The sequence below is a fragment of the Numenius arquata genome, chromosome 1 (genome assembly GCF_964106895.1).
Source record: "Numenius arquata chromosome 1, bNumArq3.hap1.1, whole genome shotgun sequence".
Classification (NCBI taxonomy): Eukaryota; Metazoa; Chordata; class Aves; order Charadriiformes; family Scolopacidae; genus Numenius; species Numenius arquata.
The window spans coordinates 125,668,288-125,956,645 of record NC_133576.1 but is presented as its reverse complement, the minus strand read 5'-3'; the positions used below and the strand labels follow the sequence as shown (position 1 = coordinate 125,956,645).

General features: G+C 38.0%; 3 protein-coding genes and 1 non-coding gene across 6 annotated transcripts; 1 reads left to right on the top strand and 3 right to left on the bottom strand.

The window, feature by feature from the left end:
* Window positions 1–24,492: 24,492 nt before the first annotated feature.
* LOC141472499 (collagenase 3-like) lies at window positions 24,493–31,051 on the bottom strand. The gene is made up of 10 exons (XM_074159605.1): window positions 30,758–31,051; window positions 30,416–30,657; window positions 29,126–29,274; window positions 28,910–29,035; window positions 27,624–27,785; window positions 26,897–27,014; window positions 26,172–26,305; window positions 25,667–25,826; window positions 25,238–25,341; window positions 24,493–24,593 (listed from the first exon to the last, which is right to left on the bottom strand). The coding sequence occupies exons 1-10, from the start codon at window positions 30,875–30,877 to the stop codon at window positions 24,493–24,495; spliced, it is 1,416 nt and encodes a 471-aa protein (XP_074015706.1). The 5' UTR covers window positions 30,878–31,051.
* A 44,909-nt stretch (window positions 31,052–75,960) lies between these two features.
* On the bottom strand, window positions 75,961–93,893 carry DCUN1D5 (defective in cullin neddylation 1 domain containing 5). Of its 3 annotated transcripts, XM_074147923.1 has the most exons (9): window positions 93,775–93,860; window positions 93,268–93,305; window positions 90,773–90,859; window positions 88,061–88,131; window positions 87,559–87,650; window positions 81,524–81,632; window positions 81,326–81,430; window positions 80,355–80,457; window positions 75,961–79,599 (listed from the first exon to the last, which is right to left on the bottom strand). In XM_074147923.1, the coding sequence occupies exons 1-9, from the start codon at window positions 93,858–93,860 to the stop codon at window positions 79,544–79,546; spliced, it is 747 nt and encodes a 248-aa protein (XP_074004024.1). In that variant the 3' UTR covers window positions 75,961–79,543. The 3 variants fall into 3 exon arrangements, with proteins under 3 accessions (XP_074004024.1, XP_074004033.1, XP_074004042.1); XM_074147932.1 differs by lacking the exon at window positions 93,268–93,305 and having other exon boundaries at window positions 90,773–90,864; window positions 93,775–93,893; XM_074147941.1 differs by lacking the exon at window positions 93,268–93,305 and having other exon boundaries at window positions 90,773–90,855.
* A 1,368-nt stretch (window positions 93,894–95,261) lies between these two features.
* Window positions 95,262–276,159, top strand: DYNC2H1 (dynein cytoplasmic 2 heavy chain 1). The gene is made up of 89 exons (XM_074153785.1): window positions 95,262–95,456; window positions 99,626–99,796; window positions 100,656–100,791; window positions 101,121–101,239; window positions 101,851–101,995; window positions 102,810–103,042; window positions 103,297–103,431; window positions 103,529–103,642; window positions 103,838–103,949; window positions 104,117–104,241; window positions 105,470–105,645; window positions 107,027–107,222; window positions 108,416–108,511; window positions 110,331–110,483; window positions 110,594–110,692; window positions 112,404–112,543; window positions 112,634–112,862; window positions 113,319–113,446; window positions 114,685–114,800; window positions 116,006–116,133; window positions 118,075–118,224; window positions 118,987–119,192; window positions 120,099–120,254; window positions 120,348–120,462; window positions 120,811–120,981; window positions 121,154–121,536; window positions 122,293–122,425; window positions 122,516–122,633; window positions 122,802–122,914; window positions 123,005–123,124; window positions 128,491–128,641; window positions 130,193–130,395; window positions 130,898–131,080; window positions 131,288–131,470; window positions 131,629–131,852; window positions 132,623–132,738; window positions 133,572–133,771; window positions 135,368–135,632; window positions 135,968–136,175; window positions 136,546–136,675; window positions 139,142–139,297; window positions 139,697–139,956; window positions 140,594–140,840; window positions 141,732–141,883; window positions 142,413–142,557; window positions 144,445–144,547; window positions 146,062–146,229; window positions 146,364–146,488; window positions 147,612–147,860; window positions 148,648–148,756; window positions 149,753–149,866; window positions 151,679–151,821; window positions 153,867–153,948; window positions 155,195–155,349; window positions 157,032–157,169; window positions 160,531–160,644; window positions 161,892–162,052; window positions 162,195–162,318; window positions 163,096–163,217; window positions 163,915–164,001; window positions 165,585–165,711; window positions 167,450–167,591; window positions 168,148–168,257; window positions 171,236–171,334; window positions 172,557–172,680; window positions 176,057–176,220; window positions 177,507–177,626; window positions 180,098–180,232; window positions 180,989–181,132; window positions 182,801–182,890; window positions 185,012–185,077; window positions 188,519–188,569; window positions 190,692–190,769; window positions 191,272–191,403; window positions 193,320–193,392; window positions 200,050–200,210; window positions 204,756–204,881; window positions 208,199–208,309; window positions 210,248–210,403; window positions 212,406–212,481; window positions 214,580–214,791; window positions 216,637–216,741; window positions 236,478–236,594; window positions 245,625–245,834; window positions 250,843–250,932; window positions 264,022–264,131; window positions 264,474–264,555; window positions 269,822–269,938; window positions 276,001–276,159. The coding sequence occupies exons 1-89, from the start codon at window positions 95,262–95,264 to the stop codon at window positions 276,157–276,159; spliced, it is 12,915 nt and encodes a 4,304-aa protein (XP_074009886.1).
* Window positions 248,612–248,694, bottom strand: TRNAK-CUU (transfer RNA lysine (anticodon CUU)). The gene has a single exon. It is a non-coding gene; the product is annotated as a tRNA-Lys (tRNA).
* Window positions 276,160–288,358: the final 12,199 nt, after the last annotated feature.

Below are 288,358 nucleotides of genomic sequence, written 5' to 3'. Positions count from 1 at the left end.
GGTTTATTTCTTCTGAAAAGAGGTATTGTGTCTTGCATATTCCTAAGTCCTGCAAAGAAAGGACTTCTTTTCTCCTTTGAGGAATATTTGAGAACATATTCACATGTTATTGTGGGGTAAAATTAAGAAAAGGTAAATTGACATGAAAAATTTATTTCATGTAAAGTGAATGAGAATCTGGTCTTAATTCCCTTTGGTGTTAATAGGAATTTCAAAGGTGGAGGAGTGAAAAAATTCCCCTAAGTTTTATTGTCGCAATAATGGTTCAAAAGTGATTCAATTTTAATAAAAATTATAGTTGGGCAAGTAATGAAATAAATTGCTACCTGCTTGAGAAATTCCATGTAATATGAACTAGACACTCAATATGTGTTAAAAGTAATCATACAAGACTGTTAAATTGTTAATAGAGAAGTTTTTGTTATTTCTCAAATATAATATGCTTGGCTACTCCTTGTTTTTCTTTCCTTTACCAAGAAAGTCTCTCTTTCCTTCAGAAAATATACTAGTCAAATAAGCTCAAAATTTCCCAGATTATATTTTAGCTCTTCCAAACTTCTACACCACCCATTACTTCATATATTTAAAAAACAGTTTCCTGCCCAAAGCTGACAAATATAGGGAAAGAGCCTATTCACAACAATTTGTTAAGCCACCTTAAATTCAGAGGGTGTTGAGTGCCAAGAGTGCTGAAAACATTTGAGGTTAGTTTTTCTCCTGAACTTGGCAAGTTTGACACTGTTAGAATTACGGCATGAAGTCCCATCAAATATATATTGCTTGTAAAACACATTTTGTATTTAACAGGAAAAAGGAATTTTATTTTTTTTTTCCCTGAAAACACAGTATATAAAGAGTATCTAATGTTCAGCTAAGTCCACAGAAATGGAGAGTCCTAGCTGTTAAATTTACAGTAGTGCTACAGATGGTACACGCATCCATCCATGCTGTTTACGTATGAACCTATCTCATTATACAGAGCAGTGCAGTGAATGTAAGCACAGGCATATAGATGGATAATTATGATGAAAGAATAAAATACAAAGCTCAGATGCTTCTCTCTCACCCTTCACTCTCACCTTCTGTCTTTTTGCACCTGGATGGGGGCAACCCCTGGTATCAAGACAGGCTGGGGGATGAAGAGATTGAGAGTAACCCTGCTGAGAAGGACCTGGGGATACTGACAAAAACTACCTTGTAGCTTCCAGACTGAAATAATCTCATCCATGAGAGCAGAGGGGGACCAGCACTCAAAGCAGTACTTGTGATTTCATCTGTCACAGCTAATGAGGAAAACTTAAATGCAATATATATGCCCAAAGGCAGAGGGAGAGCAAGGAGAGCTGCACAGTTACAGCTGCTGTAGTAAGTACTGTAAGTAAATAAGTAGCTGCTTATATACCTTGGCTTGTCCTGTCTGCCCTAAGTCTTTCTTAAAAATATTAATTAGATTGCTGGATGCGCAGTTGACCTTGGAGAGGAGATAATTTACAGGTAAAGGGATTAGAGGAAGGAGATTCCTCCGCTGCACTAGCGGAGCCTGAATGATGAAGGACATGAAGACATGTACATGCAGACAAACTGGTTTAGAAGACTGGAAGAAATCATTGCAGCAATGCCCTTCTTTAGTACTAAAACCCCAGCATATTAAGGATAGGATTCACCGAAACTACTTTGGTCTGTGTAAAGTCAGGGATCCAGTTTGTTAGTAGGGTAGCTCCCATTACTCTCAAGGTTGTGTAAGAGGCATCTGGGGAACATAATTCACTCAAACTGCCTGAAATAACTCCTTTAGAATGGGCTGAACCAACTCTTAGAGAATTTCCTGTCTTTCTTCATTAACCATAAAAAGACTTTTATAACGGTGAGATAAATCCTTCCACAAGAAACATGCCACATTTTGGTGCAGCTGTGCAAATAATTCTGTATTTTTCCTTTTAATAAAAAAGACAGTGCCAAAACCAGCTGGCTGTCATGTTAACCACTGAATCATTAGCACAGAGAATAGCAAGCATGGACAAGAATGTGCCCTGCTTACAAGCAATTTATAGCTCACTTAATAGGGTCAATTAAAGATAACAGTATTTGTTATTGGTACAAGAAAGATAATGAAAAGAAAAGGCAAAAGCATTATGTTTGTTTTTAAACAAAGAATAATGCAGAAAATGCAAAAGGATTTTCATCATCCTATAATATCTTGTATCCATGGCAATTAGGTTCATTTCTCTGGAGATTTTTCTAGAGAAACATCTCCAGTGCAATCATTGCTACCGTACTCCAGTTGTGGAATTAAGCAGAATGTGCCAATATATCTCAATTCCTCCCAGCAGGCATTTCAGGAAAGGAGCCTTTAACCTAAGTTGTATTGCTGGGAAATTCTTTTGACTTAGTAGTCTATATCAGTTTTATTGAAGCTAATTCTTTCTTAAGAGTATTAAAATGATGCATGACTCAGGTGCTTACCATTTATTTAGCAGAGTGATTCAATTATTAGTATCTGCTTGAGGCTCTGTTCTTGAGCAAAGACTACTGGAAGGTGTTTGCATTTTACTGCAACAGTCACGTACCCACTTCCACGTCTGGTAGAACTATTTTGATGGGGACTAACAAATGCACGGAAGACACAGATCCATGGCAATCCTACGTGCTGATCCTTCACAAGCAATAGCTAAGGCCAATAGTTGTTCTGAGAATTTCCTTCAGAGAATTTATTCAGTGAAGTATTGCCTTGAGTCTGAGGCACGTCTACATCTTTAAATAATTGCACTGGTACCAGTGCAGGTGAGGCAGCACAGGCCTTACTACAGAAATCTACACTGTATGTCACGTAGGTAAACTCTGCGCCCCCACAGGGAGAGTGTGGTAGCCTCCCGGTGACACCTATCCAGGCAAATAAAGAGCATCACGTCTGGTCCTGGAAAGCATTGTGTCTCATGTCCTCTTGTGGCCAGGCTCTCTTGCCCTCCCTGCTCCAAAACAGGCACCTTTCATTGATGCTGTCAGCTGGGGTGCCTGGATACGCGCAGAGGCATTGCCTGCAGGTTGTTAACTGACACTGGGAATCAGCTGGAAATTGAATAGCATGGTCCATCACCCGCCACCGCTGCAGTCCCATCCCTATCAGCTTAGCAGCCTAGGTGTAGTCTCTACTGACTGTCACAGATAGTATTTCCTCCTCAAGCCATAGTAGCCGCCAGGGCTGGAGATTGAATGAAGTGGGAAAAAAGCTCCTTCCCTCCTTTCCGAAGCGCCATGCTGGAGACCGTGCAACTCAGTCCCCATCCCAGAAGAGCCTGCCCACTGAGCAGCTGCCACCCCATACGTGGTCTCATTGAGCCCGGTAGAGATGCCACCCCTTCATCTTCTCCCCAGCCCTGTCAGGACATAGAAGATAGACCCAGAAGCTAATTTGTAGTTTCTGATGTCTCACTTCAGAATATTTAACAGGTGGATTTGGACACCTTTTTATCTATCAGACACCTCTGCAGAAGAAATACCAATCCTAAAGCCAACCAATGTAACAAACACAGGTAAAAGCCGCCATTTACCTATCTGTAAATCTGAATTTATTACTTTTACAATATTGATCAGTCTGGGCTGTTTCTTTGCTTTGTAATAACAAAAGCTATGTGGGAAAAGACAGAAAATTGAAAGAGGTGGAATCCAGTAATCCCTCTCCAGAGATCTGCCTTTCTCCTTCCCTTCCCTGTTATCAAGAGCAGCAAGAATTTGGCTTCTTTCTGTCTTTTCCCACACTTCTACATTATTTGTCCAAGAGCATTATTGACCACAGAGGCTTCCTGAATCTTTTTGGATCATCAGTTTTTTATGTCTTCAAGTGTCATTCGAAAACATATGTACAGTGGAGATTCACTTATTCAAAACAATTGCTTACAAGCAAACGTATTACTTTTCTTCATTTTTGTTATTTTATGTTATTTATTTTATACTTTCTCACCAACCCTTATTCTTTTTTTTCCTTTGCAAAATATTCCTGCATTTTAACTTTGGATTTTTTAAACTCAACTCATCTTTAATTTTTGACTGTAAACAGACACACCAAACATTTAAATGCTGAGGGCTCTAAATATATTAGATAGTACTTCAGAACAAAAACATAAGGACGGAGTTAGCAATAACATGGCAGAGCAAGGTGTGAGTGGAACATAATTAGTGATGAGTACAGGTTGTGGGCAGAGGTGAGAAGGAAGAAAAGGAAGAGCAATTATGATGATGATGCCTTAAGGATTATGATGTGATAGAGTAAAAACAAGCAAATAACTTCAAAGGAAAAACAATTGATCTGGATCAAAATTATGTGCAGTTTAATACCTGATTGAGATTTCTGGGGAAATTCTGAACATATCATTTGGAATGCTGTTAGAAAAATAAAACCTATGAAAGTCATCTTCAGGAGTGAAATTAATTTCTCTTAATGTTGGATCTCACACTCTGAAACATATACGTACCGAGAATGTGACTCATCTCACCCTAAAGTACAAACTTAAAATATATGAATAGAGCTTTATAAGAAGAGTCTATTTCTTTGCTTTAACTATAATATGAGATTATTATCACTAAAGGTGATTATCATGGGTTTAAATATTTGTATTTAACCAGAAGGGTCTCACTTTAGCTTTGTAACAAATAATATTAACAGCTGCAGCATCCAGATGAACCTTGGTTCATCTGGCAACAGTGTTTACCAGTAATTATTGCCTCCATTATGAAGTACTTCTACTTTGGCTTGGATTTTGCTAAGTACTGCGGATATTAAGAAGCGTTGACTACAAAATATGTAATTGCATTGACTGACTAGCAATAGTATCTTGACTTTGAATTTTCTGTGGGTCAAAGGTGAAAAGAGGCTGATTCTCCAAAAAATACAATCTTAGAAAAGTACTTCAACATCTCAGAATACTAACTGATTTAAAAAAAATGCGAAGGTGATATATGTAAGGGACAGAAAACTGGCCAGATCTAAGACAAATCTCCCATAAATATAGATGCTTCATAGATTTGTCTAGGTTAGGAACATAGTCATCTAGTTTCTTTATTACGGTCAATGAAGAAAAGAAGATGTCTTCAGACAGAAGCTGAGATAATAGTGAGTTGAATCACTTTCTGTCTGTTTCTCTCCATTCACTATATGGGAAGTAGGGAATAATTTTACATCTGGCGTAGCATTTCATTTAGAGGCCTGAGGTTAAGTAGAAGAATGCAGGCATTCAAAAAGGCTCTAATTTAGAGGTTAGGAAGTGTAGGGATAAAGTGAAAGCTGTCAAACCAAATTAGGCCTTGAAACAAAAATTAAGTAGCAAGAAAAATGTCAATCATGGAGAGAGATAAAAAAAGAGGGCAAGAGGAAACAAAGATGATATGTGTGAAGGGGGGTATAAATTTAAGATATTATAGGTATGACTTGAAAACAGCATTTGTCATTTCACTTTTCAATGAGAATACAGGCGAACATAAGACCAAATACCAGATGAGTAAGAGGACGTGGGCATGTAGTAGAAAGCAATATTTTTAAGCTGAAGCAAAATTCAGAGCAAAATCTATGAACTGAAAACTGAAAAAAAGTCAGTAAGGAAATGTTGGAAGAAGTTGGTTGATGAGGAGTGACACAGAATTGCTAGAATTTAGTAAACATAACACCCATATTGGATGTGCTAGAGCAGCGATCGAGACAAAAGAAAGCTTGTTAATCCAACCATAGTAGTATGCAAAGCATTAATGAATTTAAAGGTGAGGATAACTAAACATGGAAGTGAACCAAAGATAAGATAAGTATGGCATGAACTTAACAAAAGAATGGGAAAAATGAACTTCATATCTTCCTTTGACTAATGAAATGTTTAATAGACAATGAAAATGTGTTACATCACATTTTCTTGGGCTTCAATAAAGCATCTGAAGCAACACCAGAGGAAAATTAGTTAAAACAGACAACATGATGAGTAGAAGTAGAATTGCAGGAAGAACAAGGAGCTAACGATAAAGAAAATTACTACAGGGTATGCTAAGAGAAGAACTGAAGAGCTTCAGGGACCGTCTGGTGATGGGATCTTTCTTATTTAGTAATTTAACTAAAGAATTACCTTGTTGCAGGTAGAATAGGAGTTTACAGGTAGTATCCAGGATTACTAAAGAGGAGCCTGGAGCAGATTACCAGCGCTGGTGGGTAAAAGCACTAGCAAGGTCTTGAGGCCTCTTGCCTCAGTAGAGGTGGGGGATGGTAACACATGTGGTGATGACATCAGGAATAGTGATAGGTTGGTAACCACAGAAGGGTCTGAGCATGGTCAGGGGGGTATTGGGGCTCGGCCCCCCATAAAAGAGGCAGGAAAATTAGCCCAGCTAAAGTGCATCTACACAAATGCACACAGTTTGGGCAACAAACAGGAGGAGCTGGAGGCTACTGTACAGGAGGAAAACTACGATATAGTTGCCATCACAGAAACGTGGTGGGATGACTTACACAACTGGAGTACTGCAATCAATGGCTACCAACTCTTCAGAAGGGATAGACAAGGAAGGAGAGGTGGTGGGGTGGCCCTCTATGTTAGAAACAGGTTTGAATGCCTAGAACTTAATAATGGGAATGACAGTGTAGAGTGTTTATGGGTTAGAATCAAGGGGAAGGCCAACAAGGCAGACATCATGGTGGGAGTTTATTACAGACCCCCAAACCAGGTCGTAGAAATTGACGAAATATTCTATCAGCAACTGGCAGAGCTCTCGCAATCACTCGCCCTTTTTCTCGTGGGGGACTTCAACTTCCCAGATATCTGCTGGAAATATAACACAGCAGAGAGGGAACAGTCCTGGAGGTTCCTAGAGTGTGTGGAAGACAACTTCCTAACACAGCTGGGGAGCGAGCCAACCAGGGAAAGAGCCCTACTGGACCTGCTGCTAGTTAACAGAGAAGGTCTTGTGGGGGATGTAAAGGTTGAAGGTCATCTTGGGCAGAGTGATCATGAAATCATAGAGTTTTCAATTCTTGCAGAAGCAAGACAGGGAGCCAGCAGAACTGCCACCTTGGACTTCCATAAAGGAGACTTTGGACTGTTTAGGAGCATGGTTGAGAGTGTCCCTTGGGAGACAGTCCTGAAGGGCATAGGTGCCCAGGAAGGCTGGTCATACTTCAAGGATGAACTCTCAAAAGCACAGGAGAAGGCCATCCCCAGGTCCCATAAAACGAGCCGATGGAGAAGACGACCAGCCTGGCTAAATAGAGGGCTTTGGCTGGACTTCAGGGAGAAAAGGAAAGTCTACGATCTCTGGAAAAGGGGGTTGGTTACTTATGAACAATATCAAGGTGTAGTGAAGATATGTAGGGGAAAAAGTAGAAGGGCAAAGCCCAAGCAGAACTTAACTTGACTACCACAGTTAAAGATAACAAGAAGAGTTTTTCTCAGTATCTCAATAAAAAAAGGAAGGCTAGGGAAAAAAATGTAGGCCCACTGAAGTATGAGGTGGGTGCCTTGGTGGTGGAAGAAACAGAGAAGGTGGAGTTGCTGAATGCCTTCTTTGCTTTGGTCTTCACTGCCAAAGCTGCCCCTTGTGAATCCCAGACCCTGGAGACAAGGGGGAGGTCTGGAGAGAGGAAGACTTTCCTTCTCTTGGGGAGGACTGGGTTAGAGACCACTTGGCCAAACTAGACATACATAAGTCCATGGGCCCTGATGGGATGCACCCACCCAGATGGGGTGCTGAGAGAACTGGCCGATGTTATTGCTGAGCCACTCTCCATCATTTTTGAGAGGTCTGGGAGAACAGGTGAAGTGCCTGAGGACTGGAGGAAGGCAAATATCACACCAGTCTACAAAAAGGACGAGAAGGAGGACCCAGGGAACTACAGGCCAATTAGTCTCACCTCTGTCCCTGGGAAAGTAATGGAGCGACTCATTCTAGACGTCATCTCCAAACACATTGAAGATCAAGAAGTTATTGGAAGTCATCAACACGGATTTACCAAGGGTAAATCATGCTTGACCAATCTGATAGCCTTCTATGACGTTATAACTAGACGGCTGGATGAGGGGAGAGCAGCAGATGTCATCTACCTTGACTTCAGCAAGGCTTTTGACACTGTCTCCCATAACATCCTCATTAGAAAATGAAGGAAGTGTGGGCTAAATGAGGGGGCAGTGAGGTGGACTGAGAGCTGGCTGTGTGACAGAACTCAGAGGGTTGTAATTAATGGAGCAGGGTCAAGTTGGAGGCCTGTAACTAGCAGTGTCCCCCAGGGGTCAATACTCGGCCCAGTCCTGTTCAACATATTCATCAATGACCTGGACGAGGGGACAGAGTGTATCCTCAGCAAGTTCGCTGATGATAGCAAACTGGGAGGGTTGGTCAACACTCCAGAGGGCTGTGCCGCCATCCAGTGTGACCTGAACTGGCTGGAGAGCTGGGCAGAGAAGAACCTAATAAGGTTCAACAAGGGCAAATGTAGGTTCCTGCACCTGGGGAGGAAGAACCCCAGGCACCAATATAGGTTAAGGATGGATCTTCTGGAAAGCTCTACTGAGAAGAAGGATCTGGGGGTCCTGGTGGATAGCAAACTTTCCATGAGCCAGCAATGTGCCCTTGTTGCCAAGAGGGCCAATGGTATCCTGAGCTGCATAGGGAAGAGTGTGGCCAGTAAGTCGAGGGAGGTCATTCTCCCCCTCTACTCTGCACTAGTGAGGCCACAACTGGAATACCATGTCCAGTTTTGGGCTCCCCAGATCAAGAGAGACAGGGAACTACTGGAGAGAGTCCAGCAAAGGGCAACTAAGATGATTAAGGGATTGGAACATCTCCTTTATGAGGAAAGGCTCAAAGAGCTGGGGCTCTTTAGCCTGGAGAAGAGAAGGCTGAGGGAAGACCTTATCTATGTTTACAGGTACCTAAAGGGTGGGTTGAAGGATGATGGAGCTGGACTCTTTTCAGTGGTTTCCAGCGATAGGACGAGGGGCAACGGGCACAAGCTGGAACATAGGAAGTTCCATTTAAATATGAGGAGAAACTTCTTTACGGTGAGGGTGACAGAGCCCTGGAACAGGCTGCCCAGGGAGGTTGTGGAGTCCTCTTCTTTGGAGGTTTTCAAGACCCGCCTTGATGCAGTCCTGAGTAATGTGGTCTAGGCAATCCTGCTTCGGCAGGGGAGTTGGACTAGATGATCTCTAGAGGTCCCTTCCAACTCTGAGAATTACGTGATTCTGTGATTCCGTAGTCATATCAGTAAGGAAATGAAAAACAAACGCCGATGTCTTTAACCTGTATTTTCCTCTAATAATAATTTTTCAGCTAAGTCACTTTTACAATTTCAGAATAGGCAGGAAAAAAAGCACTATTTTTTTAATACTACAAAATCGTCCTGAGTAAAGAAGCTGAGTTACCAGTCTTGACAAAGCTCATAAACAGACATTTTATTATGGTGCTCTACACAAGGAAGAGAGCAAGATATCTGGACATGGTTGTAGTGTTGGTCAACTTGACATTTCCCAGATTTAGTATAAACCATCACAGAACCATGATCTGTGAATCAAATATACTTTATTTCTGTTTTTCCAAGTCATACAGTGAACAGAAATATCAGTTAATTCAGCAGTTCTAGTCAAACTGTTCTCATAAGGAAACTACATACAACTCAAAACGGCTTGTCTGGGGTAGATAGAAGGTGAACTTCCCTTCCAAATCCAGCTAGTCTCTATGTCTGGAAACTAATTGCAAAGACACTGGATTTTCCCCCCAGATAATAAGAAATTATGATAAACCAACTCATTCTTTAACTAAAATAATTTCTATCTTTCCAAAAGAGGAACTTATTTTTCTCCTACAGTCAATCAGTTCTACCTGCAAGATACGTTACCTCTTCCTTAAGCTCAAATAAAGATTAGGTGCATGATGTCTCAGTTATTTGACTTTAAGTGAACCCTCATTCAATGAATGCAAAGAAAAGCAATACGTCAACTCAGAACTGATGACTGGACAGAAGTATTTATTATTAATAAAGAAGTGATTAATCCAGTGTGCTGCCTCTGCTATTTCTATCTCACAGCTAGGTATGAAAAAAGGGGTTTTACAATTTATCCTGTAGTTCTGTGGCACAAACTGATTTGCTTATTTCTGTTATATACCTAGCTTATTTTCTTCATTTTTCTGTAATGCCATGGAAGTATTATAATACATGGAAGTATTTCATCCAGTCTGCTGAAACAAATCCTTGTGCAAGTGCATGTTGTTTTCTGGGTTTACACTTTCTCTGACAGCCCTGAAGGTTGTCCTGTGCCTTCCTTCACTGAATAACTGTTTTGCAATCATTTGTTCTAAGAAATGAATCCCTTATGTTCCATCATCTGCCATCGTGTGTTACAACCTGTTCACCGCCAGGTGGTTTGGGAACAAGACTGTGACTGAGAAGTGTTTGATAAAGTCCCAGGACATTTGTATTGCATCTCCTTGCCTGCAGGGTGTTTTCTACTGTGCGATACTTGAATTCTGTACCCTTTGAAACTGAATGACAGGAAAGATTTTAAGGCCTTGGGGCGGGCGGGGGGTGGGGGGTGGGGCAGAGTAATGAGATGCCTAATGAGGTGCCTAATTCATGTCATTTATGTGACAACAGTTCTCTGGGAATCCAGTCAGGATGAGAGTCCTGCTGGCGTGGATGACATTCAAATGCAGACACTGCTACAGGAATTTCATAAAAGCACATTAACAAGCTAGGGACTAACGTTGCTCTTTCAACACTAATCCAAACTACTTTAATCTTTGCGCAAGTCCTAGCAAGCGTTATTTCCTGTTACGTGATACACCATAGCCTCACACGTTTACTCTTTTGCTGGGTGCAGAAAGGCCCTCCAGGTCTTCATTGTTTACTCCATGCCATCTGAAGCAAGAATGCCTGACGCAGCAAATAAGAAAAGATTTCTGGGACCTGAAAGCTGAAAGAAAATTAAATCTGTGCAAACTGCTTGCTGGAAATATCTAATGATTCAAAGTGAGGAAGCAGACTAGTCAACTGGATCATTCTAGACAAGTACTACACCCACACATTAAATCTGGGATGTTCCCAAGAAAAAACCCCAACTATTGCTTATGATGATCTCCAACATCAGAAATAACCAAAAATACTGCTAAGTAGTAGGTAGCAAAGAGTCACTTTCTCAGACGTCTCTAGAAAAATTGTATGAACTTGAATGAGTTCAGTGAAACTAAGAATAAGGCCACAGTCCCCTGCTGCCAGGGGGTGTCCCTAAACCTGGGCTCACTCCAGTACCACTGTTTCCTTGCTGGCTTAATATGGTTATTTACACAAAAAGAGCTTCTGTGCAAGGGCCCAAGATAATGCCTTTGAGAAGTTTGGTAATTTGGTGACTACAGCTCTCTCTAGGAAATAGAGGGCAGATATTCGGATCTCTGTCAAAAGAAGGATTTTGAACCTGAGTGTCTTGTATTCTGCATAAATGATTTAATAAAAATCAAGTAAGACAAAAGACTCTGCCCCCTCATCAGCCTTCAAGGGTTTTCTGTGGGGACCAACTTGCTTAGAACACAACTACCATGTAAGGTGACTGAGACAATTAGGCTGAAGAATGTATAGTTCAGCTGCTGTGCTTCCTAACGTGCTCCAGGCTGGCTGTATGTCTAAACCCTTATGCTGTTCTGGCCATGCTCGGCATCAGAAATATCAGGTGCCTTATGGACTTACAGAGCTAGCTGTGAGTTTTGCAAATGTGCAACTAGAGCACCGAAAGAGCCACTTAGCTGCAGAAGTGACATTTAAAAGTAATCCCAGAAGCTTAAAAAATGTGGCATTTTTTTTTGTTAAAAGCTATGGGATTGACCACAGTGTCTCTGCCTGTGAAGGCTCATATTATCACTCTACCACCAACTTGTGTGTTTGCTTCTTGCTCTCTTATCTTCATAATGGGAAGGAGTAAAGGCAACATGACAAGCCAAAGCTGCTTCTCAGTTAATCTCACACATAAGGTTACAATGAGTTCCTTGTGTTGAGAAGCAACAGAAATTTCTTGCAGAAAGGTACATCATTTCAAACTTAACACTAAGTCTGAGTAAATCTATCCTTTTGTTGCAACAGGGAACACATGATCTGGTGTCCTGGTTTGAAGTAAAACCGAATCAATTTTCTGTTCTGTAATTTTACATCTTAGCTAGGCCTCTTCCAACTGTCTGAAATTAACGATATATTGTGGAGAAAACTGCTCGTTCTCAGAATGATAAGACCAATGTTTGTGCTCCATGCCAAGGAATGGTATGCAGAGCGGCCCTTGCTTATACTTATTGCTATAACAACCAAGGTCAGCCAATTTCATTATTTGCCCCCTTAGAGGGTCGGAAATGGAAAAATGTAGAGGGGTCACATCTGTAGGGAGGAGTGGACAGGACAGGTGACCCAAACCTGACCAACTGGGGTATTCCATCCCATCTGCCCCACGCTCAGTATAAAAGCTGAGGGACCAAAGGGTCAACTCTCTTTCTTTGATAGCTGACGTCCGAAGAGGACTCTGTTCATCTGCCTTTGATCCTGATCAGTGTGTTCCTGACTCCAGAGCTGGAATTCAGTTCCCATTTGTCACTGAGTCCAGTCTGGGACTTCCCCAGTGCCTGCCGGTGACGTGACTGTCATCCTGGGAGCTTGACACGGTTTTGTATATACTGTATCTTTTTCATTATTTTCTTCTTTTTAATTTTAATATTAATTCTTCATTAAGGTAGTTTAGCTCATTCTAAACTTCTAAATCTCCTTATCTCTTTCTCTCCTCTCTTTTTTTTGGGGGGGGATAGGAGAGGGAAGGGCCATCTGTCAGTCTGGTTTTGGTAAATTTGGCTGAAACCACGACATCTGGTAAACCAGCTCATGGAAAATGTTTACTGTTTACATAAAAATAACTCGTCCTTCTTCCTCTGAAACTTCAAACAGGAAGAGTTCAGCCTGACTCTGAAAACAGTCCTGAGAGAATAAACAGGCGGGCTTGGAAATCTTTTATCTCTTCAGCTCTCCCTATGAGCCTGCTATTTTCTTAGCAAAAGATCCAGTATAGATCATACCCTAAAACATAAAATCTCAGTTACCAAGCACTGTTAATATGAAAGTTTGAGGATACAGTGTTGAATTATGGCATTCAATGTCACCATTAAAAAAGCTAGGGCACTTGAGCATCTTCCCTACATCCCATTTGGAAGCAATTCCCAGCTTGCAAGTCCCTGGCTATGTTTCAGTTCCCTCACAGAATCAAATCAAGCAGAAACTGTGTCCCCCACAGAAAGGAAACCAAGCAGCAAAGGGCCTGCTCCAGTGTTTCCCCACTGTAGCTGACCATGCGAGTGGGCTGCATTACAGCCTTGACCTGTCCCTCAATCCAGGGCAGATCCAGAGATCATCAGCTATCCTTCTCCCTCCCCTGCCCATCTCTCACTTCCTCCCCTTCCCCGCTCCCTGCCAGGCCCTCTTCATGGTAGTACTTCTCTCTGTCTTTGTTATTCTGCCTAGTGGCTTCTCCATCCAACAGAATGTCTTCCACATGTGGGGGGAATAAATAAAACACAGACAGGCTCCAACTCCTACAGGCTGGAGCTCTGCTCAGGGCTAGTGCAGTTATACCTGCCAGCTCACTGTGTGTTACATCCCAGGTTTCCCAGAGAACTTGTGGATGCCCCATCCCTAGAAGTGTTCAAGGCCATGTTGGATGGGGCTTTGAACAACTGGTCTAGTGGAAGGTGGCCCTTCCCATGACAGAGGGGTTGGAACTTGATGATCTTTAAGCTCCCTTCCAACTCTAACCATCATCTAACCATTCTATGATCTACCTGCAGCATAAACTCTTTGGAGGAGGAATTGGCTCATCCCAAATTGGAATTATGAAGACTGCTTTTACCTAGTCCACAAGAAACAGCATATCTGCACCAAAACAGAAAGCTTTTTACCTTGAGTTAGCTTTTTACCTAAAGCCTGCGCCTGTTTCTGCCCCAATATTTCAGAAGAAGCAAGAGTTCTTCCTAGTCGTTCTCAATGTGAGTCATTAATGATACAGTAATTGTCATATCATTAGGCTTGCGGCTTCTATCTTGACTATGTAGACATATAGTATGTTGTTGTTTAGTCATCAAACACAGAGGAAATGAGACTAATTATGCCATTGTGATGTTTTTAAAAATAGATAGTTTACATGTGTACTATTTTCAGTAACATTGTATTGCTGGAAATATTGAGAATTGTTTTGATTATATCATCTCACCAAAACTTAGCCTACTCATTCCGAGCCTAAACACATCTGTGCCACCTACACATCTGTGGTCATTGTAAGGTGTGTGTGATGTGGAATTACAGCTCCATAACCTTGTAGCCTCATCTGCAAAGATGGGTGATTTAATCTGCCCATTTATTTCTGCATAGGATTAAATCTGTGGGTCTTGCATATTTGTCAAAGATGACTTGACGTTTCTTGATCCTGGGATTTTGCTCTGATGTATCCTCCCTTTTAAGGACAACATCACTGACAGAGTTTACTGGCAATGGCAACCTTCCCCCTTTTCCTGTTGCCACAGTGTGTTCCTATCTTCCCCCCCAAAGTTTGCGTTCCATACATTCATTAAAATTCTACCCTGTCATAAAGTAGCTTGTTTTCCTAAATCCTTTACTTCTGAGAAATGTATTTTCAGGCTGGGTTTCTTTCCTTCTGGCTGTTTTTAAAACTTGTTCTCTCAAACCTGGCATCATAAAATTGGCACAGTAATCTGAGCAGTAAGTACTCTGTAAGCACATCAGAGAAAGTAAAACAAATCACTTTCACATAGCCCTCTGTCTTTGTCTAATGCTGATATCTATTCTTTAGTCCCAAGTGGTTCCACTATAACAGGATGGCTGGGCTACGTTATGATTCAGTATTGGCGCTTAGTGTCGATGCATATTGAGCTTGTAAATCTCTGACCTTTAAGAAACACAAACAAAATGGTAAATTGCAGATAACTAATCATGGAAGTAATACTGATGATGTCCTTGGCTCTTGCTTATTTTTCTGGAGTTGAGGATGAATACTTAAATTTGTGTTCCCTTGGCTTGTCTTCCCTTATTAGATGGTATTTCTGATAACAGGTTAAAGTAAACCTCTTACAATACAGCTGTCTATAAACAATAAGGTAATAAAGCATAGACAAAGAGATTGATGATAATTCTAGAAACATAATGACCTGACTTAGTTTGACCTGAATATTGTGTTTACTTCTGGTCACATAGTCTTACAAAGCAAACAGCAAGAATAAAAGACTGCCAAAATTGTCAGGAGAATTAAAAAATATTGCTCACATCAAAGGGCAAAACATTGTAACATCAGTTTTAAAGTTAAAACAAATAAGAAATCTGCTAAAAATACATAAACAAGCAATTTACAGAAAGTAGGTGCTCTTATTTACTGTTTCTCAATATAAGAACAATGACACAATCAGTGAACTAGGACAACAGTTTAAAAATAGATAATAGGGAAGTACTTCATAAAGAGCACAAAAGATCTGCAGAGTTTACCGTATTATTTTAAATCTGAGAATCAAGTAATAATGTGGATATTAAGAACGCCTGTATCTATGCAAGAAAGAACTAAAGAAAAACAATACAAAATGCAGCAGCTCTTGAAATATTCCATGACAGGATTTTGTTTACTCCTCATCTCCATTAAGGATAGAAACGAGTAAGACAGTCTGAGACAGCTTCTGATTTGGACAGCTGGGCAATTCTCATGTTCTGCAACTGTAAGCATTAGATCCAAGGATAAACTTCACACTTTAAACACGTGTCAATATGCAACTCATTCCTTGGAGTGACATGAAAAATCCAATGCAAAGAGCTGTGAATGGAGCAAGAGGAACCATAAAAATTAAAATTTTCAGTGTTTATTTAAGGCTGTGTGCACAGTATTGGGTTGTTTAAGCCTGAACGTTCAACAAGTATTTTCCTTCAGGAGTTGATGCTTGTGCAGCCTCAACAGGGTTAGTGAGCCCACATCCGATATTTACTTTTTGCATCAAGTGACTCAGTTTCGTAGCATGCAACTCAGACTCTAAGTCTCCTGAACATAACGCAGAAAATTCCCAAATGAGAAGCTATGAGCTGTGCGCTTCCTTCTTGGCACCAAGCAGAAAGCTGCTGAAGGGCTTCTCCTGTCATTTGGTGGAAAAACTTGCATGGTACCAGATCCAGGTGCTCTTCCAAAACAATGAGCATATGTTGTTAGCATCTTCTCTCAAGTTATTATTGAACTTGAGACTGCTATTTGTATCGGAGAAATAAGTTTCCCAAGTACAGTCTACAAAGCAGCTGCTATTTGGGCCATTGCTTCTGGAATGAAAGCCAAGTGAGCTGAGATTTCTATTTTGCCTGAATTTTGGTTCAGACCCTATCAGGGCTTCTTATTGATTACTTCTTTCTTAGTTCTCACACTTTAGATGCTCATAATCATTACACAAATTAAGTAATTGGAAATAACTGATGTTATCACTTGCTTTATATTTCCTACTACGTTCTGATTCTCCTCTTATAGCTCTGTATGTCCCTGTATGTTATATTACTATGCTGTCCTTTCACTGTTTTGTGTCACTGTAGATAGAGCTTGGTGCATTCCTCAGATGATTCCTGGAAACTACAGCCAGGTAGCCCAACCATCAGCTAAGTCTCTGCTACAGGCTACTTTGTGGCACAAACCAACCTTACATCTAGGCTCAGTTGGAATCATAAAAGTTGTTTTCCATTATGGCTTTTGCTTGCAGGGTCTAATAGACTGAAACTAATAGATCAAAATATGTAGCTAGAAGGAGAGCATGCATTTTACCAAGCTCAGTTATTCCAGTGACTTGGCCACATCCTCACTGCCCTGGTGAGTCACTTATCGGGCTGTCCTTTGTTGAAGCTGCACTCCACGGCACTGCAGGCATCTTCTAATTGTCCTGGTGTACCTGCACTGCAGTTTGTCTTCAAAGACCTCAAACATGACATCCTTGCAGCTTCCCATGACCAATTTTTTTTTTGGCATTTGTCTCACTCTGACTTCTCTGCACCACTGATGTCTTTTGACCTCATCATGCAGCTCTTCATGATTTACTTGCCATTATCCACCCATGTGATACAGCAAAAGAACACATAATTTGGACCAGGGTTTTATGAGTTATCAACTTTCTAGGGCAAAGACACACTTATGTCAGAACCTGGAGGCTTGCAGAGGGTTAGATATCTGGTTCAAACCTCTCAGGCTTGGCCCCTGTGAGTGGTGACATCTTCTCCCCAGTATACTGTCTGTAGCCAAGGCTTCCCAGCACATCCCAAGGCTTCTTTCACCTGCTCATAAGCAAGCATACCTTCCTTTACTGAGGTACCCTACAGGCCCAGGCCAGAATCAGCCAGTGGTAAATGTCAGGGGAGAGATAATTCTCTAGATAGTGTGAATGGAGAAGGGAAGTCTTTTGGAGCCAAGTCCTTTCCGGAATCAGTAGTCATAATGGAAGAAGCACACATCAAATGATATTCATTTCAGCCCTGACAATAGCAAAACTGTACCAGTGTAATTGTTTTTAACATTAATAATTCTAAATACTATTTTAGCAATAATAACCCCCAGTCAGCCCAAAGGAGGAGCACTTTCTGCGCCTCCGTGTCCTCGACAACAGCAAGGACTGTGGTCAGGAAGGACTTGATCTCCTGATTCACCAGAAACAGTCCAGAACCATTAATTTAATGTATATGCATGGCATGCCTTGGCTGCTGGGGCCCTGAAGTCGTGGTTGTCTACCAAGTCCACCCCTAAATTATCTTGGTCCCTCTACCAACAGCACTGACTCCACCAGCCAAAGTTACAGTTGCTCATATCCTTCCTGGCTGAGACTGTGGACTGTCATTGTGGACCACACAGGGAACATCAGCAAATAGCACAGGCAAAAAACACCCCTAAAATGGACACCTCCTCTCAACTACACTTGCTCGCATGTACTCCCTAATGCTCGCTAGGTTAGTGCAGGGCTGTTCCTGTATAGCAGGGATTTACAGTGCTTGAACTACTTGCCCCTCTCAGGATGGGGCACACTAGGGGACATAACTTAGGAGACAGCCCAAGCTGAGTCTGAAAAGAACACTTTTTAGATAAACAAATAGTGAGAACTGAACTCCAGTTCCCTTCAGACATAGCTGGTTCCCAACAGGTTCCCCAGGTTCCTCTTAGGATGGTAGGCTCTGAAGAGAGCTAAGTAATTTTATGTTCCTGTGAGGAATATATTCTGACAATACAACTCATGCAGATATAAAATGGTATTTTTCTTACTCTCTTCCTAGGGTGGCAGTCCCTGTAGTAGTGAAACCATAGAGCACCATAATAATGTCCTTTGGGCTGGAGAAAGCAACACTTGACCCTGGAAATGGCCCATCTGTCTCTTTTAAGAAGAGAGAACAGGATTATGCAAGGTCCAGCAGACGCAATATGGATGTGACCATTCTCAGGACACCACTCCATAAGCCTCCTACTGCCCAGTGGTGTAGTTCCATGCAAAAAGTAAAGCTTTTGCTTGAGTGGCTCACTCAGATACACACAGAACTGCATCATCGTGTATTATTATGGCAGTAGGAAATTTGTCATATGACATGTAAATTAGAAAGCGATACCTGGTTCTCTGATGCCTGGAAAGATTTTTCTTACAGCAAAATGCTCCCTCATCCATTTTCTAGGAAGACAGAAGAAGAAGGCACTCTCTGTAGCAGACTGCTCTGGGGGAAACAGTGAAGTCAGTGCCAGAGATACTCCTGAACAACATTAGCTGGAAATTCAAACAGCAGCATGTAACTGAAAGGCTGTGACTAAAAAGGATGTGTCAACCACAGAAAGACTGTGTTAGGTAAGAAAGAGGAAGATTCCAGGGCAGATACAGTCTCTGTGGCCTTTGTACCCCCTGAACCTTGCTAGGGAGAACTGGTGAGGTCTTCTCTGGAAACTTATTAATAATAAACAGCAGATCTATCAAACTCAAAAATTGGTGTAGACTCACAGTGTGTGTAGACACCCTACTTTGTACAAAAAAAAACCCAAACATAATTGACAGAAAGGCTTGATCTTACATCCCAAATGAGCTTTCTGGTTAGTGGGTAGTCAGTCTTTCCAAAGAGTACTGTTTAATTGTATTTGTGTAAAAAGGAAACATCTCCAGCAGGACAGACTGAAAGAAACTCACCATAACATTAGTGAATGTGCAGTTCTTTCACCCAGAAGACTGAATATTGAGGTCTAGACACTCATTTAAATCAGTCTGAGCAAAAACCTGAAAGTTTATTCTTCCCCCCAGACCCAGTAAGTATGCTGATTGACAATATGGCTACAGACTACTCCAGAGGACAAATACTTTTCCATTAAAAAATTCCAAAATCTATTTCTATTGCAAACAGTAAAGATGTTTGAAAGTCTCAAAAGTCTTTTCAAGACAGGAAAATTAATTTCTGCCTATCTCAAAATGCTCACTAGTCTTACTGATCTGGATGGTATTAGGGATTCAAAGATCAAGACCATATTCTTCATCTGCAAAATATTCACAAGCCTGGAAATACTAGCTCAGCAAGAACTGCAAAAAGCTTAGAAGTTGTCCTTAGTTCTTCCAAGCGGATGCGATCACATACTTGATATTTCAGACACTTTTGATTATATTTGTACTGGTTTACTTGGGTTCTTTGCAACTGATATTTTTCTCTGCTTTTGCTTTACTTCCATATTCTGCAGTGTTATTTTTTTTCAGAAATCAAGTTGTATCCTGAAAAGCTGTCATGTTCCCGGGGAGTTAGAATATGTCTATGTATGTATATGTGTGGATTTTCCGACAAATGAAGTTAAACTAAGGGATTGCATTATTCTTAGGACTATTCGTGGAACGTTTTAAGTGTATTGCACTGGTGTTGAGAAAAGGACTATCAATAGACCGAAAAATTAGTGGCCCTGACAGTGAATCTATTGAGAAGTTTCCTAAACATTTTAATACCCTAACTTGTTACTCAGAGATCTACATTTCAACAGAATATAATCATTAAATTCTACTGATTAGTGTTTTTTTACCTTCTCCAAATGTAAGAATTCGCTACAATTAGCTGCAGATTCCTCGCCCACCGTATCATTTTTGGTTCTGTGCAGATCCTTTAAGAAGTAAAGCTGTCACTGCCATCTAGTGTCCTCAGAGCAGGGCTCTGGAGACTATGCTGAGAAAAAAAGCGTTTTCATGCTAAGATTGAACTTCTTCTCCAGTTCCTCAGCTAGCAGTAAACCTTGTGTAGCTCACAGTACCTCTTACGCTGTTTGTTGCCTTTCCAATATATTAATGAATTTAGCGGACAGCTCTCTGGGTTCTCTCTTTGGAAAGTTTAAATGACATTTGCTCACTTCTTTCTCTCCTGGAATGCATAGTTGCACCCTCTAAGTCCTGCTTGCTCAGGATCATGTAACCAGATCCTAGCACAGAAACTAGTCCTGAGAAGCTTCTGACAGATTCCTTATCATAGAATCATAGAATCATGGAATCATCTGGGCCGGAAGGGACCTCCAAAGGTCATCTAGTCTGACCCCCCCCGCAGTCAGCGGGGACACCCCCAACAAGACCAGGTTGCCCAGGGCCTCGTCGAGCTTCACCTTGAATGTCTCCAGGGAAGGGGCCTCAACCACCTCCCTTGGCAACCTATTCCAGTGCTCCACCACCCTCATGGTAAAGAACTTATTCCTAATGTCTAATCTAAATCTGCTTTTTTCCAGTTTAAAGCCATTACCCCTTGTTCTGTCATTGCCGGCCATTGTAAACAGTCTCCAGCCTTCCTGTAGGCCCCCCTCAGGTACTGGAAGGCTGCTATTAGGTCTCCCCGGAGCCTCCTCTTCTCCAGGCTGAACAACCCCAGCTCCCTCAGCCTGTCCTCATAGCAGAGGTGCTCCAACCCCCTAATCATTTTTGTGGCCCTCCTCTGGACCCTCTCTATCAGGTCCATGTCCTTCTTATATTGAGGGCTCCAGACCTGCACACAGTACTGCACACATTCCTTCTCCTGCCTTATCCTTTATCCCCCTCCAAACGATCATTCTTTGCAGAGAGCAAAATGGATACAAAAGGCGTATTAATCAACAACAATGCATGTATTATTAGGTGGATTTGTATAGTTCCACATAAAAGCTAGCAACCTGGTGGGAAGTTACTAATTCTGCTTGTATTACATCCTGGGATACAGCTGTCAGCCTCCCATGGTCCTTTCCTCACTTACAGTATCTCAGGGGAAGCAGTCAGTTCAGTCTCTGTTTCAAGAAAATGACATTTTCAATACTTGATGATCTTGGGCAATATCTCATACGGTTCCCCACTGGGGACTTGTTCACCCAGGGCACTGGGTCCAGCGGAGAGTCTTCCTTTCCTTTCCCTGGCCGACGGCAGCGTCAGGGCCCCCCTGGCTCTGACCTCAGCTTTCCATTTCCGCAGCACGAGCGTTTTTATTTTCCATTTTTTCTTAACAAATTGCCGGGAACTGTCAGCCTGGTGCTTTTCTCAGCTGAGGTAGAGCTAACCACAGAACAGCACACGTCTCTCGCTGGGGACGCAGAGGCATGAGCTGGAGCCCTGCTTGGTCTTGTGCCGAAGGCTGCTTCCAGTCAGCCAAGCGGCAAACAGGAATCTGACTGTTTGGGCTGGGGAGCAGCTGGATATGATCATGCTGAAGCCTCTGGAAAATACAGCTTCCTATGCAGTACCTTTTTTCCCTGCTAAACATTCAGTTTTAAGAGAAATTCACGTAGATATGAAAGACATTCTTTGACGTCTCCTTGCTTCCCTGTGCACCTTTGCATATCCTGCTCCAGTGAGGCCCAGGTCAGACCTCTGAAATTCAGAGCTCAAAACTCAGACTCAACAACTAGCCCTTATGGAAGACTCTTTATTATTTTGACACAATTTTCTTTCAGATTGGATATTAGGAAAAATTTTTACACTGAAAGGGTTATCAAGCATTGGAATGGACTCCCCAGGGAGGTGGTTGAGGCACCATCCCTGGAGATATTTAAAAGATGGGTTGACATAGTGCTTAGTGACATGGTTTAGTGATGGTTTTGTATCAGAGTTAGGTTGATGGTTGGACTAGATGATCTTAAAGGTCCCTTCCAACCTAGACAATTCTATGATTCTGTGATTCTGTGTCCAGAAACTTATTTCACTGCAGAATAAGCTAAACTGCCCAAATCAAACATTATTTTTTCAGGTACACCATGTCTGTCAAAAATTATTTTGATATGTAAAGGAACAAGTTTCTGTTTATTATGCATAGGAAATTGTATTGACCTTTTCTGTAACAAATTCATCAATATTATGTCATATAATAGAACTCTGATTTTAGTCCACCTTAAGTTATTCCATTTGCAAAGTTTTTTTTTGCAGGTCTATTTCCTTAATTTCCTTTAATCATATTAAAGTCTGGAATACATTAATTCACACTTTTATAGTCAGAAGAGACCACTAAATCTGTTAGGTTACCTTGTCTGACCTTCTATGTCATGTAAATTACAGAATTAAACTCACCTAGCCCCTCGGTGGGTAAGCCTGGCATTTTATGCCAGATATTCAGTGTTGATGGGCTTTCTTGGCAGGCCTGGCTGATTGATTCACTTAGGGGCTGGTTTTGGGGAGGCAGAAGAGGACATTGTAGTTTCAATTTAGCATTCAAATTAATGTGGAAACTGAATTTCATGGTATTTCTTAATTTCCCATACTTTCTGTAGGATAAGGACTAATTCCAATTCAGTTCTTAATCTGTAGATTTGAGGGTTCTTTCCTTTTTCCTCTCTTTCTGTCTTTCTCTCCTACTCTCTTTTCTGTAAAATTCATTTTCTCAGGGGAAAAAAAAAAGCAGAATAGGTTTTTAAATAGAGATGAAAATTTTAATGAATAAAATGCACACATTAGTGTTCCTGATTTCTTTTATCCAATAGCTCTGTCTTGCTTTTATGACATACAGTGTAGGATATTTTGATTTAAGTTGCAGAGTAACAGAGTCATAGAATCATAGTTTACCAGGTTGGAAGGGACCTCAAGGATCATCTGGTCCAACCTGTCTTGGCAAAAGCATGGTCTATACAAGGTAGCCCAGAACTCTATCCAGCAGAATCTCAAAAGTGTCCAATATTGAGGAATATACCAGTTCCCTGGGGGAGTTTATTCCAATGGCTGATTATTCTCATTGTGAAAAATTTTCCTTCTGTGTCCAATTGGAATCTCCCCTGGAATAACCTGTACCCATTACCCCTCATCTTTTCCATGTGACTCCTAGTAAAAAGGGAGTCTCCACCTTCTTTGTAGCCACTCTTTAAATATTGGAACATGGTGGTAAGGTCTCCCCTAAGCCTTCTTTTCTCAAGGCTGAACAAACCCTGTTGTTTCAGCCTTTCTTCATGGCAGGTTTCCCAGTCCTTGATCACCTTTGTGGCCCTTCTCTGGACCCTCTCCATCCTGCCCACATCTTTTTTGTGGGAACCAAAACTGAACACAGGATTCTAGGTGTGGCCTGACAAGCACTGAGTCATTTCACAGTATAATTTTATTACTCCAGTTTATTTAATATTATTTTTTAAACTGAAAAATAATCACAGTCGCACATCATTTGCATTGATTAAAAAAAAACACGACAAAAAAACCCCCAAAACCCAACTGACATTGTACTGAAACAGTTGCTATAGATATTAAAAGTGACCAACAAACTGCGTGATTCTCTTGTTGTTGCTACTTCTTTCTGGTTTCCCCAGTGTCATGCAGGCTGATGTTCTCCAGGGAACACTCTTCCCTTTTCTTGCTTTTCTGTCTGCTTTGGAATCACACCTGGTTGCTTCTATACCTTCTGCTTGTGCCAAAGATGGTAGGAGCATCCATTTCCAGGGGGAGATTGTCATTCAAATGGGGATACATTCAAATACCTTTGAATTGTCTAATTTCAGGGTTGCAATCTTGTGTTATCCCGCTCAGGGAGTCACCATGCAGTCCTGACTCATTCATCTGAATGACATCTGAATTCTCAGTACATTAACAGGAATTTCACAAAGAGCTGAAGGATTACTTTAAAAATATAACAATTTAGTTTTATCAGATCTATTTCTTGGTACATGCTAGGAGATCCTTGAAAGATGCTAGATGTGCTCAGATTACTGGGAATTAGTAGTGCTCATGATCATGTCGGATGTATTGAGCATCTCACTTTAATACTAGACAAACTTAAAATGGTGTAATGCCCCTTGAAATGCTAATATTTTCTTTTTTTCTTTCCTATTAAATAATTCAGTCCCAGACTGACATACAGCTATATAGTTCCATATATACAGTATAAATTTGGTGGTAGGTAGCCAGTGTTTGTTCACAGAACCTTGCTGCCCTCTAATAAATCTGTACGCCCACATTATTATTTCCATGTACTACAAGCTGCTCTGCAGCCTATGACATGGCACTCAACTGTAATTAGCACCAAAATATGGAGTTAGTATGCAGGACACGGACAATTCTTTTGCTCCAGATGCTGTATTCAAACTGCAGCGGTCCATTAAAGAAGTAGAGATAACCTAAGGAAAAAGAAAGTTAAAATGAATTAATCTCGAGAAAACTGTGTTGTCACGTTAAAATTATCCTAAAATAAAAATTATCATTTTTGTTTTCATTTTTTAATAACTCTTTTAAATGCAGTATTTTAGTATTTAGAATGCTGAGCTAAATTGTAATAAATTTTTAGAGGTCCTCATTCCATTTGCCAGACCTGGATCAGTGCTTTAAAATAACTGATATTTTAATTTAGTGTCAAGTTCTACATTTTATTACTATACAACACTTGCTTAGGGAAAATGCAGGGCTTGCCTGATAATGTTTAAGACTCTGATTTGGAAACACTCCTTGAAGAGTTGGACAGGAATGGGGTCCATTTGAAGGAATGGACACATTATAAAATTTCCATATTAAGCATATCACTTTAGGTTCCCTAAGCAAGGTGGCAAATCTCTTTTTGGCTCCTCCAATATATACATACAGAGTTTATAAGAACACCTTGGCCAGAGGGCAACTTAGATCAGAAACCTGATTCAGCTGAGAACAGAATCAAAATCAAAATGAATGAAAAAATCAAAATTCCAAATGACAGATTTTCCCACAGAACATTAATCTCAAGTTTCAATAACAACTAAATGTAATAAAATTTCATTATCAGATTACGTACCATTTCTTTCATAGACTGCATCTACTCGATCACCAATTCCTGCAAATTCTTCCTCTATCAGCCTGGGGTAGCCTGCTTCCATAACCTCTGCCTCTTCATCATAACTATATTAAACATAAAAGAAAATAAAAATTCAGAGGACTTAAACAGCCTGGGAGTTTGATCTGTGCCCTTTATACTCTTTGAAGTTATCCATGTCAGAAGTAGCCAGCAGCCTTTAGGTATATTATGTCTAGTGCAATAGTGAAACTCAGAGCAATAACCAGGGCACTCTTCCACCAGAAGTACAAATTCAATAAACACAAAATTAATAAAGCTACATTTTCAGAACCGACCTCTAAAGTACATATTATATGGAGATGACTGTACTTGGATGTATTGGCACTGAAAAGAAGCACAAATCTGGAGACAGACATCTCTCCAGCTTACCTCCAGTACTTGTTTCCGGTAAAAAAGAGAGTCTTGCCAGTGTCTTTAATATGGACAGCTGCATCTATTCTTTTCATTTCTTTCGGGAACCCCATTTCATATATCTTTTTAGGAAAGTCTTCAACTATGTCGTAGCCATTCAAAGCCCAGACTTTCTTGCCTGAAAATAAGAGCAAATCATGGATGAGTCTTTTGTAAAGGCTCAGCTTTGAGAGCAGAATAAAACAAGGATGCCTTCTTTTCATACAACTAATAAACTCTTAGGTCACATACTCAGCAGGCATTAAGCTGTTTATGCTAACTATGATCCTAGGCATCTAAGCATAATTGTACATCTCCTAATTCACTGAAAATTGTATAGATTTCACAGGATGAAACCAACAGAGTTTGGTTTTTGAGCAAGGGAGGCAGGATGTTTTGTTCTTCCGTTGATTACCTTTACATCACTCACCGAGCTTGATTAAATAAATGTATTTTTCTGCCAACAACAAAATTGAAAACTCACCCTTAAACATGAAGACAAGGTCTTTGATGGGGTTTTCATAAGCTGCATCTATTTTGTTTGGAAGCTCTGGCCAAAAGGATTTAAGCAACACCAGTTCTGCCTCAACCATCTGAGGGTGCAGTCGCCAGAAAAACCTAGTTCAGAAAAAGAAAATTTTATGTTTCTTGTCATTCTACAGAATAGCAGTATCTTTAATGAGCTATACTAAAAAAATGTTAATGGAGAATTAAATTATTTTCTAACATAGATTTTTCAATACATAGAGCTCCTGGTAGACCTTTCCTTTCCATAGTGACCTAGCTGCAGACCATTTCTATCACTCACACAATGATCATCTCAAACAACGACTAATGAATCTTTTTTTTCATTTAGAATACAAGAGACACTGCTGCCCCATGTAAGGCCTCTGAACGCAGTACATTCAAATAAATGTTAGTAGATTTGTGCATGCTGAAGAAAGCTCTGTGGAATGAAAAATGTGTACAAACACTGTCAGTCTTCAGCCATAGCATCTTCACTTCATATTACTGGGAAGTCAAGTTTGTAATTGTGTTATAAAACCTGTCTAAAAAGATAAATGATGTAGTTTCTTAGAGGCATATATATTGATTTGGGATTTTTTAAATTTATGGTTACTTGGATCTTTAGCAAAAAACTGAAATGGTGTTTTCGCTTGCTCAAATTTTATCCAGTACCCACCATCCATGATAGGGCAGTCTCTTTACCTGTCCTTGAAGATCAGCATTTCTCCACGAAGTTCTGTTATTGCATCAAGTGATAACTCTGCGTCACATTTCTCTGGTGTTTTGGGATGTTTTGGATTGGGATCTTTATCTCCAGCACCTGGAATCATATAGTATGATCTAAGTTTGACAACGTTCATTTCTTTTCTGTGGGTCATGATATTGAATAGGACATGGAAGAGTTCCCAAACAGAATGATGATTTGTACTGGGGGAAGTCTGTTCTCTCTTTCTCTGCTTTAGCCAAATACATTCATGGACTTTGCAGCTCAGCTGTGCTGCAAAAATATTAAATGGACTTGCTTTCTTTAACCCAAGTTTTGAAGGTCCCCCAAAAGTTTTATTCTTTCTGTGATGAAACATGGATATTTCTGTTTCTCCCTTTGGACTCTGTTTTACCTTCCCTTTTGAGACAGGTCAAAAAGCATAAGGACTCTGCTCCCCACCCACCACCACCAAAGGAGACAGCACAGAGACCATCTGTACTCTGCAGTGTTACTTCTTTTTTTTTTTTTCTTCTTTTTTCTATGAACTACTAAATCTAAGCATCTTCTGTTCCTGAAGTCTGGGTGCCAAGAATCCAGTGAATTGGTCTTAATCAGTCATGACCATTGTTATTGAATGTCTGCAGCTCTTTAGTAACTGTGCAGTGCATCTGTAACAGGTTATAATGATATAGGAAATATACCTTATATATTATACAGACTTACCATAGAGCTCTTGGATCCCTTGCACATCATCGTCAGGAAGCACAAAACCAGTTTTTCCAGTGTATGTGTAAATTGGAAACATTAGAGCTCCAGGGTCTCTAGAGTGTTCAAGTCCCAGTGAATGACCAAATTCATGGGCCGCAACAAGAAACAAGTTATACCCTATAAAAAACCACAGTGAAAGTAAATGTATAACTTCTTGTATCACCAAAGTAGACTTGACTAATCAACAAACATTAAAGCACCAATTGTGCTTTAACATATGGGACAATGAAGGAGACAACTGGATTAATGGAAGAATGATGTATAATTGTTTCTCTTTTTTCAAACCACCATGGTTTTTTTTTAATAAAGGTCTAATTGATTGAGTATCTCATAACTGCTGTTCAACCTAAATTTTATTTGACAGTGTTGCTCTGAAAATAGATTTAGATTTCTTGAAATTTCTTAGCAACACAGGAAAGTTTTGGGATGAAATCTTAGTCCTAGTCAAGTCATGAACATTTCTGTCAGGAATTCATCTCTGGTAGAGAGTGCACATTGTTTTCAGTATTCACAGAGTCACATAATGATATCGAGTTGGAAGGGACCTCTGGAGATCATCTAGTCCAACCCCCCCTGCCAAAGCAGGTCCACCTAGAGCAGGTTGCACAGGAACTTGTCCAGGTGGGTTTTGAATGTCTCCAGAGAAGGAGACTCCACCACCTCTCTGGGCAGCCTGTTCCAGTGCTCTGCCACTCTCAAAGTGAAGAAGTTCCTCCTCATGTTTAGATGGAACTTCTTATCAAGTTTAAGTTCAAGTTTGTGCCTGTTACCTCTTGTCCTGAATTGGCTTTAATGGCAGGAGGGTGAAATAACACAGTGATGAAAAAAAATAGTGCTTTGTTCTATTTGTACTATATTGTTCTCTGTCCTGAATAGGCAAGGTAAGGAATTTTCAAATTAGATGTAAGTAGCTGATTTGCAGCTGAGTTAAGTATGCATGCTTTCTATAGGCTTCAATAAGGTAATTCCCATCAGTCTGTGATCAGAACTAGCTGCCCTTAAGCTCAGTGAAATGCCAAGCTGGCAAAATACCTTGTTTGTGACATTTTTTTAATCACTGCACTTAGGAGGTGTATAACTTAAAATTTATGATAGGCATATGTTATACTTCCATTTACGATTGGAGATTATACCCAGCTTCCTATGAGTAGACAGTGAACATAGTGACTAATAAACAGTAAACTGGCAAAACAAACTGTCCATCTACCACCATTTCAAACAATCTCAGGAACTTCTGTTACCTCTAGAATCATCTGACCAAGCTTCATCATCATCAAAATGGGCATCTCCTCCATAGTCTGGACCAGGAGGGAAAGCATGAGCCAGTAATCCAGAGGGTCCATCGAAGGGGTAAAAGTCACCATGTTCTATGAAAGAACATTCAAAACAATGAAATCAATTGTCCCATTTGATTGGCGGCAATAACTATAACGTAAAAATAATTGGTTCTGTGTTACCTTTAGTGCCAAAGGAGATCATAATATCAGCTATACCACTTCGTATTCTGGTGAAGTTAAGCGGTGTCACATCAGACCAAACTTTGAATGCTTTTTTGAAAGCTCTGTCTACTTCAGCACGTCTCAGATCTGAAGTGTAATTCATAATTCTATCAAACAGATTAATATCTCCAGTTAAATAGTGTGAATTGAAGAAAATGTGTAATACACTTTCATCTGACTGTTTCACCTCATTAATTTTTTTTTCTTTTCCTTCCTATGTTCTTATCTAAAAACAAAGAGCTCAGCAGCTGCATACAGTATTCAAAAAAAAATCAAAAACATTTCTGTTTTCATTAAAGTCATTCAGAGACATCTGAAATGATCCAACAGCTTTCTGTAATTGGTTTTATATGCACCAGAAGATATAGAAAATGACATATATATTCCGTATTAAGTCAAATCATACCAGTAACTTCAAACCCTTTTTTTGCCATATAAAATATCTCATGTTCCTTACTTCCCGGAGGAGCAAAACATGATCCAAAGAGATTTTTATAGGCTAGAATCATCCATATTAAAGTAATATTTATCTGATAGAGTTCAGTGATATCATATTTGGAAAAATATGCTAAAGAAACTCAGGTTGCAGCTGGTCAAAACTCCCTGTTGACAACCTCGCGGTATTAAGTGAGAAGGAGCTACCACGTGAGCTTTCAGCACCATAGCTTCCCAAGGTCAACTTTCTGAGGTCATGGTGCAGGGTTTGCCTGAGCAAGCACAGGTATCTACATCTAGATTGTGAAATGGAAGAGGGACAAGGATCAGCCTCTGTTCTCGCAGCCACATTGCACAGAGCTGTTGGCATCTACACTGCTTTGTCCAGGACAAGACCTATGTGAAGCAGACACTAAACCAAGTCCAAAGGAGAGCTAAGGAGTGACCTAGAGATTAAGCACTGTGAGGATCAGTGGTGAGGTGCGTGATCTTAGTCCCTACATCTCCTTCATTCACCACCATGGATGTGCCCAGAGTGTCTACATGGAACCCAGATGAGGAGTTACTGGCTTTCATCAGACCGGCTTTCCTCTGTAACACAGTGCAATGCAAAGAAATCGTATTTACTTCCTTGGGCCGCAAGGTGGGCTTGGGGGACCTTTCCAAAAGGGCTACTGAAAGGATTTAAAACTGCAACATGAATTTTGTTAAACTCAGCTGCATCCTTCTCCCTCAACCTCATATACTGAGCACCCTATTGGACAATGAAAGAAGGTAATAACAGTAATAACACTCAAAATGCCATGCATTTACCTGTATGTCAAATTAGTTTTTGACCATTTCAGTTTTCTAGGGAAAAAGTTATACTCCCCCACATCTGGGACGCCACATCTTGGTTTCTGCATCAGCTCATATGTTTCTTCATCTAATTTGCCTGTCACCTCCAAGCCAAAAAATGCTTGCATTTCTCGAAGTTTAGATGCCACCGTGTTGGCACTCTTCCTCATTATGCCAGCAGGGTTTGGACGGAGATCATAGTGATTCCTGAGATAGCTCTAAGATGGAAAAAAAAAATATTAAGCCTAGTTTCCAAACAGTTGTACCTACACAACTTGCTATTTATGAAACATGCAAATGAATTATTTCATACTGTACCTCTGCAAACTGAAGGTCTTTCTCTGTGAATTCATGGCTGTCTTCAAGGGGAATAGGGATTGCCAGGTAAAATGGCAAACCCAACAAGAAAAAGACAACTGAAAGTCTTGATTGCATCATGTTGGATTTGTGAAGTCTGAAGCCCTGATGTTTTAGAGAGCAGTTACCTTTACTTTTATAGTCCCAACCCCGTGAGTCATCACTTAGGGACAATTTAGAACTTCCTTGTTGCTGAAAGTAAACATGCTTAGATGGCTACTTTTTCTCTCCTCCCCAACACTGTGGTTTAGGCATCTGTTGTCCCACTGAGGGCTCTGAAACTGTATCCTCATATAAACACAGTCTCTGAATATTGACTTAGGTTGTGGGAAGAAATGGGCAGAAGCAAACCACACTTTTTGATTATTTTGCAATAACTTAACACTGGCAATAACTTTGCAATAACTTTGCTAGAAAAATTGCCATTCTACTACTTGCTAGACAATAAAAATATATAACAAGCTTTGTGATTTTTAAAATAAATTCTGCATCTTTTCAGTAGTTACACTAGTTCAACATAAATTTTTAATAGTTGGAATAGATCATACACAGTCCTGTTAATAAAGAAATAACGCTATAGAGTATACAACAGGGTATTACATTTCCTTGTTTTTGTAAGGAAATATAGCTCGAAAGCATTAACACAAATTTTTAGTCTTTCAGAATAATTTACTGCTTAAGATGTACCTAAATCCAGAAATACTAAATATAGGGAAATAGTTTTGAATATTTAATTTTTTTTATTAGTAGTAGTAAAGCAGGTCATTTAAAGTGACTATTTCATACAATCCACCTTCCTTAAAAAACATGAATTTAATTTACTTTATGAGGTGAGTGCAGACATAGATCAATGATATAGCTACTACTCTGAGAGAGGCAATCTACCAGCTGCGGTAGGCAATGAATCTGTGTGTCTAGAAAGACAAATATATGTGATTTTGACTTACGACTTGATAATAGGATAAATCTGGCATTATGACAGACATGAGCATTATTATACTTCAAAGCTTAAAGATGATTTTGGCTTCCCCAGGATCACTCCAATCTCAGCTGCTGCTAAGACTGGTGTTTTTTACACTGGGTGTGGTGAAACACTGGCAAAAGTTGCCCAGAGAGGTGGTAGATGTCCCACCCCTGGAAACATTCAAGGTCAGGTTGGATGGGGTTCTGAGCAACCTGCTGTAGTTGAAGATGTCCCTGCTCATTGCAGGGAGGCTGGACTAGGTGACCTTTAAAGGTTCCTTCCAGCCCAAACCATTCTATAATTCTATGATTCTATGATCATATCATGTGTCCAAAAGCATGGATCCAAGGGGAGATGTTGTTTCATCTGGATCCACTTTCCTCTTTCATGGAGGCTGTTCCTGCATGGAAAACCTGAGGCAGCTTTCTGGTAGACACTGGTACACACTTTCCAGAATACACTACCCTGCCATGGATGTTGCCTTGTTGACAAAACAGGAAAAGGACAAAAATCTGTGAAGTTGAATGTGTAAAAGCTCAATTTGTTACTCAAACAATACTAGCCTTCTGTCCAATGATGACAAACAGCAAAAGCAAATAAAGCTGAGAGGAATTTGTTATGCAGGCTATTTCTACCTCACTGCCCATCTCAGCCAGTGCTAAATATGGTTACAATTAGGGATAGACAACATCTGTTCAGACAGTTTGTATGTTCTCCTTTGTACTGTCCATCACCAGCTGTGAGACTTTTTTATTCAGCAATGGTGGCATAAAGGCTACTAATTATCTCACCTTTTAAAGAAGTGCTCTCCCCTGAAGTGCTTCAGGACTAGCACTGAATCCATATGGCCAGTGTCCTCACTGTGCTGCACTCCTTGATAATGCAGACTGACAGATTATGTATACGTTTAACTCTTTCATTAATGTTGTGGTACTTGGTTATTTGGTAAGTGGAGTTTACAGTGAATTTTGCTTCCTTTGTCTGGAACTTAGGAGCAGTGGTGCTGCCTTTCTTTCGGGTTTCCATGGCTGTAAGGAGTACTTTCTTGAGACCATGAAGCTGTGGGTGTCACTGCTCTGCAGAACAGTACCAGACATATCTCAGAAATCTATGAGTAAAATGAATAGCTTAAAACTCCACAGGTAACATTCCTGTGAATTCCAAATGCTTTCAAATTAGCTTTCTGGTACCTAAGAGAGAACAATTGTATACCACCATTTGTATATCACTGCCCTTTGCCAGATTTAACTAAAAGTTTTTTATTCTGTGTCAGGCACTTATACCACTACTCCTTCTGAGATCTGATGTTGCGATCTTCGCTTCTGAAACAGGAGAAATTAAACTCCTAACCGTTACTGCAAAACATGATCAGTCCATCACACTTTATGAGAGAATGATGCCAAATTATTCCTGGGTGGTTTCAGTGTTGTCTTAATAAATATAGTTTCACTAACGGGTAATTAAAGGTGAAACCAAGTAATCAGAGACAATATTTGAATGATATAAACATAGAACAGAAAAAAATAATTATTTAGCTGGGCACAAGAGTAAAATTAAAGAACAGTGTCAGCCTACTGAATGATCCTCCAAGGAGGTCTGGAACCCTGTTCTTCAAAACATTTAAGCTGCAGTAGCCAAAGCAGTAGTAAATAGAATTTTCTTGCATGAGGAGAATGATAGATTAGGTAGGGAAGAATGATTTTTCACTTTCTAATCTCTGTGATTTTTTTTTTTACACATATGCTCTCATGTCCTGTGAAGTTCACAATGTTCACTCTTTCAAAAACTTTGCCTTTGATACCCTTTCCAGAGTTGTCCTGAGGGATTTCCAAGGAATATTTGAAAACCTGGAAAAAGTAATTATAGTAAAAATTAAATCAGGCAACTTTTCTGAAAAAAACCTTCTTTTACTAGATTTGTGTAAGAAGAGATGCATAAAGCTGGGTCTTTTGCTATTTGCTATTACAAGACAATGAAATGAACAAGTGAAAAGACAGTCCACTGTTTTGAACAGATTCTGTGAGTAGAAAGAGAAAAAAGACAGGGAGTCTGTATCTATTTTGTCACAGAGAGTAAATCAAAATGCTAAAACAGAAATTGGTTTCTGAAAGATTGTGTGTAATGAGCCACCTGAGAGTGGACTATGGCTGAATTGTGTTTTCTGCACATTCAGTTGATTCCCTTGGGAGCCCTGGCCATGTAAATATACACTATCCAATATGTTTTCTTACACATTTTATTGCTATTTATATTACACCGGTGGCTAAAAGCCTATACTGAGACACGAATTTTTATGTCCTCTGTACACAAACTGAAGAAACACTGGTGAAGGACTGAGCAAACAAACACATAAAAGGGCCAATGAAAATGAGCAGTATTCCCCCTTTTTCCAAAACAGCATCGCAGACATAGTGTGTGATTTTTTTTTTAAGGGGAGATAAAAAGCCTTGACAGAGCAGGGAACTAAGTACAGACCTCTGAAGTTGCTGTATATTACCTTAATACATTGACTCTTTAAAGCCTCAAGCAAGTTTTTAAGTTGGCAATGATAAATGACAACTTCAAAGCCTGCCAGTGTTGGGCAATGTAAGATATAAAATCTATGGCTCAGGCTCAAGTGGTGCCACTGCCTGAGGAGTTTTGGTTTTGGTTTTGTTTTTTTTAAAAAAAACAGGAGTTAAGAACTGTGGAGAGATGTAAATGAAGGTAAAAGCAGTCAGCAGTGGTTCATAGACCTTGTGCTGACCCCAGTGCAAACAAGCAAGCATGGAAAGTTACATTTTAAAAGCACTGAAACCCACAAAACTGCTGAATGGTAAGATTTCAACAAGCACTGCAAAATTTCTGCAGCTCTGGCATCTTGTGGGTGTGGGTAAAGTGAGCTGGACTGATGGTAATTTTCACAGGCACAGCAGAGACTGGAACAATCATGCCAGTTTTGCCCCCCAAGGAAAAATGTGTAAAGAGGGATGGGAGAAGTGGCAAGAAGAATGCAGTGCCTTAAAACAGCATTTAGGTACTAATTATTTGAAAACAAGAATCGTGCCAACCATATGGTTTCAACATACATTTTGCTACCGCAAATAATTGAAAGGTGTCATGTTTTGATTTACACTCTGTGTTTGGTGCCCAAAATAGCGCTATATAGTGAGCGTGGTGAATGCTCTGTGACCCTGAAACAGCAGATGCTTCACTTAAGACAAATAAAAGTCAATGGCTCGGTTTGTTGACGTTTCTTACCACAAGTTGTATTTCAAGTGGAAAGTCTCCAGTGCCTAGGGCTACGCCATCACATTTAGGTCAGCTTCCTTTGGGAAGAAGGGCGGTATTCTGAGGCCTATTGTGCAGCTGGGTAAATGGAGTCCCAGAGTAGTTTAAAACATACATTCTGGCTCTGCTTCTCCAGGTGGGACTCCATCTGCGGGACCTGCTACAAGAAGGGAGCCAAAGACAACTGAAAATGGTTTCTACAAGCAGCTTTTCAGCTGGGATGGCAAGGGATGTTACACCAACCTGACTCCTTTTTACATGAAACAGCAGCACCTCTGTGCCGTTTGCTGGCAAAAAGATGTAATTGGGGTGCCCAGAGGTGTTCAGCAGGGTCCAGTGCCAGAGGCAAGAAACATATAAACATGTTTCCAAGAGGCTGTTGTTTGAATGAGTCCCTGCAGACCCTGTGGACCACTAGGTCATACAGAGGCAAAGGGAACCATGGATGGGCTGTCTTTCTGTCAACCTGCAGCACAAGACAGGCTGCAGCACAGCGCCTGCATGAGCTTGGCAGGACCTGGGGGCTGCTGCCATCCTGGGAGCTGCTGATCAGCAGTACCTTCCTTCTGGATCCACTGAGCTCCAAGGCAACATTCAGCCATAGATGAAAAGAAGTAAATTTGGGCTCCTTCCTGGGTGCTGTGTGTCTAAACCCTCATTATAAACAATGAAGTCTATACACTCACTAAGCCCTAGACAGCAGTTCAGTTTACACTGAGGTAGACACTTGGGATTATTTCAGTTGCCCACAAATAGATATCTAATGCTTGAAGGACAAGGACCTCTCATCAGTCCTATATCATATCTGACAGTCTCATGCAGATGTCTTGGGTTCCCTCCTGCATCTCAAATGGCATTAGATGCCTTTCTTCAGGCTGATGTGCCAAGTACCTCACAGCTGGGCTCTGCTGACTGTCATGGAGCTGACTGTTGTGGAGTCCCACCATCTGGTGCACACAGAGATACTTCAGTTTAGGCCCTTCAGTTCTAAAACTGAACTTCAGGCCCATTTTCTGCTCAGTAAAAACTCATGGGATTCAGGAAAACTGTCCCAGAGAAGCGAGGGTGTGCCATTCATCTGCTCCATGCAAGGCAGGAGCTGCAAACTCCCATGGAGACGAGACCATGCTCTGCTCCTCCTTACCACTCTTAACACTCCTCAGGACTAGAACTGGCTTCCAGTACACTTCCAGTTCTGGTCTAGCCATTCTATATGAGCTACCCACAACTTTTTCTGGTTCGGGATAAATGTAGGATGCTAAACTATCTGTTAGGACTTGGCAGTTGTCACCTTTTTAATAGCTTCTTTTTTTTTGCATATGCAGTCGTGTGTCACTAGACACTCATCTGTTCAAGACCTGGCTCATTTGTTGTACTTCTCACTGCAATCAGGCCAGTGGTCCTGTATCCAGGCTGCACTAATCATTTGAGGAAGATATTTATAGCAGTCACTATAATAGAATTTTGTTGATTCTTGAAAGAAATATATGGAACCTGTTAAAAAAAAAGAGATAATTTGAAGAATGACTGCAGCCATTATGTTCTGAGATTGTAGAAGTGTTTTACTCTTTCATAATGGTTACTTTATTACTCTGTAAGATGTGGTACCCAGTCGTCAAAGTCCAATACTCTCTGATGGGGCTCTTGCAGAGCCCCCATGCAGGGTTTAATGCTTAATACAAAGCTTACATACTCAAAATTATTTGAAGTTACATGGTGTTTTGATTTAGCAGAGTGTTGCAACACCCATGGCCATATATTCTTCCCTGAGATTCATGAGCCCATCACCCTTACCCATCTCCTCAGAGCCTTCTTCCATTGTAAGGGTTCATTGACTGGTCACATCAAGTACAAAATATCCAGTTATCTCTATTGCCAGCAAACTGTAGGCAAACACTGAGTTTGTGTCTAGCCAACATAATTTTGCTCCTAATGGGAAGGAGCTAGTCAACAGTATAAAAAATGGAAGATGAAACCCCAGGAATCCAGTTTAATTTTCTATATTTGTTTTTGAGACATCTACCACCTTACCTTTCTATTTTTAAAATCCTGATGTTTACATTTGCAAACACTCACAAAAATATATTTAAAGACTACCTCAGTAGTACTGTGACTCTCTGACACTCATAATTATGTCTTGGTATGTTTGAAGTATTTTATTTATTGTGTCAGCCCAGAATTATGTCTAATATGTCTTTGAAATGTTTTAATTTTAGTTCTTCCATCATGGCAAAATATGTTCCCTGTCTGCCAATTTACTGTTTTAGTAATATTCTATGGCAACTTTCTTCTCAAGTCTTAAGACCTCCACTATGAATGGATAACCATTGTTCATAGAAAGACAAAGTTCATTGCAGATATAAAAATCAACATTAGGAAGAAAAAAAAATTTGATGATTTATTTATATAGCGATTCAACATTTTTTTCTAAAAGTTTGGACACTCAAGGATTTGAATAAATGCTTTGGATGAAACAGAAATTTTGCATGTTAAAGGTCTAAGTGGAGTTTGAACTGAAAATTTGTGGATTCTACACCTTCAGGAAGGAAAAAAGCTCCCTTTAGGGGTGTGAAATAAAAAGTAATGTAATGTCTTCTGAAATGTTTTGGTTCAGACCACTTATTATTTATGAAAATTGGAACTAGGAGTCTAACAGAAACCCACACATCCTTCTGTCTCCACAAGCTCTTTTCTCTGATGTATGTTAACATATTTGCTATTAGTAATGAAGACCCCTCATAATTTCTGACTCAGCTTTCAACTGATCACCACTTAAGAGCACTATATCTTCTATACCTTTTAAGTGGTAACAAGTACCATCATTACTGAATCCAGACATTTCAAACCAGTGCTGTGTCTAGTACCTAACCCCATGAAAGCCTTTGTCATCCTAGGTATTGCAAGAAGAAACACAGCAGAGGAAGAGGACAGGTTAATGATGTGGATTTTGAGGAGAGGAAAGAAATCCTCTCTTCAGCACCAGTGAAAAATATGAGAGTTATGGCCGTGGTTCACAAGATAATGATCTATACTGAATGAAGTATTACCAGACACTTTCCAGATGCACCAACCATTAAAAATACAGTTTAATTGAACTGTATCCCTGATGCCTTTTCTTTTTCAAAGAGAATACCTACTGGAATTTCCACCTGGGTGTCCACCCCAGATTTCTTTTCAGGATCAAAGTTCTCCACATATGCACACAAATAATTCAGAATAACATTAAATGAATGAAAAACATTGCATTGAAATTACCAAAAAGAGATAACATCACAAACCCTAAGGACAGGTGCTTGTCCCACACAGGAATGCATGGAAGAAAGATCTTTAAGTGAAGCTTACTCTGAACTTTTTATTTGTAAGGAGATTCAGGAGTAAAGCCATATATTTAAAAAAATATTTAGGAAAGGGAGTATGATTCTTAAAGCACTGATTTTTGCTTGCCAACCATATTCATGTTGTTTATACAGCTGGGCTTTTTAAAAAACAGTTTCTTAACTCTATTGCAAAAGCTCTTGAGAATAAGGGGGGAAAAATACATCTGATGCATACAGTTTTATAGGAAGCACCACAAGCAAGTGGTAAGCTTAAAATTAAGGTTTGAGTTACTTGTAAGAAATTACTAAAGGGGGATTTAAGAAAATTCCGATTGCTACCTGGCGAAGTGTATGTTTTCAACTATAAAGGTTAGTGCCACAGAAATAAATGTCTCATCTTTTTCTATTAGAAAGAAATATAATATAAAGTTGGCCATACATTTAATTAAAAACTCACTCCCCCATATGGATCAAATTCAGAGGAGACAACCGAGATGGTGGGGGATGGAACACCTGCCTTGTGAGGAGTCTGAGGGAGCTGGGCTTGCTCGGCCTGGAGCAGATATGGCTTCAGGGGGACATAACAGTAGCTTCCAGTGCCTATAGGGAAGTCTTTGAGGAGCTGGAGCCAGGTATGTCACTGTGGTGGAGGGCAAGAAGGTGAGAGACGGTAAACATTGACTGGAACAGGAGAGGTCCAGCCTGGATATAAAAAGAAACATTTTCCCCATGAGGACAGTTGGGCAGTGGCACAGGGTGCCCAGAGAGGTTGTGCAGTCTCTGTCCTTGGAGGTTTTCAATCCTGACTGAGTGAACCCCTGAGCCCTGAGCAGCCTGGTCTGATTTCAGAGCTGATCTGCCATAAGCAGGAGGTTGGACCAGAGACCTTTTGAAGTCCCTTCCAGGTGGAGTTATTCTCTGATTCTATACCTTAGTATCAGTAACAAAATACCAACATTAGATAGTTTGAAAACATTTCATAAGTATACTTATGTGTGACACTTAAGACATACTCTAGTTCCATACATTACAGATATTTGAGTATGAATTATTCTTGGTAAAAAAACCCAAACAAACAGGTTTCCAAATGTTGGCTGCCACTTGAAATCTATCTATAGTGGATTCTCATGTGTTTACTTTGGGTTTTCTCAGTCATGTTCAAATTTATTGATTAATATCTTCATGATATCAGTGGATCTTCAGTTACTGTGAAACACTGGTCGGAAACAGATGTAGAAAAATTAACCAGCCAATACAGTTTGCAAATGCATATTAACTTCAATGTGATTCAGACTTAAGTTCTCTAGATACATAATCTCAATGTTTTGAACATCTTATTACAGAATCACAGAATCACAGAATCACATGGGGTTGGAAGGGACCTCTGGAGATCATCTAGTCCAACCCCCTGTCTAAATTATTAGCCTGTCTAAAGCCACAATATATCTCGCACACTAAGAATCCTCCATATAAATAATGTTAACAGAGCATTTTCAGCCATTATTACACATTTCCTCATTTATTTTTCTTCCATTCTCTGACATTCTACCCTTTTCAACCTGGCCTCTGCTGTATAGATGCCCTTCTGTATTCACTTTCAGCGAAAGATAACAGCTTCCATTCCTCTTTTTCACAAGACCTAGCACACAATGACCAGCATCCAATTGCAAATACATGGGATGGGAAAAAAACAATGAAGTTTTCTCCCACAGAGTCCCTGGTAAAATGTACTCAGTCTCTCTGCCACATGGCTTTAAACACTGAGCACTTGGAACATGGCAGCTGTAGGATGAAATGGGAATGAAAAGGAGAAATTTCTGCAGCATTTTTACAAGTCCTTAGAAATTAATTTCTCATCACACTATCTCTGTAAGATCTGCTGAAAAGTTACAATCGTGTTTCCTAGCCTTGGCATTCAAAATTTTCTTTTCTGTACCAGCAAATATCAAGAAGTGGCACCTTTCACTTCTTCCTCTTTCCTCAGCAGGCAGCATGTTCTGATTCCCTGCAGTGACAAGGACCATCTGCTTGTAATTCAAACTGGTTAGTGGGGTTAAAGGATTATAGAAATATAAGATTAGAACTATTATTGGTTAACAGAAGAAGACTTACCAAGGCTGTGATCTTTGTCAGAAATGCTTGTTCATATTCATGCTGAAAGACTAAACTTCAATAGATTACAGCTTGGAAGGAACCTCTCTGGGGGGTCATCTTATCCAACTCCTCTGCTCAAAGAGGGCCACCTAGAGCTAGTTGCCCTGGTCCATGTCCAGATATTTTTTTAAATATCTACAAAGATGGAGATTCCACCACCTCCCTGGGCAGCCTGTGCCAGTGCTTGGTCATCCTCACAATAAAAAAGTCTTTCCTGAGGTTCAGAGGGAACCTCCTGCATTTCAGTTTGTGCCCATTGCATATGGTCCTGGCACTGGACACCACTGAAAAGAGCCTGGCTCTGTCCCTTTGATAAGATCCCTCTGAGCCTGTTCCTCTACAGACTGAACAGTCCTGGCTCTCTCACCCTTTCTTCATAGGAGAGATGCTCCTCTCCCTTCATTATCTTTGTGGCCCTTTGTTGTGCTCTCTCCAGCATGTCCATGTCCCCCTTGTACTGGGAAGCCCAGAACAGGACACAGTACACCTCACCAGTGCTGATTAATCCCATGAGCTTCCTCTGGAGCTTTCTATTTCACAGTGTTCAAGTACTTTTTTAGTCATTTATTTGCTGAATTCCCTCTCTTTCTATCTCTCTGTCACAGCGCTTTTTTAGAACTGCTGCCAAATATCTCAATAAAAATAGTTCTTTTTTATTATCAATACATGTCAAAACCCAACATATCAATCCATAGTTAGTCTTCAGCTAGTGCATATTGAAATCTGCCCTTTCCCAAGAGAAAAGCTAACCATTAGATGTTGTGGTCTCCTCATAGACATGACAAAATAAGCAATTCCTTCTCTTGCTAAAGAGCACCAAAGGGAAAAAATCAGACTGGTATTTTCACTCCTGCTGAAAACTTCTCTGGTTATTAGTCAATGCCTGAGTAAGGAATCATACAGGAGTTTACATCTGTAAGACACATAAGGAAAATACAGCAGATAAGTCACTGCTTTAGGTAGTTTAGCTAGATTTAAAACATCACAACAAAAAATTGCTTGTTACAGATAATAGATGCTCAGTCATTTTCTGTGGCCCTTTGCTGTTGTTTTCCCTGTAGATTTTAGCCATCCAAAGACTGCATACACTTATTAGGTCTATCTCATTCTCCTAATGAACATTATGTGAAGGCAGTCATATTTTTTTTTACCTAAGGATTGTGCTAAATCAATTGTAATTTTTCATCCAGTACAGATGCCTACTTTTTGCCCATCTCCGTATTTAACTATATTCAGATGTTTCACAAATACTATGTATATTAACCAGCTGCTTCAAATCACTCCCACTGTGATAATTATCTATACATCTTAAGAGGTGGTTAACATTTCATGACGTTTACCACTAATTAACCTCCCAATAAAGGCTCAGAGTTGTTTAATCACCCTAAATTTCCTACTGCCTTTCCCAGAAACTGAGGGGTACACTAGTGGGAGACTAAAGGCTACTGGGAGTCATCAGCACCTGTTTCTCCAGGTGGGCAAGTATGGTTCCATTTATTGAAAGATCTAGAAAAAAGAAAGGTTACCTGCATAAAAGAATACACACAAAATGTAAGCAATATTCATGTATCTCGTAAATGAGAAATACTGTGTGTGATGGTTCATACTTGCAGATTCATAACCATTAGAAAACTCACTAAAATGTCAAAAGGCTTAAGTCAGAATAGATTCTACATCTGAACATTTTAAACTGGTTAAATGATTTTCTCTTTGCCAGATTTTGTGCTGAAAATGATCATGATATCAGCATGGCCATGAGACAGTCAGACCAAGGTCTTGGAAAGGTCTTGAAACATACTTCTAAAGTTTCAGTGTCCTCCAGTTTCTTTAGTCCACTTTTCACTAGCCAGATATAAAGTGCAATTTATTATATAAACAGGTTAGAAAATATCTGCCCATGGTTGTGTCAGAATCTTTCAAGTTAATAAAAATCTGGCACCATTTGTCCTTTTGTTCCCTTATCATATAAAATGGAAATTCCTGACTGAAAGCAGACCATGACAAATGTTCACTGGAATTTTCACAGAGCTTATGCATTAAGTTTTTCTAGTGCTTTCTTTCTTTTCAATGCAAAATATCTATAAAACCTGTTCAAAACTGACATGGAAAACTCTGACTATGCAAAATACTTCTCTTACTCTCAAATAAGAAGACTATTTAAATTTCAAGCTTAGATAAGTCCTTAGAAATAAGGTTTGTGTCTTTTTGATTTCCTTCAGTCCTGGATGAGGAAAAAGGAACACTGAACAAGTATGATGGGAGGACTGTTTAGTGGATAAGGAATTGGCTGGATGGTCACACCCAGAGGGTGGTACTCAATGGCTTGAAGTCCGGATGGAGAGCAGTGACAAGTGGTGTCCCTCAAGGGTCCGTCCTGGGACCAGTGCTGTTTAACATTTTTATCAACGACATAGACAGAGGGATTGAGAGCACCATCAGCAAGTTTGCAGATGACACCAAGCTGTGTGGTGCTGTCGATACACCAGAGGGACGGGATGTCATTCAGAGGGACCTGGACAGGCTGGAGAGGTGGGCCCAGATGAACCTCGTGAGGTTCAACAAAAGCAAGTGCAGAGTTATGCACCTGGGCAGAAACAATCCTCGGTATAAATACAGACTGGGGGATGAGGTATTACAAAGCAGCCCTGAGGAAACGGACTTGGGGGTGTTGATGGAAGAGAAGCTGGACATGAGCAGGCAACGTGCACTTGCAGCCCAGAAGGCCAATCACATCCTGGGCTGCATCAAGAGATGTGTTGCCAGCAGATCCAGAGAGGTGATTCTGCCACTTTGCTCTGCTCTGGTGAGACCTCACCTGGAGTACTGTGTGCAGGTCTGGAGCCCTCAATATAGAAAGGATATGGACCTGATGGAGCGGGTCCAGAGGAGGGCCACTAAAATGATCAGGGGGCTGGAGCACCTCTCCTATGAGGACAGACTGAGGGAGCTGGGGTTGTTCAGCCTGGAGAAGAGGAGGCTCCGGGGAGACCTAATAGCAGCCTTCCAGTACCTGAGGGGGGCCTACAGGAAGGCTGGGGAGGTTACAAAGGCCTGCAGTGACAGGACGAGGGAGGGGCAATGGTTTTAAGTTGGTTTTAAGTTGGAGAAGGGGAGATTTAGATTGGATATTAGGAAAAAGTTCTTTACCATGAGGGTGGTGGAACACTGGAACAGGTTGCCCAGGGAGGTGGTTGAGGCCCCTTCCCTTGAGATATTCAAGGTGAAGCTTAACGAGGCCCTGGGCAACCTCGTCTAGTTGGGGGTGTCCCTGCTGACTGCGGGGAGGTCGGACTAGATGACCTTTGGAGGTCCCTTCCGGCCTGGACCAATCTATGAATCTATGAATCTTTTAGCTTTGTCTAAAAAACTTAGCAAAATGTTAAGAAACATGAAGATTTTCTTTGAAGGTTGCTTTTCTACACAGAATTATTTGAAACTAGTGAAATAACTCTGAATTAAATATTTTTTACCACTTCTGTTTAGGAAACCAGAAGGCTCTGCTGCCATACAGCAAGACATGGACAGGCTGGAGAGCTGGGCAGAGAGGAGCCTTATGAAATTCAACAAGGGCAAGTGTAGGATGCTGCACCGGGGGAGGAATAACCCCATGCACCAGCACAGGTTGGCTGCTGACCTGTTGGAGAGCAGCTCTGAGGAAAAGACCTGGGAGTCCTGGTGAACAATAGGATGACCATGAGCCAGCAATGTGCCCTTGTGGCCAAGAAGGCCAACGGCATCCTGGGGTGCATCAAGAAGAGTGTGACCAGCAGGTCAAGGGAGGTTATCTTGCCCCTCTACTCTGCCCTGGTGAGGCCCCATCTGGAGTACTGTGTCCAGTTCTGGGCTCCCCAGTTCAAGAAGGACAGGGAACTGCTGGAGAGGGTACAGCAGAGGGCTATAAAGATGATTAGGGACCTGGAGCATTTCTCATGAGGAAAGGCTGAGGAACTTGGGTCTTTTTAGTCTAGAGAAGAGAAGGCTGAGGGGGGATCTGATCAATGCTTATAAATCCTTAAAGGGTGGGTGTCAAGAGGATGCAGCCAGTCTTTTTTCAGTGGTGCCCAGTGACAGGACAAGAGGTAACAGGCACAAACTTGAACATAAGAAGTTCTATCTAAACGTGAGGAGGAACTTCTTTACTTTGAGGGTGGCACAGCACTGGAATAGGCTGCCCAGAGAGGTGGTGGAGTCTCCTTCTCTGGAGACATTCAAAACCTGCCTGGACATGTTCCTGTGCAACCTGCTCTAGGTGGACCTGCTTTGGTACGGGGGTTGGACTAGATGATCTCCAGAGGTTCCTTCCAACCCCATATCATTCTGTGATTCTGTGATTCTGTGAAACGTCACATGTATCAACTTCTGACTTACACCTAAATAAAAATTATAAGTGTTGTTTCTATGTAGTATTAATGCAGTTGACTTCCAGAAACTGGAAGTCTTCAGGCTGAAGAAGACTTTACAACATGACAGATCTACTTTTGGTTATGAGGGAATTTGACTAGGAGACTAAATTTCACATCCATGCAGCTAGCAAAGTAGGAATTTGAGGTTCACCCACATCTCAGATGAGTCCCTTGTTGCTGGCAAAGGGCTGAATCAGTTCCTCCTGCCTTTGCTTGTGTGAGAACTGATCAGTCCAGCTTTTAATCCTGTCTCATGGAGTACCTAATTCCCAGAGCACAAAACTCTGATTGTACCATTAAGTACAAATACTTTCATTCAGTTTTGCTGAATTGCTTCAGTTTCTCCATTTAACATACAAATGACTAAATGATCCACCTAGCTCAGTATTCTGTCTCTTGGCGATGGTAATAAGAGAAGATATCTAGGGAAAACACGGGTCTGATGAGTTTTTGACTGGTACTGGCTGCTTTCACAGTCTTCTACAATAGCAAGTTCCAGATATTCACCTGGTCACTCTGTAAGAGATGTTTTCATTTCTCTGTCTTAAATCAGACTTCTGTGAGCCTGATTCAATTTCCCGTATTTCTAATCCTGTAGGATTTGGTACATAACAGCTTTACATTCAGCTTATGATTCACCTTTGTGATTCTGCAAATCTCAGTTAAATCAAGTTCTCAATCTCCTCTTCTCCAAACTCCTAACTTGCTAGCTGATCCATTCACTTAATAATTTAAATTGTCTTTCTGGGTACTTTCTTCACTGTCATTATATCCTTTCTGAGATTTGGAGAACAAAACTGCACAAAGTTCTCAAGAATTGAACACAGGAAGATTTTATACAGTGGCAAAATTATGCTCTCCATCATTCATGTTCTCAGCACTTATCCTGCTGATGCCCAGCACTTTCTTGACTTCTTTTGGCTGCCACAGCATATTGAGCCATTGACTTCCAAGTGAAGATTTATTCTTTTAGAGTTCACTCTTGCTCTTATACAATAGGCTGCTTACCTTCCAAATCCAAAAAGCAGAAGAAATGTGAACTAACTTAAAATCAAAGCTGACATGCTTGTTGATTTTTGCTATTACTCCCTTAGTGGTAGAAAAAACCCAACTCTAGAACTGCATACTGTCCTCTAATATCATCAAAACATAAGGATTGTTTTATGTTATTGTGCAATTTTAGCTGCATTGCTTCATTATCATTTACAGGAAAAGAATAAATAACAGGAAGAAAAGATCAATTTGAGATTCAATGCTGACATGACAAAAAAACCCCAATGTGGCTAAACAAATTGTAAGTTAAATCATAGGATATACAATGTGCTGTGCACCGGATAAGTGTGTGGTTTTTTCTAAAGCTGTGTGAATAACTTATATTTTTTTTCAGTCAGAACAAGTTTGTCTTTCTTGTCAGAAGGAAAAAAAACCCACACATTTCATGTATCTTTAATAAGAGCTAAGGCTTAAGCAAAACCAGTTTAAAACCCATGGGTAGTATTAGTAAATACAGCTATCAGACCCAGGGAAGTGATCTTGCCCTCTGTTTGGCACTCAAGAGACCACATCTGGAGTGGCGTGTCCAGGTTTGGACTTCCTAGTATATGGAAGAGGCTACCAAGATGGTCAGGGGCTGGAGCACAGGACGTAGGAGGAAAGGCTGAGAAAGTTGGTTTTGTTCATGCTGGAGAAGAAGAAGGAAAGGGGAAACCTTACTGCTGTCTACGAGTACCTGATAAGAAAATGCAGAGAAGATGGAGACACAGTCTTCTTGGATGTGCACCGAGGAAGGACAAGAGGCAATGAACGCAAACTGGAACATCAGAAATTTCACTTAGATATTAGGAAAAAATTCTTTATCATGAGGGTGGTAAAATATTTGAATGGGCTGCCCAGAAAGGTTTTGGATCCTCATGCCTGGAGGTATTCAAAATTCAAACAGTCAGGTTCCTAAGCAACATGGTCTAATTAAACCTGTTTTGAGGAAGGGGTTGCCCATATGACCTCTGAAGGTACCTTCCAACCTATATTAACCTGTCACTGCAATGCTTTGAATGATGGCTGTTATTGATCCAGCAGGCCATTGGAAGGTCTTTCAGAAGGAACTTAAGTATCTTAAGATCTGAGCTGCTGAGAAACAACACTCAGCACACTGCTCTTGGTTTGCTGACTTTTGTGGATCTAGTCTGAATCATATTCCTTCCGCCCAGTTCAGACTTGTGAATATTTTCAGGTGCACTAAAATTGTACTTTTTTGGTGAATGAAGTATTTGTTTAACATATTTTCTTATCTCTGAGTTTTCTCAGATTTCATAGTAGTGAGTCAATGATAAAATTCTAAATATTAGTCTTCTAGCTTCAACATGTTTCATAAGCCTTAGATGACTAATCCTTATATACATCTATTACCTAACTAAGCAGTTTCTTGCAGGGTACATAGTAAAACTGAGAAAGATTGGTCCCAAATTTAAAAGTTATCTGTCAATTTCAGTGTATTCATTTCTGGCAGTTTGTTAAGCACCTCAATTTAGTCCTCAAATTCAAGTCAATGAAAATTCAATGGTATGTATAGAGAGGAGGATCCTGAAAATATTGGTGAAATCACCAATAAATATTAATTTACAGATGAGTAGTATCAACAAACTCTATAAAGACAGTTGCAGATTTCAAAGTCCAGATTCTAGTGCATGATGCAAACTCTAGTGCATGGTGCTCAAATGAAGTTTGCAAATTAGTTCCTCAACCAATAGATCTGAAGAAAGAGTGTCCACTGATAATGGCTTCCCAATCCAATCTCTACATAATCACAGTGTGTTGGTATTCCAACTCCAAATAAATACCAAGTTGACAAGCCAAAATACATACATCTTTGGTAGATTTTTCCCTTTAAATTCTATGCTAGACACTCTATTGATTCCTATGCTTAGCACATTCATTTGAGAAGGAAAAAAATGTCAAAGTGACTGGCTAAAAATTTCTTGAAAATGCTGTTTAAAAAAGCTTTGTAAGGGGATAAAGTGTTCAAAATGGGCTGTTCTTAATTCTTTCATTATGGAACTTAGACGTGTGAGTGAGCACCATGTAGATGAGAATTATAAAATGCCTGAGAACATAAAATGTGTAGTTAGGTTGCCAAAGCTACCATGCAATTGGGCAGGATTAGTTATTATTGTGCCCACTTTAACCTAAGACAATTAAAACTGTTCTCCTGTGATTTGATAAGATTTGGTTGGTGGTTATTTGAGTCACATAAAACTATGACTCAAGTCTGAGTCTGAAACTCAGACAGTATTTTGAGATTATTAAAAAATTGAGAGACTATTGAAGCAGGGAACTCCTCTGTCTTGTTTACCTAAGGAATGAAGAGTAAGGTGTTTCACAGACATTTGAAAGCAGAGGTCTTTGCAGTGAGTCACTAGTGGATTTTCCACTAGTGTTATTAATTAATGACTAGAAGCATAACACAAACTGCTGAATTCTTAAATGAACTGCATATTAAAGAAGTCTTACATTAATATCTTCTAAATACCAACTCTTCCTATTTGAAGAAATACAGAATTACCCTTTGCCCAGACACAATCGTGTGTTGTCATTTTCTTAAATCCTTTGCCCAAGTGATCCATTTAATACAATATTACTTTATATGAGTCCCCTTTTTCAAGTCTATGGCTGTAGATAGACAATGCTCTGAAGAACTTCTAAATCTCTTTGCAAAAAGTCAAAAAATGTGTTTAAAGTATCTGGAAGGTCTAGTTAATTTATTCACACTAGTATTTTCAAACAACGTATGTTGGATATATATGGTAAAATGCAACCAACTTTCTCACTATTTATCTGAAATGCTCCAGAGTATCAGGACTCTACTAAGTCAAAGATTTTTTCTGATTAAACAAAATATGTGTTTTCAAATACAATCCTATATGGACATCAATACTAATATGATATTTATTCAGATAATTAGATATACAGATATTCAGATATTTTTCAGAACTATCTTGGATAGTTCTTGGATAGTTCTTGGATCTTCAGAACTTGAATATCTCTCCATGTCATTGGACCAGGCTATGCAGACATTGAAAATGTGTCGTGGGCAAAATTCTGCTTAGTTTGCCCCAAATGCCTTTTTTCTTGCAATATTCTGTAAGCATTTTTCTACAACAGAATCTGGTGCTTCAGCCCTGACATTACTGATCGTAGAAGCTGCAGAATACTTTAATCCAGGCACTGTTTGCTGATAGCAACAAAGCTACAGAGATGTTGATTTCTCTGAGTATCAGGGGCTCTTTGTTAAAAGAGTTTGAGTATTGTCTGACTCAGACTGAAACCAAACCAAACCAAATAAAGTCGTCACAGGGGGTAACCGTACTTGTCAGTCATCTTTATAGAGTAGGTGGTTAAATTCCAATGTAATGACCCTTATCTTGATTAACAAGGGGCAGACTTCCAGTGGTAAAATGTTGAACCTCTACAGCTCTAGGCTAAATCCCAAACCTGAGATGCCAGAATATTAGAATGGGCATGGCACAGAAGAGAATTCATAATACACACTGAAATTATTTACTCCTACATAACCTGAGTTAATGAAATTTTTAACAGCAGTATCATAAAGAGAGGTCAGTCATCATACTTTCTTCTTAACAAAAGCCATTAACCCAACAGTTATAAACAAAACAGTGATTACAGTCCTTCTTATACTATAACATCTGATTGAATGGTACTTTTCTAATATATGTTCATCTGCCTGCCATGCCATATTTGTAAATATGTACAATCCTCTAATGAAGAGTAGAAGTTTTCAAGATTACCCCATTTTACATAAACTGGGATTCTAGACAGGCCTGGGGTCTGGAAAATGTACAGAGATGCAATAAGAGAGATCATGTTAGCAAACTAGACAAAATCCTATGATTTAGGCATTCAGAGCACAGAGCATTCAGACACAGCAGTGAAAAGAAAAGATAGGTTAGCAGTGTACATCATTCACAAAGGGGATTAGACTAATTCATTTGGGAGGATTTAATGGAATTACTTCCCATACTCAAGCATAGTTAATCAATCAGCAGTCTTGCTAGTGGATGTATTTACTTTTCCTGTGAAAAGGAGACATAGAAGAAAAGCTGATTTATGGGTTGAAACTTTTTGCTCATATATTCATGTTTTCCCCTCTCCATTTCTCTTGAAGGACTAGCTCTAGTTATATGAAATGACATACATTCTAGCTGTAATTCACTGCGCATGAGCATGCTAAAAATCAGACTTTCTTTGAGAAAGATATGTCTCAAGAAATTTTGCTTAGTCATATATCTGGAGGTAGCTTCCTAATTAACGAACTCTTGTTAAAAAAAGCCCTCCAAAATAGACATAAATAAAAGAATCACAACAAAGTACAGTGTAATTGTGTTCTTTATTTGAAGCCTCTATCAAGAACAACTAATAAACTAATTAGTGTGAAATTATTAAAATTAAAGAGGAAACAAAGTGACGGGGGGAAGAAAACTACAGCCCAAAGTTTGGAAAGGTGAAATATCTATAATCCTAGGTGTCCCGGAGCTGATGGTCTCTCTTAGGCCAAAAAATTAAATAAAAAGTCCAGAAAACACAACACATGATCCATATGCCGGTACTGAACTCAGAACACATAGAAATAAGGAGAATAAGCAAAAATATCCAATGAAACAGCAGTCCCTGATTTCTAAGGTACCTTGAACTTGCTTTGTTTTGTCCTCCACTGGAATGAGTTTTTGCATTCCAAGGAGGAAATACTTACTCCCTATTACAAAACAAAGATATTTAAAAACATTGGATATGAGACCCCCATATCTCACATGCAGCACTAGTCATCACAAATTAATGATAAAGAAAGGAAGTATAACAGACACATTTATAGCAGCACAGCAGCTGTTAAACACTACATGGCAGTTCCTATGTTGTCAAGCCAGAGTTGTACTTACTGCAGCACGTGTTATGAACGGTTGTAAGTGCATGAAGTGCTTTCTCCAGATCTATAGCTTATGAAGAAGCTTGAAAAACATCAGAAGCGTGCATTCAAGTTTAGCACTTAGAGCTCATAGCTAAAATTCAAGCGTGCAAGATTAAATATCTGTTGAAAAAAAATTACCTATAAATATGGGGGTTTGAGCAGCGTAAATACTGACATCAAGGACGAGCTTTTGTGGCCAAAGGGAACATAAAACTACTGAGTCAGGGTGGTGTGCTGTCCTCAGCCTGTCGTAGCTGGGCCACAAATATAGGTTAATCATCCCACAGCTGCTTTGGCTAATAGAAGCAGACATTTTAGCTAAGTCAGGAGTTCTTGCCAAAGGTTACAAAAGTTTCAGGATGAATCCTCATGGCCATTGACCAAATAAGAAGAGCAACGTTTCAAACATCTGCTCTGTAATACCGAAGCTGAAATATGATGGAGTCGAAAAACTGCATTAAATACTAGTAACTTTAACAATGGTTTCAAGCTAATGATTCTAGCAATAACAGAGATTTCAAAGAATTTTTTTTCTATTTGATTACCAGATGATTGAAAAAATATAGTTTATACTTTGGGTCCCTGGGCTTAATTAATGATGGTTACGGAGGACATTTGATTGTCCTAGATACCAGAGGTGATATTTCTTTTCAGTAAAAGACAATACATGCCCATACTATTATTGATATTTCTGTTGTTCTAAATCAGTCACGAACAGAAGCCCATAAAGAATTTAAGACACCTGGTGTAAACACTGATGCCCCTATACATGTGAGTTACCGGGCAAGGTCCTGGATGGTTCCAATGGATCATGTGAAAACTTGCAAGTCGAAAAAGGTGATAGTCTGAAATAGGAGAGAGATTTTTCAGAGTGATGAAATTCTACAGAAAATTAGGGTTAACAGCTGCATGAGAGCCTTTACTGAGTATTAAATACTTTCTTTTTAGATCAGTACATTGTTGGACTTCAATAAAAATATATTTTGTACATATATGAACCTATATTTCTGTCATAACACAGCTCACTACTGTAAGGAACCAACAAAGAGTTATTAGATACATATAAACTTTCTTGACTAACATGGTATATTAGTCTTTTTATCTTTGATCTCCCATTTGCAATTTTAGTATTTGAAGTGGGACTGAGAACTACTTTTTCAGATCTGTATCTTGGAAAAAGATACAGGTCCAGCGGAAGGTCACAAATATGATCAGAGGGATGGAGCATCTCTCATATGAAGACAGGCTGGGAGAGCTGGGGTTGTTCAGCCTGGAGAAGAGAAGGCTCTGGAGAGACCTCATAGCAGCCTTCCAATATCTGAAGGGAGCCTACAGGAGAGCTGGAGAGGGACTCTTTGTCAGGAAGTGTAGTGACAGGACGAGGGGTAATGGTTTTAAATTGGAAGAGGGGAGATTTAGATTAGACACTAGAAAGAACTTCTTTACTGTGAGGGTGGTGAAGCACTGGAACAGGTTGCCCAGAGAAGCTGTGGATGCCCCATCCCTGGAAGTGTTCAAGGCCAGGCTGGATGGGGCTTTGAGCAACCGCGTTTAGTGGGAGGTGTCCCTGCCCATGGCAGGGGGGTTGGAACTTGATGTTCTTCAAGGTCCCTTCCAACTCCAACCATTCTATGATTCTATGATTCTATATTAGAAAAAGAAGAGATGATTTACAAGCTTGGTTTTGTAGTGTGCTGAAACAAAACAGGATAATTACATCAATATGTTTGTAATTCCACTAATTTATTTGTAGTAACTTCTTTGGTGTCCTATTGGGATAATATCTTCCCCATTGCATACTGAGGACTTATTTTTCTGGAACAAAAGGGAAGACTGTGATCGTGTGTCCTGAATAAAGAGATCGTAAGCTTTTTAGGGCACATTAACTCTCAATTACAATTCCAGTGGTTGCTGCAGAATGGCATCACTGTGGGTTTCCTCCTGTCTGTTGACTACATGCGGTCGTGGAGTGTGACGAGAATGAGAAGCCAATTTGTGGCTTTCCCATTAATTCAGTCTTCATTTTGGGAAGTAAGGAATCAGCGATTTTTATTTTGCTTCTCGGCAGGGCCTGAGGAGGAAGGGGATGTCATTAGCTACTTTGGTAAATTCTTCCTTTATTCTAGTTCATTTTTTTTCTACTGAATTACTACATTGGTATCGACAAAACCATCCAGAATGAACTGAAATGATTGAGAAACCCATCGTCACTGAATATCCTGGTCTTTCCCCTCCATTGTCCTGGGAAATGGAAATTATAGAAGTTTTACCAAGTCAGTTGTAAACAAAACATTTGCCTTGAAATAATTCAGCCAGTTAAATAAAACTTATTCGTCTCATGACAGGAGGGAGACAATTTGGCAGCTGTGTAATCTTAGCAGAAAACAAGACTAAAGTTATGGCCAATTGTAGGTAAACTCAGCCCACAGTGAGGAACGTCGGGGGGGCTTGAGCACCACAGTGAGGAGGGTCAGGGTGTCTCAGCCTCCATCAGCCATAACACGGGCTGGCAGAAGCTTCCAGAAGGTGCTGCAGTCACCAGGGCACATTGCTGGGCGTCCGCAATCCAGAGCCAAACCACAGCTATTTCGAATGCCTTCCCGGCCAGCCTGTGTGGAAGTCTGTGACCTACTTCTTGCAACACTCCAGTGCATAAACATACCTCCCCACCTGAGCTCTAGATTCATTTCCAAGAAGCATTTCTTAATATTTTCATCTTGATTTTCCCTTTTCTTTCCTCTCTTGTGCTGGCCAGCCTGAGGACCAGTCTGCAGTGGCTCCCCTCCCCAGCCCTCTTCTTCCCCAGATGGGCTTAACTGCATCTCAAACACAACGTAAGTAGAAAAGTCAGCTTTCTCACAATTAAAAGTAAGAGGAATATATTCCTCGTATCCAGAGGAGTCAGAGACAGCCCCGATCCTGAAGCACCTGTGACTGAGAGAGAGAAACCTGGAAATGGGTGGAGAGTGCCAAGGGCTGCAGCAAAACCCCGTGTCCTGACAGGCACCTCCATCACGCCCGTGGAGCAGGGTGCTCCCCAGGGAGAGCTCACCAAGGGGAGCAAAAAGGAAGCTCACCCTTGTTTTATTATTAAGATGTTGTCTTAGGAGGAAATCAACACATAGAGATTTCTGTAATGATAGTTAATTGTTCTGTTTTTCATAGTAAAATCATTACACTTATTACAGGTGAATCTTGAAATGAAGCCTCATCAGCTATATTGTCCACAGGTGTTATCATGTAGTATGACAAAACACGAACTCTGCTACCCAAGTGCAGTGAAAGACATGCAAAATAAAAACATAAAAACATGAACGTCAATTTTTCTTGCAAAGAACCATGGAAAATGTACTAAACAAGGCAAGTAAGTTTCTCATGGGGTCTTTGTGTGTCCTGTTTTATTTTATCTCTAGGGTTTTTTTTCTGAATTTTCTTCTACTGTTGAACATTTCTTTCTCCAGTCTCCTCTGAGGGTGTTGTATTTTCACTGAGACCTCTACTCCAGTTTGTGGCTTCCAAGCATAATTTGTTTCTCAATAGCAGTACCTGGACTTCCAACTGGAGCTAATTTCTGATTATGCATTTTAGCAGGTGATTGACTTGAATAAATCAGTCACAACCATTGCCTTGGAGGGTCCTCACAGCCCTAAATTCATAGTTACAGTTAGGCTCTGCATGATGCAGAATAACCCTTAGCAAAGCCCTAAATGTAATCGTGGTGGTGAAGAGAAGCAGCGTGAAGCGACATGAGGTGACATGAAGCGACATGAAGCTAATTGAAGCAAAGCCAAGCAAAGCAAAGGGAACATACTGGAGCACACGAGGGACAGGACTGGTGAAGCTGCATTGTCATGTGGGCACACCTGTGTTGCGTGTAGCTCAGTGCAGAGCAGCCGACATGCCATTCTAGGCTGTGTTAATGGGGGAGTATGGCTCTCCTGCATTTTCTGTGCCTTTTGGGAACAGTCTTGTATAAAAGGCTGCAGAGCAGACACATAGCAAATGCATGTTCTGGAATCATGTTTTCTGGACAGACCTATGGGGGTACATCAGAAAAGACTGGGAGAGGCAGAGGGAACAGTCATGACTGCAGGTTTGAGAAGGCTGGCTTGGAGGTGAGAGCATGGGATGGGAGGAAATAAAATGTCATCATTCTTTGGCCCAACACCGGTAAATTGAAATTTTTCATGATCTGCTCTCTCTCTCTGGAGCTGCACATCCCGTTGTAACTCACCTGGCAGCCCTGAGGCAGGGTCATACCTCTCCAGGAAATAAACTGCGAGAATCCCTTCACCTGCTCTTCCCTGTCTCACTGCTAACTGACATCTCAAAATCCGCTGCAAGATCGATTCCTAACCTGTACAGGGTAGCTGAAAACTCAGTATGCATGCTGAGCTGGCAGAGCAGACACCGGACATTAGGCCCTGTAAATATTTTTCTCATTCTTAAGCCTTGTGTCACTCATCAGTAGATTTTTGGGTAACTGCAGTTCTTCATTGGTTTCAAATCCATACAGTATGGATGCTGTAGTGCAGAATTCTGCTTTTTCCTGTTTTCCAAGCAAAGGGGTTTTTGTTCCTAGAAGCATCAGTTTTGCCAAGAAGTATAACCACAAAAAATGCTGTTTACATCACAAATTCAGAGGGCACAGACAGCAAGTCTCCCTCTTGTCAGGGTAGAGAAGAAAAGAAGCCTGAAGCCCCAGGTTACCTTAGCAGGGAAGTGATCTGCCATCTGAGCTAGCGTGGGAAGAGTCCACCACAAGGAATATGACACTAGCAGTGGTTTTGCTGCTGCCAGTAAAAACCTCAGAGTGTCACAGAACAGCATTTCTTGGCCTTCTTTTGTTGTAACGCACTAAGGTTTAACTGAAAAATACACCTCCCTACCCCAAATAAATTTTGCCCAGTTTGAGCATCACAGTGATTATAAACAGCAGAACTGACAGTAGCTACTGACAATAATCTGACCCAATAACAAAGAAATCAACTTTGTGGGAAAGAGTAAAAATGTGCCAACACACAAAGCATTAAAAGGCGGGAGGAACCAGTGCATGCTTCTAAATATTTATTCAAATTTGTGTCATTTTCTGTCCTGTTTCAGACACACAATACTGCTGAGGAGAAAGCAGGTTTGTACAAATACTTCATTGTGGGCTCAGTCCTGCCGTGGTGCTGAGCAGCAGAGCTTGCAGGGTGCCAGTGAACCTCCTGCAGATGTTAGGAGCAGGACCATGGTATTTTTCACTCCAGAGCTGAGCCTCATGCTTGGAATAACTCTCTGACCATGCTGGAGAGAGAGATATCAAGTCAAATGTAATTTGTTTCCTCATCCATTGTGTTAAAGCCAAAGGATCCAGCACCTTTATATTTCTTAATCAGCAAAGCACTTGCTTTTTTCAAACTTGCTAAACTTTCAAATTTTAGCGCTTCAGCTTTGCATGACATATAAATTACATCCCCTGCAGTTTCTTTCTTCTTTTCTTCTCTGTTTAGTTGAGATCTTCAGAACTGAAGTTGCCTCTGATCCTTAAAAATCCTGTGAAAGCCTTCATGAAAATACAGGTTACTTTTGGTTTTCTTCCCAAAGTATTTCCTTCCTTTCTTTTAGTGTGCATCACTCAGACACTTCATCTGACAGCTAAATTCCAGTAAGTTCTTAATGCACAGACTTCATCCCTTTCATACTTTTAATCTGCTGTTTAGCATCCTATAGAAGCATTAGTATTCCATGAAAGGAATTCAGTTATTTAATATTCCCTATATCAACCTATTCAACTATATCACTAGTTGTTTTTTAAATGAGGTAGAAAGTATCCCTCTGTGGTTTTTCATACAGATTTGAGTAAATAACTATTTATCTACATCTCAGGTGTATTGATTTCATAGAACTCTCATGGTTGCTTCCCTACTAAATTTTACAAGGTTCTTTTGTATACATTTAAATGTTTTAGAGATCCTTGGAAGTGAAAATAAAACACCATGATTATAGCTGTCAAGAGAAATTAACGATAACGTATTGTTTCATCCACTTATACATAAGTGAAAATGAATATGAAACAAAAATGTCAGATTAAAAGAAAGCTAAAAAATCACTGACAGGTCTTATCACCCATTGAGGTCATTACCTAGCAAGCGTAGCTTCTCTATATTGTTTGACACAGCTATCTTTTCTCTTTACTGTATTGATAATAAGTTTGCTTTTGGAAAGAAAGAAGGGATGAGAGCAGCTGGAATAACTGGTTTCAGGAACGCAGAGCACAACAAAATCAGGGAAATGGTAAGTGCAATCTTTTGAAAAAATAGTCTAAGTCTAATAAAATAAACTAAGAGTGTAGGACAGAAACCTCTAAGAGAAACAAATGCAATACATAAACTGTGTAAAGGCAAACTCTTCTGAAGCAAGTGAAAGGTCAAAAGAAGATACCATTATACTTGAAAATACCTGAGAATAAGAAGGAATCGGATAAAAAGTGGAAACACTACTAAGTATGAATATAAATCAACAGCAGTAGCATGTGGGTATAAAATGAGAAAGACTGTTATGAAATCACTTTTTGTTGTTGAAGGTCACATAAAGCAACAAGTGTAGACCTTGCAGTTAAATTAGAAATAAAAGAAAGACAAAGGAAACTTGGCTCTGTTGCTTATCAGGTGAAGGAGCCAGGTCAGGAAGTGGACCATCAATGTATGAACATCATCAGGTGGGACCACAATGGGTTCCCAGAGAGATTGTGAATTTCATGTAGTAGCCTATGTCCTGGGTTTGCTTTTATTGAACATCTTAACCAATAGCTGTATGGAGGAATGGGCAGTATGACAGACTGTGTTACCATATGTGCTTGTACATGTCCTGGATGGCTTTCTCTGTCAAGGAACTTGACCATCTTTTTCTGGTTCATTTTGTTTCTTTTTTCTTTTTTTTTTTTTTTTTTTAAGATGTATTTCTTTGCTGTTAAAGGTGTGAAAGCCAATATAGTAAATACTTGAGGTGCTGTGGGATTTGGCAAACTGATGAGAACATTTGTGTCTAAGCTTCTACATTTGGTATCATATAATAACCAAGCAAAGACGAGCAGGCTGTAATAGCACCAATGCTGCAGTTACTCCTAGAAAATGTTGTCTTTGTTTTTCTGTGATAGAACCTAAAACGTAGTCGGTACAATTTTAATTAATATGAATGTAAACATGAGTAAGGCACTATATGATCTCTGGCCAACAAATGGCATCACATAATGAGAAAAGCAATCATCAAGTTTTAATTTCACCAGTGCCTATATGTTTCAAATACCAGTTACTGCCAGTCAGGTTCATAAAATATGTGCATTCAGATGAGACCGAATGAGCTAGATACATGGTATAGAGCTGTTGAACTGAAAGCAGGCCTGTAGTAGGTGACCCAAATCAGTGACGGTACTGGAATACTGGAAGGGTGACCACAAGCCTCTGGACACTGCTCCCACCACAGATGTGAAGCCAAAGTTGGAGTCATAGGCAACAGGGAGATCTGCTGTGTGTCTTCTTGCTAGGAGGACTTTAATTTACCTTGTGAGCAGCTGCTGATCCCCCTCCTTCTGTATATTACAGATGGTGAAAATTCCCTTATTTTGCAATTTACGAATATTCCAAAAGGCATTTTGAGGGGAGTCTTATGAAATAATGTACAGATGGACTTTGATTTATTTGATTTCTTATATCTATACCAGTCCAGATTGCTGTACACCACTTCTAAGATCACAAGCTCTCACTTCACTCAGGAACATGTGTTTACTTATTGTGCCAGAATAAAGTAATGACTACATGAAATGATTGCTCCCAGAGACTCCCAGTCACAGTGAAATGAAGCCATTTTGGATCCAGGATCTTTGTATTTGTAAAAAAATCTATTGGCTTCTGTTTTCTGGGATGCTGAATAGTACTTGCAAGTCAGCTCTATTTAATGATGATTTCAGCATTCTCTCAGTGTGCTATGGAAGCTGCTGGTGCTTAGTTTTCTTTTTTAGTTATAAAGATCCTACAGTATAAATAATATACCAACAAGAAATCCTAATACTTCATTTAAGGATAAATTTCTTTGCCCAGGTGGCACAGAAAAATGCAAATATTTATATGAATGAAACTAGTAACACTAACAATCCAATCTTGTCAATGATTTTGGGTCAAAAATATATCTGTAATAAAAAAAAATAAATGTTTGGTCTTCCTAGGAGTTCAGATCATTTGCCCTTCATGTTACATAGACACTGATTCAGAGCTGTGAGATAATGAAGCTGACATACATGCTGCTCCAAGGAAGGACTGCTAAGGCACACAGTTTTGTGCAGTAGCTTTGCCTTTTATCCTTATGGTGTATTTTATGATGAATACTGCATACGGGATATAATGTGGGTCCAATGGAAAATCCTTAATTAATCTTCTGAAATGCACTGTGATTCAATGTAATTCATACAAAGAGCAGAAGTACGAGAGGGAATGTTTTTCTCCTCAGTTATCAATCTATAGCTTTATTCAATAAAGGAGAGTCATGCTGAACACTTAATTTCTTAGCAGTGGGTATTGCAAACAGATTTTTACCTTAGTTTTAGCCCATCCAGGCTGAAAGCTTTAATTCTTCAGCTCTTTCCCTGGAATCCTTTCTCATCAAATACTTACTTTAGAAGCAAGTTCAGGTGTTTTATTAAAAACCAAACATTCACTAAATTCTGATCTAAGAATAAGTGTACAAAATATTAAAACGTGTGTTTACCAATGCCTTTAGAGCTGCCCCGTAGTTCTGCTATTAATTGTCTGCTCTGCCTTGGGAAACCACCAATGTGAGCCCAGAAGGATCTAATGTGTTGTTCTATTTGCAGGATCCACTTCTTTGGCTCTAATCTAGATGGAAATGAAGAACAAATTTTTTTTTTTCTGAGCTCTTCCCAGAATTAGCTTGCTTTGGGTAAGGCTGGTAGTGCTAGTCATAATGCCAACATCTGAAAAATAATAAATATTATGAATGGGTTTCTAGGAGCAATTTGAGTGTCATCACAGCTATATAGTCATACAAGAGGGTAGGATCCCTCTCTATGAGTTTCACAAATTCAAAATCTGATTCTGTCTTTCACAGTACTTGGTGTATCCATTCATTTGCAGTTCCAGGTCCCAAAAGGACAAACAGGCAAAGGATTAGGAGACAGAGTATAATACAAAGTAGTAAAAGTGATAATAGAAGTAGTTACTTTATATATTCAATTCAGGCAATAAGAAAAATGATTATATGTCCCACAAAAATAGGGAATGAGGAGTAAAATGAGCAGTAAATCTGGAATTCTGACTGTTTATCTGTAAATAGAGAGCTGTGACTGCTACTCCGTGGAATTCAGAAGAAAAATATTTTTCCCATTAGAGATGGAACTCCAAACCAGTAATTAAGTACTGGTAAAAACTGCTATAAACGTTCTGGAATGGGCTGCCAAGCACCAGCTGACATTGAAACTGGGGTGGGGGGGGGTGTCATATGGCTTTGTGCTGAAATGAACGAAACAAAGCAGGAATTACTTTAACCTAGAGCACTGATTAGTGCCCATTACTTAAGATAGAAATGTAACAGAATGATATAACTGTAGTCCTTTTACAATATAGGGCTACTTTTGTCTGTTTTTTTGCTCTGATTTGCGCTCCAGATTACCCCTGGCTTTAAAAACAAAAGGAAAACATGAACTACAGTGGTTGCAATTAGGCGAGCCCATGGTTGAGTGACTGTGCACAGCAAACAACAGGCTAGACAGAAACTCCCTGGCTGCAAATCACAGCCCAGCCCAGCTGCCTGGCAAGAGGGGGTGAGTGGTTTGACTTCACTTCGCTTTTGCTAATCACTTCATAAAGAGTACCTGGAAATACAGAAACTTGGATCCGATAGCTGCACTTGAGTCAATGCCCTTCTCTGCCAATCAAGAGGTAGCCCTCTGCTGGAATCATAACGTAAATCATAAAAAAAAGAGATGGGGAGGACTATTGTCATGAGTCATCTTATCAGCCTCCCTGCCAACACAAGATTACTATCTACCATGCCCAAATTGGAGCTTTGTGCCAAGTAGTTTTTAGGAAGCCTGAGCTTTGTAGAATTTTCTCTGGAAAAATACCATATTTATTTTCCTTTTGAGCTTAAAGTTTCAACTGTGTAATGTCACTCTCAATTATGCCTACATCAATCACTTGTAAAAAGTCCAAATATCCTCATTCTCCTCAGTAAGCTGGTTATTCAGCTCTGATGAAAACTTGTGCTCTTGGTTGGATGATCCAGGTCCCAAAATATAGAGGTGATATGAATAATTGAGTGGTGACATATGTGCTAAGAACTTTGGTTCATTGGGAATTATAGAGCTTCATGGACACAGATCAATTTCCTACTTTTCTTTTTTTTTCTAATACAGGGTAATAAGCCAGCTTGTCAAAGATATCTAACAATTCAGACATGCATCTAACCGGATTTTTAAAAATGTGGAGGCAGCAATGGGAGCTGGGTACTCAGGTTCTCTACATATTTGACACCAAGCTACAAGGTAAGGACTGGCATATTTTTAAGACCAGTCATGTTCAACAATTCAATTACGAAGTTAAGTCAAATACTGAATGGAAACTTTCAGGAAAGACTGATGTTTGTGGCCGCAATGTCTATATGAAATAACAACAGCTTTGAAAGTCTGTAATAATATTTATTACATCTGAAAGACTATCCTAACTGCTAGTGACTTCAGTAGGAACGAGCTCTGTGTTACGTCTTTCTTGCTACCTGAACACCCTGTTAGAGTCCTCCAGAAGACTAACTTACAACTTTCCATGGTCTTGATACTTAACTGACTTAGCTGTCTCCCAGACAACATTGTCACACTGTTATGACAGTAACAGAGAAATATGATATGAATGATAATGATAGATTCTTTTAGAAGTTTGATTTTAATAAAATAAATTTCATAGGGGTATAAGCACAAATTAGTAAATAAGCATGACAGTTGCCTGACTTAGTAGCTAGCTGTCTATGAAGACAGAATATAGCATGAACTATAATCACTGAAATAAGACTTTAAAACATTATTAAATTTCTGGTCCCTTTTACTGTCAGGTTATTAGGATTTCTTAGTGTGCTTTTTTATTATTCTTTATTCGGACTATTTTTAAATGTTTCAAAGTTAGTTCTAAGACTTCCCTTGGGAAACTATTTCTTAGTCAAATAAATCTCACATTTGGAACATTCTTGCTAATATGCCTTTAAACTAATACCATTGGCTGATTCGCCTTCTTTGTGTTGTCTTTGGGGGGAAACATCCTTTTCATTATTATCATCTAATCATAGAACGCTTTGAGTGGGAAGGGACCTTAAAGATTATTTATTCCACCCCCCCTGCCATGGGTAGGGACACTAGCCCAGGTTGCTAAAAGCCCGTCAAACCTGACCTTGAATGTTTACAGGGATGGCCCATCCACCACCTGTCTAGGCAAGTTGATCCAGTTTTTCCACCATCTTCACAGTAAAGAATTCCTTCCTAGTATCTAATATAAATCTACCTTTTTTCAGTTTAAAACCATTGCCCCTCGTCCTATCACTACACTCCCTGATAAAGAGCCCCTCCCCATCTTTCCTGTAGTCCCACTTTAGGTACTGGAAGACTATTAAAAGGTCTCCCTGGAGTCTTGCTTTCTCTAGGGTAACCAACTCCAAGTCTCTCAGCCTGTTCTCATACAGGAGGTGCTCCAGCCCTCTGAACATCTTCATGGCCCTCCTCTAGACCAGCTCCAACAGGTTCATGTCTTTTTTATGTTGGAGTCTCCAGAGCTGGACGCAGTACTCCAGGTGGGGTCTCACCAGAGAAGAGGGGCAGAATCACCTCCCCTGACCTGCTGGACATACTTCTTTTTATTCAGCCCAGGATGCAGTTGGCTTTCTGGGCTGTGAGCACACTTTGCCAGCTCAGGCTGAGCTTTTCATCCACCAGTACCCCCAAGTTCTTCCCCACAGGGCTGCCCTCAATCCACTCATTGCCCAGGTTGTACCCAGACATAAGTTGTTACTTTTGATTATTGTTCACAATCCTCCCTAAAGCAGAAAACTATGTCGATTTCCTATCTGTTTCTCATTTCCATTAGGAATCAGTTACATATTCATCACAAGCTGCATAGCTCAGCAGTAGTATCAGCAAGGGAAAGAACTGTGCTCCATTTCCTTTGAAATTCTGTCTATGGCAGCACGGTTTGACCACTTAAATCAGTTCACAAGTCAGTATTTTATAGAATGTTTTCTAAAACAATAATATCCTTAAATGTCATCCCCACTCTGCTAGGAAGTTTACAGAAGTACTAGAATTTGAAAGCACCCAGATGATTGTTGACTGTAGTTTGATGATATTCTTGCAAGAGCCATGCCATATTCAACAAAGTGAAAGGAAAGTCAACAAGAGAAGTTGGCTATATGGACAGGAACAGAAGACTGCTTTAACTGGGCTGTTAAACCAGTTTTTTGGTTTATTTTAAACCCTCTAGTGCAGCGGCACAGTTAGCCTACTATATGTAAGTATGCAGTGAGTATATAAAGTGTTCAATTTTCCAGATTTTTTAAAGTTATTATTTTATTTTAGCAGCTGTGGTAAGGGTTCCGCAAGAATCATAGGACCTTAACATTAGATATTTAAGATCATTGAGTATGGGAACTTTGGTTTGTTATAAAAGCCTAGCGCACATTGATAATCCACATAAGAAAAAAGTGGAGGAGTAATAAACTTTTTTTTTTTTTTGCATTCTCAGCATTTCCAAGTACTGGCATGAAGCAAATCCCAGTTCAATGGGACAAAGAAGTATTATTTTTATTCCTTCTTATATGATCATTATTCAGTTATATGTAAAAATGGCTATTGACTTCCATTCTAAAACTTATTTTCAGCTTTTGTTTTTTGGTGTTAGGGACAGATTTGTGTTTAAGGAGTTAAGTACCAAGATGCTTTGAGAAACCTCCACTTCTATGTCTCGTGATGATACAAAATATTTTGGGCCACAGGAGACTACTTTCTGTTATCTTTCAGTCAAAGCTATACACTTGAAAGAGCAAAAATCCTAGAGATTCACCTTATCCGTATCCTTGAGTAACTCAAAGAAACCATAACACTGGCTTATCTAACGAGATTTACCAGAATCAGATGCTTTCATACGGTTCTGAATTCCATGTGTCTAGATGACGTTTCAAAATGAGACTTAATCCAGTAACTCAGTTAAGAAATGTAGCAGTGCTCGTCCTGCCCATAAACACGGTTTTAAAGGCTGTTTTCATTCTTTTTTGTCTTTGTGCTGAAATAAATATCACAACAAACATAGACAGAAGCAGACAGACCCGCACTCTTGCTATGCCTCGCTTTGCTATGCGTATGTCCTGTTTAGGCTAGATCCCAAATGGGAAAAACGAGTGGCTGGCCAAGCGGCGAGCATTAGGCTGGCTGGTCCCGCCGGCGCCCTCTTCGGGCACCCGGGGGGTTCGGCTTTGCCCGGTGACCGGAGCGGAGCCCGGCGCGGGGGGGGCCGCAGCCGAGGAGTCCCCTGGTGGCGGCGGTTTGACATCGCGGGGCACAGGATTCGTTAAAGTGTTGGTTAACAAAACCAGCCGGAATCTCCGGGCTCCTTGCGCTCTGCCGCCCGTTCGTTTGGGGAGGAAGGAGGCAGCTGCTTCAGCTTCTTGCCACTGTTATTATCATATAGTCATAGAGTGGTTTGGGTTGGAAGGAGCCTTTGAAGATCATTTATTCCAATCCCCCCTGCCATGGGCAGGGACACTACACCAGGTTGCTCAAAGCCCCATCTCACCTGGCCTTGAATGTTTCCAGAGGTAACACATCCACAGCTTCTCTGGGCAAGCTGTTCCAGTGTCTCACCACCCTCACAGTAAGGCACTTCTTCCTAGTAGCCAATCTAAATCTACCTTTTTTCAGTTTAAAGCTATTACCCCTCGTCTTACCACTACACTCCCTGATAAAGAGCCCCTCCCCATCTCTCCTGTAGTCCCACTTTAGGTACCGGAAGACCACTAAACAGTCTCCCTGGAGTCTTGCTTTCTCTAGGGTAACCAACCCCAAGTCTCTCAGCCTGTTCTCATACAGGAGGTGCTCCAGCCCTCTGAACATCTTCATGGCCCTCCTCTAGACCAGCTTCAACAGGTCACGGAATCACGGAATTGTCAGAGTTGGAGGGGACCTCTAGAGATCATCTGGTCCAACTCCCCTGCCAAAGCAGGATTGCCTAGAGCACATTACTCAGGACTGCATCCAGGCGGGTCTTGAAGATCTCTAGAGAAGGGGACTCCACAACCTCCCTGGGCAGCCTGTTCCAGTGCTCTGTCACCCTCACCAGAAAGAAGTTTTTCCTCATATTTAAATGGAACTTCCTATGTTCCCGTTTGTGCCTGTTGCCCCTCGTCCTGTCACTGAAAACCACTGAAAAGAGTCCAGCTCCATCATCCTTCAACCCACCCTTTAGATACTTATCTTTCCTTTGTTGGGGGCTCCGGAGCTGGACACAGTACTCCAGGTGGGGTGTCACCAGAGCAGAATAGAGAGGCAGAATCACCTCCCTCAACCTGCTGGCCACATTTCTTTTGATGCAGCCCAGGATGGCATTGACTTTCTGGGCTGCGAGTGCACATTGCTGGATTGTGTTGAGCTTCTCATTCACCAACACCCCCAAGTCCTTCTCCTTAGGGCTGCTTTCAATCCGTTCTCTGCCCAGCCTGTATTTGTGCTTGGCATTGCACCAACCTAGGTGCAGGACCTTGCACTTGGCCTTGTTGAACTTCATGAGGTTTGCAAGGGCCCACCTCTCAAGCATGTCAAGGTCCATCTGGATGGCAATAATTTTATTGTTTTTTCAATGGAAAAATGAATTTATTGAAAATGTTCACAGCACTTCAATGTTGCTTCAATATAAAAAATTAATTTAGCATCAGATACTACTCTTGGAGAGCTAAGTAAAAGAATACCTACCTCCATAGCTAGAATCACTAGGTAAAACTCTACTGTCAGTGTTATCCAAGAGGTTAAAACTAGGCAGTCATTTTGGTTGCTCCTGTCCTTAACATGTATTTGACCCACTTACAGAAGCAAATTATATGCACAAATGAAGAAATCATGAAAAAAAGGCAAAAAAAAGCACATCAAGTTTGTGGTTTTCAGGCAGATAATATTTAGCAAAGAACAGTACAGTTTCAGTGTTTCCCAGTGTCATAAACAAAGTAGGGCTATTTTTATGGTTAAAAAAGGTTCTGAAGGTGTTCAAGCTTTCCAACTCACTACAGCAGCTGGCATTTTTTGGATCAATGGAAAAAATTAATACAAGGTTTAAACAAAGAGAATGGGCACCACTAATGGGTGAACCTTCCTGGGTCTCAGTTGCAGGACTCAAAGTAAGTCTTGATGGAAAGAGGGATGGAATAGGAGACAAAAGTTGGACAGGAAGGAGGTGCAGTCACTTGGTTGGTGGAAAAATAAGTCAGAGCTGAATATTTAAGGTCAAGGTTCAGTGGCACAAAGTGCCATACATCAACTTCACTTTGAAACAAACCCACCAAATGGATATAAACTATTTCTATATTTCCTTAGGCTTGCAACTATATTAATTCGTAAAACAAGAATAATACTTCTAATCCGGGAAGGGATAATGCTGAATAATGAGTCACAGACTTATTACTGATAGTAATGTGACGTGTTTCTGGGCTTTCTTAACACTCTTGTAACCAGGTCGTATATAGACATCACCCACTCTTGAAGTGCAAAAGTTAGCAGCTACAAGAATACTTAATAAAACTGTGCAGGACCCAAGCAGGTCAAAACCGTGGTAGTACTGCATTCACAGATACAGGGTTTCCTAAGACAGGGTGGGACTAATGTGGTTCCAGGTTTTTTGTGAATTGAATGGGCAACATGGTATTACGCTGTGACTTCGCACAAATTTTGAATTAATAGTTTAAAAAGATGAAAAGCCATTATTTCAAAACAGAAGACTTCCATTTTGTTTCAACTTAACGTTTCCCGTTTCATTTTTTAAGAATAATTTTGAAGTGATTGTTCAAAGTCAAATCAATGCCACTGGTGGAAGCCTGAAATACTTAAAAATATTTATAATGTAGAGTCTTAGTTCAATATTTTTGGTGGGATACAATTTTTTTAAATTTACTGTAGCTAGAAACCAACCATTTCAATATTCTTCCAAATACTGGTTTAATAATACTCTCTCTGCTCTCTGTCTCTTGCATCAGGTAACTCTGCTTGAACTATACCTAGCAGATTTTCACAATTAGATAGAGTCGTGTTACCTAGGTGAGAAACCATGACTTTATTCTCGTTTTATACAACCTTTTTTTCCATTGGATTCTTCATGCAGAGAAACACTGAGGTGTCTTACACCCAAGGTGTAATTCTCATGAAACAGAAACATTTGACTTTGATAGCAAATTTAAATGCTTCCTTGAAGATAACTGAACCGCTAATGTCCTTTATTGAAACCAGGAAGAAAAACATGATTTTAATTATACAATCATAACTTCTTGAAACTAGGAAGGAAACCAGTATTTTAACTATACAAGCACAACTTCTGCAAGATGTTTACAACATTCATCAATGTTTATGCATTGCAATATTGTAGCTTTAGTTCATTGCACTTTGTTTCTGAAGTTTAACTTCCAACTACATACTTTTCCAATCAAATTTTTCAGAAAAATGATAAATGAAATAAAACTCTCTTGTGTCATAGTTTCTCTTTCCTTGATTTCATTCTTCTGAAATTTTTCTTCAGGATTTTTCCATTCACTACGGGAAAGATACACAGTTATGGAGGAGGGAAGCGGGATAGAATGGAAAAGAGTGACCACAGATTTCTTGTTTGTAGGTGCCATTTCTACCCTTTGTCTAGAAACTTGTGTAAAGTTGTTTTTGTATAAAATTGCAAATTTATTTTTTTAACATATTGCTAATCCACTGTAGTTTGGCCATAAATAGCAAACAATGTTTGTACCAATAAGGAACATTTACTAACAACAGTAACATCATATATATTTGCCAGTACATTTTGCTCCCAAATTGTAAGACATAAAGCTCTTCTCTGCTTGTTGAAAAGGTAACCCAAGAAACATAAATTGATAGCCAAAACTGCTACTCTATCCTTAGGTAAAATCATGTTAATGTTGTTGAGGTCTATAGAATAGTAGATATGAGTGGAGTTCCTCAGGGGTCGGTACTGGGACCAGTGCTGTTCAACATCTTTGTCGGAGACATGGACAGTGGGATAGAGCGCACCTTCAGCAAGTTTGCCGACGACACCAAGCTGTGTGGCGTGGTCGACACGCTGGAGGGAAGGGATGCCTTCCAGAGGGACCTGGACAGGCTTGAGAGGTGGGCCCGAGCAAACCTCATGAAGTTCAACCAAGCCAAGTGCAAGGTCCTGCACCTAGGACATGGCAATCCCAGGCACAAATACAGGTTGGGCGGAAAATGGATGGAGAGCAGCCCTGAGGAGAAGGACTTGGGGGTGTTTGTGGATGAGAGGCTTGATATGAGCCAGCAGTGCGCACTGGCAGCCCAGAAAGCCAACCACATCCTGGGCTGCATCAAGTGTGGCCAGCAGGTCACGGGAGGTGATTCTACCCCTCTACTCTGCGCTCGTGAGTCCCCACCTGGAATACTGTGTCCAGCTTTGGAGTCCTCAGCACAGGAAGGACATGGACCTGTTGGAACAGGTCCAGCGGAGGGCCACAAAAAATGATCAGAGGGCTAGACCACCTCTCCTATGAAAACAGGCTGAGAGAGCTGGGATTGTTCAGCCTGGAGAAGAGAAGGCTCTGGGGACACCTCATAGCAGCCTTCCAATATCTGAAGGGAGCCTACGGGACAGCCAGAGAGGGACTCTTTGTCAGGAGATGTAGTGACAGGACAAGGGGTAATGGTTTTAAATTGGAAGAGGGGAGATTTAGATTGGACATTAGGAGGAAACTCTTTACTGTAAGGGTGGTGAAGCACTGGAGCAGGTTGCCCAGGGAAGTTGTGGATGCCCCATCCCTGGAAGTGTTTAAGGCCAGGCTGGATGGGGCTTTGAGCAACCTGCTCTAGTGGAGGTGTCCCTACCCATGGCAGGGGGGTTGGAACTCGATGATCTTTAAGGTCCCTTCCAACTCTAACCATTCTATGATTCTATGATTTTATGTGCAGCATGAATTCCACCCATACAGCTGATCAAAGTCCATTAATTTCTCCTTCCTGCAGGCATAAAACCCCTAGAAGCTTTGGCAAGACTGTAAAGGTTAGTAAAGCAGGGGAGCAGTACAGACTCCTGATATGCCAGTGGAACCTCTGAGTCCACTAAATGGAAAATAATGCTGTAGCTACAATACTGTTCACAGTGGAGTTTCACTCATTAATAAAGTGCCTTTAGATCAGTACATTCTGTATAGTTCTCATCTAAGTCCAAAATATAGTAACCTTTAGCACAAACCTGTTTGTTTTCTTCTGTGCATATAAAGTTTTATCTTACACAAACAGAAAATATGTGTTTAGGTGATGAAACGTATCTTACCTCACAGCATGTCATAGATTTATTGGACTTCTGGCTATAATTAATGAATTAGTTTGTTTAGTGTGAGGCCTTCTAAGTGAGTATCTTTCTGGTATTGATGTGCTTAGCATTTGTATTAACATTCAACAGTAATTTATTTAATCATCTTTGGAATAAGAGCAAAGCAGTGAGATAAAGTTATCTAATCGTTTTTTAACAGGAACTAATTCATAAATCCTTTTGAAATGGAAACCACGTGCAGTGGAGAGCTGTTCCCAGAAGGCACCTCTGGGCTGCAGCCCCTGTGACAGAGGTACAGTGCGGACAAACTCAAATTATCTTCCACGACAACGGCTGAGAGATCCCAGTTGTTTGGCTGTGATGGTGTGCAGCTCCGTGCACACCACAAAGCCTGGGCTAGTGGCTGGGAGAGCAGCGCCGGTGCTCAGCCAGCTGGAAGCTCTCCACTGCTGCCCTCCCAGCCCAGCGCTGCCACTGGTGTGGGCAACGCTGCCAGCTTTACCATTAACAACAGAAGGGCAGAATGAAATAGTTACGTGGGAATTTCTGTGTCCATTTATATACTGCTGCTCTAAAATTTCAGTTAATAGCAGTTGCTTTCGTTCTGTGTGTTGGTGGGACATAAAGCATCGACTGATTGATTTCAGAGGACACACCCGTGTGACTCCTGAGCACTTGCAAAATTGCATTCAGTAGAGTGATGTACACAGTCCTTCTAAAACCAGATTAGCAATGTTAAATAAAGCAACCAGGTAAGCCACACTGATAACAAAAGGTATGTTTCTACATCCAGAAATTCTATCCCCAACAACTATATTTTTACCGGCACTACATTGTTACATAAACCCACAATCACTTCCCTGTTTACAAAACATATTGTATACTGCAAGAAAATATTTCCAGTTGAAACCCCATAGAGCTAACTCAGCAAAACCAAAGTAACTTTGGGCTTTCTGAACAGCAAAAAGGCAGTTTCAGCCCACAAATTAAATCTATTAAAGCTGGTTAAATCTAGTCCTGCTTCATTTAGATTTGAAATGGCTTTTGTAATGTTTTTCCTTTCAAATTAGCTACCAAGCATCAGTGTGTCACATTTCCAGAACACATAGATGTTCAGGAAACTTCTGTGGGAGCATCACTTACCAATTCCTTACTCCGGATCAAATCTGCCAGAAGCTGATTGTCTCGGCGAGGGGTGTCACATGTGGCTGGGGACAGCCAAAGTGCATCTACTCCAGCGTGACACCTCTAGCAAACACGCAAGAGAGGAATAAGTGTCTCACTGGTCCTATGTTTCTTGTGGACTCTAAGAATTGGGAATCTTCCAGCAATTAAATGGTTTCCTCTTCCTAGCATCCCCCAGAATACTATCAAGGGGTTACATCGTCGCAAAGGACAAGTGCCAATATTTTTGGATATTCAAGTCTTCTTAAAAAGAGGCCCACTGTACGTGTGCCCACTTATGCATGTTAGGCACCTGCATAAGGAAACATCCAAAATCTGAAAATTCAGACCAGCTAATTTTGTTTGCCCAATGCACTAGACCAGCCAAAAGCTCAGTATCTCAGACACTGCCTGACACTTCCTTCTGTTTCTCTGTGCTTTACTACACCCCACCGTCTCTAAATCTATGAAGATGTTGCATGATGTCACGTGGCAATCTCTATTTCTTGATGAAATACAACAAAAAGAACTTACTTAAAAGAAACACAGCCAACTTCACACGTGCTTCAAACCGTAGCCCAAGTGATGTACACATATACCTGGCCTGCAATCCAACCTACACGTGAGCACTTCCTCTCCCTCCCACCCTCTATTTCAAAGCAGCAGAAACTCAGCAATTAGTATTTACTGCTTCTGGTGTAGTTAAGGCAGTCACTATTCCAGGGATGGCAGAAAATTCAGGGATGAACCATTTTAAAATTGAAGCTAGAAGGGCCTAAGAATAAATGTGGAAGCTAATTCATCCATGTAAGGATGAATTCTTAAGCATGTTTGGAGAAGTGGGCCCCTGTTATTTACTTCCAAAAGACAAAATTTAACCAAAATAATGAAAGAATGGAATCATCATTGGAGAACTCAAACTATGCTAACACAAATCTAATCTTTGAGGTAAACAAGGCCAAAACATTCAAGAAATGTATAAACACAGTAATAAATGGAAAAGAGGTGATTTTCTCTCTTGCACTGGTAACATTAGTAATAGAAAACAAGTTCTTGGTTTAATTTCATTTGTAAGGAGTATTGAACAATATTCCTTACAATTGAGTAATTTTCCTTAAAAGGGAAATATTTCATATTATGATTGCAGGAATGTTCTAGGTAAAAGACAAGCACTATGCAAAGCATAAGCAGTGTTTATTTGTAAGAGTAACGTTAATAGGTTGGGACAAAAGTTCTATTAAAAACACAGTACCTAGTACAATGAAACTGAAGCCTTACATGCTAGAACACCACCTGCCCCCAGACTCTCAAATTAGTAAAAAAAAAAAAAAAAAAATTCTTTCTGTTATTGACTATGAGTATGTTCCCTGATGAGTATGTTCCCTTTGATTTCCTACATTAGGAAATTAAAATGAGCATCAAAAAATAAAATAGCAAGTTAAACTGTGTTTTGAAGCTTATTCACTGCTCACAAACAGCTGACACTTAAGCTGCTTTCCCATGACTTCAGAAACCAGTGGTTTTCCATTGAACTATGCACAATACTCACTGCACTACAAAAATATACGAAGCTCCACAAACTATAACACCCGATCCTGTTAAAGTCATGAGCATTTCATTTAAGAATTATACATTGTAATGAAATTCAGTACAGCATACTGTGGTGGGTTGACCTTGGCTGGCTGGCAGATGCTCACCAAGCTGCTCTATCACTCCCCTCCTCAGCACGGCAGGAGGGAGAGAAAACAAGATGGAAAAAACTAACTCGTGGGTCAAGATAAAGGCAGTTTAATAAAGGAAAAGAAAGCTACGTGCAGAAGCAAAGGAAAACAAAAGATTTATTCTCTACTTCACATCAGCAGGCAACGTCCAGCCACTTCTCAGGAAGCAGGACATCAGTACACACAGTGGGGGCTCCAGAAAAGAAACATCATAAATAACAAATGCTCCCGCTTTCTCCTAGCTTTTGTTGCTCAGCAGACATCATAGCGCATGGACCATCCCTTTGGTCAGTTTGGGTCAGCTGTCCTGGCTATGTCCCCTCCTAAGATCTTGTCCATCCCCAGCCTACTGGTGAAGGGGGGATGTTGGAGAGAGCCCTGGTGTGTGGGAGGCTGCTCAGCTGTAGCCCAAACACTGGGGTAGGTACCAACACCTCTCTAGGTGCCAATACAAAGAACAGTGGTGTGAGGGGCTGCTATGGGGAAAATTAACTCCATCTCAGCCAGACCCAATGCCCATATACTCAGTTATACAGCATAGGCATGGCAATATCCTTGTGTGATTTAATACACGACCTAAAATCACAGTTCCATAAACAATTTTTTTTTTTTTTTTTTTATAAAAAAAGAAGTCAGAAATACTGGTAAAGGGTAGGTCTTGGTACATGATTATCTTGGTGGTTCACTCAAGTGTCAGCAATAATTATCATCCTCCTATGAATACTGTTACGTTTGGCATCTCCAATTCTACGACGAGATTTTCCCACAGCAGAATATTCATTCCTTAAGCCAGTAACCCATCATCTCATGGCGAGTGGAACAAAAAAACCCCAAACCATATAATTAAAGCCTCCTGAAGATTCAGGAAGGAACAGCATTTCACTATCAAAACTTTAAACCAGCTCCTCTAGGACAAAACCATTCAAATGCAGGAAAACCATGATTGAGGGAGATCAGTGATTTGCATCAGCCAGAAAGGTGACCAGCCACCTCCACAGTCTCCGAAGCACACACATGCTACAGGAAAGCGTTGAGGAAAACTGAACCGCCTGTCTAATTCTCCTTCCACCTTCAAGCTCTTTATGGGGAGTTTCCACCAGGTTGAAAGCCAGATGGAAAACATTTATATATTTATTTTCTTAAATATATAAATGTGTGTGCACATATACAAACAGAGTACAACTCTGAAACAGGACCAGAACATTCCCCTGGTCAAACAAATAAGCATGGAAATAAAGTAAAATACAATCATATCCTACCATTTTTCATTTCCAAAGATATTTCCTATTCTTTCCCATGTGCCATGAATATTTCTGTTGCACATCATGGCAAAAATCAGTCATGACCTCACCCCAGCCCTTGGAACTCCAGCACTGGTCTTTGCTTTGTATTACTACTTAGCCCTCATGGAAAAATTAAGCACAGGTGAGGAAATAAACTGTTTTCTTTGTTTTATAGAACCATGCAAGTAGAACTAGTACCTCAAACTACAACACAAAAGCACAACTCAGAAGCAAGCGCCAGGTACACAGAGGACCTACGTTATATAAATATTGTTCCTCTTTCTATTATTGCTATAATTTGAAAAAAATTAAAGTGCTTACGTTTCTCATGGATTTATAATTATTTCAGTTGTGTTCTGAATCATTCATTCAGGTGTCCTGACTAACACTTCTTCCACGTTCAAACTGAAGTATGTTGAGCAGCTAGATGAGGATGTAATATTAGCTGTTGAAGTTTAACGTATTTCTTTATAATTTTTAATTATTGAGAGGCACTACATGATAGAATAATATTTCCTCTTTCACTAGAAAAACTGATTTAGAGTTACCTGATTTTGAATGCAAAAAATAATTTCACATTAAGCCTATAGCACTCAGCAGGCTACAGTCACATCTATCATTTTATTGTAATTACTGCAATAGGCACAGTAAACCTCCCTGAAATGTTCTACTATTTAAAAAATTAAAAAGAATCACCTCAGTGCTATTATCAGAAAAAACTTAAATTAGCTGGCAATACTATGTTCTAGCCCTTTACTTTCACTGTGCATTTTATTATAGTGAATTAGAAATTAAGTAATTCTGAAAACAGTAAGGAAATAAGTTGTACATTAGCTAGAATTTAAATCAGATGAAAATACCTTTACTTTATAATCAGCACTAATTCACTACTGAGCTGATAAAAATATACACATGAACAAAACCCCTAAAACACAGTGATTCTTTTTCTAAATTGTCAAAATTAGGGAAGAAGTTTAACTTAAGATGCTGAGATTTTTTTACGTGTTTGAAGCACCCTTATCAATAGGCTAGTTTCCAGAGGAACAGGACACAACCATAACATTTTAGTAATTTATAAAGTAATAAGAAAATAGAAACGTGGTTGAAAACAACTTGGATTAATAAATAGTACTCAACTCATTAAGATAAAAATCTGTCCACTGTAAGGTCTATAAAACAGACAAATTCAGTAACTTACATCTTCTGTCATTGTAATTACAGTCAGTTGCTGAACTTTTTTTTTTTTTTGAGGGTGAAAAAAAGCTAAGGAAATCCCAGCATATAGGGAATGCCATACTCTGATTAGCTAAAATAAAAACAGGAGCAAGATTAAAGTTTAGAGTCTGGATGAAGCACTATACAAGTCTGAGAAACTAATTTCATCTCAGTGACAAGCCTGGCAGTAGTTTAAAAATAAAAATTAAGATAAGACTAGTCAACATCATCTTGCAGTACGTGTTCAGACTTAAATATACCTGCCTAACACTACTGTGTCCTTTCCCAGAGGCAGAACGAAATACTGAATGGCAATACAGAAGAGAAGGATAAAGAGAAGTAACAGAACTGTTGTCATTGCTTGTAGATACAGATGGGATGCCTGGTTTGCATACCTCCAAACATCCTACTGAATCAGAAAGACATCGGGAATTTCATTGTTAAAAGAAGATAAAGTGGAACTGTGAAGACAACAAAGAGAGGTCTGAGAGAGAATGATGATCTTCGGGAGGGAAGTGTCCTGCGGCATGTATGGAAGAAAACTAGAAAGTGTCGAGTAATGGAACAAGCTGTATCTGCAAGGAAACCAGTGTCACTAACTCAAACATATGACAGGATGCTGGCTTTGATCCTTTCTGTAATGGGCTCTGAAAGACCCTATGGAAGGGCACATAAGAAAACACATAGTCCTTTCTGAAAAACAGACCAGTGACCCAGGCGATGTGCTGCAGGGGGGAAAGGGGAAGGGAGGCGGCTGGGGAAGAGACAAAAGCTCATTCTCTTTTCATACAGGTTGTATGGCAACAGGTTGTTGGAACAGTGTTCACTCAATGAATAATTCATGACAGTTAAATTACCAGGACCATTATGTTCTATCAGCACCTAAAAACATGGGATATATAATCAAGAATAGTGTTTGCTGTTGCTCCCAGTTGAGATCAGGTCCCTTCTTTTATATGTGCCTGCAGAAGCAAAAAATTATTCAGTAAGATTAAGTTAGAAATTAGACTGAGCCTTCTTGCTGGAATTAAGTCTCTCAGTGATTTTAAGAACAGTTATACATACACAAAAGAAAAAAAAAACTAAAAGAGGAAGCATGACAAAAAATATATTTTCTGCCCTATTACATACCATTTTATTCGTCATACTTAACAAAGCTAAACCTGTACAAGTTTGTACATATCGCATTGAAAGAACTGTTCACTCACTTAAAAAATGAACAAAACATCAGAAACATTAAACTTATGGTCCCTTTTGCAATTTTTGTGCAGTCAGTATCAACATAACAGCTCAAAGCTTTTGAGAGACACGAAAAGACCTTACAAATGGAAACACAGACCACAGTGCCCCCTTTTGGGCCACCTGTGATTGGTACCAGGCTTGTATCCACAGTAATCTCAAAAGCAAAATTCCAATTCTGCTATATAGAAATGTGAAATTACAGCCATTAGTAAAGAAATAGACATTTAAACAGTAAAGATAAATTGGATCAAAACTACATATACAGTTAAGGACATAGGTAAACATACATGACTGTTTACAAGATCACATTTTTACATAGGAGGAACGTTACATTCCAATCTACCAGTATGGCTTTTTCCATGAACAGGTGGGCATTTTCAGATTTAAAAACTAAAACTGTCAGTTGTCTAAGGAAACTAGAAAAAATTAGTTATGTTAGGAAGAATTAATATCAAGAAATGCAAGTAAGATTAAAGTGAAGTTTATAACATCAATATAGACAGCACTATGATTTAGTTTTGGAAGACATTTCACCTTCAATTTTACTATTTGTCGTAACTGTGGCAGCATATTTCACCTGTGAACTTTGTGAACTTTCATCTTAGAATACTGAAAAATATGTCACTTTTTTTAATTCAATAGACTGAAATGCACCTGAGCAAAGCAAAATTAAAGTTCAAAGACTAAAGAAAGCATTAGCTGAACTCAGTTTTGGCTTGTGGACACGCACAAAATTAAAAAAAAAAAAATAAAATAAATACACAGCTTTTGGCACTTATCCACAGTAAGCTGTAAGGTGATTTAATAAAAGACAGCTAATAGAAGTGATCAGCTCACAATGAAACTGTACAAGCCATTAGTTCACATTTAAACAATAATTCCGATTGCAGTTTTGAGCACAAAAACATAACTTAAAATCCTATTTTATTCAAATTTGAAAAACTATATTGATTTTAAGTAGTTTAAATACATTCATTCCCAGTCAAAGTTTTACAGTAACTGATGATTTTCAATCATACACACAACCAAGTTATAAATCCCTGAAACATGGATTTATTATAGGAATACTGATAAAACCTTAACAGAGATACAAATGATACATCACATAGTGTCTTACACCTTAACTGTAAGTATTTGACCACCTTGGATTGGTAGATGCATCACTCCTACTGTTAGACTAATACCATCCTCTAGGACCAACTGGTTTCAATTGAATTCACAACAATTCGCAGTTACCTAAAAAAAGATGATTTTTTTTTAAATCACACTATCAAATATTTATCTTCTAACCGTTTTTTCAAAACTTCTGAGAATTTCCCAGTTATAATGGGGCCTAAATATAATAAGCAAGGAGCATCATTGTACTGAATTTGAGAAAGTAATTTCAGAATCAGTGCCCCTGCAGAGATTTACTATACAGCAGTACTTCCCTTGACATAAGTTAATTGGTGCATGTTTATCTATGCATCTTAGGACCTTATTCTACCAGTAGATCTTGAGACTCTTGACATTAATCTCATTCTGGCACTAGCTTTCCATGGGGTAGGGCAATTTCCAAATGAAAGGCACTCTGTTATGAGTGAAATCAGAATTATCAGCAATGCAAATGGACAACTTATATTGAAGAGAACTGCTTTAGCCTATGTGAGGTATAAAATCAGGTACTTCCCTTAAAGGTGGAAAAATATTTAGACCAGCTGTAGTGTGTGTGTGTGTTTGCATGCACACAGACACTAGCCACCGTACAAGCAGAGATCACCCAAGTATCTCAGCTGTTGTTTGGTTTGGTTCCCTGCCCCCTCCCCAATGCTTTTTTTCACTTGGGCAGAACCAAGCTTCTAAGATTCAGCTGCACTTTGAGGATCTCAGCACTATCAGGTGACTTGCAGAATAGCCCATGGAGCACCACTGCATTGCTTCCTGCAGCCACACCAAGCAGGCCCGGCGAGTAAATTTCAAGAATGGTCCTCTCTAGTAGAACAAGAGCACAGGCACACACTACTACTTCGTCCCACTTCATTAGCTCTTCTCACACTGTTTCTTCCACTGTCCCCCTCCTTGTAAAAGAAAAATTTCATCTTGGGAATAAAGCTTTCCTTAAGGACAGGAAAACTCCAGCTTCTTAGTATGAATAAGGGATGTGCAAAACAGAAGTCATTTCCCTGAGGCAAAGATCTTCAAGTCATGCCTAGCTTACATTATCTATTCTTATTTCAAGCTGTTGAAGTATTTGGCACAATGAGGCCTTGATCACTGACTGAGTCTCATGGCATTATCACAGTCTACATAATATTTATATAACGAAATTACAAATGCTTCCATCTCTCATTCTGTTTTGGTTTCTCACATTTACTCATTAAAATCTCTTTCCTTCTTAAGGGTCGCATTGGGCTTCCTGGGCAGGAAGGTAGAGTGACAAACTTCTACTGTATTTAAAGGTTGCCACAAATACTGAGTGCCCGAAAGGGCAATCACAGTAGTTATTAGACTCAATACATGGGGTAACAGGGTAAAAATTAATAGCCTGTTATATTCAGGTCAAAGGTAGGTGTTTTAATAGTTTCTTCTTGACTTACATTATGAAAAGCATCCAGGGAGATAAAAAAAAGTCATGTTGTGAATGCTTGAAGTCTAAAACACATAAGAAGCAAAGCCTGAAACCAAGTATTTCCAGCTTTCCCTTTTAAAATATAAATTGCACTTTTTATACAAAGCAATCCAAAGTCTAAATTGTAGTAAAAGTTTGAAGCTGCCTTACGGTACCAAAGAGTATCTCTGTTCACCATCTGAAGCACAGGCAACTAGTTTTCAGCCATTCTGCATGTAGAGTCATACACTCCACACCCTTCTGCTTTAAAAGGGCCTGCTATTAAATGCCATGCCACTGGGTGGGTACTGCACAAAAAAGAAAAAAACAAGAGTTTAAGGCCTTTATCTCCACAAGGAGCTGAAAACTGTGGCACAACCCATGACCAATACTTAATACCCACACTCCCACCCAGGGCTCCAAAAATTAGTCATTCTTTCTAATGTTTGTCACGCAAGACAATCATACCATCAGCAAGCAACAGTGCCAGTTAAGCATTTTTAAGGTCTTCAAAAATTCATAGCAAAGGGCACTTCTGAGAAAGATAATCCTAAAAATTTGGTTTTAAAAATAGACACCACACTCACATTCAAGGGACATTCTTCACTTTTAGGCCTTTGTCACAAATCTGAATCTTTATTGTTCTGGAACAAATGCTATAAACATAAGACTCAAAACAAGAACTCCAACTTTCAGTCTCAGAAGAGGTGTGGTTCAATGCCCATATCATGTGTAACAAGAAAGTTTCCTTAAAAAAGGAAAAAAAATTACTGTAAAGTCTTTCTTAAGAATGAAAATGCAATCCTTTGTTTTTCTCATTAGTTTGTGTACAAGCGGGCACCAAAAAAGCTTTTGCATTTTCTTTTGAATTCTTGCTATGATGCTTGACGAACTTTTTGCCATTCAACAAATTCATCCAGAAGTACAGGCCCTGCAAACAGATGAAACTCAAAGTTATATGTCTTTCAAACATCTTCTCTTAAAGCATGAAGGTTAAAACTATTGGTCTAGGTAACATTCATGTCAATCCTATGGTCAAATACTTATTAAGACTCAAAGATGACTACAATCATTTCACCCCAAAGGTGGCAAAAAAATGCACAAATAACACTACACAACTATCAAAAAAAGTGCTCCTGACATCCTACAGGTGCACTGAACTGAATGGAAAGCATAAAAATAAGATTATATTGTAAATTGGCACAACTAATTCCTTCTGCTTAGAGCTTTCAAAATTACACATAATTAGAAAATGGACCAAAATGGGATGCCTAATGCAATTCAGTCATAGTATGACTGACTATCAGCCAGGTGTAGAGTTCAACCCCAAGTATCAGCAGCTAGGCTACTTTACAGTTAAACTACAGTTTATTATATATTAGTATAAAATAAGAGTTTGCTGCTTATAATTCTATTTGCAAGTCTATAGTTTCATGCAGCAAGCAGCTTCACTAGATCCTCAACTGAATGTAAGTTGGCTCAAGTACACCATCATACCCCTGACATACTACTACAATTAATACCTGCAGTTTGAAGATGGATGGTTATCAGGATAGTTTTTCTATGCACTGCTAGAGAAGAAATATTTTACACCTTACAGTATTGTTTCTGTTACAGAAATTTGTTTTATGCAAACTGAAAACACTGAAATAATAGTTAAATAAGCAAAATGTTATGAATACTTACAAGCACCATCTTCATCATAATTGCTAAGATCTGCATGGACAGTTCTGCTGAACTCTAGGACATTGTACCACTGATCCTTGTTCATAACTCTATACTTTGATTGCTAGGGAAAATAATTTCAGAACATTAAAATGTCAAGTGACATCTGGTAATGCTGCATCTTGTTTCTCATTTCTTTTATCTTCAATCAGTTCCTAACAAACAATTTAACGGATAACTATGGCTACTATTTCCTTGGTTTTCCATTTTTTAAAATACTACACATGTCCATATTTCATAGTTCTGAAACTACATAAAATGGTTTTTTGAAAGATCAGAGCAAAATTGAAATATCAGGTAATCAGGAAGTCACCACTCTTAAGCTTCAAAAACTGGCAAATTTTCATCTTGCCCTGAAGAAGGGTATACCTAGCTCAGATATATTTCCAGAAAGAATGATTACAAAAATCTTCTTTTCTCTAGGGTACAATACAGTACGATCATAAGGACATCTACTTTGCAATGTTAGTACTAATTTGAAACCAGGGTATAGTCTCAAGCCTCATGTGCTCTACAACCTACACATGTCCACATTACTGGCTAAGTCACTTGCAGCTGAGCTGACCAAAATCCTGCAGAGACAGCCGGAGCTCACAGTACCCACACACGGTATTCACACAAAGCAAACCTGAAATTCAGCACAGATGTAGATGAAGAGACTACTGGGACTCTATTATTTAATTTTAAATTTACCTTTATAGTCTAAGACAGAATTTTAGTTGCCTTTAATAAGAGAAGGGGGGAGGTGGGGTACAGAGAGGGAGAAAAGGATCTGTGATGTACAAAGAACATCACTGTTTCAGAAGCACATCGAGCAAGGGAACAGGAGCAATATGGATATATTCTTGAGCAAAACACCACAAACCCTGAAATCTTTTCACAGAACGGTCCAACTACTATGCTATTATTCAGAAAGTCAAGGAAACTTGTACCTCCAGGTATTGATAAAATACTGGAAACAGTGGCCAAGTTCTTCCAAGCAGAAGGGCTAACATGGATTTTGCAGTATCAATATCAAGACTTCGCTGGTCTTTATCCTAAGGTTGAATAAAGAAAGCACAAAAACCGCTCAAATACAAGTTCATTGAATAATTAAAATAAGAACTTCCCTAACATTCCAGTAGACTTACCCTTGCAAAATCAAAGGCATATCTGTAGATATTCTTAAAGGATGAAATGTCATTCAATTGTGACCGCAAGAAGTCAAATTTGCTCTGTAATTTTTCTGTACAGTCACACCTTAAAATAAAGAAAAACAAATGATGTTAGAAGTTCAAAACAAAACATCTGGACAATGAAAAAAATGCCAGCAAACATAAAAAATTAAAGTTATCAAAATGCAATTATCAGATGTACAGGAGTAATATTATGAAAGTGACTTAAACATTGAACAAGCTCAGTGTTTGCAGCTTATAGAAATGATGAATGCCTGGGTTCTGCAAGTAATTTTTTTAAAAGGTATCAGCAACATAATACAAAGTCTCTGTTTTACTTCTCAAATAGTAGTCTTTTTATGCCATACTCTGCAATTTATATTCATACCCAGCACTATATTCCAATACCTATGAAAGTTTGGAGAAAACCGTATTTGGTGTGCATTAAGGTGGTAAAAGCCAGTTGTAAATAAGGGGTTTATGCCATATCTCTTTGGAAAAAACAAACCCTAAACTGACACTTCAAGACTACTTATTTACCAGTGGCAGCACAGGCACTCTGCAAAATGTACTAGTCTGCTTATGTTTTATGACTGACAAATGCAGGCTCTGATAAGCCTCTCACCTGGATTAGTCAGTAGTTATTTGACTGAAAACTCACAGCACAGAAGAGTGTACAGGTCTGCCAGCTGACAGGATAACCCTTTGGCAGTTATACAGTCATACTGCAATAACATTGTCCCCTATATCTGAGGGCAAATCTACCTATTTAACACCTAACTAAATGTTTATGTTGTTAATGTACTGATGACATATATCAAGGACATAGGGTGTATCATCAGCAAGTTCGCAGATGACACCAAACTAAGCAGGAGTGTTGATTCCCAGGAGGATAGGGAAGCTCTACAGAGAGACCTAGATAGATTGGAGCATTGGGCCAAAATCAATGGCATGAGTTTCAACAAGGGCAAGTGCCAGGTTCTGCACTTGGGCCACAACAACCCTGTGCATTGCTACAGGCTTGGGGAAGTGTGGCTGGAAAGCTGCCTGGAAGAAAGAGACCTGGGGGTTCTAATTGACAAGCGGCTGAATATGAGCCAGCAGTGTGCCCAGGTGGCCAAGAAAGCCAATGGCATCCTGGCTTGTATTAGAAATAGCGTGACCAGCAGAAGTAGGGAGGTGATTGTGCCCCTGTACTCAGCACTGGTGAGGCCACACCTCCAGTATTGTGTCCAGTTTTGGGCACCTCAATACAAGAGAGATATCGAGGTGCTGGAGCGAGTGCAGAGGAGGGCAACGAAGTTGGTGAAGGGCCTGGAAAACAAATCGTATGAAGAGCGGTTGAAGGAGCTGGGACTGTTTAGTTTGAGGAAGAGGAGGCTGAGGGGAGACCTCATCACTCGCTACAACTACTTGAAAGGACACTGTAGAGAGGTTGGTGCTGGTCTCTTCTGACAGGTAATTAATGACAGAACGAGAGGAAATGGCTTCAAGCTCCAACAGGGTAGGTTTAGACTGAACATTAGGAAAGAATTTTTCACGGAAAGAGTGGTCGGGCATTGGAATAGGCTGCCCAGGGAGGTGGTTGAGTCACCATCCCTGGATGTGTTTAAGAGACATTTAGATGAGGTGTTGGGGGATATGATATAGGGGAGAACTTTGTAGTGTAGGGTAGATGGTTGGACTCGATGATCCCAAGGGTCTCTTCCAACCTGGATGATTCTATGATTCTATATATGAACCACTTCAAGTGGGTTTACCACACGTTTTGTCAAATATAATTTGACTGAGGTTATTTAACATACCATGGATAAACACAAATTTCAGTCTGTTTAAATTTCTTACAAAATATTTTGTTGAAATTGAAATTGTTCAAATAATCACAAATTTAGGTACAAAGTAAAACTCCTGTTATTGTCTACTGTACAATTGGCTATATGTATTTTAATGTAGGAGTGATTCTCTTAAAAAAGTTGGTATGAAAACATGCAATTTATTAAGCCTTCAGACTCCTAAGCTATTGTCAACCTATTTAAAACTAAACAGCCAAACAGATGACACTAGAACAGACAGGCACCACCCTCTGAAGCCCGACACAGGAAGGTATCTCTGTTAAGGCATTCTAGGCATTTCTACACCTGGCCACTGATTTTCTTCACACTAGTGAGGTAAGGAGCTAACAAACTCCTCTCTTATAGAGATAAACCTGCTTGTGTGGCTGTACCATAAACAAGATGACTAAGGTCACTCACACCTAGAATAATCTTCCTATCAGTATTTTTTTTTTTTTTAGTCAGAACCACCTTCTAGAGCAAATTAACACCAAACTCCTGTAGAGAAACTAGAAAAAGATGTAATTTGTTGAACTGCCTTTGCTGAAAAGAAGCATTAAATAAGGTCACCTCAAGACCAACAAAACTAGACATTAGCTTACTGCATTCTCTTCACATCCCTACATCATATTTATAACAAAATTTAGATTAGCACCACAAAGCAGTCCTATTTTGATTTCGATTGAGGTAGAGAGCTCATCTGAGGTGTAGCTAACGGGGACAGAGTGATGATTCAGTAACTCCCACTCAAATATTCCAATGTTTCATATTTCATAATTATTCACACAGACTTGTCTTTTACTAAAAAGAAAAGTTAGTAAGATGTATACAAACATTAAACCAAAAGCATTTAATGGTAGTATGTAAAGTAGTTTGAAGGTCTCTTCATCTACACAAGAGTTCCCCTCCTAACATCCAGTCCTCCAGATGGACAAAAGGATATGATATCCAACTAGTCCATCCACTTTCTCCAAGTACTGGAACAGGATCTTCTACGTTTCATGTTATAACTGGAACAGATAGAGGTTCAAGGAAGTAACGGCTTTAGAGAGCAAAGGGACAGCTTTTCCATGCCCTGACAATACTATAGTTTCATTATGTCATTTGGTTTACAGGTCTGGAGACCAGAAATTGCTTAGATTCCAGTATACATTGAATACTACACTGGCATAAAAAAAATAATCATTATTTACACTATGCTTTGGGTTAGCTTCACAAGCATTAACAGGAAGCATTAACCAAGCAAAAAGCTTGTTGGAAGAGCAGTTGATATTAGGCTATCATTAAAACCAATGCAAATAAGTTGTTTTTACTAATAATTCTGCAAAGAGCAAGAACTCCTGACTTTCCTGCCCCTCTCTCTCTCATGTGGCTTCTCCTGTGCCTAAAAATGTCAGGCCATGACCTTATCTTTCCCTCAGTAGGAATCTAATTTGCCTCTCTCCCCTTCACCTGGCTACTCATTTTCAGAAGCTCAACTTTAACATAAAATTTGGCTCAAATTCTAAGGTTAAAAAAAATAGCCAGAGGGAAGTACTCAGGATAATACAGCTGCTTACGCCTCACTTCCTTACACATGAAATTCTTTGCATTTCCCTAGTTCAAACAAATGCTTCTGTAGATTTTAATAAAATCATTAGTTCTAATCTGTTTTCCTTCATCTTCATTTTGTAACTAGATTTCTTTTCTTTGTAGGTCTGTAAGGCCTACAATTGACAAGCACATGAGTATGCTTCTTCTCCTTTAACTCAGATATGTAAAGTTAAATGCTCAACTCTTAAGTTATTCACCCTCTAATGGCTTTGAAGCAAATGTAGATAAACAGTCACTTCCTGAGGGCTATTCATTTCATTCTAAGGAGGTGTTTAAAATAGTTGAAATAAATTGCCCTGCAGAGGTACTTATCAGCTCTTTGCTGACTATGAAAAGAGCTTCAAGTGATTAATTTAGATTCAGGCACCCAGTCTTCATATACATATATATATATACACATATACACACACACACATATACAGAGCAGAATTCACCCTACCAACACAATATACTAGTGCTTGATCCACCTTAATTTAGACAGTGTATACCTTATCACATACTTATTTTTCTCCTCCTCTCTAAAGAGTAAACTTCATCAGCATACCACAAAGCCACACACAAAAGAATGTAACTTCAAGATTCAGGCACCCAAATGTTGGCATCTAACTGTAGATTAGATTTAGGCGTCTAAGCTTTAGGTGTTGCCATTCACAGAGGTCTAGGCAACCAACCTCTAAGAGCAATTCAGGTGACCAGTCACTAGGTCTTAGGGCAAACTGAATACCTCCCTAGACTCCACCATATTTACTGCGATCTTTAGAGATCTAGTCAGAGTTTAAGAAATCCAGCTCTTGCATATAAACCGCACATTTAGGGGTCTTGCCATGGAGCTGAATTCCACCCAACCCTGTTCATGCAGTCACCTTATGTGACATTTCACATATTTTGAAATAAGGATTCTGTAAGATAACTCTGACTTAGGATACACTCTGGGCTTTTAATGCATTTTAATGTCAACTCTTCACGTAAAAATTAAAGAAAAAACCCCAAAATCCAGCTGTGCAAGAATGTAATAATGCTGCATTGCTTTAAGAGTGTAAAATCCTTCTCCTTCAAAACTACTGTCAAACCTTCAAACCTTTCAAGAGAAACCAGATTCCCCCACTCTAGATGGGATCCCTAATATGATCCTCCCTTACCAGTAAGCACAAACAGCACAAGTCCACAGATTTATATTATCTTTTTAAGCCAACAAATCTTGAATTCCTTTACATGAGTGTCACTGCGTCATCCAGCTGCTTAGTCTACAGCCTGCTATTAGAGCACACCCAGGGGAAGCAAAACATACAAGTTAACTGGTTTAAGCTTAGGCAAGTGCTTCGATCACAAGTCTGCTTATATAAAAAATGCACAGTAGCACCATATTTTCTGTCTTAAACACATTTAGCCTACAGCATGACAGCTCTGTCCTTAAAAGAACTTGAAGATTCCTAATCACAGCAGATTATTGGAAACAAAGTCTATAATACTGGCTCTGAAAAGGTGCCTAATTTCATACATCATTGTGCTTCCATTCTACTAGACCGGCTAACTCTCGTGAGCTTCCATTTGGGCATAAAAATTAAGTACTTCAGAGAAGTGACCAAATTATACCCATTCACTGCATCTAAAAATTTATGCACCCAGAATTTAACCTTTGTTGTCCTCAATTTCAGGCAATTTAATCATTCCAGCTCTTAATAAATTTAAGAGCTTCTGACAGCCACAAAAAAATCAAAGCATCTATTGGAAGCCTGATCCCAAACCCAGAAAGATTTGCACGAGAGTCACTTACCCTCTGGTTATTCGAGGCTATGGAGTATCTGCCCAGTACAGTTTCCCAAACCAATTCACAACTGATAGTGCAATTGTGCCAACTCCAAGGGCCAAATCGGCCCCTCTTTCCCACCATGCTGCAGCTGCAGCAATAGCTCCCTGACACGTTTAATACTGAATGCAGTGTCATAACCAGTCACCCTTAAAACTTCATGTACCTTAAGTAGTTTCATGAAGAACAAACAACAAGTGACAACTGAACTAAGCCTCACAAGAAGCTGGTAAGAAACAACCTCTTTAGGTAGAGCATTAATTCATCAAAAATTCTTACAAACAGAAGAAGTTTATGTATAAATTGAAAAAGCATTACTTAACCTCAGCATTAAGCATAGCTTCTGACCTGCATCTAATAAATAACACTAAACCAAAATTATTATCAATGCAGTCCTCATCTGTAAAGCTTAAAAATCAGTAAAAACTTTCCAGAGTATCAGTACTGAGATATACTTATGGGTATCCCAGATCTACTTATTTGTGTCTGCTAAGTAGAATGATATTTTAACATATTGTTTGTAAGTAAAAGAAGCCACCAAAACCTGACTTATTAGGGTTAGATGAAACTTCATCACTGGAATGAGCTCATCAGATTCACAACTTGATGAACAGTAGCTACTTCCAGTTGTTGACTAAGAACAGACCTAAAAGCAAGAGCTTCTGCGTCTTATTGACAATGAAAAAAAACTTAGGGCAACAATAATGAAGGTAATAATTAAGCTACTTGTACAAACATAAAATTAGAACATTCTATTATATATGTAAAAACACTCTTACTGTAATGAGGTCATTCCTTTTAACCATTCTTCCTTGGTAAAAAATCCCATGCTTTCAGCCTCTAGTTTCCAGGCTAAAACTAACATAATAATCTAGGGGAAAAAAAAACAAAACACAACAGGGAGAAGGGGGAGGAAGAGTCAGTATGTAAGAAAAGGCTCATTTCTAGACATTCAAGAAGAAAACTCTAAGTATTCAAACATTCTAGTGTTGTTGTACAGGCTTGCACTTTATATTTATTACCATTTAATAATTCAGCTACGTGCAATCCTTCCCTTCATTTCAACTTGTGAAAATGAAGCATTACTATAATAAAACAAACAAAAAACCTCAGATACCAGCCACGCATAATTGAAGTATTCAACTGAAATACCTTAGAACAGCTGCTAAAAGCAGGAAAATAAACAACTCTTTGCTTACTGAAGTTAAGAGTTTTACAAAGAACTTAATCTTATCCAATACTCTCTTTTAAAGTGTTATTAGTATCGTGCAAGAAACCTACATTTTCAGGCTCAACACCGATATCTTCACAGAACTTTTCCATTCCTTCGGGCCCCACAACTTCATCGGGACCTTCAAAACCAAAAAGAAGCCAGACTGAAATCTAAGTAACATTTGCTGCTCTCAAGGGTTACACACAACAATAACTAGACTATATTGCATACAAGCTATCTTTAAAATCACTGAATTACACTAGTAAGTAGCTTTTATGCCAGAACCGTTCTATCAACTGCAATGTGGGGACATGTATATTACATAAGAAGTAACACTATAAACAAACCTCAAAAATAAACCAAAATTTTCATGTTGTGCACTGCCTCCCTACAACAGTAGACAAACTATTTATTCTGTGCACAGGAGTTTTCAAAAGACTCCACTGAGTTTCCCCATTGACACAGCTCAACTCCAATTGTGGCGGTCAATTGTTTTCAAGACAACTTGGGTACCGCTACTCTGTGCTCAAGTTACTCTATGAATAATGCCCTTCAAAGACTTACTTTATCAACAACAAATAATTCCATCTGAGCTACTATTACAGATATTACTGTTTCAATGGCTTTAACATTATGGGTTTGCACTAACACAGAAGAGGATGAATCTTCAAATAATGTAAGGTTAGTTTTGTGATGCTGAGGAATATGAGAGTGATAACAATAAATCAGAAAAATGCTAAGCATGTTAGCCATGTACAAAGCACAAAAAGGTTTATGACTGCAATGAAAATAACTTGATTAGGACCATAACAGTTAGTGTTGTGCCGTCACTTTTCCATTTTAACACAAATAAAGCCTCTAAAAAACAGCAAAACAGCATATTTAAAGAGAACATACAGAAACACTCTACAAAGCTTTGTTTCTCTGAACCTCTCTCTGGTTTCAGCTATTTTTGCTAAGTCTGTTCCAAAAATAATAATATTTAGTTGCCCAGTAGGAGTCATAAGGCCTGTTGACATGCTATTTTGATGTGTCTTGGATCATTATGTTAACATTGTTTTAGTGAATCCGAACCCTTGTAAAAGGTAAAGGCATTATTGTCCAAAACAATATTCCGTTTTATGGGCTTTTTTGGCTTTTTTTTTTTGTTTGTTTGGTTTTTTTTTTTTTGGTAAACACTGCTATTTATACATAGACAGAACAGTTCTATTTTTCTTTTCCCCTTGACGGTACCTGTCTCCACTTCATTTGTATCTGCTGCTGTTATTAAGCAGACTTCTTTAAGAGTTTGGATAACGTACTTTGAATAATTACTCACTGTGAGTTACAAACACAGTAAATAAAAACTACTGAGAATGGCTACTTTTACAGGAAAATAAAATGCAACTGGTATTTAAGATCATGAACTCCTACCTCTTGAAAAATGTTTCAAGGAACATTTTCCCTAGGTAAGCAAGGCAAAACACTGCCACCTGGTTTTGAGAAGGGCTTACATAGAATGTGTTCAAAAAAATGCAAGTTTAAGTTATGAAGAGAAATACGTACTGGTAATGGCAAGTTTAAACTTGAATTGGTGTTTTTGACCCAGAAATCATGTGCAATTCATATATACGTGTATAATTTTCTCTGTTAACGGAAACATTTACTCTCCTATGATGTATTTCACTGGAACACTATTTCATGCTAGAAAAGTAGTGCATTTTGATTACTGGTTAACCAAGTATAACTTCCTACACTCAGTACTTGACTCAACAACAAAAACAAAATTTACAGGCCTTAAAGGTGAAAGTATGTGCAAGTGCATTTATCAGAAGAAAATTAACTGAGAATTATTATTTTCCCCAGAAAAGACCCTTTACTCCAAAAGAGGACGACTCAAACCTAAATTAGAAAGCAGATTAGAATCAGTAGTTCATTACTGTGGAAAGACTGCAAGGAAAATATCAGTTCTGATAAATATACTCAAGCCAATTGCTGGCAGATAAATCATCAGCTCATTTCACACTGAGAACTGGCCATTAATGAGTTTTAATCACCAACTAGTCCAACCCCAATGGACTTCAAGTAGTGACTAGACAAGAAAAGAAATTAAGAACGGTTTACAGATCCTGAATTTCTAACCATATAATTGGTAAATAAATAGCAGCAATAGGCTAACAAATTCTGCAAAATACACTGCATATTCACTGAAAGCAACTATTACTGGGATAGCAATTCCGACTTCATTCAAAAGTGTTAGAAGTAACCTTTTTCAAACAAACATTTGTATTTAGAATATCAAAAATGTTACGACGGAGTCTCAGGAAAAACAGTCTAAGCATCTATTATTTTATTTTGTAAAATGAAAACCAAGAGGCTTAAATCATGAACTATTTCATGATCCTTCCAATTTGATTATAAACAAGACCTTGTTAGATAAATAAACTTCTATCTAAACTCTCTCTCATGTCCTGACTTCTCTTTGCCCATTTCAAATCAAGAAGTAGAATCATTCAGTATATCCTGGTTCAACACTGTACTGTCCAGCATCAGTAATTTAATTTTAAAGAATGCCATGGTAAGTTACAAAGCATAAAGAAGAAAAAGTCAAAAAGAACAAATACTGAAAAGGCGATAGTAAAAGCTATACTAACTCAAGTGGAGGTTATAAGGAAGTGAATATGGACATATTTTTTATGTCTATATCAGGACAAAAAAAGCAAAATGCAAGTAACATTTGATGTATTAATTTGTTTTACACAAAACCATACAGTTTTAAATATGAATCCATTATATATTACCTGCATATTCATAAAACCAAGCCAGGCACTTTTTGCTTGAAAAATGTTCCTCTCCACTTATTACTTTACCAGAGGCTTGTGATCTGCAATAGCTTATAGAAACACAAAGATGGTAAATGTTATTTTAATACGAGAAATGTGAAATGATTTAAAATTAAATTCTAAATTGTTTATTATTAGTTCAAACTATTTAAACAGTTTCATGAAGTCAATATACATCAACAGTGAAGCTAAATTTGTTAAAGGGTATCTGTCATCCTATTTCAACACTTGTTAGAACACAGAATTACCTTGAAATACAGCCCTCTCATAGCCCAATTTATTGAAACTATTACTTTTTCTGAAATGTAAAAGTATTGCTAACTTGCAGATATTAAACCATAAAATCCATACACAGATGGTCAAAATATCACTACTCAATAATTCAAATGCCTTATTATCTACTTATATTTATACATACAGGCATCTAAAGTTAGGTCTCTAATAAGCAGCATGATCTTCAAGAGTGCTGAATATGCACAGATCCCATTTAGGTCAACAGGAGCTGCAGAGTTTGACATACTTAAGTCAGGCTATTTATAGTTAAGCATCCAAATTTGGGAAGAAAACTCAGTCAATTTGTTTATGTTAAACATGTAACTAAATATCTGTAAATTCTATAGATGTTTGGTACACATACCATAAATTGCATATTACTATTCTAGTAAGAGTAAAACTGCTCAGCACACACAGCTCCCCCACACCACATTGTCTTCATTATGTGACACACTATCCAGTTTGCCTTCGAAGTGAATTTCCATAATTTATCATTCTTTAAAAGAATACATAGAGTAACTGATTTCTTCCAGGAAAAACACTGACCACATGAAGGCATCTGTAGTCAGTTAGGAGCTGCAGCACCTTTTCAATACATACTCCTTTCAGATACAGACTTTCAGAACAAGCTAAGATTATTTCTAAGAATGAGGTGAAAGTTAATTGTATGAGAAGATTTAAAATTATGCAGCTTCTACGCTGCAAATGAAAATGTCAAGCAGGAAAAGAATAGTTCAATTCTGAGAGATGGTGAACAACGTTATCTCCCATGTGTCACTTTAAGCTTCACTAGAAAAGAAAGTACGCTCTCCAAGATGAAGCCTTACGTGCTGAAAGCTAGAATTAAAGAGGTACTGCAGACAAACATCCATTAAAAACACAGGTCACCAGAAATAAACACAGTCACACCGTACTACAAGCTACTGCTTGTTGGTTTTACTGAGTTTAACATACTCTTTACTAATTCTTTAATAGATCCAGTGATTACAAATGGATATATTACCACATACTGCTGTATGAGAATGCTATGTCAAAAATGCTCATATATGTAACATTTTGTGATCAGCCAGTATGAATTCTCATTTACATCATAGATTTTGCCCAATGACTACTAGCTTTCCTGTAGAGTCTTTTTTTTTTTTTTAAGGAGCTTTCAAAAGATTTTTTTTTTAAAGTAAAAGAAATTAAGATCATAAAATTTTGGTCAGCAGCGTTCAAGAAAGATGAACTGAAACTGGAACAGATGCAGAAGAGAGCTATGATGAGCAAGGAAACTGAAAATCAGTGCTACAAACCAAAAGAATTTAGCCTGTTTAATTTAACAAAAACACAAATGCTCACTCCAAGTACACTGTGAGGCAGAACCATGAGGGAGGACCATTACGTAAAGGACAGTCCAGGCATGAGAACGGTTGTTAACTGGCTATGAGCAAATCTAGTCTGAAACCAAAAGATCATTAATGTCTGCAGAAAGTAAGCTCTAGAACACTCATCCAAAACGAACAGTCATAGCAAAATAAAAGCCCGGGTACTTCTAAACTCAAGCTTGGTCAATGTATGAGAAAGACCATATGTCACAGTTTCGTGCAATAGCCATCCTCATAGTGTTGATTTCATAAGCCCTTTGTATTCTTATGTCCTCAGGATGTTTGTCGTAACTACTGGTTTACTGACATACTTAAGAAGTTCTAACAGAAGGCAGCATTACAGTTACTTTAGGGAGGCCACACTGGAAGCTCCTGCTACACCACAGAATCATAGAATGGTTAGAGTTGGAAGGGACCTTAAAGATCATCGAGTTCCAACCCCCCTGCCATGGGCAGGGACACCTCCCACTAGACCAGGTTGCTCAAAGCCCCATCCAGCCTGGCCTTAAACACTTCCAGGGATGGGGCATCCACAACCTCCCTGGGCAACCTGTTCCAGTGCCTCACCACCCCCACAGTAAAGAATTTCTTCCTAATGTCTAATCTAAATCTCCGCTCTTCCAATTTAAAACCATTACCCCTTGTCCTGTCACTACACTTCCTGACAAAGAGTCCCTCTCCGGCTCTCAAACCATACTAATGGTTTATTATTCTAAAGATAATTTTGGGGGTATCATAGCATAAGAGATCTTTTTATAGTAGTTAATGAAAAGCTGCTCAAATTCCTGTATTTATTAGAAAAACCTTTCCTCATTTTATGTTGGAGTATGCTGACCTCTCCTTTCATTTTACTGAAAAAAAAAAAAAAGAGACCGTTTAACGCAGACACTCTGAGTACTGGCAACCTTGAAAGGAGGAGAACTGCCTACTCCAGGCGAAAAGTGAGAACGAATATGGGGACAAACGCTGGAGCTGGCCCTGCTGGTACAGTGAAAGGCAAAACCAGCAGGGGACGGGCAGTTCCGTAGCGTCTCTCCCCGGAGGGTGAACGAGCCAAACGCCGCGCCCCGCACCAGCCCCCCGCCCCCCCCCGCCGGGGACGAGCCCAGGCACAGGCCACAGGCACGACCCAGGCACCGCGCAGAGCCGCACAAAGGGCTGCCGCAGCCCAGGGGCAGGCGGTGCGGAGCGGGGCCGGACCCGCCAGGGCCCCCCGCCCGCGGAGGAGCAGCCCGATCTTGCGGCTGCTCGCCCGGGGCGTACAGCCGGCGGCAGCCGCGGGCCCTTCCCGTCCCGTCCCGCCGCGCCGCCAGACGGTACCTGCCGAGTTTACATTTCTTCAGGCCGGTGTCGTCCGCCGCTGCAGCCGCCGGCCCCGAGGACTTCCTCTTCTTCTTCACCGGCATCGTCCTGCCTCGGGGCGGGAGCCGCCCCGCTGCCGGGGCCCGCAGCCGAGGCCCCCCCGGCCTCACCGCCCCCTGGCCGCCGCCGCCTTCCGAGACCGGCGATGAGGAGACGAGAGGAGCCCCGTCCCGTCCGGCCCTGCTGCTCCTCCCCGCCCCCGCCGGGTCCCGCCGCTCCCCCACTCGCCGCGGGGACAGGCCCCACCGCCGCACCGGTGCTAGAAGCGAGTGTTGCACCCGGGGCGGGAGCGGGGAACCGGGCGGTAGCGGCGGCTGAGGGAACGGCGAGCGACCCGGACGCAGACGCGGCGCAGCAGGAAGTGACAGCGCCGCCGGGGCGGACCCGCCGCCGGGGCCCCGCCTGCCAGCGGGCGGATCCAGCCTCGGGCCTTTCCCGCTGCCGCGGCTGTATCGGGCCGGCTGTCGGGGGGGGTGTCGGATCGGGAAGAGCGCGGTGGTTGCAGTGAAATAAAGCGGGGAGGCGGGAGCCCTCCGTTACCGGTGCCCGCGGAAGGCCGCGAGGCCCGCCCGCAGGGCTCCCGGCGCGGGGCGCAAACGCGATCGCAATTTGTCACGATTCGGGTTTATTCTACGGTATTGGCCGTTGGTGCCGCCGCTGCCCGCTCGCGGCCGTTGTCCCCTGGAGCCCGCTCTGCCGCAGGAAGCCGGGAGCTGAGGGGCGGCTGTCCCTGAGGGAGGCGGGTGTCATTGAAGTGGGGGACGTTCCTCCGCGGCCGCCTCCTGCTGCCGGCCGGTGTCTGGAAGCCCTGGGCGCTCGCCCACCGCTTCCCGGGACCGGGCCCACAGCCGGGGCAGCCGCTCCCCTGCGCCTTGTGGTACTGAAAGCAGCGCTAGGCCGGGAACCGCTAGTTCGTTACCGCGCGGGGAGGCGGGGGGGAAGCACCCCAAGTACTGCGGCGTCCGTGACACCGTAACGCAGAAGGGATGCTTGGATGGCTCCCAGCGGGACGGCTGGCCGAATCCCGAGCAGCCGCCGGACCACCGGGCTCCTCAGGGGCTGCCGGCCCCGCCGCGGCCTGCAGGGGGCGCGCGCCGCCAGGCCACCGACCGGGGGAGGGAGCGCGGCTGGCCCGGCTCCGCCTGCCGATTGCCGAGCGCGTCGATCGCCGCCCTCTTCCCCGGCGGCGCTGGGCTTCGCCCGTCTCCAGCCGGACCGATCTCGCGAGCGCCCCGGGGCCACCATTTTCAGTCACCATAGTGACGGGTCCTGGCAACGTGGGGACGCCGGCAGGCCGCGGGCCTCGCCCTGTGCCCCGGTGTGAGCCGCCATCCCTCCAGACGCCCGCCCCTCGGGTCGTCTCCCGTCAGCCCCCCATGTGCCTCCGCGGAGCTCCGCATCCGCCCCCACCGTGATCCCGCCTGGCGGGGCCGCGTCCTGCTGACATGGCCGGGGAGGGAGACAAGAGGAAGCGCTTTATTTCAGCCACGGCTGCCAACTACTTCGGGCTGGATCCAGCTGTGGGTCCCGCTGCCCTGGGGCTCCATGCCCGCCCGGAGCTGGCCACGTTCCTGGACGACGGCAACGAGTTCGTCCTGGTCGTGCAGCGCTCGGGCACCCACCTCACCGCATCCAACAAGGTAGGGGGGTGTCAGCGGAGTGTGAGCAGGCACCTGTGGATCCGGCGTGTCCATTGCGGCCCCGTGTGTGAGTGGGGATGCAGAGCCTGGGGTCCGGCGCAGATTTAGTAGTTATAAAAGCGTGGTATCTGATTTGGAGGCTGCTGCAAATATCTGTGCTGGTCTCAGCGTCTTCGGCATAAATTCCTGGCCCAAGAGTCATAAAATCACAGAATCATAGAATAGTTTGGGTTGGAAGGGACCTTTAAAGGTCATCTAGTCCAACCCCCCTGCAATGAGCAGGGACATCTTCAACTAGATCAGGCTGCTCAGGGCCCTGTCCAATCCGACCTTGAATGTTTCCAGGGATGAGGCATCCACCACCTTTCTGGGCAACCTGTACCAGTTTCTCACCGCCCTCATTGTAAAGAATTTCATCCTTCTATCTAGTCTAAATCTTCCCTCTTTTAGTTTAAAACTGTTACCCTTTGTCCTCTTGCAAAAGTCCCTGCTAAAAAGTTTGTCCCCATCGTTATTATGGCCTTTCAGCTTATAAGAATATCTCCCTGGAGCCTTCTCTTCTCCAGGCTGAACGACCCCAATTCTTTCAGCCTGTCCTCACAGGAGAGGTGCTTCATCCCTCTGATCATTTTTGTGGGCCTCCTCTGGACCCGCTCCAACAGGTCCATGGCTTTCCTGTGCTGAGGGCTCCAGAGCTGGATGCAGTACAGTCTGTGAAGACCGTATGGTCAGCTGAGTGATATATTTGTTAGTGGAATGTGCCCATGCTGATACGGTGAGAGACTCTTTATCCGGGAATGTAGTGATAGGACGAGAGGTATGGTTTTAAATTGAAAGAGGGGAGATTTAGATTAGATACTAGAAAGAAATTCTTTACTGTGAGGGTGGTGAGGCACTGGAACAGGTTGCCCAGGGAAGTTGTGGATGCCCCATCCCTGGAAGTGTTCAAGACCAGGCTGGATGGGGCTTTGAGCAACCTGCTCGAGTGGGAGGTGTCCCTGCCCATGGCAGGGGGGTTGGAACTTGATGATCTTTGCAAAGCTACTTTCCATGATATTCGAAAAGTCATGGCAGTCAGGTGAAGTTCCTGCAGACTGGAAGAAAGGGAACATCACACCCATTTTTAAAAAGGGAAGAAAGGAGGACCCTGGGAACTACTGACCTGTCAGCCTCACCTCTGTGCCTGGGAAGATCATGGAGCAGATCCTTCTGGACGCCATGCTTGGGCACATGGAGGACAGGGGGATGATTCAGGACAGCCAACATGGCTTTACTAGGGGCAAGTCCTGCCTGACTAACCTAGTGGCCTTCTATGATGAAGTGACTAGGTCAGTAGACAAGGGGCGACCTATGGATGTGATCTATCTGGACTTCTGTAAGGCCTTTGACACAGTTCCTCACAACATCCTGCTTGCCAAATTGGAGGGATATGGATTTGATGGGTGGACGGTTCGGTGGATAAGGAATTGGCTGAATGGTCGCACCCAGAGGGTGGTACTCAATGGCTTGAAGTCCAGATGGAGAGCAGTGACTAGTGGTGTCCCTCAAGGGTCCGTCCTGGGACCAGTGCTGTTTAACATTTTTATCAACGACATAGACAGAGGGATTGAGAGCACCATCAGCAAGTTTGCAGATGACACCAAGCTGTGCGGTGTTGTTGATATGCCAGAGGGACGGGATGTCATTCAGAGGGACCTGGACGGGCTGGAGAGGTGGGCCCAGTTGAACCTCATGAGGTTCAACAAAAGCAAGTGCAGTTATGCACCTGGGCCGGAACAATCCTGGCTATAAATACAGGTTGGGGGATGAGGTGTTAGAAAGCAGCCCTGAGGAAAGGGACTTGGGGGTGTTGATGGACGAGAAGCTGGACATGAGCAGGCAATGTGCTCTCGCAGCCCAGAAGGCCAATCACATCCTGGGCTGCATCAAGAGATGTGTTGCCAGCAGATCCAGAGAGGTGATTCTGCCACTTTACTCTGCTCTGGTGAGACCTCACCTGGAGTACTGTGTGCAGGTCTGGAGCCCTCAATATAGAAAGGACATGGACCTGATGGAGCGGGTCCAGAGGAGAGCCACTAAAATGATCAGGGGGTTGGAGCACCTCTCCTATGAGGACAGACTGAGGGAGCTGGGGTTGTTTAGCTTGGAGAAAAGGAGGCTCCGGGGAGACCTCATAGCAGCCTTCCAGTACCTGAGGGGGGGCTACAGGAAGGCTGGGGAGAGTCTGTTTACAAAGGCCTGCAGTGACAGGACGAGGGGCAATGGTTTTAAGTTGGAGAAGGGGAGATTTAGATTGGATATTAGGAAAAAATTCTTTACCATGAGGGTGGTGGAACACTGGAACAGGTTGCCCAGGGAGGTGGTTGAGGCCCCTTCCCTTGAGATATTCAAGGTGAAGCTCGACGAGGCCCTGGGCAACCTGGTCTAGTTGGGGGTGTCCCTGCTGACTGCGGGGAGGTCGGACTAGATGACCTTTGGAGGTCCCTTCCGGCCTGGACCAATCTATGAATCTATGAATCTATGAATCTTTAAGGTCCCTTCCAACTCTAACGATTCTATGATTCTGTGTAGTTTTAGCATGCTGTATATTGTCACTGTGTGAATGCAATGCACCCTGGAGAACAGCTGCAAATGCCATGTGGAGTCTTGTGTCTGTGTTGTTCCTGGGCAAGGGTGCATGCAAGTGACTGGAAGGATTGGATTGCTAGTGTCCATTCAGGAAAGGTGGCCCAAAATGTGGCACATTGGCTGATATTTGACAAGTCCCAAAGTGGGTGTTGTCCAATTCATGCATTTTGCAGATTAATGCATCCAGCTGTGAGCAAATCTGAGGTTCATTTTGTGAAATATCCTGCTCTGAGTGTTTGTGTTCAATGTGTCTCATCCGAGTGGTACCGTGGGGTGTGATGAGCAGTGAATGTCACCACGAGATCAGGACGCGGTGTGGTGCATGTCACATAGAGTGTACAGGCAGAGCCTGAGGCTTAACGTGTGTCCCATTGTTCTGCTGTGAGGCCAGGGAGCTGGTGTCTGTTAAGTCAGTGATGGGTTTTTGTGCACTGATGGCTAGTGTAACAGGTCATTAACATGTGAACTGCTGTGTGGACTAGTAACTTACATACCTCCTGGTGTGTCTGGGTAGTCTATGAAGTCTAGTGCACGCTGCATTCATGCAAGAGCAAACATGTACATGTACTGGGTTTTGGGGTGTGCTGCTGAGCCGCTGTCAGATGTACAAAGCCACAGTCAGTAGCTGTGGAAGATCAGATGCACATAGGGGCTGCGGTGTACCTGTGTCTCAGCGAAATCATGTCTGTAGGTGTTGGGCTAAGGACCTGATAAGAAAGTAAAATTGATACTGTCCAGTAAAATTGAAAGCTGTTTTTACTGTCCTTCTTTTAGCAGAAAACAGTTCACGGATGTTTACAATTGCCCAGAGTGTGGGATTTCAGCTAGGGTATCTTTTTGCTGTTGTTTCGTCAAGTGTTTAATAATGTTCTCCTGTTTTATGAATTCTCCTCAGCCACAAATAGTTTCCAGTAATTGATCTTATGGCAACTTTTGGAACTTTACCCATAAGTTGGACTGTAAAGGGAACAAGAGTCATGACACAACTTGAAGATTTTACTGATAAAGGAGCATGTCTTTCTCTGTCCTTGAGAAATCTATAAATTGCAGTAGAGCTATGTATCTCCAGACTCAGGAGGACAATACTGAATATTTAGAAAAGTACTCCCAAAGTTATGTAGTGTAAAAATGCAAAAAAAAACCCCAAACCCAAAAGATAGGCTTCATGCTTAGGCTTCTTTAGGCACAAGATGGAGTTTCTGTTTTGCCTCCAGAAATTGCGAAGTGGAATTTTCAAAAGCAAAATAGCATAAGTAATTATGATATTTACAGATATTTTAGAGTGAAAAAAGCATTAGGTATTTGATGTCAGAATATATATTTCACATTCCTCTCAACTCAGGAATGAGTATAATACAGGTTTTGATTTTCTGCTCGATTCAGACACTACCAGAATGTTATCAGAGCCCATAGGGAGTAATATGGTATTATATAATCTTTTTCTTAATGGAAATAATTTGTGTAAATGGTGTACATAATTTAGTATAGTATGCAGTCAATGACAGTTTTCTGAACAAATCCTGTCTCCTTTGATTTTATAGATTGAAGCTACTGAGTCAAAGGATAAAGTGTTGGTGTTCTTTAAGCTGCGACCTGATGTAATTACTGAAGATAATCTTCATACTAATATTCTTGTGTCATCTATGCTAGATTCACCAATAAACACCCTTTATCAAGCAGTACGACAAGTTTTTGCACCAGTATTGCTGAAGGTGAGCAATATGCTGATTTAAATGTTCTGTAAATTTATACTGAAACATTAAAATTCCATAGCATGTTAACTCTTTTGACATAAATACTTCATGTTTTAAAAATAAAATATTTTAAGAGCTGAAATAATGAATGGTGGTTTGTAAGTTTGTAAGTAGCTACTTACCTCCTTTCCACTAGTTATTCCGGTCTTGTGTACTTTCCTGTTTTAGATATTGTTATATTTTATCTGAAATGCATAGATCAGTATAATGCAAACTATGTTTTCTGTAATATGTGGCAGATAGGTGTGCTAGACTCCAGATTAATTTGTACAGCTGCATTTTTCACAGTTTTGCTTTTTTGAAATGTTCTTAGGCTTTTCCTTCTGTTTCATTAAAGAACGTATTTCCTTTGTGGATTTTTTGTCAAAAACCATAACCATGGCTGTGTTTCAAAAGCTAGCAAGCAGAATTTCAGCATTTAAATATTTTTAATTTCTTATATGTCACCACATTAATAAAATAATTTTCGAAAACCACAGTAACTTTTAATATTTGATTCTAGCAATTTGCAGAATCAAATAACTTGAGAATTAATTAACAAAGAACCTTGAACACGTTGTTAGAGTGCTGTTATAAATCCAATAATAGACTTTTAAATTTGTGATTAAAAAAGTTGCACAGTATCATTATGGTTTGATAAGTGAAAAGAATAAGGTTTTCCATAACTTTACGAAAAATAAGCTATTACAGTGTCCCACCAAGTGGTGGCTTAATACTATTAATCTGATTTTTTTTTTTAAGATTTTTTAAGATTAATGGGAGGAAAATAGTAATTTTTCTATCATGCGAGTCACATTTTTTTAAATTTTCATTGCAGGATGAGAGATGGAGTAAAACATTTGATCCCAAACTCCAAAAACTTTTAAGTGAGCTTGAAGCTGGCTTGAGTACTGTTCTCAGAAGATCAGATCCTAATTACACAGGAACAAAATTCAGTGAAGATGATGTGCGAGGTTTGTTTTGCAGTTATGTCTTTTATAATTAATTTTCAATTGGGGGTAAATCATTGATTTATAGGTTGAGTTTTCAGTCTTCATTATCCCAGTGACTGCAAGAGTGTGAAATGTGACAGGTTGTGGTGAGTATATTGGAATGAGTGACGATCAGCTCTCGTCTCGTCTCTCTGTATGAACTTGTTAGTACAGCTAGTCACAGTCAGAAGTTGAAGGGTAATTATATAACCATATAGTAAAAATTTGCTTTAGAAAGTAAGTTCTGACTGAAAATATTTTGTGACCATTCATGTAATTCATATTTAAACATTTTCTGATCTTATTTGCAGCTATACTTACACCAACAGATGAATTTCAGTTCTGGACAGAATGTGCTCATCATGGAAGTAAATGGTGTAGTAAAGAGAGAGCTTCTCATTTTAAAGACCTTTTTGAGGACATTGCAAAAGTATGTTTTCTTTTGTGTGATCAGTGATATATTTGTAGACTTAGTAAAAACATTCTTCTTGTGAAATATGTATCAGTATATGTACAGTCTTTCAAATATATGAATATATAACTAGTTATGTTTTCCTTAGGCAAAATCTTACTTTAAATGACATTTATGTAGTTTCTAGTGGCAGTGCTGCAGAACAAAACCAACATTTTATTGGGAGCAGATTTTACCATTGAATCCTAAGAGCTGCTGTAGCAATGCATCAGTGTGCTACGTTTATGAACTAGAGATTGACTACTCAATAAACAATAAATATTATTAAATATATTAAATATTATTATAAAACAAATAAAACAAAAAACTGAAAATGTGGAGGATAATAATGAACTCTATCATGCAAAGTTTTGGGTACCTGTAAAGCACTTGCTCGAATAGCACTTCAGATATTAATGCAATCTTCACATGAATAAACTAACACAAATACTTGCTTTTTGATAGGATTATGACATATTCTGTTAAGCAATAAACCCCAGGAAACTACAGAAATTGCCAGCTTCAGAAAAGTGTAAATGTTTCTACAATACTAGTTGGAAAGTATTTGTCTTAAGGATATTTTTTTCTAGGATTATTACAACTTGGATAGTCTTTCGTTATTTGAAGTTGTGGATTTGGTGGAGACTACCAGGGACACTGTTGATGGTGTGTGGAGACAAACAGAACATGATCCTTATCCACAGCCACGCATGCAAAATCTCTTGGATGTAATAGGTAAACCTTTATGTGGTCTTTATTAAATAAACAGTTGAGAAAAAGTAAAATGAATCCTTGAGCAGAGACCACCTTTTTCCTAAAGGCACTGGAGATAGCCTACAGCACTAAGTGCTTTCTTCTGTTAATTATCATCTATTAATACTGCCTTATAGTATCGAATAATTCAGCCAGTTCTGGTAGATGCCTTCACACATGCCTGGGAATATGACAGCTAACAGAATCACAGAATCAACTGTGACAACAAGATGGAGTTGTCATCTGTGGTAATAGGATGGAGTTGGATACCTTTAATCCTGTGCATTGGATTTGTCTTGTTTCTGTTTGACTCCTTGTCTTTTTCCCAGAGGAGAAAATTTATTTATGTAAAAACCCCATTTGAAAGTTGATTCCGTCTGTGTGGAGGTGAGAGCAGGACATGGAGAGAGGTTGCTTCTCTCTTTCTCACAATAGCAGTCCCTTGTTCTGGGACAGGGATAAGACACTGAGTTTGTCTTCTGCGGCCAGATGTGTATACGCGTGGCGGGAAGGCTGGCTGGGAACAGCTGCTGATACAGACAGATGCTTGTGTGTGGATTCCGGAATCCAAATTCATCAGCTTCTGATGTTGGACCAACCTCCATTTAACTTCGAGACATTTAAGAATTTTTTTAAATCTGAATCAAAACTATAAGTTATTGATACATTTGTGTGGTTTGAAATTAAGACATCACACTAGTTTTTTAAAAATGTGTTTGGAACTTGGTTTAGAGTTTAAAGAAATTATTTGGAACAAACTTAACGTATTGCTTTTGTATGCTTTTTTGTGTTCTAGGTGGCTCGCTAGGTAGATATGTTCAGAGAAAATTAGCGGCTTTGAATCTGTGGGAGGATGCTTTCCACAGTGTTAAAGAAAATCTAAAGGCTGGCATCTTGATTTGTGAGCAGTGGGTATCAGCTTGTGAGTACCTAACTGGACAACTGTGGCAACGTTATACTCTACATCCATGGAAAAATGAGAAGTATTTCCCTGAAATGTTAGCCAAACTTGGCAAACGTCTTGATGAGGTAGAGATTTCAATTATACACATTTATTTCATTAGACACAGAATTAAACAACATTATTTTAAGTTAAAAAAAGGAATTAAAATGCTTTTATAGCCTTTTTAGACTCAGATAGCGTTCCATAATCTATTTGTGCCTGAGCTTTTCAAAAGATTCATGTAAAAAGGATGGGATGTACTGCTTGTGCTTTTTGCTTCTAAATGTGAGTTTTATGTGAAAATATGTTGGATATACAAGATTTTTTTTTTCTGTTATAGGTGCTAACTGTTAGAACACTGCATGAAAAACTTACATTGTTTTTGCCAGCTGGAGAACAAAATGCTTTACGTCTTGCTCAGGTGTTCGAACCCTTTGCTGGCTTAAATCCTGTACACTATAATCCGTACACAGAGGTATAATGCTTATTTTTAATTTATTCACATTCTTTCTGTAACTTTTTATCATGTATATGAATAGTCCTAAACTAACATATGAACTCATTATCTCTAGCCATTATGGAAAGCAGCAGTCTGTCAGTATGAAAGAATTATTGCACCAGCGGAACAAAAAATAGCAAGCAAATTGAAGAAATTTATTTCAGAAATTCAGGACAGCCCTCAGCAGGTATGGGTATTTTTGTAGTCTGAAATCTTTCCTAAAGATAAAGTTTCTGAATTCTTAAGTAGTCAGTTTAGAGCAAAGGAGTAAGTACTTAGTACCAAAGACAGTCCTTATGAACAGTACTAACGAGTAGTGTCAGAATACGTTTAATTTTTTTTTCAGGAGAAAGAGGTAACTTTTTTTAACTTCATATTCCAGCTTCTTCAAACATTTCAGAAATATAAAGAATTGATAAAGCATCCAAATATAAGCAAAGAACTGCTTTTTGAAAGGGAAACATTACTAGCAAAACTTCAGGATTATGTCAAAGGTAAAATTGTGTTTAAAAATCTTTATTTGTGTTAGTTTTTTACTAAAATTCTTTATTTACTTTAAAAATTATATCAGCATCCCTAGTATGTTTTTATAATTACAGTAATAATTTTAAGCTTGTTCTATTAGGTTTCTGGTTTAGCATGAATCTTTTGCTTGTTTTAGACCATCAGACCGAATTTGAAACTCGATGCCATGGTGTTCCTGGTGATGTTTCTGGACCACTGTCAGGCAAAAACCTTTCTGAAGTTGTCAATAATATTGTATGGGTACGGCAGCTGGAGCTGAAGGTAACAGATTCCATTACTGTTTTGACACAGTATTATAACAGAATGTAAAACCTGGTATTTGAGATTTCTGTGAGGAATTCCCCATAGAAGAATTGTGAGCTTCCGAAGAGTTACAGCATCAGGATTCCTTATTAGTGGCGCTGCTTGCTAAGTTGAATTTTATTAACTGACCCAGAAGACAGTCTGATTGTAATACACTGAACTGCCTGCTTTTATGACTTAATTATTTTTTTTTTTAATAAAAAAAAAGACCAAAATTCTGAGAGGAGGTGTTTTGTTAAATTTTACCCTTCAGTTTGCATTTTAAAATAGTATTTAAGATTTACAGATAGCCAGATCCTGACATCCTAATTCTAACTTGTTATTATTAACCTGTGTAGCGTCCCCTTAAAATCAAAGGGATTTCTTGGTAGTACTTTTTTGAGTCAGTGCCTGCCAGGGAATTTACTACGGAGACTGTAGTAAAAGTAAACTTCAAATGATTCTGTGTTCTCTTACAACAACATGAGTTTAAAACATATGTGATTCTAGAGAACAAATCTTATGAGGAGCGGCTGAGGGAGCTGGGATTGTTTAGCCTGGAGAAAAGGAGGCTGAGGGGAGACCTTATCTCTCTCTACAACTACCTGAAAGGAGGGTGTAGCAAGGTGGGGGTCAGTCTCTTCTCCCAGGTAACAGGTGATAGGACAAGAGGAAATGGCCTAAAGTGGCACCAGCGGAGGTTTAGATTGGATATGAGGAAAAATTTCTTAACTGAAAGGGGTATCAAACATTGTAACAGGCTGCCCAGGGAAGTGGTGGAGTTGTCACCCCTGGAGGTATTTAAAGGACGCATAGACATAGTGCTGAGGGACATGGTTAAGTGATGGTTTTTGTCAGTGTTAGGTTGATGGTTGGACTCGATGATCTTAAAGGTCCCTTCCAACCTAGACAGTTCTATGAATCTATGATGATCTTAAGGGTCTTTTCCAACCTAAATGATTCTATTCTAATAGAATAATATTTTAATAGTGGTATACATCTGTGGTGGACAACTTACTCAGACCCAGTTTACCGTAACTGGAATTTGAACATCTGGGACACAATTCAGGATTCACTTTTTTTTTTCCCCAATCGGTTTTTGAATCCGGCTTGGATGTTTTGTAATACTGATTTTTATTGTGGTGATTTTTCTTTCATGATTGAATACTGGGAAATTAAGCTTTCTTTCTTTGTGATTGTGTTTAAGGTGGATGATGCTATCAAACTGGCAGAGGCTCTTCTGTCTGACTTATCTGGATTTCAAACTTTTCATCAAAGTGCAGATTCTTTTCTGGAACAATTAAAAGTGTATGAACAAGAGCAATTTGATGATTGGTCTAGGAACATCCAGTCAGAGTTATCAAATCCCAAGTCAGGACTTTGGTAAATACATTCTTGTTTAAATAATGTTTGTGCTGAAATCTGTAGTGTGGGTTAATTCAGTAGAACTTGATGAAGGAAATAAAAAAATGTACAGAATTGAGAATGAGTGGAGAAACAAAATGGAAGAGTTTATTATCATTTCATCATCCTGTCAGGCTTGGTTGGTAAGTTGAAGTATACAGGACAATGTTAATAGCTAATCTTTCAGTTTCTAGTAACACCTGGAATAGAAGACATGTTTTGTTTGCTTGTTGCTCGTACTTGCTGTCCATTGTAATCTATATAGTGATAATATCTAGAAACCAGATGAGATTATCTGTGTTATACAGATGACATGTAGAGTAACAAATGAATTGCTATTCACAAGAACTTCTGCAATGTAAATAGAGCAGATGGTAGAAGGGTAAGAAAATAAATTTATACCTCATGAATTGTGTTCCCCAAAACAATGAAATTACTTTATGGGATATTAAAATATATTTTAACAATTTTTTTAATTGGTTGGCCACATAGCTTCTTTTTGCACCTCTGTGTGTTGCAAACTTTCTTTGAAAAAAGTGCTTGTCCACAGTTTCAGAGGATACAGGAGTTGATACTTCTGTGTAGACTTTTATTTTATGAAAAACACTCAAATATAACAAATAAACAAGTGCAGCACTCCAATATATAACAACCATCTAATTTATTAGTACCATAAAATTTTGCTAGTGTGAAATTTTGAAAGATAGGAAGAGATTAATTAAAAGGAAAAGAAAAGAGGTAGCACACTGCAAAGGGGAATGCAATGGGTATGGAAACTAAAAAAAGATGAGGAAAAAATGAAAAAATGAGTAAAGCTGAGTTTTTATGAAAGAAGCCTAGAAGGATTGTGGTAGAAGCATTATGACATTAGGAAAAAAAATAATGGAGTAAAATCTAAAGATAAGCTGATGTTCTTATTAGCATCTGATTGTGTATACCAAAACATTCCACTGATCCGAGTCCTGATTCTTGGATTGGTTCCCTTGGAGAATTTCTCCCCCTTTGCAGTGCTGAAGGCTGGGGCCCGTAAAGTGCCGGCTGGAGGGAGTAGGATAGGTCCAGTGTATTTGAGAAATGCTGTCTAGCTGTGAGGTACATGTTAAGTATCGTAACAAGCCAGAAAACCTTTTTGAGCAAAACCAATAGGCATTATTAATTTCTTTTTGTCTTCACTGGCTTTGAATGAAAAGAATTACTAGAATAATTTCTGAGTAAATGAAAATGTTAATAAACGTAGAAGAATGTAATAGAATGACATCAAGCTTTTTAGAATTGTTCATTATATTATTATAAAATGCACCTAAGAAAGGATCAATATCAAATTATATTCGATAATATGTTTAATCTGATTTTGGTTTAGCATCCAAGCTAATAGTCCAGTAATGGAGTTGGATCACGTTTTTGGAACATTAAACATACTTTATTCAGATCGTTTGGTAACTCTCCTAAGAGAAGTCCGTCAGCTATCAGCACTTGGTTTTGCTATACCAGCTAAAATACAGCACGTTGCAAACACTGCACAGAAGTTCTGTAAGCAGGCGGTCATCCTCAAACAGGTATAAGATTAAATGTCATAGTAACTTCCTGTACTGACTTCCCAGCTTTAGTACTAGAACTTTTCTAGACTATTATCTTTTCTGACTGTGTGGTTGAGCTTTTTGCTGTGTTTGTCTGTATGAAAGTAACTTGTTTCTTGAACAAATTAGCTAAGTCCTTAAAAGAGAAAAAAATAAATGCTTTACAATTTCGGAATGTGTTTTCTTTTGAAACCAAATGAATTATAGTATTAAAGCCATGTGAAGTACTGTATGAATATACAAAAATATGACAAGTAATTTATTGATGTCCTGGTTTTAGTCTCGCTTTCTGATAATTATAACTGAAGGTGAATTTCATAAAATGGACCAGCTTGTCCTCACTGTTGCTAGTTTTCAAATGACAATATTTTAATAAGTATTTTAATGGAAATGTGTGTTTGTTTTTTTGGGGAGTTGTTTTTTGACAGGACCCAGTGCTACATAAGTTTTTATTTGGCTTATATTTCTTTTGAAAGACCATGTCAGGTTTTCTTCTGTTACAGTAAGAGGCAAGAATAAAGATATCCGTATTGGTTAAAGTTCTGACGTAGTTACACAGGGTCAGTTCAGTTTCACATGAGGTGTCATTGGGGTCTGAGATACCTGCCCAGCTAAGGCAGAGATGACACAAAACCTACAAGATACCCATGCACCTGCATCACTGACTTGGGTAGAAATCTTAGTCATCTCAAAAGGCACTAGATGTGTATATGTGGACAATTAAACCAAGTTGTAGGTTATCCCTCTTACTCCAGCTGTCAATGTGGAAGTAAATAGATCTATTTTAGGTCTTGTGCCATATCCTGGTGGATGTCATGGATACTTGATGGCTTCTGAAATGGCACTAGATGCCTACATTTGCATAAAATAGTGGAACTGTTCCACTTACAATAAATCTGAGACTGAATTTATTTCACTTAAGATGAAGTATGATCACCTCAGATGTGTAAGTAGCAGTCGTCTTTGCTACTGGAATTTGTCACTAGAAGAAGATAGGATCACATTAGCATTGCATATGTACCTTATTTTTGTAAACATTTTACTATTATAGTTAATTCTCATTTCTTAATGGTATTGGTTGGGCAATACTTTCAGAAATATCCTGCATTACATTTATTGCCATATAAATATTTTTATCTATTATTGTAAATTTAATCTCTCCATTTTTGCAGGTGGCGCATTTTTATAATTCTATTGATCAACAAATGATTCAGAGTCAGAAGCCAATGATGTTAAAGTCTGCTCTAGCATTTGAACAGATAATTAAGGTGAAAGAATTCCTTTCTCTGTATTTTAAATTTCAGTGGTATCTGTGCATATTCTGTGCTGCTTTTTCTGTGTTTAATGCTGGACTTTTTTAACTGTAGCCTTCCCATACAAGCAACACCATCCATTTAATTAGCATTTATTGAAATCAGTGGGCCTTTTTTTGAATGTTGTCATTTAAACAACTGCTTACTCCTTTTTACTATGGATATTAGTGTAATATGGTCTCTCAAGAATTATTTTTACTGTTTGAATTTATGCATGAGCCACAATGGGGTCAATTCCTTAATAGTTGGGAATATAACTGCTGTTTTAATGGTTCTAAACAATATTATTTTTGTCTATGTTAGTAAAAATGGAATATGCTTTATTCTGGAGATAAATTAGTATTTCACTGTTTAACTGTTAATAACTCCCTGTGGATTTTGTAATCCTCTTGAGTATTTCTAATTCATGTTTTGGGCAGGTTGAAAGTAGGTAGTTTCTCTTCTAGATTAAGAACAAAAGAATCTCTGAATCTACCTGATTATTGACTTATGCGTGCAGTTTGTTACAGTGGCTTGGTGTTCAGACATAACATAGTTGCTCTGAGAAGATTTTTTTTTTATAATTGCTAGAATGTTCACTATACTTAAAGAAGTTCTAGATTTTTATTTTAAGGAATTTGAACTGGAGGAATTTATTTATTTATTTTCATTTTTCTGCTTTGAAGGGACAAATCGAACTTAAAAATTACACTACAATCTACAATTTTTTAACACCATATTTCTATTTTATGTCTGCAGAAGCATGTTGTATATCATGAATTTCAGTTTACTAGTTTTGATCAGTTTGAAGCACTTTACCTTCTTTCAGCGCTTTTACAATGTGAGAATGGCTGGAGAATTATGACATGGCCATAAACTCTGTATTGCGCAAGAGAGTAATGTCTCCAGAGCAAGCATTACAGAAATGGTTCGAAACTCACCCCTGAGAACCATTTTACAAGACAGGGTACAAGAATCAGGCTGATAGTAGAAGGGATGTTGGGGTTGGGATTATTTCACACAAAATGGTGGAGAGGCCAGACCAAACTGTAGGTTCAAAAGTTTCCTGGAAAAAGTTCCTAAACTGTATCTTAAATTTTCCTTGGGCTGGCTGCAGATTATGCCACAGATTCCTTTAGTGTACAGACCCTAAAACAGTGATGGTGCAGAAGTGTTCAAAGGCACAACATATTCTCTTAACTGACACGATTTCTGCCCTACATCTTTTAGGAATAGATCCAGTTGTGGAACTTCAGATGCTTTTGTGTTCTGATTTTCTACTCTAAACTTAGCAAAATGCATAAAACCCCCAGAACCTTGATAAAAAGCCCAGAGAAATGGAAATCCCCAAAGCTGCTCATGAGTCAGTGGAATTTTACAGTGTAATTTAAAAAAATATTTTGTGATAAACAGGTGAAGTTGGATAGCAATTATTAGTATGACATTTTGGTTTTTGGTCTGTGCAGGACAAAGAGGAAAGGAGGAGTTTAAGGTGTCCTCTTAGCTTAAGGTGTCTGCTTATGTGTGTGGGGCAGGAGTCTAAACATCGATGGATTCATTTAAAAATCTGTTAAGAGTCTGGCATTAGTCCTCCCCAGTGTGTTGATGTAGCTATAATGATATGCCCATATGTCTGTGATTTGCTGGATTATTATGTCTCTAGTGCAGTAGTGAGAGGGAGGTCCTCCGTTTTTTACTAGGAGTAAAACCATCTTTCTCATATTATCACTTCCTGTATGCTTGCTGGTAGACTGTATTTGTCATTAAATCTTACAAAGTTTGTATGTTTTTCAAGCATTCAAAATCTGGTCCTGGAGGAAAAGCTCAAATAACATGGGATAATCCTAGAGAATTGGAAGCTTATATCCAAAAACTGCAAGCTGCTGCTGAACGGCTTTCCACTGAGAATAGAAAACTAAGAAAGTGGCACACAAACTTCATTGAAAAGGTATATTTTCCAGGTGAAATTAAAATCACATCTCTTATAGCTTACTTTCCCCTTCCTTTAATTTACGTGATGATTAATATGTTTATTATCCTTTAAAACTCTTTTAACAGGTTATATCGCTCATGAATATTGATCTACTTCGGCAGCAGCAGCGTTGGAAAGATGGACTCCAGGAGCTCCGAACTGGTTTTGCCAGCCTCGAGTCACAGGCAGGATTTCATTATCATACTGCAAACTGTGAACATTTGACTTTTCAACAGTACTCAAGATTTAAGACTCAGACATAGCATGACGGAATTAATTTTGATTAAGGAGTTATTAGCTAGCTCAGGAAAACTGATTGTATACTAGTTGCTGACAGGTGTGAGGTAAAATCTCAGATGAGGACGATGAAGATAATCTTTTTTATGTCATACTAGTAATGGGAGAAGAATGACACTTGGTCAGATGACAGGGGTTAGGTGAAAAAATGGGAAAACCATAGGTCATATAGATCAGTCGTGTCTGAGCCATTAACGCAAGGTAAAATAAAGAAATTGGTACAGATATGAGTGATCCCGAGGCAGAATAGAACAAATGTATGAAATTTAGAGTTAAAATGCATTTCTACCTGAAATAATGAAAAAAACACACTATTATTTGTTCACTTATTAACTGTCAACTTTTAGAATGGAATTATCTAGGTTGGAAAGACACAGTACTCAAGGTGGGGCCTCACCAGTCCCGAGTACTATGAGGCTGCTTCTGTGAAACTTAACCAGGTGTATCCTGTTTTCACCATCCAAAATTACAAGATGGTATAGTCTTACTGCTGTTGTCATCAGGATTTTACATATTTTCTTTAAAAACCCTATTTATAATTGTCTTAAGGCTTGCTTGAGACAATTTCAAGCTTTCTTAATCTCTTGAATCTTTCTGTTGGAAGAGTTCGTCTGGGCAGCCTCGAATTGAAGGGCAGACATTAACTGTGTAGTTTCCTGCAGCAACCTTGGACTGCTTCCAAAGCCCTGCCTGAAAATCTCTATCCAATTAAATAATGGAACTGTAAAATAAATAAATAAAAATATATAAAATAAATAAACTGTAAAAATAAATAAACTGTTAAGCTGAAAGAAGTTTCTAATTTATTTTTTAACTTGTGTTGCCCTTCTGAAAATCCCTGGATGGCTCACAAGTGACCATTTACAGACTTAAGTGTATGATCCAGCTTTATACATTCTTACAGTGCAATGTAGCAGATTCCAATGAAAATCTGAGTTCTTTAAGATAAATTCTTATATCTACTTGTTAGTTAATATTGATCTGCGGAAACACACAAGACCTTTCTGAAATACAGTTTAAAAGGTAACTTACATGGCATAACAAAATGAAAGGTGTGGTACATGTTTAGATCTCTAATTCAGCCAGCTCTGTGTCTTATTTCTATCAGAGTCCTGTGCATTTTGTAGTAACCTTGAAGAACCTTATCATAAACCAATGGGCGATGAACGTCAGTGAGGTTGTTATACTGAGCTGCCATAGAGACTGGTGTGATTTGGATAGAATTTTTTTGTTCTTATATTAATTTGAAATAAATGTAGTAGCTCTAGATGTTCTAAATATTCAAACTAGTCATAGAATCATAGACTCTCTTGAGTTGGCAGGGACCCACAAGGATCATAGAGTCCACCTCCCTGCTCCTCGCGGGACGACTTGAAACTAAAGCATATGACTAAGAACGTCGTCCAGATGCTTCTTGATCTCTGACAGGCTTGATGCCATGACTGCTTCCCTGGGGAGCCTGTTCCAGTGGTGTCATACTTTTTTGAATTTTACTAAGATCCTCGTCTTCAGGCATTGTACTGTGCTCAGTTTCAGTTTATAATTACGGTTTGAGGAATAAAATAAAATAAAATAAAAATAAACATCATTATATTTTAGGGTTTCAAGTCATGTGATATGAAAGCTTGGAGACAACACTGGAATCATCAACTTTACAAAGCTCTGGAGCATCAGTATCAAATGGGTTTAGAAGCACTCAATGAGAATTTACCAGAAATAACTATTGATCTAACATTCAAGTAAGATATTATTTTTTTTCTATTAAGAAAATATTCTGGCTGAGATTACATACAAATACTAGTTTTTGTATGATTTGTTTCACTTTTTAGGCAAGGCCGGTTGCAATTCAGACCTCCTTTTGAAGAAGTACGAGCTAGATATTACAGAGAAATGAAGAGATTCATCTCCATCCCAAATCAGTTTAGGGGAGTAAGTGAAGCAGAAGAAGAGTCTATATTCTCTGTTATGACCGAAAGAAACGCAAATGGATTTCTGACTGCTTTCAGTAAAGCAGAGGATTTGTTTAGAAGGCTGGCAGAAGTTTCTAACCAATTCAAGGTATTTTCAATATCTTTTTTTTTTTTTTAGTTTTGTATCATCTTAGGCTTCAGACATTCTAGAAGTAACTGAGAAATGACATTTGTGCTTTATTGTCCTTTTCTACAGGGCATATAGGCAAAATCTTAGTAAGTTCATCCGTGTTAAGTCAACCACTTAAGCACACATCTAGCCTAAAGAATATGTACAGTTCCCATTGAAACCTTGGTATTATAGCTGTCTTTTTTCTCTTGTTCCAAATCTGTTTTGGTTATCCTGAAATACGTGAATATGTCAAACCATTTTGTACCTCCTGATTTTTGCTCTAAGAAAATCTGTAGGTAATTGAAGGAGCACAAAGGTTAAAGATAATGTAGCTTGAAAACATTATTAAAGTATTTTAATATCATTGAGAAACAGATTTTTTTAGTCTGGAAAATATTTCTTTTCCATGAAATCAAAATTAATGTTGAAAAGGAATGGATCGTAATTGGCCAAGTAGATATGGAAGCTCTGGTGGAGACATGTCTTTCTAGCAAGCAGGACTGGGAAAAAAACTTCAAAGCATTAAAAGTGAGAGGGAAAGAAGCAGAACGTCTTCCAAGGTAAAGTGTAACTATTCTTTTGTTTGACTAATGTATTCTATCAGATACTTTAAAGGTATAGTAAAGTAGAAATATTCTTTTTATGTGGAGATACAGATAGAATTTCAAGTGTTTTTAACATATTGCTGTAATTTTTAGATGTTTGGATTTTTGTGTTTTGGTTTTAGTTTTAGATACTTCTTCCCTTTTTTCTGCACAGCCTTCTGTATAAACTTTTAATGTCTTCCTTTGATATGATGGGAAACCCCCTTAAAATTAAGGGCTGATTCTGAAATACTACAAAACATGGTGATATTTTAACAATTCATTTAGCTAAGTACTGTACGTGTGGAGTGTATGTGACAGGAACAGAATTAGTAAATGTTTATACATGAAATAATTCCTATATTGAAACACTTAATTACCTCTTATAATTTATAGATTAAAATATGCTAGCGTAGGCTTTTATTCATACTTATATTCACATGGAATTTAGTGTATTGCAAGGTTAGAGTTCTTGAACTGCTGGGAATCATGTTCAGTACAAGTGAAAAGAGGTGACATTTCATATAGGAGAATGGACTGGTAGAACTTATTGGCTAAGTGATATTCTGAGCAGTAAAGATTTTCATCAGTTCAAGGGCAGACTGGGGTGAATAGAAGACAAATTGGCTGATGTCTCTTATCGCTGGAAACCACATGTGGCGATGAAGTGCCATGAGTTGAAAAGAATTGGTGTTGAGGAAGGTACCAAATAAGGTAGCCCTTTTTCTTAGTCTTTAGGCATCTACTTATGGTCACTGTGAGATATTAGATATAGGGACTTGAAATGACTCAGTATGGCTTTTCTTATGTTCTTAGGAATATTGAAGCCTGGGTTAGTAAATTCTCATGGACATTAGAGATTTAAAGACGTGGCTGTACAAATAATTAAAATACTTTTCTGAGTATAGAAATAGTCCTTTTGAATTTAGTGACATTGGTTATATAAAATCAAGCAATTTTCTAACTATTTGGAACAGAGCATTAGACCGTAGTCCCCATAAACTGCATATATATGCATAATGGTTATAAATATTTCAATACTATGAATAATTTTCCTAGTAAGCTATGTCTTTTATTTGTAGAAATATAAGGGAATTTTTTTCTTATTAGACTACAAAATCAAGGTAAACAATAGGTGTGCATAAGTCGTAGAGATATTGACATATAAGTATACTACTGAATATTTGCTATTTTTTTAATCTTTTGTCTTGAAGCACCATCAGGATAGATTGTTTAACTGTTAATTGCAACCCTGTCAAAACTGTAATTGATGATTTCATCCAGAAGTTGTATGATGTTCTTGTCATATCTTTGAGAAAATCTATTCAAGGTAAATAATTTTAATGAATAGTATTTTTTGTTTCTGTTGTACTTGTGGACATCTGTGTTAATGTAAATACTCTTTTAAAGAAAGATTATAGTGAGCTGCAGAAATTGCAGTGCAGAGAAAGCAGTCTGTTACTAATTTTTCACTACGGGCCTAACCTAAGACCCGTTGATGTGCATGTGCATCTTTCCCATTCACTTGTTTTGACCATACCTGTTCCAGATGTAAAAGAATACATATGAACACCATTTTGTCTGTTTCCTTTGTCTGGAGGAAAATTTTGTTGTCATTTGAGGGAGGAAAATTTCTTAGATGTTTGAGGGTAACTGAAGGAGGCATCATGAAATGTTGTAATTAAAAAATACTAGATTTTTCTTTCACAAATGGAAATACTTCATGAGGAGTCTTAAATAATCTAGTCTTATTCCACAGAGTTACTTGCCACTTAGACTGTCAAAACACAGAGCGTTAAAGGGTGCAAAGTATTTCTCTATTTTCAGGTGATCTATCTATATCTAGAACAGGTAGACAAAATGGAATAAGATGTAGATGATGAGAAATACCGGGGCTTTGTGCTTGAAATGTAACAATCAGCACAGGAAACACAGGACGGGGGTTGTGCAGAAAGTGAATTATTTCCATAGCCTGAAAGATGAATAGTTTCCTGGAAGATGTATTATTTCCCGGAATTGTATCGCTCCTTTCTCAGTACCAAAAAGATCTACCTTGGTAGGAAAATACAACATTATAGGTTAATCAGGCTTTTATTTGTGAATCTTTTCAATATTTAAAGCAAGGTGTCTTTAGCTAGTTGCTTTAAAAACAAAACAAACCCCCTAAAACCTTAAAAGCGTTTTTAACATTTGTTTTTCTTCATTTACCCTCAAAAAGACCTATACAGATTTTGAAAGTGTATAAATAAATGCTGTAGGTATTTATGTTTAATTCTTAGAAGGAAGTCTGATACTTATGGTCTAAGTCATACACCGGACGCAGTGGATTACATTTAAAGGCTATGTGTAAAGACAAACATGCAATTTTTGTTGAAGCAGCATATAAGATGGGGGTCTGCAGTTTTTTTAAGCAAGTACTTTGCATACATTATCATATCTTACGGCAATGTTGTATCACAGTATATTTGTGTGGCTTTGAAATTTATTACTACAAATATTTTCTCCATTATAACTTTGTTTTCAACCTTTATATAGCTCACCTATATGATATTTCTTCATTTCTCACTGATGCCATGGAAACATTAGTGATTAGACCCCAGACTGTAGAGGAAATAGCAGAAGACAATTTGAAATATTTGAACCTACATGAACGAAAAGAAGGGGTAAGATACAATTTAATCATATCCAGAACAACAGCTATCAAAAAATGTAATTGCTTTCTGGTATGGAAACTTATATTTAGTATAACTACTTTAGAACATGCATTAGCCATATAGGGTCAGGGCACTGGTCCATGTATCACAGTATTTTGTCTCCAGCAGTAGAATAAAGTCGCTGCCTAGGGGAAAATATAAAATCAGTGTAGCATGTGGGTGCTTTCCCACAGTTCTAGCCTCCAACCAGAACCTTTTTGAGTTTTATGTCATTCCTAAGCATATAGTAACACTCAGTGGATTTCTCTTGCACAACCTTTCCTCCTCTTCTCTTGAAAGCAAATACACTTTTGACATACAGAATACCCTCTGGTAAAGTGTAGATCAATTACTTATTACCTGGAGGACCCCCCCTTTTTACTTTCTTTTCACCTGCCATCTGTTAACTTCATACCATTTAAATCTTACATTGGAAGAGATATGAAGGAGTCCCTATTATCCCTTTTCATGACACGTGATTGTACTGTTCTTTGTTGTGTCTTGTATCAGCCATCTGTTTTCTAGATAGAAGAATTTTAGTTCACGTAGTCTTTTCTTACACATAAACCTACCCATAACTTTGATCATCCTTATTGCCCTTTGGTAAGTCTTTTCTATTTTCACAATAATGTTTTTCTGCAGGACCAACACAATTTTGCAGTTTTTAAGATATGAATGGATTTCTATGACGAAATAACAGTATTCTCTCTTTTATTCTCTTTTTTACCTTTGTGACTCCTAAAATTTTATTTACTTCCTACTGCTTAGATTAAGGTGCCATTTTTTATAAACTGACTGATATAAATCCTGAACTGCAGTCATTAGCTCAGAACTCATCTTGTACATGTGAAATTTGGGTTTTTTTACATATATGTCACTTCATTATTATCTACTTGAATTTTTTTTTTGTCACTGGTATTGTCAGTCACTATTTCTTCTAAGTTCTTTCTGCAGTTCTTCACAGGTGAGCTATTTTAATGCCTGGAAAAACATAGTATCATCAGTAAACTTTATCATCTCAAAGGTTAGCCTCCTTTTTCAACTATTCTATAAACACCTTGAGCGGTCCAGCACAGGTACCTACAGAACTCCATGGGTGACCTTTTTCTATTGCAGGAACTAGCCGTTTCCTCCTATCTCACTTTTCTATCTTTTACCCCAATTAATTATTTCTGAAAGGACCTTAGTTCTTACGTTAAGGTTACCAGGTTTCCTTAAATGCCTTTGGTCAGGGGTTGCGTTAAAAGCTTTTTGAAAACCTGTCTGGAATATAATAACAATATGTCTAACCTACGTAAACCCCACTCCACCCCATTTTATTGCTGAGCATGACATCTTGTGGCATGGAGTATCTCTGCCTGGCTGTGTTCCCTCCCAACCTCTTGTGCACCCCCAACCTATTCACTGGGGCGGGGGCACAGAATGAGAAACAAAGAAGCCCTTGATGCTGTGCAGACGTTGTTCAGCAATAGGTGAAACAATAGTGTGTTGTCAGTGTTGTTTTGGTCACAGATCTGAAACAGCACTGTATGAGCTGCTATGAAGAAAATGAATCCCATCCCAGCCAGTTTCAGCACACAAATATACATACTTACTGAATTGTGTTGCTCTACTGCTGTTCTCGAATCTGATTGAGCGGATCTCTGCAATATATAAAGAGGCAGTTATCTGTTTCATAGTAAACATTCACTTCTGTATATCTCATCTCAGGATCAAGATTTAGAATTTCTCTAAATTCCTCAGACACTATTTTTTCCCGTGTTTTAATGTTATTCTATAAACAGTATTAAAAAAGCAGCTGTATGTAAGCATATAACAGTTGATGATTCTCATGTATTTACTTATAGTTTGGATAAACAAGGTTTGCTGGATTTTTACATACACACATATTTTTAATCCATTTGAATTTAGGTTTTTCTCCTGTTTCAAGAGGCTGAAGATAAAAACAAACTTTTGCGAACTGTTGCTGGTGCAGGTTTGGATACTATCAGTAACCTAAGAGCTACATGGGATAAATTTGATTTAATGATGGAAAGCCACCAGCTTATGATTACAGAACAGGTAACAACGAAGATTAATTTTTTTACCTTAAAATGTTGAAATTATTTTGAGTAAGTCTGGAGAAGTATTTTTTTCTTAGATTAAATCCATAAATGTTCTCAGTTCAGTGTTAACACCAGCGTTACTGAGTTGAGGGAGAACCTTTAAAGGAAGAATACTTAAACTGTTTAAACAATAGCTAGGTGAAACTTCTCTTGTACTGATGCTGAAATGAATGTTACGTTGTTATACTTCTGTCTCAACTTTCTGGTGACAGAGATGGTTTAAAGGATGCAATAGCTAGCTGAGCAAAACAGGATAACAGTTAAAAGATAGCATTTGTATTACTTTATAATGTTTTTAGCACTGATGCTTGTTACCTGCTTTCAAACAACTTTGCTAAACTATGCACAATCCTGTAATTCCAGTCCATAGGCAAATTGCTGAACCTTAAAAAAGTTCTACTGAAGATATCAGTATGCAATACAAATATAGCAATTTTTCTATTTGCTATAAGATGCAGGCTAAATAGGTAGCATAGGCTGAATAAATCAGTCTGACATACCAGCATGAAAAAAATCAGCGCCCTCTTTTTGGAAAAAAAAAGAGAAGAATAAAGATGAACGATGTCTTAGGGTATTATACAAGAAGTTTTCTGAGTTTGATTTTGATCAAGTTTTAGTTACCAAGTTTTGATCAAGTTTTGAAGTTGATACTTTGATTTTGATCATAGTTGTAGCTACAAACCATTGAAGGAATTTCATTTTAATTCTTGCTTTACAGATAGAAATGATGAAAGGAAATGTGATTTCACGTGTTAATGTATATCTTCAAGACCTGGAAAAGTTTAAAGCTCGTTGGGATCAACTAAAGCCAAGTGATGATATCATTGAAACAGGTGATCAGGATGTGCTTGAGAAAAGTGCTCAGATCATAAAGGAAAAAAAAAAAGAATTTGATGAATTTGAAACCATGAAAGAAAAGCTCATGTATGTATGTTTATTTCTCTGTACATCTTACTTATTAATGTATGGATATTTTTCAACAATAGTATCTCAGAAAATGTTAACTAATTTTTATCACAACAGATAATATAAGGAATTTAATTTTATTTGTATTACGTGTTTTTCATTAGTTGTTCAGGGTCCTTTTTGTTGATTTTACATAACATTAATTTCTTAAGCTAAGTTTTTCTGGAGTTTTTTGGAATGAAAAATTCGAGAAGTCTCTTAAGCTTTCGTGTAAGGGTGTCTGTACACTAAAGACTTGATTCTGACTTCTGAAATTCTCACTAGGAGAAGATTTGGGATATTGATCCAAGAAGAGGAAGTTATTCCTTCAATCCTCTTGTAATTTAAGTGAGCGAGAGCTCACTTCTCCCCTTTCTTAAAAAAGTGTTCTGTCTAATAGACTGTTGTGCAAAAGGAAAGGATTTTTGCTCTGGGTGCCTGCTTTCAGTAAGCTCATTGCAAATCTTAAGTGGGCAAAGTTTTCTATTTAAATTCTTAGCTTGACACTTAAATATGATAGTAAATAAAATTAGCATACTCTTTCTACCTAACAGGAAGAAACAATCATTTAAGAATTATTTCCTTTCAAGCTTTGTTTTTGGGGGCACAAAGTAATTCACTTTTTCTCCTCAATGAGAAAGAAATGAAAGTTTATGGAAAATAATTGTGAATATGGGAGAGTGTAGGAGAGTTCTCTCTTGTATTCCTTTATTATTTCTATTCAAGAAGGAGACTATAAGGAAATTGCAGTTGGCAGAAATGTTCTTCAGTGAAGCCAATAGCTTTTCTTTAAAAAGTATAATTATTTTCATATGATACCATCTCTTAAACCATAAATGTATAATGGAATATTGTAGCGTATAATACGATGATCTTTTTATTCAGTGAAGAATGCCATCATTTTAAATTGGAAGAGCCTGACTTCTCATTGTCAAAAGTTGTATGTCAAGACATTAAGAGTTGTGCAGAAGTCTGGGCATTGTATGAAGAGTTTTATCAAGGTTTTCAGGAAAAAGCTAAAGAAGACTGGATTACATTTAGGTATGATTTTGTTACTTTATTTTTTTCATGGACACGTAAGTGTGGTTGTAGTACTGTGGTATTATAACCTTTTTCTATTTGATTGTCACACAGGAGTAAAACATACCTATTTGAAGAGTTTTTGTTTAACTGGCATGACAAGATGAGGAAGATGGAAGAACATACTGTAATGACAGTAAAGTTGCAAAAAGAAGTGGACAAATATAAAGTAAGATGATAATTACAAAAAGGGGTATAAAACAAAAAATGTTTGGTATTACTCAGTATTATTCTTCATTCTGTAGCTCATTGTTCAGTTCTTAGAATAAAATCAGTTACAATTCAACAAAATATCATCTGATACTGTTTTGAACACTTCGCTCACTTTTGAGCACCTTTTAGTTCCTTGCAGTGAACAGGAGGGTCATTACAGTTTACACAGATGCACGTTTAGCAATGAGTTTTGCTAGAGATATACTCCTAAACATTAAACCCAGGAACCAAAAAAAGGTACTTCAGTTTAAGAACGTAAGTTTCATAAAGACTAGATGAATTCACATATGCATTTTTCCTTTAGATGATAATTCCACTCCTAAAATACGTAAGAGGAGAACATCTTTCTCCAGACCATTGGCTAGATCTCTTCCGTCTTCTGGGTCTTCCCCGAGGCACTACACTTGAGGGTTTGTTATTTGGAGATCTGCTAAAAGTGACGGATGCCATTATAGAAAAAGCAATGGAACTTAAGGTACGGATCATTTCAAATAAAGGTACTACATTTTATTTTATGGTATATCTTGTTCTGCATGCATCCTTATATTTTTGTTACTATAGAAATAGAATTTATGTTATTTTTTTGAATGGAAAGTTTATTGCAAGCTCTGTAGTTTCAAATTAAATCTGTTTCTGCTTTTACATAGGATTTGAATTCTCGGGCCCAAGGTGAAGTTACAATCAGAGAATCATTACGTGAGCTTGAACTCTGGGGAGTTGGAGCTGTCTTTACATTAACAGATTATGAAGATAGCCAAGGCAAGACTATCAGGCTTATTAAAGACTGGAAGGACATAGTCAACCAAGTTGGAGATCATCGCTGTCTTCTACAGTCCCTCAAGGACTCTCCATATTACAAAGGTTTTGAAGATAAAGTGTCCATCTGGGAAAAAAAGCTGGCTGAGTTGGATGAATATCTGCAGAATTTAAACCAAATTCAAAGGAAGTGGGTCTATTTGGAACCGATATTCGGTCGTGGAGCTCTGCCCAAGGAACAGGCTCGTTTTAACAGAGTAGATGAAGACTTTAGGTTAGTATTATGGAACGTGACTTATTTTTTGTAGTATCTTTGACGCAGGTAGGCTAGAGCTTTCTTCATAGTGAAAATGTATGGAACAATTGGAATATGTATGGAGGTGAAGGTCAGCAACAGAAATTCAGTAGATGTAGATGTGTGACAATGACATAGATCTGAATAAAGCTAATAATGTAGGTTTCATTTAATGGAATACATGTGAAGAAGAGAATCACATGAAATGTCAAAGATTGCAAGCAAGGCAGTCAAACACAAGATCAGTCCTCTCAACAGAAGTACATGTTATGTAATTGTTTTTTTGAGAATCATTTCTTGTTGAAGACAACCACTTTGTTCACTGAGAAAGTACACAGATGGACTTTTGGGAGAAACAGATGGTTTATTTGTTCCAAACAAGTCAAGGAGATAAAAAGGGAGGAGATTTTAGAAATGTAGAAAGGTATGTACCATTATCTGTCTTGATTTGAGTTAGAATGACTTCTAGAAGGAAAGAAAAGTCAAGAATTGAATTTTCTTGGTTTTGGGTAGAGAAATTTTAGCAAGAAACAGTTGTTATTAAATTATATTGGACAGACATTGATGTCAATTCTGAAATGTTTCATCATTAATACTGAAAACTTAAAGTTATATATCAGATATTTATATGAATTACCTGTGCTTTAATTTTGATTTACATAACTAATTGCATACCATATTCAGTTTAAAATTGTAATGTTTATTTTATAAATTATTTATTCTTTTTCTGTCAAGATCCATTATGTCAGATATCAAGAGTGACAATAGGATAACATCACTGAATGCCCGGACAGGAATAAGAAATACCTTAATTACTATACTTGACCAACTTCAGAGATGTCAGAGATCTTTGAATGAGTTTTTGGAGGTACAGCTGACATTAATATAGTTCTTTATAAAGAAAGTCATCAAGTTTGAATTTAAATAAATGAAACTGATTTATTTTGTTTTTATATAGGAAAAGCGCTCAGCGTTTCCAAGATTCTATTTCATTGGAGATGATGACTTATTAGAAATTTTAGGACAGTCCACAAATCCTCTGGTTATCCAGTCTCATCTTAAGAAACTTTTTGCTGGTAATGCATTAATCTTTGTTTGTGAAGTGCACTTACTTAGAAATAAGGCTCTTCAAAACTAAATAATCTGTTGCAAACTTTTTTTTCTCTCTTTCTGCTACTAGACACTAAGGAATTAATGTTTGACTTGAACAATTTATAATGTCATTGCTATTTTCTGCTTAATAGGCATTAATACTGTGAGCTTTGATGAAGAATTTAAGTACATAGTTGCCATGAAGTCCGTAGAAGGAGAAACTGTGCCACTTAGAAATAAAGTTCTTCTGTCAAATGATGTGGAGGTAAGAAAATCACATCCAAGTATAGTTCAAGCATCTTTGAGAAGTTACTTTGTAATGTAACTTTTGAGGTTTTTTTCATCTCTTTGTCAGGTATGGCTAAACGGTTTGGCTTTGGAGATGAAGGATACCCTGAAAAAAATGTTAGTTGACTGTGTTGATGCTGGAAAAAAATCACAAGGTTCAATTGATCCATCGCTCTTTCCTTCCCAGGTAGTAATTGATCCAGTAATACCACTGTGTAGTCTTAGATTTACCAAATAAGTTTTTTTTTTTTGGAGTCTCATAAAGAAGTATACATAGGGATTTGGAAGAAAATAACTCCGAACGAATGCATTTTATTCATTTATAGTGTAGAGAAATTCTTAAAAATATGTGTTCTTATAATTCTTTGGTAAACATTTTAAATACTCAAGTGCTTTACATCACACCTGATCTAACAACCATCTATTTATTAAATTTGATGTAAATCTTGATTTTAGTTGGTAGTGAATGTTAAATGCAGGTCTGCTAAGACTTAGTAACATAAAAAACCCATTTTTGAATCTCATTAAAATACAGTTTCTAAAGCTTAGCTGTATAAACAGAAATAGACATGAACATGAATAGTTTTGCCCAGATGGAGATTGGTGACAAGTGTTGTTCCTCAGGGGTCCAAACTGGCAACTGGCATTAGTACTGTTTAATATCTTCATCAGTGACATGGGATCGAGTGGTCAATTGACCCAGGGGTGAATACTTGGTCCAGTCCTGTTCAACATATTCATCAGTGACCTGGACGAGGGGACAGAGTGTATCCTCAGCAAGTTTGCTGATGATACCAAGTTGGGTGGGGTGGCTGACACCCCGGAGGGCCGTGCTGCCATCCAGCGAGACCTGGACAGGCTGGAGAGCTGGGCAAGGAATAACCTCATGAGGTTCAACAGGGAAAAGTGTAAGGTGCTACACCTGGGCAAGAAGAATGTCAGGCACCAATACAGGTTAGGCGTGGACCTGTTGGAGCCAAGCTCCGAAGAGAAAGATATGGGAGTCCTGGTAGACAGCAAAATGACAATGAGCAAGCAGTGTGCTCTTGTGGCCAGGAAGGCCAATGGAATCCTGGGCTGCATAGGGAAGAGTGTGGCTAGTAGGTTGAGGGAAGTCATTCTCCCCCTCTACTCTGCACTGGTGAGGCCACAACTGGAGTATTGCATCCAGTTCTGGGCTCCCCAATTCAAGAGGGATAGGGAACTACTGGAAAGAGTCCAGCGAAGGGCAACAAAGATGATTAAGGGATTGGAGCATCTCCCTTATGAGGAAAGGCTAAGAGAGCTGGGACTCTTTAGTCTGGAGAAGAGAAGGCTGAGGGGAGACCTTATTAACGCCTGTAAGTATCTCAAGGGTGGGTTGAAGGAGGAGGGAGCCAGACTCTTTTCAGTGGTTCCCAGTGACAGGAAGAGGGGCAACGGGCACAAGTTGGAACATAGGAGGTTCCACTCGAATATGAGGAAGAATTTCTTCACGGTGAGGGTGACAGAGCCCTGGAACAGGCTGCCCAGGGAGGTTGTGGAGTCTCCTTCTTTGGAGATTTTCAAGACCCGCCTGGATGCAGTCCTGAGTAGCATTCTGTAAGCAATCCTGCTTTGGCAGGGGAGTTGGACTAGATGATCTATATGGTCCCTTCCAACTCTAAAAAAAATTCAGTGAAATTCAGTGAGTGCACCCTCAGCAAGTTTGCCAATGACACCAAACTGAGTGGTGCAGTTAACGCACCTGAGGGATGCAATGCCATCCAGAGGGCCCTGGACAAGCTTGAAAAGTGGGCCTGTGTGAACCTCATGAGATTCAACAAGGCCAAGTGCAGAATCCTGTACCTGGATTGGGGCAACCTCTAGTGTCAATACAGGCCGGGGGATGAAGGGATTGAGAGCAATCCTGCTGAGAAGGACTTGACGGTACTTGTGGGTGAAAAGCTGGACATGACCAGGACCAGGAACGTGCACTCACAGTCCAGAAGGCCAACTATATCCTGGGCTGCATCAAAAGAAGTGTGGCCAAAAGGTTGAGGAAGGTGATTCTACTCTGCTCTGGTGAGGCCCCACATAGAATCATAGAATCGTCTAGGTTGGAAGAGACCCTTGGGATCATCGAGTCCAACCATCTACCCTACTCTACAAAGTTCTCCCCTATACCGTATCCCCCAACACCACATCTAAACGTCTCTTAAACACATCCAGGGATGGTGACTCAGCCACCTCCCTGGGCAGCCTATTCCAATGCCCGACCACTCTTTCTGTGAAAAATTCTTTCCTAATGTTCAGTCTAAACCTACCCTGTTGGAGCTTGAAGCCATTTCCTCTCGTTCTGTCATTAATTACCTGTCAGAAGAGACCAGCACCAACCTCTCTACAGTGTCCTTTCAAGTAGTTGTAGCGAGTGATGAGGTCTCCCCTCAGCCTCCTCTTCCTCAAACTAAACAGTCCCAGCTCCTTCAACCGCTCTTCATATGATTTATTTTCCAGGCCCTTCACCAGCTTCGTTGCCCTCCTCTGCACTCGCTCCAGCACCTCGATATCTCTCTTGTATTGAGGTGCCCAAAACTGGACACAATACTGGAGGTGTGGCCTCACCAGTGCTGAGTACAGGGGCACAATCACCTCCCTACTTCTGCTGGTCACGCTATTTCTAATACAAGCCAGGATGCCATTGGCTTTCTTGGTCACCTGGGCACACTGCCGGCTCATATTCAGCCGCTTGTCAATTAGAACCCCCAGGTCTCTTTCTTTCAGGCAGCTTTCCAGCCACATTTCCCCAAGCCTGTAGCGCTGCTTGGGGTTATTGTGGCCCAAGTGCAGAACCTGGCACTTGCCCTTGTTGAAACTCATGCCATTGATTTTGGCCCAATGCTCCAATCTATCTAGGTGTCTCTGTAGAGCTTCCCTATCCTCCTGGGAATCAACACTCCTGCTTAGTTTGGTGTCATCTGCGAACTTGCTGATGATACACCCTATGTCCTTGTCGAGATCACCAATAAAGACATTAAACAGAAATGGTCCTAACACTGAGCCCTGAGGCACACCACTTGTGACCGGCCGCCAGCTGGATTTAAATCCATTGAGCACCACTCTTCGGGACCTTCCAGTCAGCCATTGCTTGATCCAGCGGATCGTATGCTCATCCAGGCCGTGTGAAGCCAGTTTTTCCACAAGAATTGTATGGGGGCCAGTATCGAATGCTTTTTGAAAGTCCAGGTATACAATATCAACAGCCTTTCCCTCATCCAATAATCTGGTTATCTTGTCATAGAAGGAGATCAGATTCGTCTGGCAGGACCTGCCTTCTATAAACCCATGCTGACTAGGCCAGATCCCCTGGTTGCCCATTATGTGGGTTTTGATGGCACTCAAGATGACCTGCTCCATGACCTTCCCTGGTATCGAGGTTAGACTGACAGGTCTATAGTTTCCTGGATCCTCCTTTTTGCCTTTCTTGTAGATGAGTGTTACATTTGCCACCCTCCAGTCCATTGGGACCTCCCCAGTTAGCCATGACTTCCTGTAAACGATGGAAAGCGGTTTGGCGAGCACGTCTGCCAACTCTTTCAGCACTCTTGGGTGTAGCCCATCCGGTCCCATAGACTTGTGTGCATCCAAGCGGCATAGCAGGTCACTGATCTCTTCCTCTTTAATTGTGATGCCCTCATTCTCCTTCCCCTTCCTGTCTCCTAGCTCATGAGGCTGGGTGTCCAGGGAACAGCTAGTTCCACTGCTAAAGACTGACGCGAAGTAGGCGTTGAGCACCTCAGCCTTTTCCTCATCCTTTGTGACTGTTTCCCTCTGCATCCAATAAAGGAGGGAGATTTTCCCTAATCCTCCTTTTGTTGTTAATGAATTTATAGAAACATTTTTTATTATCCTTAACAGCTGCAGCTAGGTTGAGCTCTAGCTGCGCTTTGGCTCTCTTATTTTCTCCCTGCACAGCTTTGCTACATCTTTATAGTGTTCATGAGAGGCCTGCCCCCTCTTCCAAAGGTCGTAGACTCTCTTTTTGTTTTTGAGATCCAGCAAGAGATCCCTATTTAGCCAGGCTGGCCTCCTACCCCGCCTACTTGTTTTTCGGCACACGGGGACAGCCTGCTCCTGTGCCCTTAAGACTTCTTTCTTGAAATATGTCCATCCTTCGTGGACTTCCGTTTCCTTAAGGGCATCCTCCCAAGGGATTTTGTCTAGCAGTCTTCTGAACTGATTAAAGTTTGCCCTCCGGAAGTCTAAGGTGGCGGTTTTGGTAACCCTTCTCCTTGTTTCTCCAAGGATAGAGAACTCAATCATCTCATGATCACTGTGCCCTAGATGGCCTCCAACCTTTACTTCCCCCACAAGTTCTTCCCTGTTCACAAGGAGCAGGTCTAGGAGGGCACTTTCCCTGGTTGGCTCACTTATCAGCTGCACGAGGAAGTTATCCTCCACACATTCCAGGAACCTCCTGGATTGTTCCCTGTCTGCTGTGTTCTGCACATGGAGTTCTGCATCCAGCTCTGGAGCCCTCAGCACAGGAAAGACATGGACCTGTTGGAATGAGTCCAGAGGAGGGCCACAAAAATGATAAGAGGGATGGAGCACCTCTCCTGTAAGGACAGGTTGAGAGAGTTGGGGTTGTTCTGCCTGAAGAAGGCTCCAGGGAGACCTTACTGTTGCCTTTCAGTACTTATAGAAACTTTTTATCAGGGCCTGTTGTGATAGGACAAGGGGTAGTGGCTTTAAACTAAAAGAGGGTATATTTAGAAGGAAGAAATTTTTTACACTGAGGGCGGTGAAACACTGGCACAGGTTTCCCAGGGAGGTGGTTGATGCGCCATGGTTGGATGGCGCTCTGAGGAACCTGATCTAGTTGAAGATGTCCCTTCTCATTGTATGGGTGTTGGACTAGTTGACCTTTAAAGGTCCCTTCTAACCCAAACTATTCTTTGATTCTATGATTCTCTTCCCTTTGCTCAGTGATCCTGTCTGTCACTCCCTCACAGGAGTGCTGGTTACTCTCTCCCTCCCCCAGAATGCAGTTACTGCTACAGATCTTCAGATTGACTTAATTGGTGGCATTTTTTGTTACAGATCTTTCCAATTCCACGTTTGACTCAATCTTCATAGCTCAGACAGGGCTTTTCCCTTGAACTTAGAGTAATCAGAACAGAAATGGTATGTTAGAAACCAGGATGCAAAATACCGTGTTAGCAGATCAGTGACAGTCAGAGGTGCTCCCGAGCCTGTAGAGCATGGGCTCAGCGTGCCTACAATGGGATAGTTTCCATCTGACGCATCATTTAATGGGAAAACTTACTTTGAAAATTTTGCTACCACATGCTGTAGAACAGCTAAGGTACATGCTATATTAGATTACATTGCAAGTTTTCACTAATTTTTTTCATGTTTTAAGATGGCTATTTTTGTTCTTAAGAGCGTAGCGAATGTGTGGTGTTGTTTAAAAATGATACTGTAAAATACTTTAAATATCAGACATGATCAACAATTATAAATTAATCGAAAACCTTTCTTTCTTTCTCTCTTCTGTATTTATAAAATGTAATTTGAACTTTCTTTTCCAAGATTCTTTCCTTGGCAGAACAAATTCTGTTCACTGAAGATGTTGAAACTGCTATCAAAGACCATAATCTGCAACAATTAGAATTAGAACTCATGGCTAAACTGGAACATTATACTAGTATTGATACTAATTTAGAAGATACTGGGAGTGCAGGTATAAAAATCATCATTAATATATAATTCTTTATTATGACTATGTAGTTGTATAGCATTTAATATTCTGTTTATTTAAACAGGAAATCTGTAAAGTGTCTTGATTTGAGTTTAAAAAGTTGTTACATAAAGTTAGCCACCTATTACTGTCAAGATTAGTTTATTTAATATTTCAGAGGGAACAACAGATTTTTATGTAGATTAAAAACTATCTTGGAGCATTTATATATTTGCAAACCTCTATTTTTTTAATGTTTTATATTTTTTTGTTTTATATATTTATTGATAATTTGTCCTCACCTACTGAACTGTGCTTTAGTGTTATGTTTCACTGCAACTGGCCAAAGAGTAGTTGAGGTGCATTATGTCCTGCTGATACAGTCTGTACAGCTGTGCAGGTGATTCTCTTATCTATCTTAGACGTATGCATCTGCCTCTGAACTAATAATTCCTACTAATAATACCTCTGTAGCAAAACCAATAAACTAGTTATTCTCAAGACGTGATTGTCCTAAATCTTATACAGTCCAAATGGGTCAGGATAACTATGCCTTTGAGTGCTTATTCCTCCTTTTGACCAGAAGAGGGGCTCTGAATGACTACTGCAGATGTAAAAATTCTATAGTGTAGGTTAGGTAAGATGAGTCTTAACCTATACGTATAAAAAGACTCAATTTCAGATGTAGTTTGCAATCTTTCACCACATTTGCGTAGCTACTTACTGTATTAAATTCTTGTTTAGAATTCATGAACTGTTAACATCTCATAAATTAATTAGGAATAGGGTTTATAACACCTACCTTCAGCAGTCTCTAAGTCTTCTTTATCTAAGCTCCCTTCTGTGCTCTTTCTATAGCCATTGGAGAAATGTCATCAGTTATAGAAGAGTATTCATTCCATCTATTGTATACATACATTTATTGTATACAGTACATTTATTGTATACAATACATTTACAGTAACATTTGAGTTTGGATAATAGGTGTGATTTTGGAGTGAGTTGCTTGATTATCCCCACGTGCTTTGGATTAATTTCCATCATAGAATGGTATAAGAGCACACAAACCGAATTTCTTTCAAATGAAACTAAATTAAAAAATATATTCTCAGAGTACACTTAATGCACCAAATCTGCTAATTCATTCCACGTCACCCTGATTAGTCTCGGTAAAATCTCCAGAGCATGTGGAGAATGGTTTTCAGATCCTCAGCAGATGAATTAACAGATTGTGCCACACTGACCAATAAAGTGGACATAGCTGTAAACGCTCCTGGAATAAATTGCTTTCCAGAAGAGCCTCTGTCTCTCTCTATGGAGTGTAAAGGCAGCCAAAATCACTTCCAAATGACTACATGATTCACATTCTCTGTCAGGACCTCATTTTATGCTGATTACTTGAAATAAGAAATAACATTTCTATATATAACTGAAATGAGATCTGAATAAATCAGCTGATACTAGAGAGCAGCACAACAAACTTAAGAATGGGTAATGTGTATCTTCCTTACCACACTGATGCAATTTTTTTTTTTTTTTTTTGGTTATTTGCAGAATCAGGAATCCTTGAGCTCAAGCTTAAAGCTCTGATTCTTGATATCATTCATAACATTGATGTGGTGAAGCAGCTGAATCAAGCTCAGGTTCACAGTGTTGAAGACTGGGCTTGGAAGAAGCAGCTGAGATTTTATATGAAAGACCAGAAATGTTACGTTCAAATGGTAGACGCTGAACTCCAATATACTTATGAATATCAGGTGTGGTATTTTTAATTTTTATCTGGTGGCTTTTGTATATGTGTAAAACACTTTCTCATTTCACTCATGCTGCTTGTTGCCTCCCAACTGTTGCCATTTTTTTCAACTTTATGTATCCTTAGCGTTCTGCTTCATAGAAAATACTGAAAGATAGAGTAATCAATCTCATTCTTGATATTGATCGGGTAAAGGTAAGTTGTATAGAAAGCAACTACGTTATCATATAAATATTTTTAATATGCTTGCTACTTTTATATATGAGTGCGGTTTCATCTGTGTTGACCACTTTTCCATAATTCTAAAAAAAATTATACAATGTTTTGACATTTGATATAAAATCAGGAACACTTCATAACAGTAAAAAAAATCATATACTTAATGAGACAGTTATCTTGACTGTTGTGTTATATTTTCAAATGAATGACTTATGAATTAAATTAATGAAACTAAATCTTCAATAATTTCTCTCTACCAATCAATATTATTTGTTTTGTTTCTGCAGGGTAATTCCCCTAAACTTGTTTACACACCTTTGACAGATAAGTGTTACCTAACTCTTACTCAGGCTATGAAGATGGGCCTTGGAGGAAATCCCTATGGTCCAGCTGGAACTGGAAAGACAGAATCAGTAAAGGCCTTGGGTGGACTTCTTGGAAGACAAGTGTTAGTCTTTAACTGTGATGAGGTGAATATGGCTCTGTATAATTTAGGAAATGGATATCTATGCCCATACTACATAAAGCAATATGTTTTAGAAATACTTTGGAAATTTGTCAGTTTCAGTTGGAAATTTGTGGATATTTCCAATGAAATATTTTTTAATAGATGGGAAGACAGTCTTTCATTACTTTCTTGTTATTTGAATTTTGATAGTATTCTTTTTACTTTTAAGGGCATTGATGTGAAGTCGATGGGACGCATATTTGTGGGCTTAGTGAAGTGTGGTGCCTGGGGCTGTTTTGATGAATTCAATAGACTTGAGGAAGCTGTACTGTCTGCAGTATCCATGCAGATTCAGACAATTCAACATGCATTGAAGAAACACAGTCCTGTATGTGAGATGCTTGGCAAAAAGGTACAGTGAAACTTACTTATTTTCTTCTTATAAAAATAGTCTATAAGCAACTGGGTCAAACTTTAAAACTGACTACTGTAACTAATCACAGTTCACCCAGCATTTCTCACTACAGTTTTATATTACAATATATTATTACAATGCACTTCTAATGCTAGGTTGAAATGGATCACAATTCTGGAATTTTTATTACTCTGAATCCTGCTGGAAAAGGTTATGGAGGAAGACAAAAACTGCCTGATAACCTCAAACAACTTTTTAGGCCAGTTGCTATGACTCATCCAGACAATGAACTCATTGCAGAAGTGATTTTGTATTCAGAAGGCTTTAAGGATGCTAAAACACTTGGGAGAAAATTAGTGGCTATTTTTAATCTAGCAAGGTAAGCTTTTTTTTTCTTAGTCATGTTACCTTTCTAATTCTCTTCCCTCCTGCTTTTGTTTTAGCATTGATCCTTGTGGCTGTATTGCTGCCATCTTGCTTCTTCTCCAAGCATGACTGTAGGGATACAATGTACACATACTTTCTGTAAATTTTCTGTAATATTTTATGACTTGGATATTACAGAAAGCTATGTTTCAGAAAGAAAACTAGACATAAAACTGCACATTTGGAGTCAAAGTTTTACATTCAATGCAGCTCTTAAATCTGAATGCTATACCATGCAAATCTATATAAATACTAATTTAACTTATAAAATAAAAATATTGCAATATATTAGGAGGTTCAGCTGTGAAAATATCTGGAATGCAATTATAATCTCAAGGTGGCAAAGTACTCCTTCCCTGTTATGCTCAATAAATATGAATGTGGGCATATGAATGCTCACAGGCAATGTGTTGCATTTATACTCTGCAAGTTGTGAAATGCAAGTGACTATTTGGTTATAAGTGTAAATATTAGAGAGTATAAAGTTCAGAGGTTTTCATGCTGTTAGGGACAATAATAAATACATTAGCTGTTGAATATAGTCCCTCTGAAAATTTCAGTGTCACTGCTTATATCTCTGAAATGCATTACAGATGTTGCTACAAATACTCATCAGTTTCTTTTTTTGCCTAGAACCATATTATGAGCAAATTAATTCGCCAAACAAAAATTTCAGGTGCTTTCACCTAAATCTTATTACAATATTGCTGTTTTTAACTTTAGAGAGCTTCTGACACCACAGCAGCACTATGATTGGGGTTTACGAGCATTGAAGACTGTTTTGAGAGGCTGCGGCAGTCTTCTTCATCAGCTGAAGAAAAGTGAAGCAAAGCAGGAAAGTAAGTTTGACCATGCCAAACTTTTGATTATTTAGGATATTGTACAGATATCATTCACTACAACTTTCTTGATCACTGGAGTTTTTGAGAAGCCATGACTTGGATCTGGAGGCAATTTAGAAAAGAAAAAATTATCTGTGAAAGTTGTCCTTCATTAGGAGATCACAAAAGACTGTTATAATATTCCAGCTTGAGCTTTTATGTGATAAGAATATAGATATAGGAGTTTATTCAGAGATGATTTTGAGTGATTCTCAAAGACTCTTGTTTTCACTTGGCTTAGGTCAGGAAAGTTGATCCTCTGATGCTGTTATTATTCATCAGTCATCAGACCATTTTGACTCTATTCGAGGTTTGCTGAAATTGTCACGTGGCATTAGATTCAGATTGGTAGACAAATACATGGACAGGTAAAAATGATAGGAATGCATTGGACTGGACTGGTTGACTGTTTTTTTAAAGATTTTTTAAATTATTTTTTGTTGTTGTTTAGATGTTAAATGAGTGGGAATTAAGTGTGGGATGGATGAGTGCACTTACTGTGCACTTACCGTATGCTGCTACTCTTAGTCCCACTAGGCTATTGTGTGCTACCTGGGCAGCATCATAACCATCTCATGTCTGTCTAGAATGCATTTGTGAGCCTATATGGTACTTATAGTAAGGGACTAGTCTGACTTCTAAGTAGCAGTACATGAACTTGAATGTAGTCTGCGCTATGATCCAACCTTCAGTGTCTTAGCAGTATGGGCTCAAGTGCTGATATATTCCAAGAAAAAGAAAAATCCAACAAACAGCTTAAACTGATCTGGCTTCCCTGCTTTTATTTCCAGTTAATGAAAGTCACATGGTGGTTCAAGCTCTGCGACTTAATACCATGTCAAAGCTTACATTTGCTGACTGCGCCCGATTTGATGCACTAGTTAAAGATGTATTTCCTGGCATTGACTTTAAAGATGTGGAGTACGCTGAGTTAACTACAGCTTTACAACAAGTCTTTGAAGAAGCAAACTTGGAAATTATAAGCACCCAGGTAAACATCAACCACAGCAACAAAACAATATGAGTTATTCTGAATTAGAACTGACTAATATTACATTTAACTCATTTCTATTTACTTTTGAATGTAACTAGCGGTGTCCCCCAGGGGTCAATACTCATCCCAGTCCTGTTCAACATATTCATCAATGACCTGGACGAGGGGACAGAGTGTATCCTCAGCAAGTTCACTGATGATACCAAACTGGGAGGGTTGGCCGACACTTCAGAGGGCTGTGCCGCCATCCAGCATGACCTGAACAGGCTGGAGAGCTGGGCAGAGAAGAACCTAATGAGGTTCAACAAGGGCAAATGTAGTGTCCTGCACCTGGGGAGGAAGAACCCCAGGCACCAATATAGGTTAGGGATGGATCTTCTGGAAAGCTCTACTGAGGAGAAGGATCTGGGGGTCCTGGTGGATAGCAAACTTTCCATGAGCCAGCAATGTGCCCTTGTTGCCAAGAGGGCCAATGGTATCCTGGGCTGCATAGGGAAGAGTGTGGCCAGTAAGTTGAGGGAGGTCATTCTCCCCCTCTACTCTGCACTAGTGAGGCCACAACTGGAATACTGTGTCCAGTTCTGGGCTCCCCAGTTCAAGGGAACTGCTGGAGAGAGTCCAATGTAGGGCAACTAAGATGATTAAGGGATTGGAGCATCTCCCTTATGAGGAAAGGCTCAAAGAGCTGGGGCTCTTTAGCCTGGAGAAGAGAAGGCTGAGGGGAGACCTTATCTATGTTTACAAGTACCTAAAGGGTGGGTTGAAGGATGATGGAGCTGGACTCTTTTCAGTGGTTTCCAGCGATAGGACGAGGGGCAACGGGCACAAGCTGGAACATAGGAAGTTCCATTTAAATATGAGGAGAAACTTCTTTACGGTGAGGGTGACAGAGCCCTGGAAGAGGCTGCCCAGGGAGGTTGTGGAGTCCCCTTCTTTGGAGGTTTTCAAGACCTGCCTTGATGCAGTCCTGAGTAATGTGCTCTAGGCAATTCTGCTTTAGCAGGGAGTTGGACTAGATGATCTCTAGAGATCCCTTCCAATTCTGAGAGTTCTGTGATTCCGTGAAATCTGTTATTAAAAAGTGAGAATAACTAATAGATTCTAACTACATGTCTATAAAAAAATAGATGTGTGTATTTGAAGCATGGTATATCAGTTGTGTAACTGAAAGAAAAGCAGTGCAAGGAAAATTAAGATGTGAACATGTGTCACAGTTTTGTTCAAGCTGGTTACAAATTCTGATTAATGTTTTGGACAGTGAAAGTATTAAATATGTGAACATTTAGTTTTACCAAGCAGTTCTGTGTCTTGTTTATATTTATTTACTGTAGGGCTGAATGAAGTTTTGTGACTAAAGGTTCATTAATTTCTCAGTAAAAATGTGCCCAAAGAGAGCTGATATTTTTATATTAGTAATTTAGTGAAATGCTTCTAAAATAGAAAATGTTTCTTGATATTCTTTAGTATCCCAATTTTAATTACTTCTGCAAATACCTATTGTTTTAAAAAAATAAAATTATAGAAACAAAGTGGCTGTGTGCAAAGTAAATTGATTTACAACTTCACATAGGCATTATCTTTTTTCTTATCTAGATCAAGAAGGCTTTGGAATTATATGAACAACTACGTCAAAGAATGGGTGTAGTTATTGTAGGTCCAAGTGGTGTGGGTAAATCAACACTTTGGCGGATGTTAAAGACAGCACTCGGTAAAACTGGCAAAGTCGTGAAGCAGTACACTATGAATCCCAAAGCTATGCCTCGGCATCAGTTGCTTGGCCATATTGACATGGATACCAGAGAGTGGTCTGATGGCGTGCTTACAAATAGTGCTCGACAAGTGGTACGAGAACCCCGAGGTATGTTTGTGAGGGTGTTAAGCATCATTATGCTTAAATTACTGAAATTGTTTATTTTCAGTTGCATTTTTGTGTTACATTATTATTTGTGCCTAGCATAAGGTAAAAAAAACTTTTGGCGACAATCGTAATCAAGAACACTGGTATGTACTTTCCAAATTTTGTGATAAGGGAGCAAAAATAGACATTAGAAGATAAAACATGCAAGGAATATCTTTAAAGAGTTTCTATTTGTTATAATGAAGGAAGAGTAGTAAATAGCATTAAAATAGCAAGGGGTGATATTCTTTAAATGTTTTTCTTGGGTTTGATATTTTATTTTTGTCTGGAAATAGATATTACTTCATGGATAATTTGTGATGGTGATATCGATCCTGAATGGATTGAATCTTTGAATTCTGTTTTGGATGACAACAGATTGTTGACTATGCCCAGTGGAGAAAGAATTCAGTTTGGCTCAAACATCAACTTTATATTTGAAACTCATGACCTCAGCTGTGCCTCTCCTGCTACAATATCTCGAATGGGAATGATCTTTCTGAGGTAAGTCACAGCAATGTTGCATACTTCTAAAGTAAGCAAATATACCTACTTTTCTGTTCTTGAAAGCTAGTCTAAAGTGGATGGAGTGATTTAATTACTTGCTTACACTTACGAAGCAAGTTTACTTTAGGTTGTATGTCCCTTCTATGCTGTTTTGTTATAACCTTTTGGTTAATGTTTCTCAGACTTTTTGAAAGAGGCAGTGGATTCTTTGCTTGTGTGTGACCCTTAGAGACCCCAAATATTGATTAGAAATTCTTGTCTTTCCCTGAACTTTTCCTAGAGTTTTTTTGTTCCCTTTAAACAGTCTAGATGAAGATGTGGATATCTTGTATTTGTTTGAATCTTGTTTTGTTTTGTTTTGACTTAGTGATGAAGATACAGATCTTAATTCTTTGATAAAGTCTTGGCTAAGAAGTCAGCCGGAGGAATGCAGATACAACCTTGAAAATTGGATTGGGGACTATTTTGAAAGGGCTTTAAACTGGGTTGTGAAGAAGGTTAGTAACTGAATACTTAATACATTTTCAGTTTCTGTTAAGATGGTCCATTTATCTACTTTAACACTGAAGATACCATTCGTATTATTTGTAAAATTTTAAGTAAAAAAAATCAAAAAATCTCAGTGCTTTCTTGATTGCCGTTTTCTTCAAAAGATTAACACTGGAACCATTCTAATCAGTTTCCAAAATCTGATTTTTAACTTAAAGATTTGAAACATTTAATACAATTTTAACTAGTTAAAGCTATATATTCCTGTGAATCTGTCTTTAATTTCCCATTCCAGACATTTCTTTATATGTTTTCAAAGACCTGAAAGATCTGAACATCTAAACTAAAAAATGAAGAAATGAAGAAATTATTTTTCCAGATTTTAAGTTATTGACTATAGTAAACCTCCCCTAAAATGTGAAAAGTTGCACAGTGTAAACCAGAGCTTATAATAGGCTGGGGAGAAATGTAATGCTAGACACCTAAAATGATTGATAGAGGCATATCTAAAAAAGTAGTTTGATTGTTCATAATGGTAAATTTTCACAGCTCCCACTAATCTGTCCTGGATTTAAATATATAACTTTAGCTCTTAGGATTCAACTCAAAACCTTAACTGAAAGATGTTTTAATAGGCTAAAGGTAATATGTAATAACAGTATTAAAAAAGGATAGTCCAAAACCTTGTACATTATCTGGATTCTGTGATTCTGGGACTGTGGTGCCAGGTGCCCACCAGGCTCTATCACTCCAGTCCTCAACTGGTCAGGGGAGAGAAAATATAACTGAAGGCTCGTGGGTTGAATTAAGGACAGGGAGACATCACTCACCAATTACTGTCACGAGCAAAACACACTCAACTTGGGGAAAATGAATTTAATTTGTTACTAATCAGAAGTCAGAGTACTGAGAAATAAAAACCAAATCTTAAAAGACCTTTGCCCCACCCCTCACTTCTTTCACTGAACTCCCCATTTCAACTGCACTCCCCGTTTCTCTACCTCCTCCCCCCATGTGGCATAAGGAGACAGGAAATGGGGATTGCAGTCAGTTCATCACACATTGTCTCTGCCACTCCTTCCTCCTCAGAGGGAGGACTCCTCTTTCTCTTCCCCTGCTCCAGCATGAGGTCCCTCCCATGGGAGGCAGTCCTCCATGAACTTCTCCAATGTGAGTCCTTCCCATGGGCTGCAGTTCTTCATGAACTGCTCCACCGTGAGTCCCTTCCACGGGGTGTAGTCCTTCAGGAACAGACTGCTCCAGCATGGGTCCCCCACAGGGTCACAAGTCCCACCAGCAAACCTGCTTCAGTGTGGGCTCCTCTCTCCACGCGTCCACAGGTCCTGCTAGGAGCATGCTCCAGCAGAGGCTTCTCACAGGGTCACAGCCTCCTACTTATCCACCTGTTCCATTGTGGGATCCTCCATGGGCTGCAGGTGGATATCTGCTCCACCATGGACCTCTGTGGGTTGCAGGGGGACCACCATCAGCTTCCTGCCTCACTATCAGCTGCCTGCCTCACCATGGTCTTCACCATGGGCTGCAGAGGAATCTCTGCTCCAAGCGCCTGGAACGCCTCCTCCCCTTATTCTTCACTGATTTTGGGGTCTGCAGGGATGTTTCTCTCACATATTCTCACTCCTCTCTCTGGCTGCAATTCCACAGTTGGTTTTTTTCCCCACTTTTTAACTACGTTTTCCCAGAGGCGCTACCACCGTTGCTGGTGGGCTCGGTCTTGGCCAGCGGTGGGTCCATCTTGGAGCTGGCTGGCATTGGCTCTATCAGACATGGGGAAAGCTTCCAGCAACTTCTCATGGAAACCACCTCTGTAGCCCCCCACTAACAAAACCTTGCCATGCTTCCCTGCCTCCCCTTCATCTGAAGGAGCTGCATTTGCATGGAACAAGTGGCTTATGTTGCACAAAACATTATTTAGGAGAAATCCCCACTGCTGTGGCCAGTAAACTAGTATTTGGGAGACGTGCGTTACCTACCCTTGGAGAACACATATGATCCTGTTGTGTTTTGAATATTATTTCCTCTCTTGTTTCTTTCACCCATGGAGATTTTTAGACTTTAAAAGTATCTTCAGGTGGATACAGAGGAAAAACCATGACACTGATCCCGAGGCTGCAAATGCTCTTTGGTGCTAAAAAGTAAAATCCAGAAAGAATCCATTCACAAAAAAAAAATTCCAGTGTAAAGTTATGTCAATTTCTTAGAGATTCTCAAAATCCCTAAGGAAAGTTCTGATTACTTATCCTAAATTACTTCATTACATAGTCTGGAATGAAAACTTCCAAATCAATCCTTAAATATTTAATTCCATGTCAAGTGAATTTTCTAGAACAGCAGCGATGAGATTTTTTGTCATTTGTGGAAGTGTCTAAGAGCAATGAGTAATAGTCTGCTAGCAATACATCACATTTATTTTTAGGAATATATTCAAATCTACTACAATTTGCAATTTACAGAATGACTGTGTGATAGAAACCAGTTTAGTTGGAACTGTGATGAATGGACTGTCTCATCTTCATGGGTGTACCGATCGTGGACAGTTTATTGTTAACTTGCTACGGGGTCTTGGTGGCAATCTGAACATGAAATCACGACAAGAATTTGCAAAAGAGGTAATAATCTTTTTTACCAAGCTTATTAAAAATTTCTCAGTATATCTAGTAGAAATAGTGATTTTCTGTATTCTAACAATGCAAATTTACACTAATAGAATATCTGATATAATTTGTTTGCAATCCGTGTTGTCTTATAGTGAAATAGCTCAGAAGTAAAGGAATGTTTCATATGTCACTGATGTGCCACTGTTACTCTTTAGTTAAGGACTTCAATCATAAAGCATATGCATAATGACTAAATTTTCAAAAGCAGCCTTAAAACTATCAAATTGAAGAATTCTGTGTTTGATTTTACAGAATTATTCTTTGAACATTCTTTAGTTTAGCTTGAAATGGTAGATCTTGTCATTAGGAATATGGATTTAACAGAAGCTTTATTTTTATTTTTTTTTAAAGATCTTCAGTTGGGCACGAGAATCTCTACCAGATCCAAGGAAGCCCCTGGACACATATTATGACACTGACACTGGACAGCTAATGCTATATCAGCTGAAAAAAACTGAAAATCTAACAGCTGATGACTTCAGTAATCTCCAAGTACTTCCCGTCATCCAAACCCCTGACATGCAGAGAGGTTTAGATTACTTTAGACCCTGGCTAGACTTTAACAATAAGCAGCCATTTCTTCTTGTGGGTCCTGAAGGATGTGGAAAGGGGTAAAAAGTATTTCCTATTTTAAGCAAAATATACTTCTAGCTATTTGACAAAGTTTGTAATATTTTGTTATAGTGGTTTTATCATTTATCTTTCTGCTAGAATATCACTTATTTAGGTTACTAATGAAGCAAACCTTCTGTAGTGGTAAGGACATAAATTCTTAGGAAGATCTACAGGAAAGTTCAGGCTGCCACTCTGCATCTGAGACATCTGAGTGGGGCTTTTACATATGAAACAGGACCTTTAGAAAACCTGTTCTGTCATGGAGCAACAGGTGAAAGGCACATTAGGTATCCGGTCTCATCTCAAGAGGCACTAGATGCCTGCGTGCAGGCAACTGAAGTCAGCTTGTCCTGTTGCCTGTTATAGGTTCCTTAGGTGGGTTAGATCACTATATACAAGGTGTTTAGGCTAGGTATTTGTTTTGTGTAGCTGTGTACTACACTTTTATTGAATTTCTTGAATGGAAAATGTTAAAATTTTAAAGGCAAACCTCATGCATCACTTATTACTTTAATAAAGTATATAGTATATGCATTTTAATTCAAAAACTATACAATATCTTCACATACACAGTATTTTAATGCATTTATGTATTACTTATGCTAATATGTATCTACACGTTTGCTTTCTTAGGATGCTGCTTCATTATGCATTTTCTCAACTGCGATCCACTCAGATTGCTACCATTCACTGCAGTGCACAAACTACTTCTCAACATCTTCTACAAAAATTAAGTCAAACCTGCATTGTAATCAGTACAAACACTGGGCGAGTATACAGACCAAAGGACTGTGAAAGGCTTGTTTTGTACTTAAAGGATATCAATCTACCCAAACCTGATAAATGGGGAACAAGCACTCTCGTGGCTTTTCTGCAGCAGGTGAGCACTTATGTCTGTTATTTATAGAGAGACTTAAGTATACTGGAAATAGTTTAGTGTATCTAGTAAATACCTACATTGATTATTTTCAGAGTTAACATCCTGCATTTCTATTGACATTAGTTTTGTTTGTACTTTAATAGAATATGCAGGTGTCAACCAGAAATAAGGTACCATTTTTATTTGGTTTGTATGCATAATGTCAGATTGGATAGGGATCTGAGCAACCTGATCTCATTGAAGATGTCCCTGCTCATTGCGGAGGGGTTGGACTAGATCACCTTTAAAGGTTCCTTCCAACCCAAACCATTCTATGATTCTGTGGTAAGTAGATAAACACAATGCTCGCCTCAGTGAGTTATAATTCAATAGGCATATGAATAACAAGAAAATCATCAGTAGTCAGTATTGATTCACCAAGGGCAAGTCATGCTTGACCAACTTGATAAAATTCTATGATGAAATGACAGACCTGGTAGATGAGGGGAGAGTGGTGGGTATTGTCTACTTGGACTTCACTAAGGCCATTGATGCTGTCTCCGAAAGGATCCTCACAGAAAAGCTGTTGATGTATGGGCTGGATGAACATATAGTGAGGTGGGTTGAAAACTGGCTGAACAGTCAGGTCCAGAGGGTGGTGTTCAGTGGCACAAAGTCTAGTTGGAAGCCAGTCCTGTTTAACATCTTCATTAATGGTCTGGACAATGGTGCGGAGTGTACCCTCAGCAAGTTTACAGCTGACACCAAACTGGGAAGAGCAGTATACCTCTGGAAATTAAGAAAACAGTAGTAATGGTATACTTCTCACAAGTTTGTGGGGTTTATTTAAGTTTTTTTGCTAAGATACTCTGTTGGCTTTCTTTTACTGAAATATTTATTTAATTATTAAAGGTTCTTACATATCAAGGATTTTATGATGAAAATCTGGAATGGGTTGGTTTAGAAAACATCCAAATTGTGGCTTCCATGTCTGCTGGAGGAACATTAGGAAGACATAAACTTACCTCCAGATTTACTTCTATTGTTCGTCTCTGTGCTATTGAGTAAGTATGTGGAAATTAATTTGACTCTCAGAACTCAGATTCAGCCTCTGCTTATAGGGCCCTTGGTCAGTTTAGTCTTTATGAAGATGTAGCTGTTCTAGTCTTTCATCTTTTCCAACGGTTTGGGATCTTCAGATTTGGTGCTGTTTGGTGCCTCTTGGTGCTAGAAACCAGCTAAGGAACAATCTGTAGCTACCTGTTGATAATGAAGTGTTTGAGATACGTTTCCTGTTGGATGATTTTCGTTTCAGTAAACTGCTTTCTGCAGCTTTATATTAAAGTGCTGTTTGGTTGCAAAATCAGAGAAATTGTAAAGAAGTAAGTTTGTTTCTAAGTTTGAACACATTTACAGATGTATGTAGAAAATTTCTGAGGGTGGCTATTGCAATAAAACAATATCTTACTTAGCTGCTAGATGGAGATGCTATTTATTGAAATGTCTCACTAATTGTGTATATAACTTTGAATCTCTTTTAATAAAAAATTTAACAATGGTAGTCTTTAATGATTACTTTTTTTTTCCTTATAGCTATCCAGAAAGAGACCAACTGCAAACTATTTATAGTGCTTACTTGGAACCTGTACTGCAGAAAAACCTAAAGAATCACCCTGTTTGGGGTTCTTTACCAAAAATACGTCAGCTAGCAGGATCTATGGTTCAAGTGTATGAACAGGTATGGAAATTTAATTTTTTTTTCAAGGAGATGGAGTATTCAGGTTTGGTGTTTTTTGTTTTTAAAAATAATTAGCTTTTGATATTAACAAGAATAAAAAAGTTTATCAGTATTAAAATCCAAGTTTATATCTTTTTCATAATGTTGGTATCAATTTTAGAGCTACTTATTTGCAGAGAATCCTCACTATTAGAGGCAAGCTGAGTAAGCGGTAAGCGCTCTTGCTTTCGCACAGATTTATTGTATGATTTTGGCAAGCGTTTTAACCCCTCTGTGCTTTCAGTTCCTGATTTATAAAATGGATATAGTAGTGTTTTCTTATTTAATGGAGGAGGAGACCGTGTACTTCAAAGATAGTTACATGCTCAGATACTATGGATGCTGTTATGAGTAGAGAAGAGAGATCATAAAATCATAGAAAGGTTTGGGTTGGAAGGGACCTTAAAGATCATCAAATTCCAACCCCCCTGCCATGGGCAGGGACACCTCCTACTAGACCAGGTTGCTCAAAGCCCCATCCAGCCTGGCCTTAAACCCTTCCAGGGCTGGGGCATCCACAACTTCCCTGGGCAACCTGTTCCGGTGTCACCACCCTCACAGTAAAGAATTTCTGCCTAATGCCTAATCTAAATCTCCCCTCTTTCAGTTTAAAACCATCACCCCTCCTGCTATGGCTCCACTCCCTGATAAAGAGTCCCTCTCTGGCTCTCCTGTAGGCCTCCTTCAGATATTGGAAGGCAGCTATGAGGTCTCCCCGGAGCCTTCAGTTCTCCAGGCTGAACAACCCCAACTCTCAGCCAGTTTTCATAGGAGAGGTGCTCCAGCCCTCTGGTCATTTTCATGGCCCTTCTCTGGACCCATTGCAACAGGTCCATGTCCTTCTTATGTTGGGGTCTCCAGAGCTGGACACAGTATTCCAGGTGGGGTCTCACGAGTGCAGAGTAGAGGGGTAGAATCACCTCCCGTGACCTGCTGGCCACACTTCTCTTGATGCAGCCCAGGATGCTGTTGGCTTTGTATGAGGGTGGAGTCCTTTACACATATCAAGGACTACCTATTAAAAATTTACACTGTTAAAAATAGTTATTTAGACACATGAGTTAATTTTATCCTCCAACTTTAAATTTTATGTACTTCTATCTAGCAAAACACCTAAGTACTTTCTTTTCTTAATCATATACATAGCCTTACTGAGGTAGGTACTGTGGGGATGTAAGTGCTTCCAAGAATGTATGTGTGTACCTGTCTAGACAGAACCATGATATAAAACCAATCTTTCTGGCTGGAATGTGATTACAGTCATTGGCTAACATGCACCAGTTAGCAGAAGTTTCATATGATGTTATCCATGTATTCGAAGAATCTTAAGTTTAAATCTCATTGCACCAGGACCAAATGACTGATGGAGGCAGTTATTCTTTGAATTAAAGATATAGTTGTAAATTCAAATATCTTCTCTGAGAGAAGAGTTAGTATTTCTGTAAGACGTCTTTTGTAGTGACTGTTACTGATTTAGGTAGTTTTTTATCACACTTTTATATTTCCTTTGTATTTTATGCTTGGTATTGCTTTAAAAAAAATTGTGTGTTTTGTCTAATGATACTGCACTAACAGTCCTAGGTGACGTGCATTTGTTTGCATCAAAAACAGTATAGAAGAAATATTCTAATTATGAGAAAATCTTTTTTGGTCAGAAAACAAGATTTAAACCGTTAATCTCTGCACTTTTTGAAAAAACGAAAGAGTGCATTAATGAAATATCTAAATATATAGACCAAATAGCAAACTAATTTATCTGGTATTTTAGCAGAATTTAAAGCTACATTTCCAAGTGCTTTACATTTTAAAACATCATTTTTTTCCCCTCCCCTTAACTTTCGGTTTTAGGTACAAGCGAAATTCACAGTTGATGATCACAGTCATTACCTTTTTACACCACGTATTCTGACTCAGTGGGTTCTTGGTTTATTCAGATATGATTTAGCAGGTGGTAAGTCATTTGGTTTTTATTGATAAAGCAGTTCTAAAACGGCCTAAATTGTTACTGATGTCAGTCTTACTGTTGACTCCACATGCAACTTGTTCACCTATGGTACTCTTTCTAAACTGCAAACTGTCTATAACTCAGTAGAGGGAAAAAATACCTAACAGTTCATTCCATAATATATAGTAAACAAGTTTAAAAAACTGCAATGGTGTTTTAAAATATGTGTGGGAGCTATTTATAGATTAAGGGAAATAGTAGGCTGGGATTGCATTCTCTACTATGGGAATTTGAAGTTTACCCCCTACTACCCACCATTTTTTCTGTTTTTTGGGGGGTTTTGGATTGTAGTTTTTTTGAGCATATGTCTTGTCTTCTGGATTCTCAGAGAGTTGCCTGTCATGCTTGTCTTTTAATACCTGCTTGTATAAACCTGGTAAAGTGACTGTGGAACTACAACTTATACACGTCATCTATGACCTACTTAAGAACAGAAGAATGTAACCACCCTTAAACATACAGAAAACATGTAGAAAACTATCTCGTCTGTGTAAAATTTTAAAAATATCTATATCAGAGCCTAAATATTCTAACAATTTGGGAGTGCTCGAAGATCACAGTCTAGTCTGAAAGTTCTTCTTTCCTTAGCTTTGGAAATGGTGAAATTTGTAAAGGTATTCAATTTTGTGTGTTTTTCCAGATAGACAGCATAGGATTCTTTCTAATGTTGTTTTTGTCTCTGAAATTGCTGTTATCACTAGATCATGAGTGATTACTCCTTATTGTGTTTTAGCTTTTACATTATTTAAAACATTACATAGAGGGCTACTTAAAGACTGTAAAAGTGAAAAGTGTGCTCGCTTTCCATTTATTTTCCGGATTCATCAGATGGTATAAATGTAGATTGAATGAGGTCAGAAAAGCTACACTGATAATCAATGAATGTGTGATCTCAGCCCATTTAAGGACTCTGTTGCTGTATCTGAAGGTGACATTTGCATATGGTTTTTCAGTGATAAACAATATGGCATGTCATTTACTCATGTCACCTTCCATCTTAGTTTTGTGAAGAATATTGAAGCTTTTTATTCTCCAGTGTCATTTTAGAATACAGACTGGTTTGGGTATTTATTGTTGTTTTAGTATTTGTTATCAGTCTCTCTCTTCCTTTTAAAACAGTCTTCTGGATTTTCTTGTTTTCATTGCCTGGAATTTTGTCTTTTGATTTTTACTTGGTGTGCAGCACCTTCTTCATTTTCATTAGAATGCTGGTAATAAACTGGAGAACTTGTTTTAATAGAATGTGTTTCATTTTATCTTGTAATCTTGTAATATAAAGGTATTATTAAAAAGCACTTCATAATATTTACTTTTTCTCTTATTTCTTCCTTACTGATGCTCTCCTGCTGGTATGTAATTTCACTTATTCATTTTCAATCTCCTATTTTGAAATGGAAAATTTGAGAAGTGTAAAACTTATTATAAATATATAAAGTTAAATCTCTCCTTAAATGTTGTAGGATCATCGATACAAACCTCAGACTACGTATTGGAAGTTGTTGCTTATGAAGCACGTCGTTTGTTCCGTGACAAAATCGTTGGCATGAAAGAACTTAATGTATTTGATAATATTTTGATGAAAGTGTTTCAAGGTGATTGGGGCTCAGATGTTCTGGACAATATGGCAGGTAAACCATTTGAGGCATACTAAACAAACTTGAAATATTTGTTTAGGAACTGCCTAGTCAAATCGCTCTGATCAGGTCAGATAGCATATGAGCTGAACACCTAAACTTTCAAATATATCCTTTTGTTTTCATAGATACCTTCTATGTAACTTGGGGAGCTTGTCAAGAGGCATTCATCACACCAGGACAGGCGCTACCACCACATGGGAGGCCACTTGGCAGACTAAACTCAACAGACTTGAAAGATATTATTCAAAAAGTGAGACAAGATTAAAGAATATACACATCAAGGATTCACAGCAATTATTCTAGACATTTTTTGCAGGAAGTAACATGCGAGCACCAGGTTTAGGGTGGGGTCTGCTGCTTGTTCAAGGAATCATCTTTTGCATTTGGTCAAGTGAGGGAAGGTTTGTTATGTTATGTGGCAGGCAATGGGAAGTACCATGTAGCAAGGTTATTTTGATGAAAGGGCATCAGTCACATTTGCTGGTGGTTTATAACGGTTTGGTGAACAACATTTTGAGAAACATTGGTGTGTTAGTTTGAGTACCTAAGTGTTTTATTAATTGTTTACTTTCTGAATTTGTAATTTGCTAATATAATTTTTATTTGAAGAAATACAAATGGATCGTTTGGAGATTTGGCACACTTTTAAAAAGGAAAGTCCAAAAAGTGAACTTGATCAGGGAATGAAAACGTTAACTCTGCTAGGCTGAGTGATTTTCAGAATAAGAGCTTTGAGATCATCTCCCCTTACAAGTAGTATTTGATGGACTGCTCTTGTAGATGGGAAGCTACTCTCTCTCCTTAATTGCCAACTTGTGACATATAGACTATATGGGAAATGATAAAGTTCAATAGCCTCAGTAATCAGAGAGTTTATCGTTTTTTCTGAGGACACAATTACATTGGGCTTCAAAGATGAGGTTTTATTAAGTATAACAAGGCCAGAAATTAATCTTAGGATCTGGTGTTCCACCCATATTCCATAATCTGCAATTAAGCAGCAATTAGCTGCCTAAAACACTCTTCTAAATTATATATTAACTGATCTGTAGTCAGAGACACAGCACAGACTTTGTTCTGCTTCATTATTTAATTTTAATTAATTCACTCGTAGGTTTCTGTTTCAATATATCAAAGACTTCTAGGGTATCCTGGTGCTGGGAGTAACATGGTCTGTTCATTACCAGCAAAGGGCATGCAAGGTATATAAATTCTGTCACATAAATAATTTATTTGTAATGAATACCAGTGTGATCTCTTAAGCTTTCAAGCCCTTCTCTTCTAAACTTTTAAATGTTGGGTGCTTTCATGTCTTACTGCTTTTATTTATTATTAGTGAACACATTTCTTTTTTTTTTTTTCTTTTTTAATAGGGTATTATTTATTATGGGCGAGACAAAAAAGAGACAGAGATTTTACTATTCCAAGAAGTCCTCAGTTATATGTCTAAAGTGGACAGAGTGCTAAGTTTTCCTGGAGGATCACTTCTTTTGGCAGGACGGAGTGGTGTAGGTCGTCGAACAGTTACCTCTTTAGTTAGTCACATGCACGGAGCTGTTCTGATTACTCCCAAAATTTCCAGAGGCTATGAGCTGAAGCAGTTCAAAAATGATCTTAAATATGTAAGTCACTCAGTGTCTTCCACTTTGTAGTGTTTTAGGTGTGTATTAAAAAAACCAAAAGAATATGGGAATTTTGAAGGATACAAAAATGTTGTGTGAAGAGATATTTTAAGAAAACCAAAATATCCAGTCTACATGGAACAAGTAGATTTTTAGAAGTTCTCACTGTCTAGATTTGTATAGTTTTTTATAGTAATTACCTGAAACTCTACTTTTTTGAACACCAGAGCTGTTTTTATGAGTATTGTGGACTTCATCAATTCTAAGTTTGTGTGAATATTAGAAAGGTATATATTTCATATATATATATTCATATTTGTATTTATTTTATTTTCTCTGTACTATGGTCTGTCAGTGATTCAGTAGCTGAATCAAGTAAAACTTCAGTGATTGATTAGAGTGTACATATTATTTAAAAACAAATGCAAACCTCGAATCAGGAGCTTCTCAGTACCTTCAGCAATGCTAAATAAAATTCTAGATCTAAGCCCACACAAAAGAGCAACACAACTCTATAATTGGGTCACATCTGGAACATAAATATACTCTATGGAAGAGTCTGTTTTAATTCTTTTTTCATTACCAAGCTGTATATCTAGGTAGAACATTTTCTATATTTGATATCTCATATAATTTAATTGCCTAGTAACCTTTTGTAAATATATAATAGTGTAGACGCTGTGGAGAAAATATGTATGTAATATATAATCAAGGAAAGATTATCATTCTCTTATGAACAATATGTATATTCCATATACTGAGATTTAAATGTCTTCCCTGCTTCTAGGTGATGGAGCTTGCGGGCATTGAAGCACAACAGGTGGTATTGCTGCTCGAAGACTATCAGTTTGTTCATTCCACATTCCTTGAGATGATCAACAGTTTACTGTCTTCAGGTGAGACAAGTCCAAAAAGATTATAGTACTACTTTTACCACACAGATTTAACTCAATGAGGGAGAATTAGGTGATGCTTTCTAACTTTATGTCCATACCAGAAGTGTTAGTTAGCCTTCTATGCCATTTTAGCTAGAACACTTGTACGTGACAAACTGACTTGAAGTTCACTTAGCTGTACTTCAACCTACCCTGCAGTACGGGTGCTTTCAGTTCCTCAAAGTTGAAAGTTAACTTATTTCAAAGGCATTCTTTCTAATAGTGTAACAAATAATAATGTATTCTACTCTACAGGGTCCTTTTTCTAACAAAATTCAAAATTGAGAGGTGTCTCAATGTTTTATTAAATTGTATAGACTGAGTCCTTTACTTAAACGAACATCAGCAAACCCCCCTTTTCTAAGAGTAATGAGATGATTCATAATAATAACAAATAACGAAAGTGACTTTATTTTGTTATCTAGTTTTGTTCCTCAATCAGAGAGATCATTGAAGGAGACTGAGTCTAACTTACTAAATGTTTTTTGGAGTTGCAGTAGTTTAATTGCTGATTGATAAGAGCACCAGATTTTCCTGTTTCCCAGGTGCAAAACCAAGGCTCCTCAGAGTATCAGATTCTCATCATCCAGTTTAAAACTCTGTGTCAGAGGACCTAGATAACTACTATCTTTCTTGTTTCTGTTTTCTGGTGTATGACAAAGTCTGGTTTGATTTGTTTTATATGCAGTATTGGATCCCTGTCTTTGGGTAGATTTGAGTAAGTTTTTGAAGTATATTTCAGTAATGTAAACAAAGTAGGCTGTTTAAATTAAGTGGAATCACAATATTTTGGTTTGTTTTTTTCATGATGCCATGAAAAGAATAATGAAGTACAGAGGATGATACTCATGAAAGTATGGAGGTGACTCTATTCAGAGGATTCAAGGGAATCCTTCAAAGGAATTTGAAGAATTATATTGTATTCAAACTGACATTTTAAATTCGTTCTTGAAATAGGAGAAATTCCTGGGCTATATAAAACAGAAGAATTAGAACCATTGCTTTCTCCTCTGAAGGATCAAGCTTCACAAGATGGATTTACAGGACCAATTTTCAACTATTTCACATACCGTATGTGAACAGAATTATAAGTTATAATTTATTACAAAGTTACAGAAGTGGTATAATAATGGACAAATAATTTCTAACATGGTCCTTGTTTTGTGTGCATTTTTAACTTTCAGTTAGTTATTAAAAACTAGGGAAAAATAATTATTACAGTGTGATATTTCAGGGGACAGAACTCTCAGCTTAAAATTCATTCTTCTATCTGAAATTCTGTATCCATGAGTGTTCTACAAAGCTGTTATGATGTCTGCTGTTGAAAGTGATTAGAAGGAAGAAAGCTTTTGTTCCCATCGTTTACTGGTTTGTTTAGCTTATATATCTAGCAACAGAGTTTTCTTCTATTCATCAATTATACCTACAAATCCCTTTGGATTCTCAGTAATCATGAACAAGTTTACAGATAGGTTTCTTAATTAGATGTGTTCCTACCTTCTCTCATTCCGACAAGAAGATTACTTAGATTACAAATAAACAGAAGAATGTCACTGAAAGAACAGAGATGTTGGCTGTCATACTCAAGGGTTCTGGAACTACTTCTAATTGGTTCTATTGGTCTATATTGACTGGAATGAGGACTAGTAATACCACAGTGATAAGTGGTGTCACTCAGGTCCCTTACTGGGACCAGTACCATTTAATATCTTCATCAGTGACAAACAGTGGGATCGAGTCCACCTTCAGCAAGTTTGCCGACGATACCAAGCTGAGTGGTGCATTTGACACGCCTAAGGGATGGGGTTCCATCTAGAGGGACCTGGACAACCTCGAGTTCACCCATGTGAACCTGAGGTTCAACAAGGCCAAGTGCAGGATCCTGCACCTGGGTTGGGACAACCCCCAGTGTCAATACAGGCTGGAGGATGAAGAGATTGAGAGTAGTCCTCCTGTGGAGGACTGTGGAGGATGCAAGGGTACTGGTGGATGAAAAGCTGGACATGAGCCGGCAATGTGTGCTCACAGCCCAGAAAGCCAACCGCATCCTGGGCTGCATCAAAAGAAGCATGGGCAGAAGGTTGAGGGGGGTGTTTCTGCCCCTCTACTCCACTCTTGTGAGACCTCACCTGGAGTCCTCAGTAGAAAAAAAGGCATGGACCTATTGGAGTGGGTCCAGAGGAGGGCCACAAAAATGATCAGAGGGGAAGAAGCACCTCTCCTGTGAGGACAGGCTGAGGGAGTTGGGGCTGTTCGGCCTGGAGGAGGCTCTGGGGAGACCTTATTGTGGCCTTTCAATACTTAAAGGGGACCTACAAGAAAGACGGGGACAAACTTTTTATCAGGGCCTGTTGTGATAGGGCAAGGGGTAGTGGCTTTAAACTAGAAGAGGGGAGATTTAAACTAGATAGAAGGAAGACAATTTTTTTATGCTGAGGGCGGTGAAACACTGGAACTCTGGTTTCCCAGAGAGGTGGTAGATGTGCTGCCCTTGGAAACATTCAAGATCGGGTGGGATGGGGCTCTGAGGAACCTGGTCGAGTTGAAGTTGTCCCTGCTCATTGCAGGGGAGGTTGGACTATGTGACCTTTAAAGGTTCCTTCCAACATGAAGTATTCTATGATTTAAATTTGTCAGCTCTTCCAAATAATAAAAAAAATACAATGTTATATACACAGTGAGAATCGATGATATCAAATTAATTTAAGTTCTGTTTCTAAACATAACTCCCTTGGTGTGATGTGGTGTAACAGTACCTTTTTTCATAAATTGTGTTGTGATAAGTATTTGAAGGACAGTAAATTATGTTGTATTTGCAATAAACCTACCATCATGTAGTCAGATTGTTATCTACTGAATACTTAATATGTTTCATTTTCTTAGGGATCCAACAAAATCTGCATGTTGTCTTGATCATGGATTCTACCAATTTAAATTTCACAATAAACTGTGAAAGTAATCCAGCACTGTACAAGAAATGTCAGGTTTTGTGGATGGAAACCTGGTCAGAAACAAGTATGAAAAAGGTAAATTGCATTAATCAAAAACTGTGACTTGTTTAAATTAGTATCTCAAAAAATAACTGAGCTTTGGTGAATAAGATCAAAATATGTAAAGTTGTGAAGGAATAATTGTCACTGTGCTTATTTAATCCATTTGTGCAGTCCTAGAAAGACAGAACATTCTGCAGAACAGTTAAGTAATATTAGCAGTCTCATTTTACCAGTAACATTTTTGTTCTCTCTGTGGGCTGACTTGAACAAAATGCTGACTACTATGACTCTGATCAAACACAGCATTTAAGAACAAAACACAAATAGACTGCAAGCGAAATGATAAAGCCAACTATGCTGTTACCTGCTGTTACTAGTATGCTTGACAGCTAGTTTAAAAATAGGTTTGTTATATGTATATGAGCTGCTATAGGTCTAAGATTGCACTTTAAACCTTATGTTATTCTTGAATCTTTGTTAAGTGTTTTGCTTCATGGAATGGAGTCAGTGCGTTCTTTTTAAGGTCAAAATCTGCCTATTTGAGGATGTTCAGAGGGTAGGTTTGAGAAAGATATATCTTACTTTTATATGTTAAGAGATTGTCAAATCCAAATCCAGTATCCTGATAGGCTGCCACAGATTCACAGCCCCAACTGGAACCAGTGGTGAAGCTGAGCATGTATTCCCAGTAGGCACACACACAAGCACACATATATAGATGTGATTAACCACATAGAACAACACAACCAGAAACCTTCAGCACAAACAGCACTGTTGGCATCATCCCGTGTTCCCCTCTCTGAGTGATCACAATGAAGGTGGATTACTGGGATATATGTACACATGCAGGATGTGGATCCCCCTACTCGCTGTGCACAGACACACAGACCCTCCAGTAATTGCTTCTGGATCCCCTGGTCTTCCCAGTTGCTGGCATCTGGATGTACAAGCACCTGAGGCTGCAGCCCCACTCCAGCTGCTGGTACAGAGGCGCACACACACACACAGTGGATCCTTCCAGTAACTGGGCTTAGACATCCAGTCCATCTTGTAGCTGACCTTGTATCTAGGCTCTCCCCACTGAGTCCTGTGCAAGCATATACATGTGCATGTGCACACAGAGACATGTGCAGCTGGGTCTCATTTGACTCCCAGACTTCACAGTCTCTCTCAGGCGGTTGGCCTGGACCTTCCAGTCCCTCTGGCAGCCAACTCCTGTGTGTGCCTTACCCTTCCCATTGTAAGTCTTGTGCACTCTGAAATGGTCTTCCACTGCATTCCATGGTGGGTCCCAAGACTCCTCTTGCCTCTCCCATTGACTCATCGTGATGGGTTTCACACCTGGACCATGGAGTTGGTTGCTTTCCTGGGAGAGCCCTGGGAGCCGATGGTGCAGAATGTTCAATTCTGCTTGGATTACTGGGGCTTCCCCAGCTGCCATCGCCAGTGCCTCAGTTTCAATGACAGGTTGTGCTGAAAGTTCATTTTGGCAAAAATGTTTGGACCAGCTCTGTCCACAGTTAAAATATGTTTTTTAGAATATTTTCACTTCCACTTCAGTAGGGATTTTTTTTTTAAAGTGGAGTCTTACCATTTAGTTGTATGCCAGAACCTTTAAATATACTTTTTTTTATTTTGACCATTGTACATTGTATAGTTGATAACATATGAAGGTAAGCCCACTCTTAGGCCTTGAAAAAGACTTCAAAGACTTAAACTTAGGCATTGTTTAATTCTGCTGTTCTATCTGCAACAGTTGCACTTAAGACTGTCTGATTTCCTGTTGGTTGTATATCTTTTTACACCTTTGACATTTGAGTATTGTAAGAGTCCTCTGGGAATTAACCACTCTTTGTTAAGGCCAGCAAAAACTCCTCTGCCCAAGAGAACAGTGTCAGGGAAAGGCAGAATTGATCTTTTTAATGCTATAAATATTCTGTAAATACAATATTCTGAATAAAGCTATCTTATTCAGTCTTTTAAAATGAGAAACTAGATTGAAGGTTTGTTTCTTATATGTTAACTCAAATTTTCATTGTTTGTAATTTTCATACAAAAAAGCACGTTTGTTTTTTTAGATACCTGAAATGCTTCTGTGTAATTCAGATGAACAAGAAAAGACTGGAAAAGCACATAAGGAACTTAAGAAAAAACATTCAGGTAATATTTAGGTGGACCCATTAGTTATTATTAGTATTAAACACTTACTCAGTCCTGTGTTGGACATAGATAATAGCATGGATACTTTGAGTATGTTTAGATTTTGGTATTGTTCACATGGCAGACATTTTGTGCAAGGGAACATTAGTCTGGAACATACATCCTGGCTCATCACACCCAGTCTCTTCTGTCACAAATAGTCATGTATATTCAGTTTTATAAACTGATTAAGCTGCATCCTGGGGTTTTTTATTCTGTGTCTTCCTTCTGTGTGGATGTTATTTCACAACATAAACATTTTATGATTTGAGTTTTTTAGTCTCTATGTTTTCATTATTCTTGTATTAGACTTGTAAGTAATGTCCGTGTTTCAGAATTATTTGTTTTTATAATCAAACTTCACATTTTACCATTTTAAAAATAGGGTGTTGAACTTAATCTAGGACACCAGTGCCAGCACTTATTTGCATAATACTGCTTTTAGACACTTTTATAAAGCATTAATCTAAGTAGCACTTAGAATCATGGAGCCAACAGAGTATAAAATGGTAAGTGTTTCACTTGGGGTTTTCTTGTTTTGTATTGCTTTTTAATAGCCATTCCAGCCCATCAGGATAATTACCAAACTTAGGATTTAGTGTTCATGCTACCATCCATCTTTATCCTAGATCATGGTACTTAAACTATGCCTCAGTACTTATTAAAGGCATCTATTTATATGTGGATATGTTTTAGCAATTTTTTTCTTTTGTGGGTTAATACAATTTATTTTATAGTATCTTTGGACTTCTTTTGAGAAATTGTTAAACAAACTGAAGGACCTGGAATGCTCAGAAAAACCTTTTAGTCTACCTGTCATCAGAGACAAGGGAGAAGAGAAAAACACATCATCTTCCTTTCTAAAAAAGTCCAAGTAGTTTCAAATGAAATTTCTGTGGAAATAAAGTTTCTTTTATGATTAGCCCTCAGTAATCTGCAATTAATTTTGCTTGCTTCTCCATACATCAGTGGGATATTTTGCAGCTTTGAAACAATTTCAGTTTATTTCTTTCTGAGGAACATGTATTTCAAATCTAATTACATGTTGTTTTCCTGAGAGTACTTTGAAAAAAGTACATTCTTTGTGGTATTTTGAATGTCCTTAGTTCATATCTCAAAAAACGTACTCTGTTCTTCTTCCTTAGTTATTTTAATATGAGATAAGAATGAGCATATTATTATCTGCGTAATAAATTATGTTATACAGGTGATTCTGATTTTCTGAAGTCATTTCTGGCGATCCATGAATCATGTAAAATGTATGGAGCAACGCCTAGCAGGTATATGACATTCCTTCATGTATACAGTACCATCAATAACAGTAAAAGAAGAGAGCTAATAAAAAGGCAGAACCACTTGCAGGTATGTATTTAAAATATTTTTGACATAGGGCTTTTCAAAATACTCTCCTATTTGGAAATGTCTTGTGTATTAATGGGCTGTAGCTGCTGACATGGTTGTGTGAGGTGTCCCCGGTTGGTAGATGCTCGTGCTGTGGTTTCAGGAGAGGAATACTATGAATCTTTATGCACGTCTCTGTTCAGATGCCTCGAAGAGTGAAGAGTGGTTTCTCATTTTCATTAATATTTTTCCTCGAGAATGTATCAGATTGGGTATGTTTTCTTAGAAGAGTAGAAAGTACTTGAAAGCACTTTAAATTTTTTCACCCATATGTATTGGAATTGTGTTGCAAACAGCTCATCATCTTTTCATCAATTTAAGTCCTGCCTCTGCTTGTATTCATTTTCGCCATGTAGATCCATATTCCATCCCTTTCTTTATATCTGTAAAGCAACTACCTGCTTTGTTTTTTTGCATCCTTCTAGTTGAACAAGCTGTTATCTCATGGTGATCTTGTGTAGCTTTGGCCAAGATTCCCTTTGTTGTGATTTTGTCTCAATTTCTGTTTTGGTATTGATTTCAAATTCCTTTTCCACACATCAGACCTTTACTCAATTCCAGACCAAATGCAGTTCACCTCACAGATGTTTTACTCCTGTTCCATGTGCATAACATGCTGATTTCCGAAACCCATTTGTTATCTCTCCAGTCATACTTCCTTCCCTTCCTGCTTCCCCCAGTATATTTCTGGAAAGATCCGTATGATGCTTTAGGGCATACAATTTTTGTCTTTACCCTTCTCCTTTCCCTTTCAGCTCCTTTTCCCAGTGACCCTTGCCGCTGTTCTGAAACCACACTTGCAAAGCTGTGTTTCTTCTTAAAGCATCTGTCAAAACCAAATTACTTCCTTGCCTCTTATTCTAAACTGTTTTTATTCTGCCTGCCAATATCTTTCCATTACTGTAGTAAGCAATTTAAGGAGATTTACATTTGTAATGATAGAAATTGCTTTTTTATTTATTTAGAATGTAGCTGTGGTTTGTTTGTGACAAACACTCATTTAGTTATTAAATGCTCTGGTAAAATAAAAGTAATCATTTACATGAAAAGTAGAGATGTGTATCCTAAATCAAAACATCTTCCAGGTAATATTTTTTTTTCAAATTTATCTTGAAAGAATTTGGTTATCTGATTACTGTAGGGTAAATAATTTAGAAAGTGTGAATAAAGAAAATAGTTAGTCTTAGCATAATTGAAGCTTTGTTTTATGTACATCTATGTTCTTTAGAGAATGTAAAAATATGCAGAAATAGGATAATCTAATTTGTTTAATTTTTGTAGATTTTTTTTAGAGGAGATATAATTATATGGAGTTAAAACCAGTTAATTGAAATGCTATTGAATTAATGAGAAAAAGATTTTGTACTGGTTGCTGTTCCATTAAAAATTTGTTATTTTGACAATTTTGTTTTCAGCTTTTTGATGCAGTTATAGATCTTATAGCAACACATCTAGAAGTGTCAAATCTCATTTTTGGGTTAAATAATACTAAGAAAATGTAAATAAGATCGAGAAAATGTGGAACATAAATTAAAAAAATTAATAATAGTCTACATCACTCTTAGTTTGTGCATACTATTTGTAACCAACCTTCATTTAAATCCATTCATTGCTAAATAACTGCTTCTTATAAACCTTTATAGGCAGGTGTTTCAAAGCTGAATGAAGCTAAAGCCCTGGTCGATGAACTGAACAGAAAAGCTGGAGAACAAAGCGTTTTACTCAAAACGAAGCAGGATGAGGCTGATGCTGCCCTTCAAGAAATTACAGTGTCTATGCAGGTGTTGTATACCATCACATCCAAAGTGGAAAAAAAAAAGAGATGCTTTTCTGGTTTTTGTCTCCATAACTGCCTATGCTGTGTATCTTTTTCAAGGGTTACAAAACCTGATGCTTTTACAAGAATTTGCCTAAGGGAATAAATGAGCCCTGAGGCTTGAATAAACTTTCAGCAGGACAGAGGATTATAAAATTTAAGTCATATTTGAACTAATTGAGTAGGAAGAAATCAGTGCAAGTTTTGCACCTGAGTAGTATTTACTGCTGTAGTTTAGTCTGAAAGTTTTCCTCGAACTTCACAAATCCAGACTGATCCATTTTATAATGTTTATTACAGATAGGAACTTCAAATGAAATACTGACAAATAGCACTATTTTAAGTAACAAATACCAGGAATTAAATTTGTGGAGTATTAGAAAGTATGTATTTCATGAGGTCTGGTCCTCTGAAGTCAACCTCACAGAAGGTTAAATAATATCTCTGTTTTCATCACTCCTTGAATTTTTATTCTTCAGCTCAGAAGTAGACCTTCTGTTTTTTGAGGACTTAATTTTCTTTAGTAGCATTTTCTCAGTTAAGTAAAATCATTGTGCAGAAAATGGATGTCTAGGTGATACGTCCAGAAATCATAAATATAGGATAAGCCTTGATGAATCTGCTGTTACTGCGCTGTTTATTTTGTTACTGATTTAGTCTGATCAGTCTGAAGCAAACTTTAAATAAAGAAGCTCAATGACGAAGACATTCTCTGTATGCAGTAAAGTAGATGCCTACTCTTTCAAACCATTTGCTTCACAGTGCTTTAAAGGTGCATTACTTCCTGTTTTTATAAGTCTACTTCCATTGGCAATTTTTAGGACTTTTAGGCTTTGCCTACTATACATGAATTTGAATAGTGATGATTGGCTTGTGTTCACTGCTGGCCTCAAAGAATATATTATGCCATTTTCCCTGATTTCTGTTTTAAATCTGTCTGCTCTTGTCCAGTAGAGTTACAGGGTGTGTGTGTAGCACATATTACTTTGTAGGACAAAATCAAAGAATAGGCCAAAGGCAATGAAACATGATGGGCCCACTGACATCAGAAAAATTACAGTAGAATTCTGATTATTTAGATTAGCATAAAGTATAGGTGCCCTCTAACATTTTAATGTCGCTTCGAATGTTCTAGTTTATGTAAGAGAGAGGGCTCTAATACATACAGACTCTTTTAATCTTCTTTCAGAGCAAGGCTTTTGACCTACAACTGAATTTTAAGGTTTTCTTATTCAGAGCTATGATTCAGTACATGTACATTTGCATGAAATGTCTAATCTAGTTTTATGTAGCTAATGTTTTATGGATTTGAATGTAATCTTCAGTGACATGCTGGTCTATAGCTTGTGTAAAGTGCTCAGAAAGATTATTATTAATCTCAAAGTTTTCTCTGCTTATATATGTGTTACCTTCTGCTACAAGTTTAACTCAGCTTGACAATTGCTGGTTATAATAATGTGTTATATACTGGAAAATATATAAAAACATAAACTCTGGGCTTTGTTGTTTTGTATCTTGTAGGTGAACTGAGCCTAGAATATTAGTCTTTTATTTTATGCTATTATCCTCAATTATTTGTTTTGTAACTGGTATTGGTAGTCGCTGTTTCATTGGGGTTTTTCTGTAAATGTCAGGATATGTAAGGTCGTTTTCATTGTCGTTTCATATATTACAGAATCACAGAATCACAGAATCTTAGTGGTTGGAAGGGACCTTTGAGATCATCGAGTCCAACCACATTAAAAAAAAAAAAAAAACCACACAAACAAACAAAAAACCACAACACACAAAACCAAACAAACAACAACCCCCCCCCAAAAAAGAAAAAAAAAAAAAAAAAAAAAAAGCACCCACCAACTAAACCCCACACCCACAACCTCACACACAACACCCCACCACAAACCAACAATCCCGGGCACTAGAGCATGCCCTGAAGAGCCACGTCTACACGTTTCTTAAATACCTCCAGGGATGGTGACTCCACCACCTCCCTGGGCAGGCTGTTCCAGTGCTTGACCACTCTTTCAGTAAAGTAATTCTTCCTAATATCTAATCTAAACCTCCCTTGCCGCAGCTTCATACCATTTCCTCTGGTCCTGTCGTTATTCCCTTGGGAGAAGAGGCCAACCCCCGCCTCTCTACAGTTTCCTTTCAGGTAGTTGTAGAGGGCAATGAGGTCTCCCCTCAGCCTCCTCTTCTCCAAACTAAACATGCCCAGTTCCCTCAGCCTCTCCTCATAGGACTTGTTCTCCAGACCCCTCACCAGCTTGGTGGCTCTCCTCTGGACACGCTCCAGCACTTCAGTGTCTTTCCTGTAGTGAGGGGCCCAAAACTGAACACAGTACTCGAGGTGAGGCCTCACCAGTGCCGAGTACAGAGGCACGATGACTTCCCTGCTCCTGCTGGCCACGCTATTCCTGATACAAGCCAGGATGCCGTTGGCCTTCTTGGCTGCCTGGGCACACTGCTGGCTCATGTTAAGCCGGCTGTCCACTAACACTCCCAGGTCCTTTTCTGCCGGGCAGCTTTCCAGCCACTCTTCCCCAAGCCTGTAGCGTTGCTTGGGGTTGTTGTGGCCGAAATGCAGAACCCGGCACTTGGCCTTATTAAACTTCATCCCATTGGCCTTGGCCCATTGGTCCAATCTGTCCAGGTCCCTCTGTAGAGCCTGCCGACCCTCAAGCAGATCAACACTCCCACCTATCTTGGTGTCATCCGCAAACTTACTGAGGGTGCACTCAATCTCCTTATCTAGATCATCAATGAAGATATTGAACAAGACTGGCCCCAAAACTGAGCCCTGATACTGTATTAGTATTTTTAGGCTAATAGGCTTTACTTCCAACACAACTGCTGCTTTTATAAACATTATAGAAAAGCAGAGTTTTAATGGTGCCATGAAAGAAATAAAAATGTGAACAGCTACAAAGACAATGGTAGGAAGATACTACCTTCAAATGTATTAAGAATGTTATGGAGGTTGTCACTCTTATCCTTTTAGAGGAGGTCTAACATCTTGGTAAGTCAGAGTCAAGGAGAAAAAAGGTCATAATGAGCCTCAAAACCAGAGGTACAGATCTTGTCTGTGGTAAAGAAACCAAAAGACGTTTATTCCATGTAATTTAGTTACATAAATATAAGATTAAGCCAAATGCTTAGCTATTTTTTTGAATCAACCTGTCTAATATCAAATAGTCACAGATATTTTATTGTAATTGTCATTGTGCAAATTATATTATAATCAAGACTAAAAGAAATGAGTCCTAAAGGAATAAAATCTGTGTACATTTGAAAACTAATAGTATTGTTTTTCTTTTTTCTTACAGAATGCTAGTGAGAGAAAAACAGAAATGGAAAAAATAAAACACCGGATAGCAGAAGAGGCTGCAGAAATAGAAGAAAGAAAAAGAAAAATTGAAAATGAACTAAAGGAGGTTCAGGTAAGAGCTGAGAAGGAAAGCTAGTATTTTGCAGTCTGATTTTATTTGATTTACTCAAGTCCTGCCATGCAAAATTGTTCTGCAAAATTTATCCCTGTGTTTCTTAAATCTTGCTCTTAGTTATTTTGATATTAAAACTTTTTTGCATTAGAAGACAGTATTCTATTTGCCAGATTTAGATTGTCATTTTGGCATTTAGATTCTATTAGATTTTAATTACAGAAAGAATTTTCGGGCCAAATCTTACCCCCAGTTGCTATTCCTTATGCTGCCATTGTCTACAGCTCGGTTCTGCAGATTTTATGGAATATGTAAAAATTATTAATATGTTATATAGACAAACTACATTACTCTGCCTTGGTCAAACTGGTAATATCACAGAGCTTAGTACTATCAGCTGAATGGAAATAGTGTAATTAGAGATAAATTCCAGTTATTGCTAAATTCTGAAAACGATATAGTCCTGATGAGACTATAGCAAACTGCTTGTTCAAGAGACCTTACAGCTGCTAAGCATTAGGTTTTTTGGTAGGTATTTATTCAGTCATTGCTTTTAGTCTCTATTTTTCATCCCATCCATTTTAAAATCATACTAAAGAATAAGGAAAAAGTACAGCAACTTTTTTTTTTCCTTTTAAATATCATAGGTGCCAAGGAATCATATCCTTGTATTGAAAGTGACATAGAACTGTAGGATTAGCGTAATCCCTTTCTGTGGTCTGATAAATATGAAGGATGTGCAAAGTGTGCACAGTCTTTATTGACATTCTTTAACTTCCTTCTGTTTTCTTCTCATTTGGTTGCTTTATTGATAAGGGTGAAGGCTGTCTGGATTTATCTACTGAAAAAAGAAAGCTTTTGTGGCCTGTACTTCTACATATCTTTACAGGCATGCTTACAAATAGTAATTACCATCACTATTAAAACATATCTGTATCACAATTAACTTTTAAGCAATGAAAGAGCAAAAACCATGACTGATACTAATATCTATATAATGTTTATGAATTACAGTGCTGAATGAAAAATTAGGATTGTAATATGCTGTTTTATATGGAAATATCTTTATTATCACTTAATAAACACATGGCAATTTTTTAATAACTTGTGCACATGACTATGTATCAATGGCAGTTGGTTAGGTAATAAAATACGTAAAAAGAACAAGAAATTGTATGAAAACTGAAATGGCAAGTGTTCAGTTTCTTGTATCCTCATCCCATTTTAAAATGTGTTTTTGTTTTAAGCCACTGGTTAATGAAGCTAAGTTAGCAGTTGGAAATATAAAGCCAGAGTCTTTGTCAGAAATCCGGTCACTGCGGATGCCCCCTGACATAATCAGAGACATACTAGAAGGCGTTTTACGGCTGATGGGGATTTTTGATACATCATGGGTGAGCATGAAGAGGTGAGAATTTTATTTAAGCTTTAATCTTAAACAGTAATTTAAAATATGAAATACTTTCTATTATATTCATGAATAATATGTTCTTTGGTTTCATAGGTAACATTTGTTTCTGTTTTACTTAGTTATTTAATTCTATTTACAGTTTCTTGGCCAAAAGAGGTGTGAGAGAGGACATAGCAACCTTTGATGCCCGTAATATTCCAAAAGAAATACGAGAGAGTGTTGAAGAACTTCTTTCTAAAAACAGAACATCTTTTGATCCAAAGGTAATTCCTGTTTGCATTACATACAATGAAAAAAGAGAAAAGGAAAAAAAGAGGAAAAAAATACGATTGTCTAATTTCCCAACATAATTTTTAGAATGAACTTAAATTAGAGGAAAAAATAATGAATTCTGCTCACAGAATTTGTCAGTATAAAGAGATGAAAGTGTAGCAGAGATTAGTATGTTGTGTACAGCCGCTAACAGTGAGAATTTTGTTGGTGTGTGAGGAGCTGGTGGGATGAAAAGTCATTACAGGGTCAAGTCCTCAGATATTTTTCTCACTGGTATAGATTAGAACTCAGATCAAGGAATTGTAACTGGCTCCTTCTGGCCTCCTTGTAGCAGTAAGAGTACAGTAAGTAGCAGTAACAGTACACTTAATTAAAAAAAGGCGGACTAATGATGATTATATGTATGGATGATCTTTGAGAATTGCTTTGGCAGTAGCTCTAAAAAGGAATTCCTAAACACTACTTTTGAAAGGAAAGTTTTAGTTCCCTAAGAAGGAACACATTGATAAATTATGCATTAATTTAAAACTTCTTAACTTCAGTGAAGCTTCATAGTTGTAAAGCTACACATTATTTTTTTTACACAGATTGATGGCCTACAATATAATCTCTTAGTAACAATTTAAAAGATTAGTTCAGTAGAGGAGCTGGCTAATTGGCATATTTAAGTTGATAACTCGTAAATCTGCTGCAATTATTTATCCTGTATTTATCTCATCTACATTACACTTCAAGGCCTTTCTTGTAACTGTTACTGATTTTTTCAGAATGCTAAACGAGCCAGTGCTGCAGCTGCTCCTTTAGCGGCTTGGGTGAATGCCAATGTCCAGTATTCCCATGTCCTAGAACGAATTCAGCCTTTGGAAAAAGAAAAGGCTGGTTTGGAAGCGTAAGTTAGACACTCTTACAAAATAAATGTTCTTAATTCCAATGGTGGTGGGTGAAGCTAAAGCTGCCAAGGAGGAATTGAAGTTTATTAAAAACGAAAGATAGAAGAAAGCGTACCTCATCCATAGGTAATAAAAAGTTCATGCTGAGACAGAAAAAGTAAGTGTGCAATATTTTGATTTTCCTGGAATCTATGCCTTGGATAGTTTTTGGCCAGTCACGTTACCTGTCTCAGCTGAAATGTGTCAGGGAGAAATTAACAACCCAGATATGCTTCAAATGTATTCTGCCAGTAAACCCCATGGTATTTTATGAGCTGTGTAGTTCCTCTTTTTTCAGTCATGTACCAAGCATAATCAGTCTCTCCTTTGGCTCAAAAAGATATGACATAGTCTTATGACTATCCATAACCTGAGAAATCTATACTGACTGTTTTGCCAGGTCTTAAAATTCTGTATTGGAAGAATTTTTTCCGATCTTAAAGAATTCATTGGAATGAGGTGTTTGTTTTCCATTTTTAAAGCTACGTGATGAGAAGTAGTCAGAACTTTTATATGTGAAAACAGATTTCTGTTAACATAAATCACAAGAAAGAACTGTGTCTGAACTATCTCTGTGTAAATGACTATCCTTTTACATTTACTCTTTTTTTTTTTCTTTCGATCCGTATTCTTAAAATAAATGTTCAATTTTCGTAGTAATCTCAAGAAAACTGAAGACAGAAAACAGAAGTTAGAAGATCTTCTTAACTCTGTTGGTCAAAAAGTATCAGAGCTGAAAGATAAGTAAGTTTGTTTAGTTTATTTCAAGATATAAATAAAAACATTGATGATTTTACAGTGTTAATAATGAAATTTATCTAACCAAATGTAACTCCTTGCTCTGCAAGATACTTACATCAGAAGTAGCAATAATTAGTCTATCTGTACACTCATTGGAGAGAAATAAATACTGTATATTATACTGTATATTATTATAAATAAATACAGTTCATCTCATCGATCAGATGAAATGCTCTTTAAAAGTACTCGCTTCTCAGTATGGACTGTGTTGGAAGCCTTTAGTGTAGGTGTTGTAGACGTCAAAGATAAGCAGTATGTCGCTCACTTTTTAACTCTAAGGGGACTTCAGTGTCTCCTTAGGACTTTGGAAACAATCCTGTACAAGGCTTCTACTGATCACAGCTTGAATAAAGGCAGTTCTATTTCTTTTAGGATGGCCTACTTCTCTGACAGTTAGCTAGTTAGCTCCTTTTTTCTTAGCATCTCATCAAGTACATGACTCACGTTGCCATAAAAATAGCTACGTGAACCTTTATGCTTTCTCCAAATTCAGTTTAATCCAAGTCTTTTAGTTCGATGTTTCTAGGAAGTATTTAGTATAGGAGATGCTTTGCAACCTGACTATCTGCATATTACTAAAAGTATGTTTTGTAGTCTGCAAAAAAAAAAAAATTGGAGAATTCTTCTCGTCATTCAGCTATATAGTGATGTCTTAGATTAACTAGATACTATAGAATCATAGAATCATAGAATCGTCCAGGTTGGAAGAGACCCTTGGGATCATCGAGTCCAACCATCTACCCTACACTACAAAGTTCTCCCCTATATCATATCCCCCAACACCACATCTAAACATCTCTTAAACACATCCAGGGATGGTGACTCAACCACCTCCCTGGGCAGCCTATTCCAATGCCCGACCACTCTTTCTGTGAAAAAGAGTACTATATACTAAATACTAAGTACTATATACTAAAGTTAAATATATTACTTTAAAAAGTGGATTATTAAATGCATTTAATTAATTTAATATGAATTAAGCTAATTAGATATTAAAAATTGCGAAGTAATTCCTAAACCTTGACTGTTGTTTGTGCCATGTTCTTACTTTTTAGTAGTTTACAAAATACGGTACAGGGCATTGAACTTGGCTTATCTGTGTGAATTAGCAATATTCTCCTTTAAAGGTTTCATAGATTAAATTTATCAAAAAGTTACAAATGTATAGTATGGCATTGAGCCTGCAGCTGTCCTGACTAGGTGCAGAAAAAAACTTAACACAAGCACTTAAATCAGTCAGTCTGTTTAAGGAGAAGAAGGAGTGATTTTCAGACATTATAGTCTATAATGCAAATGTATTATTAAATCTTCCCTGGGCACCTATCTAAACTTTTTTAGTTAAAAGTCTAACAAGGTGATCTGCCAATTAGAAGTAGGAGGTATAAAAAAGAAATGTAGTTGTGTTCTTCATGAACAATAAGGGATAAAGTCATGACAAATTCAGCCAATTAAACTGCTTTGAAAATAGCTGTCCATAAATTTATAATCATTCATGATAGCAATTACAAACTGTAGTTATTTTACAGGTTCCAGAGTAGAACAACAGAAGCAGCAAAACTTGAAGCAGAACTAAGTAAAGCTCAGAAAACATTGAAAGCTGCAGAGGTACTGATAAATCAACTCGATAGGGAACACAAAAGATGGAGCATCCAGGTTAGTGAAAATTTTCATCAATACATCTTGTAGCTGCAAATTTGAAAATACAATTTTTGCACTGTTTGGAGAGTGTGAGTTATTGCCATTCTGTATGTCTCCTAAAAGTACATTTATTTAGTTCCTCATTAGAAATAAAATTCTTCTTTCTGAAACTTCCCTTTACTTCACTGTGCAAGTTACCTATATCACATAGCTACAGAATGTGTAAAAAAAATCCCCAGTATTTAATATAGAACATACAACATTCTTTGACGTTTTTCAATCATAGTAATAATGTTGTTATGATGGCTGAACATCCCAGCAGTTGGACCCTCCAAGTTGAGATACAATCAAAAGGGACAGATTTGGGGAAAGCATTAAACAATTGCAGCCTTAAAACATACCTCCTTTATGGCATTGATGTTGGAAATGGAAATGTAGACCTACCCAAAATGTTGGGTTGCTTTTGAAGTCTTCACTTATGTGTTTGAAACTTTTTTGCTTCCAAAGTAGGGAAAGTGAGCATATTTTATTTGCTCCAATGACATATTTGGGAGAAACTGGCAAGCCTTTGGACACAGAAGGCCTTCTTCAGTCTGAAACAGAAAGGGAAATTTTGAGATGTATACAAGCTGAAAATACCTATCAGCTCCAGAAAGCGATACCAAGCTTTTTTGCGTATCTTAAAATAGGAGAAGTCTTCCAGCTGAGAGACATGGTCCTGTCTCTCCGTTGACACTGAAAAAAGCCAAAACAATTAGTTAGACTAAATGCTTGCATTTTGAAGAAACAGAGTTAGGATTAGATAAATCCTTCTTGTCAGTTTTCCTCTGCAAGTAGCTTTACAGCTATTCCATCTGCTATAGTAAAGATTTGGTATATTTGAACCCCAAAGTTTAAATGCTTCTAAAAGTGATTCCTCACAGTTTTTGCTCTGGTACATTATCCCTCTCTTTAGAAAGTTTAGACTATGTATTAATGGTATGTTATGGACCAAACTGGTAGATAGACTAGTCAGGAACTCATCTCACATTGAGAACGTTAAAAAGCAGTATTCATCTCCCTTTAAAGTAAGAAAGAAGTAATAAAAGGTTGATTTTTTTGTTTGTATATGAGCTTTTTTTAAAAATCAGTTTGATTTAAGTAAAAAAGTGACAGTACTTTCAAACTTTCAAATTATGGCAGTCATATATTATTTTGATACACTGTATTTTTTTCCAAAATACTGGGACATTTCAAAGCAGATGTGATGTGTGCAGATAAATTATTTGAAGATATGTGATAAATGTATCTTATCATGTAAGTCTGCAGTGAATCATGTTTTTAAGTATCATAGATACATGTAATATTTAGTATCTGTGTACATATTCTAAGTGGTACTCACTAGTTGACTGTGACTAGGGTCACATATTTCTTATTTTTCTTATTATAATACTATTTACCCCGTTGCTTATAAGTGACAAGGTGAAATGTTCTTCAAATTAATATATTTTTAGTAGCTAAATTCTCAGAAACATCTGTCCATGCTCTAGCCCGGAGTTAAGCCGAGCTTTTCCCATACTTCCATGTGTGTGTTGCTGTGGATTAGCTGGGTATAGATAACAGTATAGATACCTGAAATTTAAGAAGAGAGACTGTCTCAACTGTATTCTCAATGGCAGGCAAATTTAATTCCGACTTTTTAGTAACTATTGACAAATATTAACATAGTTTTTGTGTGCAATATACCTATATGTTCTGTAATCTTTTTTTTAAGGTGTCAGAGATAGCAGATGAGCTGGCTACATTGCCTAAAAGAGCTCAGTTAGCAGCTGCATTTATTACTTATCTTTCTGCTGCTCCTGAGGATCAGAGGAAAACCAGCTTGGATGAATGGACCAAATCAGCAGGCCTTGAACGTAATTCTGTGTGTGTGTCTGTCTGTGTCTCTGTGTGTGTGAAAGTAATTAAGCTCAATTGAGGAAGTGAGAAATGCCAGTGACTTCTGATGAACAGTCTTAATTGTCTTGGTGTTTCCAAATGAAAAGTGATGATGTTTTCTTACACAATAATTACTTGTATATACAGACAGATTATTTTTCAGAATTACTCTATTAATTATTAAGATTATAAATACTTACAAATTCTTAAGATTTAGCTCCGTAGGCCTTGCTTAAAAAGAAAAGTTTACATGAATGAATGTATTCACATTAACTGTTGTAAATTTGCCAGTGCGTTCTGAATGCTTCTGCTTATTCAGTAATCATTTTTATCTGTGTGCTAATAACACCATTAAATATTTTTATAACATCAGCTAGTTAATAGTAATAAATTCAAGCAATAAAATAATAAATTTAAGGGGAATTAGAGACTTGCACTGCATTAGACAGTCTCCACTGCATATAGAGTGGTAAATGCTTAAAAATTATGCAGACTATAAATACTAGCACAAACTTACACTCTTTCTTTTATCAGAGTTCAATTTACGGCGGTTCCTGTGTACAGAAAGTGAGGAGTTAGTCTGGAAAAGTGAAGGTTTACCTTCAGATGACCTTTCAATAGAAAATGCTCTTGTCATCTTGCAGGTAAATTTGTTTTTTTGTCTTGTCTTAGAAGTATTTAAAATTCTACAAATTTCAGCAACATGTCATGTTTCTGAAATTTTGAACTATTTTATTTCTGTTGTTTTATTAGCACCACAGAACATATACAGAGAAACAAATACTCATGTAATTCTGGGTATTCTGTATCAAAAGAAAAAAAAAACAGATGAAGAAAATACAGGCTTTTCTTTTTCACTTTTTGAATTTTCTTCCACACGTTGAACAGATAAAACCCCGTATCAGTCTATTCAGGCCTAAAGTGTGAATAACCATTAACACCGATACAATCAGTGGACTATTACATCCTATATATGTTCACTTTGACCTATCATTTCTAATACTTTTTTTCTCAGAAAAAGGAACAGGCTATATGCAGATACCTTTGAAAGCATCTAGATTGTGAACCTTCAGTTTTCATCAAAATTAGCTCTGTGATAGGATACAAAATGCCATTCAGTTAAGGCCAGTAGCTAATAATAGTTGAGGAAAGAATGATACTACTGTGCTTCTAATGATGGTTCAGTTTTATCATACAGTTTTATATATATATAATAAGTGTACTCATGCAACTGTACAATTATGTACATAATATTGTAGTTATAATGTAGTCATTTATTAGATCTGCTAGAAAGTAAAGAGTTAATGCCATGAGGAGAATCTCCATTTGCCACAGGTACTTTGCTTGGATGGTTGAGGATTCTCTCAAATCAGTTACAGCCTTTTCTCCAATTTAAATTTATTTTGCTGTATCATCTTGATATTAGATCTAGTTATTCCTTTCACAGTTTGATTAAAAAGCTCTTCAACAAATGCCATTTTGTACCCTTAAAGCTACTTATATGCTATAATAAAATCTTATTTTCAACTTTTTCCTTAGTTGAATACATTGAGCTCTTAAAAATCTCACTGTGCATTAAGACCTTTTTCTAGCTGTCCCTCAGCTCAAATAATTTTCTTTGTGTAGTTTTTTTCAGCATCCTTTTGAAACTGGAATTGGACATGGTATTTTAGCACTGTCATTTACAGTATAGTTCTCAAGCTTTTGTGCGTATCATGTTTTGATGCTTGAATACTGTCTGTGTTTCCCTGTCTTTCAGTTTGAGACCTGTGTAGTCACTCAATTTGGAATAGAAGGACTCAGAATCTAAAAAAACCCCAAAAAGCCCAAACCCTGAAAGTGTTCTTCTATCAGACTGAGCCAGAGAATTGCTGAAAATACATTTTTAAATCCTCAGTGAGTTTGCTGATGATGCATAACTGAGAGGAGTGGCTGATAGACCAAGAGGGTCAGGCTGCTGCCCAGAGGGTCCTTGACAGGCTGGAGAAATGGGCTGACAAGATCTTCATGAAGTTCAAGGGGAATTGCAAAGTTCTGCACCTGGGGAAGAACAACCCAATGTACTAACCTGTGCTGTGGGCCACCAAGCTGCAAAGCAGCTTGGAAAAAAAAGACCTGGGGGTCCTGATGGACAGCGAGGTGTACATGAGCCAGTAATGGGCCCTTGCTGAAAAGAAGGTTAATGGTGTCCTGGGTTGCTTTAGGCAAAGTATTGGCAGCAGGTCAAGGGAGGTGATCCTTCCTCTCTACTCAGCACTGGGGAGAGCACACCTGGAGTCCTGGGTCCCATTGTGTGCTCCTTAGTGCAAGAGAGACATGGACACACTGGAGAGAGTCCAGTGAGAGGCCACAAAAAGGCAATGGAACATCTTTCCTATGAGGAAAGGCTGGGACTGATCAGCCTGGAGAAGAGAGGACCATGGGGCACCTTATCAATGTCTATAAATACTTGAAGGGAGGGTGCAAAGAAGACGGAGCCAGGCTCTTTTCAGTGGTAGCCAGTGACAGGACCAGAGGCAGTGGACACAAACTGAAACACAGGAGGCTCCATCTGAACATCAGGAAACACTTTTTTACTGTGAGGGTGGCTGAGCACTGGCACAGGTTGCCCAGGGAGGTAGTGGAGTCTCCATCCCGGGAGATACTCAAAAGCCATCTAGACACGGTCCTGGGCCATCAGCTAGCTATAGGTGGCCCTGGTAAAGCAGGGGGTTTGGACAAGACTACCTCCAGGAGTCCCTTCCAATCTCAACCATTCTGTGATTCTGTGAAATGTTAAATGCACGTCAACTGTGAATAGATCTCTTTTCACTTGCCCCACTTACTGCCATCTCTGTGGTCACTCTGTGTTGTGATCACTATGTAAGTTCTGAGCACTTACATAATTAGTATATCAGTGGTTAAAATCTCAATATTTAGAAAGCAATGTGTATAGCATAACATATCTTTATATAATATAATAAAATAGTAAAGCTTTGCACGATACTGGTATGGGAACCACACATTGATAAAGTTTTTATTAAAATGAAAACCTGCTGTCTCGTCAGTATACGCGTTACTAAGCAATTATCACCAAAATATTCCACATTGTAGTATTTGCAAGTTTGAGATTTGGATTTGTTGGTGATTATAAGTGAAATGCTATTTGAATCTTTATTCACCTGCAAAGTGCTTATATTCATTGTTCTTTCTAAAATACATTGAGGTCCAAAAACAGAAGTGCTGTACCTTTGCCCACTGCAGGAAGAAAAAGGAAACATAATACCTTTTCTTCTGAGTTTAGAACAGTTGTGAATTACAGAAGCTGTAAATTATACTAATTGAATAGAGACTCCTGTTTTTAAGAGAAGGTTAAGAACTGCCTAACTTTAGCAGGCAAATTTTGGGTTTGGGTGCTCTTTTTTTTAAGGAAGAAATAAAATAAAAGACATAAAATTCCTTCTACTGTTGTTTGTTGTAATTTTGTTAATAGGCTGTTACTGTTTCTTTAAAGAGTTTGTTAATGAAAAAGATTTTAAGATGACTATACCATTAGTTTGGGGACATAAAAAAGGACTCAATTAAATTTTATTTTTAAGCAAAATAGATTTCAGTAAATATATACATTTTTTTTTTCCCCTAGAGTAAAGTTTGTCCATTTTTGATAGACCCCTCTTTCCGGGCTACTGAATGGTTGAAGACACATTTGAAGGAGTCACGTCTGGAAGTTATTAACCAACAGGTGCAGTATTTAATCTTGGCATTACAATTCTTTTCTGCTTGAGCTTGCTCTGTTCCAGTCTTTAGAGACCAGTTTTTAAGGGGTTGTGATAGCGATCACCAAAAATGAGTTATATTCCATGAAGCATATAATTTTTCACACAGTTCTGGGTGACAATGATTCTTACATGGTACTGAAAATTGGTTTACTCGAGAAGGAAATCAGAGTATTTAAAATTAGAGGATCTGGTACTACTTCTACAAGTTTGCCTTTTTGTGCTGCTCTCTCAAAGAATATTGGTATTTCCTGCTGAGAGGGGGATTGTAAAATATTTGTAAACAGGGAAGTCTTTTATATTCTTGGTTGCAGTTCACTGGACTTCAGGAGTACATATACATTTCTTCCCTATGATTTTTGTGTTGTATTAACTACATTGGAAATAGTAGGTTGGATTTCAGTTCCAGATTAAAGTACCTGAGATTGTCTGCATGTCACTATTTACATGGGTGGCAAGGCTTGGCTCAGTTGCACACACATAGACAGGCAACTAGTGCCTTTCAGAAGTCCCTTTTTGAACGCCACCTGGCCTCAAGATACTGCTTCAACAGAATGTAGGTCTTCCACAGATCCCTGCCAGCTCTGTGCAGGCCTTTTAGATGCTCTCTGGTGGTACTAGGTACATATCTTTCGGTAATTCAATGCTTCCCCTGCTAGCTGATTGGCTTGATTGCCTTTTAGGTTCTGTTCTCTGCATTGTCTAAAATCTCCGTTGACCGTAATGGAATCTTAAACACCATGTGCATGTTTAGACACCTACACACAAAAGACTGGATTTAGATATCCTAATACCAATGTGAATCCTGTCGTTAGGTCTTGATTCACTTTTGAGACATAGCTACCTAATAACATTTGAGATGCATTAACTAGCCAGGACTTCCAGGTGTGCCTGACAGATGTGACACAAGACCTATGGTAGACCTGCTGTCCTCTGATGCAGCACTTGGAGAGCTAGGTGTGGTAAACAGGTTGCCTGTGTGTCAGTAGCTGAACAGATCAAACTTATTTAAATTGAACACTTGTGGCTAGATCCTGAAATATTATATGATGCTTGAAATAGAATTTTTCAGTTATACTACTGATTTTTACATTTGGACTCCTCGTATAATGCCATCCTGTTCATTTCAAAGTGTTAATATTTAAAAAAAACCCCATGAATCAAAGGAATTTATTTTTATTTGCCCAGGACACGAACTTCCTAACTGCTCTTGAGCTGGCAGTGAGATTTGGGAAAACACTTATTATCCAGGAAATGGATGGAGTGGAGCCTGTACTTTATCCGTTGCTAAGGAAAGATCTTGTTGCTCAAGGTAAATGACCAAGATCTTTACAAGTGCTTGCTCAAAGCTTTTGTAGGTTAGATCTCTATATATCATATAAAACTCAATTTTACTGAAAACATAAGTATTGTTCAGTTTTTTTCCTTGTTAACATTAACCTGCTGCTAAAACTTCACTGCTTGAAATACGCTGAAGATACGTTCTTGTTTAGTAAGTGGAAAATATTGAAAAGTATTTAAAGATTTTTTTGACTGTAATTAAAGTGTTTTTATCAACTCTTCACAATTTAAACTTTAAGTTAATTTCTAGTGATAATTTCAAACACATATTTTTACTTAGGAACTTGGACCTTAAATAGACCAGAAATCACACAACTGGTTCTGCAGTTAGAATTTTAGAATGTTGGTGTTGCTGTTTCTCTTTCATTTGTCTGAAACTAAAGAGGGCACACAGGTCTGTCCCCGATGTGACTTTGGAATGAGGGAGGTTCATAGAGATAGCAAAATGGTGGAATTTGAAGAAAGGAGTCTCCCTAACTGATAGAATGAAAGGAAAATAAAACCCATTTATATTTTACAGTATCTGTCCTTTGGAGAGAAAATATACCCTATATAACTATATAAAACTGCTTTGGATTTAGTTGCTTTAGAAGGCTTTAGAAGGCTGATATGGAAAACTGTGTTGAAAGTTTAGCAAAGATAAATAGTAATGATATAAGTGTCTCAGTATGAATTATGTTGAATTATGTTGCATATTTTGAAATTATATCAAAAGAACTGAGTGGATTAAAAAAATGCAACAATGTATGTTTTCTGACTTACTGTAATTAAAGTATATTTACATTACCTTTAGTATTTATATTTCTGCCTCAAGTGTTAATTCCTCAGCATGTACCACAGCCTGTGCATGTAATTTACAGTATGAATTTTGGGCACTGAAAATAGCTCAAGACTGCTTTTTGCGGTCGTTTCATCTAATGTTGAGATCCAATAGCGTGTGAGGTAGCAGTAATTCTTTAAATGTAAATACATGGTAAAAATAAATGCAAGTGCTGTAGAGTTCTTTGATACATTTATCTCCTATATTGGAAAGGTCTGTTTGGTGAAAAGAAAATGTTAGTTTAAAACATTCTTCCATTACAGATGTGCTTGCTTGTTTATCCTCGGGAAAAGTTGAGAGCACCACCAAAGTGGTGGCTTCAGGGATCTGCAGGAGGCTTGGCAGAAGATGCAACAAGTCTATACAACTTTTTTTTTCCACTAGCTTCTCCTGAACTTTGGAAAGCAGAGATACAGTATTACAGACAACTGATTTTACTCAATCAAATTAAGAGATGAATAAGTCTGCAGAACTGTGGAGAAAGCAGATGAAATTAAAATGTACTGCTTCCCTGTTGCTATGGGTCCAGTGGAGGGCCACGAAAATGATCAGAGAGCTGGAGCATCTCTCCTATGGAGACGGGCTGGGAGAGTTAGGGTTGTTCAGCCTGGGGAAGAGAAGGCTCCGGGGAGACCTTATAATGGCCTTCCAGTACCTGAAGGGAGCCTACAGGAGAGATGGGGAGGGACTCTTTGTCAAGAAGTGTAGTGATAGGATGAGGGGTAATGGTTTTAAATTGAAAGAGGGGAGATTTAGATTAGATACCAGAAAGAAATTCTTTACTGTGAGGGTGGTGAGACACTAGAAAAGGTTGCCCAGAGAAGTTGTGGATGTCCCATCCCTGGAAGTGTTCAAGGCCAGGCTGATGGGGCTTTGAGCAACCTGCTCTAGTGGAGGTGTCCCTGCCCATGGCAGGGGGGTTGGAACTCGATGATCTTTAATGTCCCTTCCAACTCTAACCATTCTATGATTCTATTATTCAGGGAAATTGCTCATAAGACTTAGGCATCCTCTTTTGCATGTTGATGAGCTGTGTTAATGCTGGGTCTGTGCAAGTCCGAACAAGGGAGCTGTTTTTTGAAAAGGGGGAACGGGTCACTATTTGAGTCTTTTCAGTCACTTCACAAGCAGGCATGAACTCCTTCTCTTTGTCAAAATGTAGAGGTGGGTGTCTGTCTGCATTATTTTTCTTATGATGACTATACATCTTTTCATTACTTGGAATGAAACATTAAGAAAAATGTGAATATATATACTGCAATAAATTTGTCCCTGTACAGCTTCCATTTTCTGTTTGACATTTTTACAGCATAGACCTAAAATTTATTCTGGTCCTTGGCACAGAAGCAAAATTGGTGTGTGATTTTCATCTCTACCAGCGTTTTAGCAAGAGATTTATACTTGGAGCATTTCTGGTCTGCTCCTAGTGCTAAAAATAGAGAAGCACCTGGCTATGTCATCTCAGAAATTTCTCTGGAAAGGAAATTTTCACTTTGAAACTTTTCATCTTATTATTCTGTTCTTCCTTATTTTTTAGTATCGGGAGGTAAAATCTTACTCTAATAAAGTTTCTTACTCTAGTAAGATTGTTTCAGTCTAGTCTTTTTCCACCCTGCTAGAATGGAGACCTGTGGTGGAAGGAGGGTGGTGAGGGGCCATACACGTAGTTTCATTCTGTGACAAGCATATTGAGAAATGTTAAAATATTAGGAATATAAACAGAGATTGAAACCATGACAGCAGAAATTGAATAAATTGTTTCTTTCATACTATAATTATATTAAACATATTTATAATAAGACAAATTTATGGGATATTTCTTAATTTTTCTTTCAATCTAATGACTAGACATTCCAATGCCTTTAGTTTCATAGACTTCCTCTATAACAAATACCATAAAAAGTAATATTTTAATGGAATTACGATTATACAGCAACATCAACCCTCTACAAATAAATGTAACAGATTCAGAGATGAAATCTAATGGTTTTAGGTCACATTCAGAAAATGTTGAAGCATCTTAGTTAGCCAGTATGTAATTACGGCTAATGTGTTTTCACAGAGTGGTATACCTATGTGGAAATGTAAATGAATATGTTTAAATTATGACAGGATTCTTACACGAAAGGGAGATTCTCCAGTGCATCTTGTGTGGTGTTCTGTCTCCTCCTATTCATTGTTTGAAGATTTCAAAGATTCTTTAGTACTACTTTTACTTCAAGTGCATTTTTTGCAATTTATGCTTTTTGTACTGGGTAAGGATAATTAAACTGTCCTGGTGTGTTAAATACTCTCACTGTGTAAGTTTCTTACACTGGTGCTATGTTACTGCATTTTTTTGTCTAACAGTGAAGGGTCAATTATGTTCCTTACATTTTTTAAAATTTATTTTATTTCTGAACAATTTATAAATAGATTTTATAAAATATATTTGCATCTCATAATCCATTAGAGAAATATAATTATTTTCAGATATTTCTAGAATGTTCCAATCAGAGTGAGTATAACACCTAATTATTATTTGCAGGACCCCGTTACGCTATACAAATAGGTGAAAAAATGATAGATTATAATGAAGAGTTCCGTCTTTTTCTATCGACAAGGAACCCAAATCCCTTCATTCCACCTGATGCTGCTTCTATTGTTACGGAGGTAAACTTTACCACAACAGCAAGTGGCTTAAGAGGACAGGTAGGCATTTAGAATAAAAACGATGTATGTATAGCAGACATTCATAGCTACATCAAGCTTCTGGAAGAAGCCCTGTGGTACAGCTTGTATTAATGGTCATGGAGATATTTTCTAGCACACAAATATAAATGGTAAAATTGATGCTAAATCTAAATTTAAATTTTCAAATCTTGTTTTTATGCACTATGGAACCTAGTAGTGAGTCCAGTAGAGAAAATGGAAACGGTCTCCTTGACTTCAATTGCAACAAATTAATTGCTAAGCTTATGTTTTCTGTTCAACATGCATTTATGGTACTGTGGAAACATTTCTGGTATTGCTCTCCAGTGTCCTAGTTAGAGAGTAATGCTTGCATCAAGATACTTTGAGCACAGGAAAAATGAAACCAAAAAGCTGATTTTTTTACTTCCTCCAAAATGCTAGTAGCTGTTGAGATTTTTCCTATAACTTTTAGGAAGCAAAATGTAGCATACCGATGGAAGAGAGAAAAAAAAGAAAAGAGATAAGTCAAGGGAAGAAATACCCTCTTTATTTGGTATGAAACAATTTTTTTCAAACAAACAAGAGGGTTAGAATGGGATGTAAATAAGATGTTGATAAGTAAGATATAATTCAAAATGTGAAGTGTGGGATGACCGTATGGTTTTCATCCTTCCACTGGAGATAGGGAATTGATTTATACAATGTTGCCGCTGGCCACCTCTTTAAGTGGAAACGCAGAAATAAAAAGAATTTTGTTTTTTGTTTTCTCTCTTTGCTGGCAGGAGAGGGGTTTGACTTTTAGTAGACTTGCTGGAAAGAAATTCACTCACATTCTTTCCAGTTTGTGCTTTCTATCACTACTTCTTCTAATATCTGATAGTAGTATATACACTATGAAGACTGCCAGTCATTTAAACACAGATGTGATTCAGATTGATATGCAAAGGTTTAGGTCTCAGAATAAAAGGGTATGGATCAGTGTCCTTAATAAAGTGATGCAATGCCTTTTGAGATCTCCTTGAGTATCTCACCTGGCTTGCACGCGCTGTTATTCACAAAGGAATGGTTCACAGTAGTTCCTGGGTTTTACTTGCCACTGCAGGATATTCTGGTTGTCTACATAGATTTCAAGCTGTTGGATGTCTCATGCAACTGAATAAACCCTTAGAAGAGTACTTTCAAAAATATAGACTATATACTACTGTATGATTAATGAGTATATATTATGCTATATAATTAATGAATATATCTTATGAAATATTAAAATGGTTTTTCTCCTGTTGAATAATCTCCTTTCTTTTTAGCTTTTGGCTTTAACAATTCGGCATGAAAAGCCTGATTTGGAAGAACAGAAGACGAAACTGTTACAACAAGAAGAAGATAAGAAGATACAGTTAGCTAAGCTTGAGGAATCTCTTTTGGAGGTAAAATAAATTTACTTCTTTTCTATCTGTTAGATCAATAAGGTAGTGTTCATATTGGTATTTGTTTGAATTAAAATGGTGAAAGTGTTGGAATAATGAGCCCTCAGAATTTTTGATTTGAGAAAATAAAAGCGTTTTCTGCCTACGGCTGTTGGGAGAGTAAAGTAGATAAGGTAATTCTAGAATGTTCCAATGAGAGTGACTAGAACATCTATTTATTATTTACAGGGCCCTGTTGCGCTATACAAATAGGTGAAAAAATGATAGACTATAATGAAGATTTCTTTATAATGAATTTTTCTATTGCCAAGGAACTATAGTATTTCAATACATTAAGCATTGTAGAAGTTAAACATATGAATTGTTGGGCCAGATATAGGCTGGTTTAGATTGCTAGAAATTTCGTTATTTTAATGCATTAAAAAAGAGAAAACTTTGTTAAAATTTTTACTATTTCTTTTTCAAATTTTGAGTTCTAAAAAAGGCACATTTTTAAGCTTGTGAATCATGTCAAATAATACTTTCTCAAGTTGAGAAATGATTATGTGTTGTGAAAGAAAAAAAACTCAAAGAAAAATTCCCAGCAGAAAATAGAAACATTTGTTGAGAGATATTTAAAACTTCAACCCCCCAAAATTGTTTCTTATTAGCAATGAACTGTAATATTCTTTATAGTTAATATTTTTCTTTCTCATATTTAAAATTAATATTCTCAATTTTCAGTTGGATTTCTCCGAACCTGTACTTCATGCCCATAGGAGTGGATCCTCAAATCCTCCTTCCTTCTAGAATATCAAAAATGCAGGGAGATTGACCTGCTGTCTCAAAACTTTCAGTCTGTAGCTGAGTCACAGAACTTCGCAGTATCCAGCACAATGGACTTGAGCATAAGCTAATAGTTTTTACAGATTCCTCAAAAAACAGTAAACTGGACTTTATTAGACTGGCCATTAATAGCTCAGTTTTAGAATTTTGCACATAATTATCTAATGTGATTTGAATTTCTGCATTTACTGTCCTTATTAAACACCCTATTAAGTCTTAAATACTAAGCTCAAACCTTCTCTTACAGATTTCTCTTACAGGCAGAGGGAAACTTGTCCCCTAAAAAAATTCCATATTCAAAGTTGATCATTGTTCAACATCTTAATGTCTGCCAGAAGCCGAGACTTTAGAGATGGAACAAAAAAACCTCCACCTTTTTAGAACAGACTTTTTGTGTGATCTTGGAACTCCAAAATCTTTCACATTTGTCCAATCTGCATTGCCAAATGCAATATTTTAAGTAATTGATGCCTAAGGTATCTACAATAAAATGTGGCCAGTTTTAACACCAAGGTTGGTTTCAACTTTGGCGTTCTTGTTAGCACTGGAATAAGAGTACTCTTTGACCCTGAAGAAAGAAATCTAAAGCTCAGTGGAAGCTACCAGGCACTACATGGACTTTGTCAATAAAGAAGTCTGTGCTGGAGATGATCTAGCTAAATTCAAGTTAATCCTAAAGCAACATTAGCATTCCATGTGAAGTACTGTACTCATTTTCTTCCAAAAGCCTTGAAGTAAAGACATACATTCTGTGGCTATTTCAGAGCTCACACTATGATTCCTCATAGCAAAATCGGACTCCTTGAAAAAACAGATATTCTTGTTCTAAACTCTTTTTAGCTAGAGAACTAAGTGCATTCTACTATTCTAGCTGGTGAATTTTTGCCTCCAAATATCCTGAAATGCTGTCCTGCAGGTAGTTGTTCAGAGCTGACTTAACTGACAAGAAGCCAATTTTGTGGTGTTGTCTGGCTAAAAAATTGTATTGAAGTGTGTTTACTGAAGGTTAGTAAAACCCCTTAAATAACACTGAATAAGACAAGCTTTTCCAACTACTCCTTAGAAGTAAAATTGTTTACACAGGAGAACTCAGGGAAAATCTGGGCTAATCTCAAGGATTTTGAAGGGATCTCAGATTGCAGAACTGAAATTGTTGTAATCGTGAATATTCATCTCAGTTGGAAATAAGAACTAAATTGTAGAGTGGATATTGCAATGTTTTTGAAGGAAAATGATTTTATGAATGACTGGGTACAGGAAGTCATTACAAGTAGCCAATTTCAGGTTAAATTGGTAGTTAAATAGAAGAAAAATTTCCCTAATTTATATTTACCGTGAGGATATTAGTGCATAAGACTCTGATCATAGAAATCATTCTCAAGAGCTTGCTGATGACTTCACTTTCCAAACCTGGCAATCTGGATTTTTGGAGTTTATTCTTGGATTTTATTTTCCATGCTGCTTTAAAACACCATCTCAGTTTTTGGAGTAACCCCTTCCTTTCTAGTGCTCTTGATGCACTCAATGATTTAGAAGTATGTACAGGTGAGAAGGAAGGACAGCTTCCAAAATGGTTCTTTATGGGTGTTTTTTTAATGTAACATAGATGACTGGTTTTGGTTTGGTTTTGGTTTTGGTTTTTTCAGACACTTGCAACATCACAAGGCAATATTCTAGAAAATAAGGATCTAATTGAATATTTGAATCAGACTAAAGCAAGTAGTGCACTCATCCAAGAATCACTTGCTGAATCTCACAGACTTCAGAGTTTCCTTGATAAGGTGAAATAATATTTTAATCTTTTATTGGTGTTTTTTCCCTGCTAAAAATAGTCATCTTCTATATAGAGAGGATATAAACATCCAAAGGAGTATAAGATCAGTAACATACTAAATTGATTTTCTGGAGTAAAAGATATTTGGGATATGCAAGTACAGAAAGTATTTTCAGTACTTAAATTCCTTTGTGTTACACATGGTGAATAGCTATACAATTTAAAGTCTGCCAGTTTGAATTAAAGGAATTTTCCCCAAGGACTTATTGGCAAGTAGTGGGTTTTGACTTCATTTTTGCCCTCTGCTATTGCAAACAGTATGGCTTATGTGGATGTTCTCCATTGCTGTTGCAAAAATTTAGATCATTGGGGATGCTATTTGTCTGGCATACTGTTTTTGTACCACATTACAGAGTTTTTCTGTGTTCTTATTTGTTTAGTTTAAAATTTTCTATTGAATTTTAGGACTTGTTCTCTGGTGGGAAGAGGCCTCAGTGCCCTAGGGATTAATTTCCAAAATGTTCTTCATAATTTAAATAAATTTTCACTAAAAATGCTGTCTTTCAATTTTGAAATCTAAAGACAGTGTTAAAGTCTTGAGTGCATGTCCCTCAATTTGAAGAATCTGAAAGAATTCAGTTTTCTAAAGCAGTGGGAGTCTTCTGAATGTTTTTTCAATGGGATGAATAAATGTTTATGCAATAACCAGTAGATGGCAGTAATGGACTGGGGTTTTATATGCTTATGTTTTTTTTATCCACAGGAGAGGGACGCCTATCTCCCTTTAGCTGAGAGTGCTAGCAAGATGTACTTTATTATCTCTGACTTGTCCAAAATTAATAATATGTACCGGTTTAGTTTGGCGGCTTTCCTGAGGCTTTTCCAAAGGGCTCTGCAAAATGAGCAGGTATTTTCTCTTTTCCTGAAGCTGTTAATGCTGCAGAAGAATCAATCTGCTTTGATCCTTAGAATTTGTTAGTTGCTCCGGACATTTTTAGAAAATAATGTGTAATAACTGATGATGAAATGTATAATTAGTGTTGCTGAACTGTTATACTTTAGATACTCAGAATATATGCACATGGAATTTTTAATGATATTACATTACATATAAATCATAAAATTGCTGTGCCATCTGAAAACAAAGTGACTCATATTTGTAATTTCAGGCTTGCAATTTGTCTAAGGTGAGTTAGGAAAAACATGATTGATTATAACTTTACTGAAGGCTTTATTCAAATAAATTAATGATCTAATCTGCAAATAACAGTAATTCTATCAACAAGGGGTAGAAAGGACCTACATTTTGACATGGTTCAGTTACCTGAAGGAAGATCAAAACTTTATCTACTTTTACACAGTTTTTAAGCATGCATGCAGCCTGTCATGTTAAAAATGTAATTTTTACTTTTCTGTATTCAAGTGGCCAGTATATTCTTACTGAGGCACTGAATTAAGGATTTATCTCATGTCACCTCACTCTTTAGATCTAAACCCCACACTGAGTGACAATGCATTTTCTTTTCATTCAGCATCTCCAAAATTCATCTTAGGTCTCTTTGTTTCCACTTTAAAAAGGCATTCACCAGCCTTTCATCTTGTCGCTTTTTCATTCCCCTTTATTCTGGCATCTGTGCTTACAACTTTCCTTCAGCTACAATCTACCAGAAACATGGTTCTGACTATGCGAACTTGCCCTCTTTAAAATTCTTTTCCTATTACTTCTTTTCCACAACATGAGCTTCTAACTTCTTGTTCTTATTTTCACACTCTTTCATTATTTCTGTTCTACTTGACTATTATGTTATCTATTTAAAACTCAACTTCTTGTCTTGCATTCTTTGTTTTCTTCCTTTTTTTGTTTTCCTCTATCCGATTCTTCATTTTTCCCAAACTATCTTTTAGACATGGGAAAGATATTAGTCAAATCAGCTTGTGAATCCAAATTTCCCTCCTTTATAAACTCATCTCTTCGAATTCCTACATGGTACAAAGGAACTTGTTTTTAATAAATCTCATACTACCCATTACTTCCCTCACCTTTTTTTTTTCTTGCTCCCTCTTCTTTCTTCCTTTATCTTATCTTTCTTTCCGTTTTCTCCTGTTATAATTAGTCTTTTATTCTGTAAGCTTTGAAGGACAGGGTATATTTACTATTTTCTACAATGTTTACTTCAGCTGGGCTAAATTTTTCTGCAAGTTTAGTAACTACACTTAACATCAGCATACGTAAACAAGTTTTTACCAAGTGAAAGCTATGAAATTTCAAGGATATCGATGTTAGGAAAAGAAACTGTTATCTCACACTGTATGTATTTTCCTTCTATATAATATTGTATAATGTTCACATTCAAAATATTCAAGGCCAGAGTATTCATTTCTTAATGCTTTAGCATAAATTTCTCATTTTACCATCTGCTCATTGATAGCTGCTGCGAGTTCAATAATACGTTTTTAGAACTAGTAAGTATCACATAGAGTCCAGATTATTTGTGTCATTCTGCTGAAATCTAGAGGGTACATTACAAGATTTTTCCTTCCACATGAATTTTTGAAATCCAAAATTTCTTTTTAGGATTCAAGTAATACTGAAGAAAGAATCAAGTCACTTATTGGCTCATTGAAACATACAGTGTATGAATATGTTTGTCATTGTTTGTTTAAGGTAAGATTATATTTTTTTCCGGCTTTTATACAGTGCACTGGGTTTGGAAGTATACTTTCAGCAACCAACATTTAATCTACTTTAAAGAAACAGTGTCAGTACATATGCAATACATGCAATATTTAACATGCAAAATGAGAAGGACTAAAAAATTAGGATATGACAGAATTAAGATTGCTTATGCACATTTCTCCACAGAGCAGTTTCTTTTATTAAAAAGGAAACTGAAACAAACATGGTAGTGTTCTCTTTTCTTTTTTCATATCCTGCCCCAAATCTCTACCTGCTAGCTTGTTTGTTTCAATCTGTTAACTTCTTCCTCTGTATAATGTTCTTAATATATTTCATGTTTGCTCTGTATTTGAATCAGGTGGCTTTTCTCTTCTTGCTCTCTTGGTGAAAACCTAGGATAGATATGCCTTTTATTTTGAATTTTAATTTTTACTTTCACACGGAACAGTCATAACAGAACGTGTTTGTCTCATAGTGCCACGCTGAAGAATAGTAGGTCTGCATAGACGATTTGAGCAGTAGTGCAAATCGTGCAAGTGAGAATGGAGAGATCTTGGAAAATTTTACACCACCTCCTCCCCCCTCCCCCTAGTCTAGCAACACTATATTGAGGATGCAGGGGCAGCAGTTATTTCTAAGGATATGGGTTTATCAAAGTCCAAGAGGATTCTCATGAAATATTCTCATAATAATTTAATGCCTATGTTTGAAGTCCTGAGTATATGAAGCCTTCCAATAAGTCATCATGTCTTTTGAATATTGGAAGACAGCTATTTTTATATCTCAGGAAAGATTCAAGATTTCAAAAGCAAGGCACGGAGAGGAGATTTCTAGTAGGAAACATTTTCACTGTGAATGATCAGATTGGAATTTAGAAATTACTAAAAGTGTGTTACCATGCAGCTTCAGGCTAGTGGTCCATCCAGGTTAGTATGATGTTCTGATAGTGGAGAGAACAAATAAGCTCCTCACGCCATCAGCACTCCACTGCTAACTCTGCTTTTCATCCATGCAAATTTGTAATGACTCCTGTGACACTGAGGCTTTACTAATGTCTCCATAAATGGTATAGCTCATACAGATTCATACCTTTTTAAGCGTGTTAGAATTGGGAGGGATGGTTTTGTTTGTCTGTCTGTGGTTAATATTTATGTTTGTGTGTATGTAGACTTCATGTATGCTAGTAAATCAAGTGGTGCCAAGAAATTTTCCTGAGCACTGGAACTGGCCCAGTTGTACTGTGAATTTGTCAAAATAGTTGCTGTCATGGGTTTGGCCTTGACCAGTTAGCGTTCTTCAAAAAAATTCCCATACAAGTTTTGGATTCTAAATCACCCAGGGAGCATTCTAATAGGCAGTTTGGATTAGCAAGCTTTCTCTCAGACCTTGTCTGAGAGGATGAAAGAGCTGAACGGTGTGGACTTCAGCCATTCAGCAGTTGTTCTCAGTGTCATGTGATGTTCATGGACGGGTTTTATTTATCAATACAAAGAGAACTTAAGTGCTTTGCCACAGTTTGACCCTGATTCCTAGTTGGGCCCATTTGCCCTCCAGTCCTACCCCTGTAACAAAACCAATAGTAAATACAAGCAAAAATAAAATATAATGCCCTTTATTTGCTTTAATTGTATCCTTGGGGATACTGTGTACCATATGGTTTTGTAATTGAAAGAATGAATGAAACGGAACTATGTAAAGCAGGAAACAACTTTATGTATCAGTATCCATAGAGATACAAATTATGCCGAAAGTTTATTGTGGCTGCCATCACGCAGTTCTGCAGTTACCCAAATTGGTTTAAAGCAGCTGTGGCTCATATGAATTGAGGTATGTATAGCCTCTTTGTAGTTTCCAAGGTCAGTCATTCAAAGGGCAATTAAACCCAGTAGGATACGGTCTCCAAGCCACATATGTCCCTTTTTTCACTCAACCATGGTGTTTGTCTCTAAGTTGCAGAGGTTTGTAGCAATTTCAAATTAGGATACGTGTCAATAAGTCACTACTATGGAATTAGAGGTGCTTTATTAATTAAATTTTGTTACTTATAAAAAAAGAAGAAAGGTGACTTTTGATGATCATATAAATACATTTTTACTGCTTTTATTTCAGGCTGATCAACTAATGTTTGCTCTACATTTTGTACGAGGAATGCACCCTGAACTTTTTCAAGAGAATGTAAGTGCTAGAGGAGAAAATCCCCAAGTGATTTAGTTAAACTTAATATGAAGAGTAAATAAGTAGATAAAAGTTTTTGTCAGTAAGTATAGGACTTGGGATTTTACATTTATATGCTACTATTTTTCTATGAAAGTTACTTCTGGATATCAACATGGTATTTATTGTGTTCAAAGTGAAGATTGCCATGAGAAAGGTAGGTAAATTATTGCCTTTTAAATAGGGGTCTGAAAAGATATTTATGGAGGGTTCTTGCAGTTTCTTCCAGGCAGTGTGTCAGTGTTTCCCATCACCGTGTGCCTAGACATTTATTCATCCTTCCAGTTAAATATGCATGTTCCTTTATGAGTGAAGCGATGCATACACACCTGTTTCCCTATGAGCAAGAGTTCCTTGCACATCGTGCCTTGGTACTGAAATGCAGAAAAGGGGAGCAAGGCTTAGGGAGAAATAAAGTAAAAGTCTGATTCTGCAACCTGCAGTTGAAGACACTTAAAGCAAAGAGTCTTCCTGAAAGGAGAAGTAATGAAGTTATCTTTTGTGTGTTTCAGCCATTGATTCTTCAGTGTTTAAGAAATCCCAGGGATCATTAATATCCTCATTTGCTACAGTGTCTTCAAGAGTGCACTGTACAGAGAGTGTCCTTCTTGTATGTTGTTCTCTGGCCACATAAGTATTGGATTCTTTGCACCATAGTGGCCTGTCTTTGAGAGGAATGATGAACTCATCCTGGAATGGTTTATATTTTTGATAGGATAGTGGGATGCACTTGATATAGGTTCAAACCACATTTAATAGAAATGGCTGTCTGTTCAGTTTTTAGGCAAGTGCTGCATTATTAGTGTATTCACAAAAAATTAAGAAATGTCACGTGATGTTTTTGACAGTGGTCTGAATGAGGCCTAATCTGAAATTGCCTAATTTATAGGGAATTTACCTGTTGCTTAGAGGCTAAGGTTCTCAACAAAATTGCAACAGAACTTAAGTACTGCTAACCCTTTTCTACCATGGAGCAGCACACATCTCAGTAATAGTGTGTTCTTCTGTTTGCGTGTTAGTTAATTATTTTGCCCAACACGGAGGTTCATAGAATTTACATGTTTCGGGTAAATGGTACTTTTAGTGGTGATTGAATTGGTAAGTAAAATTTAAACACCTGTTAAAATTAATCTGAAGCAGGTTATCCTAGACTGTCTTTGTAAGGAATAGGAAAAAACCAGACCTATCAAAGAAGTTATTTAGTTTACTCAAAAATGAATTTTGTAAAATAGGTCAGATGGTTCACTGCCAGAATTGCTTACTTCTCTCCGTTGCCCTTACAGGTAGACTGGGCTAACTGGCTGCGATTTGGATGCCAAAGTTATAGTTATCTATAATGTGGTGAAATTAATCCTATTAAGTCTATCTGAAGTAGGACAATATGCACAATTGACTCAATACAGTTGCTTACATTTGGCTGATTAGTGTGAGTTAAGACACATTTAATTGTGTTAAATACCTACATGGAATGGAGCAACAAAGCTATGCCTTTCTGTACTAGAAGCTTGAGACCAGGAGTATCAAAATGGTGGTTAGGTTGCAATTAGCTAGAGTCCGTGATAGGATAAAAGGTAAAATACATCTGAAGGAAGTTATGGAACTTGATTATATGAAGGATGTGGGTTTAAGGTATAGGGTTGGTTGAAACTTTTTGGTGTTATGAGGGCAATGTTGTTTTATTGCAGACATTTACCAAATTAAATCCCACAGTCTTTCAGCAATGAAGCTGCCTAATAAAAATAAATCAAATTAATCTTGTTGGTAGAGGCATACCCTGCCTACTCTTCATTATTAGATCTTCCCTAATTCATCTTTATTATTTTTTTTCAGCTTCTGAAAATATCTTGCTTTATCTTTCTAGGCCTTGAGTTTATAAAGTCACAAAGGCAGCAACTTACAAATAGTTTTCTGACTAAATGAAAGCCTGGCTGCCTAGCCTTCCTAAGTGTTTGTAAATACCACTTTATGTGTCAGTTGCTATTGTTTAGCATGCATTTCCATCAGCTATTAGAGCTCTTAACCAGCTTAATCTATGTTATGTATAATGCATATTCCTGCAGTATCTGAGTACTCAAGAATTAAAACAGGCAAATATCAATAATGTTCTTACTTCTCTGAAAGGTAGAAGTTATTTTAATTAAATTGTTAAGAGTGCTTGTGAACTATATTTGTTGAGGAAAATGAAGCTGAAGTGGCTATTTTTTTAAAGTTATTTCTCTTAAAGCTTTTAATGTGATAAGGCTAGAAGTTGCTTATTATGCTGCTAGAGAATTTTGTATTCTAAGTCCCTGTCCCAAAAGAATTCAACCTTCTGCACTTATGAATTTTTTGCATAGTGATAAGAAATTTGTAGTACAACTTCAACATTATGCTGTAGAATGCCTTTGTTCTTAGTAGAGAAATTCTCTTAATCAATACGTATGGATTTTTCTGAGGTAGTTTTACATGTCTCTACATATTATACTTCTGCTTTCCTTCATAAAAATATTACACGATTTCTGGTTTTAAAACTGGGGAGCCTTCGTGTGTTTTTCTGTGCACAAGCATTTTCTTTGTTATTGGGAGAGGAACATCAGTTTATAATTGAAAGAGAGAGTTGTTTCAAGACTCAACTAGATTGATGGGTGCAAAAAGCTATGCTGTGGGCTGTATCAGAGCAGTACTAGTTGATTGACTTTTTCATTTGGAATGTTACTATTAACAATAAAAAAATTTCTTTACTATAGATACTGATTATGTAAAATGTCAATACTTAATTTTTTAGTATATTTCTCAATACCTCTAAATATAGGATTATGTAATTTCTAGTATGTGTTTAAATACTTATGGAATTTGTCTTAAAATGACTAAAAGGTGTCTTCTTGGATACAAACACCAAGTCTAAAAGACTTAATCATACATAAATTCAACTTACATTTCACTTTCTTAAGGCAACCAAAGTATTCATAATACCAATCTATTTTATTAAGTATTCTTCCTGGTCTAACTGCATCTTTTGGATACTAAAACATGAAACACTATTGAAATATGGATTCTGTAGTTATCTGTCCTGTGTGGGCTGTTGATGCCCTATCAGGCAGTTTGTGTTTCCTTGCCAGCCAGGTATGTTACTTTTTGCTGCTTTATAGTCAGGCAATCTGGGTGGGAGCTGTGGGTGCTGAGAAAGGACAGGGCTTCTCCTTTTGTTTCTTTTTCTTATAAAGCGCTGTGGTCACCTTGAATTCTGCAAAAGGAATTGCATACTGGTAGTATTACCTTGAGTTATAAAAATGTCTTATAACTCTTTCAGAATCTAGGCTTAATTTGTTTATCTTCCTGTTTTGCCTACATGCTACTACATATTATTCTTCATTCTTAAGGATGTCTTGTGACTTACCTGAGTTGTTCATTTGTTGCCCCTAGGAATGGGAGACTTTTACAGGTGTGATCATTGGAGATACCATAAGAAAATCAGTAAGCTACATTTATTTGTATATTTTGAAATAAGGAACATTTACTTAAATCCTGAAAAGTTAAAGTTGTATTCTTACTGCATAGTTTAGTTAATTGTATTAATACATTAAAGGAAGAAATAACTTCTCACATAGTAATATAAAAATATAAAAACTTTTTGAACATGGCAGCTCATTTTCTAATTTGCATAACTTTGTGCCTTTCTTGCTTTTTTGTTTTTTCTTTTTCTGTTACCAGGTTTACAATTTTTTTTTTCAATGGTATGCTTGAGAAGGTTTTAAGACCTCTTGTGTAACTAAAATCAGTGTTTCTTTCTCCTGGTACCATCTGTGAGTTGTACTTTTTGTATGGATTCATGAACTTGTCCACACACTTTGCTAACTTTGACATACTTTTCTCCTCATCCTCAGAGTTCTAACTCTGGAGGTGTATTTATATATTTTCCTAGGTGACAGAGCTCGCTTAAGAAGCTTCTGTTGCATATCTGACCAATCAAGCTGTAGTTTACTAAATGTCTGTCAATTCTATTGAATCTGTATACTTTTAAAATAACCTCCCAGTAGAAGAGGACAGAGAAAAAAGCTAAACTTTCTGTAGTCTTATCCATTATAGCCCTTCTTGAACCAAATATTGTGACAAAGCTTTTGAAAGGAGTTTTTAGAAAACGCAAGCCCAATCAGGAATCATGAGCTGAGTCTTTCCCTCTTTTGCTAATCTCCTCTTCTCCTGCATTCAGGGTCAGGCTTGCTCATTTCCATCAGGCTTAGCTGCAGTTTTCATCATTCACAATTACTTTTAACCTTTAGCCTTTTTTAGATATCTATCAGGGTATTTCGTACATTCAGTGGTACAAGACAATGACCAGTGTGAGTACCTTGTTTTCGGAATGTCCATGACACCAACTGTATTCACATGGATGCTGGCAGAAGTGGCAAGTCACTTAAAACACAATGTATTACTCAGGTTTTCTTATTCAGGCAGCTGGTTGCTAAAAAGATTCTTAATTTCCCAGTTTCTCTAGCCCTTAAATGACTCTACAGGTTTTGCATTTCAGTGTTATTATTGACATCTCTCTTCATCTATTCTAAAGACTGTCAAGTCTTTATTATTGACTTAAATATCCGTGAACTTGATGACTGTCAAGTATTTTCTTGCTGTAGGTAATTTTCAAGCTATGTGAGATCCGGTTGTATAACGGAATTTAACACTAGTTAAATTTAGAGACCACCTCTACCCCACCTAACACACAACCCATAGATTTTGGAAAGACTGTGGACATATGTGAGTCAACCCCAGTTCTAACTGGAATGTATATTGCAGACCCATCTCAAATTTATTGCTACAATTGCTTCTGAGTTTCCTACTTTTGTTCCTTCTCAGACTTCATAACTCATGGCTGAGCCATCCTTTTATAAGAAAGCTTTCCTTTTTTCTGCTGAACATTTAAGATTACTCTTGAAGTTGCTCGATGGTTGAGAGATCCAAGGACAGAGATCTGACAGACTGTCAGACTGGTTAATGGACGCTGTACGATTTTTTTGTAAAAAATGATATAGTGAATACGGAGATTCCATGGGAGCTTAAGATGTGGTGTTAATCCTTAGAATTTCCTCCATCACCAGCATCTAAAGAGCAGCAAAATAAAGCTGTGGCCAAATTTTACCAGTGCAGAGATGTCCAGAAGTGATACTTTGCCTAGTGAATTACCCCAGAATTGCCCTTTTTGTGAAGAACCATCTTCTTCATGACTGCAAATATGTGCAATTGAGTTATTTTTGAAGTCAGTTGCTCAGAGTGCATATGCAGATAGCCAATCATTTGTGTCGCTTGTTTTTAATGGAAAACTACTTAGAGTTGAATGTGTCTTACAGATATTCTAAATTATATCTTCAGGCTCAAATGGTTAAGCAAATGTTAGTGTGAACAGTGTTATCTCAAATTTAAATCATTGGTAGGTTTTAATTTGTGATGCCCTTTATGAACTTAGCAAAAGACCACAGAAAGATTCCTGTTGTAAATGCTAATTTTATTAAAAACGTGGGTTTCGTTATCTTATTACTGAATGTAGTGTTTCACAAAAATATGTGTAATTTATGTGTGTAATGTAACTTGTTTCGATAAGGATTCACAAAGAAGTGTTCGTGAGCAGATTCCTTCTTGGATAGAACAAGACCGAGCCTGGGCAGTAGCATCTTTCAAGGTATACATCATGTGGTGGATTGAATTTAACTTAAAAGGCCTTTGGTTTTATAAAATAGTAATTTGGACTTAAATACTCAAATATGCTTTTGTTAGATAGAAATATTTTTTTATTTTAAACTGTTTATTTACCAGTATTATGTACCAGTATTATGTATTATTTACCAGTAGTATGTACTGGTAGAAAAGAACCAGGTCATGATTAACTAAGACTACAAAAAGTAGAAACCAAAGTTTAAAAACAAAGAACCTAGGAGTTTCAAAAAAAAACTATAGAGCAAATACAGACTTAGCATTTCCAAGGAATAGGTAAACAAATGGTTAATTTTAAAACCTACCGTTTTCTTCTTTAAGTCCAAGGATAAAATTCAATTGAGTTACGTGATATGAACAAGTATTTATGCACTATGACTAGGGTCATAGTGGTATTTGGAAATTAATTAAAGTATACAATGACCAAATGGCTATTCTTTATCCTTAAATCTGCATTATTTGTTTTGTAGATTTCTCTCCCAGGTCTCTATCAGACACTTTGCTTTGAAGATGAAAGTCTGTGGCACACTTTTTCTCAGAGCTCTGTGTGTGAACAAGATTTTCCATCTACTATTATAAAAAGAATTTCCTTATTTCAGCAGGTAATCTTTTAATATTAAATTATTTAAAAATAATTATGAGTTCAGCATTGAAAGTAATTTTTACATCTTGGGAATTTAGGCTTCAGGCCTGTTTGAATTATAACCAGTGACAGTATCTAAATTGTCTTACAGATTAACTAGTTTATTTAATCTAAGGATTTGTTTTTTCTGTAATACATATTCAGTTCTCTCTTATATGAGTCTTTTTTATGTTGACGTAATCACTGCAAGAGAGCATACCGTGTAAGGTAACAAGCTCTTTATTAATATTCACAGAATTAATTTTATGAATACGTATTAAAATTCTTTCATGATTGATTTGTTACTGCAGAATTTGCAGTGTCATTAATTTAGTTGAATGTCATTAATTTAGCTCATTGTTAAATGTGCAAACTCATACATCTGACTGAAAACCACGAAATGCAGTAGCAGCCACTGCTTTTTAGAGTAGTAGTCATGAAATACTACTCCTCTTGGAAGCTTGGTGATTAAAGAACTCACCAAGAATGTTGGGGAGGCAAGTTCCTTCCTCCACCTGGGGATTCTTCTCCTCTGCAAGAGAGGAATGTCACCCTTCTTGTGTTTATGGAAAAAAGGATGCCATAATTTACTTTCAAATGGTGCTGTGATTTTTAATTTGAAGTCACCTCATATAAAATGAAGGCCCATCCAAAGAAGGGGTGGGGTGTAAGACAAAGAAGTATCATGCTTGTTGGCTTTGGAGTTTTTGTGGAGAAAGAGAATTTCTAAAATAGCATGTGTGGAATTTAGGAATAAACCATTTTGGAAAGCAATTAGTCTGAGTCATGTTTGATTTGAAGAAATGCAGAAGAACAATTCTTATGTGTGCAATGTGTTGTCATAAAAATTTTTCATTTATAGTAAAACAAATCTGGAATGATCAGCATATTACATATCTAGTTCCTTGCATAAAAAGTATTTAGAATTTTCTGTTGATGAAATATACTGAAACTACCTCGTTAAATTAATGTGCCACTCATAAGTTAGTTTTTTTCAAACCCTACGTTGAACTTAAAAATAGTTCAGTAAGACTCAGTGTAATCTCAAGCTTAAAAAGTAGTACTTTCTTAAAAATTTAATGAAGTTAAATTTTTCCTCCAAAACTAAGAAAAATATTCCAGAATTGGAAACTGGAATGTGATGGTAGGTTCAGAACTGTGCTTTACGTGTCTGCAAATAAGGACGTAGGAGAAGGCATGGTGATTTTAACAAATCATTTCTATGGAAGTTGCATTAATTGCCTGTGGTTGCCTGCACCGAACATTTGCAGGAAGTTAACTGAAAAAGAGGCAGCTGGTAGGGAAACTGCTAATTTAATTTGTATCTGAATTGATGAGCTGTTCTGTAGTTTTTTAAATAACTGTAGAAGCATGTGCATAACTGTGAGGTTTGAAAGTCAGAATGTCTCAGAAAAAAAAGTCAGATGTAAAACTAAAGGTGTGCTTAAACAAAAGGAAATTCTTTCAACACTGATTATTTTACTGTATTACTGCACTGAAATCAGACACATTAGTATTCCAGTTAGGAAGTTACTGCCTAAATACATGTATAGAATTAGATTACCAGTATGAAGCTAAGTTTGCTTTCTGCCATTCTAGCTACCCACATGGCTACCTTTTTTTCTAAAACATTATAGAAGAACTTCCAGCTTACAAATAGCTATTAGATGTAGATCTATCTTCTGATACTATTGATAGGACAAACTACTTATGAACGAAGAATTACATTAGATTATCTTGGAAAGGAATGATCCGATAGCTCTCTATATTCAGAGAAAATAACTTTGCTGTAAAGAGAAGTTTAAAGAATTCAGCCTTCTTAGAAAAGTCTTGCTTTTTAAGTTGCCATAATATACTATTATAAACTCATCTCCCCTGAATATATTTTATTTTAAGGTACTTGTGGTCCAGGCTGTCAGACCAGACAGGCTACAGAGTGCCATGGCTCTTTTTGCATGTAAAACCCTAGGTAAGTTAATTTTTCACTAGGGTGTTTCCACCCAACAATTAAATGTCTGTCTTGTCCTATGTTTCACCTTTATTTTATAGTTCTTATGGAAACCTCTAAGTTTTAGAATTTGAAAATATGCTGTAAATGGGTTTGCCGATTTCTTTCTTGTAAAGTATTGTTAAAAAGTGCTTTTAAATGGTTTTGTTTATGCTGCATAGTGATTTAAAATACAATGAAAGATCTGTCAGATTCTTTTAATGAATTCTTGAACATGGGACTAATTAGGAAAGGAGAATAGCTGTTTTTCTATGTTTTACACTGCAGCGTTTTCCTTAGGATACAAATTTTCCAAAAAGATTATTTCATTTAATGTCATGTACCATTTAAAAGCCATTAGGTTTCAGATTTTGTGAATTGGATGTCAAAAGATTGTTTCGTATTTTCAGTCATTTTTGTCAGTCTCTCGGACTGTAATAAAATTTGTACTTTTTCTTTAGAAATACACATGATTTAGAGTAAATCAATGCTATGACTGGCTATTGGTTCTAGTCCGTCTGTTTCCTCTCTGAGGTCTGTTGTATCCAAAGTTAGGAGCTTGTGTTCCAAATAATCTTAATATTGCAGTACAGCACACCAAAGCCTTCCTTTAATTTGTAGCAGTTAATGACAGTACACATATGGAAGATGAATTACGAGTGTCTCATTGGGTGGACACTCTGGTTTTTAAAATCACCCTCTGCATTAAAAAGGGACAAGGCAGAATTTGTTGGTTTTAATGTGGTCAGGACAGAAGTTGGGTTAACAGAAGGGAAAGGATCTAGATTGTAAAGACAAATGTAAGTGGCAAAGCCTGTTTCTAATGTGGTAGAAAAAGTACTTGGAAAATTGACTCATAGACTCCCAAGGTAATATGGCTGACATATTTTCCAGTACTTGTGAAGATCTGCAGAAAGATCTACAGAAAGATCTCAAAATGGGTGATTTTGCATTATAATGCAATAGATGGGTTGTATATAAAAAATAATGACTATGTTAGTTTTAAGATCTTGAAATAAGTGCCTTTTCATATTATTTTCAGATTAGGTATAAGTTTAGGTCTCTGATTGTTACATTTTTAATGGCATTTGTGCAAGAGTTTATCTTACTCCCTCTTTGTGCTCTGTCTGTGGGCATTATTTGTTGGTCAAAATTGGTTCCATGTCTGCCACCAAGGCCAGCATTTTCAGGAGTAAGGTTAACCTGCTCTGTCAAACATTATCAGTGGGTAGAGAGGGTACTTTCATCATGGCGAGTGTACAGGTCCCACGCTGACAATGTCCCTGCCTGTTGGAATCAAATGACAAGGTCAGTCTGTAGTATGTGTGGCTCAAAGCCCAGCAAAGACCTGAATTCAAAGTAAATTTATTCACCCACTTACTGTCTTCCAAATCTTAATGTATTACAGAAATTGTTTAGGTCTATCCTGATGCCAGTTCCTTGGAGGCTTTCCACAAGGGAATGTTTTTTGGTGAATGAAACCACAGCCTCACCGAGGAAGGCAGAATACCATTGACTCCATTTGTAGGCAAGGTTTCATCCACAGATTTTTCGTGCATATCAGTGAGATTTTATTTTGACATCATGTCATAAATCATGACTAGCACTTTCCATCTAACAAAAGGGGTCATGCTTATATGAATGTTTTTTTCATATTTTTTTCTACCATGTCTTTTTAAGGGTCCTTGCTCTGAAACTTCTTAGACAAACTGTTTCACTTAGTTCAAAAGGGAAATTTCCAATCTCCTTTGGCTGTTTTCCTGTGAGAAAAATGAGTTCCAAAAGAGCTGTAATAGCCTACAAGAAAGTCTTCCACTTCTGTTTTATCCAGATATGCTGTTTTTTCCTTTTTTCATCTTTTACATATGTTTTTAAATTTATGGATGAAGGGGGATTAAAATAATTTCTTCTGAAGATAAAGTTCATAAGAATTTTCTATAAATGCATTTTGTGGGGACCCAAAGTATGCTTATTTCTTTATTTTACTTGCTATACTGAACTGTACTATGTTAGCAAAAATCATGTTGCCAGTATACTCCCAAATCATTCCGTATCTCTCATGGAGTTGGTTTTTTTTAATATCTTCTTTAACATAGTATTTTGAGTCTGGCTACATCAGAAATGGTATTTGAAGAGGCTTTTAATTACCTACATTTTCATATTCTTCAAAAAAGCAGTATGGATACGAAGAAAGAAAATCAGTGCAAGCTATAGAAGTCTGTATTTTATTCTCAGAGACCATTTTCCATACAGTAGACCAGAGCTCTCATGGCCACATTGCATCTGGGCCAAAACAAAATTACTTGCCAAAATAAATAAAAAAAAGTCATCTGCTTTCTGTTTCGGAATCGTGAGTAATAATAATACTTACTGATATTTTTGTACATTGTTTCTCTCTGTACAGATCAACAACAGAAGGAATTTTAACAAGCATTTTGAGTTCATGTCCCAGCTGTTGTGAATTGGTTTAATTGCATTGAATTTAGTAGGGGTATTTTTGAAGAGTTCATTGATTTTATGGAAGTTTCATCAGTTTATAAAAAATATGAAGTTTGCATCCTGTGGCAAACTATGTATTTATATGTCAGGTCTCTCTTTTTCCCACTTAGATCCCCTCCCCCACCCCCCCAACATTTTCTGAGAAGTTATTTGCTCTCACATGTGCTTTTTCTTCTCATGTCAGGATGTCAGTTTGCATAGTAAGTTTTAGAAATTCTATCAGAATGCAACATGGAGGCAGAAAAGTATGTCAGAATTTCCCAGTCTGACTGCATAGTTATTGTCTGGAATATGAGTGTTTATTGATTTACCCTGAAAAACTGCAGTCCTTTTTTTTCCATTCTCTAAACGTAATCCTGGCTGTAGCTTTAATTCTGATGGCCAGGAATAGACAGGGCTGTATTGTAGTTTTTCTGTGTTTCACTTCTGTTGAGCTTCCTTAAAACAAAAAGCATGTTCAGCATAGCTATGCTTTTTCTAAACATTGTGTCCAAATTTCTAAAAGACAAACTGTTCTATGGAAGAAAACTTGCACTGTATTAATTTTCCAAATTATGCCTCTCAAGAGTGCTACAATATATTTGGCTAGGCAGTTACTCATTTACAATTGCACCTCTTTTAAATTAGCATCATTAACATAAATATGTTATTATAATAACTTAATGTGCAGGTGTACACATATTCATCTGTTGCCCAATCAGAGCTTTTTATTCTGTTCCCCAGTTAATGCAAGGCCAAGCAGTAGTTCCCGGTTAAAATAGAATTATGTAGGGTATCAAAACTCCTTATAAGTATCTAAAGGGCGGTTTGAGGGAGGATGGAGCCGGACTCTTTTCAGTGGTTCCCAGTGACAGGACGAGGGGCAATGGGCACAAGTTGGAACATAGGAAGTTCCACTCAAATATGAGGAAGAACTTCTTTACGGTGAGGGTGACAGAGCCCTGGAACAGGCTGCCCAGGGAGGTCGTGGAGTCCCCTTCTCTGGAGATTTCCAAGACCCGCCTGGATGCAGTCCTGAGTAATGTGCTCTGGGCAATCCTGCTTTGGCAGGGGAGTTGGTCTAGATGAACTCTAGAAGGTCCCTTCCAACTCCAACAATTCCATAATTCCGTGATTCCTAATCAGTTAAGCTTCTCGGGAATCTGTGTGCCTTCTGCTTGCACTGATAAAAATACAGGCATCAGTCGCTGCTTTATCTTGACTGTAGTTTATTCCATGAACCTGTGGGAGCAAAGCAGTCTTAGGAACAGGAACTTAAGAATGGTTGAATAAGTGAAGAAGAGAGGTCTGTCTAGCATGTTAGTATAAGCAAGAGTATCTAGCAAGAGTATAAGAACATCACAAGCCTGTAGTGAAACCTTTTGCAGTGACCAGTGGTTTATGTCTCCAGAGTTTCTCAACTGGAAGTAGTAACACAGTACTTAAAAGAAAGGGAGCCTACAGGAAAAATGGGTACAAACTTTTTAGCAGGACCTGTTGTGGTAGGGCAAGGGGTAATGGCTTTAAACTAAAAGAGGGTAGATTTAGACCAAATAGAAGGAAAAATATTTTTACTGTGAGGGTGGTGAAACACTAGCACGTGTGGCCCAGAGAGGTGGTGGATGCCCCGTCCTTGAAACATTCAAGGTCAGGTTGGACAGGGCTCTAAGCAACATGAACTAGTTGAAGATGTCCCTGCTCATTGCAGGGGAACTGGACTAGATGAACCTTAAAGTCCCTTCTCACCGAAATTATTCTATGATTCTATGATTTTCCTTTTGTGGCTTCGTATATCTGTTCTGCATTTCCATGTAATAACGAATACCTGCAGGATTGCATGATGCCCATTCCACAGTGTTAATTAGTGGTCAGAAAGATCTCCATTTGATTTTTGTATCCTTGCTGCCTGTTCACTTCAATGGATATTTTTAGTCCTGCATCTTTCATAGGATTTGAAACACTAGTGAAGATTTTCAAAATTATTTTCTTCATTGAAATAAAAGTTAATAAAACTTAAAATTTACCTAAGACCTTACTTTTAATAAAACTTTGGTCTAACATTTGGTGTTAAGATTCTCAATATATCTTTATTGCTTATGTAGGTAGTGATTAAGTTCCAATAATGCTTTATGTAATGTTTTAATATTTATATTAAATTAATATGGAAACATTTATATGTTGATACTTCAACAATGAAATACAGTGACAGTGAATACAACTCAGTTGAGAGGGATTTGATGAGATGAAGCTTGCTTAAGGTGCAAGACAGTGGTTTATAGCCTAAATATCAGAATATTGCAAGTACCTCTTCCTTGTAGTCTTCATCCACAAAAAAAAACATTAGATGTTGGATTTTCTAATTATAGGCATAATACTGTCTTCCATTTTCAGCATTGCAAGCACTCTTTCATAAAAACTAACTAAACTTTCTTACCCTAGACTATGCTATCATGTTCTACTCCCTGATGTTTTTCTTTTATTGTCTAGAGTGACTCAAGTAGCTTGAATTATGACTGTAGTTGAAAAAAAACACTGAACAAATCTCTGCATATATATCAAGTTTCATTTTTTTCTTAGCTAATATGTGTATTTTCTTTCTTTCTCCCCTCCCTGCCAATAGCTTAGCTATTTCCATTTATTATGTTAGTGAAGGGAATATTAAATCTGTTAAATTTGTGAAAAATGTTGCTATAAGCTTAGTGTGGAGGAATGACCAGAAAGCTAGTGTGCTGGGCAGCTTTCATTCAAAGTCTAAGCTTTTTTCAGGCCTTCTGAAAATGCATCCAGATTTGGCCAATACAGGATCCATTGAGAAACAACTTGCAGATGTTTGTCAGATATTTTTGAGATAAAGAGTCCCTGAAGAGTCTTCCTCACTGAGCATGCTCCAGTCCAGCACTGAGCAGCCGTACTTTTAATTTCAATGTCATTTTATGGATCTTCTAGGGTTTAGGGCTTATTAGCAGTGAGCAGCAGAACTCAAGCTCAAGGGAGCTACCCTTATCAATTGCCTTGTGGCCTCAGTTTATATATTTATCTCTGCTTATATTATCTCTACATGCCTAAGGAAAGTACAATGAAAATATTTTCCAATATTAGTCTTGTTTAATCCATTATTTGAAAGCATTCTGATTGATAGTGATTTTATCCATTTAGTTGCATTGGCTAGAGTCTCTGTACAGATACATGCAGAGAACCTAGACCTCATACTAATCTTTGCCAGCATGACCTGTTATATTTAAACTATATAGTATTGTTCTATGTGGAGATAATAACTCAAGTCTGAAAGCAGACTGTGCCCTCAAAGAAATGTGTATTGCGTCTTTTAGTAGGTGACACATACATGTCACTGATTTGGGCTCTTCTGTCTTGCTTTATGTTGTGGTTTCCCATTGCACCTAACACTTCACTATTTAAGGACCAGCCCAAAGATGGAACAGGTTGCCCAGGGAAGTTGTGGATGCCCCATCCCTGGAAGTGTTTAAGGCCAGGCTGGATGGGGCTTTGAGCAACCTGCTCTAGTGGAGGTGTCCCTGCCCATGGCAGGGGGGTTGGAACTCGATGATCTTTAAAGGTCCCTTCCAACTCTAACCATTCTATGATTCTATGATTCTATGGATTGAAAATATTTGATTAACAGTGTTTGTTACATATGTTTATGTTACCCTATACTGTCTCAACATTCTAAACATTTAAGTTGTATATTAAAACAAATAATAGACTAAAGTAATTGTAGTATGAAGAACTGTGTAAAGTCAAAGTCTGATAATTAAGGCTCTCCAGACAATACAAGAGAGAAGTTCTGCATGTGGGCATACACACTGCAATTACTTTGAGCAAATAGCACAACTGTTCATATTCTTATATTCCAGCTCTTCTCTTTTTGTGTGTTTTCTTGAAGACTACACTTTAAATAAAAGACTGCAGTTTGTATTTATCCAACTGGAAGTCCAAGGACCATTTTGGTGGTTATGTCTTTTTCTTGTCAATGGAGGGTGCCTTCTACCTGCATATTTTAAGGATTTTTTTCTCATTGTAGGACCAGTTTTATGGTCTCCATTGAACAGAACTTTGACAGACAGATAACTGTAAAGAGGTTAATGTAGCACTCCGTCCTGTCTCATCACTTTATTTCCATAATAATTCTAACTCTAATTATAGGAATAAAAGAATTATCTCCATCACCTCCAAATTTGAAACGTCTGTATAAAGAGACCCTGGAAATTGAGCCCATCTTGATAATTATTTCTCCTGGTGCTGATCCTTCTCAAGAGTTGCAAGAACTTGCCAGTGTTGAAAGAAATGCTGAGTGCTACCATCAGGTCAGTACTATGTAAGCGTAATGATTAAAAGAACAATGTGTAAAATTTTACAGCAGTAATATCTGTTTTACCTCAGTTTTTAGGGAAGTTAGTATGTAAAAGCATAGTTTGGTGTTTATATGTTTGTTTTCCCCATGTATCTTGTTACTAACTTCTGATTCCATTGTCAAAATGTGTTGGAGAAGAGAGGCGCAGTGATCCTCACAGAAGCAGAATCCACACAAGAGGCATTCCTCCAACTTGGAGAAGGGGAAAATGAGAAGATAGATAAAAGAGAACAAAAGAGACTGAGAATTGTTATACATGCTGAAACATTTTTTTTAGCGTGGAGTAATCGAAATATGAACAAAACCGACTGAAAACTAGACATCATAATTTGCTTATAGGACTTGCATATTTCTTTCTTCAACAGAAGAAAGAAGTCAGATGTTCAGTGTATGTGAACGCTTAGGAATTTTGTGAAATTCTGTAAAATATTTTGAGAAATCTTACAAGCAAATGTTAACCAGTTAATTGTTGATGGGACTTCCTAAACAGAACTTTTTTATTACAAGTCTTTTTAAAACACTGTTTAGGATCAACCATGTGGGAAAACCTTCAGATTTCAGGAATAGGCGTACAACACCAAAATTATTTGCCCAGCCATTTTAACAGTTGGTTTTTGTCATGGTATACAACTTCTTCCCTGTTTTGCATTCACACAAAACTAAACTGAGTGAAAATAATTCCCCTTGAGTAGACTTTAATCAGGAATTGTACTGTTAACAAATCACTTCATATTTTCCGTGTTTGTTTCAAAATTGGATTTATGCAGAGGTGTTGAAAACAACTTTTTTTTTTTTAAGAAGAATTTTTCTGTAGCTGTTAGATTCATAGAATAACTTAGGTTGGAAGGGACTTCTGGAGATTATCTACTTCAACCCCCTGCGGAGAGCGGGAAGTCCCCCCTCCGAAGTGGAGAGCCCACAGTATCTCTGGGTAACTTTTTCCAATATTTGACCACTTGCACAGGAGGATGTTTCTCCTAATATTGAATCAGTATTTCCCATGTTCCAACTTATGTGCATTGACTCATACCCTATCACCATGTGCCTCTGAAAGAGCCTGGCTCTATCTTCTCTGCATTCTTCGATTAGGTAGTTGTAGACAGCAAGAAGGTCTCCTGACTGCTTAGCTAAACAAACCCTGCTCAGTGTGCCCTGAGCTTGCTGGTGGTCTGCTCCAGAGTCACTTCAGTATGACCATGTCTGTCTTGTATTGGGAAGCCCAAAACTGGACACAGTACTCCAGATGTGGTCTCACAGATTCCAAAGAGAGGAATCATTTCCCTGGACTTGCTGAAAGTTTTAAAGTCCATTATGGAATTGGCCTTTGTTGCAGGGGCCTGTTGTTGACTCGTATTCAACTTGTTGTCCATTAGGGCCTCCTTTTCTCCAAAGCCGTTTCCTAGGCAGACCCCAGCCTGTACTGTTTTATGGTAATTCCATCCCAGATGTAGGACTTGGGTTGTTGAACTTCATGAACTGCCAGCCTGTTTCTCCAGCCTGTTTTGGTCCGTGTGAGTACCTGGCCTTCCAGTGTATTGGTTGCTCGCCCTGCCCTCCACCCGCTTTGGTGTTATCCATTAGCTTGCTGAGAGTGCATCCAGTCATGTAACCAAGGTCACTGATGAAGACATTAAACAGTTCATCTCTGAAGGATGCCACTTGTTACTGGCTGCCAGCTGGACTCTGCACCACTGACCATCCTCTGAGCCCAGCAGTTCACCCATTTTTCTGCCTATATTATTTTTCACTTCTCCAGCCCTTATTTCTCCAATTTGGTGATAAGGAGGGTATGGGAGACTGTCAAAAGCCTTACTAAAGGTGTACAACATTCACTGGCACCCCCTTGTCCATAGTGACAGTCACCTCATCATAGAAAGCAATGAGGTCAGTTAGGCATGAGTTGCCATTGGTAAATCTATATTGGCTGCTTCTTATCACCTCTGTGTTCTTCATGTGTTTAGAAATGGCTTCTAAAAGCACTTTCTCCATAACCTTCCCAGGGACTGAGTGGAGACTGACAAGCCTGTAACTAGCTAGATCTTTCTCCTCCTTGTCCTTCTTGAAGATAAATCTGACATTTTCCTTTTTCATAAGCAAACACCCCAGATCAACATAACCTTTTGAAGATGAGAGCAAGGAGTAACATTAGCTGCCCCCCCAACACTCTTGAATGCATCTTGTCTTGTCCTGTGGACTTTTTTATTTCCAATTGTGTTGAGTGATTCCTAAATCTCTCCGTCTCTCCTGTGAGTATTGCTTCACTTCTGCTTGTAGCTTTGGGAGGCCTGAGAACAAACCTCAGCAGTGAAACCTCAGACTAAAAGGGTCAGCCTTGTCCTTGTGCCTTGTCACTGTGTGCCCTGGCCCATCAAGCAATGAGCTCACAACTCTCCTTGGCTTACTGTGACTGACAGGAACCTTACAGAACTCAAGAAATGCAAAGTCCTGCCCCTGGGAAAGAAGAAATCCTTGCAAGGATATAGGCAATAGATTGACTGGCTGAGGAGAATCTCTGCTGAAAAGGACTGGAGGGTTTTTGTAGACTACAAGCTGGACATGAGCCAGCACTGAGCCCTGCCAGCAGAGAAATCTTTGTGATGACCTAATAACAGCCTTTCAATACCTACAAGAAGGTCACTGAGCAAATGGACACAGCCTTTTTGCAGTCAGACATGTTGGGAAGACAAGAAGCAATGGGTATAAATGCTAACGAGATAGGTTACAACTGGATTTAAGGAGAAATTTTTTCACCATGAGAACAGTCAAACGGATTGCCCGGTGCAGTCTCCGTTCTTGGAGGTTCCCAGGAGTCCACTGGACAAAGCCCTCAGCTTCTGGTCTGATCTTTAATGGCCCTACTTTGAGCAGGAGGTTGGACTAGAGATCTTGCAGGATTCATTCTAACTTAAATTATTCTATGATGAGTGGTTTCCTAATATTCCTAATTCACATTACCTTTATAACTTTCTGTAAAACATTATTTTCTTCTGTCATTTGAAATATTCAGGGGAGGGGAGTTGTTATCTGGCTGATCGCTGGTTAGCATAGAAATGGAAAATGTCAAGTTTAATGTTACTTTTAAATAGTCCTTTAAATTGTTCCTTTCCTGGAATGTGCACTGGTGTAATATATTTTTCCCATCAAATTGTAAAGATCTAGATCCTACTGCCAGCTTATCTAGCTGTGAATGTTTCAGAATGCATATTTCTTACTCTGCCACATGTTTCTTATGTTTATCTCTAAATATCCTTACATGTTGGACTTTTAAAATGCAGCATGGTATGGTACTTGATTAAGGAACAGTACTGAAAGCTAAGTCATCTGAAAGTTGGCCTACTAATGAGAATATTTTTTATTATTTTTTCTAGCCTTTCCTCATGCAATTTGAACAGAACATAGAAGATCAGATTTTTATTCTCTGTTCAAACATTTTTCATATGGGAGGAAGAACAGACTGCTAAATTTGTGTGGCGTACTACCATATTGTCTGATCACTTTCAATTGTCTTCTCTTGGCTGTTTTAAATTATTTCAAGATGATATACTCAGTTTTATTTAGGCAGAGAGTATCCCTGTGTCATCATACTAAGCTAAGGCCCCAAGTTTCTTTAATAAACATTTTTAGGATAAAAAGACAGGATGGATTTCCTCTTAAGGGGTATTTGATGAAGTCATAATAGTTACAATAGTTCTATTTTGCTATAGCAGTACTGCCAAGACAAAGACTTTTCAGATTGGCTAAGACTACTTTCTTTTCAACCTGTCTGGTTCAGTGTTTTTTGTTCCTTATAGCTTCCAATTAGATTCTAAGGGAGAACTAAGGTGAATGTACTCTACAGATAGTCTAACATCGATTGTTGCAGTAATTGTGCCATGGAACAAGTCCTTTCTTTATTTTCAGTTTTCACTAATTCGTCTGAAAATTCAGTTTTGGATCTTATTTCTGTTTGAAGATCCAAATTTATTTTAGCCACAATATGGTACTATAAAAGATAAAGAAAAGACTGCTAAGCTATTCATGTTTCCCAGCTGGAAAGAGAGCAGCCTTAGTTTTTCACTCATCTCAATATGAAATTGAGTGTTTCTCTTCAAAGGAAGTGCTCCTAACTTATAGTCAAAAGAAAATTCATTCTCATTTATCTCTTGTTTTTGTTGTATCAGCAATTCTGCAGCAATACAGTTCAGTCACTGATATTTAAATTACTTTTTGAGTTCCCAGGGAATACGATCACTGTCACCAAGTGATGTATGTTTTTTCCATAAAAAGACTAGGTAATGTTGTTTCTTAAGAAACTCTGGTTAGGTAGGTTGTAAATAAAAACCTACATTTTCATTAATCTTTTCCCTACTTTAGTAGCTTATCACATTAGAGAAAATTCTGGTTATCTTTAGCACTCCTTCTTTTTCACATATGCAGTCTAACTTGGAAACATGATTTTGTATTTCAGTGTTAAATGAGATACAATAAATTCCTGATGCAACTGTGTCTTTCATTTCAGATTGCAATGGGCCAAGGCCAAGCTGACCTGGCGATTCAAACTTTAAAAGAATGTGCACGCAATGGAGAATGGCTGTGTTTAAAGAACTTGCATCTTGTTACATCTTGGCTTCCTGTGTTGGAAAAGGTGAGGATAACTAGAGAAGAAAGTGTTGGAAACCAGCAAGATTAGTATGCAACATTTCTGAAGCATTTCAGGCATTTCCATGGTGACATTTAAAATTCCAGCAATTTAAAAATAAACCTTTGCAGTTTTCTCAATCATGAATAAGGTGAAATGCTTCAGATCTAAGCAGCTCCTTCCTCTGTGTGAGCACTTTAATTTTCGTACAACATAGAGTATTTATACCACAGTGAGTGAACAAATGATCCTGTTAGGACTTGTGGTACTTTATGGGATACGGCCCATGTTTGCTGAACTCTGAATCTATATGTTTAATTTTATTCTTTTTAGTTTTGTCTTGTTTAGTTCTAGGACTTTCTTTTCAGTAGTTCTTTTTTGTTAAGTATAGCTTGTGTCTGAGTCACTAAGAGGGTTTTTCTAATTTGAAATTAAAATGTCTTAAGGTTTTATTGAAACACACTCTTACTTGTGGCATGTAAAATCAATAACTTGCTAACTAAATCAAAGTGACTTCACATGTATATCACTGTGAAATCCACAAAACAAACTACTCAAAAAAAGAAAGTGGGGAATTCCTATCAACAGTTACTACAATCTCAATTTTCCAGTTTCTAATCATTGTCTGTAAAGTGTACTCCATGCACATGAGCTTGGAGTCTGTGTTCTGTCTAGCAATGACCACGTGGCATGCGTGTGCATTTAACGTTCTTATAATCCATTATGAAAAAATGGGAAGGCAAAGCGAGATAACACTGATGTGTGTCATCTACTCTGAATATGATGGTGAACAGTAAGGAAGTGTTGTTAAGCCTGTTACTAATTATAAAGTTTTAGACCTTGTAAGTTTTAAAATATGGATATGTATCAGAAGTTTCTTTATGTTTCCAAAGGAACATAATAATGAATGTATTAAACTTCCTGCTGAACTTAATATAGACTGAGATTTGCTGATGTTTGACTCAGCACATCCCCTTGTCTGTTTTGTATACCAGTAGCAAATGCGAGGCTACCTAATTCATATGTTTGAACATTCTCTTAAGAGAGGTCTGCCTGTTTATAATTGAGTTTGATTCAGGTACATAAATTTAGTTCTTACAATCTTTCCATTTGAGAAGATGAAATATGTCTTTTGGTCAATGTGAACTTTATGAAGGTGATACCTTCACAGCTTACAGCTGACTGCGTTTAGCTGTCTTCTACCCAAACATGATGTATCAGAGGATGCATACTGCAGATGATTGCACTTGAACCATCATGTAAATTCCCTTGTTTTCTCTTCTTAAATCTGCTTCCAAGGCTGTGGTTCATTATCATATTTTAGTTTATTTCCCATAACATCCTCATAGACAAGTGTATGAAATACGGACCTGATTGTACCACAGTGATGTAGATTGAAAACTGGCCGAACTGCATGGCTCAAAGGGTTGTTGTCAGCAGCAAAAAATCCAGCTGGAGGCCACTTATCAGTGTTGTGCTCCAGGGGTTGATACTGGGGCTAACATTGTTTAACATCTTAATTAATGGCGTGAATAATGGGACAGTGCATCGTCAGCAAGTACAGATGCTACAACACTGGGAGAAATGATTGATACAACAGAAGGGTGTGCTTTCCGTCAGAAGGAACTTTATAGGCTGGAGAAGAAGGCTGACAAGAACCTTGTGAAGTTCAGCAAAGAGAGATGCCAAGTGCTTCCCATGGGGAAGAATAACTCCAGGTACCCAGACATTCGGGAGACTAACTGGCTGAAAAGCAGCTTGGCAGAAAATCCTGGGAGTCCTGGTGGGTAAGAAGCTGACTCTGAGCCAGCAACATGCCCTTGCAGCAAAGAAGGTCACCAGCCTCCTGGGCTGCTTTAAGCAGAGCATTGCCAGCAGGTCAAGGGAGGTGATCCTTCTCCTCTGGTCAGCCCTGGTGAGAGACACATCTGGAGTGCCTGTGTCCAGTGCTGAGCTACCCAGTACAAGAGAGTCATGGGCATACTGTAAAGTATGTACTTTAGGAAGTCCAGTAAAGGGCCAAAAAGGCGATGAAGGGTCTGAAGCATGGGTGATACAAGGAAAGACTGAGAGAACTGGAATTGTTCCATCTGTGGAAGAGAAGCCTTGGAGTAACTCTTGTTATTTAGTGTGTATTGGCTGATGGGGACCAAAGGACCAACGCCAAATTGACCAAAGGAGACAGAGCCAGACTCTTCTCAGTGGTGTCCTGTGACAGGACAAGAGGCCATGGGCACGAACTGACATACAGAAAACGCCATTTAAACATAAGACAAATTTTTACTGTGAGGATGGTCAAACACCAGAACAGGTTGCCCAGAAAGGATGTGGAGTTTCCTTCTTTGGAGATACTGAAAAACTGACTGGACAGAGTTCCAGGCAACCGCCTGTAGCTGACACTGCTTTGAGCAGAGGGTTGGACTATACAGTCTCCAGAGGTTCCTTCCAACTTCAACAGTTCTATGATTTTGGGTACCAGATGTAGTTTTGCCTAAATAATAATTTTGCCTGAAGAGCAGAATGATTCATTTGTTAACAGAATTTTCTTCTTTACTAAAAGCACAGAAAACAAAGTGATTATTGTTATGTTTTGGAGATTATAAAAATGAATGGATTGTGAGAAAATCTTTTTGAGTTTTTTGAGCAATTTTTCTTCCAAGACACATCAACAAAACTGTTGACATTGTTCTCAAGTCAGTTGTCAAAAAACTTTGGTATGTCTCTATCAGAGGCACATAAAGCACCAGCAGTATGTTTTCATACATTCAGTAATTACGTATTTTTTGTGAAGCGTTTGTATTTGAAATAGCATTTGACAATATTTATTCTCTTAGAACTCCATTTTACTATCTTCAGTTTTCTGTGAATCATGATATGTGAAGTGTGCATACAATAAACACTTGAAGAAAAAGAAATTAATATAGTTATACAGTTGTTGAAAGTCATCACGATCGGTTGTTGATATGCAGCCCACATTCCAGGCTTTCATCTTTTGAGATGCAGCCTTCTAGTATCTTTTTTCTTTACTTAAAAGAAGCAAAGAACTGCTATATATTTTTATTTAGGATCTGGGAAGGAGTTGCAAATATTTTGACAAGGCTAGGGTGAACTTTGAACTTGAGCATGGTGGGCATATATAATGTGTGGAGACAAGACATCGTGAACTATAGGCTTTTGAATAACATTACTAGTAAAAACAGCTAAAGAATTTTTAGAGAAATCTAACTTTCTAATTTAGAGTATTATAATTTTGTAAATTCTGTTCTGTATATTAAAAAACCACAACCCAAAACCTACTTCAATATATAACATCTCTTTAACAGGAACTGAATACATTGCAGCCTCAACCAAACTTCCGCCTTTGGCTTACTACTGAAGTTCATCCAAAATTTACTCCGATTTTGCTTCAGTCAAGTCTGAAAATAACTTACGAAGTAAGATCTGTTTGGAAAGCTTTTATTGCATGTTTTCAAAGAGTGAACTTTGATGTATAGTAAACTATAAGTTTAGTAGAATAAAGTTTGGACAATAGTCCAGTAGAATGCGGGCTATTTTCATAATTGGTTTTGTCTCGTATTTCAATTAGATGTAATACAAAAAATGCTATGAATTTATCTTGAAAGATTTTTAATGATCATTTGCAATGTATATGTAGAAATTTGCAGAAGCTGTGCTTTAAATGGAAGGTTTGTAAAATTTCTTCCCACACATTTTTTCCAATTGAAAGTCTGACCTGAAAGTATGTGTTTTGTTTTGTGCCCCAAATTCTTTTACGCATTTAATCAGTGTTTCTTAAAAGAAATACCTACACAGGTGCTGGGACATGGATGAAAAACAAGGAATTCCTCCTTCTTGATGAATGTACTCATCTGAAGATCACAGAACCACGCTTTCTCTTCCTTATTTTTCTTTTTGGCCCCTTAGCTTTTTATTCACTGGGCCCTTTCAACAAAAATGGCTCTTCTCCCATACAGCAGAATATACAGTTAGAAGCCTTTACAAAAAATTGGTAGTCTTGCTTTCAGAATGGATCACCCTAAGGAATAAGTGGACCGTGCTTCTCCAACTTGGTGTATAAGTGCTCTAATCATTTATGCATTAATGTCCATTATGGAAATCATGGATAGGGGTGCTACTAACTCTTCCATTGGTTATGGAGTGTGGAGATTTTGCCTACAGCTAAACCAAGAAGCTCTGACCTTTTAGAGTTCGATGTTGCTGACTCTCAAGAAGCCAAAATTGTTACACTTTTATATTGACTGCATGTATTTTTAAACTTCTGGGGTACCGTTTTTGCTTATATTGAGGTCTTCAGTGGTAGAGAAACTGCAGGACTGTATAGGATTGTCACATTTCTTTTCATCTAGTTTCTTGAACTTACTGATTCCATTATCTTTGGAATAACTGGAACTTTGCACTGAGGAAATGTTCTAAATCCTTTTGTTGCCTTTTTTTTTAATTTATAGTAAATATTTTCTTATCATGAAAAAGCAATGATCACCAATGACTTGACTAATAATATTTGATTATTATATTGTTGTGGTATGTACCTTAACTGTTACCAATCAAGATGTAGATAGTTCAAAAGAAAATCATCAATTGACTACGATACTTTGCAATTATTTTCCACAAGCGTGCGTATGCAATGTAAGCAACTGTGATAATCTTATGGAAACATTAACAAACATTATTTTTCAAAAGAAAGAAATAACATTTTTATAAATATGAAAATATTTTTTAAATCTCTGAAAAATTTACATTTATGTTCACACTTGCAAATAATTTGAAAATGTCTGGATATCTAATCAGTTGTATTACTTTTAAGCACTGTAATCGTTGTTATTGTATAGACTTTAACTGCAGTTATTTCTATTGGTTGTGAACACTACCTAACACTGGGTCAGAGAATAGCATTTTATCATACATGCGTACATACCATATCTATGTGCTAGCTAACAGAGTGCGGTGATGGCATAAGAAGAGTTGACTTTGATCACAGAAATGATAATTGGTAGTTGATTTTGTAAAATCAGGAGAAATGTTCTTGTTTGTGGAAAAAAAATGAGTTGACATTCATGTTTATATATTATGATAGAGCACTATTCTTTCACTAAGTTCTTTTAGTGTAGTTTACTCCTCCGATCAGTTACAATCCTGATCCTGATTACAATTTCCTTCAGTATGTTTAACTTATTTTCAGTATAAGATCATTCCATTTGTTACAAGCTGATTGTTTTCTTGTTAGTTTTTTTTTTTAGTTAAGAACTGTTTATCATTTCATTAAGTTGTAGATCATAAATTAGAATTTAAGAAAATAGTACATAAAAGTATCAGTTTTTCTGTCTAGAACAGTGTTTTTCCTTCCAATGCAGGCACCTCCAGGCCTCAAAAAGAATCTCTTGCGAACCTATGAATCGTGGACACCAGAGCAAATTAATAAAAAGGGAAATTTGTCTCGAGCGCATTCTCTCTTTTGTTTAGCATGGTTTCATGCTGTATGCCAAGAAAGAAGAAATTATATTCCTCAGGTAACAATTTTTTTGCTACCTTTTTAAAAATTTACCCCATTTATTAGCTTTTATACTTGGAAATATTTTTCATCAGGTATATATTGGGTCATGTTCAGAGAGGAGAAAAGCTTGGGTATTTCTGGCGCCTGCCTTCATTATTGTCTCTGAATTAATTGCTAAATAAGATCTTGGTAGCCTGTCCCTCTGAACATTGCTACTGCCTGCATGGGGTTATCTTGTGATTTGTGTAGTATCTGATACTGATGCAGGAGTGAAGTTCCATGGAAAAGATTCTGTGAATCCTGTTTGAATGGGACAGGAAAAAATATTTCGGAAACATACACATTTGAATGGAAGATGTGAGAAAAGAGACAGTGGTGCGAAGGAAGAGACAACATTGTCTGTTCTTTCTGCACACAAACCCTGTTCAAGGAGAAAGAACAACAAGGGAATTTACTTGTTTCTTGTGAGGATTATAATGGTTTTCAGAGACTGTGATGTAGTTTTTCCATTGATAAATTTTTGTTTAAGCAAACATTTCTTTCTGGCTGAAAATGCTTAAATTGAACAGAAAAAACCCTGCTAACCAACAAACTGTTCTGTGTCTTGTTTATTTTATTTAGACTAGGGGTGAAATTAACCTGTCATCTGAAAGATTTGATCTGACAGAGCCTGGAATGTGTGCGAGTTTTTTTACTAGTTTTGACTTTGTGATTTATAAGGTTGTTTTCCTCTTGCAGTAACAGAATTTGAATACGGTGTTCAAGAAGTAGAATATTTGTTTAAAGTACTGATCTAACACATGAAGTCTCATTTAGCTTTGTTCGAACTCACATTCATTTACCACCAGCTTTCCAAGTAACACAAGATAGGTTACTGCTTTCTCCTTAATTCCACTGTAACTGTGTTTGTCTCGTGCAGACTTAGTGATTGTTTTATATATCTTAAGCAAAGCTTAAGATTACCAGTTTCTAACATTGCAATTAGTCCCCAGCTAGAAGCTCTTGTGTTTTATAATGAATTTCAGGTTGGTTGGGTCCATATACAGATCTGGCAAAAAAAATACAGGAGCACTGTTGAGAGACTGCAGCCTCTTTCCAATTTATGACCTTCATGGTGACTGGCTGGTAGTGTGATGGTGATCTGTGGAGCAGCTGCAGGCCTGACCTGAGACTGTGTCCATCTCACCAGACACATGCATGTTATCTGGCACATTTGCATGTTTCTCATCATGAGTCATATGCTCCTGTTCCTATAATATGATGCATATGCAAAGGAACAACCATAAGAAGATACAGCAACAGGAGATAGCTTTGAGATCTGGATTTCCTAAGTACTGTATCATATATCAGTATTTATTTATACTTATCCATTTACATTGAAAGGTTTTTGTGAGAATTGCATACACATTACACATTAATGTTATATAAAGAATAATGCCACTGAGAACAGAAAGGAGGTACAAACTGAGAATGATTAAAATTTGCATATGGTTGTCAGCATTTTTGCTGTAATAGTAGCAGTAATCGCTGCTTTACTCATTAGATTTTTTTCTGTCAGTAGAGAAGTGACATGAATTAAGGAATAAGATGATGAAAGTATAATGTAGACTCTGTCTGAAGAATCAGACCTATTTATTAAAATCCAAAGGAAACTGAAATGCAAAAAAGCCCTCAAAAATTAAATCATAATTCAACGTATGGTTCTAGTTACAGATGTCAGCAAGTGTTAGCTGAAGTATATACTGTTGGGAAATAAAAGAATCTTAAGTTTACATTCCTCTCACTTAATGGATTCTAGTTTGTATAAGTATGTAAATTTAAATGTGCTGGTAGAGCTGATGGTTTTTTATGCTACCTCCAGTGAACGTTTCCAAAGATGGACTTTAGAGGACAAAGATTGTCTCTTTTTTCTTTCAGTATTAAGTATTATACAGTATTCAGTAACCACCTAATATTTGTATTTTACTTCATGATCATCGTGTGACTAATTAAATTCTTTGGATTTCTTTTAATGGTAGGGTTGGACTAAGTTTTATGAATTTTCTTTGTCTGATTTCCGTGCTGGTTTTGACATTATTGATAGACTCTTTGAGGGTAAGTCACTTCTTAAGGAATGATTTCTCACCTCTGTAGCATAACCCTTCTGAATGTCTCTCATTTAAAATTTGTAGAATTTTAAGAATTTTCACTGTAATTTTTATAAATTGGTTGCTTTGCATGACTGTTTTGTTTGGAGTGGAGCCATTCTATTAAAGGCTGCTTTGAAGATATTTAAATTTTGCATTTGAATCTTCATTGGAACATTTTCACAAATATAAATGCATGATTAGGTAGTTAGGTAACTACGTCAGTATGGGAAGCAGTCTGACCCTGAATCAGCTGTGCTTAGACTTCATCAGGCTTTTCTGGACATAGGTCCAGACTCTGAGGGTATGTCTGTATTTGTAAATTGGACACAGGCTCAAAACTGTTCCATGAGCAGGTTTATTTTTTCCCATATTTGGCTTATGCAGACTGACATTCTTGTAGTCAGTGACAAGGCATGTTTTGTCAGATAGCAGAGCCTGGAGACTCTTTACAATAGGCAGCAGGTAAGAGGTTACCTTTCTTTTTAGGACAAAAGAGAGCTTTGCTGTATGGATGCAAGACACCTTGTGACATCTGACCTTGGGTTCAAGCATGATCTGCCTCATTTTACCATTAGTAAAGATGTTGCATGAAGAGCTTTATCTTTCTAAAACACGTAGATAAGAATGGAGGTGCTGCAAAGCTCATCACCAGTAAGCAAAGCTGGAAACGCAGGGCAAATCATAATTCTATTTTTGGGAGGTTGGGTAAACCAGTAATTTCTTTCTGTCAAGAACTATTCTGCTCAGCTTCTTATTTTCAGAGGAATAAATAGGAAATACAGGAAAGCCTGAAAGATAGTCTTCCATCTCCATTCCTTCCCCGTGTGAGCTCCCCAATATATTGAATAAATGAATGAATATGAATGGGGTGCTTAGGGACATGGTTTAGTGGTGGTCTTGGCAGTGTTAGGTTAACAGTTGGACTTGATGATCTTAAAGGTCTTTTCCAACCTAAACAATTCTATGATTCTAGGAATTCTTCATACTGAAACTCACTGTTAGATAGAGCCCACTTCATTGTTCTGTTAAGTAGCATAGGAATTTCTTAATATTAGTTAATATGAAAAAGGTGATTTATGATCATTGACTTAAATGAAATTTATGGATGATTAGTACGTCTGGAATGGGACCTTAGTTATTAGTTGAAACATAGAGTGATGTAAAGAGATTAAATCACTAACTATCAAGGAAAATCATTAACCGTTGCTGTGAAGATAGCTTTTCTTACTAAGGAATGATCGAAGTACTTGAAAACAATAGTTACCACCAATAAACCATCCCTTAAAGTAATTGCTGCTTCCTTTTTTCAAGGGCCTTTAAGAAGTACCTTTTTGATCAAGCTCTTACGTGCCTATGAAAGCTATAGGGTATAACTACTTTGTCCCATGTAGTTATTTTGGACAACTGCGATAGAAGGGAGGGAAAATAGGTTATTTTGAATTTGTGGGATATAGCTAAGCCAAAGTAATCTAATTGCAACATCAATCTGACCAGGAAACTAATAGTAACATGCTTTATTTTATGTGCTATGTTGTGTGATGTATAATGATTTACAAAGTACCTTTTCTAGACATCTTTGTATTTGAAAGACAACACTTTCAGTAATTTTATCTATTTTGAGCATGACCTGGTTTTGGTTCAATCGATCAGTTTATTTTATGAGATCAGATGGTACTGTGATATGAAATAGTGTATAAAATTTTGAGCACGGGAAATTCTTTTTATTTATGACAAAGGAGCACTTAATTAAAATTTTTATACCATCATTGCTGAAATGCATATAACCAACTGGTTTATCTATAATAAAAAGCACTTCAAGACTAAAGTAATATTAATAACTCATTTTTAAACAGTGTTTGTTTTATCAATGACAATTATTTACAAACTCATTGAAGTTTCTGCAACCTTTATTATTTAGTAATATAGAAGAAAAACAATTAGAAATTAATTATTTTATGTGTTTGTATTTTTTTTTATTTCACTGAAGAACTGCAATGATAAAAAGAAATACTTAGAATGCAATGCCATCTATTGATACAAAACTAATGCTAATTAATTTGTAGGTTCCAAAGATTTTCAGTGGGAATTTGTGCATGGCTTGTTTGAAAATGCAATTTATGGAGGCCGTGTAGATAATTACTTCGATATGAGGGTTCTGCGGTCCTACTTGGAGCAGCTTTTCAATTCACACGTCATTGGCAGTTTAAATGCTAGAGGCAAGAAGATGACTGTTTTCCCATGTTCAATCTCTTTGCCGAATTCCTGCAGTATTTTGGTAGGTATACATCTTCTATCACCTAATACAGAAACTAAAATAAGTTATTTTCAAGAATTATTCTTGGAAATAATTCCTCAAATAAAACCAGAGTTACAGTCCAAAGGATACCTCCATTTATTTTAGACTTATTTTGTGTGGAGCACTAATTCTGAAGTTGTCTTCAGAACTATTCTGCTAATTTGTTTGGTCAGTCTGCTTTTTCATGATACCTGGTTGAACCGTGGTGCAGAGCAGCATAGCTATGAAGAGCTGAGTAAAATAATCTGGGTCAATTTATGATGAAGAAGGATATCATTACATTTTTATATAACTTAGTATATTAACATATTAGCACTTTTGTACGGACTGCTAAACATTCTTATAACTCTGGATGAAATAGGAAAATCTAAATATATCTCCTTATTTACAAAATATATCAGCTTTCTGACATAATCTGCTAACATGCTGTGAAGCTGTATGACATTTTATTTGGAGATAAATATGGAATCTGATTCTCCTTTAGTATTCTTTTCATGTAAACAAGAGGGAATTCAACAGTGTCTAAAGAACTGATCTCTCCCTATTCTTTCACGTGCTATTGTTGCTATTGCTATTATTAAGATTCATTTACATTTTAATGTAGTACTGCATACTAGACCTCCAGTATGAGTTGATGTAAAGGGAATTATGCCTGTTAAAATAAATAGCTGTCGTTTGGCATTCTCTACCTGGATTCTGGCTGTTTAGGTTTGGGCTTTGTTTATTTCTTTACTTTAAATATGACGGTTATTTTCTACAGATGTGCTGAGTTAAAATCATAAAGACGGAAGGAATAAACAAACCAAGCTGGTCTCTATTCTTGTAGATAGTATGGTCAAATAGATGAACCTTGCTTCTTGCCTGCACTGCATTTAATATCTCTCAATTTCTTATATGATTATTTATGTGAGTTTATACTTGTATGTCTCAAATATTTTTTTGCAAGTAGTTTTGATGAGTAGAACACTAATAATAAAGTTAAATTTGATTACTTAAGTTAATTGGAATAATATCTCTTAGTAAATAGCGTTCCCTCAGTGTTTGATGTAGAGGTCTGCTATGGTTGTTATCTCTGAAGTGAGATTCTGTGTCAAAATAAATTGTGCACGCCTGGGACGTGCTCCCGCAAGCAAAGGACAAAATGGACATGATATAATGCAATAAGGTGCAGCCAGACTTTCAAATAGTAAATATTTTTTGCCTTTGAAGCCACAATATAAGAGACATCCAGCACCAGTCTACCCCAGTCTGCAAGGCCTCTTTCTGTTTTATACAAGAGCAGCCTCACTAGTGACTATTACACTATAACCACTATTGATGCTATTTTGCATTTCCAGTGATCATGCAAACCCATTTTTACCTAAATGATTTCACTTTCTTTGAGTGATATCTTCATAGATTTAAATAGAAGTGAGTACGCTTCATTTTAGAAATATGTATTATAGTCTATTATTCAAATTCCAAATGCTGAAACCTTTTTTTAATATTGTCATTAATCTTACTTTTAAGTTTTGGACAGAAGTATTGTAACTACTTTTCAGAGACAGTCTTAGCATATTTTTCTTTTCAGTTGATAGCATCACTGTAATCAGAATTGCTTTCTGCTCTTTTAGAGTGGTAACACTATATAAAAGAAGATAGTTTTTATAAATAAAATAAAGACATTTATAAATAAGATTACCAAGATATGTCATGTGTTATATACTTACTTTAATCTTTGTGTTATTCAGTGCACTTAATGAAATCCTTTTCAGCATATGTTGTTAATTTATAAGCTGAACAAAAAGTTCCCTCAGTTACGTTTATTCTTTTCTTCTAATGCAGGATTATCGTAATATTATTGAAAGCCTTCCAGAAGATGATAAACCTGACTTTTTTGGCCTGCCTGCTAACATTGCTCGTTCATCACAACGTATGATCAGTTCCCAGGTAAAGTTACATTTTCCATTGACCTCTGAATCTTTTCTGCATCAAGTATAAGCTAGAGGACCCAACCACTGGTTCATAAATAGGAATTTCTGTAAGAAAGTCAGAGTAAATGGAGACATTTTTTTAATGCTTACTTTGATCTGTAGAATTTTTTAATACAATAAAAATTATCTTTAGTTACAAAGATATTAATTTAGGACTTAAATAAACAAAGAATTATTGAGAGGTTTACAACAATATAATTCAGTTCATGTTGTAGACAATCCACGTACGTAAGTAGTTTCACTAGTCCTACTTATACTGTTAATCTAACTCCTGTCAGTGGGATAGTTCTTTCAGCTGCTGTTCACTGCAAGTTAGGGTCTTAGTTTTGGTTACCAGATTCTAATACAGTAGTTTGACTGGTAGAATATGGGTAACGTTTTATGCTTTTTCTGAGAGACAAATTCTGAAGAATTCTCCCAGTAGTAAGAATTCTATCTTTACTATTAGAAAAGAGAAATTTTGAAAAAAATGTTGTTCTCACTGGAGAATAGCCTACAACTACTTAGGCACGTCATGAAATTCTCAACGTCATGAAAAGTAAGTTCCAGGGCTTTTGTACATTTTGGTTTAAAAATTCACTATTTTTAAATATTTCCATTATTGTTTTAGCTACAAGATATGCCAGATGGCAATATCATAGTCAAGAGTTCTCAGCTATCATTTAACTGCAGTCTACTCCCGATTTAAATATATGTTTAATATGTGAGAACACAATTATCTTATAGTGCTGGAATAATAGGCAATGATCAAAGATTTTTCACCTATTTGTTTTAGAGTTGTATGTAGAAGCCTCAGTGTGGTTGAGTGACCTGGGTCACCCATTATACTGGGTACTATTAATGGCACAGCTGGTGCAGCTATTCTTCTTGCCCTTTGTGGAGCCAGAAAATACTGAGTGTCTCTCTTGTTCTCCTCATAACTTCGATTTTGTCAGTCTAAGAAGGGAAAAGATGGAGTGATTTGAACTCTGGATGTCTTCATCATCAGTACGTTGCTTGGTTTTCATTGCTAATATCATTTCCCATAGGTGTCAATTCACTGTTTTGAATCATCTGGACACCCCAGTGTATTTAAGACATCTACTAGGAGCTGCCAAATATGACACAGGACCTGAGTGAATACATTTTCTTGGTGGGCCCGCAACTGGAAGTCAGGGGCAGAATGGCACTAGAAGCCAGTGTTTAAGCAACTGATTCCCACTGCTTGTGTACCCTGATCCACTAGAGCATGGATCTGGAGGTCCTGTGTCATATCTGCCTATCCATAACATTTTCTTGGATAACACAGAGAGTCTCAAATGGCATTATGCGTAACAACTGAATTGAGCCACTGAGGCCTAGAGTCTAGGGAGGAGTTTGGCTAAGAAGTGGCTGTTCCTCAGGCTGAGTTGAAATTTGGTGATGCTCATAGGCAGTTGAAAGTCCTTCTTTTGTTTATTGAGGTTTACTGGGAATTCTAATGCCTTTTGGCTCAAGTATGGAGCATGTTTAGGACTTCTAAGCAAAGCTTAAATTCTTTATTCTATACTTTTTCATTGCTTTTTAGTTAAGTCTGGATGAGAGCACGTGATTACTGTATAAATGCAGTTTAACAGTACAAATATTTAACTAGTGATTAGCATAGTTTATTTGACTGGTAAATTAATTGCCTCAGATAACATGAAAGTTGATTGAATTGAGAATCTTATATCAGACCTGTGAAATGAACTGCTCTGTATATCAAGGGTCACTTTAACTTTCTGCACAGCCCTAGCCCTATCTTGTATAAGGACAAATTAGAGGGAAAAAAAAAAATATATGTTTATACATAATACCATATTGGAAGGAACCTCAAGGATCATCTGGTCCAAACTTTCTTGGCAAAATCAATTGGAAGTTCCCTATAATTTTAGAAATTCTGTATAATTTCAAGACTTAGAATTACATTTTTAAAAAAAGGTATCTAACTGTTTGCTCACACTCACCTAAAAAGGGCTCCATGCAGAAGTTTCTTATTGGTATAGGATCTTTGATCTGTTAAAAAAAAATTACGTTTGAGCATTGCATTTGTTGAAAATCAAATACTGTGCTGGTAAATTTGTTTAAATATATCTGTTCATTTAAAACCATAGATGTGGATTTACATAGATTGTGAAATTTTTTGGTTTATTATTAGCAAAGGAAACTACAAAGCAATATAAAGACAAATCAGTAGGATGAGGGTGCACAGGGTAATATGCTGAGCTCAAGAGCTCCTCTATTACAAAGCCAAAAGATGCACCAAGACTCACTGAAGCTCTGTTTGGTTTTGTCTTAAATTTTTTTACATAAATATCAACTTCAAATGCTTTTGTTTCTGTTAGAAACACCATAGACTGCTGATAATTTTATTTATTTCAGCTATGCTTATATAACTTGTTAAGAGCTGTAGTTGTTGAAAATGCTAGTATTTGAAAATAAGTCCTTAGTTAACCTCCACGAAACCAGAATCAATTCAGAGTTTTTGTGTGAAGGCAAAAAGGTAATGAGCAGATTTACATGCAGACTTGCACTCTACTGAACTGGTCTGTCATAGTATTGATTATAAACTATGGATTATAATCTTGAAAATATGAGAATCCTGTAGTTACCATTCTGTGAGAGGCTTCTTTGTCACAGAAGAGATTTCCTCATCCTTCCATTAATAGTTTGTGGTACTTCTTTAAGTCTTAGGCAATTTAAGCAACAGAAATGGGAGATTCAATTGTCTTTCTACCTAACTGTGAATCCTATTCCCATTCCATTTCTGACAGTTTGGCAGCTGTCTTAGATCCACAGGTGATCCACGGTTCACAATCTGAAATTGAATTATTGCCTTCGAACAGGAGTGTTTCTCATAAATCCATTACCAAGCTAAAGCAGAGAAAATCTGAATGAGTAAGGTAGTGAGAAATAAGTTGCTGCCAGCTCAGTCACCATGTCACTAGCAGCAGAAAGGTGAAATTTAATCCACTACTTCACTCATTCTGTGCTAAGTATGTGGTATATTCTCTTATAATTTACATCTGCTACCCCATATAGAATCATAGAATCATAGAATCATCTAGGTTGGAAAAGATCCTTGGGATCATCGAGTCCAACCATATAGTGTCTCATCTACTAGCCATTATAATTTCTCAGTCTTTATTTTTACTAACGTCATCTTCCTTATGCAAAGATGTGCAGAATTGTATCATCTACACCACTGAATAGGGGAAGTTACCCCAGGAATAAGGGAAGTAGTTTTTTTTAAAAACATGTACTTTGAAGTTACTTGTTCAAACCAAGTGATGGAAATTTCAGCTTTAGTCGTATGTTCAGACTCAGAGATTTAAAATAATCATTTAGATATACATTGTTTTTAAGTAAATTGTAATTAGCAATCTTTTATCTGTTCAAAATCTTTTAAAATAGATATTAAAATAGGTAACACTATGATCTATCCTATTAACCATGAAACTAATGTAATTATATCGCAAGAAATCTGATATCATTTTATGACATCGTTTCACTACATGAGGTGGAATTCTTAGATAATAGAAATGTAGATTTTATATAGACTTTCTGTGAATATTATTTGTTTTTCATGTATGGGAGTGATAGTTTGTATTGCTGCAGCAAGACACTTTGCTGGAGCAGAAATTTGCTGCAGTACAGTGCAGCACTTTGCAGTCACAGGAAGATTTCTCCTGTAACCTACTGCATTGCTAGTATTTGGGTAAACCTAAAACAGCACTAAAAAGAAATGGTCTTTTTTCAGTAACCTTGCAAATATTGATTATATTCACAGATTTTCTTATTTCCAGCAGAGAACTTCAGTTCTAATTTAAGAGCTGAATGTTGCTAGCTGTATTTTTTTAATATTGGTAATTACTACTTGAATTGTTAGAAATTACGTCTTACAACATTCTGTAGTGGAATTCAGAGCGTATTAAAACTGCATGCATACCAGTAAGAGCCATTTGGTTTTTAAGAAAATATTTGACTTAAATAGACGTGATCTTTTCAGCAACGACTTACTTTTTTTTTTTTCTGGATTTTGTCCTTAGTTGCTTTATGTAGGTAGAGCTAGGTAAATTTTTAGAGGCTGGATTTCTAGAGTTCACTGTGGCTCTTCGGTTCTGCCTTACCTGATGTTACGGCACGCCTTTGACACTACGTCCCTTACATTAAATATGGTGATGAGTAATCTCACATCTCTTGCTATGCTCTCTCTGCAGAACAGTGCAGTTAAAATAGAAGGGAACTCAGCTGACAGTGCAGCTGCAGGAGTCAGCATAGTCCGTCCTGTCTACTTTACACCAGGTAGAGATTTTCTGTACAGCTGCAACTCTCAAGTTTCCTCATCCTCAGCAAGAGTCCTCACCACTCAGTTACGGTCATGCTTCTTTCTTCTGATCTGATAAACACTGTATTTTTGCCTGCATATTGGCCTGTATTCAGGTGGTTTAATCTCTCAATGTAACCTATAACCAATGATAAGAGCAGTCGGAATACGTGGAGGTTTGTTTTAGGTTTCCTGTGAATGAGAAGGGTTTGTAATTTAGATCTTTCTCCAGTCACCTTCTTGCAAGGTGGGTTTTTCGGTCTGGTCTTTGTCTCTTATTCATCAGACCATATTTCTTTTCTTTTATGAATTCCTATGAACCAGTTTCATCCTATATTATAATTTTTAATGGAACCATACATAAAGTGTCTGAGGCAAAATAACATTTATCATATGTGATAAACAGAATTTTTGCAGACTGAAATGGACAGTCCTGTGTGTGCTTTTTTACACCTTGGAAAAGCAGTAAGAACTATCTTGTTCTGTGCAGACTTTAGCGTAGAATCATAGATTAGTTTGGGTTGGAAGGGACTCTTGAAGGTCATCTAGTCCAACCCCCCTGCAATGAGCAGGGACATCTTCAACTAGATCAGGTTGCTCGGAGTCCCATCCAGCCTGGCCTTGGGATGTTTCCAGGGATGGGGCATCTACCACCTCTCTGGGCAACCTGTTGTAGTGTTTCACCACCCTCAGCACAAAAAACTTCTTCCTTCTATCTAGTCTAAATCTACCCTCTTTTAGTTTAAAGCCATTACCCCTTGTCCTGTTGCAACAGGCCCTGCTAAAAAGTTTATCCCCAAATATACCTGCGACTAATATGGCTTATTGCCAGTAACCACTCTGGAATATGGAATGAAAATGTGGAGCCATTGTTTTGTCTTCCTACTTTCTTTGCACAGCAGACTTAGTCATTACAGGCGCTCCTTAGAGACCCTAGCATTTAAAGTCTGCAAAGTTAGTGTTATGTGTGTTAGTGTTATTAGCAAATGAGTACACTTTCTTACATGTATCATGCAAGGGTAAAGGAGAGATACAGTCTCTCTGTATACTCTATGTATATGTACAGCATCTTGATTTTCTGTGTCCAGAAACCCAGTATGGCAAGTGGAGGGCAAGCCTGTGGACTTGCAGTTCACTTTTTAGGACCTCTTGAGGGTGATTGTGCATGCATAAGTGAAACTTAATATTTTAAAGTTCATGGAGGACTGTCTCACCTGAGTGGGACCCTATGCTGGAGCCAGGGAAGAGTGAGGAGGAAGGAGCAGCAGAGACAACACATAATGAACTGACCACAGCCCCCATTCCCCATCCGCCTGTGAGGAGGCACAGAAAATCGGGAGTGAAGTTGAGCCCAGGAAGAAGGGAGGGGCAAGGGAAAGGTTTTTTAAGATTTGGTTTTATTTCTCATTATCCTGCTCTGGTCTGGTAGTAAATTAAATTAATTTCCCCAAGTCAATTCTGTTTTGCCCATGACGGTAATTGCCGAGCGATCTCCCTGTCTTTATCTTGACTCACGAGCCTTTTTTAACATTTTCTCCCTCCTTGTCCTGCTGAGGAAGGAAGTGATAGAGTGGCTTTGGAGAGTAGCTGGCAGCCAGCCAAGGTCAACACACCACGTCTTCAAAGTGCTTAAGGACACCATAAATGTAAACTGATCCTTTGAGCGTCAGATTTTTGAAAAGTCCACAGACTGTAGCTTCTTACCAATTTTTCAATGAAATACTATAAAATTATTTAATAGTAGGGTTTATATACCAATTAAAAATGTTGAGCTGTGAATATTTATGACTTCAAACAAGGGGGTTCCAATTCAATTCAACTGAAGTTGCTGGCAGTATTTCTCCTCCTATATTTTGTCCTTTGTAATTTTATTTGCTTTTGGCCCAAGACAGTGATACTCTACAGTTCCGATGGTTCAGATTTTGCAGCAAAATTACTTGCTTTAAGAACCCGTTTCAGACAAATATATTCTCAAATATAATCCAAATCTGACTAGTATTTTCTGTGGTGGGTAGAGGATATAAGGCAATTTAACTTTCCTGGACACGTTTCTCTCAAACCCAGCTGCATGCTTGTCTTTGCCTGTTTTGTCTCAGAGTGATGGGAATCACTCTCACTTCTCCCAGTTAGCAACTCCATTATTTTATTATCTGAAAGTAATTGCAGAAGGATGGTTCCTTGAGATACTCCTTTTTCTTTTAATCCTAGATATTTATCTCAGCTTGTTTGATAATAATCGATTCTACTTTTCTGTCCCATCTAACTCATCCCAAAGTGTCTTCATGGAATCCATCTGGTATTCATGAAAGCACCTTAAAGAGTCGAACAATCCCTGTAACTTTAATGTGCTGGTTTGTATTGTTGACAAAATAACTGACTTGCTGTTTGACGTATATAAAGGAATGCCTTTCCCATCATGTTATATTCTAGGTGCTTTCTTCTGACCTTCTGCCTCTCCATTTCTCTTTGGACTTTGTTCATAACTGCCTGACAAACCTAGTTTAAAGCTTGGCTTGCTAGTAGCAAGCCTGTTGGCGGATACTCTTGTTACGCTTTGTCATATGGATTCTAGCTATCAATCTCTCTCAAACAAGGTGTCACAGCCATAAGAGCCAAAGTCATGTCTGCAGTGTCCCAGCTCTTGGTCACGTGCATCCACTAGCAGAATTGGGGAGAACACCACCTGGGCCCCCATGTCCATGGTCACATGCCACTTCCTCTGCATAGCACTGATTCTGATCCATGAGTCAGGCTCAGCTAGCCCACATGCCTCCCAGATGGAACTTCTTCCTCCTCACCTGTTTCTGCTCATTCTGCAGTTGTGAGTTTGTTTTCCTTTTAAATGTCTAGGTACTGTGATAGAAAAACGTGATAAGCCTGATTCAAAGCCAATTGAAGTTAAAAAAAGAAGCCACAGTGTAATTCACCTTATCTAACTTGAATTGTGAATATTAGCCAGCTCATCCTAACAAGTTATCCTTTTTTTTGATGCTAAAGAAAGACAAGCAGCTACAGGTAGTAATTTGTGCCATTCTTAGATAGGTATTGAAAGTAAAGGGGTGAATCACCTTTTGGAAGTACCTATTTCTTTCCATTGAACTTTGGATCAAGCTCTGTAATAATGTCAACAGCATTTCTAAAAATTGTATAATGAACATTTTAATGACCATTTAAGACATGAAAAACTGCTACAACTACCAAGTTGTTGGTTACACAGACATGGGAATGTCTCTTCTACTGAAAGCTGGACTATTAAAAAAATTAGATATTCATTGTGACAGGAATTGAAGCATAGTTGTTTCTCCCATTTCTGCATTGAGTGTTGTAACAATCTAAATACAGTTATCACACTTTCATTTCATATCTAAGTATTCAGTTAAAAATTGAAGAGTTCAGGAAGAAGAAATGAAAATTCAAGCGTCTTAAGGCATTCAGGTTATAGTGCTTGACTCAAAGATGGTGATAATTTTCTTAGAAATGCTAAGAAATTAAAAAGGGATTTTATTAAGTAGTAAACAGAATTTTTTGCTTGTTTTGTTTTCTGGGGGAGTCAAAGACCAACACATTTCAAATTTAATTTGTTTTTTACCAGTTTTATTTTATTCAGTTGCTAAAGCAGGTGAATTGTTCCCACAACTAATTGTGTGGCCTTAGGCAAGGCCATCATTCACACTAATGGAAGAGACCATGCTTGTGAGACTGACCTGTTACTTGCCCACTAACAGGAACTTTTCAAGAGAGCAGTTTGAGATTAAGAAAATTTTTTTAAAGAAACTTAAGTTAAAAATGTAAATGCCATCTTAAGGTAAAATTAATGCATGAGAAACAAGAAAAGCCACGCACACCAATTGTAAGGTGGCGTGAAAGGATTGGAATCCTAATTATAAGGTTTTCTTAGATCACATAATTATAGAGATACTGGTTTAGAAGGGATCTCTGGAGTTCGTGTAGTCCAACCTCATTCTCTAAGTGGAACTGTTGCCCAAACTGTCTATGGCTTTGTCTGTGTGCATTGTGTGCCATTGTCCAAGTTGTTCATGGAGAAATTGAGTAGTATGAGCCCCAGTATCAAACCCTGATTTCCTTCTCTGTAGTTGCCAGCCAGGTGTCCAGCCCTTGATCACTACAATTTGACTCCAGCAATTCAGTGAGTTTCTCACCCAGGCCATTCTTCAAGATCATACTTGAAGTCTACTCTTTCTCAGTTTCCAAAATAGGCATATGATCAAAGATGATGTCAAAAGCCTTATTAGCAGTATCCCCCACTCTTCCCTCATTTACATAGTCATTTCATCACAGAAGGCAATCAGGCTGGTCAAGCATTGTTTGCTCTTGGTAAAGCCATGTTGACTGTTCCTGATTGCCTTCTTTTTTTCTGTGACATCTGCAAACTTACTGAGGGTGCACTTGATCCCCTTGTCCAGAGCATTGGTAAAGATATTAAACAGAACAGGCCCCAGTACTGAGATATCCCAGGTGACCAGGTCTCCCGTTTGCTTCTGGAAAGGCCGTACATTTCCCCTAGTTTTCCTTATGTCACTGATGTACCTATAGAAGCTTTTCTTGTTGCCCTTGACGTCTCCAGCCAGATGTAATTCTGTCAGGGCTTTAGCTTTCTGAACATGATCCCTGACTGCTCAGACAATTTCTCTATATTCCTCCCAGGCTGACTGTCCTTGCTTCCACCCTTTGTAGGCTTTCTTTCTGCATTTGAGTTTGTCCAAGAGCTCCTTGTTCATCCATGCAGGACTCCTGGGGCTTTTTTGCCCAATTTCCTCTTTGTTGGGATGCATCGCTCCTGAGCTTGGAGGAGGTGATCCTTGGGTGCCTCTTCCCTCCAGGGCTTTATCCCATGATACTCTGCCAAGCAGATCCCTGAAGAGGCCAAAGTCTTCTCTCCTGAAGTTCAGGGTAGTAAGCTTGCTGTGCGGCCTCCTTGCTGCCCTAAGGATTTTAACTCCCTGTTTCCTGGTCACTGCAGCCAAGGCTGCCCTTGAGCTTCACAATCCCCACCAGCCCCTTCATGTTGATGAGAACAAGGTCCAGCATGGGACCTCTCCTCGTTGGCTCCTCTGTCACTTAGAGAAGGAAGTTACCATCGATGCATTCCAGGAACCTCCTGGATTGTTTATGCCCTGCTGTGTTGGCCCTCCAACAGATATCGGGGTGGCTGATGTACCCCATGAGGACCAGGGCTTGTGAATGTGAGGCTACTCTTATCTGTCTATAGTTCACTGAATAAAGCAGTGTCTGCTTTCATAAAGTCCAAAATCTTAACTTTGCAGTTTACCTCAGGCCTATCCTCCACATATATATAAAGTAAATAATAATTCCTGTCTGCATTTGCAATGTTGGCAACCAGCACTTCAGAAATTTCCTACAGTAATGTCATCATTAATAATACAGCTTTTTCACATACATTTTGAAATATAAAGATATAGAGTTACAACTTATGATGTTAAAAGGGCTTCTGTGACTGAAAGGTAACTCTTCGAGTTAAAACTTTATAAGCTAGCAGGTCTCTCATGAAGTTTATTCAAGCTTTTAAGTTATAATTCCCATGAAAAATTTGTTGATGCAGTTCTTTGACATAGCATAAAGCTTGTGTTTTATTTCTTATACTCAGAAAAAATGTTATCTTGCAGATCACTGCTATAAATATTAACTTGGATGTGTACAGGGCTAGAATGCACATTGTTATAGAGTATTTAAAAGCGTGTAGAAATGGTCTGTGTCTGTATTCATACTTATTTTCGTATATTCATATTGTGACATTCCATACTCGTCATGAATGGCAGCTGAATCATTTGAAAATTTAAGAGTTTGTTCTAGCAGAAACTCAACATACAGACACAATGTTTACACATTACATCAGGATGACTTAAGTAAATTATGATATCTGAACAAAGTCAAGTTTACAAAATGAAGCAAAAAGCATGATGCCCGAGTACTCCACAGAAACTACACCAGTACAGAAATTTCACACTGAATACATGCTTTTTATAGATGTGATTGCTTAAAGAGAAACAATTTCTTTAATGAAATCCATTAGAAGTCAAAAGGAATAGCTCATCATACCCTAGTGTAGCTGCTAAATATAGTACTCATTTAAAATAATTACTGTTGCTCATCTGTCTGAGCTTGAAACTTAGAAATTTTGTAGAAAAACCCAATTATCTTTATAGTTTTTTTTTTTTTTTTTTGTGATGAATACTTGTTGAGTTAAAATAAGTAATAAAATAATAATGTAAAACAGTGTAGGGCAATCAGGTAAGGTAAACAAGTAAGAACCAGGATCGGGAAACATGAAGTGAAGCTTGCCTCATTAAATGTAATTGCAATGATCTCATTCACCTCAGTAAAACAGCATTTTATCTTTGGGTTCTTTTTTTTTTAATTTAATTACTGTCCTGCTCTTATTTTCAGCAAGTCACTGGCTGATTCTGTACCTCTTCCAACCATTCCTTGCATATGTTGTTTACTTAGATTAAAATTACTCTCTGTCTCCCTAAAGCTGGTCAGGTGTATGATCATAGTACAGTTCCAGTGCTGATTTTACCTTGTTAACGACAGCAAGAGAGACAGCATGTGTAGGGGAGGGTGTGCAAGGACACCTGAAACTCTTAGGTTGCTGGATCATGCTTGAGAGTATGCACCGAGCCTCCGCTGCTGTTATTCCCCAAGTCAGCTAAAGTAAAGTTAGGGTGAGTATGTCCACCCAATTAAATTACAGTCATAGATCTGACTGCAGTGTTTCTACTGTATATAGAATAGTGGGGCTGTGGTGTGTAGTTTTCCAAGGTGCAATTGTAATATAATGATAGCTGTAGTTTCTTACATGTTCGTCAACAGACTAAATTTTCTCTTTCAAAATCTAGCTCAACGGGAATCTGGGCACTGGTGCCTAATTTTATATCTACTGCTCATCCATAATTCTAATCATGTCACATAGAGTAATATGGGTATAATTATTGAAAATAATGCAATCAAAATTATTCTTGAACTTGTTATGTGATTACTATAGATGTTAGGTTAAACATAAATCTGTTTTCTTAAAATAATTTAGCATTTATATAACCCTTGTATCAGCTGTGCAGAGCATATAATTACTGACATGCATCCCACATCACAAATACATGACTAATAGGCTCTAGCAGAAACTGATGAGTAATGCCAAACTGTATTTGTTATTACCCTGCAATTGAGTGATATGAGTACTTAACAATAATTTTTATAATATGGGGAATATTCAGTATACCTGTGGTGCTGCATGAAAGAAATGTGCTGTGCCACATTATGGAGTGGAAGCTGCAGTACTGTGCTCTAACAGAAAACACAGCTCTTTACCACTGCAGTGAATGAATGCAGTGCTTCAAGCAGCCTTATTAATTCCCATAGGATTTATGCTATGTATATGAGAATACATTGGTGCTCTGCATTTGAGAAGTTTGTTCTCTCCTAATAACAGGCTGCAATTTTCTAGTTTTCTTAAATTTTGTCAGGGTGTGTTAATTAGCTAAGGTCAGCCACCTCTACAGCGTAAACCCCTTATTTATTCTTCGGGAGAAGGTGCAACTAGAATATTCGCTGGGTCAGCAGTGGGCTTGTGCTGTCCATCTGTAGCATCCTGCTGATGTTCTTTTTTTCTCCACTGAATCCCTGCTCTGCGGAGGACCTTTCTGGCATCAAAGGTATATGATCCTATTCTGCGTAAAGGAAGATATAGGTGGTGTCGATGTCTTTCCTTCATTTGCTTTGCATTTTGATTAAGAAGACGTGTCTCTATATTGAGTCCAGTCTTGCTTCACATCCTTATTGAGTGAAAGCGCAGCTTTGAGGTGGCCCTGAGGAAACAACAAACGAGCAAGCGTAGACCTACACTGTTTCTTACTCATCCACATGCAGTATGAATGATTTGGTTATGAATGGCATTCATCCTAACAGCCTCCATGGACCCTGTTCTTGTAGAGTGGGTAAGGGACACAGGGAGACTGGAAGTCTGAGAGGTTTCAACGGCAGCTCAGTCTTAGGCTACTTCCTCAGCCACGTGGGTGACTGCAGCCAAACCATAAGGAACAGTATGGAAGCATGTAGTTGTGTCTGGAGGCATATCAAACTGAAACCCATTCCCTCTCTTGACACAATGAAGACAATGTTGCGTTGTACTGACTTACTACTTTCCCAGTATTTACCAAAAAATGACTATTTTATAACTTCATAATTTAGTTTGAGCTGTAAAGTCTTATAAAAACAGAAATATCTCCTTGAACAGCTGTGTAAAGGGATATATTGTTTCATTCAGGGAGATAAAACATAGAAATGGTTTCTGTGCTAAGACCACATCTTTTTAAAACTGGTAGATGGCAGTAGAGTCTCTGCTTTGATGTTGTCTATAGATTTATTGAAAGGAGTTTGTTAGCATTTTGTACAAAAACAAAAATCCTTTTATTTGTTCCTTAGTCGTGAAAAAAAATAGCAGTTATCTGACTAGCAAATATTTTCTGTTTTGTACTCTTAGAATAGTAATCATAACTACTTCAGAAATGATTGATCCTAGATTCTTTTAATTTTTTTAATTCAGTGGCATAGAATTTCACAATGTATTTTTTACTTTATTACTTTCTTCATTTTCAAATTGTAATGCTGTGTCTAAAATTTCATTTTGCTTTGTGATTTGTAGGATAGATTGCTTATGAAATAAATGGAAGACTTAGTAGCCTGTGTTTACTATATATTAAATTTGTGAAGTAGCAGTTTTTGCAATAGCTGTGAATGACTGAAGGCAAGACTTTTTTCCTCATCTTGTGCATGCGTAAAGAACAGAAAAATATTTTGTATTCCTAGAAATGTGGTTTTATCTAAGTTCCAGTGAAGGAAAAGTTAAAATCTTGACATTTCCTCATTTTTATTTTTCCGTGAATTTTTATTTTAATTTTAAGGTCAAACATGACTTTCTAGTAGATCCATATGAAGCCACATAGGATCATTCATTATCTTTATTGGTTTCCATTCTGTTCATTATGTCTCTTAATTTCTCTAAATGTGTGGTTTTTTTACTATAATGTGTTGGTCAATATCATAGTAGCATATATCCACAGAAACCCATAAAGTATGCAGTAGATTAAAAAGCTGCAATGCGCAATTAATTTAATAACTAGGTGAATAAGTATTGACATTTTAAGTTTGACTACCCCACCTTTATTAATATATGCAATTTATATCTTTCTGTGCTGACAACACAAAAAAACCCCATACAGTGTATGAATTTTTCACTAAGAATGGAGAAAATAGTAGCAGTTCCTGTATGCTGTTCATAGATGCACTGTTCACAAATAAATTGCTCTGCTGAATTTTTTATCTAAATATTGTTATGATTAGTTGACCTTACTTAAAACAGGCAACTTCTACAAAGACTCATGGTTCTGAATAAACTTCTCACCCTGCTTTAAAGAGGCCATTATTGGTGATTGCTTTTATATTTTGATTACCTTTCTTTCCATCCCTCCCATATTTTCAGCAATGGCACTGTTTTCCTGCTTTATGGTAGGTTTTTTTCACGCTTATCATTACTCAGAATATTTAGATGTGTGTTTGGACTCGACTTCCACAACTGTAAGAACTTTTATTGTATAATATATTAAAAGAATATGTTGCCATAACAAAGGCGAGCATTCAAAGGTTAGGTATTGTAAAAGTACTCTTATTTTGAGTACCCTCTATTATACAACTATGATTAGATTTTCAGTTTCCTTAGTATTATAAGTACATACCTTGGTACCTTTCCAAACTAGAGTGACAGGATATGATTCAACAGACCTAGCTGTCTGCATCTGTGCTAGTCACGTCTAGTCTCTCTTTGTGGTCATAGAAGTATTGTGTTTAAGGCACGATTACTCTTGTACTAGAGTAAGTATCTGAAGTTGATTATAAGTTGACCTGATCGTATCATATATACTGTGCAGTGAGAGGAGCCTGAATTCTTCTTGAGTTTTGAAGTTAGGTGTCCAGGAAATTAAAATCCTCATTCTAATTTCCACAACATAAACCCATCTATCTGAGGTACCTGTGTAAGGAACTTAGTTTTCCTGCGTACTCAATAGGAGGGCCTTTCAAATGACAAATTAGTCCACTTAAGATCTGTCTATTGATTATGTAGGGAGGCTAAGGTGGTAATCTTTGTAATTTAAGTAAGTTTTAAGTAAGCTTTAAGTAAGTTCATAAGGGTAGGTGAATTTGTGCTTGTCTGTTTTAAGGTTGATTTAAGTGACTATGTACAGCGCTCCTGCTCAACCCAAGAGTTATTTTGTTTCCTTAAATACAGATTCCAAATCATATTCCCTTTGTCAGCTGAATCTAGGTCTCCTTCTAGGTTCTCATCCAGTCTGTGTGCTCATTCCTGTCCTGCCGCCTTACAGAGCCATTTTTGTCCTTCATATGGCCCCCGGGAATGTATCCCTGATAATCCTCTTTCTTTTAAATCCATTTTCCCTTCCAGCTCCAAACTTGTTTCTCTTGCCTAGAGGTGAATACAGTTCCATGCAATGACCGCAAATGTATCACATAACCTGGGAGAGTTTTGTGATACACCTGGTAATTCTAATAGGGAAATATATCCCACTTGTTGTTTTATTAAGGTCATTCCCAATCTTTACACATTCTTTGTCAAAAATGAGGTCAGCCTCATCTCATGTATTTTTACATGACTAAAATGCATTTTCCTCTGTATCTTGAAGGGGAATGACTGTGGTAGGCTAAAATTTTCAAACGGTATTCAGGCTGAAAGAACCACCGGTACACAAAGTTTCAGCCCAACACATTAATTTTAAAAAATTACAGTCAGTTGATTTACAGTGTGCTGTTGTGGAAATGTTAGTATTAAGTTACGCTACTATCATATCTGTTATACTTGAGAGAAGAAATGGAATGAACTGGAAAGAGTTGAAGAATTTCCATGAACATTTGATATCTTTAATTAATATCTTTATTGATGATCTAGATAAGGGGATTGAGTGTACCCTCAGTAAGTTTGCAGATGATACCAAACTAGGTGAGAGTGTTGATCTGCTTGAGGGTCGGAAGGCTCTACAGAGGGACCTGGACAGGTTGGATCAATGGGCCAAGGCCAATGGGATGAGGTTCAATAAGGCCAAGTGCCAGGTCCTGCATTTCGGTCACAACAACCCCAGGCAACGCTACAGGCTTGGGGAAGAGTGGCTGGAGAGCTGCCCAGCAGAAAAGGACCTGGGGGTGTTGGTAGACAGCCGGCTTAACATGAGTCAGCAGTGTGCCCAGGTGGCCAAGAAAGCCAACAGCATCCTGGCCCGTATCAGGAATAGCATGGCCAGCAGGAGTAGGGAAGTGATTGTGCCTCTGTACTCGGTGCTGGTGAGGCCTCACCTTGAGTGCTGTGTTCAGTTCTGGGCCCCTCACTACAGGAAGGACATTGAAGTGCTGGAGCGTGTCCAGAGGAGAGCCACCAAGCTGGTGAGGGGTCTAGAGAACATGTCGTATGAGGACAGGCTGAGGGAACTGGGCATGTTTAGTTTGGAGAAGAGGAGGTTGAGGGGGGACCTCATTGCCCTCTACAACTACCTGAAAGGAGGTTGTAGAGAAGTGGGTGTTGGCCTCTTCTCCCAAGTGAATAATGACAGGACCAAAGGAAATGGTCTAAAGTTGTGGCAGGGGAGGTTTAGATTAGATATTAGGAAGAATGACTTTACTGAGAGAGTGGTCAGGCACTGGAACAGCCTGCCCAGGGAGGTGGTGGAGTCGCCATCCCTGGAGGTATTTAAGAAACGTGTAGACATGGCACTTCAGGGCATGCTCTAGTGCCTGTAGTGGGTGGGTGTGGTGTGTGGTTGTGGGTGTTTGTTTTGGTTTGGTTTTCGTGTTTGGTGTTGGGTTTTTTTTGGGTTTTGTTTTTTTTTTCTTTTTGTTGATTGGTCTCGATGATCTCAAAGGTCCCTTCCAACCAAGAAGATTCTGTGATTCTGTGATTCTGTGATAAAGATCATAGCATGTTACAGTACTCTAGAACACTGAGAGTTAAAACTTAATTTCTTTCGATTCAGTACTTTTAAGTGCTTAACTTTTGATAATCACATCCCAATATCTTTGAGTTCCTTTGATAAAATATACAAAGCAGAAATAGATACAGATGCACTGAAGAACAAAGACTGAAATAATGGATAGACAGTGTATTTCCTATTTAAATTATGTCGAAAAATCCTATAATTAGATAATTAGAAATAGACAACTCACCCTATAGGCTAAAGTTAGAAAATACATTAATTACTTGGTCTTGCAGTTACGATTTCTGAAATGAATTTCAACTCTATGAAGCTAAGTGTTTATACCTATGAAGACACTTAAAAAAATAATACAATATTTAATATTTTCCATTCCCCATATTCAAAAAGCAATCATATAAAATTTTTGCAGCTTTGTAGTATAAATATACAAGTTTGTATGAAGTACTGCATATTGAGTTACCAGTTAAAGTATATTTGATATAAGTGTTTTATTTCATTGGAAATGATGGCAGGCAACTATCCAAAAACAAATTATAAGAGCCAGAACTATAGCTAAAAGAATGATATCTGGAAGGCACAAATGTGTGTTTATTATCTGTATTGCTTGTCAGAACATTTGCATGTGTGCACAGTGAAAAAGAGGAAGAATAACAGGAATGATAAAGATACAATGATCAAAACATTAATCAGAGAAAATGATTTTTTGCTAAATTAAACAAGAATCTTTTCTGCTATACACAATAGCTAGAGCATACAAAAAATTGTCAAAGTTTAAAATTAAGCAATGAGAATGAGAGGATGAAATGGCATTTTCCATAACAGAGGCTGTACTGAGCAGTGGCTTGTATTTTCTTTTCCTCCCTTTAGCTACCAGAATACTTGCAGAAGCCCCGGTGGGCCTTCACACCCATTGCTGGTTTCAAACCCAGCTGAGATTTGGCTTTCCTTGCTCCATCCTAACACAATTGAACAATATCTCTATGTCCCTGCTGGGTAGTCCATCCCTGCTCCCATCTTCTGTGGATTACTTTGGGATCACTAGATTCTTCTCCATCCATCTGCTGTGCTTGCTCTTGGGCTTGCTTCTCATGCTTGCTTTCTGCACATCAGAAAGGACTGTTCTTTGTGCTTTGAGGAATTGGTTCTTGAAGATTAACTAACTTTCCTGGCCCCCTTTGCCCTCCAGGCTCCTGGCCCCCTTTGCCCTCCATTAGATCCTGCCAAGAAGATCCCTAAGTTAAATCTGCTCTCCTGAGGTCCAGTGTTGTGATTCTACTACTTGCCTTGCTCTCATCTCTCAGGATTTTAATCTCCACAATCTCATGGTCAGTGCAGCCAAGGCTGCCCTCAACCTTCACATCTTCTACCAGTTCTTCATTGTTTATTAGCAGCAGATTCAGTAGAGCACCTCCCCTAAAGGGAGATCTAAAGAAATTGTCTTCAACGAATTCTAGAAATCTTCATTTCTTGCACCCTGTCATATTGCCCTCATGGCAGACACTGGATTGATGGAAGTCTCCCATGAGTACAAAGGCCTGTGATTGCTGGACTCCTTCAAGCTGTCAGAAAAAGGCTTCCTCTACTTTCTTAATCAAGGACTCCGTAGCACACACCTATTAAAGCACCACCCATGTTGGTTTGTCCTCCGATCTCTGCCTGTAAGCTCTCAGCTGGCTCATAGCCTGTTCCCAGGCAAAGCTCTCTTCATTCCAGCTACTTCTTTGCCTTGACTGCAACTTCTTGCCTTCCTTTCTGGCAGTTTACTTCAGAAAAGAAAAAAAGTAAGGTTTTTGTACAACAAGATGCTTCTTCCAGATATTCCTTAGGTATACATGGAGTTCCTCTTGGCAAACCAAGTTGCAGGGTCATGACTACAGTACTTTATTATGATAGACTATGACTTTCAGCAACTAATACCATTTATTAGGACTTGGAATTAATTTTGCTTTTAATTCCTTAAATATAACAGAGATAAAAATCCTTTTTTCATCGTTTCTGAGATCTGGAATCACAGAGTATGCATAATTCTATAGGACAACAGATTATATTGTCATTTCTGAGAGAATTTTTTTTTTTTTCAAAATTAACATTAAGAAGTTAGCTTTTCATGAAAAAGTACTATTTTAGCTTAAATAAAAGTATTTTTAAACTTGTTTTTCTAAATATAGGTTTATATGTTAGATTTTATATATTTATACTTTATGTATATGTATTTTTGTCTTTTAAGACATTTAATATAAGAATAAGATTATAGCAAATGTTATCAAGTTAAAATAATCGTTGTGTACTGTCATCTTGTGTGCTTCATAATCCCTATCAAAACTTATAAATGAGAAGCTGCTCTTTGCTTCAGCAAAAGAAATTGAAAACCAAAAGAAAACACTACACCATTGCACATCTTTCAAGAATAGAAAATAAGTCGAAACCCAGCAAAAACAACTTGACTTCCTGCCTCATTCTGTCTAACAATTAAATAGTCCAGTCCTTCTGAATGATTAATAATTTTTTTATTATCAAGTTTAATTCTTTGAAGTCAAGCAAAAGAGGTGAGAATTACTAAGTTGTTCCCTTAACATCTTGCGAAAAATGCACTGTGAAAAATAACTAAAATTTAGCTAAAATACCTAAAAATACCAGGGGTTTTACATGCAGGACAGACTGCAATATCACTGAAAAATTTTAACTTCAGCATTCTTTCTTTATAAATGCATACGTATGTTTGAACAGTTTACGTGTGGAGTTCCAGGGTTGCTAACAGTAAAAAGCAGTTGGACTTCATGAACTGGGAGCTCCCCTTCTTTCTGAAAGTTTTGCAGTTATTCTTTTAATTGCTTGCTTCCTCTGTATAATAAATATTCATTTAAATAATTTGAGGTAGCATCAATATCTAAGTAAGTAAGAGATCCATGGGAAATCAGAATGAATGGATTATAATTGTCTTGTAGTTTTGATGCCTGGTAGGTACTATATGTATTTAGTAACATATTCTAGTTAAAGGCAGAGTTTGAGTTTTGTCTGTAGATTTTGTAGGCTTTTTAATTAATTATACACCTCATTAGTTTTTAAATTATAGTTGAACAAAGACAATGATAAGAAAAATACGGCATTTTTTTTGTTTGTTTGCTTTGGGCTTAATATGAATGAGGCTCAAGTATGTTTTATATTTGGATATGGGTATTGTTTGTGTTTTGAATAGATCATGATTAGTAATTAAGTATGCAGAAAAGCATAGTCTGTAGATAAATCAGAGAGTATTCGCTACTGTATTGCATTTTTCTACTAAAAGATGTTTGTTTATCTTTCTTCAACATTTGTGTTTGTATTCTCATCACTCAGGTGATTTCACAGCTTCGGATCCTGAGCAGGTCAGTAACTGCTGGCTGCAAATTTGACAGAGAAATATGGTCTACTGAACTCTCTCCTGTTCTCAACCTGTGGAAGAAACTTAATCAGGTAGGAAAATAGCTAATTTGAAAATACAACTTTTTTTTCCCGGTAGCTACATTAAAATCAAGGTCTGAGGAATCATCTTGAATATTGAAATATAAGAAATGAAAAAGTGAATTGAATGTATTTGAGGTGGGAAGTACAATATTACATGTATGCAAATAGTGATGAAGTCTGTATGTGAGATAACAGGCTAACATTTTTTTCTGCACATGGGAGTGAGACCGCACTCACAAGATATGAGACTAATAATACCTTGTATTTGTTTCCAAGAAGGACACTAATATGTTTTAGATTTGAATTTAGTCTATTTGTTTCGCTAATATTCACAAGGCAATGTTTAATGATTTTAAATACTAAATTTTTTCTTGTATAATATTGAAATATGGTACTAGCTTTGAATTCAGTTTCAGTAAAATCCTTGCTACAATGTTTGCAATAGCCAATATAGCTCCCTTTTTTCCTTTGTTATTCTGGGTTGGTTCACTTCAGTGGGGTTTTTTTACATGTATAGTAAAGCTTGATTTTTCAACCACTGAATTCTTACTGTGGGTGTCTGTTTAGCTGTAATGTGTGCGAATTCTCTTTGAAATGCAGATACTGCACATACTTGGGAAAGTTCCCTCTCACCTCATGCTCGTGCCTATCTAGACATTTTTCTCCTCAGCAATAAGTAATAGATCACAGACATTGTGGCCTAAAAACACGTCTTGTACACAACAACATTGGAATGAGAAAAACCTTACCCTTACTCAAATAACCACATACAAAGAATCAACATGAGGTGCACATTAGGATTTGCCATTATGTTTTGAAATTTCTGATTAAATTCTCATTTAATCCATGCTAAGTGTATGATACATCATGTTTTTGTCAAAATAATCTTCATGTTGAAATCTGTGGCCTCTGAACATGGTCTGCTGTTAACTAGGTCTGTGATCCTGTAAGTAAAAGCAGTATATTTCAGCATGACACCTTCCATTATATCTTACTGGCTAGAGTTAAATATATCTTTAGGCCTGTAAACCTTCCTTTTAAGAGCTCAGATGAAACTGGTGCATATGTGTATACATACACAATCAGAAAATTAAGAGATTTTGATTGTAGTGTTTGGAAGACTGATAAATGAGGCCAGTTTTAAACAGTAAAACAAAACTGCGCTACATTAATACTCATTAACAGCACGCATTGCTGATGGCTAGTTCCTTGTCATTATTAATCATTAGCACTGCAGATTCAAAGCACTTACTCTCCCCTACTGTTACCCTCAAATCTGAAATCTCCAAGATCTCCTGTCATATGAGTTTTCAGCCCTTTACCTCTGTTCCTGAACCACAGGCTGTGTAATGCTTAGGTGGGGTTATTTTTCAGGCCGTAGCAAGTACCTTATTCTATCACTTGGCTGTTTTTCTTTCCTGCTCAATTGCCTCTTCTTGTCTTAAAGCAAAAGCAGTCCAGTCAGTTCTTCATCTTGCCCTTCCTCAGTGACCAATAGGTGACCACCAGCTTGCTGTTCATAGTTCTCAGCCCTCTCTTTCCAACCTGTGCCCATACTTCCAAGATGTTTGCTATTATCAACTTCACATCACAAAAGGAGACACCTGGTACTGAATTTCAGTTCAAACAGCAAGCTCTCCTAACAAGCTGATAACAAGTTTAAAAGGCCAATACTGGGGCCTTACATAGTTAGCATAAATCCTAGTTAGTGTGGCCTGTTCCTAGCAAGAGCAACTTTATTTTTACAGGACAACTGGGTACAAAAAATTTATATATTGTTTATTATGCTTACTGTATTATGTTTATAATATGCTTTCAAAAAAAGCTAATATTAATTAAATCTTGTGCTTAGTGTGCAGTACTTCCATGGATGCAGGAGGCCTCTGGTTTAGCTACAGGAGCAATCTGTTCTCTAAGGATTAGCAACAGCCTGACTGATTTATAATGTCTGGGTAATCTCTGGCTAATCCCTTGCAACTGAGCATCCTGCTATTCTTCAGTTTCCTCCTATGAGTCACCCTGTAGCTTCCCTGGGTTAGAAAACTGAGTGGCTAGTTTCCTTTTGACTTTTTCATTGGTTGGTTTGAAAATAGCCATTTTTTACTACACTGTATCTGAGAACTTTCTTTAGAGATGTAAAATGCCGTCTTCAATCGACGCTGTCGTAAGGGCTCAATTTGTTTTCTGGAAAATTAGGCTTCTAGCACTATTTAAGAAACCATCAAATATTCATGGCCTCACACATATTACCCAGAATCTGCATGAGACCTGTGATCTGCTGGAGTAGTGTCTAGAGGCAGAATGAGACATCTCAAACGTCAGCAGATGCCTGCCTGAATCAAGCTTGTGGTGCTTGTCTATTCTTCACCTTAATTTTGAATAGAGGAAAATGAATTATGCAGTATTTATGTGTTCTCTTTTCCTCCTCTCCCAATATTTGTAGGGTCACCATATGCATCTGTTTGATGTACATTTTTACTGCTCATAATATCTTAAAAAAAGACTCCTATAGAATCTTGAACTTTTTATGATTTTCTAATGTTTTTATGTTGTTAGCAGATAAATCTCTTTACCTTTGAAGATCTCGTTTAGAATATGATGGCCTCTGACCTTGTGTAGGATTTTTTTTGGGGACATTTGCTTGAGTGTTTCAGAAAATTTAAATAATGTTCTTTATAAAAATTAGTTTTCATAGTCTGTTCAACAAATACTTGCTTTAAGCTTTGAAAGAGTCTAGGCATCTTTAAAAATTCCCCATACATCGCTACATTCTAATTCATTATTGATAGCTCAATGAAGGCATCACGTTTGTTTTCAGAAGTTGTAAATTAAGACGTGGGCATTGGAATGAAGAAAGTAGTTCAATTGCTGCTTAAGTTAACAACCATACATTATTTTATTTATAATGGGCACAAAATATGATAAAATGATTTCCCAGATATGAAGAAGTAAAATCACAAAAACTATCTATTCCTGAAGTCTGTATAAAAATTTTTTCTCCTCAGTTTTGGAAACATTTACATTTAACTGCCCTCCTCTGGACCATCTAGGATACAGTACTCCAGGGAGGGTTTCACCAGAGCGGAGTAGAGGGACAGAATCATCTCTCTCAACCTGCTGGCCACGCTTCTTTTGATGCAGCCCAGGATATAGTTGGCTTTCTGAGCTGCCAGCGCACACTGCCGGCTCATGTCCAGCTTTTCAGCCACCAGTGCCCCCACGTCCATCTTAGCAGGGCTGCTCTCAATCCCTTCATCCCTCAACCTATATTGATACTGGGGATTGCCCTGACCCAAGTACAGGACCTTGCATTTGGCCTTGTTGAACTTCATGAGATTGTTGTTGTTGTTTTTATTATTATTACTATTATATTTTTTTTATCTATTGGATACACACAGTAGTAAAGCGTAGGGAGATGGGATAGATGCTGACAATACCTTCCATTTTATTTACAACAAGCAAATATTAGTTCTCTACCTGTCAAATGTACTTATCACTAAGGGTAGTTGGAAATAATGGTCAAGTATCTGTTTCAAACCAGTGGAACTCAGGAAGTGCCCAGTATAGATCTGAATTGAATGTAGCTAATTTATTTATAAATTCAAAGCTGTTTTTAAAATCAGCTGCTTTTTATTCCAGAGACAAAAAACTCTCAGAAGTTTGTTAATATGTAGACGAAGTTTAAGTATGTTTTTAAACACTTTTATTCCGGTGCTGAGTATGTAAATGAAGGATTAACTCAAAAAGGATTATCACAGAATCACAGAATCACCTAGGTTGGAAGGGACCCTTTAAGATCATCTAGTCCAACCAATGAAAAAAAAAAAACAAAAACAAAAAAAAAACAAAAAACCCCACACACCACACACAACCCCCCCCACACACCACCACACCACCCAACACTAATCCATATCTCCGAGCACCATGTCAACTCCTCTCTTGAATACCTCCAGGGATGGTGCCTCAACCACCTCCCTGGGCAGCCCATTCCAATGCCTGATAACCCTTTCAGTAAAGAAATGTTTCCTAATATCTAACCTGAACTTCCCCTGGCGTAACTTGAGGCCATTACCCCTTGTCCTATCATCTGTAACTTGGGAGAAGAGACCGACCCCCGCCTCTCTACAGCCTCCTTTCAGGTAGTTGTAGAGAGCGATAAGGTCTCCCTTCAGCCTCCTCTTCCCCAGACTGAACAACCCCAGCTCCCTCAGCCTTTCTTCGTAAGACTTGTGCTCCAGACCCCTCACCAGCTTCGTTGCCCTTCTCTGGACCTGCTCCAGCACCTCAATGTCTTTCCTGTGGTAGGGGGCCCAAAAGTGGACACAGTACTTTACATTATTTTACAAAGACTTTGAAAAAAGTCTTTACAAAGACTTTGAAAATAGTTATTGTACATCTAAGTGCTGATGCTTCTGAAGCATAAAAATATTTACCACTTGACATAGGTTTGTCCTGTAGAATTTACATTGGAATAATTGATCATAATCTTTTTGTGTGGACATACTTTTATCTGTACACTTTCAATAACGCATGGTGGTCAGTTCTGTGTTCTGTAATCTAATTTCCAAGTGAAAATAAAATAATAGGTAGCATTTGACTAGGTATTTCTGTGGACTGAACAAAATCTGTCTAAATAATTTAGAGTATCTAATACAGCCAAATCGACAAAGTCTATGGAATTTAGGTAGTCAGTGAATTTCAGAAATCAGGGATAAAACAAAAATTTTACCTAATATTGGCCAACATTTCACAGATCTGTAAGTGGACTATTTAACTTCTTAGTGATATGCCCACTGATTAATTATACCACATTAGAGCATGTAAAATAGTACTTGCATGTTTTCATGAGTGCAAATTGTAATCTCTCAATCACTAGTACTGAGTGCAGCTAACAGAGGCAGCAGATGCACGCAGCAGTTGGCACAGCAGTTTGTGCAGAAGAGCTTGCAGAAGACCAGCAACTTTGCTCAGTAGAGGATACACGTTCTCAGCAACGGTAGTGACATGCCACAGTGCATAGTCCCCAACTGTGGTTGGAGCAATGGACTCCTAAGATGAGAACTTTGGCTCAGACAGAGCTCCAGAAGGAGGATGGACGTCTGCAGCTCTTGAGCTACAGGGAATGCCTGATGCCTCTTCCTTAGGCTGGAGCAGCAGGAGGTGGTCTTCTAACGTGCAGGAGATGTGTTCTTGTTGAGCTGCTTGTTTCTTCCCAGCCTCCAACTCCCTAGAAAGCTGCTAGGCTGGGGGTGGGCAAGAGGTTGGGAGGGGACATAGCTGTGACAGCTATATATCATATCATCTTATTTTCTCCTCCTGTCCTGCTGAGGAGGAGAGCGACAGACCGGCTTCGTGGACATTTGGCAGCCACTCAAGGTCAACCCACCACAACTGGGCATGGCTGGGATGGTGTTAACTTTGCACCTCTAATTTAGCAGCAGGTGTGGTGCTGCTAACCCATCACAAGGGCAACAAAAACGTTTTTTATGGGTACATCAGCAACACAATGAAGATTAGGAAAAGTGTAGATCCACTACTGAATGGAAATGAGGACTTGGCCACAAAGGACAGCTGAAGTACTAAATGTTGCCTTTGCCTCTGTTTACAGGTAAGTCTGGATACAGTTCTGGGCAACCTGTGGCAGGTTTGAGCAGAGGGTTGGACTAGACAATCTCCAGAGGTTCTTTCCAACCTCAACTCTTTTGTGATTCTTTCAATAGTAGTCCTTTGTGGTCAGTTTTCAGCTATCACAGTCTTTGTGGCCAAACAGCAAAATTGGCAGAAATACTTTGGAAATTTCAGCTTTTTCATTCTAGACAGTTTGAAATGGGAAATAATTGCTATATATTAATACAGTAATTAGGACTTACATGTTGTTACTTTTTCAGAAATATTTCTGGAAATTGGCAGGACTCATTTTTCCTCTTAGTGGTGTACATTCTGCAAAGCCCTGTTAAATGGTCCTACCAGTTATTCAGACATTCTGAAATTTTTGAGCTGGGGAGTTTATTATTCTTATTATATAATAGTCTTATTTTATATATATATATATGATATAATACTCTTATTGTATTAACACTCAGATTATATTAATACTCAGATGCTCAGGATAAGTTTGCACAAAAAACTGTTTACTGAAAAAAGTGAAGCTATCACTGAATAACTGGTGAAACAAATGCTACAAAAATTTAAAAAAAAAAATCTTTCTTTATGTGGAAGGATGGCCCACTGCAATCTGTTGGCCAGGGCTGGCCCGTCAGAGTAATTCAACCAGCCTGTCCCCTGGTGCCCATCCTCTTCCCACATAACCTTCTAACATGACAGAGTGTAGATCAGGACCTGTATAAGCACTTCATTGTCACATAACTGGATCCATTGGAAATCACTGTCCAATGGAATTCAGGCGTTGCCCGTCATAGGATTGTTTTTAGAGAAACAAAAATATATCAGGATGCAATGGAGCTGCATAAGTGTTTTGTGATGTCCAAATGGCAATCTGTCATGAGCAGAGAGAGAAAGTAATCAGTGCTATATTTTTGTTGCAAGGTGAATGCATTTTCTGCCTTATTTCAGGGAAACTCTTTAGTACCTCCATGAAAGTTGGAAAGCCGCCCATAAGAAAAATTTGGAAGCAACTGTTTCAAAATGATTTTTGCTGAGTATATAATCATAAGCTGTCATGATGTGTTCTGCCTGTTCTTTTATTGTGTTTGTAAATTGAAGGCTAAGTAATTATTTTCAGAAAGTTGCATAATGCTGCAAGACAATTGCAAAAGTAGTTTTGAAAGTTAATGGCTTATTGCTCTTTTACCTAAAACATTAGGAACCTCAGCTCTAACAAAAGAACAATGTTTTTTTCACCAAGGAAGATTGGTGAAGCAGAAATATAGAGTCATTCTTTTTGTATTTTCAACACTGAAAGATTTGTGTAATAAACCGTGGGACTCATATCAAAATAATAGACAGAGAGTCTTGAAGGGGGAGGTAGAATAGGTACATAAAAAGGCCAATGGAGATTCCTAAAACCCACCACCAAAATGGAATTTTGAATCAAATGCAGAACTAGTTAGTGGAGCTATATGAGTTTATTTACATTATATTTGTTACATTTCTGAGGGGGCAATTTTCAGAACATACTGGAGTTTGAAAAAGCTTGAATTTAGGAAAGTAATGAAGAAAAGCTCTGGAGCAGCTTAGGTGAGACTATATGAAGTCTTATATTGTACTGAGACAGTAACAAATACAGAAGTGAAAGAGGGAATATGATCAAAGTCTCAAAATACACCTGATTTAATATTAGTAGCATAATATAGTATTTAATGTTAAAGATTAGAACCTATCTTCAGTTTCTTATGATAAGGAATAGCAGTCAGTACTTCAGCAGTTCTTCATCTTAATTCCCAAGGAGGTCATAAGGATATTTTTAAAGCTGATGTGAGTTACATACATAATGGATTTTAAGGGAATGTAATAGAACATTAAATGTATAAGCTGATATCGGTATTCGTGTTTAATTTTCCTATAAAAATGACAGATGGGTTGTTTTAACAAATTCTCAGGAGAAAGCATTAAAAAGAGTGATGAAATGAATATGCAATTCATAAAAGACTGTTTGTAAAGGGCAGTATTCAGGAATTTGGAGGCCTTCTGTTTTAGTAAGTTTTTTGTGAATTAAGACGGTATATGTGAAAGACTGAGCAAAGCCTGTAAGTTTCAATGTCTTTGTTCTTCCTTTTTTTGTGCCGTTAAATACTCCAATAAGAAATTATCAACCAGCTTGTGCTAGTTTTACATTACAGTTTATATATATATACTCAACAAACTATGGTCTCAGAAAAATTGAAGTGAAACTTTTCCTGTGATTTCAGGGTGCATACAAAGACAATACAAAACATAACATTTCTAAATACTGTATGTTTCTTACACTTTGAACAGTAACTTTGCTGTATACCTTTTTAATAATGTGCGAGGGAAGACCTTATCCTTCTTTTTTTCTGTCAGTCATAAACCGAAGTATCTGTAGTACTATTTCACTTATTTTTTCTCATATTTTTGCTTGGTGGTTGAGCGCAGTATGAACTTGAAACGAAAAACACGTGAAAGTTCTCCCAAACTTACAGTGCCTGGGAATGATTATGGAGGCAGGCATCCTGTGTGTTCTGGAAAGCAAGATGCCACAAGACAGTTCAGAAGTTTATTTAATCTGAAAAAAAGTAAAAACTACTTGTTATTTTAAGAAGACATATTTCAGATAATAAATTACTAGAAATTGAACATTAGCAAAACATTTTTTTCCCCAAGGCTAGGGTTTTCTTTTTGCATTTGTGCCTTGTAGAATTTTCCAATAAAGGTTTAAATTCCATAACGAATTCAGTGCACCATCTTGCCACATGGCAGCTTGGCAGTTTCAGAACACATACTAAAACATATTTATGTAATAAGATGCATATGACTTAAGATTTACAAAATTATGCCATCTCTTGAAATTATTGAATAAATTTGGATTTTCAGTGGCTGTAATGGAATGGAAGTAAGTAATAAAAATGTCAGTGTGAGAGCAGCAGTACCTGAGTTACTCAGGCTATACACATAATTTTATGTTTATTTTGTATTTATTATTTATTTGTATTTAATTTGCTTCCAGGTTGAACTAGTCTTATCAAAGCAAGAGCTATATCAGGCAGCATGGTTTATAGTACCCGATACCGTCTTGTTATGCTGAGTGCACTACTGCTTTTTATATTGACTCATTAACACAGTGATTCATCTGAGTGAAGATTTTTCAGAAATTCCAGTATTTTTGAAGCAATCGGGTAGACAGATTTGTCTTAGAAGAGCGGTGCCTTTTATTGAACATTTCATGGACAATACTGAAAGTATTATTATAGTTTTAATCCAGTGTCAGAAAAAAAGGAGTTATCTGATTTACTTCAAAACTAACAAGGTCATATGAAGCATTACGAATTAAACAAATAATGTGTTGTGTAAAATAATAGTTCCCCTGAGTTTACTAACTGGGCATCATGTGTTCTTTTTTAGAATTCTAACCTAATTCATCAGAAGGTGTCTCCTCCTGTGGAGCAACAAGGATCTCCGATCTTATCATTCATTACTCTGGAACAATTCAATGCCATTCGCCTAGTGCAAAGTGTCCATCAGTCACTTGCTTCTTTAAGTAAAGTCATCAGAGGTACCTCACTACTGAGTTCTGAAGTACAAAGACTAGCAAGCGCTCTGCTAAATCAGAAGGTAAGTTATTTTGTCATGAGTTTACATTATAAGCAATTAAAAAAACTCAAGGAAACTGAACAAAATTCTGATATGTATTTTCATGTCACCATTTGCTCTAAGTTCTTTTATTCATAGAGACTCTAAAACCGAGTTCTTTTCTAAAATAGAACCATGTTTTTTCTGGAATGAAAACCCAGAAAAATGTTGCTTTAAGTACTTGCAGAAGTTTCTGAGTATATTATACTTTCATCAAGCTTTCTCTTAAGGACAAATCCAACAAGATTAGAAGTAGTGGAATACTATTTCCATTTCAGATACCTAGATATTCAAATGCTAGATAAGTCAAATATATTAGCCAGTAGAACATGTAAATCTGTCCTTTTCTTCGTTTTTACCATTTCTTAAAATTGCAGTTTTACTGCACTTGTAGTCACAATTTGCTCTCTGCATTTATTTAGTATGGTTTATTGCCATATCACACCAGACACACTGCTTATTATAGCAACCTCTCATCTCATTCTATATTATTGATCTATGAGAAAAGCAACCAAAATTTGTACATGTACTTTCTCCATGTTTTCTGGCATCAAACTGGGCATGTTTGTAAACTGATTCATAGATTCATAGATTGGTCCAGGCCAGAAGGGACCTCCAAAGGTCATCTAGTCCGACCTCCCCGCAGTCAGCAGGGACACCCCCAACTAGACAAGGTTGCCCAGGGCCTCGTCGAGCCTTACCTTGAATGTCTCCAGGGAAGGGGCCTCAACTACCTCCCTGGGCAACCTGTCCCAGTGCTCCACCACCCTCATAGTAAAGAACTTTTTCCTAATATCCAATCTAAATCTCCCCTTCTCCAACTTAAAACCATTGCCCCTTGTCCTGTCACTGCAGGCCTTTGTAAACAGACTCTCCCCAGCCTTCCTGTAGGCCCCCCTCAGGTATTGGAAGGCTGCTATTAGGTCTCCCCGGAGCCTCCTCTTCTCCAGGCTGAACAACCCCAGCTCCCTCAGCCTGTCCTCATAGCAGAGGTGCTCCAACCCCCTGATCATTTTAGTGGCCCTCCTCTGGACCCGCTCCATCAGGTCCATGTCCTTTCTATATCGAGGGCTCCAGACCTGCACACAGTACTCCAGGTGAGGTCTCACCAGAGCAGAGTAAAGTGGCAGAATCACCTCTCTGGACCTGCTGGCAACACATCTCTTGATGCAGCCCAGGATGTGATTGGCCTTCTGGGCTGCAAGTGCACGTTGCCTGCTCATGTCCAGCTTCTCGTCCATCAGCACCCCCAAGTCCCTTTCCTCAGGGCTGCTTTCTAATACCTCATCCCCCCATCTGTATTTATACCAAGGATTGTTTTGGCCCAGGTGCAGGACCCTGCACTTGCTTTTGTTGAACCTCATGAGGTTCATCTGGGCCCACCTCTCCAGCCTGTCCAGGTCCCTCTGAATGACATCCCGTCCCTCTGGTGTATCAACACCACCACACAGCTTGGTGTCATCTGCAAACTTGCTGATGGTGCTCTCAATCCCTCTGTCTATGTCGTTGATAAAAATGTTAAACAGTACCAGTCCCAGGACGGACCCTTGAGGGACACCACTTGTCACTGCTCTCCATCTGGACTTCAAGCCATTGAGTACCACCCTCTGGGTGCGACCATCCAGCCAATTCCTTATCCACTGAACAGTCGACCCATCAAATCCATATCCCTCCAATTTGGCAAGCAGGATGTTGTGAGGGACCGAATCAAAGGCCTTACTGAAGTCCAGATAGATCACGTCCATAGGTCGTCCCTTATCTACTGACCTAGTCACTCTATCATAGAAGGCCACTAGGTTAGTCAGGCAGGACCTGCCCCTAGTAAAGCCATGCTGGCTATCTTGAATCATCTTCGTGTCCTCCATGTGCCCAAGCATGGCACTACAATTAGTGACTGTAAATGTACATGCTCTGTTATTAACAGCTAGATAATTGAATTCCAAAGATAGTCAAACATTGACATGGAACTCCGTGGTTTTGTTTCACCTTGTCCCAGTTTGAAGTAAAACCGAACCAATTTTCTCTTCTGTAACTTTACATCCTAGCTAGGCATCCTCTAACTGTCTGAAATTAATGGCATATTGTGGAGAAAACTGCTCGTTCTCAGAATGATAAGACCAATGTTTGTGCTCCATGCCAAGGAATGGTATGCAGGGAGGCCCTTGCTTATACTTATTGCTATAACAACCAAGGTCAGCCAATTTTGTTATTTGCCCCCTTAGAGGGTCGGAAACAGAAAAAATGTAGAGGGGTCACATCGGTGGGGAGGAGTGGACAGGACAGGTGACCCAAACCTGACCAACTGGGGTATTCCATCCCATCTGCCCCATGCTCAGTATAAAAGCTGAGGGATCAAAGGGTCAGCCCCTTCCTGCGATGGCCGACATCCAGAGAGGACTCTGTCTGTCCACCTGCCTTTGATCCCGATCCATGTGTTCCTGACTCCAGAGCTGGAATCCAGTTCCCATTTGTCACTGAGTCCAGTCTGGGACTTCCCCAGTGCCTGCCGGTGACGTGACTGTCATCCTGGGAGCTTGACACGGTTTTGTATATATTGTATCTATTTCATTATTTTCTTCTGTATTTTTATTTTAATATTAATTCTTCATTAAAGTAGTTTAGTTCATTCTAAACTTCTGAATCTCCTTATCTCTTTCTCCTCCTCTCTCCTCTTTTGGGGGGGGGGAGAAGGGAGGGGGAAGGGCCATCTGTGGGTCTGGTTTTGGTAAATTAGGCTGAAACCACGACAGATTTATTGGCGCCCAACATGGGGCTCGAACCCCCAACCCTGGACGACCCTGGGATTAAGAGTCCCATGTTCTACCGACTGAGCTAGCTGGGCTCACCGACACACCTGCAGCAATTGATAAATTGTGTTGATGCCAGTGCGTAGATATTGATTGGCCCTACAATGAACGATATCTCCTATTAACATCTTGCTTATCTTCATGTGAGGAACAAGTATCGTTAAAAAGACTGTTATGCATTTATTGTTCTATCAAATTTCTAATTAAACAAATTTCTAATTAAAACAATAATTAAATTCTTTGTCTTTTCAGATTTACCAGATAGCATTTGTGAGCAAAATTGCAGTAGAATTAGACTAAATTAACACTTTCATGTTAATAATCTCATTGCCTTTTTAAACACGTTTTGACAGTGTGATAGAGAACTGGTGCTAAGTACAAGTCATAGTGAATGTGAACGATACACGTAATGGCCATTTTTTAGTATTTATAGTTATATTTCTTGTTACTGAGCAAGAGAGTATGGCTTGCTTGTGTGCTTAAGCTGCACTCTTTAAACTGGAAGCAGCAGGAGCTATGAAGCTGATCACTGTTACAAAAATGTACTTAAATCTCTCACAACCATCACTTTGGTGCTTCCTGGTATGTTGAACGAAGTGTTTTTGGCATTTCGTCTGCTTACTTACCCACTTAACTTGAGACCAATCGCTTTACTGGATTGTGACCATAAAACAGTCTTTCAGCAGCCCTCCAGAGAGGCTGATACTATGCTCTTGGCGTGGCAGCTAAACTTCACCATATTTATCATCTTAAAGTGATTTGTTTCATGTATTTTCTATACGCTGTTCTTGTTTAGTTTAGTGTGGTCACATGTTCTGTAATAAAGGACTATTTTTAAGAACTTATGTTCTGAAAGCTCTGAGACTTTAAGATTATAGCAGCTGAAGAAGCTGCTAGATGACCAACAGAAATGTGAAACTCAATACATGTATGACTTCTAATTGTTTCATCAATGTGCCTTATTTGTGCAAAATTGGTATGCTACTGTACATATGAAATATGCTTCCATACTAACAATTAGCTAAGTTATTACTTTAAACTTAGAGTAATTTAGAGTAACATATTAGCAACATTAAGTGAATGCCTTCTAAATGATAGATTAGTGAGGTACCTGCATATCTAGCCAAAGAGTCTGCAAAAATGCAAGGATAATAGTTTCAAATACAGAAAGTTTTCAAAAAATCAGTTATGCAAAAAAGCATGCAGTTAACTGTGCTTTATTGATTGTCTTGTATGTATTCCAGTGAATTCAAGTTAATTTTAATTAGTGTCCATGGATCCAGGTATTTTCTGCTTTTTATCTGTAAAAGGTACACATGGAATATTTATTTTGAAACATACTTTTTCTTATGAACTTCTGTGATCGGACTGAAAATCTGTTCAGCACATATGCTATTAGATTATCAACCCCCTTGAAAATGCAACTGTAAATGTTAAAACAGTATAAGCTGTTTATTCAGCTCAGCATCTTCAGCACTGTGCAATATTCCCCAGGTAATGATTTGTATCAATGCTCTCTCACTTAAGTAGGAGAATCTTGCAGAGTCAATTTCAGTGTGCTTTACAGATTCCTGTAGAGCAGGTACAATTAATGTTTTAATCCTTATTTTAAAAGGAGGAAATCTAAGAGAGGATCTTTTAAACTTTTCTTTTTGAAGTCAGTGAGAAATTTGTATGGGGAGGTCTTGCAGGATTTTATTCTCAGGTCTTGTTCTACAAACACTTTGAGATGATGATAAAATAATCTTGCGGAGGAATTGTACCGGATTCACTTCACCACAGAGCCACTCAACTGCATGCTCAAATCTGAGGAGGCAGCAGCAAAGCACTGGGAACCTGTAGCTGCAGTTGGAAGATGGTATTGTGGCTTTCAGAGAAAGAATCAACTTAGGCCTTTTTTGAAGTGTTTGTGGAACCTCCTGGTGTTTCCTTATTGAGTAGCAGAGGTCCTTGTAAGTTCTGCATCAGCGCTGTATCACTGTGGGCCACATAAAGAATTTGCAGGAATATGGCCTTTCTATTAATGGTTGTATGCTTTGATCATTATATTACTTGTATTGCCTTTTTTCTCTGTAGATATAGTTGATCTCTGAACTATTTAATTCTGTTCAAATTGCTATCTTAAAATGTAATGAAGATGGTTTTGAAATGGATACTTTCAGTAAATATATTTTTTACTTCAGTGTCCCCTCACATGGCAAAGCAAGTGGGAAGGTCCAGAAGATCCTTTACAGTACCTCAGAAGTCTTGTAGCTCGAGCACTTGCTATACAGGTAATTTTAAAGTGTCATTTTACCTCATTACGCTGGTGTTCAGTGACATGGTATATTATGTGTATTGCACTGAAGTAGGCCTTTCCAAACACAAGTCCCAAAGAGTTTTAGAAGATGTGTAAAAAGACATGTAAAAATTTACAGGTATCTAGGTGAGAAATGTAAGGACAGTGGACTGAACAGTTTGAAGTCAGTAACTTTAAATACAGTAATGTTGTTAGTTACTTCACAATAGATATAGATCTTAGGCATTAGTCTTTTTGATGAACTGTGAGGGGAAAGATTTACTCAGATGTATCTTTACATCTAAGTCAAGACACACTCTTTAATCTGGTGAGAGACATGTAGAGAGATAAAGGAAAGCAATTCTAGTAGAGGTAACATAGAAATTAATAGAAGACTAGTCTCTGAAGCAAATAAAGACAAGATCTGCATTCTCCAGGTTTACTGGGGGTTATAATAGAAGGTGTAGAGTCTGACAACAGCTCTGTCAATCTACAGTCTGACAGTGAAGAAGAAAATTTTTAGTTAAGGTAAATTTATCTATGCTTTAATTACCAGCAGAGGAATTTTTAAGGTAATAGGCAGACAAATTAAAAAGGAGTTTATTTAAATTAATTAGTATTTAAGGAAAGAGTTTTAATCATGTTGGATACATAGAGAGGAAACTGCGAGAACCTTCCAGAAAGAAAGATCCCTTTAGGAGGGACAGATCTTCTGTTACCTCCAGGCAAGAAATGGAAAGCTACTGGTTTTGACCTTGATTAACACAGTCCACAGTCTTGTCCAGTGGGATATGAAGAATATTTCCGTGAAAGTGTTGACTGTCAGTTTCAAAAGGAAGATTTGAGGGGAACATTATTTCTAGGCATTACTTTTTCTAAAGAAATCATCAAATGGGTGGTTCCGAATTATTCATAAGATTCTTGTTATGCAAACCATCTTTGGCTAATGTTATTTTTCTCTATCCTTTCCTTCACAAATAGGCTCAAATTATAAACAATAAAGTGTAAATATATATAGCAACAAGTAATAATGCATGTTTAGATGTGACGTTGATCATATAACTAGGGTTGAACTTCCTCCCTTCTGACTGCCTATTATAGTCATTGTTATTTAAAAGCATCACTTGTGGCTGAGTCAGCAGTGTTCATAATCTTCAAGGTTACCTTGCAGTTTGTGACTTTCACTTTTATTTGGTTGTGACCAAACTGCATGCGATTTTCCTTACTTATATGAACATTTCCTAATGGAAATCTGAGATTAGAGTTTCAGCTTCTCTGTGGAGTACATCTCCCATACAAAGTGGAGATAATGTACCAGAGTGTAATAGATGAGTTTTCAATCAAGCATATTCAAGAAGTTTTTATTCCCATATATTACTCCAGTCAACCATGGACAAATGTGCTGCATAATGCTACCACGATAGTAATATTCCTTTTTCATTGTTCAAACTGCTGACAATATTTTACATTTAGATTACTAATTTTTATGTAAAGCTATTATGAAGAAATAATTTACAATTTTAAACACCTATTTACTGTAAGAGAGGAACAGATTATTAAGACAGAGCTTTATAGTAGATATTTAACTGTATCCATAAGCAGTAAATTGTGTTAGGTTTTTTGTTAGTGACAATAGAATGTAGTGCCAGGTGGCCAGATACTGGTTATTATATTTTTGTGTGATTTTTTTTTTTTGCTGTCAAATGTGTAATACAGTTATATTTGAAGTAATTTTTAATAATACATTATCAGTCCATTTTGCTTCTCAAGCTTCTAGTCAGATCACATCTGAAATACTATTTTTATGTTTTTATTTCTGGATGTATTTTACCAGAAAATGTTCATTATTTCTAATTCTGCATTTCAGTTGAATCACATTTTTCCTTAAGTGTGATTCTAATTCATGTTTATGCGTATTACACCAAGATTTTGATTAGCCTTGATTATTTTTAATTAACTTCCCTTTTTTGTGACTTTTCATTATTGATTGTATAAATGCAATTTATCATTAGTTAATTATGAATTTAGTATTCAAAAATTCAATAAAGGCTTCAATGAAGATTTCTCATAACTCTGAAAATTATCTTCAGATTTATATTTCAATAAAGGTCGTATCTTGTATTGGTTTAATTTTATATGACCAACTCTATCGTTGGGGTTTTTTTTGATAGTTTCCCATACCTCCCTCTGTTTCATTCACTATAAGGCAGTAACTTCTACCTTCACTATTTGAGACAGGTTTGATTTAGGTATTTTTCAAGAGGAAAATAGAAGACATTGAAACATCAAAGTTGTACTGAAAGATTGCATCTACTAAGGATGCAGCAAGTCTCAACTTAGGTTATTACTTAAAGGCTGCCTTGTAAAGATGTTTGCTGCCGGTGCAGAAAATAATAAAACCAACTGCTTTATTACAAACCTTTAATGGGATGGGGAGGAGCCCAAAATATAGGCCGGATGGTAGAGTAATTATAGCAGAATTTGTAGAAGTGTAAAGATGTTCTGAGAGCATTACACAACAACGGACAGAAAAACAACAGGTGTTTCATTTTCTCAGGACTGAATTCACTCACTAAAAGCAAAATAAAAAAAGGAAATCTGCCTACTTAAAATGTATATACATAATCAGTATATACAGTATATACATAATGCAACAGAGCCATGTTTTGCTGTGTCTTGTGTTGTGGTGATGGAGCTGTTGGATATATGTGGATTTCTGCCCAGATGGAAGTTCTGATATTTGGATGTTAACTTTTGCTTTAAATTAAAACAAAAGCTCTGTGTATTGAACATTTTTCTAAGATGGAGAGTTCTGAATACTTTAAATTAGCAATGCTGACATTGAACTTTACAATGTCATGTTTCAGCTTGTCTGTCTACAGTGGTTTGTTTGCTATCAACATTAAGATATGAAGCTTATGAATCATCATGGATCTTTGTGTTGATAGTAATTCTTGGTCCTTGTACTCCCAGCTTCCTCATGGTGGCACCTTAAATGTGTTCTGTGGTTTCCCTCTCTTGTGGTACATGATTTGGCTCAGCACCACCTTCCCCACCTTGTCTTTGTTCCTCTGATCGCTCTCTCTGTTTGGACAGCTGTTGTCTAAGTATCTGTACAGTGCAGAATACTTCAGAATTAGAATTCTAATATTAAAGCACAAAATTCATAAGAATATTGTGTTTTAAATCCCCCTATTCCATTATTTTAATCCAAAGTTCAGAATGCTATGAAAAATCCACCTTATTCTGAAGAATTTGTGTTTTTCAGTCACTTTTCTTGGCTTCTCCTCTTCAGCTGTCATGAATATCAAACCAAAAATAATGTTATCTGCTAAGATCCTGAGTCTTAATTGGTTTTGACAACCCTCATCATGTTGCCGTGTGATTTCACTTTGTTCAGAATTTATCAGCCAGGATATAACTTTCAAGACCTTTTATCTAAGTGATAACTGCTTGGTAGAAATTGGAAATTTGCAAGTACTGCTATAAAAATGTTGATGCTTTCTCTGTGTCTCATGTAGAGAGATTTGTAATGTAATGTAATCCATTTCAAAAGAATTTAGCACCTGTTTATTAAACTCTCAGAATTCTAAGCACATTTAGTGAGAGTAGCTATTCCTTTTTAATTTTTAAGTACTACCTTGTAAGCAGAAGTTTCAGCAGCTTCCTTTATCATACCACTAACCAGTTGTTTAGCTCTCTGATTGTAGAATATTGATTGCAGAAGGTGATCACCCATAAAAATATTTTGTAAGTGTTGCATAAAAAAGAAGAAAACCCCAGGTCATTGTCTCTATGCACTTTCTGAGAAATTATTTTATTTTAAAGAAAATTATCTTTTTTTTCTAACCTCGGTTTAGATTTAAAAGAACTAGACTTAGTGTTCTGTAATTTCTCTATGGGTGCAAGTTAGTATTTATATACTCCATAAATTATAAGAAACTGTACCATGTGTTATACTGGATTTAGAGCTGTTGATATGCTTTATTTAATATAATAAAATAACCAGCATTCATTGATTTTTCTCTTTAAGCCACAAGATACTTTTTCACAATACAGGAAGAAATCTGAAAAGATACAATGATATTAATAAAACTGTATGCATTTGAATTGTTAAAATTGAATATGTAGATTGCTCAGTTTCTAATAATTTGTTTTTCACCGTGTCTCTTTCCTTTATCATGGACAAAGCTGTATGCAAAAGAGAAAGTAGAGTAAAATGGATAGTCTTGTCTGACAAACACTCAAGCAAAAAAAGGTTAATTATGGTACAAGTGGCAGAAAAGGATGTTATTATCATTTGCATATGAAAATGAGTTTCCTTATGTTGTGCTGTCAAAGACTTTGGTAATTTTAAATTCCAGCCATTAGTAAATGAGAAGGCTGCAACACATGGCAATTCACCAATTTGCAGGTACATTCCATCAGTCTGCTTTCCTTTATTCTAGACAACTTGATTGCAGTAACTAGCTCTTCTGATTAGCACTATATTGACAAAAATAGTGTATCTACTAGTAATTAGCAATTTATTCAAAATTCTTTATTGTTTCATTTATAATTTTGATTTCATAGTCATACATGCATACATAGAAATAAATTTCTTAGAGTAATAAGACAGCTTTCTAGATGTTAACAGACATCTTAACAGACAGACTTAACTAGATGTTACTGTGGTTCTGTTTGGAACTGTAGATGTGTAGATGGTGGGAACTGGCTTGGTGAAATAGTTTACAAAATATTTCATCTTTTGATATGAGATTTGAATTGGTCAAGATCAATATTAATATGTGTCCTAGTTTGAAAAAATAACTATTCCTCAAATAACATTTGCAGATATATGTTAAAAAGTAAGCCCATTTTCTAATGCAAAGACATTGCCATTCCACAAGCAAGCATCATCCCTAATTAGCAGTCTTTTTGGCATTTGTTTGGGGGAAGGCAGAAATGTAGCTTCATGTTGACTTATCTTTCGGTCTTTGAAGGAGATTCCATATAGCTGAATTTGAAATGATAGCGTAGTTTCTCTACAAATATAAAAAAGATTTAAATTTTCAGAGTTGTTAAAGTTTCAGAACCTGTGATCTCAAATTCAGTTTGTGAAGGAAAAGCTTCATGAGATTAATTTTTGACTAAGTCTTTGTTTATCTGTTGTGTGTGCAGTAATTCTACTCTTGGGAATTCGCAATCAAATAAAGTAACCAGTGAGGACACAGGTGCACTCAGCACCTCTGTTGCCATGACTGTACTTTAAAACTGGAGTAAACACAGAGGCATTCTGGTTTGGCGGTTCTGGAGGTTTTTTTTGGTCTTAGTAGAGTTCTTCTTGGTGTAGTCTTTGTTTTCACATGTTCAGCAAAGTACATCATTGGGGAAAAAAAGCTCCCAAATTTTAAGTCAAAGGAGAAGTTAAGTCAAAGTTTGAGGGCTGACCTGCTGGAGAGCAGCTCTGAGGAAAAAGACTTAGGAGTCCTGGTGGACAATAGGATGACCATGAGCCAACAATGTGTCCTTGTGGCCAAGAAGGCCAATGGCATCCTGGGGTGCATCAGGAAGAGTGTGACCAGCAGGTCAAGGGAGGTTATCCTCCCCCTCTACTCTGCCCTGGTGAGCCCCATCTGGAGTACTGTGTCCAGTTCTGGGCTCCCCAGTTCAAGAAGGACAGGCAACTGCTGGAGAGGGTACAGCAGAGGACTACAAAGATGATTAGGGGCCTGGAGCTCCCTTACGAGGAGAGGCTGAGGGACTTGGGTCTTTTTAGTCTAGAGAAGACTGAGGGGGGATCTGATCAATGCTTATAAATACTTAAAGGGTGGGTGTCAAGAGGAAGGGGCCAGTCTTTTTTCAGTGGTGCCCAGTGACAGGACAACAGGAAATGGGCACAAACTTGAATATAAGAAGTTCCACCTAAACATGAGGAGGAACTGTTTGCAGAGCACTGTAACAGACTACCCAGAGAGGTGGTGGAGTCTCCTTCTCTGGAGACATTCAGAACCCTCCTGGACATGTTCCTGTGCAACCTTCTCTAGGTGGACCTGCTCTGGCAGGGGGGTCGAGCTAGATGATCTCCAGACGTCCCTTCCAACCCCATATCATTCTGTGATTCTGTGAGAAGAGTTCTTAAGAGGAATCTCTAAACTATTGTGTGAATAGGGTGCTTAGTTCCCCATTTTAGGCATGTAAGTGATGCTTCAAGGCAGGAAAGGTAAATACCCTCCTGCTCTATAGTATGTTTCCCAGTGTATTCAACTGAATACTATAAATAGCAACTTAATGTGAATGTGTGCCCTTAAATGGAGGAGAATACAGGAGCACATCTGCAGGCAGTGATATTTTAAAATTGTTAATTCCATGTAGTCACTCTGAGCTAAGAGAGTTATGATCCAATGAGGAATCTGTGCTCTACATCTGAGCTTGAGTCTGAAAATTCCCATCAGGTTTGTATTGTTTTACAGTGTTGTATATGTTTTTGCATACACATACAATATATTTTCTTATAGGCGCTCTATAATTACCATTTTCAATGTAATTTAAAATATTTCCTATCCCATATAATAAATTTACTCAACTGAAATTATCTACATACCAGGCAAAAAGCAGTAAATAATTTCAAACTAAACCAAATCTTGTTCATTATTCAGATGTGTAGATTATAAAGCTAGAAAAAAAGATTTATTTGGTCATGTATTCATGTATTTTATTCTTATCGGACTGACAAAGTCAAAATTGATGGTTTGAATATATCAAGAGAAGAATCACTCAAGTAAAAAATACAGTAAAATACTAGTAGAATAATAAAAATAAAATTATGTTGCTTATTAACTGCAAATTTGTTAAAAATTTGTGTCATCCAAGATATCATGATACTACAGAAATGCAAAATTCTTAATGAAATTATTAAAGGTCAAAGGGACCTCTTCAGCATTCTCTTAGCCCTCAAGAGTGTCAGGACATCTGAAAGGGATCTACGGCTTTGATGATGAGCTGTTTTGTTGGGGTTGGCCACAATAAAAAATTTCCCTTTCTGGTTTAAAGAAAGGCTTTACGGGCTTCAAATAGCTCATAGACTGTACTTGCGGTACCTTCACTCTAAATGCCTTGGCTTTACTATGTAGAAACAAACAGCAATCCATACCAGCTTATTACACCAATTAAAAAAAAATATCTTTATTAATTTCTGTGACCACAGAAGTTATGCTTGGTTGAACAAACCATTTCATAGTCTGAGCAGTAATCCCATGTTGCAGCGTTCCGTTCAGGGCAGCGTAAGCAGCTTTAGCACGAGCCAGCACGGTGTGTCCCGGGGTGCTGTGTCACAGACATGGCCATGCATTCATACAGTTCCTTTGTTTAGGCTGGGGTTGCATCAGCTGCTCTTTCCATCCTGTGATCTCTGTTTCCTTGTAGAAAAATAGATTTCCTTCTTTGCCTTTTCATTGTGGTATATTTTGGGATGTGTACACCAAAGAGTTAAACAACTTCTGATTAGATTGCTTTAGTGGGTTTGATAAACTTTGCATACATATCTGAGAGTTAGGTTAAGCCTTAATAGTTGCTAAAGGAGGAGAGTTCTGTGACACAGGCATGGCTGAGAGATTTTCTTTGAATTTTGACAGCCTCAAGAGAGGGTGTTAGCAGAAAATAAATGACTGGTAAACAGTAAAAAAAAATAGAAAAAAAAAAAAAGAGAGAGACTGATGACTGCAGTCGGAGGGGTCATTGTTTCAGAAGAGGAACAAGGAATGGGAGGGCGATGCTTAATGGAAAATCTGTATCTCATATGATGTTGACCAGAGAAAATTAACAATAGCAAAATAAGCAGTTCTCTGTTGGCTCTCTGTAACATAGCCTTCAAGTTCATACTATAAAACAAATTACCGCAGTGCTTCCCATCATTACTAGTGCCTAATTTATTGAGTATTCTGTACCCCTGTTTAGTCACACCAGCACCATTGCAATATAGATTTCAGTATCCCTGTTTCAGAGCTCTGCAAAGGAATTCTGTCTGATGCAGTCCTGACTTTGCCCAAGGCTTATGGTCGGCAGCTTGTCTGTTATCTGCAAATGAATATTTTGTGCCACTGTTTTCCCTGCCCCACAAGTTCTTACCAGTGGAGGTGGGAAGTAGGACCACACTCTCTTTCAGAGGGACAGGACTCTGAAGTTTCTTCAAATGTTTGTCCCTTTTGCTCTGCATGTTTTGTAGTTTTTGGTTCTACCAAGGAGTAGTTCCAGCTCTTTTACTTCCATTCCCAATTATACTCTACATAACTGCAAATGCAGTCTAACACCTGTAACTGGTGTATTTAGTTGTAGAGAAAGAAAAGACTATAAGGTGTGAAGCATAAGAGTATTGTCTAACCGGGTGCTGTGTTTAGTGACCATCTAGGAAATACCTGAAAGTAGATATTTTTGGCATACATCAATCATGAACTTGTCAGTATGATGTTACAGTTCTTATGCAACATCATCATTCTGATATCCTCATTAAATGTAAGAAACAGCAATTCATGGAAAGTTAAGTTCCTGTTTTGATAAAAATAAATCAGTACAGTAGCCAGAATGAGATCACATTTGTTAATGCTTCCCTCAGCTGTGCCTTACTGCACATCTGCTCCTGGCACATTGATAGCTGGCATGTTGATGCTAATGGACTCAGAATTTTTATGCTCTAACACTGTGGTATTGTGTTAGTATTCAGACTTCCTGAACAAACGGGGTTTCCAAGGCATGTCAAACTGAAATAAAGAAATAGTGCTATTTTATTTAAAGCACTAACTAGCAATTTTGGTCTGCATGCTCTAACATAATAATAATAAAAAAAGAAAAATAAAACAAAACTATTTTACAACAAAAATAAGACTCCAAATTAAATTCCTGTGTGAATCACCATTTGAAAGGTAGTATGTGTCAACACCTTATGATATACCTGAAATACTGCAATATTGACATGTTCACTTAGTAAAGGATAACTAGCTCAAGGATAGTAGCTCAGGGATTTCACATTTAAAAATTGACATTAAAAAAAAGTTACAAGAAGGGAGCAAATTGTTGTATGCCACTTGCTCCTGAGAAGCTACGCATTACCCCCTCTGTGCTCAATGCTAGAAAAAATACCTCTATTTCATTTCTTTGCAGTGTAGCACAATTACCCCTGCTGGCATTTACCACTGAATGCCAACTCTGGGGAGCACACCTCTGGAACTGCACTGTGAGGAAAATAGGACTCCAGCATAACTGCTCGATTGACCTTTGTTTAAGCTAAACTCTGGTTAACTGAATACTGACTCCCCTGGCACTGCTACTCACCATCGTTTGCTCTCAGACTTATACAAAGTCCTGCATTTTCCCCCCCTGGTAACTATGAATCCCTCTAAAACTAGTGGAAAAACAGAACGGTACTCTATGGTTTCTGACTCAGCGTATTCATATAACACTGAATACAAGTTTCCATCCAGGCACAGAAAGGAATCACATCTATAGTGATTTATGTGATTTTCTCTTTCAGTGAAAGTTCTCTTCTGAGACCACACCAAGGGAAAAACACAATAAAAGAGAATACATCCGAAATTAATTAAAACAGGTGAAGGAAAAGTACTTGATTCATTGTAGAGGAGTTCTGTGATCCTGAAGTTGTATAAATGATAATGTGAAAATCTGGCAGCTTCTTTATTCCTTCTGCTGTTCGGTATGAGGTGCTTAGTTTGCTTTGGGATTATAGAAGATAAGGAAGGCTTCTTTCTGAAAATGGAATAGATGATTCTTGGATGTTAAGATACATGAAAAAATATTATTTGAACCACCCGAGACTGCACTTAGAGATTTATTTTTGTAAAAAAAAAAGTAACATCCTTTTATTTTACCAAACAGAACCTTACACTGATTGAAGTTCTGAAATATCTTGCTAGGAATTGCTTTGCGAGCATTTTAGGTATTACTGATAAGTTTTGATATTACATTTATAATAAGCATATGCTAAATTAATCTATCATGGACAGTTCAAACTTAAATTCTTAGTTTCATTGTAGTAATAAGAAAGATTCAGAAAATACTGAAATAATGAAATATTGAAATACTGAAAAAAAAAACCAGTTGCAAAGAATAGTGTAACATTTTTTTTACCTTGTTTTGTAATATAAATCGTTTTGAGGTTAGGATATTTGGACTTGTAGACCACATTCTTGGTATAGTAGAAATTGTTGATACAATGTGAATTTATTTTTAAAAATAAGTTATACACCATTTCAGCTTTCATATACCTTTTTCCAGATGTTACAGCTTCCATATCTAACCAAAGATGTATCATTAATTCATACACTGAAATCTGCTTTTAGTGAGTTTAGATCGTGACTATTAGCTGTTTTGAAGAAGAAAAACAAATCCTGAAGTGCAGGAAATGTTAAAGACCATATAACGGGAGGTAGGAGTGAGGGGGCAGTCGGGAGAGAATGGGTATTGGCCTGAGCCACAAAGAGACAAGTAGCTGGATTTTACACCGTCTTGGAGCTGCTGGTCATTTTCTCACTGTAATCCAGCTGGCAAGTGACAAATGCATGGATTATTTTAGCCAACTTGGCAGGAAAGGCAAAGTTTTCTACTGAATCAGTGATGGAAATAGGCCCTTTACACTGAAAATGCTATGTGGCCATCCAAGATCCATGGAAAGTCAAACAACTTTGCATCACTTTGACAAATGAAGGCAATGTGTGTTTTTATTGGAATTGGGATGGGAAAGGGAGAGGAAGATATTATAGCTAATCTCTTACAGGATTTCAGCTTTTCAAGAAACATCATTTCAGCCTTTCTACAGCTTAACTTAAACTTCCTTCCCTTCCAGACCTGATCTCTTCCAAGCGTTATGGCAGTGACAGTGGATGTACTGGTGACAAATGATCCATTTAATAGAGCGGGGGGGTGTCTTTTGAGACCATAACAGTTCCCCAACATGCAGCCATGTGGTCATATAAGACAAAAAGGAGAATTAAGCATAAAGATATTTTTTACATTTGTGTTGTAAAATACATTTTGTTATCATTTGTTACATTTTTAAAACTTATTTATTGAACAGCTGTGAATGAGCTATGTCTTCAGCTTTATGTAGAGCAGTAGAAGCAATTATGAACTTCACTTTTGTGATCTAATGAAAGTTTTTGTTATTGTGTATTTCCTAGTGTTACTTAATTATCTGAGTTCAGAATTAATATCACCCATACTGGTCTTTTAATTGGGTGGATTATAAGCATCTATGTTCCTGACAGTGTTTCTCTTTAGCAATTACATTAAAAGTTTATTTGATGACAGCAATAGAATGATTATATTAAATACAAGTTGGAATGATTGTGTCTACTTTTATTATACAAAACAATTTACAGAATCTGTCCTAACCAGAATGCGGAGTTACTGCTATATGATAAAACAGATTGTTATATTAAGTCATTAGAAGAATCATGCAGACAAGAGTCATTAAGTGGGTACATTTAGCTAATGAAAATGGAAAGGAAAAATCTCCTAAATGATTAATAACCATTTGGGTTGAGGGTTCATAACTGATGTTGTGACAGATAAAAAATCACCGATTAAATGTTTGAACATGGTGGAAACATTATGGAGATGTGTCTGACAAACTGACAAAATAAAATAAAGTTCACTGAGTGATACGTATTTGTAGTTTGGATGATTTTGTCACTACCACGATGCTTCTATGGAATTATTCAGTAGTTCAGTAGTTCAAAGAATAGAGTACTTTTTAAAGAAGATATGGATGCCTGGCAGGTGCATTGTGTAATGAGAGTGTAGCTTTCAAGGTTTTTTATTCAGTCACAAAAGTAATTTCATAATCTTCTAGTAGTTGGTATTTAGAAATGAGCGTGGTTTGTCTTTCTCTGTTTAGTAATAGCATGCGGAATCTTAGTCTCTGATTATCTTTTGGCTGAGTGCTAAACATCAGGGGTTTTGTGCAGAAGCATATGGCTTGCAACTACTTATAGAGTAGGTTATACAGTAACTTAACATTTATGCTACAATACCATAGTCAGGACTGTGACTATACCGTGTAAAGAAATCGTACCAAAGATGTACAGTATAAAAGTTTCAAAACATAGGATTTTGAGTGTGGACTGTTACATACCCACTCAGGTGCCTAAATAACTCATGTGAAGGTAACAAATTCTTTAGTCTGAGATTGCTAGTGTTTTGAGGATCAAACTCGGATTTCGTTACTTAAGACACATGGTTTATCAAGACTGCAAGGTGCAATGTGTGTCTCTTTTCTGATGTTGGCACATAATGCGTTGCGTTGATGGGAAATTCCAAGCTTGTTGCTCCTACTGACAGGCTTCACAGCTGCATGTAAGCCAGGGTGAAAGGAGTAGGCTGGGGCACGTGTTCTGTAAGGATAATTGAGGCCAGTTGTTCCCCCCACCTCTATTAGTTTCATGTATTAACAAATATAAGAGAGGCCAGTTTTTATCTTATCAGAAATTCTGTAAAGTCGTGTCTCAGGTTAATACATCTGAAACATCTTTTGAAACTCGTCAACCTAATACTGAGATGTTAAAAAAAAATATAAGTACTCATAAAAACTCTTGCTGCAGATGGAAAATCAGGTGTTTATTGAATTTAATATGCAGTCTAGACAAAAGAATGATCTTAAAGCATACTTGAAAGGAATGCAATTATTTGCCTGAACTCAGTAAAGCAAAGACAGTAATGACAACCATTTTGATGGAAGACATAAACTGTCCTGTTAGTAAAGGTGAAATAGGGTTTCAACAGAATGTTAGAAACTTGATAAAAGTTTCATTGTACCAAGTGGACTGCACTATGCAAAGAATGGAACAGAAGTTTATTTAGAATGGATGAGTCACATTACACATAAACTGCTGGTTTTCCATATACTTTTAAAGGGTGTTAATTTTCTGCTTACCAGTTGAAATAATAGAAATTAATATTAATCTTTGAGGTTACAGGATATTTCCACAAACATTTTTCATTAATTGTAATAATTGACAAACCACATCAAATCAAAATGTTGAAAAATCAGGCAATAACTTTAAGATTCTTCGTTTTCTTTTTTTTTTCCTTTTAGAGTTGGGTAGAAAAAGCAGAGAAGGAGAAACTGCTGTCAGATACCCTTGACCTTTCAGAGCTATTTCATCCAGACACATTTCTCAATGCCTTACGCCAGGAGACTGCAAGGTGAGGGAAAAATAATCTACCTGTTTATGTGTGCTAATGTTCGATTGTTCCTCTGTGTGAAGTTGGTTACTTCATTTTCCAGACACAGACACAACAAATTATGTCAACTGCTGTCATTAGTCATTTCATTTTTATTACTTGCACTGAAATAGAATAGCTAAGAGTTGTCTAAAAGCTGTTTGGTTTTTTTTGGGGGGGTGTTAGATGAAATTAAACATGTATTTTTCTTCAGAAACTTAATTTGGTATGGTACTCATTGAAAATATGTTGGTTTGGAGTTTGTTTTTCATTTCCTGTTATTATTTGTCTCTAAGATTTATCGTATATATGTTTCCCTTGCAGAGTAATGAGCTGTTCAGTGGACAGCCTTAAATTTACAGCATCATGGAAAGGACGAATACAGGAAGGCAAACTCCAAGTTAAGGTATTTTATTAGGATGTTTTACTAGGATTTTACTAGGACGTTTTATTAGCGTAGTCCAAGTCATCTGTCCATAAACTATCTGGAAAACTGAGCTATAAATACATTGGTGTACCTGACATCCAAAGGCTGTGGTTAATGGTATACAGCTACAAAAATGGTAGTGCAAAAATTCTGCAGTAATGGGAGAAAGACGTTTCCTTTTTACCCCTCCCTAGTCACAGTGCTTATTGAAAATTTAAAATTATTCTTGCTCCATTCTCTTCATCCACCCATACAAGTTGAAGCTGCTATTCCATTAGTTAATACCTAACTGCTGTCCAGAAAGTAGTTAGAAGACTTGTGGCATGTATCAAGAGGAAACGTAAAACCGTAAGTCTGAGGCCATGTGTTAGCATTTGTTGAATCACTGAAATGAGGATTCTAAGGAAGTAAACAAACCAAAGTAAACTATAATATATGACTAGCTTTTGATATGGTAAAGACCCAGCATTTTTTTAGTGGAAACTTAGAGTTACAGCCAGCAGCCCTAACAGGAGCTTTGACAGCAAACAAGAGATGAATATTCAAATGGTTTAGTTAAGTTCTTAACATTTCAGGTGGCGCTGCCAGTTTGATTGAATTCAGATCTTTCTGCACCTATTTTATACTTAATTTTCACAAAATAAGTTCTCTATGCTATGTCTATGTTGGTGCCATGATAATGCTGCGTAACTTAAAGTGCCCAAAGTTCAGCAGAGAGCACAACACTTACAACTGCATTCTCGCAGAAACACAAATGGTGCAGGGCACTCGCCCCGTGACTGCGTACTGATGTGCAGCTAAAGCAGAGAGATTGCTAGCCTGGGAGAGGAGAAAGCAAGTGGCAAGGCACCATCTCTAGTCTGATAATGCAGGCAGACACAAGGCTGTGGGAGATAGTAGGGTTTCTGGGTTGGCTGCTGACACTATCTAAAATTATTAACCCAGAATGTGTGAGAATTAATATTCCTAAAATATTAATAGACTTTAAGGTCAGAAAAGATAACTGTAATCGTCCAATCTGACCTTTATACAATACAGCCTTTTGAAATTTGTTGAATTAATTCCTGTTGGAACTAGAGAATATATAATTTAGAAAATTATTCAAATTTGATATTTAAGTAAGAGTAATGGGTGCCTGCCTCATTTAATGAGAAGTAGATGGGAGACTAAAATCTAGAGATAAATAAACCAAGGGACTATAAGGGCAGTTTGGCTACCTGGGATAAACCTGGGGTATGATAAATCTGGGAACCTGCAAATCACGTGGTCCAAGGTTCCAAATTCAGCCCGGACTTCAAAGTCCGTAGCAACAAGCAAACACTGAGTGTCACATCTGTGACCACTGATTCTAGTAGGGCAGCTCTCAGCTGCAGATCCCAGAAGCTTGAACTTCTTCAAAACCATCCTACTGTCTTTGACAAATGTCAGAAGTCAATGTCAAATACCTGAATTCCATGTATGAATAATATTATCTAAGTATTTTCAGATGCTAAAAATATTACAATATTTTACAGTTGCTAGATTGAAGTAGCTCTTTGGAAACTAAAGATTAAAGGGTAATTAGAGGAAAGAGTGTTATAGTTCAGTTAGGTGCATTGAAGCTTATAATTCTTTGTTATGTGCAAATTTATGTGGTAGATTTTTGGTAATATTACTTAGGATACACTGTTAGCAATCACTGTCATGTAGGCAAAAAGGTTAACATGTATTCTCTATTGCTTTACAAGAATGAGTCTTACGTTCCAAGAGGACGCAAAAATAAAAAAATAATTTTGTTGAAGAGCAAATTCTCTGCCACAGAAATAATAGAAGCAGTTAGGTGACTGGTTATTTTTAGCAACAGGTAAGAATCCTGTCAAGTTTGCTTACTCTATTTGAATATTATCCTTTCCTCAGTAAGAGCAATATTCAGTGAATCTGTATGAGTAATTACTCACCAGTATCTTCATTGCTTCTTTGAATCCTTGATGTATAGAAAGGCTTTGGAACCCTTTGCCATGCTGAATAATTAGATTTGTTTCCATGAGTCCTTCCTTGTTCTCATGAAAAACTGAGGAGCAACTTTCACATTAGTAAAGCTAAATACCATGTGGACTGTAACTAAGGCATAAAAATGTCAGTGTTTCAGAAAAATCATCCTCTAAAATGTGTCCTGTTTGATAAGGATCCTCTGGATTGCACGTTAAGTTTGGTTCACACGAGCGATACGAATTTTAATTCTGGTAAAGTTAAGGTTGTATCTGCAGTTTCAAGAATTCAGGCTAACCTTATAGAATGGGGAGTTGTATTTTGGAAGGGGAGTCTGTATAAAATTACACCTTCTTTAATATCACGTTGTATTGTTTTAACAAAAGGTACTGAAAATATATGGCTATTGCAATATAATCACATTGATATGCAAATACATCTATTTGCTTTGTGCATTGATTGTGCTGTTATACAAAAGCAGGTAGTCATTCTTTTTGGCATTCCATTTTCTGTTATTATAGAAAAGAATGAAAGAAAACAAGAAGCATGATAAGAGACTTTTTGGGTAGTAAGCGCTATGAGCTTACGTAGAGATTAATATCAATAGTGAAAAATAAAAATTAATCACAATATTATAATATTCAAATACATAATACCAGCATTAATATCAAAACTATGCTCTTAGCAATTGATGGAAATATTATTATAAGGCATCCTGAGAGGTCTTTTTTTACAACATACCTCCATCCTGAAATATCAAGAAATTAATAATGGAGACCTGTGGAGGTAATGCAGTGAAAATATGACTTCCTGCATTATGCTGTAGTTTGTATCATTTAAGGGGAAATTATGGCAGTAAATACTAAGGAAAAATTAACTGCAGAGAATTTGGAATTTTGGAAACTAAAGAGATGCTTTAGACCATGGTATCAGCATAATTTCTCCAAATGTGTTCTAAAGAAACATAATCTGTAATGTGTAACAATAGCTTTTTTTGAAACTAAACTAGTACCAATAGTTGCAAAATGCCAAATACTTTGTAAGAATTAAAATTTTAAAAATTATGGTCAAGTCCAGCCATTACTCTGAGCTGAATTGAAAAAATACTATGCATGCTAATTATAAATACTGTGAAATCCAAGTCCTTCGTAGTAGTTGTAATTTCTGTATATCGTTTATCATAGAAATGAGAACATGGCTATGGGTGTACTCAGCAGATGGTATTGGAAAGTACATTTTTCCAGTGGTGGGGTTTTTTTCCCAGTGTCTTTTAATATTGAATCAAAGTCAAAAATTTGATATTCATCTTCAAAGGAGTTCCTGTGATTAGTTCAAGTTTTCCAGGAGATCAAATGGTTTTATTTTACATAACTACAATGTCAAAGAAACTGCCAATATCAAAAGAAGAAATGTGTGTGCAGTAAAAAGAGATTTTTCAATAGATGACCCACTTCTATAGAAGCTTCTTTTAGAGACATTCAGGATGGCCAGACCTTTGAACACCCTAACAATAAATTTTAAAAGCTCTTCATCAGACCAGTCTCCCCTCAATAACTTTGCTGAAGTCACATGTTTATCAAACTAAGCTCCGTAACAAAATTCCTGCAGAATGCAGGAAGGGCAGAAAGAAGGACATATGAGATGAATCTTTCTAATATTTGTGTGATAGGGAAAAATAATAGTCAGCTTTTCCCAAAATATCTCTGTGTGGAGAAATTTTGAGTTTGAGTAGAAATGGTACAAAACATCAAATGTTAACGTTGCACCTTAGAAGCAACAGACCTGAAAATCTTACAGAAGATTCAAAGGAAAGATCACAAGAAACTTGGCAGGAGAAAGGAGAGGAGTGTCACACTTTCATAACAAAGAAAAGACCTTAAGCTTCAACAAGAGGTTGAAGGAGAAAAACAATTTTTGCCATTCCAAATAGAAAGTCTGAAAAATTTAATTCATTTCACTGAGAAGTTGTTATAATAATTTGTAGAAATTAAAGCTAGAGAAAAAGTCATACTCCTGACCTTTCCATTTGGGGTTGTTTTGGTTCAGGTTATCCACAGTTTTGGAAACTTTAGCGTGAGTCCTATTCTGTACAGATCTTCATTTTAACATCATACTTTAACAACTTTTTAAAATCTCGTACACTTTATAAAATTTCTTCCAGGAGAAAATGCATTAGAAAATGATACTTTTCTCTGTTTGCTTATGTGGTTACTCATTCAGTTTCCGACAGCATGGCGTTTCCTGGTTCCAGCGCTGCTTTACGAACCCTTTATTTGGTGAAAGCCTACGTCAGTACTATGTATTTAATTCAGGGCTTTAGTATGATAGTGTAACAGACAGGTGATTTTCAGATAATAGGTTCTGTTAGACATGTGTTCCAGCTTAAGATTTTTCCTCTTAAAAAGCTGCATAAAGTTTATTACTGAGCTAAGTTTTATTATTGCTAAAATTGAAGTTAGCACTTCAGCAGGCCAATCTGACTGTTATTATTATTTGTGCTGGCAAACTATTATTATTATTTGTACTGGGAAAATAAAATGATCAGCGGGTATTGAAAATTTTATTTGGAAGAAATCCAGAATAGATATCATTGTCATTAATTAATGCAGGACTTCAGTGAAGAAAAAAAGATAATGTTTAGTTCAGAGGCTGAAAGTACTTACTAATTAAATGAAAGCATTTAAAACATGTTACATAAAAATCATTTCATAGTTACTTAGAGAAGCATATGGGATTCTTACTTAATTTTTCCAAACAATAGTTTATCTAAGAAATCTTGAGTTATGTTAAATAAAACTTTCTCTTATATTATTTCGATATATTTTGTTTGCCTCTGCAGACGCTGTATAATTGCGCATTCCATTTCTTGAAAGCTGTACTCAGGCTTCCAAGCAGGAAGTCCTGCTTATTTCAGTGATTGTTCTTCTCTTCTTTTTGACATTGTAATGATTACGTACTTGGCTGTTGCTATTATATTTCCATTAATCTAATGCCAGGCAACTGCAGTTTCATAAATGGTGACATTCACAGGTATTTTTCTCTAGCATTTCAAAGAATGTGAATCCAAATCAGAGGAAGTTCACACTGAACTGTGGTCCAGATCTTGCTGTTAAATCAGGTTTCCTATTCGTACACAGAACACTACACTAATTAGTTTCCTGTTATTTAAAAATTTGGTCACAGTAAAAGGCATCATCAGTTATTAAAGCACAGTGTAATCATTAGTGACATTTCAAGTCTGTAATATATGTTTGAATATTTTATATTTCCATGGCAGATCAGTGGCTTACAACTGGAAGGCTGCAGTTTTGATGGAAATCGACTTTCAGAAAATCTGCATGATTCTCCCAGTGTGTCATCTGTTCTCCCTTGTTACATGGCCTGGATTCCACAGGTACTGAATTATTAAAAGCCCTAAACTTTCAAGACCCATGATTTCCTTTTTTTCTGTGTAGTATCTTTTCAGTAGGATGTCGCTGACCTGTTTTCCCCCTCTTTTCAAAGTAAAAATCCCTGTCTTTAGTAGGAAAAGCAGTTACTTCTTTTATATAAACCAAGAACTTATTATAATTTTGTCAATATTTTTTAGCTTCTATTTTTTAGGTTAAGACAAGGGCTTTATTTAAGTCATATGTTTTTTGCCTTGTTTTTTAAAAAACATTAACCTATTTTCAAAAGTGTATTTAGTAAATGTATACATGAGTTTGGAAGTTCATTCCTCGAATATAATTTATTTGTGTTTTAAACATTAAATTAAAATGCAGCATCAATAAGAAGATAGAGAACATGATGTGATCTGTAAGCAAAGAAAGCCTTTCCCCTACTTACACTAATTTAAAAAAATGCCAACGTTTGCAGAAATATCTAAGATGAAAGTGGAGTAATCCAAACAGTAAAAATTGTTACTGCTCCTGTTCTCCAATTATAATAGCAATCTCTGATAAATAAAGCAAAAAGTTACATGGAACTTATTCAAGGATGTGTAGGAATTGCAAATTCATATACTTACAGTCTTATAACTAAAAGAAAGCTTATTGTATATTTAATCTCATCTAAATTTGGCTGTCCAGAAGGTAATAGCCTGGTATGACTTAGCTCCTTTTATCTCAGTGAAAGACAGGCATCTCAGGAAGTCCATCCCATCATAAGGTAACTGGGATAAATCTCTGTCTAGAATCACAGAATCACAGAATCTTCTAGGTTGGAAGGGACCTTCAAGATCATCTTGTCCAACCATCAACCTAACTGACAAAAATAAACACCCACAAAACAACAAAATGCAACACCATCACTAAACCATGTCTCCCAGCACCACGTCAACCTGTCTTTTGAACACTTCCAGGGATGGTGCCTCAACCACCTCCCTGGGCAGCCCATTCCAATGTCTGATAACCCTTTCAGTGAAAAAATTTTTCCTAATATCCAGCCTGAACCTCCCCTGGCGCAACTTGAGGCCGTTTCCTCTAGTCCTGTCGCCCGTGACTTGGGAGAAGAGACCGACCCCCACCTCTCTACACCCTCCTTTCAGGTAGTTGTAGAGAGCAACAAGGTCTCCCGTCAGCCTCCTTTTCTCCAGGCTGAATAACCCTAGTTCCCTCAGCCTCTCCTCATAAGACTTGTGCTCCAGAAGTGACTCTAGAGACAGCCTAGACCAGTAACTGTGGGAAGACAGGTGAGAAAAATCGCACATACAATTCTAAAAGATAATGTGTTAAGACAGTTACACCAAAAATCACGTGTAAACGTAGAAAGTGAGAAGTAGGGGTTGGTGTAGATTTTTTTTTCCACTTTATCACAATAAATAAAATTAGCAGTATATAAAAAATTAAAAATAATGTCACCTCTTATTCTACGGTGTAGACATTAACTCATCAAGCAAATGAATTTATTAACTGGGGGAGTTTGTTATTTGGCAATCTAAAGAACTCTGCAGAGTTCTCTCTTATCACTCTGAGAATGAATGATTTTCTGCACAATATGCTGTTAATTTCAGAGAGTTAGAAGAGGCTTAGCTATGGAGTAAAATTACTGAACAGAAAGTTGGTTCTGTTTTACCTAAAACAGGACAGAAGGCCAGGTTTGGTTAGAACAATGTTAAAGAAAAAGGTTCATTGGACCCAAGTTGAAACTTCAGTTAAAATTTGAGTTCATTAATTATCATAAATTAGGGCAATGATGAGATTTATGGTATATTGTGATAGATATTCTGCAAGAAGCTCCATTACTAGCACACTACCCTATCCCAACTTTTTTTTTTTTTTCTCATTGTTCTTTCTGGCACTGGAAGTACAACATTGTTATAGATTAAAGCATTAGAAGTATAATAGTCAAGATTTAGACTTTGAACCCACAAGCAAATGCTAGCCACCATCTGCATTACTGCTTTGATGGGAAAGAAAATACCAAAAATTAAAAAAAAACCACAAACAAACAAACAAAAAAACCACCAAAAAAAACCCAACCAAACAATAAAACACCACAAAAATTTGATCAGTGAAAGATTTTTCAGTTCTTTGGTATTTTACAAGGTTTATTTTGTTCAGAAAAATAAACAGATTTGTTATTTACTTGAAAGGTGGTGCATGAGATAAATACAGAATTGCCAGACATCCTAATATGTAGACTCAGTAGTGGGTGGGGGAGGATGGTAATATACATGATTTTTACACCAAATGTTTCTCTTATGCACACTGAAAATGAGGATTGTAAGTAACCCTCTCTTTGTTCTGAAAAACATTCGTCTTGTGTTAGAGATAAAACAAATTCTTAAGTGTTTTTCTGAGTAACAGTCTATATGCTTTAAACTTCAAAGTAAGATCCAGAAGTTATATGTGACATCAGCAAAGAGCCTCATCTATAAAACATAGAAGCGAGAGAGTTCAATAATCATTGAATTAAACTTCTTCCAATGTACTTCATAATTGAGATTAATAGCAACTGAAGTCTTTGTGTTGGAAAAAAATATAATTATTTTAAAACGCAGGCCAAAATTTGTTAACTTCCCAGATTTTAAATATGAAGTGTCTCTAAGGAGAGCATTTCTGAATTGCTCTGCCCTTAAGTTGTTTTGCTATGGGCTACACTGTAAAAATTGACCATAATCAAACACTGTGCTCAGAAACCAAGGCAGAATTGGGACATTATGCACTTCCCCTTATCTCATTACCCTCTCTGTAGGAGAAGAGTGCATGAAGTAGAACATATTATTTTAGGATTCTTAGGTTTTGAATTTGTTTTCTTTTCCCCATAAATATCTCTTATGAAATCTAGTAAGCAAAAATCTGTGTATTTATAATGCAGTGCTTTGAAGCCATTTTCATCCAAACTAAAATAAAATGAACCCTCTGAAAAAAAAAAAAAGTAGCCTACAGGATTTCTCTGAGAGAACCCTCTCAAAATGGAGTATTTTGAGCTACTAACATTATGTTTATTCTCATTAAACTGTGAAGGTCCTTTCCGGTTTTAATTCACTGTTAGATCCCAAGCTGTGAAGGGTGTCGCTAGGGGGCATGGAACTGCGTGTGAGCCAGTCTAGACAAAGAGAATTTTTGGACTGTGTGTAAGCCAAGAACATAGGATTTGTGGTTCAAAAGACTTTCACAGAATGGTTTTAACTCTCAAATAATCTGATTCCTAAAGCATCAGTGGGATTGACAAAGGTGCAAGAACAGCTATTTTGACCCAAAAAGGTGTAAAAAGAGGTCTTTGAAGGCAGACTGGCCAACTTTTGGCCTCCAATCTCCAGCAAAACTTTAATTCTCTGATTAACATTTTACTGTCAGACGGGCCAGTAATTTGTCTTCCTCAGTAGTGTTAGCCAAGGGGTACATGCTGTGAGAATAATCCTTCTGAGGACAGCTGAGTTCCTTTGACAAACTTCTGATTATTAAGTTATTCTGTGCAACTCTTACAGTGCATAAACCTTCTGTAAGGATTTAAACACTGATGTTCAAAAGATGTGGGAAGTTGATTTTCAAAAGGAACAACAAAATACTTCAGAAATGGCTTACACTTCACATGCAAGGCAAAGTGCTTGAAACAGTTATTGTTTCCATGTTTCCTTTTTCCTGTTTTTAGTTATTTTCTCATACTGGAGCTTCACTAACTCGTATTTGATGTGATTTGCCTTAAAAAGACCCTCATTTCTGTTTCAAATTCCTTTCTGACAAGTGTGCTGCTTTGTTAGTGGATTCTTGAAAATCTTCTGACTTTTTCCTGTTGACAGGAAGGGATATTTTGAGTGTGGCGGAAAAATGCTTAATATATATCAATTGAATTAAACTGAATTATTTACACTAAATAAATACATTGTGGGTTGAAACAGAAATTACATGCTGTAGGAAGTCTAGACTTAGTGTTTGAGCTCAGCTCTATAGTCATGCATAGGGACAATCACAGAATCATAGAATAGTTTGACTTGGAAGGGACCTTTAAAGTCCAAACCCCTCCCTGCAATGAGCAGGGACATCTTCAACTAGATCAGGTTGCTCAGGGCCCCATCCAACATGGCCTTGAATGTTTCCAGGGATGGGGCATCTACCACCTCTCTGGGCAAGCTGGGCCAGTTTTTCACCACCCTCAGTGTAAAAAATTCCCTCCTTATATCTAATCTAAATCTACCCTCTTATAGTTTAAAGCCATTACCCCTTGTCCTGTCACAACAGCTCCTGCTAAAAAGTTTGTCCCCACCTTTCTTAGAAGCCCCCTTTAAGTACTGGAAGGCTGTTATAAGGTCTCCTTGGAGCCTTCTCTTCTCCAGGCTGAACAACCCCAACTCTCTCAACCTGTCTTCATAGGAGAGGTGCTCCAGTCCCCGGATCATTTTTGTGTCCCTCCTCTGGACCCACTCCAACAGGTCCATGTCTTTCCTGTGCTGAGGGCTCCAGAGCTGGACACAGTACTTCAAGTGGGGTCTCACCAGAGCAGAGTAGATGGGCAGAATCACCTCCCTCGAGCTGCTGCCCATGCTTCTTTTGATGCAGCCCGGGATGCGGTTGGCTTTCTGGGCTGTGAGCTCACATTGATGGCTCATGTGCAAACGCCCTGTGCAAAGCCCTAGGAGGAAACCGCATCCAAGGTGCACTTTGTAGTACAGAAAGCAGAGGGTAGAGTTACTGTTCTCAGAGCAGAGCATTGCTTGCTCAATCAGGATACAGACTGAGAGGTCACGCCATGGCTCCAGACAAGGCCCTTCTGTACGTAATGGTCACAATATAATCGTTATCTTTGTAGTAGTAGTACTGCTAATGCTGTGCAGTAGGAAACAACATGTAGAGGAGAATACAAATTATAAATTAATTCAGCTGGAAGTTCAAAGCACTCAGTTCAAATCTGAATACTTAAATTTAATTTGATAATTTCCTATTTAGGCACTTAATGGAAATGGCCTGTTTTCCAGAAGTGCTGAAGAACCCCAACTGTGACTGTGACCAGTATTAGTATGAAAGACATTTAAAAAAAAATATCAAAAAATCATCAAAACTGCTTTTATTTTTTTACTAGTAATGTAACTTTTTATATATGCTTGCATGTCTTGAAGTGCTAGAAGTAAATGGAAAGGACTAGGAAATTTAGGCTGTTTGTTTGAAGTCCTGGTCTAACTAAATTGTGGTTAATACTTCTGGGTTCCTTGTAATATCCTGCATTAAGTGGAGGCCCTGAGAGGCTCTAATGTGAGATATCGTACCTCTCTCTGTCCCAGAGAACAATTTTTATATTTGGATTCACGGATGTTAGAAATCATTGTTTAAATCCGTAAAGTAGCCTGGAAAGTGTGGGGTAAGATTTATTTTTTTTTTGGGGTGCAGTTCCAAAGTGTCCCACTGGTGAGTATCTCAGACACAGACCGCAGCTGAGGAGCAGCCGGGCTGTGTGGTGGGATGGAGAAGGGGAGGCAGCGGGGCTGGCCCAGAGCACTGGCTGCCCCCAAACACCAGCCTGCCCGGGTTAGCAGCTCCCTGCAGCACAGCCCTGGTGCTCCCGAGGGACCTTCTCCCCTCTGGGAACTGTTCAGCACTCCCCTTGCCCCTGGTTTGCAGAAGCTTTTGATGTATAATTTTTGAGTTTTTTAGCTGAGTGAAGATTTTATGTGTAGTTTGTAGGAACACCCCTCGTACATACATTCTTGTGTTTTCAGTTTAACGAACTGGAGAGAAAAAGTAGAGGCTTAGTTATGGAGTAGTCTAGTGAATTTTCTGAAGTCTCTGCTTTGTTAGTAATCCTTCTCCTTTGTAGCCTGGACCAAGAGTTGCTCATCCAAGGCTGCAGTGTCTAAACTGTATCTTAGGATCCAGCTTTAGAATCATAGAATTGTCTGGGTTGGAAGGGACCTTTCAGATCATCGAGTCCAACCATCAACCTAACACTGACAGAAGCCATACCATATCATTGGAAATTCTTCCTTTCTCATGTTTTGTTGTCTGTTTAAGTGATAACTAAGTGTTTATTTGTTGACAGGATGCATATGGTCCATATTCTCCAGAGGACTGCATATCTTTACCAGTCTACACTAGCGTGGAGAGAGAGCGTGTGGTGACAAATATTGATGTACCTTGTGGAGGAAACCAAGACCAGTGGATTCAATGTGGCGCTGCTTTATTTTTAAAAAATCAGTAATCTGAAACTGCATTAAATTTCCTCTTGAAGTTAGGAATCATTTAAACATCTCAGTTGTTTCTTATTAAAAGAAAACTTAAGATTCATTGCTTACACATTTTTAAAGCAATGGTTTCTAAATTCCCCTGTTTATTTTTTTAAGATATATAAAATTATTTCTACTTGGATAGAACTTTATTGTATCTTTGTGGGATATTGTAAAAGTTAACATGGCACTATTCAGCAAACTGTTAATTTGGGTTGTTTCTCTAGATTGTAATGTGCTGTATTTCTTTCTCAGACTTGCTGTAGTTTCTTATATTTTGCCCATAAATATTGAATTTAAATTCAAAGTCAGCATTTTTTCTTTAATAATTTTTTTTTGTTATCCTTTTTTGAGCTGTTATTCTTAAGGCTCCATTATTTAATAAAATAAAATGAAAAAACTTGCCTTTTGTAATTGGAATTGATTGTTTTACTGGAATATAAAAAGCAGGATAAATGTTTCACTGTTTTAATGATGTTTTACTTGTAATCATATTTCTGTGTATCGGTAGTAAATAATAGCAGCTTCACAAACTCCATGTGGAGTTACAGATTCAATTAGAATACCATGATGGTTGTTATCTAGAAGTTACTAAAAAAAAGCATTTTATAAAACAGTACTAAATTCCAGTAAGAATGTGCACATAAATGCCCGAGATCAGCAAGCAATTCCTTAGGCAAAAAGAGGTTTTCACCCAGTTGTTAGGTGATTAGCAGAGGGATATGGTTTTGGTCTGTGATGTGGGAGACCCTTGGAGTCTTGTCCTCAGCACGCGATACTCAAGTTTGATTTCACTGATTCATGATGTATCATGTTGGGATGCTGCCGTAGCTTTGGTGTGCCATTAGACAAAATCCCTGAAGAAGCAGGAAACCCCAAATCCAGCAGGAAGCAGCATTAGTGAAGAATGATGAAGTCTCAACATAAGAATTGAAAGCGTCTAATTTTTAACTGCCATTACAGAGTCACATCATGAAGATATTTTTAAAAGCCAAAAGTGTAAAAACATTTTCTTGGTTTGCTTAGGAAAAAAAAAAAAGATGCCTTGGCTCTAATATCTCTGATAGCTTTTATATTTATTTTAAAGTAGTATTTAAATTAAGGCTATATTTACTTGCTTGATATTTTTCATTGGTGTTTTGAGGGAGGGAGGAGGAAAGCAGAGAAAAGATTGGCCACATATCCAGGTTCGCTTCCTAAAGAAAGTTTTTTTCTCTGGGCTACTCTATAGTTCATCCCTTAAACTTGGTCTTTTGTCTTCCATTTGGAAAGTTTCCCATTTTATTTCTTTTAATAAAAAAAGATGTCCTAAAATAATTTGATACAAGTTCACATACATTTTCAAATTTGAGTCCTATCTAAAAGCATAATAGATTTACTTGGTACTCTTCAGATAGTTGTCTCATCTTCCTTTGCACATTTGACTCTCATTCACTGAAGGAACAAAATGTAGCAACTCTGGAAAATAGTTGTCCATGAAGAAAAATTTGTAAGAAAATTACAGTTTCCAAAAGAACAGAAAGCACCGGTATAGATGCGCGTACAAGCTCTGTGAGGATTTAGAGCATGAATTGTCCAGGAGAAGTGTTGTGTTGTACTGGGCTTTCTTGGTAAAACATCAGTGCGAGAGGAAACAAGTTTTACTGAGGACAGCTGTGCTTTCAGTTCCCTTCGGCACATGTAAAGATCATGTTGCAGCCTTCCCTTTTGGATCCAATGTGTTTCCATAGAGATTTCCATAGAGACTCCAACATTGTGGAGATTTTCATGGTTTGGGTTGGTCTGTTTTGTTTGGTTTTTTCTCACCTAATCGTAGGCTTCAAAGATGCCTTCCATCCCGCCAAGTGTAAATATGTATATAATTTAGAACCTCTGGTTTCAGGTCTCTTCTTCTTATATATTTATTCAGGAAGTCTTTAATAATTCTCTTAATATACAGATATTGACTCTATCACAAAAAAAAATATAAAAGAGGCTCCTGCAGACCTACCACACTATCTTTATTTCTGTTTCAGGGTCAGGAACTGATTCGGTTTCTTGCTGACAACTTGTCTGTATCCTGACCCCTCAGAACTGGCCTGTGTCTGCTGTGGAGGTGCGTTACCTCTTGTGTCTGTTGTCTCCTACTGCCTCAGATTTAGAGTTTTGTTTTCAGGATGCAGAATCACAGAATCTTCTTGGTTGGAGGGGACCTTTGAGATCATTGAGTCCAACCAAAAAAAAAAAAACAAAAACCCCAAACAAAAAAAGCAAAACAAAACAAAAACAAAACAAACAAAACACAACACCAAAACCAAACCAAAACAAATACCCACAACCACACACCACACCCACCCACCAACAGACACAACCCAATAATCTCAGGCACTAGAGCATGCCCTGAAGTGCCACGTCTACACGTTTCTTAAATACCTCCAGGGATGGCGACTCCACCACCTCCCTGGGCAGGCTGTTCCAGTGCCTGACCACTCTCTCAGTAAAGTAATTCTTCCTAATATCTAATCTAAACCTCCCCTGCCGCAACTTCAGACCATTTCCTCTGGTCCTGCCATTATTCACTTGGGAGAAGAGGCCAACACCCAATTCAAATACACGCATTCGTACATCTCTGTCAGAGAGCCTTCTTTCTGTGAGCAGAAAGCACTGTTAGCCAGCTTGATTAAATCTTTTTGGTTAGTTCACCTCTTGCTTTAGAGCCATTCTGCATTACTCAAACTGTCTGCTTGCTTCTGCTCTTTCTCAATCTTCCCATGAGTGATATGAAAAAAACACTCTTAATGTCTAGCTATAACTAGAGCATTGAATTACATTTTTATTTCAGCAGAAGTCCCTTGGGAGCTTATCTAGAGTTATTTACGTTACAAATGTAAAAGGCGCTCTCCTTCCTAGGTGCCTTTCATGTGTTTATTTTTTTTAGCGCAGGGCAAAAAACTAATTTAACTAAATCTCAAGCTAGTCTGTCATCTTGAAATCCAGTAGATTTTTAATGATGTAATATTATCACAAAAACTTCAGAGCTGTATATTATGTTCACAGTGCATTAAGCAGTAGGTTTGATACTTCTTTTGACTTAGTGATTCACTAATCTTTCGTTCTCATGACTCTAGTTGTAACTCTGATGTTTTGGAGGGCTCCCAGGAAAAAGAGATTACTTATCTTGTGTTCTTTGATATTTATTGTCTCTATGCATCGTATGATGTGCTTGCTTTCTACACAACATTGTAACCTAAATGAAAGATACTATAGGTAAGTACTACTGTATGTCATAGGAATGATATTTTTGGTAGTAAAAGACAGAACTGTAGAGTGTTTATAACCACCAAAGTCCAGCTGTGTCATGAGCATAGACCAGTCAGAAGGATGAATCAGGAAACATAAGCAATAGTAACATCAGAAATGCCATAATGGTCTGACTAGTGTTTCAGCAAATCTGTTCTGGTCTTCAGTTTGAAGGGCACAGGAACTTGTAAGGCTAAAATATAGAAAGAAATCTCAAAACACTGATTACTACTCTGTAAACACCCTCTTCTGAAGACTTGAGAAAAAGGCATATCCTGATTAAGTGCAAATTGTTATCAATAGAAATCAAAGTGACAAAATGTGAAGTAAAAAAAACCTTCAAAGAATAACAAACCTTTGAAATAATGAAGATTGTGCAGTAATACCTGAGTGTTTAAAATACACATAAATCTGTTTGTTTAACAAATGGATGTATGTCATATTTAAAAGAAAACAGTTTATTCCTTTTACACTTTATAGCAATCAAGTACTTGTCAAGTATTGGCACTGTCATGTTGGAAGCCATGCAGTTTCGTGCATTTAGCAAGTTCACAGCAAATCTACTGTCACAGAGTGTGCTGCATTCCCAAACAGAAGATTGGGAGTCAATCACATTGTAGTCTTTTTTTGTTATTATTTGAGATAAACTACCTTTCAGAAACAAGAAGCACATTTTAGCTATTCCTGGCTGCTCTGTTGTTTACAAAAGAAGACAAATACTTACTCTCCCTCATTCTTTTCATAGCTTGTAAGTCTTAACATTGGCTCCTGAATTCCCAGTTAAAATGTTCCAGAACTCATGAGTGGCTTGCCTGGCTAAAGGCATGCATGCTAATTTTATCGAGTGAGTGACCTATAATTATGATAGAATACCTCAAATTGTAGTGTTAAGGAGAAATTGTAGATTTAAGATTTTTCCTAGAACATTTTTAGAATTTCACTAAAATCCAAATGCTGCTGTGGACGTTATGCCAAGTACAAATAGAACTGGTTGTGCAAATTAATCTCCCCCCTCCCCCCCCCCCTTCCATTTCTTTATTTCAGCTTTCAGAGAACAGTACTCAGAAGATCAGTATCTCCCCAAACAGCTGTGTAATTGTTTGAGCTGAAGGGGAAAAGAACCCTCAACTCTGTGCTCATATGAATCGTTCTACAGCCTCTTAAACTGATAGACTGTCTTTCATTGACAAAAATGAATTTAAATAAATTATACTTAATACTGCTTACTCTACCAAAAATCTATAGGCTTGACTAGGGCTAGAGATTCTTATATGAAGTTTCACCTACACATTTTTAATCCTTTTAATTTTTACTTTTTTAATCTTTTGAAAACAAAATGTGTGAATAAAAAACTAGATGTAGAAGAGTCTGAAGACAAATAAAGAGTGGGTGACATCTGAGAAAATAAGCTCACGCTCTGTGAGTCCTGCTGCATTCTCCTCTGAAGGTGTACAGCTTCGTGAGTGTGCTTGAGTTCTTCATAGATTAGAAGCTTCCTTGGAAGCTCTGCTGCTTGAGAGGCCGCCCTCCTCCACCTCCTGTGTGTGAGGCTGCATCACTCAGCTCCTTTCCCTGCATCTCCTCTTCATTTCAGCCACTGAAGCTGCTTATAGCAGAGCTCACTAAATTGATGTGTTTCAAGAAATGCCTCTCCTTAAGGTCTAGTTTTCTTTTTTCTAGTTCTCATGACCTTTATGTTAGATACCTAGAAAGCAACAGTTCAGGGTTTTTTCACTTTTGGTACATTTGGGACAAACAGAAAGACTTTTCACTAATGTGTTTTAGAAAATCAAAGAATAAAGTTGGTGTTACTTATTTGAAGAGCTTCACAACAATAATTACTGATAATATGGACTGCAGTTTCCCTGAGGAATAGTTCTTAAGGGTATTTGTGGAAATTGGGGTGTTTTTTTCCTTTTTTAAAAAAATTAAATTCATTTCATTTATTTGAACACTTAATAACACAAAAAGAATCATGCTGGAGTACTATGTCCAGTTCTGAAGTCTTCAACACAGGAAGGACATGGGCCTGTGGGAACAGGTCCAGAGGAGGCCACGGAGATGATCAGAGGGCTAGAGCACCTGTTTTATGAGGACAGGCTGAGAGAGTTGGGATTGTTCAGCCTGGAGAAGAGAAGACTCCAGTGAGACCTTATAGTGGCCTTCCAGTACCTAAAGGGGGCCGACAGGAGAGATGGGGAGGAACTCTTTATCAGGGAGCAGAGCAATAGGACGAGGGGTAATGGTTTTAAACTGAAAGAGGGGAGATTTAGATTAGATATTAGGAAGAAATTCTTTAGTGTGAGGGTGGTGAGACACTGGAACAAGTTACCCAGAGAAGCTATGGATGCCCCATCCCTGGAGGTGTCAAGGCCAGGCTGGATGGGGCTTTGAGCAACCTGGTCTAGAGGGAGGTGTCCCTGCCCATGGCAGAGGGGTTTGAATTCAATGATCTTTAAGGTCCCTTCCAACCTGAACCCGATTCTATGATAGAATGTCCAGAAAGCTTTGTAGAGCCTGATTCTAGAATGACGTTGTAAGTATGAGAGAATAGTCAGTGGAAGAATTTGGGTATTCACGCTGTGTGACAATATATTGTTATTCTACTTTTTTTGTTATTTTTTATTACTGTGTGCTTGTTCAACACATAAATTGAGAGCACATATAATGTAAATATATACTGTTCAGTGTTCATTCTAGCTTGACGATCCTGTACCTAAACAGCAATAACCAGATGCCCAAGATTAATGTCAGATACATGTACTCTAACTGGGAGTGGTTTCTAAAGAAGAGTGTGTCAGAATTACTGCTGGCTTTGCATCTCAGGAGAAAGCATGCTCCCCGGCTTGTCTTCTAAAGAAGTCTCCGAGATATTCTTCATTGCTTCCCCCACTGTTAGATTCACTTATCAACACGATAAGCAGCAAACAAGAATCTTCTTACAGGTCATCTTTGGGAGAAGTAACTGGAAATCATGGTTATAAAGTGTACCAGAGAGGCAATTTCATCGTCAGAGCTGTCTAACTCCTCCCAGTCCCTGACAAGGTGAGTTCTTCTCATGCTATCCAACACGGTACTATTTCCAAGCATGAGAAGGTGTTTCATACACTTTTATCTCTCTACTGAGATTGCTAAGAAATGTCAATGGTTAAGAGCGTTTTTGCGACGAGGATGGTCATATCAACGTGTGCCACTAGATGGTGATGTGGACTAGACCCTCGTGAGAGACGGGCAGAGAAAAGTTACAGGGTTTTGGAAGGTAAAGACAATTTATAGCATATGTAACATTGCGTCAACAGTCTGTTCTGAAGGAAATTTTCTCATCAGCAGTGCTGAATAAGCAGATATGTCTTTAAAAATGCTTATACTTAGTTGTGATGTAGTTCTTTTCAGAAATAAGCGATTCACCAAGTGAAATTTTCAATACTTAGAGGTGCCTTGGTTGTGGAAGTAGATAAAGCACTGACTGACCACTCCTGCCTGTTTGCAGCTACTTCTGTACACCTTCATTATCTGCATGGGAGAAAAGAACAGTGAGGAGAAGGATGCCGTTGCAGCATGGAAGGCTGACAGCTTCCTGGGCTGCATCAGGCAGAGCGTGGCAGGCAGATCGAAGGAGCTCATCCTTCCCTGCTCAGTATTGGTGAGGCACATCTAGAGTTCTGGGTCCAGTGCTGGTCTGCCCAGTACAAGAGAGACATGGACATACTGGAGCGAATCTAGAGAAGGCCAAGCCATGAAGGTGATTCAGGGACTGGAGCGTATAACAAGGAATAACCCTTTGGGCAGTTGGGGTCAGCTGTTCCAGCTGTGTCTCCTCCCAGCTTTTTGTGGACTCCCAGCCTCCTTGCTGGTGGGCGGTGTGAGGGGCAGAAACAGCCACAGACTCACAGAATGATATGGGGTTAGAAGGGACCTCTGGAGATCATCTAGTCCAACCCCTCTGCCAAAGCAGGTCCACCTAGAGCAGGTTGCACAGGAACGTGTCCAGGCGGGTTTTGAATGTCTCCAGAGACAGAGACTCCACCACCTCTCTGGGCAGCCTGTTCCAGTGCTCTGCCACCCTCAAAGGAAAGAAGTTCCTCTTCATGTTCTTCCTCAAGTTCCTCCTCCTCCTCCTTGAACTTCCTATGTTCAAGTTTGTGCTCGTTACCTCTTGTCCTGTCACTGGGCACCACTGCAAAAAGATGGGCCCCTTCCTCTTGACACCCACCCTTTAAGTATTTATAGACATTGATCAGATCCCCCCTCAGTCTTCTCTTCTCCAGACTAAAGCGACCCCTGTCCCTCAGCCTCTCCTCGTAAGAGCCTCCCAGGGTCCCCTCCAACCTGAATTGTACTATGCTTCTGCTGCTGAAAGAAAGCATGTCGGATTAGTTACTTGTTCATCGTTTCAAGCAAATGTACAAATTACAGTAAGAGAATAATGTCACTCTGCTTTTTCTACTTTGTCCTCCGTATAGAGATGACCTGCAAGTCCTTCAGCTTTACTGCTGCCTCATCAAAAAGTTCAGGGGTAAGTCAATGGAAAATGAAGCAGTTCACGGAATAAATACATGAATGAAATGTAAAACCATAATAGTGCAGGCCAAAAACAATTTAGAGGAACCCCACTTAAGGCATAAAAACAAAAATAAATGTTCTGAACGCATCAGAAGCAGGACGCCTGCCAAGGAGAGTATTGGGTTATTAGATGACTGAAGTGTAAAAGAGTACTCAGGGAAGATAAGACCACAACACAAACCTGAATTCTTTACATCAGTTTTCATTTCAGAAAAGCTGAGGGAGGTTCCCACACTGATTTCTCTCTCTCTTTTTTTAAAAAATAAGAGATGAGCCTTAGGTATCATTTCAAAATGACCTGTCAAAATAAGGTTTAGAAGAAACTGAGAAAATGTCTACTAAGTAACAAGTTGTCAGGGCCAGATGGTCCTCATCCAAGAGTCCTAAAAGAACTCAAGGATCTCAGCATAATGCTGCCTCAATTCTCAATGTGTTGTCTAACCCATCATTTAAGCAGGCTGTGGTTCTAGGGGAATGAAAGGTTCACTTTTTTTAACAATCCTCCATAAAGCCTTTTTTCTATGTTTGCAAAACTTACTGAAATTGAAAACCAATAAAATTTTATGCTCAACCATTTTAAAATCAAGAAAGGTCAGCATGGATTTTTAAGTCATATTTTAGAGGAAACATTTGCTAGCTTTTAAAAAAGCCTTAAACTTATTGATGGAGTCAGGAAAATAATTTGATACAGTGTACAGGGATTTGCACAATGTGGGAGAAGTTGGGAAAAAGGAACTAAGCTGTACGACAAAACGCGAGTGAGAGAGAGAGCAGTGGAGGGAGAGAGTGCGTGATGTTGTGCCATTTTACAACAGCTGAGGATCTCATTTTCCTACTTGTTCTTTACCAGAGCAGGGATCCAGGCCAGGGTATTTGCTGTTACTCTTCAGTACAGCAGCATATTTCTTCAAGGAGAAGTTTGCATTAATTTTACTGCTTTTGCTACATTCAGGCATGTCGTCCCCAAGGATAGGTTACCTATTAACCTGTGTACCCTCTGTGCCTCTCTCTCAGATGCTGAATAATTGATCATCCTGAAAGGTGGCAGAGAGGTAATCAACCAATTTTTACTTTGCAGATACTGCTGCTTTGTCAAATAATTGGTGCAAAGACATATTAACAGTAAGAAGGGCGATCCATGTCTTCCTTCCTTCCTTCCTCTAATTCATCTGATATCTGGTTGGCCGCTAAGGTAAGTTAAAATGAGGGAAAACTTAACTGAAATAGGTGTTAGGAGAGAATGAAGAGTCTTTTATCCCAGCAGTTATGATCCAGTTCATATAAAAGAATAGACTGTATCGCACCTGCTTCTAGGGATCGCCTGGAGCAGCAACAACATAATCACAGGAATTAATATAAACGAAAGTACCCTGACTGCACTTCCTGATGGACTCCCAAAGAAACAAGGAACAGACCTGAAGGATTCAAGCTGATTGCTTCCTAGCGCAGAGCTGCTTCTAGGAGTGAGCTGATGAGATGTGAAATTTGTGTTGCCACAGGCAAGTCAAAATTACCCTGTCACGTATCTGTGATGCCAATGTAATTAATCCCTGTAAAGCTCATTTTTAAATAGCTTAAACTAGATGTTTGAAATGTATTTTATTCTAGTATTCATTGGATTAATTCTCTTCCACTGGATGGAAATGAAAAGGTCCAAACTGGTGAAATTGGAAACCAGTCTAAACTAAAATACAAGAAAGCTGATGCAGACTTCACAAAGCAAGTGAAGCATGAGAATTAATGAACCAATGAAAAGCCGATGGTAAAACAGAATAAATTTTTTTTAAAAAGAAAGCTAAAAATGAAATGAAAAAGAAATAATTGAAGAATTATTTCTTCAATTCAATTCAGTGAATCTGCTGTGCTTGTTGAGGAATGGTAGAGAGTGCTTCACTACTTGAATCACAGAATGACAGAATCTTCCAGGTTGGAAGGGACCTTCAAGATCATCTTGTCCAACCATCAACCTAACTGACAAAAATAAACACCCACAAAACAACAAAATGCAACACCATCACTAAACCATGTCTCCCAGCACCACGTCAACCTGTCTTTTGAACACTTCCAGGGATGGTGCCTCAACCACCTCCCTGGGCAGCCCATTCCAATGTCTGATAACCCTTTCAGTGAAAAAATTTTTCCTAATATCCAGCCTGAACCTCCCCTGGCGCAACTTGAGGCCGTTTCCTCTAGTCCTGTCACCCATGACTTGGGAGAAGAGACCAACCCCAGCCTCTCTACACCCGCCTTTCAGGTAGTTGTAGAGAGCAATAAGGTCTCCCGTCAGCCTCCTTTTCTCCAGGCTGAATAACCCCAGCTCCCTCAGCCTCTCCTCATAAGACTTGTGCTCCAGACCCCTCATCAGCCTTGTTGGTCTTCTCTGGACCCGCTCCAGCACCTCAATGTCTTTTTTGTGGTAAGGGGCCCAAAACTGGACACAGTACTCGAGGTGGGGCCTCACCAGTGCCCAGTACAGGGGGACCATCACCTCCCGAGTCCTACTCACCACGCTGTTCCTGATACAGGCCAGGATGCTTGTTGTCCTTCTTGGCCACCTGGGCACACTGCTGGCTCATGTTCAGCCGACAGTCGACCAACAGCCCCAGGTCCTTTTCTGCCAGGCAGCTCTCCAGCCACTCTTCCCCAAGCCTGTAGCGCTGCCTGGGGTTGGTGTGACCCAAGTGCAGGACCCGGTACTTGGCCTTGTTGAACTTCATCCCGTTGGTCTCAGCCCATCGATCCAACCTGTCCAGATCCCTCTGCAAAGCCTTTCTACCCTCCAGCAGGTCGACACTCCCACCCAACTTAGTGTCATCTGCGAACTTACTGAGGGTGCACTCGATCCCCTCGTCCAGATCATTGATAAAGATGTTAAAGAGAACCGGCCCCAGTACCGAGCCCTGGGGGGCACCACTCGTGACCGGACGCCAACTGGATTTAACTCCAGTTGAACCTGATGCAATTGTGGTCTGAAGACCCAGTCAGCCACTGGCATCATGCTGGCTGCCCTGAAGAGTAGAATTTAATCCACAGTATGGAAATATCAACTTGATGAAGAATTGTATGCCTTCCAATATAGAAAATATTTGTGCAGTGGAATAATGTAAAGGTGAGTCAAATTTAGGAAGCACCCAATCAGGTCTTGAATGGAAGGTGAAAATTGTTGGCTTAGATCAGGACTATGTATGCCAACTCATCGAATACACAGCCAGTACGTAGGCCAGTGGCCACTATCAAATATTACGAAAAAAAATGGTAGTGTACCTAGCAAAAAACAAAAGCAGTGCAGTAAAGCTGTTTAAGATTCCCTCTCTTTCCTACAAACTAAACATTGTCTTAGTTTTCCCAAAGGGCAGATTTCATTCCCTTTCCAGGGGTTCCTATGTTAACTAGTGTAACCCTGAATGTTCCTGTAATTCATATATATATATATATATATATACATACATATAAACCTTCTCCAAGTTGTCTGAAATTTTGAGCCCAAGACATATTTGTGAGAAACTCAATTTTTATTTCTAGATTTTTTACTTTATACAAATTTATGGTATCCCCTTTTAATACTTTCATCCTGAATGAAACAATCACAGTCTTTCAGAGTCTCTTGATAGAAAAACAATATTATATTCCATCTAATCATCTTAAACTGACATTGCTAAGTTTCTCTCAATTGTGAACTTTTTCTTCCCTTTTTTTAATGACCAGGTAGTCACAACGTTTCATGTACCGCCACGTCATCTTTTTGTTTCATGTGATGTCTGCATACTCAAGTAAATTGCTTCCCCACAAGATCCTGTTGAACAGCACTATCCCAGCGCTCCTCCATTGACACGATAAGCAAAATATTGCAGCATTAGAGGTTGCCCATCACCTTTCAATAGATGAGGGGAGTTAGCCAAGTTCCATTAAGCCAACACTTTCTTATTTTTTGCAATTTTATTTTAAAGCCACATTGGTTTTAAATTTATAATATCTTTTCATTTTAAAGTTTTTTTTTTAAATAGATCACATTTAATTCCTACCTACAGATGGTATTGCTTCAGAGGTAGGTATTTTGCAGACAACTTCTTGTTTTCTCTGCAAAAATACTCAGGATTAAAGAAACTCTAAATTCTTAATTATTTTGCAATAGCACCGCACAGTCCTCTCTGGAACTCTCAAGAAAATCGGCTTTCGTTAAGACCCGGAGGCCTGGGCTTTGCTCTTTGCTCTTTATAGAGGCTTCCGAGTTTCTGGTGGTGCAGTAGGGTCTCTGCCCTCTGTCTGCTGTCCCTGCCCCATTCTCCAGAAGGTCCCTTCAACTTCAAAGTTCTGATTGATTGTTCCCAAAGT

Excerpts from the sequence above, each read along its gene's own strand:
- LOC141472499 (XM_074159605.1), bottom strand. The coding sequence starts at position 30,877 with ATGATGCAATCAAGACTTTCAGTTGTCTTTTTCTTGTTGGGTTTGCCA. Across the intron at positions 29,036-29,125 it reads GATCTCCTTTGGCACTAAAG|AACATGGTGACTTTTACCCC; the intron begins GTAACACAGAAC and ends GTTCTTTCATAG. Across the intron at positions 26,306-26,896 it reads ATGCTGATCTTCAAGGACAG|GTTTTTCTGGCGACTGCACC; the intron begins GTAAAGAGACTG and ends TTTCTGAACTAG.
- DCUN1D5 (XM_074147923.1), bottom strand. The coding sequence starts at position 93,860 with ATGCCGGTGAAGAAGAAGAGGAAGTCCTCGGGGCCGGCGGCTGCAGCG. Across the intron at positions 87,651-88,060 it reads TCGGTGTTGAGCCTGAAAAT|ATTATTATGTTAGTTTTAGC; the intron begins GTAGGTTTCTTG and ends TTTTTCCCCTAG. Across the intron at positions 81,633-87,558 it reads AAAGGAATGACCTCATTACA|GTGTGACTGTACAGAAAAAT; the intron begins GTAAGAGTGTTT and ends CTTTATTTTAAG.
- DYNC2H1 (XM_074153785.1), top strand. The coding sequence starts at position 95,262 with ATGGCCGGGGAGGGAGACAAGAGGAAGCGCTTTATTTCAGCCACGGCT. Across the intron at positions 136,176-136,545 it reads ATGGGAATGATCTTTCTGAG|TGATGAAGATACAGATCTTA; the intron begins GTAAGTCACAGC and ends GTTTTGACTTAG. Across the intron at positions 162,319-163,095 it reads GAACATCTTTTGATCCAAAG|AATGCTAAACGAGCCAGTGC; the intron begins GTAATTCCTGTT and ends TGATTTTTTCAG.